A 288,358-nucleotide genomic window follows, 5' to 3' on the forward strand; every position below is an offset into this window, starting at 1 on the left:
TTAATCCTTACCTTTTACATGTTTCACATTTCAGGCTAAAGATTTTCAGAAGTTCCTATAAAGCACCTGGATTCTACTGTACATAAGTTTGACACATGAAGTTTCAATAAAATGTTGTACCTGCGGTGACAATATTACTCTATTCAAAGTGTGTTTGTAGATATGTCTCCAGAAGATAAAATAAGCACATTTGGTTTAGCCAACTAAGCAGCTGATAAACAAATTATGGTACTTTTCCACTGCATGGTACGGCTCGATACGGCTCACTTAGGCGCTTTTCCACCGCACGGTACAGCTCGGTATGGCTCGGTACGGCTCACTTTTTGGTGCTTTTCCACTGCATGGCTCGCTTAAATAGTACCACCTCGTTGCTGTACCGAAACTAAAAAGTGACGTGTAAACACTGCAGATCACTGATTGGTCAGAAAGAATAGCAGCATGCACAGAGACAGGCAGAGACACTACCAGCGTCATTGGATTTGCAACATGAGACATCAAACCTGCTAGATTTAAATAGTCAACAACAGCGATCGCAGTATTTGTTCACACAACTTTTTTAAACGACTTGCTTTAAACGACCATCGTACGCAACTTGAAAAAAGATATCGCTATATCGTGGTCAGTAGACGAGGTGCAAACATTCCTCTCGTTGGTAGCCGAGGAGCAGATCATGGCAGAAGCTGCGCAACTATAACGATCAGTCTATTATCCCACCCAGTTTGAAGCGGTACTAACTGCAGTGGAAAAGCAAACCGAGTCAAGCAGTGCTGAGCCGAGTTGTACCACCCAGCGGAAAAGCAAAGCGAGCTAAGCTGAGCCAAGCCGTACCATGCAGTAGAAAAGCACCAATAGACTTACCGTGAGGTGTTGCACATAGTCAGCCATTATTGGCCCTTCCATAGTCAGCCTAATGGTAGTGCGATGTGTCTCCGTATGGCAGATTTGGCATGTGGGCACATGACAGTACCTCTGGGGTGTCCCAAAAGTGCATTCGTTTGCATTCATCATATTTGGAGCTTGCACTGATACACTTGCCTGCAACAGAGTTTAAAATGTGATGCTTCTCCCTGCTTGTTGATGTAACAGATGTGTTACATGTACATTTTATATAGCTTGAAAGAATTACAGCCTATTGGCAACAAGCAGAAATAATTGAGGTATAAAAGACAACTCATTTGTGATTTGTCTTTCCTATGGGGACATGAACTATGGTGTGTAAGTGGAGTGCACATGCAGTGCAGACAGTAACCATGACGGCTGAATGTTGAGGAAGCTCACTGTGGTTAAGCTGGTATTGTTTTGTGGGATGTCATATCAGTTTGTTTTCTGCAGCTACTGAAACAAATCTTCCAAATCCCTCAGAATGCTGCAGGCTTCACGGGCCTACTTAACAAGGTAATTAAAACTGTCTGCCTCCATTCCCCCCAAATTTGCATACTCCTCCTCCTACCCTTTGTGAGGATGTTTAAATTAATCTCCCCTCTCCTGATTTTCCTTTTCATGTATAAGCTGCACCGCAGAGTTGAAATCGGGAGTCATGTGACTCAAGACGTCACTGTTGATCTGAGTGACAGTTGGAGCAGGATAGATTTCATTAATGACCCAGTTTAACAGCATGCATTAGAGACTAGACAAGCCAGAGAACATGTCTCACCACCACTGTCAATCTCTTACAATTATTACTGGAACTAATTAAGGAATCCAATTAATGCAGCTAAAAGAAAACTAGTGGGGTTGGGCAAGGGAATTTCCATAGCAGTAGTTCAAATTTGTGTTCGTAATTTGGAGGGCATGGGATGCTTGAGTTTCTTGGGAAATAAGGCTGGCTTATGGGAACAGTTGTCACTAATCATCTGGATTTGTTCAAGGTGACATGCAGCAAAATGAAGCTGAATTCAATCTCCCCAACAAGTCTAGAGAAGGCTCATTATTATCGCATGCTCCCTACGAGCATTGGAAAAGCATACATTTACCGAGGAGCAAAGGCCGTAACATCTGTCAATTGACCTTGTGTTTTGCACCTCATTTAGATCATTGGCTTCTTCTACATCCTTTTACTCACTGAGATTTCACCAAGTAGGACCAACCCAGTCTCATGAGAAGTCATAATAATTTGAACAAGATGGAAATGTTGAATTGGGTCAAAAAAAAAAAAAAAGAATGAATGACCCACACCTAAACCTAACCATAAAGTCCAGCCCCTTACTCAAACCCTAAATGTTATCATGACTGTAATATGAAAAAAACATAAAAGTTGTACCTTTTCGTACATGCGAAGTCTTAAAATCTTACAATATTGCCATCTTTTATGAAATATTATGAGTTGGGACTATGGAATATGTTCTTTGATCAACATTCTTGTTGGTCCTGGAAAAACTTGCATCAGATTTCAAGGTTAGCTTTAGGTTATGTCAGGTTTAAGACTGGGCACTTAAACAACATTAACAACCAATCATCTCCCTCTGATTTTATAGGTTAATAGTTAATGGTTAAGGAAGTGGTTTTCAATCCTGGTCCTAGGGACCCACCGCTCTGCATTGTCGTTTACACGACAACGATGTACTAAAAACAGAAAGTTGTTTCCTTAGCATTTTTTTACGTAGAGATGACAACGTTGTCAAAATGATCCATTCACAGCATTAAAACTTGAAACGAAAACTTGTCCAGAGTATTACATCATCAACCCATACACGTTCGGTGACTGTGAGCTGCATTACACGCGGGACTGAAATGGTCACTAACAAAGAAATCTCTAGCGTTAATTTTGATCACGGCTTATCTTGAAAAACAAAGACAATTTGACGTTTGTCGTAGGAGAAGTCACAACGGTCATTAATCGGCTGTCGGTGAACATGTCAAACTAGATGTCAAAATGTCAAAGACTACAGATTTTTGCCTAGGATTATAGGAATCTTTTAGGATTCTCAAAATTTGTCTCAGACGACCAAATCGTGGCCAAAATCGCACAGTGTGCAAACGCCTTTACTAAATATTTCTATAAGGACTTGTACTTTTACTTGATTACAGTTTTTGGATACTCTACCTACCTCTGCACATAATATGCACAATGTCATCGTTTTCAAAAATTCACATTTTTGTAGTTTACACAACAATAACTGTTTTCAAAAATTTGCACTTTGAAACCCCTTTTCAAAGATGCAGTTATCGTGTAAACGAATGGCCAAAATGCAGAAAATGCAAAAAAGACGCACTAAAAAACGTTTTTAGTTGAAAACGGTGTTGCGTAAAAAGTCTCCCTTATTTGATACACCTGATTCAGGTTATCAGCTCGTTAGGAGAGAGCTTTATGGTCTGCACTGAATGTGTCAGATAAGAGAGGTGGGTCTAGGACCAGGATTGAAAACCACTGGGTGAGGGTTTTCATTAGAATCAGGGATAGGACTGTTTGTTGGACAGGACTGTTCCATGACCAACAAAACATGGTCAATCCTGATGAAGGGCCGCACTCTCTACTCCTGATTCTGAGCTTGATAGTTTTGTGAGAGCCTGTGACAGCAGGCAATTAAAAAACTAAAGCCATGCAAAGACTAAATATGACAATGCTTATGATACTGAAACCCACTGAGGGAATTGTGTGTATATTCTGTGTCCCGCAGTGTCACTAATGTTCACTAATTCCTCTAAATGCTAGACATAACAGCTCAGAGAAGTAAACGGATACCCTTCACCACCTGCAGGGGTAAAACAAATCAAAAATCCCAAAGTCCTCACCACCCCAACAGAGGCTCTGCCAGTTGTCGCCAAGTTGAGGGTCTCTTTTTAATTGCCAAGGCAGTTGAAGGGATGGCTAAATCTGAGACATTCTTCTGGAGTAACTTCAGAATGGAGCAGATGGATGGAGCCGTAGGGAAAAGTGGTTAAGTACCTCAATCAGGTGAGTTCTAGATTGGCAAGAAGCTCCCGGGGCTGAAAGGTTTGATGATGGACCAGGGCAGATTTTCTGGACTGAAACCTGAGGCCTGCACTAGACTGACTGACTGTGTTGGCAGGAGGGAAACAGCATGTCATGTGCAATAAAGGAATGCAGCTCTAGTTGCATGAGCCAGCCAGATATACCATTACAGTCCTTGTGCTGGATGGAGGAAACAAGTAAAACAAGGCGGAGGTAGAGAAAACTGGACTAAAAAGACAAAAGAAACTGCAAAGAAAAGGTAAAGCAAATGTACTGGAAAGAAAAGAGACAGGGACACAATAAATTCCTTGTGTGTGCAAACATACTTAGCAATAAATCTCTTTCTGATTTTCTTAAATTCTGTACTTTCTGGCACATGGTACATATTGTATCAAATACCCTAAATGTATGCTTGTAGGAACAAAGAAATTTGATTTTCATACCATTACACTCTCTGGTGAAATGAGAAATGTTCTGACTATGAAATTTTCCATGGGTCATGGTGGCATAATTTATCATTTTTTATTCAATTATTTTTAAAAGCAATTTTTTTTTTTTATAACTAATTGTACTAAATTAACACATTAAATGACAGCTCTTATCTAAACAAAATAATTAATGCAATTAAGATCACAGTCCTTGCATATTAGCCAGTCAGAAAATCTGGAGGCAGTTTTCTGTCAGTGGTGTGAGATAGGAGCAGGAATTCTGTTTGTCTGAACAATGAAAGACGGGTGGAATGTTTTGGAAATCTGCTTGAAAACATCTAGTCATTTCAGGCCTAACTAATTATACTTTGGTATTTTCTTAGCTACTTATCATTTGTGCACTTATTACTCTTTAGTAGGTACAAGAGTACCTACTAAAACAGAAGTACTAAAAAGCAACTGGTTCACTTTTAACATCTCCTCCTACGTGATGCATCTCTCACTTCAGGCTATACAGGCAGCAGACAAGAGCCCAATAGTGCTCAGCACTTCTGGAGAGACACAACACTGCCACCAACTTAAATGATCACACTGTCATCAGACGCTTTAAAAATTGAGGGCTAAAACATGAGGAAATATATTACTGCCTGCTGTTTTCCTAAAGACGGATGACTTCTGCAGAAGAGACAGAAACTGTTAGCATTTTCTCCTTTAGACAGGGAGCTATTTAACTATGGAATGCTATTAATAACATCAACCTCAACATTTCTGGTGCTGGAACAGATCCAGTCTGTTGTTCAGCATTTTTTTCTTTGTTAATACTGTCTCAGCGAGCATAGCGCCTGCCACGCAAATCAATCTGAACACAAAGTCTTGTGTACACAGAGTCTATGGTACGGAGTTACCGGAGACACAATAAATAATTGTGTAAACACAAAGCATGTTTACGTGCTGGCTTCAGAGATGCAGACGTGAGCGTGGAGAATGTGTGTTCTCCTCAGAGTGGAGGGAATACTCTGACTGCTCTAATAAAGCCATGATTACTATCAGACTTCTACACGCCATCACAAATAACAACAACAACAAAGCAGAAATCGATTGTGACTTCACGCTTTTGTACACTTGTCTGCAACCCACCAGAACCCCACCCCCAACAATTTGCAGCTTCACGGAGCCAAAGGAGATGGGAAGAGATGAAATATCATACATTATTAATATAAAAGACAGCACAAGATATGTACCAATACAAAATCAACTGTCTTTTCTAAAGCTCGGGACTTAAAAATCAATATCGCAACGTTTAGCTCCATTTAGCTCCTGTGACATCATAAATGGCCCCATTCTCTCACATTACCCTAAATCTCTAGTTACCCATAATGCAGTGCACATTAAGCTGGGCATTCTAACATGTATTCCTAATAATAAAGGTTGCAAAAGGGGGTTTTCACAGTGATGCCATAGAAGAACCATTTAGTGAACAGTTCTTAAAAGAACCTTTTTTTTTTTTTTCAAAGTGTGAAGATCATTTTAATAATCTTTTTGCACTATATAGAACTTCTTGTGTAAAAAAATGTTTAATAGATGTTAAAGATTCTGCATGGAATCATACATGCCAATAAAGAACCTTTATTTTTAAGAGTGTGGTCGGAATTCGGAAAAGCATATTGCCATACAAGTACGTTATTCTAAAGCTGTCCATGGGAAATATTAAGCAATTAATAGTAGTGTACTGCTTACTGTGCAGTATACACTGAATACTATTTTTAAGAATAGTATTGTAATGGTCTGGGTGTGTGTTACTTTAAGACCCATGTTCGGGGTGTCCCAAGCCCTGTATTTAGGGGGAGAACGAAGGAGACGAACATATACTTTGCCATTCTGTTTGGTTTGTGACTACTTTAAACAAAATACAATTGTTAACAGTAACCTGTGTCATGTGGAACATTTATAACACATTATAAGTTACAGTATGTGAAATAAGAATTATTATTGCATAATGCATACTAACAGTAGTGTGCTACATTGCTGTCATATGACCTTAGCATACATGTTTGCTTTAGCAGATCGTGTCCAATTATCACCATTTTGGGGGAAAAAGCACTTTGAAATAAAATTTTTGAATATAAAAGCATCTTTTTTAAAGGCAAGTGCATTGCATTGTGAGATAGAGGGCCTAGTGCAGTATGCTATGTTGTATACTGCACATTTAGGCAAATGCGCTGGGTCATCTGGGTATTTCATGCATGGAGATAATACTGCATACATTTTACAAACTACATACTTTAGAAATATGTACACATTGCATACTATGAGCAGTACGGTAGTATACATGTCCAGCCCTTCATGTCCACTTGCCCATCTTTGTCCAGCAACACACACATACACACAATCTTCTCATACAAAAGCTGTACAGCAGGGCTGAAAATTCATTTTGACATTAAAGCCTTTTATGAACGCAATGCGAGGGAGGGGACATTTTTGCATTAACCCTGCATGACAGAGACTAACTTGCCTGTTTGTTGTAAATATTTGCTGGTAGGTGCCAGTATTTACACCCTCATTTCTGCACAACCTCACTGACAAGTGCTCACTGAATTAAATTGAGAAGATAAAATAGGCCTAAGTTGTATTTATTTGTGGTGTAATCATAAGGATTAAGCTGGTGAAGAAATGCATTAATGTCTAATCCCCCTCTGCGCACCCCCTTCCTCACCTCCAGCTCCGCAGTGCAACCCGCTTTCAAAAAGAGAGGGGGGGGGAATGGAGGCACTCGTTTGGAGCAGCCTTGAGCTTCAGCCAAGCTCTCGTTGGCATTGTGTGCTTACAGCTGGGCTTGCTTTCCCTTTATCTTACTCACTCTTTCTCTGTCTTCCTCCCTCTTGTTCTCTGTGAAGTGCTTTTCTTCCTGGCCCGGCCTGACAGAGGGGTGTGTGTGTGTATGGGAGGGTCAGAGCTCTTGTGTAGGTTGTCACTGGGCCAACTCCTGCAGCTTCCTGCCCATTACTGCCCACAATGACAGACTGTAAACAGAGAAAGAGAGAGAGAGAGAGAAATCTCTGTCCGTCTCGATTCACAGAATACAGCGTATAACTTACACCCAGAAATTTTCTTGTGTTCCTTTTTTTTTTTACTCACTGACAGTGCTTGAAATAGCATAAACAACTAGCATAGACTTTAACATTATGCATGAAAGAATTATGAAGTGATTTGACTTTTTAGTTCATGCCAGTGTTATTGTAGTATTATTTATATGCTATTACAGTATTTATTCATATTTTGAATCAGCTTTTATTTTTATACTATTTTCAGTTTTCATTTTAATTTTAGTAATTATGTTATGTTCTTTTGTCATGTTTATTAGTTTTTTAACACTTACATCTAGTTTTAATTTTTAATTCAGTTTTAGTACTTATTTCTACTTTACTTTAAATCGGTGCTGCCTGACTAGAGAAAACAGAGAAAAGAGGCTGTTGTCTTCCCTTTTGCCAAATAAATAAGAAAACAACACCCATAATGCACTGGGCATGCTGCCATCCAAGGCCACTCTCACCAGTCTGCTATGAATACACTTACCAGAGTCAAATACCGCCTTGCTTTAGTAGGAAATACTTCTCAGCAAACATTTAGTCATAATGGTGTCAACTTGTATTGTTCCCGGGTGAAAGGATTGAAAGAGTAAAAGTTTAGGGGGAGTGAGTTATTGTTGGTTTCCAGTGAAGGATCCGGCACATTGTAGGGAGTAGCTAAAAGCTGCAAAGAATCATAAATATGGAGAGAACTGTAATCTGAAAAACCTCTGTGGGGGGTGTATTGTAATTGTATTATTACAATAATAAATGCACAAAATTTATTGACATAGACCTCATGTTTAATATGATAGTTTCATCCTTATATCTACTATATTGTTAGTCTCGAGAGTATTTACATTAGTCAATAAATACGTGGATCTGCGCTTAATGTTAGATTGTCCTGATGGACTAGTGGTAGAATTTTTGTTCAGCGTGCCAGAGGTTCTGGGTTCTAATCCGCCCTTATATAATTAATTTTTTTCTTTTTTTTTCTCATTAAAACCAAAGATGTTCATCAGTGATTGTATATCAAGAGCAGGGACACGTTTATGTGCATTTTGTTTTGTGATTTCACTGGAACGAATAGAGAGTCTCCGCAACAGCGTAGATTTAAGCGCTCATCCGTATGAACACTGCCCACTGTGCACAAATGCCAAGAGAACACTGTTGCACCACTGATAACAGCGGCAACGAGCACTCAACATGATTTCAAAAACAACACATCCCATCGCCAGATCGCCTATTATTTAACACAAACAAATGAACTGCTAATCAACTAGAGATGTTTCTTTTGTATTAGATACATCCATATCACGAGATGTTTCAAAAAGTGGTGGGGACAATATCGACCCTGGCAAAAAGTGGTGGGGACAATATCGACCCTGGCAAAAAGTGGTGGGGACATGTCCCACCCGCAAATTACGCCTATTACTGTTCTGTTAATAACCCTCTGTCGATCTGACTGTCTGTGGGCGGGGATACAAATATGTGGAAGTATAATCAGTAGTTTTCATGAAAGCCCTGGAGCTGTCAAAAGTCGGACTTTTGCTGACAAATAAACGTGAATTTCTCCGTCCAGGTAGGTTCATTTACATATACTACCTACATTTCAACAATACAAAGCGGGTTGTAAATCAGCAAAGTCACACTTTAAGTTTTTCATCTAATATTTATAATTTATTTTATTTAATATTTATTGTATATGAATAATGATTTTTAATCATTTTAGCTTTAGTTAATAATAACAACACTGGTCCATGTCTTTGAGATCATCTACATGCTAGTATACTATGAAAATTGACTAAATTAATTTTTAGCAGATTTAAAAAAAAAAAAAAAAAAAAAAAATCCAGAAAAATGGAAGATTCTTCAGATGCTTTTTAGAATGACTAACCCACTAATACCACCTGACTCTGACTATCAATAGCAAGTAGTAAATCTTGAATCGTGAATATAACATAAGGTAAATGCTATTAGCTATTTTAAAAAGGAATGATCCCTTTGATATTTCCAGTCCCAAACTTTCAATATGAAATGTCAACAAAGGAATGTAAACTGTGCTTGTTAAGCCATTTCTTAGGGTCTTTATAACAGTATCATGCAGGAGATTATGCCAACATTACTACTATATTTTATAATATCATGAAATTATAATTGTATAATATTTATATTGAATAAGTAACTAGAGGAATAGTTCACCCAAAATTAAAACTGTCATCATTTAGTGTCTTAAGAACTAGTCTGACCAACCAGCAGTTAACTAAGTCTTAACCAGTTTTCAGATCTACCTTTTTATGTAAATGACTCAAAAAAGTTATGACCAACAAACAAACAAACAAACAAAAAGAATTCACTTGTAAGATGAATCTAAACATTTTATGCAACTGGACACAGCTGTTAAATAGAAAACGTTGCCCTTAGCTGTATAGTGCTGCCGCCTTAAAATCTCATTCAGACTTGGCATATTGTGACTAGTCACAAGACACGCAAGAACCAATGCCATTGTGGTATAATTGACATCAAATCTAGTGCAATTCATTGCGATGCAAAACACTGACAGAATTATTTGTGCCACATTAGATATATACTTACAAGAATGCAGCATTACAGCCTGCGTCATGTCCCAGTCTTGTTGGCCTTCTCTCCTTCCACTTATGTGGTCTTTCCTCTACATAAAATCAATGAATAAATAACTAATGAATATTTGAGAAAATTTTTTTTTTGATTAATACTGAAAAAAATATTTAGTAATATACAATAGAGTACAAAGTATGTACACAACCATAAATTATTTGAAGAACATCATGTGTTATACAGAGTGCGCCTGTGTAGTTTTTCCTTTTTGAATATTGCATCTCTCTGTTCTCTCTACCTTTACAGATGATGACAAACTGTTTGATGTCATACAGAAAGAGAGTGACAGCTGTGAACTAACAGAAGGGAGAAAGGGAACGCAGAGAGACAGGCGGAGAGTGATGGAGGCAGCGAAGGTGAGGTGGATGCAACACCATTAAAAGACTGAAAAAGAGAAAATGCCATCCAAATATCCTGTTTATGCATTACCATAATTCACACATTTAAATGTTGACTGTTCACTGATGTACACAGATATAAATATTTTAAGTCAACATGAAATTAAAATAGAGCCTATTTAATACTTAAACCATGTTACTGGTCTTATTGTGCATGATTTATCAGTGCATTAGTAGAAGACATTATTTTAAAAAAATGTGTTGGTAAATATATATATATATATAGAAAAATACATGAACTATCACAAAAAGCCACTAATCACAAAAAGGTTTCAGCAGGTACTTATGCATGCTGAAAGTCATGTCATATCTTGCCACAAGATTTTATGGTTCCTCCACTTACAAATGTCCAATTTAACCCCTGCTTGGAAAGCTCAGAAAGAAGAATGTTCTTGAGACTGCTGGAGTCACCATTCTAATAAACATAGAAGCTTAAAAAAACCTGATAAATTTAGCTTTTTAAATCCAAACCTATAGCACACAAAGCCCACCGACAGCACTTACAGGTTGTCCAATCCATTTTCCTCTTGCTAATCAAAACCAAAATTGAATATATTTGACAGCATTAGCCACAGCTAATGCAAAGCACCCTGGTGCAAATTCATTTTTAATTTGAATAACAAATGAATCCTTTTAGAGGCCGTGTTGTAATTTTCCAAGTGTGCACTGATAATGATCGGACTTCCATGGGATCACTTTTAGTTTAGAAAAGGTTGCATTTCCATGACAACTTCAAGAACATGGAAAGGGAAAGAAACAGGCCAATCAGAGCCCAGGAGCATGTCAAGGAAATGCAAGAGCTCTTTTGCTATTAAAAAGCTAATTTTTACAATCCTAGAAATTTCACTTTTCATTCTCAACATGCATTCAGACATCATGCCAAGGCATACGATTAAATAAAAGAGATCTAATAATGTTTTAATGTAAGTCTATGGGACCGTCGGCTGTTTTATCGACCACAAGGCAAAAATGGTCAGTCTACTGGCCAAATTAAAAAGTAATAAGATGTAAAATCCATGTTCAAACAGTGAGCGATGAATTACAAACCAAAAGTTTAATATATAGTATTAGGAGTCTGTTCAAATCCCTAACCCTACCGTTAGCACACTTTTAAAAAGAGTACTTATTACGGAAATTGTATACAGATTGAATGTAAATGTTTTCAAACACTTTATTTCATGTTAACTTGAATTTAAATGAAAATGTATTGTGGTTTAAATTTAAGTGCAATTAGCTGATTTTTGAGTGCTTTATTTTACCCACTTACACTCTAAAAAATGCTGGGTTAAATATGGACAAACCCAGGGAATGGGTTGTTTTCACCCAGCCATTTTTTTTTCAACCAATTTTGGGTTTATTTTTTTAGCCAGCAATATAGTAATATAGTAAACAGCACGTTTTTGCTCACTCCCAAATAGGGGCAAATTTGTGGGGTATTTTTTAGCAGAAACTTCACAGACACTTGACCAGACCAGAAACTTATATTATATCTTGTGATAGAGGGCATAATAGGTGTCCTTTAACCCAACCTGCTGGGTTTGTCCATATTTAACCCAACTTGGGTTGTTTTTAACCTAGCATTTTTTAGAATGTAAGTTGGACTTAAGTACATCTGTACATGTAATTGCACAATATGGTTAAAGTGTACTGCCTAATGTACGTACAAGCAGTAAACTAAAATATATTTTTAAATATTTCATTTGAAAGTTGTGTTATGTATTTCAATATATTTGTAATTACACATTTGTAAGGATTTAGTATATTTTGCAATTTAGTGCATGAAATGTAATTTGGAATAACACTACAGTTAAAATTGTAATCAAGTACTTTACATGTGCTTAATTATGTTAGTCAACACATCAAAATAAGTGTACTTTAAAGCACAAAAATATATCATCATGTACTTTAAAGTAAAATTTTTAATTGGACATTATTACAAAATGTACATAAGTGTTAAGAAACATTGTCATGAAAGCGTACTCACTTAAACTGTGACCAATTATTTCATTAATATTTGCAAATGCAGTTTTTTTAACACAATTAAGCACACTTTTTTTTTTTTTTTTTTCACAATGAACAATTTTGCCTTAAAAGCCTTAGCTAGAACCACTAATAATATTTATGAACTCTCATATCCATTCCACCATACACAAGGCTGTGAATTTGTCAGTAAAAACAGAACAAAGTCCTTATTAACTCTCTATCAAAAACCAACTTGCTGGACCTGTAGTAGCGCATTACTAACAGAAACCGGGCACGCTGACACTAGTTTCTCTTGTGTGTTGAGTTCTGTGCTATCGTGAGACTTGCACAGGAAATTGCAAGTGTGGGGGTGTTAGTAGGGTAGTCATATACTTTGTACACCTTTTGGCACCTCCAGCATAAGTTTCACTTCCGGAGTTAGTTACTCCTTTAAAAGGTATCAGTGAGAGCTGTTTGAACAATGAGCGTTTTTGGTTGCAGCACAAGGTGATTTAGAGTACCGGTATCTCTCGCTTACTCCCCCTCCGGGGGAAAAGAGTTATCTGGGAGGAAGGCTGACCTTGCAGTGACTCCCAAAGCTCACTCCACGACCTGTGTGCCTGGGAAAACAGGAAACTGACATCTTGGAAAATGTAATGTTTATGGTTTGGAGCCATTAATATGGGCCCAATGCCCTGCTGTCTGCCACTGATTAAAGGGAGCTGTGGCACGTGAATGATCAAACAAGCCAGGGCAGGAGATGGGTTTACCCTTTACTAGCTATTTTGATCACAAACAAATGAAACCAAGATGACTTTAACAGCTGCATCGTCAACACTATTGTTATAGGTGTGCTCTAGACTTCTCCTTTCTTTTCTACAAAGTGTCAACTGTCTCAGATGTTTCTCCTAAAATTCATTAGGAAAATATAAAGTCACTTTTAAGTCAAACACAACCATCAGCCCACCATGCTGTTTCCTGCCTGTCTATAAATTTACTCCAACCAATTTCCACTCCTCCTCCCATCTGTTGGCTTCACCTGTATCTGGTCCGGCCCAGCCCACCCATCAATCAGTCCTCGTACCTCCTTGCAACTTGATGGGCAACTTCTAAAAAAGAGTAGCTTGACTGTAGCTGAACTACTGCAAATTATGAGTAGCCTGAAGCTTAGGCAAGCTACATTATCAAAGCAGCTTCAACACTCAAGCCAATGATATGAGACTCAGTGTGTTTGTAAGCCTCTTGGTTTACAAGCCTTGAGGTAATCTTCAACTTCACAAAGACCTTGAAAATGAGAGGATGGGAGGTAAAGTAATGTGCAGCCAGTGGATGAATGACTCTTACTGGGTCACCGCAGACAAATTGACTTGTTTAATGACATAGCCAACAAATGCAGGGCCTTTTACAGCCCTGTAAGGCCACTGACCTGGCCAGTACTTATGCTGCAAATAATGCAACAAGGCTAGAGGAGTCAGTGCTATTCACTCTTTCTTCTCCAAAGAGAGGTAGCAAAGAGATGGAGGGGGAGGGGTTTTGACAAAGACGGATTTAGGAGGAAGAGAGAGGGGCTGAGGGGGCTCTTGGACAGGCGTTTAAGGCCGATGCACAGGAGGCTCTTGGGATACGTGACGGACCCTGTGATTAGAATAAAAATGCAGACAATCTTGAGGCTAGCAGTGGGAGGTAGGAAGGGGGTTAAGTGGCAGGCTTTTACGTGCTTTAAACAGCAAGCTTGATTTACCCTGGGCTGTATGGCAAGCTATCATTTGCAAATCACACCATGTCTCCAGGGCCTGCTAAGACGAGTCATGGGCTTTATCGTGAATGTTTGTTGTGGCCTTTTGTGGGGGTTTCACACAACTAAAAAAGTAGTCTCAAAGTAATGAAAAAATGGCTCTTCTTGCATGCATCCTTCATGACACAAGGATGTGAGTATGCATCATGGCTAACTAAGTTCCCATGTAATGACATGATTTAGGGTGTAAACATGTCATGAACCCTTCACAGCTTTTATATGTGAGATCAAAGAACAACCTGTCAGTCCAAGAAGCAGAATGCTTTATCCAAATATACTAGGGGGATATTTACACAACATCGTTTTTAACTAAAAACGGAAAACTTTTTATGCGTTTTGACCATTAATTTACATGACAACAGCGTTTTTGAGGCCTGAAAACGCAAACTTTTGAAAACAGGTTTTAAAGTGCAAGTTTTTGAAAACAACACAGTTAATGTCTTCATGTAAACTACAAAAATGCGATTTATGAAAATGGTGATGTCATGCTCATGAGTATTACATGTTCAGTGTATAGGCGCTTAGTTTTTCTTTACAAAGTGACATCGCAAAACTACTGACCTGGAATGCATAATACAGTGTTTTTAATCATTTTCTCAGATCCGTGTGAATGGGAATAATTAATTAACGTTAAAGGTTAGGGGTGGGCGATATGGCAAAAATATCATATCATGATTTTTTTAGGAAGGATCACAATCCATAATCCTATATTCTTTTTTTTTTTTTCACAATCTTTTTGATTCTTTTTCATGTTGGTTTTCTAGACTATTTTGCTAGTCACTAAGCAGTACAGCCAAATTAATTTCCCCATTTTAAATTTAACCTTACAAGGTATCAAAATACAAAAGAATTACAGACCATTTAGGCCAAAACATGATGGCAATATGTCCAAAAATATGCCCGAAATCTTATTTCACTCCATTTTATTTCATTATTTTATCTATGTTATTAAAAATAAGATCAAAGATGCAAATTATAACTAATAGGACATATACAACATAAGATACAAATGCAATAAACCGTACTTTAATTTTTTCAGCTATATGGGTATATTTAACAGTAGCGTTCAATTAAGAAATTGAATAACAAATGTAAAAATAAAACATTATATAGACTTCACTGTTTGAATTAAATAAACTCCCATTAAATCTACTAAATCTACTATTAAGTATTCAAATGGTATGTCCAAAGATTTCGGCCACGACTACAGCACAGAACATCACAATATATATCAGTTCTGCACCGCAACTCAAAAGGGCACTTATTTGGAGAGCGAGATGATGCACCTCCATTTTTCGTGCATTCATTTTGAAAGCCTCGTCACATGGGTACGACTACGTTGTTATCAAAGCAACTCATGCACATAGGCTGGTTATGTCTGGACACACAGATCTTATTTGATCACTTGCAATTAATACAGACAGTCTGAAAAGATCTGATTTAAGAAAAAATCTGATTTGCCTGTAGTCTGAACATAGCTTTAAAGTCACCTTTCTCTCCTATTGTGACATATCTAAGTGAAATGGCTTCTCAAACACGAAAAAATGGGGGACTTGATTTTGTCCATCAGGAATTGATTGGATTGATGTTGTTTGCTAATTACCTTAATCTCATGTTAGTGACAGTTTGCTGGAAGGGAGGGATTATTGTCCTGTCTTCGCTCCAGTGCACACATTATCAGAGATGTTGAGAAGAGAAATTAAATGTTTTTAATTACAGTTTATAAGGGCACATAATTTTTTTTTTTTTTTAAATAATGATGTGCACAGATAAATAATTTTGATTTCATGGTGACTTTAAGCAAAACTCTCCAATGGCTTCTCATTTAATCTCAGTGCTGTCTAGAAGAAACAATTGCGATATTAAAGAGATCTGTTCTTACAGCGTCTCTCTGCAAAATTGTGCAGTCAAAGTGCATGACATCCCCATCACCTTTAACAAGCGAGAGATGACTCATACAGTTTGTGCTACTGTCACACATTAACACAAACTATAGTGAGCAAATCTTAAAGGTGTAGTTCACCCAAAAATGAAAATTCTGTCATTATTTACTCATTCTCATGTTGTTGCAAACCTGCAACTTTCTTCTGCAGATCACAAAAGAATACATTTTAAAGAATGTTGGTAACCAAACAGTTTTGGTGACCAATTGCCTTCCATTGTATGGACAAAAAACACAGACTTTTCTCAAAATATCTTCCAGAAAATAATGACAGAATTCATTTTTAATATACACTAAGATTGCTGAGATATTCCTCTCAAAACATGACCATCAAAGATCTTTGTGAGTGAGAACAATTTCATGAGCTTCTTGGTGTGAGTGTACTGCTGTCTGGACATTCAGTGAGGCCAAACCATTTGTGCCAAGAACTCCTTTGGTAGTAGCTCTGCCTTAAATTACTGTTAAGACCACACCAAGTTCCTGAGTGGCACGCACTGTGAGTTAGAATGAGCGCTTCTTAAAATAATGAGAAAACCTCTGGTGTCAAGACAGGAAGTTCCACAAACAGCAGTCGTCACATTTAAATAGAGCAGAAGAATGGGCTGAGATAGTGGCAAGTTCTTCACTGGGAGTTCTTTGCACTGTTATAAATAGCCTCTCTTGACTTCATTCCCATTGTTAGAGGATGAATTACCCGCAATGGGCACGTAGTTATAACACTTACCAGCAGTTAATTATCTTTCCAGTTTTGACCACTTCACCTTTGCTTGTGGGATTTATATATACAGAAGTTCCAGCCAATTACACACATGAAGAGTATATATATATATATATGTGTGTGTGTGTGTCTGTCATAGTCACAACCCATCTGTTTTTACACAGCGAACACTGCCTAAAAAAAAAAAAAAAAAAAAAAAAAGTACTCAAGCCATCCTAGGTGTATGTGACTATCTTCTTTCAGACTAACACAATCGGAGACATATTTAAAAGTATCCTATCAAGCTTTATAATGGTTGTGAAGGAGCACATTTTAAAGCAAAAAAAAAAAAAAAAAAGGCATCCATTTCCATACGGCTCCAGGGGGTTAATAAAGGCCTTTTGAAGTAAAATGTTGGGTTTTTGTAAGAAAAATATCCATATTTAAAACTTTATCAACTATAATAACTAGATTTCGGCAGATGGCCTTACGCATTGATTTGCGGTGGAAGAGTAACTTCTGACATGACACGACGTAATGATGAACGTGGAAGCGCAGAGGATAGAGACTTTTAAAGAGAAATATCAGAGGATTTCGATTTAAAAGAAGAGGTGCTTGAGTTTGTTGCACAGCCCTATTTGTTTGAACCGCAAGAGGCGTTTAAGCTTACGATACTCCTACACATCCTACGTCATATATCGCGTCAGGGGGTTACTCATTTGGCGGGTTACTCATTTTCTCAAAACATACTCCAATAATCATTGGTTTTCAAACTTCAAATTAATTGAAGTATTTAAAAATTCAAATTAATATTTTTGTACATATGTAGGGTTAGGGATTTGTGCAATTACTTGCTTTTTCAAAAAACTTTGTTCGCCTCCTACTCTCCACTTCCAAAGCCTGCTGGTCTGTCGGCTCCGCCGGTTCCCTTCAGCTCCTCCTTTGTCTACTCCGCTATGCTGCATGGATGCGCCTCGGTTCTTCCAGTCACCAGCTCTGCCTTGACATGAGGATCCCCTGGCTCCCCTGGATCCCCATCGCTCCATCTCAGCTCATCGACCTGTCAGCTTCGCCTTGGCTCCTCCCTCCCTCGGCTCCACCTGGAACCATCGTCCTTATGTGTCCCTGGGCTCCCTCATCTTTCTGGCTTCGCCTCGGTCAGACGTCACTCTGCCTATGCCACAGACTTCCGGGCCGTCAGCTGCACTCCGTCCCTCCACCCTTTTGGCTTTGCCTTGGTCCTTAGTCCCACCATCTTAATGACAGAATTTTCATTTTTGGGCGAACTATCCCTTTAAATCTCATGTGTATCAGTATATTGGATCTGTGCATTAGGTCCTAAAGTGACTAAAGAGGCCTAATATACCGGCTGCTGCCGTGTCATTAATGTTAATCGAACAATAAAAGAAAAAGGGAAAATTACTCACTGCTCTTTAGTCAATTTAATATGATTAATCTATATTTCATTTATACAGTAAAGACTATGCAGTGTTGTTTTACATTTGATTACTTTCTGTTAATAAAATCTACGTTTGTTCTGTTTTTTATTATTATTTATTTCACAGAAATGCTATATTTTTAAGCTGTTCTTAATCACCTCTAAGAGAGGGAATGGAATATATTGCTTGCCAGAGAAATGTCAAGTCATCATACTTTCTCATCTTTAAATTTTAATACTTAATATACATTGTTGTTAAAATAACTAAAATAATAGTACATGATAAATAGAAGTGATCGGTGATGATCAGTATCGGCCAATACTGCTTCCATTGATCGGCCCCAAATATCCTGATAAGAGCTCCTTTACTGTCTGACATACTGAGGCAAAAATATGTCAGGGACAAGAAAAGAAATTGTATTATCATGTCAATGCATAAGAGTTTACAGCAATGGAAAATGCCCGCAAGAAGAGGTCTCTTAATTGGGGTAAATGACATTTGTTTGATGACCCTCATGGTTTCAGCCAGAGCACCACCATCTTCAAAGCGTTCATGTTTCCTTATGAGTTTATTTCAAGTTCCTTACCACATAAGTTTAAGCCTTACAGTCTTGGCCAAAGGAGGAAGAAGAAACATTTGCACAAGCATATGAGACCCAGGAAAAGGCAGCACTTCAAACGATGGGACTTCATCAATGTTATCTGTAATCGTTTCAGGCTGCCCCTCTGGTTTAATCGCTTCCAGAGAGACAAAGACAGAAGAAAGAAAGTAAAGTTAGCAAAGATTCATTGTAAGACCCTCACAAAGCCCATGAATCCAGATGTGATCATGGCTTTCAAGATCTCCATAGAGAAACACAATAGGTACTAGTGAATTGTCAGCAAGCATTTATGAATTATTATCATTACAGCTTCATAATGCTTTAGACTTCCCTGGTTATATTGTATCAGTAGATCTGTAGAGTGCCAATTGTTCTCATAAAACTTTGGTGTGGCCACAAAACAATGAACCGGCTGTGTGGCTTGAACAAAATACTTTCAGCAGAAACGTTTGGTCTGCATGTCACAGATAAATGAATACATTAGTTAGGGCAGGACAGGATGTGTGTGTTGAGCTGTGTGGACTCACTCTATGTGGTAGAGTTAATCTCTGGGCAGCAGCTATGTTGGGTGGAGGTTTGGGATGAAACTGGCTAACACCCGTCCAGCCACACCGGATACCACCAACACTCACACATCACTATAAACACACACATACACAAACAAAATACTTCATAATTTCAAACATTGGAACACAACATCTCAGCACAAATACAACATCAGCTAAAGTTGAGGTGCATCACACTGACGATTAAAAACCCCATGAAATCACCTGACAAGCACAGTTTTATTCATGTTGACATATTGAAACGCCTCAAATTGCAGAGCAATTAAAGGTTTTTTTTCACCCAAAAATAAAGCCATCCTAGGTGTATATGACTATCTTCTTTCAGACAACACAATTGGAGATATATTTAAAAATATCCTGGCTCTTCCAAGCTTTATAATGTTAGTGAACAGGGGGCCACATTTTGAAGCCCCCAAAAATGCATCCATCCATCATAAAAATAATCCATACGGCTCCAAGGGGTTAATAAATTTTTGTAATAAAAAAACCCATATTTAAAACATTATAACTAGCTTCAGAAAAGTAACCTCTGACCCGACGCATGACGTAATGATGAACGCAGAAGCGCAGAGGATAGACCAAAAAAAACCCACCGGTCACAAATTAGATATCTAAAATGAGAAATTTTAAAGACAAATGTCAGAAGATTTTGATATAAGAGAACAGGAGCTTGAGTTTGGTGCACAGCCCTATTTGTTTGAACCACGAGAGGCGTCTAAGCTTATACTGCTCCTACATCCTACGTCATAAATTGTGTCAGGGGTTACTCTTGTGGCGCAAGTCAGCTTGCGCAGTATGCATATGGTCGTCTGCCGGAAGCTAGTTATTTTAATTTATAAAGTTTTAAATATGGCTATTTTTCTTACAAAAAACCATTGCTTCGCTTCAGAAGGCCTTTTTTTGAACCCCCCCTGGAGCCGTAAGGATTATTTTTTATGATTGATGGATGGATGCATTTTTTGTGCTTCAAACAGGGTGAGTCAATCAAAAGATAATTTTTGGGTAAACTATCCCTTTAAATGACTCCAGGTTGCTTTGATGTTGTAATTTGCAATGTGAATACCCCTCATCCCATGCAAACCAACCATTTTCCACATTTTCACAAATGTATAAATATATTATTAGTGCTGTCAATCGATTAAAAGAATGAATAACATTTTTTCTGATTAATCACATCTAATATTAAAATTTGCAATATATTTTGTGTTGCACTGTTTTATTATTAATAAATAAGGGTTTGTATGTTAATAAATAAGGGTTTGAAATTTCAACTCTGCAAACAGGTCAGTTTCACATAATTTTGTGTTTTTGTTTGTTCAAGTGTGCCAAAACACAAAAAAAGAACTCAAATCGGTACTGATGCGCTGTCTGAAAAGTGGCTTTGTGTGAGTGTGTTTCAGGTGTGCGTGCACAGACAGGTGATTCACAGACAGTGAGCTAGTACCACATTGTGCCCTCTTTTGCATCTTCTCATGCTTGAATGGTTTAAAACCATGAATGAATGATTGGCTGATCATGTGCAGACCATCCTCAGTCAACCACTCTCTTTTGCTTTGCAGAGCTGGTAAGTGGAACCCAGAGAGCATGATAATATACTATAACGTTAGTCCAACGATGCCAGAAAAAAAAAAAAGAATGCTGTGTTAATTGCGTTATATATTTTTAACACATTAAACAGAAAATAATAATTACAGAAATGAAAGCATTACATTTGACAGCACTAATATATACTCAAATATACACAGGTATACATACATACAAATAAGCAAACAATATTAAATTATTGTTTTACAAAAATTCAATTTAAAATGTATTTATACTTTACTTTTTTGGTTGTGTTGATTATTATATCTGATTATTTTCTAAAATTTATATTTTTCTAAATGTGTATTTGAATTGAATCAGGAAATGTGAATGGACCCAGGCATTGGATATCACAGTTTTCCCATGCATTCTTCCAAGCCTTATTCACAGGTTCAATAACTCTCCAAAAACCACTATTTCACATGAAGCAGAGTTAAGGAACATTCATTATTAATGACATCACTTCCACTAAGAGACTGAACTCTACGCGACACTGTGAGGAAATGTAAGAACGCTGGTTTCCTATGCAAGCTTACCACACTTCAGAGGTAAGACAGCATGCATCAACACTGAAATTTCTCAGGCTTAGGTGTAACACAGTCAGAGCACAATTAAGTTGCAAACTTCTGGAGGATTTGTCATTACTGCTGTTCATAGTCAAATTGCTGAGTCAGCTGTGACACCTCACATCTCTGTAAAGGCTTTGGATTGGAAAGGTCTGGCATCACTGTCAGACTTTGAAAAAACGTTGACAGCATCACGATTCAGACCATTCACGAATGTAATTGCTCCAGTCCAAGTCTCTAGCACACCACTGATGCTCTATCACTCGATGAACATCAACAAATACTGCCAACTCACATTAGCCCCAAAAAGCAGATTGGCAGTGTTAGATAATCTGACTCATCCAGGATGATGAGTTTTTTGAGTTCGACTGCTAAAAACTGACATGTCAGACAAAGACAGAAATTTATTCAACTGAGCAACGTCTCACGTCTCAGACAACTTTTCTTTTACATCTCTCTCTCTAAAAAAAAAACACACATACAAACACAAACACACTCTTACAGATGTTACTGCATGGTCTACACAATCATCAGGGAGTAGAATAGTAAAAGTGATGATTCTTCTGAAATGTGCTGAGAGATGAATGTCAAACAGAAGACTCTGTGCACTGTGAGAAAGCAGTAAATACATCTTCATGGCTACACTGCTTTCACGCAAAAACTGACTGTTCATGCTTCATCTAATGTATACTGTACACTAAAATGACAAGGACTGGAGAAATCCACCTGTTCCCAATGTGATTGGCAGCTGTGCATTTTCTAGGAATCAAGGTGTACAGGTTTTTATCAGTCCATCATGAAGCAAAACTTGCTTTCTCAGGTCAAAATGAGGGATTCTAGGAAATAACTAGTTGCTGGAATTGCTGGAAAGATGTGAATGAAGAAATGAAGTTGTTTCCACCTGGTGTGAAGATTTTGAAGATGTTTTCAGTGATCACAAAAGTGATCTGATCACAATAACGCACGTTAATACCAGGTTTACACTATTATAATACTAAATAATTTTGAATATAATGTATGATAATGCAATGGGGGAATTGCAATTTGTTTGTTATAATGCCAAATGTCTGATTTTAACAGTAAAAATAAGACCATTATTATTTTACTTGATAATTATGCACTGTCATTAAACTTTGAGTGAAAATATATATATATATATATATATATAGCACATAAGTAGCACATAATAACATAATGAAAACATCATAATGTAAAAAAAACGTAATGGAGACATCATTAATTTTGAAGTTTTATTAAGTGTTAACAGTGAGATTATGTGGTTTTTATTATCAATTAACACTGCTTTTGTCATTTTTTACAAGATGGACAAAATTTGTCACCAAAAAAGTTATTTGGTTTAACCAAAATTTCGGTTTTACCGAATGACACTTTTGGTATACCAAATGAAACAATGCTAACAGGCTGATATCAGGCTAGTTAGCTTGCTAGCTAGCTTCCAAAAGGACAATCAAACATTTTATATTTAGTACAAGTTATTAAAATATTACAACATTTTCCATGTTTTATAGCGGTTGAACCGAATGACCTGACGTTTCGGGACATGCGTATGAGCAAGTGCAAACAATTTTTTTCACATAGTTAAAATGTGAAGAGAGAGTTAGTTACTTTGCTTCATGACCATGTGGTCCTGTGCAGGTGTCTGAATGATGTCACATCCTGTCACATGATATTCACCGCATGACTTGATCCAAAATGGTCCCTTTATATTGGTTACTCCGAATGACATCAATGAAATTCATTTTTCCTGGACATTCTTTCTCAAAACAAAGCAACGACTTCTACACATAATTTTAATACCATTTTGCACTATATTGATAAGAATGTTATAAAATCATGCCAGTATAAAAAATATATACATTTAAGATATTTTAATCACAAATGAAATGGCTGTATTGGCCTTTGGACAGTTAAACCAAATGACCTTTTGACACTTCAAAATCTTTAAAATACCTTTATATGTAGCAAAATATAATTAAAACCTTTTGGATTCATTAAAAGAGTTCGAGTCGTACTATCTTACATACTTTAGATGTCATATCTTTGTTTTTTATTATTATTATTAAGGCCTTTGGACAGAAAAAAATGATATAAATATAAAAAGTAATAATTAAAAAAAAAAAAACATTAATAACTTCTTTATTTTAGCTTTGTTTAGAAAATGGTGAAAGTATAATGTGAGTATTGTGTATTGTATTGAACTGAACTGAGTCATGAGTGTATTGTTACACTCCTAGAATATGAGCATGTGAATGAGTGAGTAAATGAAAATATGTAAATGAATGAGCATGAATACTATGAGTATATGAACAAGTGACTGAATAAATGAGAGAGCGAGTGAGTGAACAAATAAGCGTGTGAGAGAGAGAGTATGCAAATAAATGAATCAACGAGCGAGGGTGATCAAGAAAGCGCACGTCCTGGTGAGTGTATGTGACTGCGTGTGGAGCAGAATATTGATCAGATTGAGGAGGTGGGAGCTTTGTCATGAACAAGTCATTCTGCACACCACACACTGCAGTGGGCAGAGCTTACACAGACCCGTCACAGCACACTGAGGACATGTGACTCAGCCCTCTTACAGAGCCTGCACTAGCCCATTCCCATGTACAAACCTTATTGAGAAATGAATCGACTCATGCTCAGTCATTGCCTTTCTCTCCCAGGCTGAAAAACCTCCACAGATCCGGCCTACAAGATGATACATCCATCATACGCTCACCAATTACATACTCAAGTTCTCAGTGGACACCTGCAGCACCAATGCGTAGAAAACACACTCAGTGTTTCTACAGTGGCTTCCTTCCCTTCCACTTTCACCATTTCATTATGAGGCAGACAGCAATTCCTGTATTTCACCATTAACGCTGGACTGTGTTAAAGGCAGCTTGGAGATTAGCGTTTCCTCTCACCTCCCTTTGTGTCAAGCTTAAGAGCAGCCGCTCCCTGCTGGAGAGCTCACCACCGAACCCCTCTGACACAAACCCCACCACAAGCCTGTAAACTATTCATGAGCACTCCATTTTTCATGGACAGAGATGGATGTTTCATGTAGAGCAGGATGGGATGGGGAAAAACAGAAAAGAAATAGACATAGAAGTGAATAGCTGTGCAAGAGAATGGAAAGAAATTAGTTTTGAATATTCAAGTGACACTAATAAAGTTAGGTCGAAATGCCATGCCAATTTTTTTTTAGCCCTCCTCCTCCCTAGAACCACCTGTCTAGATCTGCTACAGGGTTCTTCCAACTTGCAGCAGCAACACATTTGTAATTCTGAATCTGTAATCCTGTGCAATAATTTCAGCAATCCCTACAGTTTCAGCAGCAAGTCTTTGCTCATGCCATCAGCAGCGTAGCAGATGTAGCCAGCCAACATCAATCCTACCTACACTCCATTCTTATCAATAAATCTCATCTTTTTACTGCTGTCGATTACACAGGTGTTCAACCTGGAGACCCACTGTCATGCAAAGTTTTATTCTTTATTCAAGTTCTGACCTGCTTCAACACAAATGCCTGTGATTTTTAAGGGATCCTGAAGACCTTGATTAGCAGGTTCAGGTGTGTTTGATTAGTGCTGGAGCTAAACTCTGCAGGGCAGGGGTCTCTAGGGGCTGGCTGCACCAGCTGTGCATAAATTACTTAGCCTAGTTGCGACATAAAAGGGGCTCAAAGTTACAAATTGTGCACTACTAAATATTTTTTGTTGTTGTTGTTGGACCATTAAACTTTAAATTTACCATTAAATTGATTTGATTACATCAATAAGCTCATGTTTAACCTGACAAACTTCCATTCTTAGACATATATGTTGACATTTACACACATTTACATTATAATAGAACATTATGTGAATAAATGGCTTGGTAGGAGCACTTCAACACAAACCTGATCTAAACAGAGCATCTCTGTAAGCATTCTCTATGTGCATGCCAAATAGAATTATAATAAATACATGTCTTCTTGTTTTTTTGTTTTTTTTGTATCTGCATTTATTTATTGAAATTAATTTCAAATACAGTTTCTGAAAAGTTTACATATAAAAATACATTTTACTCTATATATCATGATTAAAGGCACAATATGTAAGATTTTTGGATTAAAAATCAAAAAACCACTAGAACAATGTTACATATTTTGTTGATTGTATACTTACGTTATCCCAAATGTTTCCAAGAATGTTTAAATCCAGAGAAAAAAGCAATTTTAACCAGGACACGGAGCGTGTCTGTGCGTCGCCTATCAATGACATCATACGCGCATTACCCTCGATTTCCGTTTTGTTTTGTAGAAACCATGGAAACACTAAAGACGCTTTAATATATTATGTGTTTTATTAGACAGGCGAGCAACTGTTTGGATACATTCATCGACAGAAAACTAATCATGTTATATAGCTCAACACAGTAAGTCTTACTGTTTAAATCTTGTTTTCTTGATTTACAGCGAATACCATGTTTTACCATGCCTAATATCGATCTAGCTTACTGCAGTGTGCAACAAGTGTCTCATAGTAGCTGCCGAGTGAACACACAGTAGCATTATAACAACTTTCAACACACATGTATCTAATTTGATAAAACAGCTCTCGAGACGCGAGTCGCGCTCGTCTCTCATTAGCAATCACTTCAGCGGCATCGTTTCTGCATCGCACAGCACTCAATCCTGCTCTACTTCATACCACAGTAACGTTAATAATCTCATCCATGAACATGATTTCTGACTGAGTCCTGTCCTGATTCTTTTCCACCGGCTGTAGACGTGAAGACAACACATCCCATAATTCTGCGAAATCAAGGCGTCATCAAGCTATGCCTTTGTTTTGAATAAACGACCTCTAGTGGCGAGAATTTACACATTGTGGCTTTAAGTATCGCATTTCAGTGGAAACATATTTTTACTGTGAGTTACGTGAGGCAAAAAAATTAGAATCAACCATAATAGGAAAAATGGAAATTCACAGTGTTTCAACAACTTCTGCTCAAGAATTTGAAGGATGCTATAGGATCACTTAAGGTAAACATCATATTATGCAACTATGCATGACTTTACAGAGAGTTTACTATCTACTATCTGCATTCTGCCTTAAGAACAAATGGTGCAACCAAATTAAGTACAGAGTTGGTTACAAACTAGCTAGTAGTTCCTAAACCTCTACCCCTGGTTTTACAGACAAGGCTTAAGCCTAGTCCAATATTAAAATGCATGTTTGAGCTCTTTTAACTGAAAGCAACTTGCACTGACTTATCTTAAAATATGCCAGTGCCATTGGTCTGTCTCAAACCAGTAATGTTTTTTTGTAAGGCAGGTTTAAAGAATGCTACCTAAATGTCCTAACTGAACTAAGGCCTAATCCTTACTTAGTCTAACACCGTGTCCTAACCAGACACGACGTGATAAAAGGTATCTTTTCCATGTTAATCAGAGTTTTTGTCCTAACCAGCCGTGACAGCGACACGTGACATTACTATTTTAGAAACGGTTTCTATTTCATGACTTTGCGGCTGGAACAGCAACACAAAGTATGGCAATGATAATCTCAGGTACTGTTTATGTGCTTTATTCAATGTTAAAAGGGTCTAATGTGAGACTGAATATCATTCTGTGTTCCCAGCTTTTTAGCTGTAATGAAAACAACACTGGCTAATTCACCCAACATTCAACACGCAACATTCCCAAAATAGGCATGTCATAAACTTTACACATGGTGGAGGGCAGAACTACTGCTGTGACATGTATGATTTATTAGTTTTCTTCCCCACAACATCTAGATTGCCTTGTCTTGTCATTAATGTACTGCATATTTACATATGTCTGTGAAACCTGGCCCTAGTGTTTCAATTTAAGTAAGGATGGCTGGCGTAACCCTACACTGAGTGGAAGATCTCTGGTCTCAGAATATAGTGCATGAGACACATGGACTACTTTCATTTTTCTTTAATTTTTCATTTTTAAATCTACAATAAATAAATAACAGGTTTAAATCCACATGAGGGTGAGTAAATAATGACATAATTATCATATTTTCAACTGTCCCTTTAATCATACCAATTCCTGTCAACCCCCACACAGATTCTACACTCCCCACGTTGAGCAGTGCTCTGCTAGACTCCCGAGTTTTTATTTAGTGTTGCTGGCAGTAATGGACTTGAGATTCTGATTAGTTGTAAATGGGCGTGAGGCGAGGTAGAGCGCCGTGCAATCACGCCATGCCTAATGACGCTCCGCAGACCCTTCTTCTCTGCGGGGAGCACCGCCTCAGAACGAATGGGCCTGCTCGCCACATTTCTAATTGAAAGTAATGATAATTAATATCATCATAATCACAGTTTGTTGTTGAGGATGTTTATGGGCTTTTGTGGCAGAAAAATGAGGAAGCACTTTATAAAATGGCTCTTGTTAACCTTTTAGCTTACTGCAGTCTCATTTAGCATCTGGAGCATCACTTCCCATGCTGGCTGTGAGTAGAAAGTAAGATGGTAATTTGTATTCAGTGCCAGCTTCTCTCTTTGGGGTGGTGTGACAAAGATAAATCCTGATAAATGTAGGCTGATATCTGCTTTAATGAGCTTGAATTAGAATACGTTCTGAAAACATGGAAATGCTTTGGAGCAAAGGACAAAGCAATATCTCTGAACATGCACTCATGAGCTCATGAGGATTGATGGCACGTCAAAACTGCATTTGACAGGCAAATCACCCTCACGTTCCTCTTGTAACTGATAGGAAGTGTTACTGAGTCAGAGGCCTATGACTGTGACCTCTGGTGAACTTACTGCGGATATTGCCTTTATGATGAATGATGAACAAGTAGTCTTGGAAGTAGTGGATGAAAAATTTATTACGTAATTACTGATGTAGAAATACTTTGACCTAACTTAGTTTATTAATGCAAGTCATTAATTGAATTATTACTCTGAAAAATGGGTAAAACTGCTATTTGTTTACGAATCATGACTAAACCAAACTAAACCGGCTCAACCAATGGTGTGACTTTGGTCCGGTACCATCTGTTTATCCAACAAATGGCAGACAAGAGTGTTTGGGAAACATAAAACACTATTATTATTTTTTTTTAATTTAATTTGTTGATTCTAGTTCCGTGCTTTACCTTTAAGCTTCCCATTTTAAGCTTCATTTAACATATTTTACATTTAAATCCATTCCAGATATTTTTGCAGACTGACCACCATAATAAACGTGAAAAGTTCCACAGGAATCAGTATGGAAGAAAAGAGTTGATCCGATTAACATTCATTATTTTAACAGCACCATCAAGAGTGGACCTAGCAGAGTCCTAAAACATATGCACATAAAAGTCAAGCTAAAATAAATGTGAACAGAGAGAAGTTTGCAGAGAGCGGGCAATAAAGGCTAACACCTGATGCGCAAATTCCACCATTTTGCTCACTGAATGCTTAAGACAGTCACAATAAGATTTGAAATTCCCAAATCCAACGGCACGGCGGACATACAAAAACCACCTTTCCTCTCCACTGTCCTCTCTTCAAACCAACCCTGTGCTTATTCAGTTAGTTCAAGTACAATCAGTCCCTTTCAATTGCAAATCAGTACAGCCGTGGACGAGACAAACAGGGCATGTACAAAAAAAAAAAAAGAAGCAACTCTTACTGTAATGAAAGAAAGAGTGGGGGGGAAACAGCTTATAAGAAAAAAGGACATATGTAGCTAAATTACAAGAGCCCCGAGGATATGCAAATGAGAGGGACCTCCCACAAGAATTACTTTTTTTTCTTATGCAGACCATGCTGCTCAGATAAGCTCAGTGTAGAAGAAACACAGGGAGGACTGGCCTGTGTGTCAATGCCCCTTTTCTGCCTGAGGGTTATAAACTATTCTTCAAAGAGAACACACTCGATTGACCCACCATTAACAATCCTGGAGGATTAATTAACATGACTGCGCTTGATGCTTGAAGACAACAGTTGAATTCAAACATCTATTTAAATGTCCCTTACAGAAAGAGAGAGGCACACACTTGTCTTACATTGCTCTCCGGTCAAACCTTGAGATCCAACTTGTCCATAAATGGCCGCCCCACACCTGATGATGTTCTACTGAGTTAAACCTGTGTTTCTAAGTTGTACCTCAGAGGTAAATATTTTTATATTGTGCAGCTAATATTGATCATTAATATTATGATTAATTGCGTGTTTATTTTAAAAAAATTCACTAAATTAAAGTTGGAACAAATAATTAAATCATGGCCACAAATTATTAAAGGGTTAGTTCACCCAAAAATTATCCCATAATTTACTCACCCTCAAGCCATCCTAGATGTATATGACTTTCTTCTTTCAGTCAAACACAATCGGAATTATATTAAAACATATTCTGGCTCTTCCAAGCTTTATAATGGGAGTGAATAGTAACCGATATTTTTGAAGCCCAAAAAAGCACATCATAAAAGTAATCCATACGGCTCCAGGGGATTAATAAAGGCCTTTTGAAGTGAAGCGATATGTTTTTGTAAGAAAAATATCAATATGTATAACTTTATAAACTAGAATCACTGGCTTCCATGCGCGATTCAATTCTGCGAAGCGCAGAGGATAAAAAAAAAAAAAACCACTGGTCACAAATTAGTCACAAAAAAGTCTAAAACGAGAATTTTTAAAGGGAAATGTTGGAGAAGCTTGAGTTTGTTACCCAGCCCTATTTGTTTGAACCACGAGAGGCGTCTATTCTCACCTCAGCTTACGCTACTCCTACATCCTACGTCAGACGCTGGAACTCTCTCATGAACGCGTGGACAGACGTTACCACAAGCTAGTGATTATAGTCTATAAAGTTATAAATATGGATATCTTTTCGCTTCAGAAGGGGGTTATTAACCCCCTGGAGCCGTTATTAACCCCCTGGAGCCGTATGGATTACTTTTATGATGGATGGATGCGCTTTTTTGGGCTTCAAAATATCAGTTAATATTCACTCCTATTATAAAGCTTAGAAGAGCCAGAATATTTTTAAATATAACTCAGATTGTGTTTGACTGAAAGAAGAAAGTCATATACACCCAGGATGGCTTGAGGGTGAGTGAATTTTGCGATAATTTTCATTTTTGGGTGAACTAACCCTTTAAGTCAAGGGAATTAATTCTTAATTCGTGGCCACGATATCTATTTTTTTTTTCGTCCTTGTTATGTGCAGAGCTCAGTAAAATGTAAACCAGTTTTAAACTAGTTTAAGATCGGTGCTTGCCTATGCCAAACTGTTGCCAGGAATCCAGAGTGTTGCTATGCGGTTGATTAGGTGTTGTCACTGTCTTTCAGCATGTTGCTATGCGGCTCATTAGATTGGATTTTTCAAACTGCTTTCCTGAATACACTCTCCGCCTACCATTGTTCGGGAAAACAAAATATAGTCATGACATTGGTTGAGTCAATGTTGATTTTTTGGGATGGTTGGGACACTCAAACAAACAGGGCAATGTTTTGATAGCACCACAGTGTTTACACTTTTCAGGGAAATCAGCCTACAAATGGTTTACTTGTAGTTGTCTCTCCATATTAAGCTAGGATATGAGAAAGTATTCTAACATCAAAAAACAAATGATACTTCAGCTTCAACTTGGTAAATCTGCAGTGCATACAAAAGACTAACCTGTAACAGAATGCACAAAATGGGAAGTGTGCTATATTGACCTAATTTACAAATATAGCATACTGAATTTAGTATTTGTCCTTAGCTGTGATATGTACCATACCGTCTCACACTTAATCTTGACTTAGAGTGCTCTGGCCCTGAGGCTATAAAAGGTTTCATCAGGTACTGTACTTTAAGGGTTTTCTTGGCTGTTCTGGTCATTAGTTGTATCTTTACCCCTCTCTCTCTCTCTCTCTCTCTCTCTCTCTCTCTCTCGGACCACCCACACTGGTGTCCATCACTCTTCTCTCCAGCTGTGGCCTGCCTATGGCCCATTTGTGTTACTTTGTTTCTTTGTGGCTGAGGTCAGAAATACCCCAACCCCCTTCTTCTTCTCTCTCCTTTCCCTCTCTCTCTCTCTCTCTCTCTCACTTGTTCTCTCTCTCTCTAGTAACTCCAACAAAAGCTCAAGCTGGCCTTTGTGCCTGATGCAGGTGTCCAGGGCCATGAAAGGACTCAGGCTCAGAGTGGGAAAGCTGAGGGGTCCATTCACCCAAACACCCACCTGTAGGACAATCTGACCCAGATGAGTCACTCTTACAGGCTCAAAATGCTTCCTGACAGACAGCCGGTCCCATTACTTGTGTGGGTGGAATCCATTCATTAATCTGGCAGAGATAATTCGGCGGGGCTTCTGTTAAGTGGCTAAAGTTATAAGGTCACGGATGGTATTGAAGTATTAAAACTTCATCCTTGTTCCTAACAGCATGTCCTAACCAGGCATGCCACGATAAACAGGGCCTAAAATCAACACCATTCCAGTACCAAATGTACGTAAAGCACATTTCATGCCTAATTTAGTTTGACTTTGTTTTAACTACCCATCTAACTCTAGGGTATTCTGTCAGTTGCTTGGTTTCTGTTGTACAGGGCAGCCCCTCCTCATAGTTATATAATAAATCATTACATATTAAATGTCATGCTCTGATTGGATGTGATTGCCACATCACTCTGCACTTTCAGCATGTACAGACATTTGCCACATTATACCTGGTTAAGACAGAGTATTGACATCTTTAGACAACTTATCCCTCCATTATTTGACTAGTCACACAAGTCACTAATCACAAGTGATTGTCTTCATAAAAGGCATGATCAACTGTTTGTGGGAGACTGCACTAGCAAGTTGTCTTCCCAGAGGATCTAGCTTTAAAGTAGAGATATGACTGACACTCCTCCCTCTATACTGATCACACGCCAAAACTATCTTGCGCTTCAAGGAATAGTTCACCCAAAAATGAAAATTACCCCATGACTTACTCACTCTCAAGCCATCCTAGGTGTATTTGACTTTCTTCAATTTTATTAGTCTGAAAGGAGTTAAATTAAATAATTTCCTGGCTCTTCCAAGCTTTATAACGGCAGTAAATGGAGGATGAGATTTTGAAGCCCAAAAAAGTGTAACCATCCATTATAAAAGATATCCATGCGACTCTGGGGGGTTCCTAAAGGCCTTGTGAAGTGAAGCGATGCGTTTGTGTAAGAAACATATCCATATTTAAAACTTTAAAAACTAAAATAACTAGTTTCCGACAGACAGCTGTACGCATCGATTTATGGCGAAAGAATGAACTCTGACCTGACGCATGACGCAATGGTGAACACGGAAGCGCAGAGGAGAGAGCAAAACAAAACACGATCACGAATTAGAAGTCTAAAATGAGAATTTTTAAAGAAAAATGTCGGAGGATTTCGATATAAGAAAAGAGGAGCTTGAGTTTGTTGGCCAGCCCTATTTGTTTGAAGCTTACGCTACTCCTACATCACGCCAGGGATTACTCTTTTGCCGTAAGTCGACGTGCGTATGGCCGTCTGCGGGAAGCTAGTTATTTTTAGTTTTTAAAGTTTTAAATATGGATATTTTTCTTACACAAACACATCGCTTCGCTGCAGAAGGCCTTTATTAACCCCCCAGGGCCGTGTGGATATCTTTTATGATGGATGTTTCACTGCCATTACAAAGCTTGGATGAGCCAGGACATTATTTAATATAACTCCGATTGTATTCATCTGAAAGAAGAAAGTCATATACACCTAGGATGGTTTGTGGGTGATTTACATCTCAGAAGTAACATAAAAAATGTACTTGGTAAATTAACTGTTATGAAGAATTACATAAAAAAAGAATGGTTTTATGAGTGCAATTAATATTGTGCATTTCAAATAACTTTTTTTCTTTTTTTTTTCTCCCGCATCGCAGCCTTAGCTCACGATTACAAATGTTTACATTTCATTTACCTGATGCAGTTACCCGAGGTGAGTATATTTCCAGAGGGGATTTTCTTACTCAAGGTGTCCAATTATCATACACTGGTACTGGAGTCCCCTGTGATGGGGGAGCTGAGCTGTACTAAAAACCCAGCATGTTTGTGATCTTGACTGGTCTCGGTAGAGTGCAGAGGCTGGGTAAAGGGGGGAGGGGCTAACACTACTTTAATGAAAGGAGCAGAGAGAGTTCAGTCTCTCAGCACTGCATCGTTACAACTTTGACCGTCTTACACACCAGAAAAACTCCATCTCGTTTTTACATTTCTGGGGAAAAGTGACTTTAAATAGTAACACCCTCTCCCAGCTCAACTTTGCACTGTAATTGCAGTCAACAGGAGTTGAGCTGTACTCATCATGAATGTTGAACATGTTACTCAAAGCAACAGTTTGCCTTGCATAATGACATTTTTCTAAATTAAAATTTATTGTCTAATTACAGACAGCTTCTAAAACTGATGACATATTTCCCTACAAAAAGTTGTGCTTCAAGGAGAGCCTGATTTATGCCGCAATTTATTTCAATTTAATCTTTTAACATGAATATAGATTTTATGCTTAGCTCATAAATCAATCTTGATTCAGTCACTGTAATTCGCCCTGCTCCCGGTCAGCGAACATCAACCTGAATTAGCCAGTCTGCTCAGCTTCACCGTACAATTAGTTCTATCAAGAGTGAAAGCTTTAATCAATGGCTGGCTTGTCCTTCACTGAGCCCTATGGCTACAGCCGCCGTAAAAAAACACATACAGGCAATAACACCACTCTTAAGCTTTGGATTACCAGGTCTGTGCAGTGTCATGGTGGCAACTTATGATAAGACAGAAAAAAAGAAAAAAACATTGAGGGTGCAATGTGCTGCAACCAGAATGCTGTAGTAAAGTCCTCTGGGTGTGACTATGTGTGTGCGAGTGTAGCTGGCTCTGTCGCAGCGGTACCTGGGAGCCCCAAAGCAGTCTGTCTCATTGATTCATTTGGGTTTAAATGTCACTCACAACAGAGTCTGGGCAGCCCTAGAGACCACAGCAAACTACAAGCAACAAAAGGGGGAGAAAATGACATTGCTGTTCCTCGAAAACAACTGTTCTCTCTGCTTTGACAAAGGCGGTGGGCAGAAAAGTAGAGAATTATCTACACGGCTGAAAATGATTCACTCAATCTTTTTTTTTTCTTACATTTTCAGAGTATATTTGAAGAGTTCAGATGCAAAAGCCGCTAAATGCCACCTCCGTCAAAAATGAGATAATGATATTGAGCGAATGCTCTCTGCACATAGTATACGTTCATCAAATACTTTCGCTTCAAATCTGCTAAATCCCAATGTCAGCCCATTCAGAAATACCGGTTTGTTGGCAGGAACCACTAAACGTCGCTTCCCTTTGTCAGCAAAAGTCCACAGAAGAACCAATAAAAAGATAGGAATCGAATCATAGGATTTCAAGATGAATGGAGGTGTGTGTATAAGCCTGCTTTCAATTGCCGAGCTGCAAGTTTTTAATCGTGTTTTGTCAGAGTGGCAATGACAGGATTTCGCGAGCAAGTAAACAGAACTTTGCTGCTGTAAAACTGACAGAAAAGGACGTTTTACTATGTCTTGTTGTCCAAAGAGGTGGACTTAAAGGTTTTTGCAAAAAAAAAAAAAAAAAAAAAAAAGCACACATGAAGCTGGTTTTGAAGCAAAAGACAAAGAGTCAAAAAAGTCAAATTTGTTAAATGCCAATGAATTGACTAAAGTGACATTTTTGAAAATAAGGCATTTCAATAACTGACTAATAACCTTTTCATTGTCATTAAAGTGAAATTACTGAACCTAGACACAGGAGCAAAAAAATATGCTCATTTAAAAGAAAACATGTCAGACGTACTTAGAGATTTTTACATCTGAACTCTTCATTTGATCCTTGAATATTCTTCTCAGATATGGTACCTATTTAGTAAGCATGATACTGTAACATTTCCTGTTAACAAATGCCCCTAAGGATTAAGGGAGTCTAAAAAGAAAGGATTGCAGTGATGTGTTTTCTTGAAACAGTCTTTTAAATGGTTTACCCAAGCCATAACTCCTTTCTTTTTAAAAGACATCTAAAATTCTCCCACTTAAATACATTCCCATGAGAATCAAAATAAAGACATCACAGTTGTCTGGGCCAGTACTCAATTTAGTCTAATATTATCTTAATTAACTGCCCCCTTTACCAGCTAGAAAACCACTGAATTTGACCAAAATTTGTTTATATTTCATCAGGGGCGGAGCCAGACATTGTAAACATTCGGGGCTTAGCCCAAATCTATTTTGTCCAATGACAATTTCATTTTCCATTAACAGCTTTACTGTCACGAAAGGAACTTTGTAGTAGTATGCTGGAGTAAAGTTCATAAAATGTACATTGTTTTCCACAGGAATTTGCAAAACTTTGTTTGGTGTACCTCCTGTAGGGGGGTCCGGTGGCATGCCTCCCCGGAAGAAAATTTTGTACATTTTAAAGTTAAATGCATCAATCTGGTGCACTTTGAGAGCTCAAAACTGAGAGCTTAAGCCCATGTACAGTGTGCAAATTGAACAAAGAAAAAGCATTGACTTGTACCTGGACATTAAAGAGGGCTCAAACATCTTTTTAGTTGTGATATAGAGTCTCAGTCTACATTACATTGACACTGGTGTTTTAGGATGCCAAACAATTATTAGGCCTACAATAATATTATAATATGATTTAGGCCTTTATAATTATTCATATGACAGTAATATCCATATATTGTAACAAATGCACTGTAAAATAAATGAAAATTTTATAAGTAGTTACTTTACAATACAGTATAGGGAAATTACAATACTTTTGTACTAATTTCTTCACTTGCAAGAGATAAACCCTTGAGCTTTTATTTTGATCACCAGATCACCAGCTGATCGCGTGAGCAAATGTGCGCACTTCTCTTTAAAACACGCAGCACAGACTTTTGCTGTTTTATAAAGGCACAAAGCCATATCACAGTTTCGATTTATTAGTTTTAATGCTACTTTTTAATACTGATTATTAGTTTGTTGGCAAAATACAATGTTAGAGACCATTTAGGCTATGTATGTATGTTTTAAATTTTCAGTTCATTATGAAACAATGGTGGCATAGGGTAATTAATGGGAAACACTGAATGAATGTTTAGCTGACAAATGTGCTAAAGTTGTCATATCAGTTGTTATATCATAACAAAAACCCTTCAACCGGAACGAACGAAAGAGAGTCTTGAGGCCTGCCGCTGCTCTGAGTGAGTGACAGGAGGCGTGTCTGTGTACAACTGCGGTGTGCGTGAACTCGCTGTCGGAGAGAAGAGAGAGAAAGCACTGCAGGTATCGGTGTATACTGAACGATATTGAACTGTTTAACATATTTTAATAGAGAGATTAGAAAAATGATATTTTGACAGCACTGTTAAGAAACCTCAAACCTGAAAGAATCGGGGCTTTTGGAAAAACATTCGGGGCTCCAGTCCCCTTAGCCCACCCCTAGCTCCGCCCCTGTATTTCATGATTGACAGATAATTATCATGTGAATTATTTGCTTTTTGATTAAAGGAAATGTTGATAGTTGCCTCAAGGGCATTTGAAACTCATCTTTCACTAAATACTAAACTGTTTTTGTTTTTTTGTTTTTTTTTTCACACGACAGTTGTCCTCATTGTGGTTGTATTGGATATGTTCTGGGCTTAAAGCACAACACGTTACTCAAAACATATTAAAATACATTCCTAATTTAACTATTTAAGTGACATGATGAACACAATCAATAAATAGCTAAATAAATTTGTAATGAATGCTCTGATGCGTGACACAAATAAAAAAAATACCTCATGATACTGGATTTTACCGCTGGACTAAATAAATGCAGTTGTCACAGGTTGATTGACAGCTGGCAGCAGTGTCAACTTTTAAGGAGAACCTATACCCTTATCTTATGCAATAAAAAATAAAAAAAATTGAGAAAAAGATTTATGACAAAAAATTATGTCTTCAACAACACTGTCTGTTGTCAATTGTTGATTTGAGCCGGCGTTCACTACGTCAACTGCGTATGACAACAGTTCAAATTGTTAAATTAAGTCATTATTTTTGTTTTGTTTTTGTGCACAAAAAGTATTCTCGTCCCTTCATAACATTAAGGTTGAACCACTGTAGTCATGTTGTCTATTTTAACAATTCTGGACCTCAAAAGGTGCAATGACGTTGTCCTATGTGGTTCAGAAACCCTCAGATTTCATCAAAAATATCTTAATTTGTGTTCTCAAGACGAACAAAGGTCTTATGGGTTTGGGACGACATGAGGGCAAGTACTTAATGACAGAAATTTCATTTTGGGGTAAACTAACCCTTTAAATAGTCTGCAGTAATTAATAGAAATAGTAATAGTAATAGAAATTTCAAGAATATCAAGAGTCAAATTCCATCCAAGTCAAAACAGACAAATATCTTAACTTTTTCAAGAGCTTCTGAAGTGCACAGAACAAACCAAAGTTCCTGACGCTGTTCTGGCCCTAATCTTTGCTAGGTCTTTTATATTGATACACTGTTTAAAAAAAACAAAAACCCAGTTATTAGGAACTTATCAAGAAGCATGCACTGGCAAAAAAATGCAGCTGCTGCAAGGCAAGGAAGTGCTTATGTTTCACATTTCCTCTGTTTGTCTTCTATCCCTGTATCTGGTGTCACTTCCAAATAAAATTTAACAGAACTATTCCTGTAATTATGGTCCCCCTACAATTTAATATTGATTGAACATACCAGTTTGCTGCCAACATCATTAAATGTGCTCCATTTGAATTTAGGAGGCTAGACGATGCAATGTAATACATGATATATGTAAAACACCAGGCTGAAGTTAAATTATTCATCTTTTATGTATTGATCCACCATAATCTCCGTTCATGCAATTCATGGGCATGGCTTTGATCAGCAGCATTTGTAAAACAAATCTACAGCATGAATCAAGCTTCTCATGTTACTATATGGACGATAAAGCTACACCAACACAGACATATACTATCCATAACACATTTAGACAACATTTACTTGGACTACAAGAAAAACTCTAAATGAGATCTAAGATGATCAATAAACTGCTCTATTACTTCTGACCGAACACAAGCTCTCGGGCTGAATTCATGTATGCACTAAAAACAAACAAACAAAAACAAACAATCAAACAAACAAACAACACACATTTAGGCATCATCATAACCTTAGAATGGAAAGCAGCTGTAGGCTAACATCTTGCATTATGCACTCACAGACGGTTGAGTAAATAGTATATCTTTATAGATAAATGCCAGGTTTTTCTTCATCTGTCATGTTTTTGTTCCCATGCACGGGTTATTCCACCGTCACCCATGATGACAAAAAATGTGAATATTCCGTTTAGTGTGACAAACTTGTTTTTGTGAATCACTTACACGGTCCTTTCAGATTCCTGTCATTGTTTCAAGATCTGATTTGTGACTCATTTCTAGAGATTCATTTCACTTTTGTCCAATTACCAGAAGTGTTTCAGTACAATACACTTTCCCCCGGTTTCACAGACAAGGCTTAAGCCTAGTCCCAGACTAAAATGCATGTTTGAGCTGTTTTAAAGGGGTGGTTGATTAAGATTTCACTTTTTTTTTTACTTTAGTTAGTGTGTAATGTTGCTGTTAGAGCATAAACAACATCTGCAAGTTCAAAGCAAAGCAAGATATTTTCTTTTAAAGAATACTCTGTTTAAGGGCTACAACAAACGGCTGGTAGGGACTACAACGAGCTTTTTCCGGGTTAGTGACATCACTAACCCTGAAATTTACATAAACCCTGCCCCCGAGAACACACAACAAAGGGGGTGAGGCCATGTTATTGCAATACAGTACGTAACACAAATGCAATAGCATGTCATAAAAGCAAGATGACAACATGACAAATTATAACCATAATTAAACTAAACTATACTTGTTCTATCTTCATGCAGCATATATTCTCTGGCTTTGTAGGCATCTTACAACAGTTCCCACACGAGCGATTTATAGATTATCATGACAGAATATGCTAATCAATGACTTTAAGATAGTTAACTCCACTTCAGCAACATAAATTCATCAACTAACCATTCAGAAACATCCTGTTGCATTCCACATATTATCACTTCTTCTTGAGTCTCTCCATCATTGTCAGACTCCGGTTTGAACATAAAAGGCTGAACAGTTTCTGACATTTTCAGTGAGTCTGCGTGAGGTAATCAGAGCTCTTGAAACTCCGCCCTCTTCTTGGGAGAAACAGCTCATTTGCATTTAAAGGGACACACACAAAAACAGAGTGTGCTATACAAATTTAAAGAGTTAGTTCACCCAAAAATGAAAATAATGTAATTTATTACTCACCCTCATGTCATTCTACACTGGTAAGGCCTTCATTCATCTTCGGAACAAAAATTAAGATATTTTTGATATTAAGATATTTAAAACAGCTCCTGCGAGTTCAGTAGGTCTACTTTAATATTATAAAGCGACAAATCCGATTTCAAAACACTGCTTCGGAGCTTTGCGAATCGAATCATCGAATCGGCCCATCACTATATTGTTGAAAAGTCGTTATTTTGTTTTTCTGGCGCACAAAAAGTATTCTCATCACATTACAATATTAAGGTAGAATCACTGAACTCACATGAACTGTTTTAAATATGTTTTTAGTACCTTTATGGATCTTGAGAGAGGAAATGTCATCGCTTTGTATGCAGGCCTCACTGAGCCATCGGATTTAATCAAAAATATCTTAATTTGTGTTTTGAAGATGAATGAAGGCCTTACAGGTGTAGAACGACATGAGGGTGAGTAATAAATGACATTATTTTCATTTTTGGGTGAACTAACCCTTTAACATGCTATACAAAATGATCTGTGGGGTATTTTGAGCTAAAACTTAACATACACTCTCTGGGGACATCAGAGACTTATTTTACTTCTTGTGAAAGTAGCATTATATGACCCCTTTAATGCCAAGTTTACACTACATGATTTTAAGCCTGATTTGCAGGTTAACGAGCTCGCTGACAGGTGATCAGAAATACATTTCAACGTTTATTTTTGCTAATCATGGTGCGCACATTGTCCGGACTAGCAAAATAGTAATGAACAATAGTTAATAAAAATTGTGAGAGGATGAAAGAACACTAAAAGGGCAAGGCAGTGGAACTGGGAGCAAATATAAAAAAGTAAATAAATTAAATTAAATTAAATGACTCAAATTACTGCCCAGGTCAGCAAAATACTGTTTCATCTATACTTTTTGGCTCTAGATCTTTGAAAATCAGCGCAAAATCGACCTGTATAAATAATGATTTTGTTATCACTTAACGTCCGGTATTAGTTGTTCAAAGTATGCACCAATGACAGAAAATAAGAAACTGTGAGTCTTGTGTGCATGCTGACAACTTTTATCTTAAGTATTTGAAGAATAACTATCAACTAATTAACAAGCTAAAACTGCTTGGGGAAAAATGTTAGTGTTTAATTTACAAAGTCATTATTACAACTAATACGGGACTTTGTTAGACAATTACAAAATCATTATGTATACTATAGTTGTAAAACTGAAAAAAATAAAAAAATAAAAAAAATACTAGTTTGGGGAGTTTTACCTGTAACACCGCACAGTAGGCCTACAGAGTTAACTAATGGGTAAATATTGCTGTTAAATCTAAATTCTAAGATGTTCTGTAACAATTAGCCCAGACTGTTTAAATATGAAAACGGGCCTACCGTGGAGAAAAAAAAAAAAAAAAAAAAAAAGACCGCGTGCTTCGTTTTCCCCCCACGATGAACACAAACATTTCTAGAGAGCAGATGACTATCTTACAAGGGGCGCAGTGAGAATTCTTCTCGCTATTTAAAACTGACCCAAAACAAAAACTACATCTATCAACTGTCTTGAATTCATCGGAGCTGGAAAATATTTGAACTCTCTTCCCTCTCCATACTGAACCCATGTTGATGGAATCGCTCATTCACTAATTCGGTAACTTTGAACTGTTGTTCGTTCCCCTGAAAGAATGGCCATTTTGCGACGCTCCCTAAGGCGGCAGTCCTTTTAAAGTTACCGCTGAGCGTGCTGTCGGGTGTGATAGGCTGCTTAAAGAAAGAAGCTTCGCCTTGTGTTCAGATGAGCCCGTGGTGCTGCTGGAGAGTTCACTCACCGTCTGCTAGCTCCAGCCAAAACGGACCACGAATCCTTTTCCTTTTTTAAAATTTTATTTATTTCATCCTATCATCGGATAAGCCTTTTAAAAACAAGATGTAACTCACCACCGAACATTTACATCCTCACTTGAATAAACCTACATGTTTTAAAAAACCGGGATGAACATCACTGATGGAAGTTATTGTGGCGAGTGGTTTTAACTATGGTATTCCGATGCGATTGTTTATTTTGCCCTTTACCCTTGGCGATGGATCCCTAATTTTGGGATTATCAGTAATTCCACGATTCTATTAGGAATCATCGGCGATCGAAGAGGGAATTCTACACAGCCAAGCAAACTACAGGGGATTTAAATCGCATTGCTCCGGGAAAAAGAAAAGAAGCAGGAAGAAAATTCATGTGGCGATTCTCTCCTTAACAGTAAATAATTTTGGATTGCAGAATGAGCAAGGAAAGACCTAAGAGGAATATCATTCAGAAGAAATACGTAAGTATTGATCCTTTGTATGCATTTGACCTTAAGTTTGTTCGATGGTCTCGCGCTTGTGTCGATGTTAAATGCGTAAACTTTGATCACGGATGGCTCTTGTTGTGTTTAGTCTTGATTTAAAAGCACGGCGTAAATGCATCCCACTATGTTCACAACACTTATATATATTAAAATGTTTGTTTGTTTGTTTTTCCTCAGACGTCGGTTTTCCTCGCTTTTGCATTGGTATCCTCATTGTGAATGCGTATTTTTTTTTTTTTGCACGACAAATGTTAGCTTGCAGAACTCGTTTATAAACCTGGACGTGTTTTGTTAGGGGTTGTTATTGGTACACAAACTCCAGCGTTAAAGCGCAATTGTGACTAGTATGGCTTTGTTTGCTCTTCATTGCTTTCCGTCTCAAAGCCGCGAGGACAACCATATCGCCTTCTTTTATTCTGAGATTTGTTTTCCCGAACTGAAATCTGCAGGAATACGGGTCATGAATGCAACTACCTCAACTCCCCTGGTATTTGTTTATCTCGGATGTAACTCGTTCGTCCTCAAGTGTAAGCAATGGGCTCTTTAATGTTTTTAAAGTGAACGTGTAAGGAACTTGACAACTGAGAAAGCTCGAAATTGGTGGCAGATGTAGTTATTTTATTTAAGATTCAGAAGAGTGGATTGTCTTTAATCTTTACAATTTAAAGTACAAACGCCGAACTAGAAAACACAAGCTTGTGCAGAGGCCAGTATTGTGGGTATCACTGTGCACGAAACTTCCTTTTTTGTCTGCTTTTTCTCTGAGAGTTTCTGCACGTTTTATTAAGCAGATTAAAACCTTTAATGATAACGGGTCGTAATATTACATAACTGATTAGATTAAGCGCATGGAATGTCGTTTATAGTGGAATATATATACAGTCGCATTGCAGAGGTTCGCGTGCAAAGGAAACCGACCATTTTACTATCTCCACCAGTACGATGGGTTAGTAAACCGGCGAGCTTGTCATGTTATATTGGAGAACGGGGGACTACATATAGGGCTTGAACTTTTCTGGATGGTGATTTAAACTCTCCTCAGGAGCGGAATTAAGCAAGACTACCATAACAAAAACCCGAGTCTCCTCAGAGACAGCCAACCAAACCTCCTATCAGTTAACCCTCAAAGAACTGACTGACTCTTAACCCGAGGTTTCCTGCCGCTTTACCTGTACTCGAGGGGAAGTTTCTTTTGTCAGAGTTTGTGATACTGTTGTTACATCTCTCATTGTCCAAGTCCTTACTTTAGTTTCTTCTCAAACCAAGCCAGGGCCGAGAAATAATTTCCCGCTGGCGCGTGAAAGGGTTAGCTCGTGCAGCCAATTTTGTCTGCCGCGTGAAGTAGGCTTGTCACGTGCCCTCATATTGAACTTTTTTTTTTTTCCACAGAACCATATTTTGACCGGTATTGCTACATGGAAAAGACTTTGTTACGCTTTTTAGTTTAGTGATATTTATTTCAGTTCATCAGCAACAGGTTAACAGGAATGAAACAAACATTGGGAGGGTATAGGTTATGATGACGCACCACGGGGGCAGTTTCCACGCACAGTATCGGCAGTGCTCGAGCTCCGTGACATCTTATCCCTTTCCATAAAGGTGATGGAAATTGTCATTGTGTACTTTTGTTCAACGTAGCTGTAGTACGTCTCTTATTGTTACGGTAGCTCACAAAAGTGTGACGCAATTACTTTTGTTGATTGACAAGGGAAATGAAAGTGATGACAAAGTAGACTTTTACACCACGTGGTGACTTGTAATCCCTGAGAAGAATGATTCAGTTAAACCCTCTGTACTACCATTAGTTTAAAAACCCTGCCTTGTGTAACTTGCTAAAATATTGTCAGAAATGGACGAGCTTTATATTTATTATAATGTAGCTATGTTTTTTTTTTTATTGTAAAAGCATTAGTTATCTGGTTTATGACCAGTAGGCCTATTTATTTTGAATAAAAAAAATAAAAAAAAAAACTTTACATGTACAGGGATCCCATTGTCATGGAAATCATGTCTTAAATAATGGAAATTCTCTCTTCTAAAATATTTATTTGGCTGAAAATGTCCATTTAGAGCACACTATTTTGATAAATTATTTTAATAATCTTATCTATGTAATCAAGAGTGACTGGGAACGTACAGGAAATGTATTGGTCAAAAGTGTGAACCCTGCACTTAGGTCTTTTCCCCTTTCGTATTGTTGTTGTTAACTAAGTGAGAATTAATTTTAGCTATTTAAAGTTCATTTGTTTTGTGTGTGGTTGCATGTCTGACAGGGATCTGCTCCATCTCATAGTGACCACACGTCTGTATGGTCAGGGTCATGAGCCTCTGTGTAGGGTGTGTGGAATGGATCTGAACCATTCAGAACATGGCTGATCATGTCACATCTGTGCAGTGCAGGCAGCTGTGCTAAAATCTGGTCAGGCAAACAACAAAAACAACCTGAAGGATCTGTCCCCCGGGCCTGCACAACTCTTGGCCCCTTGGATTCAGCCTCCCCTTAATTAGCGTAAGACAATTATACATGCTTGGCTTAACCATATCCCCTGGAACATGAGTGCAAGGTTTGTTTTTTTTGTTTTTTTTCCCTTCAATTTTTTTTTTATTACCCCATTTTTCCTTCACATGTTCTGTGAATATTATTAAAATTCATTTAGTGGAAAACGAGAGAGAGAGAAAAAAAAATATGATAATAGATGTTAATAAGAGCAAACAAGGAAATGCAATTAGACCGTCCCTGATTGATAGACGTGTGTGAAAAGCAGAAGGGGGGGCAAGTAGGCACTTCTGCTTTCAGACGAGCTCCTTTAATGGCTTTCAGGCCGTCCTGACACTCTCTGAAACAACTTCTCTGTATAATTATTTTTGAGGGCTGTTTTTAGAGCGAAGAGTTACGCTGGTTTGGATTTCAGAGTTTGGCTAATGAATGCAGCCAGAGCTCGCGTTTGTGTTCCTGTTCTGTTGAAGTGAACATGGCACATGGTGTGGGGGGAACGGGGGGTTACCCATGGCTATTCTTCCTCTCTCGTTCTCCCTATCCCTCTCTCTCTCTCTGCAGGCCCAGCTGGGGTCGGGCCCTGATTCATAGACGTGTGGTGAGATAGGCACAGCTGCTGTAGGGGCCTTTACAAATGTAAAGAAGCTGTCAGTGTTTGTTTCATCAGGCGTACAACTGATGAGGGCCAAGTTGAAAAATCCACTGCAGTGTGTGGCGCACAAAAAAGCTGGAAACAAAAATAGAGAGCAGGGCCAAGGCTCACCAAGCCCTCCCTCTGACCCCTTCCCCCGCTCCGAGTCCTCCAGCTTTACAATGTAAATGTGGGCACCTCGTCCATTTGTGAGGAGAAAGCTGCGAGGCTCTGCGTGTGTGCGTGTGAGAGATTGTATGTTTGTGTTTCAGCGCCTGCCGCTAGCGCCACTGTGCTTCATTTAACCCTCTGTTTTAATGCAAATGGAGTTTTCCCCCTTGCTTTTTTTTCAAGGATGTGACATGGCAAAATTCATGGATCATACATCAGGAGGCCAGCTGTTATAAAAGACCTGAGTTAATTTTGTGAGTTCGTTAACACTTTTAATATCCTAAATCTCCAGTCTGGACCGACTTTGCATAAATGTTACTTCATCATAGATGTATAATAGAGAAGAATAATATAAATTATGCTGTGATGAAAAACTGCCTTTTTACTTCTGATATCTGATACTTATTTTTGATATTATAAGTGGTTTAGTGAACCACAAGTTAGTTGCAAATAAGCGGTTTTTACAAGGATATAATTAGAAATGTCAAGGGAAAGCAACAATATATTTGATTGATTTTAGGGGATGCTGAATAAACAAAACTCTTATCTATCTTTAATAACAGCTGTATTAGTTAATTAGCTGTGGGATGGCTTGATGTTTTTTCTTTTTTTCTTTTCCATAATTGTAATTATACTGCACGTTAATGTGCATACATTTGTGTGTATGCAAGTATTTTACAGTCTATATGTGGGTATTTTACAAACAATTTTACAAAATTGCATATCAGCAGAGGCTATGTGTGATTCTCTTAATGTAAAATGCCAGATCACTTGGGCAGATAGCCTAGAGGCTGGCATGAGTGAAAGTTTATTAATTTTATATTAATCCTTTTAATTTTTCAGAAGGAAATTTTCTCAAAGTAACTTTCCATAGTCCTCTGCCATGCAACGATGCTTCACCTCACGACATCGTTACGAGAATCTTGCTTGGTGCAGTTGTGGATAACTGTTGCCATTTTCCTTTATGGCTGTTGCTTCATCAGCTTGGTACATTATGCAATGTGGCCTTTTGCTTATCGACCTTTACAATCATATGTGATCTAACCTTCACAAGTGCAGAGCTCCTTGATCAATGTGTGACTGCTTGCACAGGACGCACTCCCACATCAGCAAACATGCACGGGCGGTTACGTATACGGATGTGCCCACGTAATGTGAGGAATTTGCTCTGCTGACATAAAAACAGGTGCAGCAGCACTTTGATAAGTGGTACGGCTTAAGTGTTGTGCTCAAAGAATGTTCTCCCTCCCTGCCTTTCATTCCTCTGTCCTGTACTTTGAATTATAATGAGATAAGAGGGCAGAATATCAGATGGAGGCTTTCTGTGGTGAGTGAGCATGTGGTCATGCATTGGAGAGGGCTTGGGCTTTGATGGGAGGCTGTATCACCAGATTGACTGCATAAACTTGGCTTTGGTCTACGCTTCCTTATTTGATGTATTGTTTTGGGTCAAGAAAGTGAAGCATTGGTCTTTGTTAGGGTTTCGGCATAAGGTCTCATACAAGGTCACTGCCAATTTTCAGCTTACTAAAGGTGTGGTCACATTAGCAAAAAAAAAAAAATGAAAAAAAAAGCCAAGTGTAGCCCAAGTATGGTGTCCCATACTTGGAATTAGTGCTCTGCATTTCACCCATCCAAGTGCACACACACAGCAGTGAGTATTGAACACACTAACCGTGAACAGACCCGGAGCAGTGGGCAGCCATTTGCTGCGGCGTCCAGTGAGTGATTGGGGGTTAGGTGCCTTGCTCAAGGGTAATGAGAATGGAAGAGAGTGCTGTTCATTCACTCCCCCCACCTACATTTCCTGCCAGTACTGAGACTCGAACCCCCAACCTTCGGGTCACAAGTCCGACCACCATTAGGCCACAAACTTCTACAAAATTGTCTGTCTATTGTCATTAGTGTAGCAATGTATAAAGCACAACTCGCACAGCAGTCACTTTTAAATCAAGCGGCTTTCTCTTGGTCAACACAGGGCGAATCAGTGAACTTGAACCCATTGCAAAATCCATGTGGGTAAATCTTCTGCCCTCACGTGAAGTTCTTGATTGTGTGGATTTCTATTGAAATGACTTTCATCTGCAAAAATTCAAAAATTCTGTGAAAAAGGTGAGATTTCGGCTACCTTCACCAGCACCATTTCAGAGGATTACGACGTCTACCTGGGTGCTTTTATTTAAGCTTCTTTTTAATGGTGCAGTTAACTTCTAAAATTGGACTGGATGTAAATTTTAGGGTTAGGTCTTGAACTAGATCTGGACAAAGGGGTAGAACTAGAATTATTTTTTTTTTTTTTTTTTGTAGAGCAGAAGTTAAGCTAGGTTCACACTATACAATTTTGGAATCATTTTGCCATCTGAGACAAATGTCATGAAAGATTTTTTGTGTCGTAGGGCAAAACACTGTCTAAATAATTCAAGTGGGTGAAGTGACGTGTAGCCAAGTATGTTGTCCCAAACTCGAAATTTGTGCTCTGCATTTCACCCATCCAAGTTTACACACACAGCAGTGAGTATTGAATACATACACACACCCGGAGCAGTGGGCAGCCATTTTTGCTACGGTGCCCAGGGAGCGATTGGAGGTTAGTTGCCTTGCTCAAGGGAACCTCAGTTGTGGATAATGAGAGTGGAAGAGAGTTCTGTTACTGGTTGCTGGTACTGAGACTCGAACCCACAACCTTCGGGTTACAAGTCCGACTCTCTAACCAAATGCCTCCTAAAACCTATCAAAATCAAAATGGGTATAAACCCACAGACCAAGTGCTTATTTTTATCCGGAATACCAAAGGTGTTGGAATTTATATCTCTTGAACTATCCAAGCAGTAGAGGAAGTAGAAATTGTGAGATTCCGTGGACAGGATTCTTCAGTATTGGTTACTTAAGTAATTATTACATCCTAATAGTAAATGCCAGAATTGGTACATCAAGAACATACAATTTGTTCCCCTTTCAATCTGTATTTCCAGACATGCTCTCTCGGTTTCTTTGTATTTTTTTTTCTTGCTTGCACTTGGCTCAAGGCAGGGTAACCTCACTGATGTTGTCGTGAATGCTGACATGTGGCCAAGACGTGGCAGCAACAGGCAGAACTCTTGGCAGTAGTACTTCCCTTTCACAACTGTGTTCCCCTCCGTGACGCTGACGGACCGTTCTGTTCTCTGGAGGTGTTTTTGTCTTTTCCTCGGTCTGCTTTTATGAATAATTGTGCCATTAGTCTTTGGAATTGCAGTATATTATCCCATACGTTCCGAATGCGCTGATCAGGTGCAGACTGGAATCGACAGTACGTTGTGAAAGCAGCCATATTGAAAACATTTACTGTAATGAGGAAGTGGCTTATACCGTAATCATTTCAGGCTTTTAAAAATCAGCCTCTGTGGTTTTCATATGTGTGTGTGCGAAAGCGAGTGAGAGAGAGAGCGCTTTTAGATGGAAGACCTCCCCCTTACAGCGATGTAATGGAAGTGTCTTTGGGTACGCTAACCCTCCTGCCAGAACATTTGTAATTCAGTGCTGCATCTCTCATTAGCCGGCGAGATGCGTGCCACTGGGAGCCATGTGGCTGCTTTTGTGCAAGTTCAGCTGCTTAAGGAGAGGCCAGTGGGGCCTCTCATAGGCCTGACACTGGGGTTAGTCATTTTGTTTAGTGTTGAGGGCCCTAGCAAGACATGCAGCCGTGTAGTGTTTGACTTGCTGTGACAGAAAGTGTGCTTAATTTTGCACAGTTCTACTATTTTAGACCAAGGGATGTCTGAGGTGTTGTTCGGCACAGAATCTTCTTGTATTGTTGTGAAGACACCAGCACAGTGGAAACCACTGCTGAACTATTTACACTTGTATACAGCATTAATCATTTGTTTTGTAGCTCATCTGGATTGCCAGACATTTGTGATTGATGTTGCTTTCCGCTTGATGACTTTCTTTGGTTGGAATTTGGAAAGTGTTAAAGGAAACTTCCAGCAGCTAAAGCTTTACCCATTTGAATTCATTCATCTTCATCTCCACATCAGTGTGACTGACCTAATAATATATTAGCAAGATAACTATAAATACGATCAAAGGAATTGATAGAATCTTGATTGTGATTCTATTTTGAAAGTTGTGCACGATTTGGACGTTATGTTTAGAGACATGGGTACTTTGATAGGTTTTATATTGGGCGGCAGTTATTTACACTGTTTAATAGAAGATAGATGCTATTTACACTGAGTAAATAGTTGTAGATAATGTTTGGACCCAAGTGTAAATAGCAACAAATAGCATCTTTTTTTTTATGCAGTAAGTGCAAGATGGACGTTAGTCACAAGTTTCAATAGAAGTGATATGGCTTTTCTACCAAGAATAAGTAGGCGTGGATAGTGAAAATTGCCTTTGCTCTTTAATTTTGTTGTAGTCCTTCCTTTTTGAACAAACTGAACAAAATTAATTTATGTATATGTATTTACTTTACTAATAACTAGATTGGTGTCTCTAAAGTAAAGTGCCTAAACAAAGTCAAATTTTCCCCCAAATTTATTTATTTATTTATTTTTTTTTACTATTTTAGTATTACTATTGCCTTACAGTCTCAAAAAAACTGTTACCTTTATACCTTTATGGATACAACAGCTTGTCACTGAGGCAGTAGCCTTAAAGGGACAACTTTGTATCTTACTGACTCCTTATAGTAGTACCTTAAGTGTACTTCTCTAAGGTACTAGTATGCACCTTTTAGGGGTAGACAAAGTGCAAAGCTGTCCCTTTAAAGGATTCATTCACTTTAAAATGAAAATTACACCAAGATTTACTCACCCTCAAGCCATCCTAGGTGTATATGACTTTCTTCTTTCTGATGAACACAGTCGGAGTTATATTAATCAATATCCTGAAGCATCCAAGCTTTATAATGGCAGTAAATGGGGGCAACGAGTTTGAAGCTCAAGAAAGTGCATCCATTCATCATAAACATACTCCACACGGCTCCAGGGGGCTAATAAAGGCCTTCTGAAGCAAAGCGATGCATTTGTGTAAGAAAAATATATATATTTAACAAGTTAAAAAAGTAAAATATCTAGCTTTCTCCAGACCACCTTCCGTATTCAACTTATGAAGAAAGTTTCTCACAGTTCAAAATCCTACGCCTTCCATATTCAACTTACGGAAAAAGCATAAGTTGAATTTTTTTCGTAAGTTGAATACGGAAGGTGGTCTGGCGGAAGCTCAAACTCGTTGCTCCGTTCACTGCCATTATAAAGCTTGGACGCGTCAGGATATTTTTTAATATAACTCCGGTTGTGTTCATCAGAAAGAAGAAAGTCATATACACATAGGATGGTTTGAGGGTGAGTAAATCTTGGGGTAATTTTCATTTTAAAGTGAACTAATCCTTTAAGGGTGCTGCCCCAGTGACAATCTATTGTATTTTTATTTTTTTTATTTTTTTCCCAGACAGTGCACCAATTTAGCAAACAATTTAATGTTTGTAAATTGCAATAAAAATCTCATGGATCTTAATTTGCTATCCATGTGCTTCTTTGATTTATCAATCCATATTTCCAATAGGTCAGTGGAAAAAGGCATTATATCCCACTTTGCTAGACCCAAATTTTATGTTACAAATGCAAGTTCCTTCTGAATGCACAAAACAGACATTGTAACGAAACATACATTTATTTTCTGGTTTTATTTCTCAATGCGTCTACATTGTTTTTAGGCTTAAGCTAACCCTTATGGTAAGGATCTCAGATGTCTGTTAACACCGTTTGAAGCGCTGAAAGGCAAACCTGTCCATGGATTTAATGACAGTCTCTTGTTTAACCCACAAAACCTTTTGACAGTCAAGGACAAATCTGACAGGATCCAGATAATATCATTAAATCCAGTTCCAGATAGAGTTTCAGCCATGGTGACTAATGGTGCTGTTAGCTCTGTAAAGTGATCTGAATTTAAATCACTTTTTACACCACAATAAGCTCATCAAAGTCATCGGCTCCAGTCCTCTTGGCATGCGGCCGTATACAACATTATAGCATTTATGTACAACTTTTCCAATTCTCACATTTATTGTCAGGTTGGAAATTAGCTTCTGTAAATGAGGTACTTACTGTTATTTCGAAACAGAAGTTTCAAATTAATTAACATGGGACAAACAATCACTTTACAAGTAAATCTAATTGAAAGCATAATTTAACGTTTCCACAGTGACTAAAAACAGTGTCTTGGAAAAAAGGAACATTGATCACACATGCACTTTGCCATCAGTGGGGCCTAGCCACTATGTTTCCATAGTAACCACCCCGGTGCCAGAACACGGCGTCTCTGCCCTTTTTTTTTTTTTTTTTTTTTTGAATCGCCACTTGAGTGTCTGAAAATAGTGGTGCTCTGCGGATGCTGAGAGCTCATAATGAGCTCTGGCTGCTCCGGGGGAGACAGAACAAGCTTCTTAACTGCTCACTCATAAATCAGATATTTTCAACAAATCCACAAGTGCTTTTTTTGCAACATGTGAAAGAAGGAAAAAAAACTCATAGCCAGAAAAGCCCAGGCGCTCAACTGACCAGACCGACTGAGGCTCGGTTTAATGGGGCCCTTTCACACACAAATGCACACGTGCATGTTAACACTAAATGCGTGCATAATGCCGTCTGTTTTTATGCAGGTACTCAACAGCAAGGCTGGGCTGATATTGATTCTGTTGCTGATAAGTGGTGCTTTAGTCCAGACTTGTGGCTAATGGCAGCGTCTGTTAGCTGTTTGTCTGCCGGCAGGCGTGAGCTGCAAGCGTCTTTGCTCTTCCTGTCTTCCCGTTTTTATTTATTTATTTATTTTTAAATCATCTTACTGCTGCTCTACTGGGCACTGAGAGCAGCATTTGAATCAGTGTTGCTCTCGTTGGATTTACATCGGTCTCTGCAACTTTGCGTTTGAAGGCTTATCTAGCCGCTTCTGCAGGAGTTGTACTGCCATAATTTAAGGAATAGTTCACCCAAAAGTGAAAATTCTGATGTCAGTTTACTCACCCTCACATCGTTCCAAACCTGTATGACTTTTGTTCTTCTATGAAACACAAGGAAATATTTTGTTTCTGTTTTAGCTTTTTTCGCTGATGCAATAGAAATCATTTGGGTCTGAAACAACTTTGGACCCCACTGACTTTCATTGAACCCTCCCCCAAAGGAAATCAAAACAAAAAGTACAGTAATGTATTTTACATTTAACATTTAATTTGCATTACATTTGCAACATTTAATTTACATTAAAGGGTTAGTTCACCCAAAAATGAAAATTCTGTCGTTAATTACTAATGACCTAATGTCGTTCCACACCTGTAACACCTTCGTTCATCTTCAGAACACAAATTAAGATATTTTTGATGAAATCTGAGAGGAATATGACTCGTCCATAGACGGCAACATAATCAACACTTTCAAGGTCCAGAAAGGTACTAAAGACATTAAAAAAGTCAATGTGACTGCAGTGGTTCAACCTTAATTTTATGTAGCGATGATAATACTTTTTGTGTGCAAAAACAAAACAAAAATAACGACTTTATTCAACATTTTTTCTTCTTCCCTGTCAGTCAGTTACGCAGTTGGCGCCGTAAACGCATTGCAGAGCTTCCGTGTTTACGTCTGAATGCCGGCTAAGTATTGGGCGAGGCTGTGTTCGACGCATTCGTGTGATGCTGACGCAGAAGCCGGCCAATAATGAGTCACCGTTCGGACATAAACACGGAAGCTCTGTAATGCGTTCACTGCGCCAACTGCGTAACAGACTGACAGGGAAGAGGAAAAATTGTGGAATAAAGTCGTTATTTTTGTTTTGCTTTTTAGTATTCTGGTCACTTCATAAAATTAAGGTTGAACCACTGCAGGCACGTTGACTTTTTTTAACAATGTCTTTAGTACCTTTCTGGACCTTGAAAGTGGTGATTATATTGCTGTCTATGGATGAGCCATATTCCTCTCGGATTTCATCAAAAATATCTTAATTTGTGTTCTGAAGATGAACGAAGGCCTTACGGGTGTGGAGCGACATGAGGGTGAGTAATTAATGATTGAATTTTCATTTTTGGATGAACTAACCCTTTAATCTGTATGCATTCAGAAAGTGGCTTTTATTCAATGCAACTTGGTATATGTATAAATGTATGGTTTAAAATGTATAATAAAATGTATGGTTTTAACATTGTAAAAATGTGTTCTGCATGAGGCACCAAAAGACAATTTGGTTGCATTACAGCATTTGGTTGCATCAATCCATTCCAAAACATTACCTGTAGGAAAGTTAACCCCATTAAAAATCATAATATAATTCAGACAGACTGGCAGCAGCCGAGGTGAAGTTGCCTGGCATATGCGCTGACAGATTTATGAGCAAGCGCATATTATAGGATGTCAGTCCTGTCACAGTAAATGCAGTAATATTGAGTGACAGCGTCATGTTTCCAGTAAGCATGTTTTAATGTACACACACAAGGTAGAATTTGCAGATTTAGTCAGCCGTTTATTTCAACTGCTGTAATTTAGCTGGAATGAACGGTGTATAAATTCTTGCGAATATTTTGCTGAAGCGTCAAATTAGTCATAGTCTCGTATTTAGTGTCTGTGAAGGGCCAGAGATTCTCTGCTGGCTTCTTCCTGTGGAAAGTCTCTGTGACAGGCGAGGAGAAAAAGAACGACTTCTGTTTTTATGCAGCCTCATTCACGCACAGATATGGGAAATCACCTCGTTTTTGGCCTTGAATATTTCAAGTCAGCAGCTCTTTGTGTTGTATTTGAAATGAGTGATTTAAATGCTCATTTATTCACCTTTTTGTAGATTTGTTTTTGCATTTTGACTGAAAAAAGCTAAATCTCCCTCTCCCCACCACAAGCCTTCTTCACAAGTGAATGCTGAATTTATTTAGTACTTTTTTTTTTTTTTTTTTTTTTTCCTCCCACCTGTCAGGGGTCTTTCTTTCATTTTGTACATAATCATTTTTCACATACCCTGATTGCTCTACTAGCCTACTTTCCTGCTCACCATTATTTATGCTTTTATTGTTCTTTTCTTTTTCTGTTTTCTTGCGTTAGCTGCCCTTTCCAGTGCCTCCCTACTGACAGGCTGGGAAGGGAATCATCTGTGAGAAAGTAACAGCAATCCATGAGGTGAAAATCATTTCTTAATTGCTGCGATTTAGGCAGTGACCTGCTTGTGAGAATGGGTTTAGTTTGATCTGAAAAACGCCCTGAGCGAGCTTCTAACACCTGGCTGCCAGTCTGAGGCCCACACTGCCTAATCGGCCCCCAAAAAAGCTGGTATGGTAGGAGGAAACAGCGGATGCTTTGTTTGGCTGTAGCGTGTGTGTTAAATGGGAGGCTTGCACATTATGATCTATTTTCTTCTCAGACAGTATGGATTTTTTGCTCTGCGGTGTGATAATTAATGGCTAATGTGCAGAATATAGTCTTGTGCTCTTCGATTAATTTCACTCGCCTTAATGGCACATACGTGTTCAGAACAGGCTCACAGACACCAGTCACCATTTCAAATGATTTTTTTACTCCTCCCTTTGTAGTCATCTTGTGTCTTTTATTTTTTGTGGGGTTTTTTTAACTGGCATCTGGGTAGTTGACTTCACATTTCAAGCAATTTGCTATTGTGTGACATTCTATGACCCATTTAAAACTGTTTTATGGTGCAGTTATTATACATGCTGTTTTTTTAAGTGTTTTTATACTACCATTTAAAAGTTTGGGGTTAATAAGATGTATTTGTTTATTTTGAAATAGGTTAAATGGTTAGTTCAACCAAAAATGTAAATTCTGTCATTAATTACTCACCCTCATGTCGTTCCACACCCGTAAGACCTTCATTCATCTTCGGAACACAAATTAAGATATTTTTGATGAAATCCGATGGCTCAGTGAGGCCTCTGTTGCCAGCAAGACAATTAACACTTTCAGATGCCCAGAAAGGTACTAAAAACATATTTAAAACAGTTCATGTGAGTACAGTGGTTCAACCTTAATATTATAAAGCGACGAGAGTGCTTTTTGTGTGCCAAAAAAAAAACAAAATAACGACTTTTCAACCATATCTCGTAATGGGTGATTTCAAAACACTGCTTCAAACCTTTTCGAATCTTTCGTTTCGAATCAGTGGTTCGGATCGCATATCAAACTGTGAACTATTGCAATTTCGAAACACTTATGACGTAACGAAGACTCGTTTACTGAAATCACATGACTTTGACGCTCCGAACCACTGATTCGAAACAAAAGATTCGTAAAGCTTCGAAGCTTCATGAAGCAGTGTTTTAAAATCGCCTATCACTAGATATTGTTGAAAAGTCGTTGTTTTGTTTACTTTTTGTGCAAAAAACAAAACAGTTCTCATCGCTTTATAATATTAAGGTTGAACCACTGTAATCACATGAACTGTTTTAAATATATTTTTAGTACCTTTCTGGGCATCTGAAAGTGTTATCTTGCTGGCAATAGAGGCCTCACTGAGCCATCGGATTTTATCAAAAATATCTTAATTTGCGTTCCGAAGATGAACGAAGGTCTTACGGGTGTAGAACGACAAATAAAAAAAGAGATTAAAAATAATAATAAATTCATTTTAACTATGTAACTAGGTAAAATGTTAATGTCAACTACTAATCTGCTGTTTTGCACTGCGGAAGTATTGGGAGCTGTTCTTATAGAATATGAAGAGGTATGAAAAGGGGAAAAAAATTAAGACAGATGAGTGCAGAGAAGGAGATTTTTTTTTTTTTTTTTTTTTTTTTGCATGCTACTGTATTTCTATTTTGGTGTGGTGGAGAGACAGGAGGTCTTGCGCAGTGCCTGTCTGTGGTCACCCGGCCGCTGTGCTCCTGTCAACTGTCACTTTCTGCTGTGGTTGCATCCTTCAGCACCGGAGTAACTGGTAATCTTATCTTACTGTCAGTTCGCCTTACTCTCTGCCTGCTTTCTGAGCCCCCTTTAACCCCTCGAACCTCAAGCTGCCGCCAATCTGTCACCTCCCCTCTGTCTTGAGAAGAAAGATTGAGCAGATGAACACACGTTGAACTCCCATATTTGACCTTATTATTCTTTGACAGTTTCTGCACTAATAAATCCAGCTCTGCTGCACTGACTCACAATCCTGTTTGTACTGGTCTAATAGTGATTATTAAAGCAATTAACCACGAGGGGCTGTGCATTAACAATGATTTTACCACAGTTATTAGGCAGGCGGCACAGCACTTAACATGGTAAAATAACTGTAATGTATTGCTTTGATTGGTTTATTGTTTTTCTATATCAATTACAAAATAAGGAAAGAAAATATTGTATGGTCCGTCCATTGAATCAAGTCTGTTCAGGACCCCAAAGCTCCACTGACTGAAAAAAAAGAAAAAAAAAAAAAGAAAAGTAGGTTAAACCATTCATTGCCTGTTTAGAAATTCAAACTCACTTTGCGATCAGCAATCTCTACTGAAAAACCCACTTAAACCATTATAAGCTTAGCAGGTCTGCTGACTGATTTTTGAGTTTTGGGCATTTGAGAAACCAGATTAAACCAGTTAAGACCAGTTAACCATCTTAGGCTGGTTTTTAGCTGTTGTTTTTTTTCAGCAGGGATGTCCTTTAAATCAGATAAACCAGTTTAAACCAGTTAAGACCAGCAAACCAGTTTAGGTTGGTTTTAGCTGTGTTTTTTTTTTTTTTTTTTTTTATAGAGGGATGCTCTTTAAATTATATGCTAACATAGAATCAAAGATTGTAAAATTAGAGATTTTCTTTTTTTTTTTTTTTTTTCTTACATTTGGCAAGCTAATTGGTCGACATGTGACACTAGCACAGCATGAGGTCTTTTTATAAAATGTGAATAAAACATCATCTCTGAGTGTATTTTTAGAAACATAGAAAAAAAAAACTGCCTTGCTGTGGTTGTTTTTTATTGTACGTACGCTTTTTACAGTCCCTAAAATAAAGATGGTCAACTAATAGCAGGCTAACAAATCACTAGTGGTTTGTCAGCCACAGACCAGTGGCATTGAAATGCCGTAGAGGAGAGCCCCTTCCAAACCTGAGATCAGTTTTCAGCCTAACTCTTTTTGGCTCTGTATTATCCCGCCAGATTGTCCTCTTCCTCTAGCTAATGCACTGTTATATAGTGTAACGTAATAATGATGTCTCTGCGAGAATGGTTGGCTTTCTCTGTCTGTTTTTGGGATATGAATGCTGCCGTTAGCTCACATAGACAGCAGCTGTCGTCACGAACTGTCCCCTTGATGTTGCATAACGCGCGCAGTGCGCAAACCGTCAGCCCCTCTCACGGGGGAAAGACCGTAAATCAACCAGGCACTGTGGTGACACAAATGGTTACAATGGCTTGATCTTTCATGCTTGACGAAGTGCCTGAAAAGCGCAAATCGAATTTGTGTGTCGAGCGTTCACGTTATCACAGTTCCTGGAAAAGTGGTGGGTTGGTACCTTTGAACTAGTTGACCTTTTAGTGGATGTTTACCATGGAGGAACAAAGCAGTTTAGATTAAGGCCTCCACTTAATGCTCTCTTGCTTTCTAGCCACATTATGGCCTGGCTGGCAATGTTGCACTATGGGAAATGGAGGTAGAGAGGGGAATGTGTGTAGAGGAGTAGGTGTTCTCCACACCCTGGCTAGTTTTGATCACAGTGTCTATGATGTTTGGGCCTCTCCTTCAATTTAAAGGAATGAAAATTCTGTCATCTACTCGCCTTCATGCCATTCCAAACCTGTATGACTTCCTTTCTTCTGCAGAACACAAAATGAGATGTTTTGAAGAATGTGTGATCTGTTTTTGTTCATACAGTAAAAGTCTATTGACTTTCATTTTATGGAACACTTATAGCACACTTCTCAACAATATTTAAGTAACATCCCTGTCTGTGGCACAAATGTTGCATCAACTACAAACCCAAGTATGAGCAATAATAATGTGTGTTTTTATGTATAACTGCTGATTATTCTTGAATATTTACCTCAGATGTGAAGTTTGAGCAAGGTTTGTAAATTTGAGAGGTTTCCCGCTCATGTACTCTTAATTTGCTGTTCTCTTGGCAGGAGACCAGATCCTTACAGTTAGGATGACACACTGATGGTCTATTTTGAAGAAAAGCCATAAAGCCTTCCTTCAGTGTATTTTTACTGATGGCTAAATTGAGGCCTATAGCAGAAGATAATGGAGCGTGGAGGTTTTGAGGTTTTTACTCGACGGACTCTTCAGGGAGATGACTGGCACACTTTCAGGGCCTGCTTGTTTTTCGTCTGTCAGGGAAAAATTGGACAGATTGCACTAATTCTTAGTGTTTTCCCATGACTTCTCCAACAAAGGAAGTTGTAATGCTTAAATAAGAGAGAACGTGCACAAACCAAATCTGCTTTTCTTCACTGTTGTGAGGCAATCTGGCAGGTCTAAGCGGTGGTATCTGCATTCGCAGGTGGGGAGGCTTAACTGTCAGGTCAACCGTGCATGACTGTGTAGAGACATCCTGTAATGTGAGAGCCTCAATCATGCTATCGTTCTAACCGCTTATGTCCAGTTAGCATCATAGAGCGGTACCTGTTATGATGGAAACTACCGTGGTTAACATCATGGACATTGAACGCAGTTTTTCAAGCGTCATTGGTAATAAGAAATCAATTCATGGACATATCAAATTTATGGGTTGGAAAGTACCTGGATTTTGCTAGTTGCTTTAAACTGTCATGGTGTGTTGTATTTTATCAGGTTAATGAGAATATCATGATTTTTCATGGCCGATAGCTGGATGACTGCTTCAACTCTATAGAACAGGATCAGGAAATGTTGCAAGCTGTATTCAAACTTGCATTACCTTAATGAGCACCGTGGCTCAATGTATTAGAACACATGCTTTAACCACTGTAGATGGCATAATGGCATTTTTTTAAATAGGAACATTAGTATGTGTAATGAATGAGGCCCGAAAATATGACACCAGTTTTGTTTAATTTCCCTCAACAGGAAAATGAAATGGTGTTACTGGCCATGAGCAGAGAGTATGTGTTTACTGCTAACATGACCGTAAGGTCATGCTTTGAGAGACCTATTTACCTCCGAAAAATCAAAGCACTGATGCACAAATGTGCCATAAACCATTTCCTGAGGAAAAGAATGTGGGGAGGAGTGCCTATTATTCCCCCCAAAAAAACTGGTGTGAATTTAAGTACGAGGATCCACGTTATAAAGGAATCATTTGCGTACATGAATTCAGATAGTTGTCGCCTGTAGTCAGACTCAGAGCTGAATTTAAGATGGCCTCTGAAGGCTCTCTTCTTGTCAGGCTGCTGTTAACACCTCTCCCCTGCTCATAGGGGGCGTGGGGGGCTTTCTTTGTTGCAGCTTACCAAGAGAACAAGAAATAGTGGAAGGAGAATACAGAGCCTGAAGCGATAACAGCCATGATGACAGGCCCATCACTCCACCCAAACCCACACTTCTGCAGAATGATACATCGGCTCATGTCCAAAACCATGGAAGTAATTTTTTTTTTTTTTTTTTTCTCTTTTTCAGACCTCTATGTGTGTATACTAAGGAAGTGCAAAATTACATTTTTAAAACTGATTAGTCAGTGGGTTGTCTGAATGACTAGTTGACCACAGCCGATATATTTAGGCTTGTTTGGGCTTCTTTTGACCCTGATTGGACACATTTCTTACATGAAGTGTGTTTAAAAAAAAAAATGGCTAGACATGCAGCAGGGAACAGGAGCACAGGGGTCTTGACTCTCGAGGCACTTTACTTGGACATTTAAAGATTCAACTTTCTGAGAGGGTTTTACATTCTGCTTCCACTAAAAATATCAAAATGAAGAAAATCTAGATTAACTAGTTGACCTCTCTAATCAACTAGTTGCGTTTTGGATGGCTAGTCATTTTTAGCATATCGAATTTACACATTTTTTATTTATTTTTTTGGTCATTTAAGGGTCATGAGAGAAAATTCAGGACTTGTTTAATTGTTAATAGGAGAGAGAATGTGTTTTCCTTTCTGCATAAACCAGCCTGACCTCCCACGGCTGCTGCCACATTAGCCAGACGGCCAGGAGGCAGCTCGTGCGAGCGTGTCTTATTTGTGTATGCGTTGAGTGTGTGCGTTTGAAGCCTCTCAGTCTCCCGTGTGTAAATTTCTTTCGCCACATGGCTGGTTACCTCCTGTGAGTAAACATAAAGCTCAGAGAGGTTAAGAAGAAGAGTCGCTGTGTCTCCTGCACAGGGAAAGAGTTAACTACTCACGTAGCAGTGAGGGAGGGCGTGCGAGCGAGCAAATGAATGGCTGTGAAAGCGAGCAGCATGCTGCTGTTGTCGGGATGTAGGAGGGGGAGAGAGGTAGGCGGAGCTATGAAGATGCCTGGCCAAGTCTGTGGTCGCTTGCTGTCTCTCGAGGGCCTCTGATTGGCTGGTACTATGTTAGGAGAACAAAGTACTTTTGATGGGTATGCTGCACATCCCTGGGTCTAATGGGGCTCTGGCAGGGGGAGGGGGAAGGGGGGCATTGTCCTGCCATTAGCTGGCTGCTAAGAGGCCCTAGCACTGCTGTAGTAATTGCACACAGGGCAATGTTTGAAATGCTACCATTTTTCTGCAGTGTACAATATGTATACTATGCAAAGAATGTAAATTTTCTGAATACAATGTGGAGTATAGAACCAAAGTACGCTGCTCAATATACTTTATCCCACAATGCAAATGCACTTGACTTGACCCTCCATTTCCAATGTGACTAATGAACCAGAAACAGTGTCAATTGTTATTTTTTGACATGGTCAAAGTCAATTTTAATACATTTATTAGATTAATTATGCAAAATAACTATATTTATGTTAGAGATAATAACTGGGCACCACTCACAGAATTAAACTTGCAAGAGAATGAGTTCAAGTGACCACAGTGTAGCTGTTTGAATTGTTTATTACTCAATAATATGCATTGTTAAAATAGTAGGCCATATTCTGTAAATACTGTGCAGTATGTCATTTTGAACAAAAACTGGTAAATGCGAAGGTGCTTAATCCAAATGTTTTGGCCCAGAGGCCTCCTTCTTAGCATGTACTGTTCCTTATTTGACAAGTATTGAGGGTGTTTTTTTTTTTTTTTTTTTTTTTTTTTTGAAGCTGTGCCATTTTCTACATCTTATTTTCGCTGAGCTGAATGCTGCAGTAAACTTTGAAATTCCTGCCAATTTACATTTTGCAAAATTGTCTCTTTTTTTTTTTTTTGGCCTCAATGTTAGCGACTTACAAATCAATTTTGCTTTCTTGCTTTGTCCTTTTTTTCTTTTTTGACACTCTACACTTTTACCCCGTGCCAAACCATCTGCCATTGTTGAAAATTTCTTTAAACAGCCGTAAACATTGTTCATTCAGTTCATTTGACTCCAATAAAAACACTTGTCTTCACCCAGTGGTGACGGAAGCTATAAATGCACCCAAATCAAAGGCTCTGTATTTGTAGAGAAAGTGATCAAGTGACCCTTTTAAACGTGCAGAAAGCTTGATGTTACAATTTGCTTTCATAATAAAAACAGGAACATTCCAAAGACGATATTTACCTTTTGAAGGAGGGACCCAAGCCATATCTAGAGAATTGAAGGTAAGGTCTTTTGGCTTGACTGAAATAACCACCCATTATAAACCCACACCTTATAAACCGCATAGCAACACCCTATCATTGTGATGACGACTTTTTCACAGGCAAGGGACAGTCGTTTTCAGCAGGAAATATAAAAATGTAGTTTCACCGCAGTGCTCAGTCATTTCACACAGCGCTCAGTAGTTGCCATTGGATTTTGGTGTTCATACCTCAGGAAAAACTCATTCTGATTTCCTCCTTTTTTGTCCGTCTCATGAACTAACACTACTGTTAAAGGATTAGTTCACCCAAAAATGATATTTCTGTCGTTAAGTACTCACCCTCATGTCGTCCCAAACCCGTAAGACCTTCGTTTGTCTTTGGAACACAAATTAAGATATTTTTGATTAAATCCAAGGGTATCTGATCCACACATAGGCAACAACGACAATGCACCTTTTGAGGTCCAGAAAGGTAATAAAGACATTGTTAAAACCGGTGACGTGACTACATTGGTTCAATTAATATTATGAAACGAGAGTACTTTTTGTGCGCAAAAAACAAAACAAAACGACTTTGTTCAACAAATTCGCCTGTCCCCTGTCATACTGCTACACTATTTTCGTTGCAGAGCTTCAGTGTTTATGTCTGAATGCAGGCTCGGTATTTGCCAGCTCCTGCATCAGCATCATAAGCATGGGTTGTGCTGCTCATGTGACCAGAGCCGGCCAATACTGAGCTGCCGTTCGGACGTAAACACTGAAGTGCTGCAACGAAAATAGCGCAGCAGTATGACGGGACAGACGAATTTGTTGAATAAAGTCATTGTATTTGTTTTGTGATTGCACACAAAAAGTATTCTCGTCACTTCATAATATTAAGGTTGAACCACTGTAGTCACGTCGCTGGTTTTAACAATGTGTTTAGTACCTTTCTGGTACTAAAGTGCAGTGACATTGCTGCCTATGTGTGGAACAGATACCCTCGGATTTCATCAAAAACATCTTAATTTGTGTTCCAGTGACAAACGAAGGTCTTACGGGTTTGGGAAGATATGAGGGTGAGTACTTAATGAAAGAAATGTCATTTTGGGGTGAACTAACCCTTTAAAGGGAGAGAGTGGAGGATGATAAATTCTGAGCATTGATGATCTGTGTTTTCCCCCTCCCTCTGTTTTCAATCTGCTTCTCTAATACAGTCACTGTTTCCTCTCAGTGAAAGTGTCTGAGTCACCTGCACCTAATTGAACGCTCTGCTTAACCTGGATATTTAAATTCAGCACGTTAGCAGTTGTGATTGCCTGTAATTGGGGAGAAATATCCTGTGTTTCCTGTAGTACCTTCCCTCCACATTGTTGTATTGAGATGTTATTGTGCCTCACCTCATTGTTGGAGTCCTGAGCTAGTTTCAGATGTTAATCTAATAACCTAGCCTTCATTGAAATGCATGCTAGCCCATTTGCACCTCCTATACAACTCAAGAAAACGGGGTAGGTGTTATTGTAGAAGTTGTTTTTAATCATCTGTTACGATTGACTTGGCTGAAATTAGTCTGTAGTTACCTGTAAATTTGTACTGTACCACACCTCAAGTGGTAAGTATTTGTGGAATGAAGGGTACTCGTGTTTAAGGTTAGCCTGCTATTAGCTATGCTAAGGAAATGGGGTTTCCCTCTGTGCTTCCTTGCCTGTGACATTTACCAGGAAGTCAGTGTTGTCTGTTCTTAGATCAGTTTCATTTTGACTAGTACAGATTGTAAATATATATGCAGATCACAGGTAAAGAGTTGTACAGAAATCAGTTTTGTTGAGCAGGCTGTAGCCTAGAAACATGAGTTTCCATTTTGTTTTTGATGACCAAAGCAAACTCATTTTCCAATATACACCAAGATTCAATTGTATTAATTTTATTGTGTTTAGTTTAATTAATCACAGTCTTATTGAACCATGTCACAAGCTTCTTCTCATGTATAAAATTAAATGGCAAAAAATAAATGTAATAGCATAAAATGTTAGCATGGAAAATGTTAAGTCACCATACCAACTGTAAAGTTTACCAACTGTAACTTTACCAACTGTAAAGTTACAGAGCTTACTGGGTGTTTTTGTAGCATACTTTTTCACATATTTATTTTTTTATTTTTTATTTCTGGGCCACTGTTGATATTCACCATGGACTATTGTGGGTGGTTTGTGAAGTTTCAAAACCTCTCATGGAAGCTTTCATTGCCGCTCTGTATTAGCTGATTAAAAAGTACAGTTACACATGTTTAGGTGGAAGTGAGTAGGAGTAAACATGATGAAAGGCTCATGCACGCAGCTGAATCGCGGAATCTAATCAGCACCGCTTCCTGGCGTTTCATTGATTTTCTTGGAGGCCCACGTTGGGGGAAATATCTAAATGGATCTCGGTGTGCGTAATGCAGTTTCCGACTGAGGTTGGGTAAACTTTTGGTTTTTAAATGCTAAGGTTCTATGGCCTTTTAACCTTCTCATTTGAGTCGTTATGTTTGGAATAGAATGTTCTTTGTGAAAAAAAATTTCCATTTCTATATATATATATTTTTTTTTTTTTTTTTTTTTGCACTCCGATCAGTAGTTTTCTGTTCTTCTGTTACAAGTATCCCACCCTGGGCTGATCAGAAGTGACGTTGTCATTTTCTGCCTAAATCCAGTTGCTGTAAAGGATGTTGGTTTTCATCCCCTTGCTGCCTTAAACATCAGTCTCTTTTCCCACAATCCCTCTCGTACCTTGGCCAGCTCCCTCCCACTTAAGGTTCAGAGGTTCAGCCAGTGGTGACGGCGCATCCGTTTACCCCCCACATCCCCATCATTCTTTTCTTTCCACGTCCTTGCAGAATGGGAGCATTTGTGTCAAGTTTCTCCCTCAATCACGTGTGGGTGACTGGCCCTTACAATGGGAACACTGTAGGCTTGGTTCCCAGCAGAGAACTCGGTAGTTCCTGCCGTTGAAGGGAGGAGAGATCTGGATGGGAAGACTGGCTGATGCGTGTGATCCATTCCTCCCCCGGCTCGGCTTGCTGAATAGTGCTGTGTCTGTGGTGAGAAGCCGGACTGTTTTGCAATTCCAGCGGTCTGTCTTGCATCTTGGTGCTTTATAGACCTTTTCTCTTTTTGCACCAGTTTAAGACTCTTGCATCTTCTTATGCTTGAACCTTGGAAAATTGAGCTGCAATAGTGACTTGTTAGAATCTTCATAAGTCTTAATCTTATCCTGTACTTCTCAGCAAGCTTTGTTGAGTTATAGTGAGAAAAATGTGTTCGAGGGTTGGGACTTTGAGGCTTTGGCACATCAGTAGAGCAGCCTGGGAGTACTATAAATACTTCTCTGTGAGCTGTGTATGCAAGCCAACCATGTGACCAGCATATCTGGACATCTGAAATCCCAGGCTGTGTCCTCTGGTTCCTGTAAGACAGTGGCAGAGATGAATGAATGCTCTCAAGACAACAGATGTTTGGCCAGGTCTTACCGTTACTGCTATAAGTTAACTTCTCTAGTCTCTGTATTTCAGACAGTCCGTTATACCATCCCATTGCGGTGTTTGAAGAGAAGGAACAATGGTTCAACCCTTTACTATGCTTCCTGTGAATGTCTGGTGATGCCAGATCAACATCTACAACACAGAAGAAACAAGCATGCACAATTTACCTATAAACCCTTTCATGCATAGAATGAAATATCTTTTTTGGAGGCTAGTTGTTTGTTGAATCATAAGCAGACTTGATGAAATCTGCTAAAAAGGAATGTTGTTTGCGTGGTGCAAGTAATTACAATGAATCATATGTAATACCAGGAATATGCATTAAGAAAATAAACTGGATCAATGTTAATTTCATGTCATGTTGGCAGGCAGAGCTGACCCTCAGAAGCAGTGCATGAAACACGGCTCCTGCTACTTTATTCAGTAGGTAATAGAGCTCTCGTGCTCAGTTTACCTCAAAACAGAAGACTGTCTAGTACCAGTGGTGTGAGATGTGTTTTAATGTACATGTGCGGGGGAGGGAGAGGTCGAAAAGAGAGCTTGTGAGAAAATAATCCAATTAGTCAAGACACTACAGTGATTGTGTTATTTCCTCAACCAACTTTTATCACACCTCCAGTGTCACTGTACCAGTTTACATGGCAGAAAATGTGCTAGTCACACATTAAGCGTTACATTTCACTTTTTGGTATTTGATGCTAGTCAGCATTCAAAGACTACGTCTGGCTTTAGGAATGTCTGGAATGAGAGTTCAGAGCGTATCAGCGTAACCTCAAGAATTCCTTGGGTTGTTACCCATGACCTCATGAATGATTTAAAAATAGCTTCTTCAAGCCCCCTTAGTGGCACACAGCATATTTTTAGCCCATTAAGAAGTAAACTTGCCAGATATTAAATAATGGTCGGTCTTAATGGTGATCATTTTAATATTTAAGTCTGAAAGAGCTGTGTGCACAAGTCATGTGCAACTGAATTTTCACTGAAAGTTTGAAAGGCTTATGTGGTGAAAGAATGAATGAAGTCTTTCTCACCTGAGGCTACAGTATATCAGTGCCGCTTTGACCGCAAAGCTGACACTTTTCTGTAGGCATGGAGTCTTTAAACCTAGAGGAATACAGCTCTGTAAACTGATTCTTAATGAGCATTCCCTGTTAACAGATTCCGATCAGCACCTTTACTGCTGCTTTTCTGGTTGCTTGGAGATAAGGCCAATGTTTGGAGTCCAATTCCAACCCCAAACAGTTGTGTGAATGCTCCAGTTATGGTTCTGCTCAGACCTGGTTAGCAACATGTCGGGACCTTGAAACACGAGTCGTCCCAATCAACATATTGCCAGGACACAACACGAATAAAAACAGGGACTTAGAGGTCCGGTGGGGACAGGGAGGGAGGGATGTTTGTTGAGATAAGGCAGTGTGTGATTTAGGGAAGTTAGAGCTGGATGAGTTGCCAAACTCCACCCTTCGGGAGCAGTGCACGGAGTGGATGCAAGCCAGCTGTAAAGACTGAAAACTATGAAGTGTTCCTCTCAAGTGGACAATGGTCGGAAATAGAAAGGAAGCACACATGATATTTAGTTTAATGTACTTATCTAAGACTTTTCCAAGGCATTGTTGAATCACTCAGGCCCTGTTTTACACCTGGTATTAAGATGCGTTTTGGTCAGTCGGATCACAAGTGGACAACACTAAATACAGTAAATGGGGTCTAAAACGTTTTGAGCTTGTCCACTTTCGACCTCTTCCAGAGGTAGTTGAAAAACACATTAGACCGGATTGCTTTCGTAGTGTAGACGCTCATGTGGTCAAATGTGTTCGAAGAGCCATACAAGATGCCTATGTCCGCCTACTGACCTAATGCGTAAATAAGCGCACAAGTCAGAGAGGATTTAAACTTTCTTGCCTGGAGACTTCTAACACACATTTGGCGGCGTCTTGTGGCTATCAGAGCCATTCCATCGTCTCCATGGGCGTTCATATGTAAATTGCGCGAGCTTGTTTTGTCCATTAGATTGAAAGATCTGAAAAAGCCCAAACATTTACCTGCCCGTAGACCCTCTCCTCGAAGGAATCCGGACAGAAGTGGTTGAAAGTGGACAAAGGAGATGGATTAAAATACGAGGTGTAAACTGGTATCTGTCTCCCTTGTCTATTTGTCATCTGATCAACCAAAACGCATCTTAATACCAGGTGTTTACAGGGCCTCAGTCACTTGAGGCTGAGGTTGCAAATGTTATCACTTCTTTGAGGTTGCCTGTCAAATGCTGCATATCTGGTTGCGAGATGTACAGTAATGTAGAATTATGACGTTTATTTTCAGACAGTTCTTCACATGTGTAAGACGTCTCCCTAACGAGACAATTGAGCTGATAATCATAAATGTCTTATCCCAAACGGTCACCCTCAGCCCTTGCAACCCTCTTTCGAGTTTTTACTTACTGGTAATGTAATGTTGCATGGTCTGTCAGGTAGTTGTCCATTGTGAAGTCCACAGTGCACGCTCAGCGAAATGGTGGATCGAGGCATCATATCAGCTACATGGGAGCACTCATTAGCACCCTTCTGAATAATAAAGGTTAAAGATGTTAAGTCCACTAAATGCCCCATTTGAGGTGGGGAAAGATTTCCTTAGAATCCAGGGCTCAGTTCTTCAGTTGTGGTAGGGTTTGATTTTTGAAAATTAATGTTTGAGTCGTCATGTGCATTTTTTTGGTTAATTTTGAATTATTTCTGACTTGAAATTAAATTAAATTATTGGATGTTTCTCAAGCAAAGTCCATAATTCTTGTGTCTGTACTTGTTAGCAAAAGTGGAAAAATGTGTTTCCAGAAGTTGTGCCTTGTCCAATGTCATTTACTGCTCCATGACATCAACTGGATGATGTTTTTCTCTGCATTCAGATACAAATTCTCGATTCTGTTCTTTGACTCATCACAAAAATGTTTCTTTCATGACAGCTACAGTGATATGACTCATTAGTAGCATAGAAATGACTTGTGTGATGTGGTTCAGTGTTTGAGGCTATGACTTCATTACTGCTAGTGTCTCCACTTGTTTATAAGGGGAAGTCTGCACAAAGTAACCGGGTAGACCTCCCGTACGCTGTCCCTGGGTGGCTTGCTCCCAGGTTGTGGTGAAGCTTCAGTAAGGGTGACTGGGAGAAAGACGTCTGGGTGGGCAGAATTATAGAGTTGGGAAAAGGACTGAGGAGACAAGTCAGACGGTAGTACCAATTGGACAAAAGCCTGGCAAACCTTGAATGGTGAAATGTCACGCCAAACACATACCGGTTATGTATACCTTTTAATGACGGAGTGAGCAGAGTGAATCCACCCATGGCCAACTGGAGACAGCGTTCCACTTAATCACAGTCATTTATTTACCCACCCCACCGGAAAAAGCCCCCTGTGATGAGTGAATGTATATTTAAGCCCACACAGTGGTTTCGGCATGACGGCTCTACACAGTAGCTGTGCAGTAAGGCAGAGCCGTGGGCTAACCGGTAGGCTTGGGTTCAGTGAAAAGTGAACAGAGGACGTTTGAGCTTAGATGTTTTTTAGAAAGTGCATCCTGTGCATCTTCAGCCAACATGACTGTGGACAGGAGCTTGTCCAAGATACCTCCTCCGCAAGAAAAGCAGCTTCAGATGTTTCTGGAAATGGGCAAGCTAGATATGTTTAGACTGGCACTTGATAGTGAAGAGCAAGTACCAGCTCTACTTTGCATTCTCCTTCATTATACCTCATTCTTACACTCTCTCCTTCCTTCTCTCTCGTTCTTTCCCTATTCAACCCTTTTCTCCTTTATTATTCTCTGGATCTATGGATCCCTCTTATTCCAGATTCTCTTCTATTCTTCTTTAGTCTCCATCATTCTCCCATTGCCCTCCTCCTTTCTACTCTCTGGTCTTCCTCATTCTCCTATGTTGTCTGTTTGTTCTCCTTTTTTTTTCTTGTTATTCCTTGTTCTCCTTTATTCTTCTTTCATTTATTTTATTTCTTCCATGGCCCCTTTTGTCAGGTCCAGCCGAAGACCACAAAGGGCTGGGTAACGTGAGAGAGTGGTGAGAACTGAGATGTTTTAAGAGTTCTCCTCATTATTTCTGTCTGTGGTTAACCATTCCCTCAAACCTCACTACTTCTCCTTATTCTGAACGTCTGCAGATGAGGGGGATTTTGACGAAAGGCCCATTTGAGGTCTTATAACTGTATAAAGAACAACTTACACCATGTTTAATGTTGTCCTGTATCCATTTTTTAACTGGTTACACAAAAAACTTTGAGATGGTGACTTCTTTTTTTTTTTTTTTTTGTGAGGAGATGAAACCAATAAGATCTGAGAGGACGAACATCATTGTAAACCGGGTCATGAGCTAAGCAGTGTTAACCAGTTGTATGAATGCATTGATACACAAAGTCGTCCCCCTTTACAGCACAAGAAATTCTTTCAAGTGTTTAGGCACATTAACTCTGTCTTTATTAAGCATGTGTGACTGTGTCTTGAGGGTGAGCTGATCTAATGCATTGGGCCAGTGCTCACTCCTTGGAGGACATCTCTCCCTCCATTAGATGTTCACTGGATTGCTGCTTCTAGAGTCTCTGTATTTTACTGAAGGAGCCATATAGGGCTCGCTTAGAGTCTGTGCATGTCGTTGTTCTCAGATAAGCCTGAGCCCTAATCTCAACCAGTGGCATGGCCTATTTCTTAGCCATTCATGAGCGAAATGAATTAAGGTGGGTTTTTACTGGTTAATGCCTAGGAAACTGTTAATATTTTAACTGTGCAATAATGGGTCTCTTCAAGTATGTGTGTGTTTGTGCAAGAGACACTAAAAGAGTGTTTTTATGTAAAGAATTATGGTCAGTGAGAGCTGAAGTGGTCCGTGCCAGCTCATACCATAATCGTAGAGCTATCGGATGCTTCCATAATTCACAATACTGCTCTTATTTTGAAGTAGCCTCATTTTGTCTCGCTGTGCATCAGGAACACTGCTGCCTGTTTTGACTTGTCTGCACACACACACTCTTATATGCAACGTCTGTACGTACACATCTTGGCAGACTAATGTTTTAATGTGTATGTTTGTGTCATCGGGGACACACCCTGCCCATATCTTTGAGTGCGTAATCTAAGAGTTTCCAAACAGAAGCAGAGAACATAATTATATGCTTTCTTTCATCTTAATGGAATTGTGGCTGTACTTTTTAAAGCGGTTTTGTTTCTACAAGATTCTTGGCAGTTTAGTTTGTGATGCTGTTGGTGTTCTGAAGATTTTCTCTGATGTCTGTCTTGGAGAACTCTCATAGTTCTGTAATAAGGTTTTTTTTTTTTGTGTGTGTGTGTCCTTTAAAGTGATATCAAAATGTGGTGAAGCTTTCCATGAAATTATTATCTCTTAAGTTAATTTTCAGGAAAGTGTGAGAAAGTGTGAATGGAGAAACAGAAGATGACTGTTGGTAACACTAACTAATTTATTCACAGGTCTTTTTTTTAGCATTAATGGTATTAGATTGTATGCTGATTTTATAACAGTTAACACCAATAAACCAGGTTATTGCCTTGCGACACACCGCTCCCTTTGAAATCAGTATATTCACAGCATTTTCTGACAAACTTTTGTGTGTGTGTGTGTGTGTGTGTGTGTGTGTGTGTGTGTGTGTGTAAACAGCTGAAGTCTTCCATGATGCCATTACATAAACTGTTACATTAGCATTAGCAGAACATCCGATCATTTACAAATTTGGTACATTTAATATCACTATCACTCTGTTTCATGTGCTCTTTGCACCTCAGGTTGTGAGTAGAGGTCTGTGTGAGATGCGGGTATCGCGGTTGTTGTTGATTCAAGCCGATTGAGTATCGAGTAGCACGGGACCGGATGGGACGTGTCCGTGCACCTTAATCAGCTGACATTAGCACTACTGTTCCCGCTAGCTCAGCCGGGATATAAAGAATAATCGATGGCAGATTATTTGCGGTGACCTTCTGGGCTTAAGGGACAGACTTTAATCCTGTTCGCGTATCGGCGTCATTGATCAGCTAGCACTGACCGTAGAGGTGTAGTGTGCGGCGCAGGCTAGTGTGCTGGAAGAGAAATTATTTTGTGAGGAAAAGGTTGCCAGACGCTCTGCAAAATGCAGCTATTTTAAGAGGCTTTGATTAGGCCACAGTGACTGTGTGTACTGGAGAAGATGTGTTCTAGCATGACCTCCCTCTCCTTGTCCTTTTTATTTTCTCTTTTTTTCCCCCTATATTATCTACACTGTAGAGTTTTAATGTTTTTGTTTTGACTTGTGGTTCTACCTGACTTAAGTACTTCTTTTCTTACCTCAGCTTTTTCTTCACTGCGTCTCATGGTGTTGTCTCTAGATTTTCTGCACGCTCACCTAAATAAAGTATTGACTTATTTCAAGGCCACCTCTCTGTGCTTTTCTCCCTCTCCCTTTTCTCTCTCTCTCTCTCTCTCTCTCTCTCTCACTCACACTCACACTCACTCTCACTCTCACTCTCACTCTCACTCTCACACTCACACTCACACTCGCACACGCACACACAAAAACTCATCGGTCCAAATTCTTATGCTGTTTTTTTTTTTTTTTTTTTTTAGTGGATCTCAAAAGCTTTGAATAATCTTTATACAGATCTTTTCAATATGAATTCAAAAGCTCCAAATAAATAACTCTTTAAATCTCTTGCTCTTTATTCAAAGTCTTCTGAGGCCATAAGTTTTTGTGAGGAAAAGACTGAAATTTAAATAATGGTTAACTGATAATCATCCCCTCCAGTTGCTATAACCGAATCATTGAGACAGGGAGTCAAAGTGAGAACCGGATCAGCGAATTAATTGTACACACAAATTTGTTTCAATCGCAGATTTGAAATGGTGTGAAGAAGTAAATAATGGCCGAATAATTTTTGGGTGAACCATCCCTTTTCTCCTTGTTCATTAACTGGACTGGTGTGCCTGTCTTATGACCTGCAGTTGGCTCCCTCTCTGTCTTTCCTTCAGCCCCTCTTTCCTCTCTTGCAGACTGATGTGCTGTCATCCTTGGGCTAAATTAGGTGAGGTTGTGTGTGTGTGTGTGTGTGTGTGTGTGTGTGTGTGTGTGTGGGGGGGGCTGGAAGGAGGGCTAATAAAGCACTTCACTGTCTGTACCTGCTGTCTGTCTATGTTAACTCTCCATTTCATGCTCAGGGTCTTGTCTGTCATTACCTGACTCACATCAACATGGTATCATTTCGGTTTGGACCAGACAGACGGTGTGAAATTATACCCTTATGTTGGCTGATTTATAATTTAGTTATTGATAGTAGTAACATTCAGTATATTGATAACTGAATCATTGTGGATTTAATGTTCACTTCTGTTCAAAGGCTTACAGTTTCTGTAAAATGTTTAAATGTTTTTGAAAGAACTTTCTTATGCACACCAAGACTGTGCATTTATTTGATCAAAAATGCAGTAACAACAGTAGGTAATATTCTGAAATATTATTACAATTTTAAACAACTGTTTTCTATTTTAATATATTGTATTCCTGTGATGGCAAAACTGAATTACTCCAGTCGTCACATGATCCTTCGGAAATTATTCTAATATGCTGATGCTCAAAAAACATTTATTTTTTTTATTTTTATTATTATCATCAATGTTGAAAATAGTTGTGCTGCTTAATATTTTTTGTGGAAACAGTGATAATTTTTTTTTTTTCAGGATTCTTTGATTAATAGATAATAAATTTATGATAAATGTCTTTACTGCTCAATAAAATGCATCCTTGCTGAATAAAAGTATTAATTCCTTACTGACCACAAACGTTTGAACAGTAGTGTGAATTCATATTTAAGTTTTCCAATGGTCTTTAGGTTCATATGTTCTTTGTCTACTTTATGTAAGATTATTTGTTATCAAGTGGTTCTTTTAAGTCAGTTCTATCAATCGGATAAAACACTTTCTCAAATTTAAATGATTAAACAAACATGATTTTTTTTTTTTTTTTTTTTTTTTTTTTTATCCTTCTGTGCGGATCCTCCCATACGATTTAATTTTAAACTGAAACGTATCATGTGGCAGCTTTTATTTCGAGCTTTCGAGCATTCATTCAGCAAAGGTAGTTTTAAACCAAATAAAATCCTCATTTGGAAGTGTAAAGTATAGAGCATTCTGGGAATTAGAGATATATTGGCCCAAACTGATATATTCTAGAGAGGATGTGGCTTGATGACCTCATCCTGATTCAAGCGTCCACCAGGCCTTCTCAGAAGCCAAGTTCCTCTGTTTCAGTGGCAAGACAGAAGACAGATCTTTCCCCTTTTGCCTGTCCATCTCTTTCTGTTTTAACAGTGTCTCAATCATATCTTACACTGAGCTGAAATGTGCCATGTCAAAAGAGGCAGTGGACCGCTTTCATTCACATAACAGCCCAATCCTTCCATCCCATCACTGCCCGCCTGTCCAGAGTAGATGTGTATGCTGAGTTATGTGTGTTTTCTCCTGGTCTCTGTAAACTCATTAGACCTTGTCTCCTGGCCATGCTGAATGGATGGCTGTTTTTCTAAAGTACCCTCCCCTCACCCCATTGCACCATCAGCAGAACAGCACTCTGTAAAAGACTGGCAGGACAGAGAGAGCAGGAGCGCCTACAGTCCTGGCAGGCGCCGGCTACATTATTGGCTGGCTTAATTGTGGACAGGAAATCTGGGAGTCGAGTATCCCATGTGACCCCTGCGGGATGATGTCTGGCACAGTGGAGCATTGTGGGAAGGGGAGGAGCTTTGACTTGTACAAAACCATCAGTGTAAATAGTGTTTGTACTTTCTAGGCTTGTTAGTGCTGGTTTATGGTTAGGCCGCAGTTTAACCGGGAGTGTGACTAACCCATTAAAAACTAGTGGTGGTTTGTTGTTTATTTGGAATCTTAAAAGATATTTCACTTCTACGTGACGTTTGTTAATATTTGTGTCATTTTCACCTCATTGATATCTTATAAAATGTATTTTTTAATTATTTTTCTACTCCAATTCATTTTTGAAATATGATCATTTACACAGTTGCTGTCATAACTTTAAACATTATATTAAATAATTAAGACATCACTAACAGGTACAGTAAATATGAATATGTAAGCTAATATAGTGCATATATTTAGAGATATGTTCCCCACTAGAGTTCATATCTCTAGTGATCTAACATGCTGTGGAGACCAAATGACTTGCCTGAGGTAAATGTAGTGCTATGTGAGAGATTATTCTCAAGCTGTTTTACCGTTACACCCCTAATACATATACATAATTTCCAATTAACTAAAAATGAATAGTTTCTATAAATATAATAAACTTGATGAATAAATAGTTGATTTTGTTGATAGCTTGTCATTCGCAATGCTGTGTTATAGTTACCTATTAAAGTTAAGTACGTAGTCTTGTACCTTTGTCTTTTTGACCAATTTTCAGATACATTTTTGCCTCAAATACAAGTTTGTAATGTTGTAATTCACCACGTAACTGATTGGTTTGGTTCATGGCTTATAACGTTTTAACTAAAACTTTTTTTTCTTTTTTAAATCCCTATGGAAAAAAATTTATGTAAAAAGTACAGAATCAATGCTGCTGAAAAAGTGGACAGGCATTAATGCACTCAGTAGTCTGAGCACTAAGAGGCCCTGCTAGTTCCTACAAATCCTAAAAAATAGCATCAGTGCTAAGAAGTTGCTTACACAGATCCTCCAAGAATAACGTCTGTGGACGGCAGCGTTTTCTCTTCAGGAGTAAACAGAGGCTCTTTTTTTACTTGAGCAGTGGCACCAGCTGTCTTAACAGCTAATCTTTCTCTAATGGAAATTGACAAGCTACCAGCATGACTCTGCTTTGCCGGTATTGAATGCTTGTCATATTTCTGCCTTTTTTTTATTTTTTTTTTTATATATATATATATATATATATATATACAATTGGTATACAATTATATACAACCCTGATAACCCTGGTTATACGCCTTCAACTCACGAACGTTGCTGGCTACGATTTACTAGATAGGGTACTAAACATCATTAGTTGTTAATGAACATTGCATTTAATCTAGAACAAGGGTCTTGCACCTTTTTCAGGCCCTGTAGTAATAGAGCGGGTCCGCCTGGATTTTAAACCTATAGTAATTTTCCCATAATACCATACTAATGTATGTACAGTACACATGTCAATGATTATTTAAATAATCATTTAGCTAAACATTAGTTTTTACCTTCAATTGAAGTAGAAATATTTTCTCCAGTCCTATTTTATAAAACAGAGATGTAAACCATTTGTAGGTTGATTTGCATAAAATGTGTAAGAACGGAGGTGCAGTTCCAACCAGCCATTACACGCAAACTGAACACACGTTCACCTCATCTGTTCCTTTCAGGCCATCTTTGCTGATCTGTTTTATTTCTGAAGTAGACTCCTCTCCATGACCGAGAGGGTTATGAAGGCCGGTGTGTACCCAGCATGCAGGGAGCAGACCCTGTATGATTTCAGCTGACAGGTGCTGGCCTCGTCCGCAACGTTTGGCTTCCACTGCGCTCATAAATCAACATGTCGCGTCACACCGAGACGTTCCAACAGCTAACGTGTGAATTTAATAGGAATGGCATGTGTTTCACCCACATGCTACATTGTTCATAGTTTACAGTGACTCACAGACGTGTGGTGACAAGGAGTAGTTTTGCTACATAAGCAGTAGCCTATACTGATTTGACAAGTTAAAGTGGTAGTGCAGATGCATAACTCACAGTGTTTTTAAGTGTTTGAAGACGGGTTTTTTTTTTTTTTTTGTTATTGTGTGAAGTGCCACGATTGCTGATACTGAGGTAATAGTGGATGTAAATGATACAATATCAAAGTTAAATAACCAGTTTATGATGAAATAATTTCAAACATTAATTGTTAAATTTCAGGTGCTATAATTGTCAAATTTTTATACAGCTGTATCTCTTTATTCATAGATTATTACTGCAGAAATGTGTTTAGCTCCTTTTTGTTTGAACATCATGACCAGCCCAACATGGCAACATTGGCTCAACCAATGACATGAGTTTGGGGCTGATTATCTCTTTGTTCAACCAACAGCAGACGTGGGAGTATTTGGAGGAAACATGTTTGAGGCTGTTAAAGTTTTAATTTAATTCCTTTTGGACATTACTAGATATTTAATTTGTGCACGTGGTCAAAACTGCACTGTTTCCCCTTGACATTGAGCTTGTGCCTGGACCGGTTTGGCAGGTTGTTTATGTAATGAAGGTGTGTTGCGTTCTGCTATATTATCATCTCTCCTGTAAAATGCTCTATGCAAGATCAACTTTGCTTACTCAAATCCTCTCAGTGGTATCTCATATGAGTAATGTAATAAGTAACAGTCAACTTCTATACATGAACATTTGGTGTAATCAACACTGATCATCCAATCAGGTCCATTGTACAGTTCTGTCAGATGCACAGTGTGTTTTGGCCAGGTAGAGTTTCTGTTTGAGATCCAGTGGAAAGCTCTTTTCCACTGGTTTTAAGTTAAAGCCGAAGAATTCGCAGCTGCGCAAACATGCATCAGAATGAAGGACGTGGCAGCAGAGATGTGTCTCGGCGCTTTGAAGTCCTGTCTGCTCTGCAGGGTCCGGTTTGTGTCTGTCTCACCTAGTGCACGTATAGAAAGAAATTATTATTATTTTTTTGCTTATTTGTTTTTTTGTTTTTTTTAGTTAAAGGTCAAAGGAGTGCGTTGAGAAGTCTGATTCATTTATTTATATGGTTTAGGGTTAGATGCTTGCATAATTTGCAGTTATTACTATGGTGCTATGGCACCAAAATAATTTACATTTTACAAATGCTTTGTGGATCAGCCCAGTCATTAAGATAAACATTCTCACTGGCTTAAGAGACACCGGGTGACTCTGGGTGACCAGATATTGACGGCCTCATTTTCCTCTTGAACACTGCAGGCTTTCAGCCTTCCCCGTCGTGAAAAAGATGGCAGCCATGAGCGCCACCTGCGAGCGAGTGGAAAGCACGCTGGTACGGCTGTGGACTGCTTATCCTGCTACTGGCTTTTGCCCTGCTGCCAGCAGCCGCTGCTATGGAATAATGCCAGTGTGAAACTGAGAGAAAGGGACACACAGACAGAGTCTTTGAGAAAAAGAAGTAGAGTTTCAAATTTAAAGCTTATTTGCTGGAATATATAGTTAGTTTTGTACATTTTAGGGTATTGTGGGTGGTTAAACACCTCTTCCAATGCCCTGGTATGTGGAAAAAGCCAGTCAGGATATCTCACTTCCAGCGGTAATTAAGCAAATTGTTTATTTGCTCACAAAATCTTTTTAAACCACTCATTGAGGTGTGTAAGCATTGTTTAAATGTGGAATATTTAAGCTCTGACACAGATCATCACTCAATGCTTTGCTCAAGATAAGAGAGGTCAGAGGTCATGTGAGCTAGAATGACACAGAAGGAGTCTCCTCTTACACCCTTGAGGAAGGAGAGAGAAAAAAACAAAACAAAAGATAAAAATGGAATGAATTATGAAGTCTGGCACATTCGGGTCATTGTCGACTATATCATTTTTGTATTCACTGGCTCTTTCCTCCACACGTTGGAAAGGATGTTGTTTGGTAGGGCTTTTTTCCAGAACCTCAGACAGAGGAAGTCAAGGTCTTCACCGCCAGTCATTCATAACCATCAGAACCTGGCATCAATGTCCTCTTCATTTACTGATTCACTGAATGGGAGCTTTGTCCAAAATAAGTAAACTTTTTGAATTAGCTGTGCTTGCTAAGGCAAGCATCACTATTACTATTACTATTATGGTACTTCTATTAAACTTCAGCAGATCGACCTAAATGATACCTCAAATCATGCAACTCACTGAAGAGAAGCACTGCTTTTTAAAGTGTTCGCCACCTCGTAATCTTTAATCAAATTATCTTCACCTCCCACTTGCAGCGTCATCTCTTCACTTCTCTGATGACACGTTTACTGGCCCGAGGGCGGGGCAACTTATCAATCACATAAAATCACAGCAATAACAAACCACAATGATTCAACTATCCAGTCAATTCCCGATAAACAAAAAACAAATCCCGCCCTACATTTTTTTTTTTTTTTTTTTTTTTCTTGTTCGAGAAGCCTTTTCCATCATAATAGGGAAGAAAAGACTACCGCAACTTCCGTTTCATGCTGACTTTAGTTGTATTGAATGTGCACTTGTAGTGTATTTCAAATCTTAAAAGTACATTTAAAAAAAACTGTTAATGAAATAAAACACCACTTAAAGGTTTAGTTCACCCAAAAATGACATTTCTGTCATTAAGTATACTCACCCTCATGTTGTCCCAAACCCATAAGACCTTCGTTCATCTTCGGAACAGAAATTACGATATTTTTTTTTTTTTTTTAGGAATTTTTAGAAAGGTTTCTGAACCACACACAGGCAGCAACGTCATTGCACCTTTTGAGGTATTAAAGACATCATTAAAATAGTCCATGTGACTACAGTGGTTCGACCTTAATGTTATGAAGTGACGAGAATACTTTTTGTGCGCAAAAACAAAACAAAAATAATGACTTTATTCAGCAATTTCTTCTCTTCTATGTCAGTCTCCTACGCAGTTGACGTAGAGAACGCAGTGCAGCGCTTCCGTGTTCCACGTCAGAACGGCGAGTCATTATTGGCCGGCTCCTGCGTCAGCATCGCACGCATGTGTCGTGCTGTTCACGTGAAGAGCGTCGGCCAATACGGAGTTTCTTAACCCCCTATAATTTGCATAGCAAAGAATTTTACGTTGTAGTTGATTTATGTATATTAAACAAAAACACATTTTGACAGCATATCATCAGTATTTTGCCATTTGCTCTTCAAGTGCGGCTCTCAGCATGGCTATTTCTCCTGTTAGCAGGGAAGTGGCTAACAGAATCTGAATCAGGTCTGGCTTGCCCTCACACACTGGTATTAATTAAGCGCCATTGTTTAAACAAGGTGAGCGTAATCACTCTTGTCAGGGGGGCTTCGACACAATTCAAACTCAGTGTTATTGTAATTGGTTCAGTAGTAGAGTGAGAGAGAGTGCCAAGCAACTTGTGTGTGTGTGTGTGTGTGTGTGTGTGTGTGTGTGTGTGTGTGTGCATGTCATATGCTAATCACACATTTGCACCACATTTTCTCACTGTATTTGTTTTTATAAAGGTGCTGATTTCCCGCTCACTGAATATTTGGTTGAAGTTAACACCTGCAGCGCTGGTGATCGCACCCTCTGCTGAGACTGTCGGATCCTCCTCGTTTTGCTTCTGAAAATCAACAAATGCCGTTGTGATTATTAGAAAGCAGTGCTGTGACTTTTTCTGACATTTGAAGGCTGAATGCGTCCACGTAATATATTGGATAAATGTTGTGGGGGGAACTCTATAGATTAAAGGGCGGATAGGGGTAACCTTTCCGAACCTTTCTTTTATTCCCAAAGTCCATCCTTTTGGGATGTATGGGGGGATTGTGGGACCCCAAAGGGATTCTTTATTTCATTTTCTCTTTCTTTTCTTTCTTTCTTCATGAAATCCACACCACTTTGTCATGCAAAGGCTCTTTTCTTTAGCGGGGGATGAAGAGAGGGCCGCGGGGGGTGAGATCAGCCCGGAGTGGAGGGGAAAATTCACCCACTCCTCATAATCAATCTTGATTGACAGGCTCTTTGAGCACTGGAGCTTAGCCATTCGCCGCAAGCTGTCTGGTGGGCGTGACCTCTAACACCAGGACCACCTGGCTGCCCTGACCCCTCACACCCACGCATGGACACCCCAACACGAGCGTGACTGCTGCTTCCTCCCTGCTTAATCATGCTTTGTTAGCAAACATATTTGCTTAAGTAAATGTACAGATCTTTTGATAGGTTTCCAGTGAATAAATGAACAGGAAACACCCAGTGCTAAAATTCTTGTGAAGTAAAAGTCAGCATGAAATGAAAATCGACAATATTAATTTTCTAAAGGCAAGACACCTCTGGTGAACAGGTTAAAAAATGTAACCAAAAGATATCACTACTACCCCAGTTGATTGATTGCATTAGGAATTGCAGACATTCATTTTGTTTTCTGAAATGTTATGTTTAAATATGCAAACGAGACATTATCTAATGCACTAATTTGCATACATGTTCAGAACAGGAATCTGAACATTGGTTATTGTTTTTTTGTTTTTTTTGTTTTTTGTTTTAATAACCATGTTTTAGGAATAAAACATTGTATAAAATCAGGCAAATGATATATGTGGGTCAATGACGTGACGGGTCTTTTTTTTTTTTTTTGGTCCAAAGGCCTTAATAATAATAATAATAATAATAAAAAAACAAAAGATATGACATCCAAAGTATGTAAGGTAGTACAACTAGATCTCTTTTATTGAATTCAAAAGGTTTTAATTATATTCTGCTACATATAAAGGTATTTTTAAGATTTTGAAGTGTCAAAAAGTCATTCGGTTTAACCGTCCAAAGGCCAATACAGCCATTTTATTTATGAGTAAAATATCTTCAAATGTAATAAGTGTGTGTGTGTGTGTGTGTGTGTGTGTGTGTGTGTATATATATATATATATATATATATATATATATATATATATATATATATATATATATATATATATATATGTGTGTGTGTGTAATATAAATATATATATATATATATATATATATATATATATATATATATATATATATATATATATAACTCTCTTAACTATTTGAAAAATTTATGTTTTCACTTGCTCATACGCTTGTCCCGAAATATCAGGTCATTCGGTACAACCGCTATATTTTAAAAACTTGTACTAAATATAAAATGTTTGATTGTCCTTTTTGTTAGCTAGCTAGCAAGCTAACTAGCTAGCTATCTAGATATCAGCCTGTTAGCATTGTTTGAAAATATCTTCATTTGGTATGACCAAAAGTGTAATTTGGTGAAACTGAAATTTTGGTTAAACCGAATGTAAAAAATGACAAAAGCAGTGTTAATTGATTATAAAAACTACATAATCTCATTGTTAACACTTAATAAAACTTAACATAATGGAGATATAATTAATTTTTTTTTACACTTTTAAAAACCTTAATCGTCAATGACCTGTGTACAACCCCCTGTAAAAACATTCAGAATATAGATAGGGATAAAACTGTAAAAGTTTGGTATATGTAAGTGCTACTGAAGTGGAGATTTCTGGCTTAGTGCATTAGAAAAAAACTAATTTTCAGAAAACTTCTTTAAAGATGTGTATTGCAATTGAAATCTACAGACACAAACAGATAATGTGCAATAAAGTAAACACTTAAAAGTGCATTTTGCATGTTTTCTTTCCACTAGTCTTCAAAGACACATTATGGAAAGCCAAATAGCCCAAAATCTTAAAATTGACCAGTGCATGAAAAAAGTGTTTGCCTGTAGTGTCTTGCCTTAAATGTCTGTTTTTGTTGTGCACAAATTGTCAATTTACATAAAAATGATGTGATGTGTGATTTCTCTCAGAAATCATGCTGCAAGTTAAATTCAAATGTCATTTCATGTTGTATTGAACTTGTATTTAATTATGGCATTTTGCCAAGTTCATTGAGTTTAAACAGTTAAACTAGGCTTACTGTAACTACCAGACGTGTGTCAGACTTCACACCCAGCAGGGACAATCCTCTCGCTTTCTTTTCCTCGCGCGTTCTTCAAATCCTTCCCCCCATGTGCTTCTGCACATAGCGTTATATCTTGCAGCCCTTGGCATGCTGTGAATTTGTTTTGTCATGTCTTGTAACTACCCGCTTACTTTGACAATTTAATAGATGAACGAAAAAGCCACAATACTGCAGAGAAGCAGATTTCATTTTCTGTTGGACTGAAATTGGGTTGTTATGTCAGAGAGAATAAAGCCATCTCTTTGGTTTGTGATAATAAAATGGCCACAGAGGCGATATGAAGCACACAGCTGCTGCTATGTTCCTGCTCCACCCACTACGAGCCTTTTTATGTTAGTGTGTTTCTCTCGTAAAATTATTCATTTGCTCCATTCAGCCGTATTGGGCCTTTTTTATGTTCAGGTCAATAATGTTTTTGGTTTCGTTGCTGTCTGGGATGCTTGATGTCAACTTTATTAATAGTTATGAAACCGCTAGTTGTCCACAACTTCATTGTAAAGGTTATATATAGTATATATATTGTAAAATACTAATTGTAAAGTTACCCTTAACTGCATAGCTTCGTATTTGTAATCGATCAGTTTAAATAAAAGATAGTATTTCATTTAGTTCATTTTTTTGTGTCTTGTTTTGTTTTCTTTTTGTTTCATTGTTTTGTTTTTGTTTGAGTTTTGGTTTGTTTAGTGGTTTGTTTTGTTTGTTTTTTTTGTTTTTTGTTTAGGTTTTTTTTTCTTCCTTTTTATGTTTTATTTTTATGTATAGATTATTTTTCATTGAATAATATATATTGACCTTGACAGTGACAGAGAACAGGAAATGATGGGGACGGGATTTGGAAAATGTTGCTAGCTGGATTCATTGCCTTTAAGAGCACCACAGCTCAATGTGCAAGAGCATGTGCATCTCCTGAGTTATACAAGGCTGGTTTTAATGTGTATTCAGTCTTTCCTCAGATTGTTTTTATTAGGAAAGATTGTTGCCCATTTGCTGATGGGGTGTGTGTGTGTGTGTGTGTGTGTGTGTGTGTGTGTGTGTGTGTGTGTGTGTGTGTGTTTGTTTAGTGGCCGACATATGTTTACCTCGACCCCTGTTGGTCTCAATTACTGCTGGCCCATATGTATCCAGGGTGAATAATAGAAGCTGCTAGCATGTGTGTTGTGTATTAGTCAGGAAATGCTTCATATTTGTCTGTGCGCGCGCGCGCGTGCGTGTGTGTGCGTGTGTGTGTGTGTGTGTGTGTGTGTGTGTGCACGCAGCACACATGAACTCTACAGGATCTGGCTGGCGCTTCTGCTGTCTGACCTGCGCTGGGTTGATGGGGCAGGAGAGAATTTAATTACATCACTCGTAAAGGACAGAATGGAGGGCCTAGATGTGGTTATGGAGTGTGTGCGTACATGTTGGATTCAATTACGGCACTCACAGGTTAACTAAAGGGAACAAGAAAGGTTAGTTGATCTCAGACATCTATGACTAGGATCATAACCGTTTAACTTACCACATACTGTGCGGGTTATTCAACGACACTACAATCCTGCACTGTAAAACACTTCTGTGGCAGCTGTAACTATCACATAAAGTAGACTCATTTGCATTTAAAAATAGAGGTCATGGAGTGTAGATGATCCTCCGCTAATTATTGGTAAGGCTAATCAAGTAATTAGCATGTCAGTGAGGTAATATTTGTGTAAGGTGTCCATTGTGTATTTATTGGTGCATAATAACTGTTCTTTGCCTGGCGCACTGACAACAATGTCACCGTTGCTGTTTCACCAATATGAATTTTTCAATGGCTGATGCCGGTGCAGAGCAGGATGGGTGACGGATGATATAATGGCAATATATCTTGTGTATTTTATGTACAGTATGATATATAATACAAGTTTTTTAATAGTAAGTATTGAATATTAAAATTTAATTTGTGAAACCTTTTTATGTACTTGTGCGTTCAAAAATAAATAAATACACTGACAGTTTAATATATTTGTTGATAATGGGCTAATGCCAGTGGGCATCTAGTTGCATAGATACTTTATAAAGGAATGAGACTTCATCTCATTAATTTATTTATGCATTTATTTTAGATGTGTTATTTGTTTTTAGTTTTTTTGCACTTTATTTTTTATTTATAATATTATTTTTAAATAAAATATACATTTAAATTTTAAATTCTAATACTTTTTAATGAACACAAACCATTATTTTTAGTAACACATGAATGAGAAAACTGGGATCACTGCAAAATGATTTATATGTCACCATGAATGTAATGCTTTATAAACAGTATACCTGATTCTCTAACGACTGACACATTTCTACTGTTGTATGGTATATATTGTCATACCGCACTGCTCTAAGGCACCCTAACCGATAAATCTCTCACATTTATCTTTGTCTCCTGTATGTTTGCTGTGTGTCTTGAAGGTGTAATGTTTCCTCCATAAACAGAAGGGTGTTTTAGGTGCCTCCGACACCGGGCCGAGTTGCCCTCTTCTTTGTCTTGTGATTGACATGTGGCCCGGTGTGATGCGTCGTGCCAGGCATGTAGGTAATGAAGCGGGGAAACGCTCCTGAAGGGATCGCTTGTTACTCCCTGACAGTTAAAGCACCACTCGCTCTACCAAGGTGTCCAAATAACAGAGCTGATGTATATTTATGAAGCTTGTTAAAGGTGGAGTGATAGAGAAAATGAAGGTGAGAGAGAGAGGAAGTGTCTGTTCAGAGAAGAGGGCTGGAAGGTTGGCATAATATTTCTCTAGGATTGGGCTGGACTTCTTAGTGCATCTTTAATGTTTATGGTTGAGCAAATAGACCTGGTGCTGTTTGTGACCTTGTTTGATATTTTTTATTATTGTGTGGAAAGACAACCTCACGCTGTTTATTTTTGAAAATTCTGCCACAATAGACTCTCAATAGAATCAAAAGATACCACTAATTTTCTCCCCAAAATGTTAATCAGTTTGTGCATAAGCGACTTTTCTACTGACATAACAATGGATGTGGTTAAATATATTATATTATATTATATTATATTATATTATATTATATTATATTATATTATATTATAAGCAATATTATAAGCAATATCACAATCGTAGACGTGCGATATTGCTCTATATCAGTACGGCTGTGATTCGGCCATAGGTAATCACAGCTGTGCTGGTATAGAGTCATATCGCATGGCTACGTGTGATATTGCTTTTATACAACAGTTTGACGGCACAAGTGTGCAATATCACATTCGTAGACGTGCGATATCGCTCTATATCAGTACGGCTGTGATTCGGCCATAGGTAATCACAGCTGTGCTGGTATAGAGTCATATCGCACAGCTACGAGTGTGATATTGCTTTTATACAACAGTTTGATGGCACATGTGTGTAAATAAATAAGAAACAACAACGTACTGTCTTTAAAAAAAACTTTTTTGTGAGGAACTACTTCCTTCCATCATGGATTCAAATGTAACAGTTTAACAGTTGAGCCCAAGCCTCTTTTACTAATTCTAAAACATCACTTTAGAACTAGCAATGAAGAAACGTTGAGTCACTTCATTGAAGCTCATTGTAATATGTAGAGTATTTTGAGAGAGATCGACTAAGCGAGTGCATTACCTGCATCTAGCTAATATTCTTCAGGTCATTCTTATATTCATAATCACAATCAGTTTGAATGTCCGCTGAGGAAAGCGATATCTTTGTCATTTTAATATTTAAGAGGATTTCCCATGACAGCGCTAGTCAATGCATTTGTCGTTTGTGTCTCGTAAGATATTGTTTAAAGTAAAAACAACATCCTTGTTTCAGTTCATTTCAATATAAAATATTCAAAATTCATTTCCACCGGGAGTATTCTCAGCATAAGTTACAGCACAAGTTTAGGATCTCCGAAGTTAGATGGTTTGTGTCAGTCTGTAGAAGTGCAGTCTCAAGAGTTCATAATGTGCAATCTCTCAGTGTTCAGCCCCCAGCTGTCCAATTTGTCTCCCAGTGCATGAGTCAGGAGTGTGGCCTGGCGTAAACACCTCTGAAATCTGGCGAGATCGTGCCAACCTCAGGAGGGCATCCCAGGACGTGGCGCTTTGTTTGCCCCGCTGCCATAAAACCCTCACTGAGCAACATCATGGTGTTAGCTAGCTTTCTCTGCGCTGCAGTTGCTGCTTTCTTGCCAATGGTTTGGAAAATATTTACAGCAGCTGTGAGCAGAGAAGCTAATCCTCGCACGACGTGCTGCACTCTCAAGCCTCTCAGCCCCATACAGGGCACACATTGTCCTAGCTCTGTCTGTTTGCTGCTCTTCATTTTTCTCTTTTCCTGTTGCAAAATGTTTTTCTCAAAACTCAGCCCAAAACAACTGCTTCAAATCAGTAGGTTTCTTAAAAAAACTTTTAAGGGGGAGAAAGGAAGAAAAAACAAAACAATAGAGCTCAGTTTTGCCTCCATTAACCCATAGCATTTTGTTTGTCTGGTAACTTTGTTTAAAATGGTTTCCAATTCTGTCCCTGAAGTGTAAGTTATGACTTCAGATATGCCTGCTGGCACGCAGTGACCTACAGAGGCTGATGTCAGCAGCACCACAGCAAAGAAAATTGCTTTACTTGAGTTTTGTTGTGTTTGCAGTCTTGAATTAAGTGTGATGAGATAAAGACTATAAATGAAAACACGATTACATCAGTTTAATGAATTTCTTACTGCATTTGTCAAAGCAGGTAATAAATTAACATCAGAATTACTCGCTAACTAGATGTGTATTTGGCAACATATACACATTTACACAATCTTTCTTGTTATAAATAGTATTGAAGAGTTTAATTTCACTTAAAGACACACCACAAAAATAAGTAGAATGAGAGCAGAAGAGAAAGAAACTACTTGTACTTCCTTTTCCACAGCAGAAAGTATTAGAAAAAACATTGAGCTCATCTCACATATGATGCTGACACCAGTGTTATTTTAGTATTATTTACAGTATATACTATAGTATTTATAGTTTATATTTTAAATTGGCTTTTAATATTTTTATATTTTCAGTTTTAGTAATTTTATGTACTTTTGTCATGTTTTAATATTTCTGTTTGGCTTTAATATCAACTTTCAAAATTCAAATTAAACTTATTTTATTTCAGTTAGTTGCCAAGGCAACATTTCTGATTTTCATTTAAATAAAATAAAAAAAAATTAGATTGAAAAACTTGAATTGAATGTTTTTCAGCTTTATTTCAATTAACGAAAATGATTTTTAATAACTTTAGTTTTAGTTAATAACAACAACACTGGCTGACACAGTGACCATATGCTGTTTGTCACTAATATAGAAGACAGCTTTATATATTTATAATCCTGTAATAAACATATTTTAATAAACCCCTCGCACACCTAGGTGGTCAAAAAATAAATGCAAAATGCAGTTTGAAAATACAGCACATTTCCTTAGTTCATTCTGCATCGGCATAAAGTTCATTTTGGACCCTGCCGCCCCTGTACAAGAGCTTCAACCAGAGCTACCAGACATCTTAAGAATGTTGTTGGCTTGCAGTGGCATATTTTTGTATTTTGCTGATGCTAGTTGACAGTGAGAGATCTTTTACAATTGTCCCAAGTGCTTAAATGGGAATCTCTCAGTATTTTAGCGCTGAACTGTCAGAATCAACCAATAACGCTGTCGATTTGCAGTGGTTATGAGTTTATGAGCATATTTCATACATTTTTATGACTGTGGTTTATAGACTGAAATAAAGGTCCAGTTCTTCTGTTATTACTCTGTAAATGGGATTGAGATGTTTTAGCAGAGACATTTCTTTCGAGTTCTGACTGTCTGAGTCAGCTTTGGCCAGTATTAGTAGAAACCTGCTTTACTGTCCCCTCACGTCCTTACACACACTCACAGACACACACACACACACTCCCCCTGGCCTTCCTCCAGTTGGCAGGCACTGGTACTGAGTAACAAGGTAACTTTGGTCAATTACACTAGAGTCACAAAGAGCAAATGGAGGGACGGATGGAGATACTGAGAGGAGGAGAGGTCAGGGCCACGGAGAAGTGCATGTAAGACATATTACTATTAGCAGGACACTGGCTTTTTGCTCACTTACCCAGCAAAGTCATTTAAAGGTAAAATTAAATTTTATAGCGCAACTTTCATAACGTCCAATATTTTAATACGTCTCAATTTGTGTGTTTATAACAGAGCATGACACATCTGCCCTGCTTTGTCAGCTTAGATAATAAGTGTTAGATAATTGTATAAAAAAACTTAAAGGCGATGTCTCTGTTAGAAGTCTGAGAGAGAGAAGTCCCTGCTGTATCTGCTGTAGTAAAACTCTCCCATATTCTTTGGAAGAAAATTCCAGATTCAGTTGTAGTTTTGAGATTTCAGTGTCTTGTATTAGTACAAAGATCTCATAAACAGCTTAAACTTGCCATTTAACCAGCAGCAGTCCATTTCCCCCATCATCCACTTAAGCTAAACATCCTCTGCCGTGTGTACCATTTGATGGCCGCACTTAGCCTAACACACACTGCCCAGCACAAATGTATTGATTGTACATGATATGGATTGTTTTTTGAGCACTCAGAGTCCCTCGGGTGGCTGAATTGACTGTCATTCCCTTTTCTGAAGTTTATATATATATATATAAAATATTACAGTAGTCAACATTTGAAGTGGATCAAAACCTTTCATCAAAGTTGTCCTACAACCTTCTTCTTAGGACAACTTTTATTAACTTTTCTGATCCACTTCAAATGTTGACTACTATATATATTTCTGATTAACACGGCAAAGTTAAATTGCTTTGTGGACGGTTTAGAATTTTCTTTTATTTTCATAAAGGAAGAGACAGAATTTTGTAAGTGAAGGAGTGTTTTAACAGCTGACATTTGCTTAGCGGTAATGAGCGTGCTGTTTACTTGTTCTGACTACTTCTCTGTAGTTACGCTGATGTTAGCAAAACCATGTGTTTCCTTGCATAGATTCCCCAAACCCTCCGCCGCCAGCTTAAACTCTTACATATGACTCAGAGAAACTCATGTTTGTCTGCATATGCGTTTCAGCAATAAGAGCTTCCGCTAACTCTACACGTGATCTTTAGAGGCCCGAACTGAACAAGGTATTCTAGAATACATGAAGGGAGATTACAGTTGACAGCTCTAGAAGCTGAGATGTTGCAAGATAAAAACCTGTTTTTCAAATCTTTTGTGGTCTGTGGTGATGTAGCAGCTTTAACCAGTGTGACCCAGATGGTATACCAGGTCAAAACTAAGTCCACCAGTTGGTAGTCAATACCAGTTTGAACCAGCCATGAGCATAAATGACCTACAGCATTGGACCAGCCAGCCAGAAAACGGCAAATACCTTGTGTTAGCTATAGTTGGATTTGTGGTATTCCAAAGTCTTAATTTCAGCAAAATGTTTTTTGAAGGTACCCACTCATGATGCTTTTGTCAATCAGCATCAAGCCCCACCTTCAGCACAAGCTGGTTCACACACTTGAAAATCTGTTTTCCTTCCATCTGTGTGTGTTTGTGTTATGGTGGGTGGCATGGCTGTTGTGGGTTTGTATACATCTTCCTGTGCCACCCAGGAGAAACAAGAGTTGCATTTCCTCTTAAATCCCTCCATGCTGATTACACTCTTTGATTTTAGCTTTGTTCCTCACCAACTGCTGCTGAAGTGGAGAAATCTCTGTGTTTATTTATTAAAGGCTTGCACAGGCTGTAGGGCGACCTGTCAGATCCATTAGACGATCTCTCATCAAAAGAAAGAAAGGGAGAATGTGAAGGAGAGGTTTTATAAATTGTGGAAAAAGGGTGTTAAAGGCATGGAGAGATGGGGGTCTAGGGTGTTTGGTTGCGGTGTGGTGCTATAAACGTGTTTAGCAGAGCTGCATTAAGACTTCACACAGCGCCGACAGGAACTCTCCAGTTTCATAAGGCTGATCTCTGAACCAACTTCACAAGGCGTTTGCTCCACAAATGTCATCTCAAAAAAAAAAAAAAAAAAAAAAAGAAGAAAAAAAAAGGAAAATAAAAGGGTTTCATTTAGGGGTAGATTTACGGTTTAGTAACTAGGCTAAAGTTATAAAAACAATAGAAGTCTATGAATGTTTCCTCATTTAGATAAATGTAAATAGATAAACATACAGTATGTGTGCATGTGTAATCTTTTGGTTTTATAAGATTAAAGTGTATGTGTTAGTCATTGAAAGCTACATTATAATCTCCCTTCATTCTGCTGGTGTTGAGTGTATTGATCCAGTAATACTGTGAGCTCGGAGATCTCTCATGCTTTACACTTTTAATGTGTGGGGTTTCCTTCCAGTCACACTCCGCTGCCTCTGTCCAGAGAGCTCACACTCCTACTCAAATGTGTGTTATTCTGCACACTTTAAACACACATGATCAGCTCTTTGGCACTCTGTGTGGTTTATGAGTACATGACTAGACACTGAATCTGCACCTGCTAAAATCCACAGAAAGCCATGTATTTCAGCAGAAACTCCCAAAGCTAATTCACAAAATGCTACACTTTCTCAACCCAATTGTGTGTGTTACATATTTTTGCTGTTTTAATTAATTGGCAAATGAGTCATTGGCTAATTATATATTTAAATACATTTCAGTACACTCTCCTTCCCCAAATCAGCTCACAAAATGTGGGGGGAAAAAACATCGGCAGATCTTATCTGAGTCTACCTGATCTATATCAAAAATATCACACGTCACTTTGTTCCCACAAAATGGCTAATGTCAGTCTTACTTGCTTTGTGGTAAAGTCGGGCAAGCAAATCTTGCTCTGAATTCTGTATGCTGCCTAACATGTAAATTTTGTGGGAATTAAATACAAAATTTATGCTTGACGGCAGTGTGGTTAGTGTCTTTAAATATCGAGGTGTTTTAATAGATCAAGTTAACAAGTTAACGGGTTCTTCAACCCTTTTGAGAGACTTTGAAGCCGTTTGCACATGCATGCATGGAAAACTCATCTGGATTTGTCCTTGTAATTATACCATCTTTTTTGAGTAGCTGGTTTGCGTTCTCTCTCTCTGTCTCTGTGTGTGTGTGGGAGAGTTGGTTTATAGTCTTGAATTCTCTTTAGGCAAATTATGACATCACATCAGAGGAGCTTGGTCACAGGGCCACTGTGCTAAGTTCAACATTACCTCAGATACAAAACATCCTTCATCATACGCAAACAACCATTCATGTCCAGCTCAAGAGGTCACATTTCTGTTTGATTTGAGAGAGTTCAGGGGCACCACATGCTCTTCTAGCTGGTTCTGAGCCCTCCTTCCCGTTTCTGTTGGATGGTTTAATTAGGGTCAGTCCTAATTGCTCATGACTGTATGGTGCTAACCCTTTAAACACACGGTCCTTGTTGCATGTGGTTAAAGTGCAGCTAGAGGCTTCTTTTGGTGTGTGGTCTCATGCAGCCTGTGACGGATATCAGGCCTGCTCAGACTCACACTGAAAGAGAGTGTTTGGTTAGAATTACTCTGCATTAATACGTTGTATTTAGCCTCTTCTAAGCTGTTACGACATTTCATCAACCACAGCAGAGAGTTAGATCTGTTTAGCCCACTTTTTTTATGTGTGTCTATATGGTGTCCAAAACCATAGTGGGCAATATTGAGCACACTCATTCAATCCCATAATGCACCCTAAATAATGAGTGTACATTTGATGTACATTTAGTCTCAGCCTCAGACGTCACGCCAACAAACCGTTGGCTGAACGTCTCAAGCATGTGGCACACTTAACTGGAAACACTTCAGGATTTTCGAAGTCGTCATCTGGTTGGTTGAATTCTACAGGATGTCCGGGAGACGTGTGTCTCGCGTTCTTTAATGGTCCGCCCGGAAACAAATGCTGTGACGACAAACCCCCTCATGGAAGAAGAATGCCATTGTGTTTACAACTGACAATGAGCACTTACCAGGATCAACTAAGCGCTGGATTTTCAAAAGCAGAAAACTTGCACGACGTTCTTGAATGATTTATTAGATGCATGCTGGTCTGTTATTGTAGGGACATCAACTCTACATTTTCACGCCCCTAAACATGACGCGGAACAAAACAAACTGTGATTGGTTGTGTGACATGTCAGTCAGATGTCCACTTGGGCAGTCTTTGGCCAATGAAAGCTGCAATAGAGTCCAGACCTTCTGCCGTCAGTCTAAAGGTCTGGCTACGCTAGACTAATGTACACTCAACAGCTAGCCATTAGACAATACCCATGTACTGTGTGCGTTGCGCCAAATTAATTGCTGTGTTTGCCAGAAGATGGCGTTTGCAGCACTTTTCATTCCCTCATTTAGTGGACTATATTAGTAGAGTAATGTAGGGAATAGTGAATGAGGGTATGGGGCAATTTCTAATACAGCCTATGTAACCTTTTTTAGCTTGTTCAGGTGTGTTTAATTAGGTTTAAACACTTTGCAGGAACTAAACTTTGCAGGAAGGTGGCCTCCAGGAGCAGGATTGGACACCCCTGGCCTGTATGATCTTTGATGTACTGTCACATGACTGATCATCATCTGAAACACTGCTCACTAGATGCTTTATCTCTCTGACTGTGTACCTTTCCATCTTGTTTTACTTCCCCTCTTTATCTTTGTCCGCTTTTCATGAGGCCGCTGTGGTGCAGATCTGTTGTGTTAATTCATCAGCAAAAGCCTGGCCAGCTTCTGTCTCTTGGTCGCTAGTAGAAAAAAACTGTGGGGCCCCAGTCCGGGTCTGTTGTGTAGGAAGGTTTTGTTGATAAAGCCTCTTTTTATTGGACCAGCTGTAGCACTGAAGGTGGCCAGCTCTCTCCCATAACCTGTAATTCAGTCTGGCATTTATTTATTTCTGTAAAACCGAAACGCACGGCTCTCTTATAAATCTATTACATTTTGGCCAGGGCTTTGCACTTGATGGCGGTGACTGGCGATGACAATTTGTCATTCAAGCATGTTAAGCTTGGTTGTGCCGTCCATCTGCGGGCTGTCCGCGGCATTGCACCAGTGCCAAGCTGATCAGCGGAGCGGAGTTGAAATGATAACCGCTGTCCTGTCTTGACACACAGACTTGATTTTGCAACCCTGCACAGTCGATGCAAGCATACCCACAGGATAGAATGACATGCAGAGCATCAGGGGTCCCAATCTTTAAATTTGAGAAGGTATGAGTCAGATATAAGCAATTCAAGGTCTTCAGGATTACCTGAAAGCTACAGTCAAATGAGTGTGATCAGGGTTGGAGCTAAACTTTGCAGGAAAGTGCATCTTGAGGGCCAGAGCCCTGGTGTATATCTGCGTACAATGTGTATCTAAAAAGCGTCTTTCTCCATTGGTGACCTTTCAAAAGGAGCCATGTATTCTGCTAAAATATGGATGCAGAACCATGAGCAAAGGTTTTCAAATTGCTTCTGGAGGATCATGCTCCAGCTGAGCACCTCCAGCTACTATTATAATGGTAGTGATCTCATTTTTTCATTGTCAGTTGAAAAGGGGTTAACGTGACAGCCCAGGATACTTTTTTAAAAGGATGGACCCTAAAGACCCTTAGCTCTGCAGTGGCGTGTTGCTCAGACATTCCAATGCAGTGAAGTAGAGGGTGTAATGGGGTGCCTCTGTTGGCCTCCCGCACCGGATCACCTCTCTCCCTCTCTTTGTTGTCCCCTCCATGGCTTTTGCTCGGAGCAAACAAAACAAAAGTACTTTCTTGTCATGGCTGACTCTAGCTGTGCCGCGCTCTCAAACCAATCACCCTCAATCTGCTTACGGCAGACCAAGCAAGCGTAGACATACGCTCCGTGGTGCTGACCCAAATCTCGAGCAAATACCGCTATGTGTGCTTGTTTCCTTTATTCCTCCAACATCTGGAGGACACGTGTAGAGAGAGGAAGAAGTGCTTTAATATTTTTGCTCTTTAAGGCCATCTCTCCCGGCCTTGTTTTCCCATTCTTGCTCTGTCTTTTTTCGAGGAATTCGTGTTATAACAAATTTCTTGATGTTAAGAGAAAGATCTCAGTTGGCGCATGGCCTACATTCTTTGTTGATGAGATCCAGAGCTGTGTGGCTATATTTAGCGTCTTTCATCTGAACAGGCTTTCAATGCATTTTTAAAAGAGCCCGTTTGCGAAAGTATGGTCCCCCTCCATGCCTTCTAATGAATCCATTGTCATTACATATTCATCTGGGAAAGAAGACATTTGAACTTCCTACATGCAGATAAAGGAATTCTTTTGTTCATTCATGCTTTCTTCAATGTTAATATGATGTACATTCACTCTACTCTCTGATTGACATACTTTGTAGAAGAACTCGGTGTTCAGGTTTTTAAAGCAAAGATTTTGTCATTGGATAGTTGCTAGAAAAGTATTCTTTTGAAGCTATCTTACATGTACATACAAAAAAAAAAAAAAATTACACTCAGGATGGCTGTTTATAAATTAGATACTTGATGACTGCACCATGGCATTTTTAGAGTCAGTATATTTTTAGCTAAAAATGTTGGGTTATTTTGTCGTATAAGCTAGTGGGTATGTTACAAACATAGTGTGTTGATGGTTTTAACACATTTAAATTGTTTTAGCATGCTTGGCAGATTGTTGGCTGATTGCTACTGTTAGTACACTAAAGCATGATCAGCAAATATTAAAGCTACATCTAGTCAGCTTTGTTAATCAACTTGTTAATCATTTAAGGCAAACAGAGTCCATTGTGGTGTGTGCACGTGCTTCTAGATTCAGTCGCGGGGTATGCTAATACTGCTGTCTGGAGGGGATGTTTGCAAAAAAGATTGCAAAAAAGGGAAGTTTCTCTGGCTGTACAGGAAATGCATGCTCAATGGCGGTTACAGACAGATGCTCTGTGTTCATTTAGCCTCTGTTGGGTCTTTAAACCTTTCGAAAAGAAACTTTGTATTTACCTAGAGCAAGTGATATCACGTGTCTGATGTCTTGTTGACTGGTGGGGATCTTGCATCCTCATTGCGTATGCCCTCATTGGAACGCTTTAAGTATGCTAGGAGCCCCGAGTCTCACTTGGGCCGTCTATGTGATGGGTGTGTGTATGCATGAGTGTGTGTGAATGAGAGACACTTCTCCTCGCTCTGTCACACACTCATGTGCTCCTGGTGCTCATTAACGAGGCTCCGAGCTCCTCCGGGATAGAGCAGAGGGGGTTTTGGGAAGCAGGGTGAGTGTTCGTATGTGTGGTGTTGGTAAGTGCCGTCTCTTAGCTTGTGCCAGCTCTCGGTGTCTCGTCACATCTGAGTTCCGGTGCTGCCAACCAATTCTGCCAGCCTATGAATGAGCCTGGCATCATCACGGTAACTGCCAGGAGCAGTTTTCTGATGCTTGTCTTTGTGACAAATATTTTATTTGACAGAAGCAAGTTTGTGTGTATGTGCTTGTGCACATTGTGGGCAGATTAGCTTCCTGTATATGATCCATAAGTCCAAAGTATACTTCAGTTTTGTAATGAGCACTAGTGTACAGCCAAACGCATAGCCTTTCAATGTGTATTTCATTTGATAGCATGTGCGAACAGGTGTGTCAGAAAGTTTCATCTTTGTCCAGTTTCTGATATGTTTCTCTCTAGAAGTTATGACCGATAAACAAAAAAAATCTTTTGTACTTGTTTACTAGAATTGTGGGTATCTCTTGCATGCTTACAGTACGTGTATTATGCTGATAATGAAGTTTACGGCACATCTACTGTACACATACTTAAGCGTATGTGTAAAAACAACATGTATAATGGTTAGTGTTGTCAAAAAGTACCCGACTTAGATAGCAAGTCGATACTGAAATTTTAAAAATGTGATGCTTTGAGCTCTTTTGAGGGGATTTGTAAACACGTCTGATTGGCCATTGTGTTCACACGCTCAACATATATGTCTGCAATTGGCTACAGTGATCAATCCACGGGAGTATTTGAATTTAAGAGCGTTTGAAAGCAAATGTCTATCAGCTGACCGGTTCGCTGATAGACGCATGCTTTCAAACGCTCCCGTGTGTATCTGTAAATGCTTGGTGAAGAGCGTCATTGATGTCTATTTATAACATGTTTTTGAAGCATTGATCATTGTAGCCAATCACATACATATCTGATGAGCGTGTGAGCACAATGGCCAATCCGAGGTGTTTACAAATCCACTCAAGAGTGCTCAAAACTGTCACATATCGACTTGGTCGGTACTTTTGACAACACTAATATAACGGTATACAAAAACAGTATACTTTGGGCCAGAAACATACTACATGCTAGTATGCAAATGCTTGGTCAACACATTGCATTATTGCATCACTGATGGTAACAAACCAGTGCACACAAAAGGGGGACAATAGAGTGACCTTCAAATGCTATTGAATTGAATTTTGTGTTGTTCAGTTAGCTAGCTAGAAACAGTTGACAGTTTAATTAAACTTTGAATTACTTGTCAGCAAAATTCTCTTTGAACTGGTGCTCTGTCAGTACAATAGATGACTAGTTGAGTTGATGTAAACAAGTAGACCACATTTTATGCTGATGCACTCTATAAAGGCCACTGCAACTATGCTAGCAATGTGACACATACATTGTGTTTTCCATTTACACTATGTACATATGTACTTGTGTACATACTTGAATTGTTTTATGACATTTTGGATTGTGTAACTAGGTGCAGTTTACATGCAATACTTTATACGCTCATACTATACAAAAATTGTGTTTGGATCCTGTCATGATTGTAATTTTATTTGTGAATCCACACAAAGTAACTTAAATGTGGGCATTTCAGTTCATACCCTGTAGTTTTTAGCATTCTAAAATGCCAAACTGTCCCTTGTAAAGGTAAAGTGTAAAATTAACATTAAATGTAAACTTTATATAGTTGCATCCTATATATTCCTGAGAGATGTGTCAGTTCTGAGATCAGCATGTTTATAATGTGACACTCATGAGAAAGGTGAACTGGTTAATTGCTATGTTAGGTTATCAAAACTGTGCAAATGGCTGCTACGCTGACTCCTATAAGCAATCTAACACTGAATAACTGTAGTTGTGCACAGCCTCTGTGACTTGGCATTTGAAGGCCAAAATATGATTGTTCCATTCTTCTGATCGTTGTTTTTATTGTAGACTAGCAAGCCATGCTGCGCTCCTACAGCTCTGTTAATGCCAGTATCCAGCTCAGCATTTTTTCAGAGCTGGAATGCTATATGTAGCGCAAGAAGGAAATAACTGTGGCGGCTTGCCAGGCTTTGAGGGAAGGGGGGGACGTAGAGGAGGGTGGAAAGGAGAAAAGAAAACAAACTTGAAGGCAAAGCGTTCGTGGTCGGCTCCCAGAGTTGAGAGAGGAGTTTTTCATACGGGAGAGGTGTGTGCGTGCTCTCAGCAGTAATACTCTATTCAGAGAGCAGCGCTGGCTCGGCGCCAGACCGCGAGGTGATAGCGAGCGCGGGGTAATTGCTGCCTACCCGGCAGCCTGCTGGATTGTGCTCCTGGGATCCAGTGACAGCATCACGCCTCTGAGCGCTTCAGCCCACCTCGCCGTCTGCGCGGAGCGCTGTACGCGCACTTGCACGCTGTTATTATTGCCGTCTCTTGGCATAGGACCCTGGCCACGGCGCATTAGAGCAATAATATGTAGTTAATTCTTTAAACTGACACTTTGAATCATTTGCTAATTCTGGTGTCTGTGAGAACTGCGTTGTGGTTGAGCTGCGGCTTTGCATGCAAGCTATTTTGAGCCGCTCTGTCTGTGTGTGCATGCGTGTGTGCGTGCGCGTCTGCAGGTGTGTGTGTGTGTGTGTGTGTCTCTAACGAGGTGCTCTGGTGGTTTCACACACACCACACGCCCAATCAGCTGCTGTCAGGCTTTTGCAGCGCATCAGTGCGTAGAGGAGTCTCGAGGTGTGTGTGTTTGTTGACATGTCTGCTGGGAGATCTGATGTTCACCTGTCAGTGTCAGCCCCCGCACAGGAACTTGCACATGCACACACTCCCATGTCTTTTGTTTCACTAAGACCCGCCTTCTGCTTAACCCCACAGGAAACAATGCCACCATGCAAACCTTACACTTCTAATTGGGCATTTCCTCAAGATTTGGCTAGGTTTATGTTTAGAAATCATTAAATTGACAAAAGGCATGTCTAGAGCGGTAACTTTTGGTAAGCAGTAGTGGTGCTTAGTGCTTACTGAAGGTTTTATGTCTTTTATAGTAACTTAGCATTAGTGTTAATTTCATAACCTTATGCCGGGTTCAGACTACACTATATTTTTGTCTGTTACGATATTGTGTCAGATTATGCAATTTTGACTCCTAAATTCTTGTGTCGTGGACAAGAAACATGTCAGACTGCATGTTGCTTCCCGACCAATCATTGCTTGTCGTCTTTATCGATGTGTGTGATGTCATCAAGGAGGCGGAACTAGCGACTGACTTCCGAAAACAAGAGGGTAAACAAACAATGGTTGTACTAGCTTAATGCTAATTCCAGTTCTCACTGGGTTGCTAAAGCACCTCCACTATCGTTCGCCAGCTTTTTTTTATTTTCATTCTGTTGAGATAGTCCCTTGTGGGGACATCATAAAGTCAGACGTATTGTTGCCATAGCTCCACAAACCTTTCCTATATTGCATCATTCCACCTAGCAGCACCAATACCATTGTCTCGCTTTCGTTTCGCCATTTTTTTTAAAGCTGTGTACGGAAGAGTTTCTGTGCTCTTATTGGTCGGATTCACAGATGTGATGGAACCCGTCATGGAGGGTCGAACAAAATTAAACATGCTAGTCTTTCGGTCGTGACACAGACGCAGCATCAGTTGTCGTCCACTATGATGCTATACGAGATGAAATGGGCCCTGTCCCAAATGGCACACTTCATGTGCACTTTCGGTCTTGTGGACTTACAATGGCCGCTGCGTGCACGTGTCTGTTAAGTCCACGAGACCGTAGGGTGTCCCATTTGTCATTTTAGCTTTTTAGAAGGGTGCCCGCGAGCGCCCCCTTTGCAACCGCTACGCGCCCTCGATGCACACTTCTGCTAACCCCGCAAGTTACGCCGAGGACTCCTATTCAGCAGTCAAAGCGGCATTACGTCACGAAAGTGCGGACTCAGACGACCGTGAGGGTTAAAGGGTGCTATTTGGGACAGGGCCACGATTGATTCTTGCATCCCGACGCCCAGTGTCCTTTACGAATCACCACGACACCCTACGTCAAGCGAATCGTGCCAAAATCTAAAAAAAAAAAAAAAAAGTTAAAAACAGTAATATTGTGAAATATTGTTACAATTTAAAAAAAAAAAAAAAACAAACAAAAAAAAACAGTTGTCTATTTGAATGTATTTTAAAATGTAATATATTCCTGTAATGGCAAAGCTGAATTTTCTGTAGCCATTACTCCAATCTTCAGTGTCACATGATCCTATAGAAAGAACCCCTAGCAAACATGTAGCAATGTGTTAAAAATCTTTTGTGAACACCTTGGCAACAGCATAGCATCTCCTTGACAACCACCTGAAACACTTTAGCATTGTGGAAGCAAGTTTTGCACAGGCAATCACTACTTACATTTCCAGAAAATTACAAAGTCTAGCTTGATGGCACCAACTTCTGTTGGTGTTTTTTTTTTTTTTTTTTTTGTTGTTGTTGTTTTTTTTGGGGGGGGGTGTTTTTTTTTTTTTTTTTTTTTTTTGTCAGACATCAAAGTATCGCACACAGAGATCTCTTTCCAGGATTTAATTTTGTAACAGTTAACCAAGGTCAAATTGTTTGAGTGTGTGTGTGTGTGTGTGTGTGTGTGTGTAAGTGTCTAACTGACATCTGGCTTCTCCTTTAGTACAGTGACTGTGAATAACACAACTCACCCACCTCAACGGCACGGGAATGTCTGTAGTTCCCCTCTCGAGACGAGCGCTCAGAGAGAGAGAGGAAGCAGTTATTGTCTGTGTGGGAAATAACAATTTAACTGGCTCTCCGAATGTTAACACGTGCAGATATGTGCAATCACTAGCATCTTTCATCTCATCTTTGATGAATCCCACTGAAACTTATGTACTCACTGTATTAACATTTTTATATATATATATATATATATATATATAATATATATATATATATATATATATATATATATATATAATATAAATTTAATTTGTTACAGTGTTCTTCCCCTGCAAATCTAGCAGATTGAAAACGAATGATTGAGTCCGTTTTGATTGCCTTGTTTTGTTACTGTATTCCATTTAATAATCATTACTGACATATACACACCTTGGTAATTTACTTAAGTCCTTATATATAAATTCACTTTTCCTGTTTGTGCCAAATCCTAATTTCTGTATGTCAATTTTATGACCAGGTCATTCTGTAATGTATTACAGTTGCCGTCAAAGGCCTTAATATTTAATCTGTTAATAATAGTCATTTTAATTGTTCCCATCAGCAGGACCATTTTGAAATCAAACAGAGAAAATTATGTCGTAGTACATATCAGTTCCTCTTGTCTGACAGCTAAGACATTGCAATGCCCATTTCAATCAGTCCACAATTTTAACTGTGGACTGTTATGCTTTTGTACAAGATTTTGTACAGCTTTTATAATGTAGTTATTCACAGCTTTCAGGACCTTTAAAAGAAGAATCGTGATGATTCCATACCAAATAATACGACCATTATGTGAAGGTCTACCGTTAAGCAAATTACTTCTATAGCGCACTTTTGCTATTTATAGCATGCCTGTGAGAACCTGACCTGTGTGAGTCATGTTGTAAATTATTCTATAGATAGATTCAGAATTGTTATCAAGGATTGTTGTCTGGAAAGGAAATTGTATTTTTTGGAAAGGAAGTTCTTGTCTTTGTTCTATTCTTAAAATCTCTCAAAAAGATGATGCACTTTTTTGAAATAGTCCAAGATCAAACAAATCATCGATTCTAAAGAATAAGGAAAATTATGTCATTATGAACCATCACAATAACGCATTGTTTGGCAGAGAAGTGTGTGTTTGTGCGCATTTAAGTGCAAGACATTCCTCTCTTTCCATGGAAAGTGCTGTAGATTGATTTTATGTGTTTACTCAAGCAGTTGCATTGATGTTTGTCAGTGTCTTGAGTGCTGATGAGGTCTCTACTATAGTGCTGATCATCTCTCTCTTTACAGGATGATAATGATGGGATGCCGTGGTCGGAGGAGCGAGTGGTGCGGAAGGTGCTCTATCTCTCACTGAAGGAGTTCAAGAGCGCACAAAAGCGCCAGCTTTGTGACGGCCTCAGCAATGGAGGAAAGGGCCCTAATGGTAAGACACATGTTTTCTTCACTGAGCTTCTAAACACTCAGGTATTAGTTTATTAAACTATACTTTACAGGCATATTTTTGTTCAGTTTTTCACCAGTTTGTTACCAGCACTTGATGTTAAAATCTCGATTTTTAGAGCATGTTTTCCATCAAATATTTGGAAAAATACATATTTTAGCTTTGATTTAGCACTTTCCCTTTCAGTACAGTGCAAACATCTACTTTTGTCTGGTCAAAGGAAGTTCCTAAGGAGGCTTCCAGTGAGTATATGTGTAGAAGTGCCATATGATCCAGGTTACTTCAGAGCTTTCGAAGTCGTCTGATAGCAGCGTGTCTGACGTTGCAGCTTGGCACTGTGGGACTTCACTTCACACGGGCCTCAGAAAGCCAGAGCTTTCACTAAAAAGAGCTCTGAGACTCTAAAGGGAACAAAGAACAGGCCTCATACGTACGAGTCTGCACAGCCAGACAGAGACAAGGGGGGAAAAGCCTTTTCTTGATATGAGCTTAAACCTTTTTATCACTCAGTTGGGAAATAGAAAGAAAAATAAAAGAAATACAACAGATGTGAGACTTTATTCCCTTTCACCAGTTGATAGCTTCTGTCAGGAGTGAGAGGACGCTTCTCAAAGACTTTACTTAGAGAAGACAGCATATTTTAATTGATGTTAACAAAACAAGTCTGTGAGAAATAGAAGTGCAGTCCACTTAGTATGTCAAAATGTATTACAATTAACTTTCTAGTAAAGTATTGTGTTTCACAAATATTTGAGATCACAGAGGTAAAATTGTGCAAACACTGTTTCATGTCACTTTTAAAGTCCTAGATAAAGTCTTGTTTTAACAACAGAGTTTGTTGTCTAATGTCAATATTTTTGAAAGACTTTTAGATATTTTTCGAACATTTTCAGTGTTTCGTCTGCTAAATGATTGATGTCCACAAACAGCATATTAAATGGCTTGTAGTCTCTCACAACCTAGTTTTGTTTGCAAACAAATTTCTTAACTACTCTGAACAAAGTTTTTTGTATCTGACTAGTTGTTGCTGTGTGGTCGGCCGGTGACAGGTAAAGCTCGTCCCAGTGGCACTAACAACAACATCATTTCAACCACCCCCCCACTCCACATGTAAACATGCAGAGAGACTCAAGCTGAAGGGGTTTCTGTTGAGACTACGGCAAGAAGCTAGATATACAGTCTCTGAATAAACTCTTAAACTGATAATATGCTTTTATCACAACAGCCCTTAATCTTGTTTTCTTGTTGTTGAATGCCTTAACGTTGCATTGCTACCTCAGGCTAGCAGTAATCCCTTTGAACGTAGGGTGTTTAACGAAGGGTGATACACAAAGTCTTTGTTCACAAATGCAAATGCTCAACAGATACAGGCGCAGCATGTTTTGACACAAAAGGATCAGCATCAGATTTAGCTTCTATCCGTACACTAGCAATAATGGATTGTCTATTTATCTATCTATCTATCTATCTATCTATCTATCTATCTATCTATCTGTCTATCTAACTGTCTGTCTGTCTGTCTGTCTATCTGTTTATCTGTCTGTCTAATCTATCTGTCATTTTTTTTATTTTTTATTATTTGTCTATAAACATGCGTCAGATGCACTTTCACATGTGTCAGCATTTTGTAACTTGTTAACTGTATCTATAGACAAAGTGTTACATTTCAAAGCAATAATCCCATAGTTTGTTTCATAGTTTTGTTTTTTGTTTGTTTTTTGTTTTCATAATCTCAAGATCATTTTAAATGAAGCTTATTATAGTCAATGCACTGATCTGTGAGTGTTGGAGAATCTTCACACGTCTCAAGGAACCAAACTCCATGTGATGGCAGCTCCTGAAGCAGACAAAAGGGGACTGTCTGGGGACATGTTTTAGCTTTTGTGTTCCAAACAATGTGGCACTGGCGTCCATTTTGAGGCAACGTTAAGAGGACAAAAACAGTCTATTTTGGCCAAAGCAACCGCGTCTGCCACCACAGGCTATACATCCTCTTAATAAAGGGGATGTATTTTACACTTTTGTAACATTGTTTTTGCACCAAAGCTCACTAGAAATATTAGTCAAGCAGTTGTAATTTAGTTTTACATTATCATTTTCCTACCTCTGTACAACCTTTAAAATTAAACTGAGTATTTCATTTTTTTATTGTGTCTTTAAGACTGAGTAACAATACACCTGCCACAATTGTTTGTAAAATTCTGGGAGCCGTTTATTGAACCTTTTTAGACAATTTTTGAGTATCATATTTGAAAAATCAAGTTTTTGACATTTTATTATATAGTGACAATGTGGAGCTCATACTTGAGGAGGAAAAACACCTCAATTTTATTCAGAGGCCCAGACTGAGCAAAAATATTAATTTTGGTTTAGTTTCTGATATTTAAATGGCAAGTTTTCATCTTGAAATATTACTAACAATATAAAAGTTATTCTTATGTGTACTTCATAAAAATCAGTAAAGATTTCACAGCAAAAAGTACCATGACCTGAACGGAGGTATTTTGAGAGTTAAACTAAAAGGCCTTTCACTTCCTAAAAAAAGTATGAACAATCAATCAAACAACAAAGCATGTACTAGATTGTGTACAACAGGTATTTCATAGTTTAGAGGCCTTAGAAATTTGCGTATCAAATGAGACAGCAGGCTTTATAGGGTTAATGAAACTAGAGAAGTGTACATGTCTTAAATGACCAATCTTTCTTTTTGAATCCTCAGACCATTTTAAGACTGGGCCAAGGTCCCTGGCCAACGAAATGGCTCCTAAACAGGCGTGATGCGAAAGGTTTCCTGGGACAAGCAATTTGTGTTTCCATTAGGAGTGACGTAATTCAGTCTAGATGTGCTTTGTGTTGTAATTACGTTCTGAGCATCAGATCTGTGATGGGACAGTTCTATACCGCATTTCTCCATGCTTTCATGTTCTAAATTAACTAATGGGTCGCACGTCATAACGCCACACTGCTCACTCAACATCCCGCTCTCTGTGGAAACCAGGAGGTGAATGTAGCGACGCGATGGGCTTAGTTAAACACGCATAAATATAATTAGAGGCCCTGAAGGACAGACGGTTGATAAACCGTCACACGCTTTCCCGGCCTGTAGAGAGAGAGAGAGAGAGAGAGACAGGACGTTTGGCTCCGCAAGACTCAGACTGTCTTTCACACAGCCACTCAAGTGAGACCAACATATGTAAAACACAGCGCGGGAAGCGAGCAGCCCGCGTTAAGCTGTTTACATCTGATCCCTCTCCACCCACGTTGGCTTGGCTTGGCCAGCTCTCTCGGGTTTTGGCTTCTCGTGTCGTGATGAAGGCAGAGGCTCGTGAGCTTGTTTGCTCTTGCACTTGAGGAGTCGTTTTGAATATAGGACACAAGTGGTTTTCTATTTGGAGTTAGATTTTCTCATAGACAATGTTTGGTCTTATGAGAATAGACCTCTTAAGACTTCACTTGGATGCTTTGAAGTCCAGCCATGTTGGTCCATATATGAGAGAGAAGCATTTTTATAGCTTTTCATGTATGTGTTGGATAGCAGCTTTATTGTAGTTACTTTCTTCTCCAGCTGTTTTTCCGGCTGGTTGGTGATTTGAGGTCCAGCCACTGGGAATGTTTGGTGATTCTGGATATTCGCTTAACAAATGTTACTAAACACGGAAATTAAATCAGCTGAGCCGTATAAATGGAGATTTAACTTCGTAATCCTAGTTGCTCTAGTGTTAATGGCCAGAGCTCTTTAGATGTTGTATTATCGGTTTCCCCCTGTTGAATACTGACCAGAATATATATTTCTCTCACTCTTAATGTGAAATATTTATTATTTCTTTTCACTTCTTTTTGCTCATTTAATTGTAGTCATGTACAATGTCCATTGTATTTTGAGACCAATATCAGTTCCAGACACATGATACAGAAGCTTATGTCAGTTGAAACCCAGTAGTCTTGAGATGGAGTGTCGAAACAGAGAGAGGAGGAGACCTAATTTTAACCAAGGCTACTGTTGATACCCTGCTTACTCCACCACCTTTCTCCCTAATTCTTTGTGTAATGATGGACCATCCCATTTTTAAAGTCTTGAATCTGCACAAGTTAGCACAATTTCATAGTCTTCCACTGACTTAAGTCATACAAAATCCAGGTACATTACAAAATGTCCTTGCTTCTACAGCCATTTCAACTCTGCGTTGCATGATTAAAGTAAAACCATGCTGTGGTGATATTTCATCTTAAGTTCAAATACTTGACGCATTGCATCTGGAGGTTGTTACTGTTTCTCACCGTTTCTTTCTTTCTGTACAGCTTCCTTGTCAAATGGGCAGCTGAATGGATGTGGGTCTAAGGGAAAAGAGGACGGGTCTCTCTCGAGGAGTGCAGATGGAGGCAGCGAGTACTCTGAGGACTGCCCGGCCAAAAAGAGGTGAGTGACCCGCTCTCGCTGTCTCAGAGGTCAATGTTAAAGAGTTGGTTGGATCTCTGGCAGGTAACTCCAGCTGAGGTGGCACTTTTATAGACACGAAGAAGAGAGTATTAAAAGAGATGCCATTATTAGGACCTAAGAGCGGCATTCTCAGACTGGGATATTTCACTTACTGAAGATGTCAGACTTCCTGTTTTTAATTTCCCCATTTGTTTCTGTTTCTGGCTTTATTTAGCAGCAAATGACAGTCAGAAAAAAATGAAGCAGCTTCATTAAAAGGAGTCTGAGGACTTTATAACAAGTGGTAATTCTTTGAAATGAATTGCTGTCATGGTCGTTTTTAATTAGTCACTTTAAGACGTGCTTAAACATTTTTAATTATTAATTAAAAAGCAGGAGAGTTAATGTGTCCAAGTACAGTCGGTAATTAACTATTCAGCTTGTAATTTTTCAGGATGTTGTAATCTGTGATTTGGAAAAGCTCTGAAAAGAGAGGGAGGATGCAAGCAGCTTGGTGAAGAAACATAATAGACAAGCTTTTTTTAATTTGAGCTGTGCTTTTGAGGCAGACACTGGCTGGAAAATGGTGAGAAAAACCATAAACTGCTAATTTCCTTGGCCACACTGAGCTTTCAATGCACTTTCAGTGCTCTCTGTTGATTCATATTTTTCATCAAATGACCTGGTTGGGTTTGGATTCTGGCAAAGCAGCTCGTCTTGTGATTTGTGTGATATTTATTGGTGGAGTGAAGGACTCAAAGGAATAGTTCACAGAAAATGAAGCTTCTGTCATCATTAAATCATCATTTCAAACCCATATGACTTTACTACTTCTGTGCAGCACAAAAAGAGTAATTGAGGATAATGTAGGCTACTGGTTGTTCTTTTCCCTGAATTTACAATGAATTCAGAAGTTTCCAAAAGGACACAAAGCCATTTTATTGCTTTGTAGGAGAAACAGGCCAAAATTTAAAGGTGTGGTTGATTATGATTTTACTTTTTTAACTTTTAGTTAGCGTGTAATGTTGCTGTTAGAGCATAAACAACATCTGCAAAGTTATGACGCTCAAAGTTCAATGCAAAGGGAGATATTTTCTTTTAAAGAATTCACTGTTTAACCCTTTAGTTGGCAAGACCATAAAGAGACATCAGAAAATTAATTTATTGCTATTTTCCATCTTATTATATATTATATATTACATATAATACAACTTGATCACTTTTTTTTTTTTTTTTTTCAATATATGACTTTTAGTTTTGATTTTAATGTTGTATCTCTCTCTCTCTCTCTCTCTCTCTCTCTCTCTCTCTCTCTCTCTCTCTCTCTCTCTCTCTCACTCTCTCACACACACACACACACACACACACACACACACACACACACACACACACACACACACACACAAACGTCTGGTTCACTATCTTTGTCGGGACTCTCCATAGACATCATTTTTATACTGTACAAATTGTAAATTCTATCCCCTTACACCAGGATGGAAAAACGAACAAACACATATGCAAATCAATGATAGTTGAGAAATGGACAAATAAATGTTCACCAAAAGCCTTTTGTGTCATATTTGACATTTACATCAACATAAAAAAACATAAAAAGATTTTTATTTTTTTATTTTTTAACATTAAAAAATGATGCATGAATAATCAAGTAAACCCAAGTTGCTTCAGTCCAGTAAATGTTTATCTTACATTTACCTTATAAAAATAATTAACGATTTATGAGTAAAAAAAGACTTTACTTGGGGGGAAAAAAGTATGAGCTATCAATCAGAGGACAGAACGAATGAAGTAGATTGTGTACGACAGGTTTTTCAGCAAAGTTTTGGTCATATTGATTAAATTATAGGCCCTAGAAATTTGCATATTAAATATGATACAGTGAGTAAGCTAATATATTCATAAATGGGCATTATATTTATTGTTCAACAGAATTTTACAAAGAATGTTTGCTCTAAGTTATGAGAGAATAAATGTTTTTAAAAATTTGGCCAATATGTAGTAACACACATTGCCAAACAAGCATTCTTTTTTCACTGAATTTATACCCCCAAACTGGCAACGTATACAAACATTTACAGACAGATTATGAAAAATGTAACGTAATAAGCTAACACTCAACAACAACTTTTTAAAAAAATTTTCCTACAAATATTGTAAATATGTGAAATATATCAACTTTTATCAGAAGGTGAACAAACAGCTGGTAGGGACTACAACTTCTTTCTCTGTTAGTGACATCACTAACCTTAATTTACATAAACCCGTCATTTTGGCTGCGTGAGATTCCCCAGCTTTGTTGTTGTTGAGCAACCGAAGCGTGAACTGTTAAAGCTCCGCCCTCTTTTGGAAAGCATTTGCACACACAAAAACGGCGTGTTTTTGCTCACACCCAAATAGGGGCACATTTGACAAGTTATAATAAATGATCTGTGGGGTATTTTGAGCTGAAACTTCACAGACACATTCTGGGGACACCAGAGACTTATATTAGATCTTGTAATAAGGGCATTATAGGTCCCCTTTAAGTTGTTACTGTATGAAAGTCTTGATATCCGCCTAGTTCTCTTTTTGCACTTTTGCACTCTTTTGGTCCAATTTGTCTGAGAAGATTATGCCTTTGTTTGGCCAGATTCTACAATATCAGATCTATAGTTTTCAGATAATTGTCAGTGAAATGTTAGTGAAATAAAATCATAAAAATGTATTTAAATTGTTTTACCTGCGAAGCAGCTGCCTAAGTGTTTACCTCATTCTAATTTCCATCTTTTATGTTGTACTTGGCATTATAACTCAGTATTTGAGCTCCTTTCAAACAGGATTTGACTTTGATCTGAGTGTATGGCCACATTCAATGCTCAATCACACATTCACATAGATGGGTGGCATTAGCATTATGGAAGATCTATTCATCAAGCCCACTGTTTAATGGCACAACTTTCATGGCGTGCCATAAACCCCCTTACAAACAGTTGCGTAGGCCCACTGAAGAGGCTTTTCTTCCTCTTGAGAGTCTGAATTAATCCCACCACCGGCTTCGAGGGAACAAAACCGCTCTAAGCGCAGACGCCGCTTCAAAGACGACGCTGCCCAGCGCCCACTGAACGCCATACAACACAGCACTTCCACACTACAGCGGCCAGACCCCAGCAGATGTCCGTTTCAGCCCCCTCCTTAAAGAAACATTCACAGAGACCTTCTGTCAGGGGTTCTGTCTATCAAACCACAAGCACCTATGGGAGAGCGCAAGAGAGAAATAGCGTGTGTGCGGGCGAAGATCAGCGTGCAGCACCTGCCGCTGCTCTACCTGTCACTTAATACCCTGTTATAATCGCTAATCAGAACGCTGTCCTTTAGACATCATCATTAAAACAGCTTTGCATGGAGAGACAGATCTAGTGGGAGGCGAAAAAGAGCCGAAACAGTTTGAGACGGGCAATGCAGAGATTTAAGCAAGCACAAAGAAGTAGAGAGCAGCAGATGCAGTGTAAACGGTAAAGCATTGTGGGCCGTGAAAAGCTCTGCCTACAACCTGGTCTTAAAGGGAAATAAAAATTTTCACCAAAAATAAAAAACCCTCATGTTATTCCAGTCCTGCATGACAGTCTTTCTAGCAAAGAACATTTGGAGAATTAGAAAAATGTTGGGGATTTTCCTTGTAATTATAATGAATGAAGACTCAAGTTTCAAAAAGGGCTTGACACAAAAGCATCATTAAAATATCATAAAAGTGGTCCATATAACTTGCATATTACATTACATTATATACATCTTCTGAAGCCATATGACAGATTTGAGGAGCAGACTGATCAAGTTATTCACCTATTTTCTTGTCAATTCTAGAACTGCTTATCTTGATTTCAGTGATTTGAATTCAAGAAACAGATCAGTGTGATTTCATGAATGACTCAAATCAGTGTGATTTCATGAATGAATCATTCAGATCTGTTCTGTATACAAGACCAACTAAATAATTGAAAAGATCTGACTCAAAAGAATGATTTGTTCACTGATTGTAAATCACTACTTTTCCCATGAACTCTCATGAAGTTATGGAGCTTATGTTTATTTATTTATTTATTTATTTATTTGTTTGTTTGTTTGTTTGTTTAAAAGCTTCATTCTCTGTTCATTGTAATTTCATGGAAAAGAGCAACTAGCACATTCTTCAAAATATCTTCTTTTATGTTCCACACAAGTCTGCATATAGATTTGAAACAACGTGAAGTTAAGTAAATGATGTCAGAATTTTTGGGTGAACTTTTCCTTTAATGAATCACTCCTTGTCCGACATTTGGCGCGGTTCTGGACTTTTGAATACGTTAGGGGTGTGTGTGTGTGTGTGTGTGTGTGTGTGTGTGTGTGTGTGTGCAACTTATTTGGCATCTGCTGCCCACATAATACGACAACAAGGAGTCTGATTGAGGCAGTGCCAACGTCTGTCACACCTGGCCTACAATAAACCCAAAAAGAAAGTGAGAGAGAGAAAGAGAACGAAAGGGAGGAGAGACAGACAGAGGCACAGGTGCAGGGGCTGGCCAGGTTGCAGGGGAGGGATGTGGAAAGTCGTTTGGGAGAAGAGTGCTGTTTGCATTCCCAGGATCGGGAAATAGAGAGGCCTCCAAGTTCTGCCAAGTGTCAAAGCAGCAACTTCATTTCAAATCACAGTCGCCTAGACGCTCTGAATACACACAAAACCCCAGTTAGAGGAGACAAGGGGGCACCAAATGTGGCAGGCGCTGAAGAGGCCTGTCCTTTTTAGTGTGTATTTGTGTTTACTTGTTTGAGAACCCTTCTTAAAGAGAGAATCGTTTGAATTGTTTGTGTAGTGGCTGCTCAGTTGCTGCCAAATTACTCTTTTGTGTTGGGCCAATGCCGCCTTTACAGCATTTCTTTACTCTGGCTGTGCTGAGAATAAAATCCTAGTGTATTTCTTAAGGTCCTTTTATACTATTCGTGTCATTGTTCACCAGTGCAACTCTACAGGCAGCACATTGCTCCTAGGTCAAGTGTTATAACAACACTCAAAGTTTAAATGTTTTGAAAAGTCAATTTATATGTGTATATGTATTGATATATAAGTTTGAAAGAAGTGAATACTTGTATTCAGCAAGGATGCTTTCAATTGTTTAAAGGATTAGTTCACTTTAAAATGAAAAATACCCCAAGCTTTACTCGCCCTCAAGCCATCCTAGGTGTATATGACTTACTTCTTTCTGATGAACACAATCGGAATTATATTAATAAACATCCTGATGCATTCAAGCATCATAATGGCAGTGAACAGGACCAATGAGTATGAAGCTCAAAAGAGCATCCATCCATCATAAACGTACTCCATATGGCTCCGCGACGTCAGTTGAATACGGAAGGGGGTCTGGCGGAAGCTAGATATTTTACTTTGTTAAATATCCATATGTACGACAATAGATTGTGTACGACAGATTTTTCAGCAAAGTTTTGTTAAATATCCTTATATACATAAATATCCATATCTTGTTAAATATGGATATTTTTCTTACACAAACGCATCGCTTCACTTCAGAAGGCCTTTATTAACCCCCGCTGCCGCGTGGAGTACATTTATAATGGATGGATGCACTTTCTTGAGCTTCATACTCGTTGGTCCCATTAACTGCCATTTATAAAGCTTTGATGCTTCAGGATATTTATTAATATAACTCTGATTATGTTCATCAGAAAGAAGAAAGTCATATACACCTAGGATGGCTTGAGGGCGAGTAAATTATTTTTACTTTGCATTATGAGATACAATATTATTTGTAGTGTGTACTGTGCACAGTATACACATTGCATACTATATTTATTATTATATAGTAATTTATTACTTTTACTTTAAAATGTCACATTCATGCACATATGGGCAGATCATGCCTTCAATACATATGGCTCTATAATAGCCACATTGATTTTCCTCTAAATCTGCTGGTTGCGCTACATACTACAATCCACTCTAATGGTACAGCAGATCGATGTCTGCAACTCGCGGGCGATTAAACATGATTGGAGCGTGACGCATGTTTTCAGAGCCATACACCGGGATGAATTGAGAGGTATAGCGTGAGAAGAAGACTCTCAGGTAGGCTGTTTGGCTCCAAACTCCAGCTGATTCACAGGGCAGGAATGTCCTGTGTTTGAGGACTCAGGCTGAGGTATTTGCACAGCATACAGTCGTGGCTGCCGATTGGCTGGGGTTTGATGAGTGGGAGCAGTGGGCCATAATCTCAGCTGCTGTGCCCAAGTGTGTTAGGGCATGTCATTTTAATGTTACTGATAATGCTCAATGGTTGAGTAGAATGTGAGTGAGTAGAATTCACTGTGGCACTTATGTTTGTCTATATATGATTCCTGTCTTTTGATTTGCTCTAAAACATTTTTGCCATGTTGAGAGCAGTGTTGAATGGCAGCCATGCTCCATTAGCTGTGCTTTGGGTTTGTTTTGGCAATACCTCTGAGTTATGAACGCTGCTCTTAAAGGGATAGTTCACCCAAAAATGATTTTCTCACCCTCAAGGGGTTCCAAACATGTATAAATTTATTTTTTCTGCTGAACACAAAGGAAGATATTTAAAAGAATGTTTGTAACCAAGTTGGTATCTTACTTTAAAGATATTTAAAAATATATTTAGCAGAATGTATTTGCTTATCTTTGCCACGCAATGACGGGGGACTAGGGCTATCAGGCACCATAAAGAACAAAAAACACAATTAAAGCATAATAAAAATGGTCCAAATGACTTGTGCACTATATTTCAAGTCATATGATAGCGTTGTGTGAGGACCTGACTTAAATTTAAGACTTTATTCACTGAAACTCTTGCTTGACTGCCCCAGTTCCCATTCACTTTCATTATATGAAAAGCAGCTTGTTTGTTCTGCTAAATTTCTCCTTTCGTCTTCCACAGAAGTTGTCATACAGGTTGCAAAAGACACAAGGGCCTATTAATGTATGGTCTCTTTCTGTTTAAGCAGTTCAGGCTCAGAAAAAGCTGGATCAGACTTTATACCAACAGTCAAAACACTAAAGCAGAAATCTTTCTGATTTTGTGAATGAAAAGCTCCCCATGTCCTTATGCTCTCTGTCTCCCTTCATCTTTTTGTCTTGAAGCGCTCTAGCTGCGCACAGTATTTATGATGCCCAGCAGTGACTGACAGCGTTCGGGTGCATCAGTGTGACATCACGCATGAGCAGCAGACGGATGTGTTAAAACAGAGGGGAGGGTGGCGTGGGCCCTCAGCATCTGGCTCGATGCCAGTTGAGACCACCTGTCTGAGCGCAGCACGTCTGCTCTATTGTTAAACCACACTGGCTGGGTTAAGTTGCAGCCCTATATAAAGAGTGACAGACATCTTAAGTGGGAACACGGGATTTAGACAGGGATTTTATAGGAGTACTGGTATCTCTGTCTGTCTCTTTCTCTCCCCTTCCGCAGCCTCAGCAGCTTACGCTTTCTATTACGTAACAAACAGCTTTCAGTTGCCTTTAATGAAATCACAAGCGACTGAATTAAGTATGTAGGTCATTTCGGCACCTGTCCAGCAGCGACTCTGGAAAGTCGTTATCCTGCAGGAACTTTATAGTAACACCTCCTAGAGTGAATATGAGTGTTGCTTCGGTTGCAAATGCCCACAAGTCATGTAAACACTCACGATAACATTTAAAGCAGCAGAGTGCTAAAATAGGCCTATAAATATAGAAAAGACTTTTATGGCTGAAATGAAAATTCAATACTTTCTGTTTTTACACTTAGCTGGTTTAAATGACCGAATTCATTACTGTTATTGGTCAAGTCCTGCTTTTTTTTTTTTTTTTTTTTTTTTTTTTTAATAGTTTGAAATTTGATGTTGACTCAGATTTGGCTTGGTCTTTTAATGTTTGAAGACAAGTCAATGTGAAACAGTGTCCACAGCCCATTTTATTTCTGATATGATTAGAGTGAAACAGATATTCAACCAAAAAAAGTTAGGACAGGATGGATTGATTGATTGATTGATTGATCGATTGATTGATTGATTAAATGATCGAGTGATTGATCGAGTGAGTGAGTGAGTGAGTTGATTTGATTGATTGATTGAGTGATTAAGTAATTGATTGAGTGATTGATTAAATTATTGATTTATTTGCTTATTTAATTATTTGCTTATAGTAAATAAGATTTCTGTTTATTTATTTCTTAATTTAATTCTTTATATTTTAATTGACTTTAAATCTGCCATGAAAAAAGTAAAGTTATGGGGGGAAAAATTAACAATTAATAACAGCGAATCAGAAAGCATTTTGTACTTTTGGGTTTGTGACGTGTTTTGGAAGGCAGGGTTTTCAAGTGTTTGTGAAGATATTAGCAAGGCTTACAGCTGCTTTAAGTTTCTTACTGTCAGGCCGACATTCTTAGAAGCTGATGTAAAATGATTGCAGTGCTGAGAGAAGAGCTGATATTAGGCTTTTAGTGGTTGAATGTTTAATGGTTATGCAGTGCACTTAAGCTAAAACATGATGGCTTAAAAATATCTACCTTTATAATTGAATCTCTTGTGTGTTTAGATGCTAAGGGCTTTGTGTTGCACAAATCCATATTTTTATTCTCCTGAGGTGTATGTTACTGTCATAGCTGTATTTTTGTGATGAACGGTGGCATTTGTAGGTTAACCCTGAGGAGTTAGGTTTGTATTTTTCTCCTCTGACCTCTGTGACCCCACGTCTTTGGGCTTACCTGACTAATGAGGTGATCTATGAAGGCAGAGTAGTAGGGTGCAAGGTTAAAGGTCAATCCAATACCAAACCATCTTTCATGGTTCTGAGCTGAGAACTTGACTCAGGTAGGCAGAAAAGCTATAAGAAATTAGCTGGAGTGTATTTGCAGGTCCAAAGTTTATTCTGATGTAGAGAATTCCGCAGCGAAGGTCATCAAATTAATATTCATTTATTCTCCAGCCCAGGGTCAGAGAGCATTATTCACTAGTCTTTGTACTGAATCAGAAATATAAAGAAATATTTGAGATTCGATTAATATTTATGCTACCGTTCAGAAATTTGGGGTCAGTAGTTAATGCTTTTATTCAGCAAGGAAGCATAAAATCATGTGACATTGAAGACTGAAGTGATTTAAAAACACACTACTTTCAATTCATTTTAGTGAATGAGTTTTTATATATATATATATGTATGTGTGTGTGTGTGTTAAAAAAAAAAGTCAATTAAGCTAATATAAAATGTAATGATTAACACATTATTTTAAACAATCTGTGTAACTTGCTGAGCGTTGTCCACTTCACTGTTTTACTCTCAAATAATACTATTACAGTTGAGTGATTTAGAATTGTTTTGCAAATCAACTCAACTCGGTAATTACAAAGTACAATTTGTTTTCAAATATTTACCTTTTTTTTTTATTGGCCATCTAACCTAACCCACACTCTGTTTTTCTGCTTTGTCACCATTTTGTAGCAATTATCATTTCAGCACTGTTTATTAGACCGGCTCATGAATGACCCAGAATCAGGGATCCCCCTGCGCTCTCTTGGCTGCCGTGGGCTGCTCGGCACATGTGCCGCTGGCTCCTCACCGTGCTCTCAGAGCCAGCTGCTCCGCACTGGCAGAGGCTGCTGAGAGAGTTTATCAGGACCATGTGGCCCATCTGGAGCTGTTTAGTTTTAGCGGAGAGCGAGAAAGAGAGAGTTAGCATGTGTACTAGAAGCAGCAAGCCAGCGAGAGAATGAAAGATGTTTGACTTTAACGAAAAACTGCCCGTTCCTCTTTATCATACATTACTTTCACCCTTCTCTGTCTGGTAACATAGTACTAAGAACAGTTTAAATTACAGCTGTTAAATATTTATTTAATGTGATTAATTATAAATAAAATAAAGTGATTAAAAAAACTAATGATATTAATCATACCACCGGAATTTACTTACCATCGGAACGACATTCCTGTTTTTCAAGTCTACACTGAAATACAAAGAGACATGACACTATAGCTAAGGGCATTTCAATATCTTTATGCTTTGTTTGCGGTTTAATTTTTTTGATTGACAGGTGTTTGTGTGTATCTCCAAGCAGTTTAGTGAAGCCTATAGCATAGAGCAGCTGGGCATTACAAAAGATGGATTTAACGATGACAGGATGTGTACTGAACAGATTTGAATGAGTAGATTCAAAGTAAACTATGTTAGAGATCACAGTCAATCTACAGTGCTTGTTTATCTTTAACAAATACAAATCAAATAGATGGCATAATACACATGCGGTATGCGGAGAATTAAGAGTGTCTGTTCTGCAGTCACATCATAGTGTCACATCATGGTATTGTCATTATCAGAATATCAAAAGATTATAGGATTTGTCAGTTAAGTAAGGCTTAAGATGAGGCCTAAGTTACAGTTTTCACCATATTAAAAATATATATATTTTAAAATGAAACTAAAATGGATCTCTATGGACTAGGGCTGGGACAATGTATAGATGCATCGCGAGTCGAATAATGATTCTGGATCGATTATATTTTCTGAATGTTTTACGATTCTCTCTTGAATCGATTCTGAGCTTAGTTTTTAACAGCAGATGGTACTGCATGCTTTAGAAACAGCCGAACTCTGCTTCCTTCCAATTCCTTACACACACCACTTGAATCTTCTATAAAATAATCAATTCAATTCAAGTGTTTGCAGTGGCTGTTTATATTAATCTCATGTCATAAAAGCATTCTGAGGTGCAAGTACATTCTCAAACTCAGCCGAACACATGAGCACTCTTCAGCACTCTTCTTCGTGAGCATTTGAGTGTGCAGTTTAAAAACTAGCCTAGTGCGTCATCTGCCGTTAAAAACTAAGCTCAGAATCGATTCTAGAAAGAACCGGGATGCATTCGGAAAATATCAGAATCGATCCACAAATCGCGATGCGTTTATTATATTGTCCCAGCCCTACTATAGACACACATGGAGTCTGTACTTGGGTGTTCTGTCATTTTTATTTGTGGGTTAGGTGTTTTATTCGTTTAGGTTAAGTTTTTATAAATATATTTATTAATAATAAAAAATAATAATTTAGCCTAGCTTAGATTTTAGATGTGATCCATACCAACACATCAAAAAGATACCTTTATTTACTGTGTCTTCCAGTTTATTCTTTTTCTACAGATCACTATATTTGATCCACGAGGGCTGCGCTTCTCATCTGATAGCAATTCTTTTCATTTAGGCCCTGTTTACACCTGGTATTAAGATGTGTTTTGGTCAGTCGGATCACAAGTGGACGACGCTAAATACAGGTGTAAACGGGGTCTAAAGTGTTTTGAGCATGTCCACTTTCGACCACTTCCAGAGGTAGTTGAAAATGCTTTCAACTGGATTGCTTTCGTAGTGTAGAGGCTCATGTGGTCGAATGTGTTCAAACAACCACTAAACACCGCCTACTCTCCGCCTACTGACCTAATGCGTAAACGTTATTGGAAGCGCACTAGCCAGACGGGATTTAAACTTTATTGGCTGGAGACACGAGTTTGGTTTGAAGACGAAAATCATACCACAATATTCTCTTACCATTCCTAATTTCTAAAATGCACTCACGTTTGCCACAGTCTTGCGGCTATCAGAGCAGAATTGAAAGCTGCTGCTCTCTGTATGTTTTTCCATTGTCTCCAGGTGCGTTCATATGTAAATTGCGCAAGCTTATTTTGTCCATTAGGTCGAAAGATCTGAAAAAGTCCATACATTTACCTGCCCATAGACCCTCCCCTCAAAGAAATCAAGACAGAAGTAGTAAAAAATGGACAACAGAGACAGATTAAAATACCAGGTGTAAACAGGTATGTGTCTGCCTCGTCAACTTGTGATCTGATCGACCAAAATGCATCTTAATACCAGGTGTTTACAGGGCCTTAAAGTTGCCTTCATGTTAATACATGCACATGACAGAAAAGCTGAATGAATCAGTGTTGCACACAAAGGGGTTTTATACACCCCTCCTCCCCTTTCTTCCCTTCTAAAACTCAAACATCTCTGCCCCAAGGGTCTATCAGTGCCTGCCCTCTCTTCATGGCTCCATCCATCTCCCTCCTGCAATCATTCATCTCTTTCTCCCTCCCTGCGAGCTTCTCCCCTGCTCCACTCATCTGATCCGGAGAGAGCCAGAGCCTGCTGCTGAGATTAGGAGTGACTCCAGCCGCTGTGGAATGCTTTGATGCTTCGTGATCTGGGGGGGAGGTGCTGACACCAGAGGGGTTGTCCCTTTTACCCCTGGCGCCGCCAATGTGCTTTTGTTTGTGGAAGCCCTCCAACTCTTTCTCCTGTTCAGCACGATTTGGTGCTCTTTTAGAGGAGCACCATCCTTCAAAACAATCACACATACTACAGAGTGCTCAAGCATTCAGTGGATTCCCAGAGTGCTTGCAGTACCTGTGTTACTTTATTGTCATGCTGTGCGCTTATGATTGAAGAGAGAGATCATGTTACCAAAGATTTCAGAGATCAACGCCAGCAGAGATCACAGAACATGACTTGTTTATTATCTGTGTCCTGTACTGCCGATGCAGATGGGACAGCTTTGGTTGTTTAATGTTGGAGATTGTGACTGCCTCCTGTGATTGGAGGCAGATGCATTGAAAGTGGAGGAAACTGGAGATAACTACTCAACATGCAAATGATTAAGCATTAACGTTTCACGTAATTGCATGTAATGTAAACCAGTAAAAGTAGCTTAACTTAATGCCATTGTCCATCATCATATTAGACTTCATGCATATGTTTCAGTGATATACAACCACTCCTCTGATTGTTCACTCCAGCTCAAAACAGCTGTTGCTTGTAAAGCAAGGTAACATAAAGGTTACCAAAGCATTTTGTAACTCTCCTTCACCTCCTCTCCTAAGCTCCATTAAGCCCCATGGATCCAATCGGCAATCGCTGTTTCTTTTCCTTTCCGATGGGGCAAACTCAACTCCTCTCTTGTTGCTGTCCTAAAAGCTAATCAATGACACAGAAGAGCTCCACATGTAACATCAGAGTGTTGCATTCTTTGAAGGGCGAGGCATAGGGATTAGAGGAGGATGAATCTGGACATCCTGCCATAATCCCTCCCTCTGCGCCTCCCAGCAGGTGCTCACCCCTCGCTTTTTTTTTTTCCTTTTGGTTGTTTCGCTTGACTGCCCCTTCTTCACTTTTTCACTCCTCCTCTGTCTGGCTCTCTCCACATCTTGGCCAGCTGGGCTGATCTCCAGGAGGCCTAATTTGCTCTGACCTCTTTGTTGTTCCTCTATCTTAAGCACACCCTTGAACACAGGTGGAGGAGAGAAAGCTAGAGGCAGAACTAGAGGCAGATGCATTGAAACTGGAGGCAGATTTGGATGCAGGTACTTTGACCAAAACTGTAGACCAGTTTGGAGGCATAGACTTTGAAAACTGCAGGTTGAAATTCAGGTAGGAACTTGAAATCTGTAGATTGATTAGGAGGCAGATAACTTGAAACTGCAAGAAGATTTGAGATATACATTGGAACTGGAGGCAGATACTTTGACACTAGTGGCATCTTTTGAATGCAGATACATTAGAAACTTGAGGCAAATTTGGATGCAGATACGTTGACAACTGTAGACTGATTTGGAGGAAGAAACTTTGAAAACTTTAGACTGATTTGAAGGCAAATACATTGAAACTGGAGGCAAATTTGGAGGTAGATCATTTGAAGGCAGATAAATTGAAGCTGGAGGTGGATTTGGAGGTAGAGACACTAGAGGCACATATATTGAAATTCCTGGATGCCTTCTAGTCATCTGTGTTTATACCAGTCTGCACCAAATACCCTTTAAACCTGACCTCAGGCACAGCTCTTCATCATAGGTTTTTGGCCTCCATGAGCTAAATGGTAATTGGATCATAGCCCTAGTTCCTGGAGTGACCTTACCCTGTTGTGGTTTTTATCAGCTGTAAATTATGCATGAGCCACTTGTTAAAAGACTGGCATTGTAAGAGAACCCATATCTGTCCCATTAAGGAGTGCACAGGCTGGGAAGCTCCATGGGGCTATTGTGTTACAGTGTCTCTTGCCCATTGAGGAAGGGAAAGACCAGCGGAACCGGAATGCCCAGATCAGTCAATCTCATGGCCCCTTTTTACCCATCCTGTCTAGAGGATGTGGTTGGATCCCATCTCCACCCTCCATCACTCATGTTGCAGTTTACAGACTCTTTTTCTGAGAAATACAGAAGGTTTAATATACAGTATATATCATCGTTCCCAAGTTGACAGGAGTGTCTTGAAGTTTGTTTGGAGCCGGGCTTTTTGGAGTGCATCGTTAATTTGTACAGACATTCTATAATTGGGGACAGCCACAACTCCTGCAAATATACTTGGGAAAATATGCAGAGCTTCAAAACACTGGACTCTCTAAAACCTCTAACAAGTTTACGTACTATCTCCTGCTTACTTGGACGACTACCTTCTAAGACAACATCCTAAATGTCATGAACCTGCACTGAATTGGAACACTCTACATATGCAACAATGCCTTATGCCACACAAATTGTATTTAGCACATATGATTCCAATAAAGTTTGACATTAACATGGAGACAGGCAACGAGATACTCTAACAAGCCCAAATATGCATAGTGCAGAAATATTGTGTAAATATTTAATGAGATGTCACTATTTTTATCTTGAGTCTTCAGGATTTAATGTAACATTTTTTCGCCAAGTTTGGTGCAATGTATTCTGGGTTTTTCTTCCCTCCAAAAGATACATGTGATTTCTGTCTTAGAATTTGACCAAAATAAGAAGGCTGAATAATGTTGTTTCCCGCCTTTTGGAAAGTGTTTGCATTTTGAATGCCTACAATGCTTTTAAAAGCCATGCAGGGAACTCACTAGTTTTTGAAACAGAGCTGTCAATTAAGTAAGCAATTAATGTTAAGAGTTTCAGTCTTAAGAGTATCAGGGTCAACAGAAGTTTCCATAGCCATTCTTTTTTTAAGAGAGCTCACACATTTGCATGAAGCCAACAACATCCCAGGAAAGTTCCATAGCGTCTTCCTAAGACTTTTTCTTATTTCCGTTTGGACGTATTGTATTATGTTTCTCTCGTCTGTTTAAGTGTACTGTATACCATGTGAGGTCTGTATTTAGACTGTAAAGATGTGGTGAGAGACATGCATTAAGTTGTAAAATCTCTTTCTACATCATGTGTAGGGATTACACTACATCATGTCGACTATCCCAGCATGCACCTTCATCTCTGTCACTGGATACTTGCATGCCAAACAGTTGGCCATTATACCCTGTAATGAGGAACAGATAGGATAAATTGTCCAATAAAAGCAGGCCGTCTCTGAAATTGAGAGCAGTCTAGACTTACTCTATGAACTGTGACATCCTCCTTTGTTTTACTGGATCCTTTTTGTGCACAGCTGCATCAGAATTACTCTGGTACTTAGTTGCGTTAATACTTCTAAATCAGCAGTTCTCAGCTCCTAAAAATATTTAGGTTTCTTATGAAAACCATGGCAAGAAAAGGAGATTGTTTTCTTTATTTCTCCTGCAAAGTAACAATCCTCCCCTGGACCAGTCTAAATGAGGTTAAACCTCTGCCTGAAACACTTTAGCAATCAATAAATAATGGGGCAGTTGGCCGGCTTGTAAGTGCTTTGTTGAATATCTAGCAGCAATGTTATAAAGGCAAGGTTTTTTACGCTTGTGTTTGTTGGCTGAAATCTCACTCAGCCGTCATCTAGTCCTCCAGCTATCTCCAATATTTCGATGAACTTTTTGCCTGTGTAATCTCCATTAATTAATGTCAGTGTTTGGGTGTGGAGCTGCAGTCCCCTTTTGAACAGATGAAGCAGTTTTAAAGGGTGATTATGTGTCTTTTTGAAACATAACACATGTTGTATTTTAATCTTGTGTCCACTTCATTTTTTTTTTTTTTTCCTGTAAATAAACTATAGTTCACTGTAATTTCTTGTTTATATTCATGTCTGTGAGGCTTTCAGTGTCCTTATTTTCCCTCCTCTTCCAGTCTTTTTAAAGACTTCAGCACATTTAATTGCCTGACTCTCATCATTCACTAACACAGTTTGGTAGTTTCGTCCTTGCACTATTTCCTATGTGGAGCCTTTGGCATTACAAAAGGTGTGTTATAAAAAGTACATACAGTATAGACTTAATGAACGGCTTACTGAACAATTCTTCATAAATGCTTCAATAATGGTTTTGGAACCACAAAATTAAGATTCCAAATTAGTCAGAAAGTGTGTTTTCACCTTGTTCAAAGTAGTCGTGAACAGTAGTTGCAGCATTTCTCCTTTTTTGTGGCATAACGGAGGTGCCCATGCCATCAGTCACAGTCATGAGAGACTGAAACAGAAAAAAAAGAAGGAACAATCTGTCTGCAGAACGCAGCGCTGGTGAGAATTGATTAGCGATGCCGTTGCAGCTCCGTCAAAGCTGCTGGCGGTTGGCAAACCATCTCAGGCACGGTCCTTTGATTGAATGAGATTAATTTGTAAAGGAGTGAATGATGTTTGTCTTTTACCCATCCCCCGTTATTTTCTTTAATTCTATGTGGGGAGAACATATTTGGCAGCAAACATCAGGCGTGGACCGAGGGGAGTGCATGTGGGTAAAATGATGAAATGCAGCTGAAATGGAAAGTGCGTACACGCGTGCCTCCTCTGGCAGCGCACGGAGGGTGGAGGAAGAATTGAGACATACGGCTTTCCACTGTTTGTAGTATTCCATGCTGTTTCCCGTGGAGAGTTGAACTGAAATGTGGAGTCAGTGAGTTGGATGTCTCCAAAAGGAGAAGCTGTAATGAGTGAGTGTGAGAGGCCTTGAATGTTGGCAGTTTGATTTATCCTTAGTGCTATTTATCAGTCATCAGCTGCTGCTGAAGTCTTCACTGCACATAATGGAGAACTTAATTACATTTCAAAGCCTTGACGTGAATCAGCATTCAGAGGTTGAGTTAGACAACATCCTGCAAGTGCTAAAGAAGGAAACACAAGTGTCTGTTAGCATTGTCAAGTCACTCTCTCATAGAGATTCTTGAGAAATGGGACAAAAATAGCAACATTTCCACTTTAAAATGAATCAGAGATGGGCACTATAGTGTCCATAACACATTTACCAATTCATTTGGTTTAATTTTCGCTATTTTATCAGAATTAATTATGACATGATCATTAACTTCCATCAAAACACTTATTCATTAGTTTTATTTATTAAAAAAATTCATTACTACTGTGTCCTGACAGACAGAAAAGGTTCATTATAAAAATATTCCTATTGTATAAGGTTTCACAGCTGTTTTGGAAAGCTGTCAGATTTTTATGAAAGATTTAAAAACATTAGGCAACAGTCCTTATCTTTAAGGCCACCTTTCCATATTTCACCTGCTAGCAGTTCAACAAGATTAAATATGGGTGAATACATTTTTTCCAGTTTTGTAGTTTTATTGTTCCAGTACTCAACCCAGTTATCAGCGTTTGGATAACTATCAAAAATAGCAGCTCTTGTGCGCTAATCAGACCAAAAACTTGTTTGAAAGGGTTCCAGATCGACTGAATTAGTCATGGCAACAGCAAGGCCCCGAGTGGAGTTTTACCATCACGAGAGCAAATGCGTTAAGAGGAATTTATTGCTCTGGGCAACATTATCCGAGTCCCAGTGCCAAGTGGGGATTTGCTGAAGAAAAGTTTTTATTATGTATCCATAAAGTCTCAGTTATATGATAGAACACAAGTGTATTTAAAATCTATTGTTTCCATTTTCTCTCTCTCTCTCTCTCTCAGGCCCAGACTGCATGCACAGAGGAAGTTTGCTCAGTCTCAACCCAACTCTCCCAGCACCACGCCGGTGAAGATGGCCGACGCCTCTCTGCCCACGCCGCTCACACATATCACATTCCTCTCCAAGCGCAAACCCAAGACAGAAGACTTCCTCACCTTCATATGCCTTCGAGGTATTGCCTCATTTTTCAATGCTCTTCCTGCTTTGCCTTGCCATCCAGAGTTTTGACAATATTATTATTATTATTATTATTATTTATTTTTTATCATTTTGTTTTTTAATTTAGTTTTATTTAGTTGTAAAGGTGCATGATTTCATAGTTTCAGGGTCATTTTAGTTTTCCTCTCTAGTAACAGCACCACAAAATGTTCTAACTATGATGACGAACAACACTTTATTAGCAATGGCACCATGTATTACAAAATAATACAATCAAAGTTGAAGTCTCAACACAGCACACTGCAGTCCAAGTGGACAATTAAATGTGCTATAAATGTGTCACTGCTGTTGCATTTAGCAGTAAATCGTAACTACCATCATTATAGGGCATCCAGCAGCATGGACTGTATCCGCTCAGAGCAACAACTAGTTGATGAATTTGCCAAGATACGGCATGCCAGTTTGGAAAATATTTCAGGGGTTATTATTTTGAGGCAGTTCAGATGAACTAAAGAAGACTCTAATGTGTTTTGTGTTGGTTTTGCAATGTTTCACAAAGTGAGCTGAGCCATTATGTGCTGTAACCGATTTGCTTCTCACAGTTAATTATTGTGGTTTCGCCAATGTCAGATTTACCTGCCCCTGAACATCATGTGCGATACAGCAAAAGTCAGAATTCAGGCTTGAGAAATTAAATCAAACCACTTAACACTGATGAAAATTGAAATTTATTGAATTTATTTTTTGTTTTGTATTAGCTTCTTGTTTTATCCTTTTGGGAACTCCAGCTTTTAGTTATTTTATTGCTAGTTTTTGTCTTTGTAATAGTTTTCATTCATGATAATAACCTTTCCTACAGCCTTCGCCCGACACCTCTCACCCGTTCCCCTGGTGTCCAGGTAAATGATCTGAACCGTAGCACCGGTGTCTGGTGTCATGGCTGAAGTGGTATCTGAACTCCAGTGCACTTGCTGTACAAACGTTGACTCTCAAAGTTAGGAGGTATCAACACCAACCGATTCATGTTGAATAATGGTGTTATCATCCTGAAGTGTCATGAACGCACATTTTTACAAACACACCCACCTCTGTGAACTAAGCTATGCCTTTCACAAGGGATTATGGGTACCCCCTGCTTTCAAGGTCGGTACACAGTGTTTCTATAGAGTGAAGCTCAAATATTAGTTTTACCACAGAACAGGTAAACCTAAAAGCTTCAGGGTAGCATGGAGCCTCATAACCAATTCATGTTGAATCTGAGAATCTAGATATTTATTTCATTTAAAGTCATTTATAAAATTTTTAATGTTTTCAACTAATTGGTTTTAAACGTTTTACTACACTGCAGTCCATTCTGTGGGTTTTCCCCTCAAATCTGTGCAGAAAATCCAAAACTGCTCTTAGCTCTGTCTGTAGACTTTGTGTGGGCCTTTTTATTTTACATTCATATTTATTTGACTGTTTAAATTCATTTACTAGTATCAGAATTTAACGATCAAAAAAGAAACGTTTCTCTCCCGTTTCATGCATATCCTGAGATGTGTAAAAGGTAGGAAAAGTGGAAGCAGAATGTTCCGTTTGTACCGCTCAAAAAAATTGAGAACGAAGACTTGCTGGACTTTGAATTTATTCCCTGGCTGGAGTTTTTACAACATAATACTTAAACCTTGCGGGAGATGGTTTAGACTGCCTCATTTCACTATAAACTTTCCTTTCTCGCTGGGATTTCAGAATAGCAGCCAGAACTATCCTGTCTCATGTTTTCCGAAAACAAGACATTCATTAGCCAAAATTTATGGTTATGAACACTCACTGCTTCTGTAAAAGTAGTCTTTTAATCACTTTGACACGTGATTGTGTCAGTGACGGTACCGTATGAAATGTTAGCTAGTTGTATCAGATGCGTTATGCCCCATGTGTGCAGTCAGGTCAGCTCAGGTCTTCTCAGACTTGGCCGTAACTTGACTTGGACTGGTGTTTGAGGTCATGGAGAGGCCAAATCCACGCGTTGAGGGTGTTGCGTATCAGCCTCAACTCTTAGTGACTCTCTTAGCAGTTTTTTCCACCACGGCAATTAGACGATGGGCCGCACCTCAATAACTGTACACCAGCCTCGGTATTATTTATAGATGATACTCCCCTGCTGAGGTCGAGCTGGTGTGTATATTTGTGTGTGTGTGGAGCGTTATGTTGTCCAAATGGCAGTACAATATACTGGTGTTATGAGAAGTAGAGTTGTCATAATGCCATTTGTCGTTTTATCCTTCAAAGAATCCCTGACATTTAGTATCTTCCAGAGTTCTCTTTACTTTGGCATGTCTGTTCTAGCCATCAGGAGGGGCGGTCGTAAACAGACAGTGTTGATCTTTCACAGGGGTGGAGGTAGAGAGGATGGGTAAATACAGATCAATGGATTCTGGGTAAATATAGCCAGGGTCAAATGGGCAGTCCTACAATAGCTCAGTTATGGCTCACTGCCAGTGAAACACCGCTCTTATCTGACATAGAAAAAGTATTTAACCGGACCGCCAGGTGTGACTGCTGAGTAGAGCACAGGCTGTGATTAATGTGACATTGTGATGTGTTTGACGGTCTTCTCAAAAGAAAGATTTTTCTGTCTTGAAAAGACGCGTTCTGCCTTTTGAGACAACATAATTAGCAATGTTTTTGTTTTTAAAATGGATTTTTTTTTTTACATCCGTATTGCTTTATATGTGTGTTCTGATGCAATGTAAAGTAATGCGTTGCAAACACAATGCAGGAATTACACTCTGTCGTAAGCCGTTTCTGTTTTCACACTACATGCCACTTTAAATCCTGATGAGTGTTTCATTGCATGGAGAAAACAGTTCCCTCTGTGTGTTTGTGTGAAATCTACAAGTCAAACAATAAGATTTAAAGCAATAAGTGTAAGTCTTCACTATCTTTATTAGTATAGAAAAAGTTTTAAACATTTTTGGGATGTCTTGTGATGGAAAGACATTTCTTGTTTAAATTTTCATATGCGTATAGAGCTGGGAAGTCCGATTCATTTTTGAGATGATTTTTTTTTCTTTTCAGAGTGTACGTCAGTGAACTGTTCAAGTAATCCGTTTGCGTTGGCAGTGTAAATAGTAATTGTAGTATAGTTTATATTGTAGTATAATAATTTTATTTATACTAAATTCTTTAAAGATTAAAAAGTCATTACAAATAAAACATTTTATTAAAAAGTATAATTAAATTTTGTTCAGAACCTCTGCCATACCCACTCCTCATAATATATTACTAGATAAAAAGGTAAGGAGATATGAGTAAATGAATAACGTACTCTATTGCCCGTGTTACATAACAGGCTGTTGTAACTGTATTTTTATGTGGTTTTGAATGCCCTCATAAGCGTTTAGTTCAATTCCAGTGTCTCTTGGATATCGTTGCCTGTCTTAAAGTCCTTATTTATGTCTCTCAGGCCACAGCAGCCGCATTCAAACCACAGCCACGTGTGCCGGCGTGAAGCTGTTGCACTGGCTCGGCGCTACGAAAGAACAAAGATAGCTGATTTCAATTCAATTAAGTGCGCTGACGTGTGCGGCTTGGCGGTGGGGCAGCAGGCTGATTAAATTCTCCCGGCGACTCCTCAAGCATAGGGCAAACTGGGTTAATGGATTTGCAGACATTCAGGAATGTAAATTAGAGGAGATATAATCCATAATCCCCTCGCATTCTTGTTGCCGCCACAGCCCAGAGACAATGTTTTTAATGTCCTCCTTATTCCCCTCACTCACCGCTCTCTAGTGCACTTCATAGTGCCATATGCTGTCACATAGAGGGGATATAGTGACAGGCAGGGGGGCTGCTGACTGTCTAACATCTCTACACTCAGCTGCCATGCACCTCAACCTGCTTGAAAACCTGTTAACCTGACAGGAGCCCTGACAACATTGGGTCAAGATGGGCGGCCCGTACAAATCAAGCTGTAAAAGGATAGATCACCTAAAAATTAGTTCTTTTATAATTTATTCACCCTCAAGCTGTTTCAAACCTGTATGGCTTTTTTTTCTTATGTGAAGTTGTTCACGGAAAGTCGGTTTGACATCAGTGACACCGCATGCCAAATTTTAATAAGCATAATGGGCGAACTTGTAAACTATGGCGTAGGGAACCTTTTTCAGTGAATATCAACTTTAAATTTGCACATAAAGCTGTAGTATGACTTAGAATTAGCACACAAATCATTTGAGATACTTTTATGATACTTTTAATGGTGTTTTTTGACCTTTTAAGAGCTTTTAAGAGCCCCTGGTTATTATACCCTTGTGAAAGAGTACTTATTACAGAAATATTATACTTAAAAAAAAAAAAATTATCTGGTTAAAGTGTACTGCTGAATGAACTGACAAGCATTTATAGTAAACTAAAATATACTTTCATTTCTATTAAAGCTTGTATGTCATGTAATTAAATATATATTTGTGACCCTGGACCACAAAACCAGTCATAAGGGTAATTTTTTTTAAAATTGAGATTTATACATAATCTGAAAGCTGAATAAATAAGCTTTCCATTGATGTATGGTTTGTTAGGACAATATTTGGCCGAGATACAACTATTTGAAAATCTGGAATCTGAGGGTGCAAAAAAATCAAAATATTGAGAAAATTGCCTTCAAAGTTGTCCCAATTAAGTCCTTAGCAACGCATATTACTTACAAAAATATTTTTTTTTATATATATTCACGGTAGGAAAAATATCTTCCTTATCTTACTTAATATCCTAATGATTTTTGGCATAAAAGAAAATCGATGATTTTGACCTATACAATGTATTGTTTGCTATTGCTACAAATATACCCGCACGACTTATGACTGGTTTTGTGGTTCAGGGTCACATTTGTAATTATAAGTTTGTAATAATGAAGTTGCAGTTCAGTACATTTAAAATATATTAACTACTTTAAGTATAATATCGAATAACACACCATAGTTACAATTATAATCAAGCACTTTATATGTGCTTTAGTATGTTAGTCAACACATCAAAAAATAATTTCATTAATTTTATTTTATCTTCAAGTACAGTTTTTTTTTTTTATATATATATATATATATATATATATATATATATATATATATATATATATATATATATATATATATATATTACTTTTCCAGAAGTGTGTGCTTTAGTTGTATGGAAAGAAAAAGATTGGAAAGTTCTAGGCTAATCTTTTGTGTACCACAGAAGAAAGGAAGTCATACAGGTTTGTAACGACATAAGGGTGAGCAACTGATGACAGAATTTTCATTTTTGGGTGAACTATTCTTTTAGGAATGCTTCCTCATTCCCTCTTAACCATGTTTCTGATCAAAACAGTCCGCACGGCAACCAAATATCCAATCAGAGCGAGGACATCTGCTCAGGCAGATTTGATTGGTTCTCCTCGAGCTTCAATTTTACCCTCTTTTGCTTTATAAAATGGTACAAAAGCAGAGCATCCGAAGTAGAACACTTCGCTTGTAATTATGTCTGTGCTTGAATTAAAACTGACAATTGTAATGGATGCCTTCATCTTTAATTATGATTTGTGTCAGCCTGTGAATATGAGAGCACACATAATTGGGGATTGGGGAAGGTCTGTTTTTTATTTTCCTTCTCTCTGGGAGATGACAGATTTAGATTTGGCTCCAGAGAAAGAGGCTGAGGGGAGAAGCCGTGACAGGCGGTGCATGATTGCGATCAAAAATCCGGTTTGTGCACCCCTGACGCCAGTGACCGGGAGCTATAGTTGGGCTACTCCCTACCCAGCATTCCCTGGGGCACTCGCTAAACCTCATGAGCCTGAAACTCATTTTGGGGGGGCGTCTGAAACAGATTACATGACAATAACATCCTTTTCGCAGAGTATCTAAAGCTAGGAAAAAATGGCTGCCTTACCATGTCAGCGGTTTCCCTCCCCCATCCATGACCCCGACTGACCCTCAAGTCTGTGAGCTATTGGCATTTTGACCTTTTCCTTCAACAGCATGGGAGCGCAAGATAATGATAATGGCAGCCATTTTCTTAATTAGTTGAGCTGACATTAAGTGGCCCTGTTTGTTTTTTGGCACTTTTGTTCAATCTCTGCTTGTGTTTTTAGAAATTATGTTAAAAATGAAGATTATCCTGTCATATTTGTTTGGCTTGTGCCATATGGAGTAACCATCATAGTGGCTTTGTTTCAAAGCAGGCTATAGGCCTGTTTTGTACATTAACTTATAGAAGTTACATTATAGCCTATATGTATTTGTCAGGAGTTTCTTTCTGTAACTCATGTCACGAAGGACTAATGCATATTATATGACTGATAATCCTTGGAGAATGTGAGGTGGTTAGACCTAATATTTCAAAGTATTGTAATATCTATCCACTCTCCAAACTGCTTTATCCTCACAGGGTCACAGGAATGCTGGAGTCTATCCCAGCGTCTCGGGCCACAAGCAGGGGACACCCTTGATGGATCGATATTGTAATATTTTACCTCAAAATTGTATCAATTTATCAATATTCAACCAATCCTAACACTGGCATTAACATGCACAGTATTACATTAATAACCCAAAAACATGTAAGATCTGAAACCATGTGTTATTTTAGTATTATTTGCCATGTGTTATTTTAGTATTATTATTTTAGTGTTATTTGCTTTTAAGTCCATTTAATAGCATCTCATTAGGATTTCTACTTCATTCAGTCGTTTTTTGTTCCCCGAACAGTCAACCTGTCTCAGTTGCTATTATAAATGTTGTCACACGGACCATAACTATTAATGTGGCATGTCAAATGCTACATGTATGCAATGACATCACCACCGCAGCCACGCCGGCTGCAGCTTCACGTTAATAGAGAGCTAATGAGAGCACATTTGCAGGGCCGTGGCCGACACACTCATGTTTCATTCATGAGGCTGGCGGAGAACAGCACTAGATAATGATAATTGTTGCCCGGTGTAGTGCGGACGAATCGCAGACGTGCAGTAGTGCAGGTTTTTGCACTGATAGGGCTGGAGGGGGCATCTTTAGCAGCTAATGGGCAACAGGCATTTGACATACCTCACTTGCGCTGTTTGTACGAGAAATATTGATGTAGATTTGGTTATTACTGGACCTTCTGTGTAATGTGATGTGTGTCCACACTGTAAAAAATGATTTTTCGAAGCTATAAATAAAACGGTAACACTTTACAATAAGGTTCATTAGTTAAACATTAGTTAATGTGTTAAATGACATAAACTAACCATGAGCAATACATTTGTACTGTATTTACTGATCTTAGTTAATGTTAGTTAATGAAAATACAGTTCATTGTTTGTTCATGTTAGTTCACAGTGCATTAACTAATGTTATTTTAATAATGTATTAGTAAATGTTGAAATTAACATTAACAAAGATTAATAAATGCTGTATAAGTGCATTTCATTATTAGTTCATGTTAACTAATGTAGTTAACTGTTAACTAATGAACCTTATTGTAAAGTGTTACCAATAAAACATAGATTATTACAGTATGTTTTATAATACTACTTCAGTCTTTCTACTTCAAAGTTTTGTTTAGTTCAGTGTTTTAATTGCCGTTTCTTTGTAATTATTTGTGAAAAAAAAAAACATTGTAAATATTTTACTATTGCTAAGATAATAATAACAATATAATTATAATAAAAATAAATCAAATCAATTATGAATGTCTACAGTTTTGTTTTGTGTTTTTGTTTTGTTTTTAGTTTTATTTCGTTTCGTTTCGTTTTGTTCCAAAGGTTTCATGTCTTTCTTTGTTTTTGTATACCGTGTGTATTGCACTTTTTTTTTTTTTTTTTTTTTTTTTTTTTTTTTTCCTCAAGCTTTGCCTGATCCAGGAGCAGTGGTATATTATGGGGCTCTTCACATGGGGCTGCAATCTTGCAGTGGGCTGCTGGTTATCTGCCGGTGTTATTTAAAGCATAGTTTCTCTTAAAGAGAAACGTCAGTCAGAGACACAGTCACTTGTGGCAGCAAATCTCCACTCAGCACACACAGAAACAGAGGAGTGTAATGTACTCAGGCTTCTGAGGAGCGATCCTACGGCTGCAACAGTCTCTAATCTCATCCAGAGCAGCAGCTGATTTTGAGAGGATTACAGTTGCAATAGAAACTGAGATTACAGAGCTGTGCCGGTTTATCCCATTTTCTTCGGCCACTTCTCAGTAAATGTGCTGGGCCTGTGGCTTCCTTTAACACTTTCTTTCTCTTTCCCGCCTGTCAGGCTCACCGGCATTACCCAGTAACATGGCCTACTTTGGCAGCTCTCAGGATGAGGAGGATCTGGATGATGAAGATGAAATTGAGGAAGAGAAACCACCCAGCGTGGCATCCACATCATGTCAGTCTACACCCAAGAAGGGCAAACCTCCTGGCAAGATCAACGGATTCGGTAAGAACAGGGATAGAGATAGTTTGTCTTGTCTAGTTTACTGTGTAATTGTTTTTATAATTATAATGAACAATTACATGTTTAATTGGTGTGAAAAAGTATGCAATATTATCATAAAAATTACATTTAATAGTCTCATTAATATGATCTTAATTTAACATATTAGCTTGTTTATGTATTTAAAATTAGCATATTAGAATGATCTCTGAAGGATCATATGACCCTGAAGACTGGAGTAAATTCAGCTTTGCCATCACTGAAATAAATTACATTTAAAGTATATACATTTAAATGTTTTTACTGTATTTTTGATCAAATAAATGCAGCCTTACTGACCCCAAACTTTTGAACGGTAGTGTACATGCCTTGTGCAAGCTGTACGTGTTAAGAGAGCGAGAGAGAGGAGAATTGCTGCTTCCTGTGTGAAGATGGGAATCTTGTGTTGGAGTGGGACATGACGCTTCCATCTTTCCACTCCAATTATCACTTTAGTAGGAAAGGCGGTAACAAGGTGTTTATGCATTCAGCTCACAGCTGTGCCGAGTAACGGCGGGCAACACGTCGCTGTACGCTACACACACTCTCACACACCCTCAACAAATGAATGAAAATGAATGACAGTCCTATAAGACTGTTTGAGCACTTTATTGAGACTCTCAGTAGATGCTGTGTGAGTTTAAACAGAGGCAGCAAGGTATTAGGGGAACATGTGTGTTAATGAAACATCATGTTAACAAACAAAAATAATCTGTCAGTAGATAATTGAAAGCCAAAAGGCTCGTTTAATGTGTCTTTAACAGCAATCAGAGGATCAAGCTGCCACCTATAGTATACATAAGCTGTATAAGCAATTATATAAGTATTTTTATTTAAATTTTTTTCTTTGAAACCTGCTGGCATATATAGTCTGAAGAGTCCCTCAAAGATTTGACGATCGCAGAATTTCATGCAAAATGGAGCAAACTTGGCATTATTTGCAGCAGCTTGCATTTTTGTCTTATTTCCACAATTTGTTCGCAAAACAATGTTCTCCTGAGAGGGAAAAAAAACAATATTAGCTTATGAAAATCCCTAATTCAGAGTCCAAACAAATGAATCAATATGTGTTCAACTGTATTGCAGTGATTTCTATTGTAAAGTGAACAGGGATGGACTATATGGAGCACTGGGACACCCGGTTATATATAAGCGTTTTAAAAGGAAAGAAAATGTCTGATATGAGGCTCATTTGAGAAGTGGCAAGAGTAATATTTAATATTTCAAGTGATCTCTCCAAATCATTCTATCACAACCTTCACTTGTCTATTGTCTTTTCAACCTTTCCACTTTCAAACCGAGAAAGACACGGCTTTAGACGTGTTTATATATTTATGTGTTAAGCACATGGGATGAAATTAAGTCATTTTAATGATGCTATGTATAATACTGAATATAATATACATTCATACAATATATAGTATATTATTTTTCATAATGCCTGATTTCACTATTAGATTTAATACATTATTTTACTGGATATGCACTTTTTTTTAAAAATATTTTGAGTGAATGCTTTCACTGATAATACTCGTATATATTGTAATTTTACAACAACAGACATTGATATAATTGCTAAATTGTAAAAACATGAAATAATAATAATGAAACATTTAAAACGTACAGTATATAAGTGTCACTGATAATATACTGTACAGATTCAGTAACAGTGTGCAAGCTATTGTATCTATTCTTATTGTCTCTATTCTTGTTCATGGGTAATTTAGCTCAGTTTTATTCCTCTCAAATTGATCTTGATTGCTTCAGATTGGCCCAGATTCAGGAATTTCCTCCTTGTTCTTTACAGTTTTAAAGTTTTGTCTATGTAGCCCGCCTGAGGTGGTTGGATGCGTGAAATATGCACACTGTCCCAGGTTCAGGAAAGCCCCCGTCCCATTCTCTCTCTCTCTCTCTCTCTCTCTCTCTCTCTCTCTCTCTCTCTCTCTCTCTCTCTCTCTCTCTTTCTCTTTCTCTCTCGTGCTGTCTGTCCTCAGCTTATCCGGTGACTAGAGGCAGCCCGTTGTCTGAGCTGGCCCATGTCAGATGTGACACTTTAATATGGAGCACAGGCAAAGCTCCAGTCTCTCTCTCTCTGTGTGTGTCTCTCAGAGCGAGAGAAACCACAGTGCTCGGCTTTCATTCGCTGAACCTCAGTAACCCAGAGGCGTGTTTACATTTCTAAATTAAACACCTTTTATTGAGTTCAGCTGTCGGTAGCAGTTCCAAGTGCAAGCCTTACAGCGCGAAAGCCCGTCCGTTTCCCCTTCGCTGACACGCTCTGCTGCCTGTTGATATTTAAACACTGTAAAATTAAAGTGAGCAGTCATAAATACAGAGAGCAGTTTGAATATGTGTTAATTAGAGCAGTCCAGAGGGCCTGATAACAGACAGACTACCCTGTCCAAAAATGCTGAAAATAGTTATTTTCAGCATTATCTGTAGAAAAAAGTACATTTACAAATGCATATTAAAAACAAACTTACAGATGAAAGGGAAGGACATTTTGTTTTATTTTATTTTTTTGTTTTGTTGTTTTATTTTTGTTTCGTTTTAGTTTTGCTTTACTTTTGTTTTGCTTTGTTGTTGGTTTTTTGTTTTATACTTTTGTTTTTGTTTTGTTTTTGTCTTTGTGTTTTTTATACTACTGTATGATAGATGTAGATTTACAGTTTGTAAACTGTAGACTTTACAGTTTACTCTACTTTTTTTCTTTTTCTTGCTCAGGACAAAAGTGCTGACGGTAGTTTTCATCTGTTTCGTTTCTTGCAGTGGAATCCTAATAGTTGTTACTTTTGATACTTTCTGTCGCTCACATGTCTGTCAGAGCTCTTTCTTTAACTGTAATGGTTTTGTTTCTGTCACAGCTATAGCTTTCTTTTGCATTTTTTGGTGTTTTATACAGTAGCTATGTTCACAATTGAATACTAGTGTATACTGTATACTACTATTTATTTACTTTTTTAAAATGTTAAGTGAAACAACAGGGAATTATTCCACCCATGATAAATGTATTCTGCTACTTTATTTATGACTTTATCAAAGTGACAAATAGTTGTTTAGCCTTATTAATCCCATATTTTGGCCATCCATCTGGTTGATCCTTTAAACCAGAAATGGAAGGTCAGGATGAGTGCATATCAGTTATTTTGTTTGAGTTTTACCATGGTCAAATGAACAAAAACTCATAAAACATCTCATTATATACATTTAGAGTAGCAAAGACTTTAGATATACAAAGATGGCTCACTCGTATTACTGTGAATAAGAGAACGCGCAATGCACATTGACTGGTCCAGCCTGAAAAAATGCAGGGTTTTTTTTTCGTGATTTCAGCATTTAGAAACAAAACTTATGAGACCATTGTTGTCAGATTTCATTGGTGATTTCAAATATGAAATTTAATTGTAAGTTTGGTGAACAGCTTTGGAAAACTTGATGTTTCCCCATTCAAAGAGATAGAAGCTGCATTTGCATGACTGAAGTAGCTGCCCAAAAGGCGTTCCAAAGATGGCCGCCCAGTGAAATGACTTGCCTGAAAGGGACTTTGTTAGTAGCTAAGGACAACTTTGCCTAAAGGCTATGCCTTATTCACATACTTCTAAGTATGAAAATCCACTAGCAATGGTAAAAGTACATGCAGTGCACACTGTGTGAAGTAAGGCAAAGCTGCAGTTTTGTCAAAAATTGTTTCGACACTGCATTCAATAAACCAACTCTCTTGCATATTTCAATAGGTTATAAGTCTATACCAAAACACACTATGCTTTCACACTAAAAAAAATACACTGCAATAGTATGCATTATGTTTTCAGTGCATGATTTGAAACATTCACTGCATGCTAAGTAGGATGCATGAATTGAATGCAAAATGGGACTGAGAAGGCAATGCAATACAATATTTTGATGTATTATCTCTGCAATGTATACATAAATATTTGGTTACACTTTTTTAAGGTGTCCTTGTTACAGTGTAATTATACATTAAGTACTGAGTAATATAAATTAATGTATTTACTATATGGTTAGGGTTAGGATGAGGGTTTGGTTTAGGGTTAATTGCATGTAATTATGCATAATTTTTAGTTATTACTACAGTAACTACGTGTAACAATGACACTAAAATAAAGTGTTACCAATGGTTTGGTTTAGTATTAGTTGCATGTAATTATGAATAATTTATAGTTATTACTATAGTACTACATTTAACAAATGTAACAAAGACACTTTAAGAAAAGTGTTACCGAATATTTTTGTGTATTTTAATAACCCTGTTATTTCTTTTCCCCAGTGTTAAATGGCCTTAAGGTACACAAGGACAAAGAGCTCAATACCAGATCAAGAGGTAGAGAGTCGACTGTGGGGAGAGACTGTAGCGAGAGGTGTGATGCGTCTGGTGACATCTCCCACAAGCACACGGCGGCCACCGCCAAGAGCCACAACACCAATGGCCACAACTACAGAAGAGCCGCAGAGGAACTCCGCAAGCAGGTACCACCCTACTTGTCCATCCCAGTGTCAGTAAGAGCAAGGGACTGTACAGTGATTGGCCATGTAAGTTGCTTTGCACGTTGACAATCTGCTAGTCAGTAGTGGGGAACATCGATCCTGATGTGGCCCTCAGACAATCAGACCACCACCATCTCCAGCATTAACGAGCTTGTCGTCTTCAAGGGCCACAAAACTGATTAAGTGAACAATGAACCTCAGAGAGCAGGGAAAGACAGATCACCTCAACTCATCAGCCTCTCAGTTTCTCTCTTTCTTTCTCTCTCTTTTTTTTAATGCCACTGACACTGTAATCTAGAGGATTTCAACATGGGGTGAACTTCTATATATATTTGGCTCTATATAATGAAAGTCAGTGTTTTTTTTGTTTGTTTGTTTGTTTGTTTGTTTTGCAAAAAGACTTGTACAAACAGAAATGTAGGGCTAGCTTTGGAACTGTTTTAGTCATTGTGATGAATCAGCATTTAGTAGTGGCACCTGTAAGTGGCGGTTTAACAGTTTAACCGCAATGACTGACACAATGTTAAACCCTTGAGTCGGATAAAGCCTGTTATTATACCGACATGCACATAAACACATTACCACTCATCTGCTGTACTTAAAACAATAAACAGCACTGATAGATGCGGCATAGTCCACGATACTGTGAGAATCTATTAGACAGCTGTTGACCTCTCTTTCTCGGTCTCTCTTTAAAAGCCAATTTTCTGAAGAGTGTTCAGGTGTTGAAGAGCTATGGCCTGTGCATGACCCTTTGCACATGAGCTGAATGTTTATCATGCTGGTTTTTATGTTTGTGTTGAGCTACTGTCCATTTTAGCAATTAACAAACACTTTTGTGACATTGAGACAGTCTTACACGATACACTGTTTTAAAGTAAGGATTTATAAAAACACTTCCATCCTCTATGGTAATATATGTAGTAATATATTTGTAAAGTACATCATTGGTGTGCAGGAACTAATTTTGTGAAGAGAAAGGGTAGTGGAAAATGGGTTTTTAATATTTCATCATTGTGTGATTGGATTTTATTCATTTTATTTATATTTTATTTGTGTTTGTCATTATGCTGATTTGCATGATATGGGAATAAGAGAGTTTTCATGCTGCTCCCAGCAGGTGCAGGATCAGGTTCAGCGCAGCAGCATTATTATTGAACTGATTTGCCTTTGTGTGTGTGTGTGTTAATTGTTATCCCGAGTTACGGCTAACCCCCCACCCCCATGTTATTGAATGCATGCAAATATACATTTACACTAAATTTACAATACAAAGGAAATAGACCTATAGACCAAGTAAAACACATTATCATATAGACAATGAATCAGTGACCTAATAATAACCTGATTAATTTTACAGTATATTAAAGGGTTCGTTCATCCAAAAATTAAATTTCTGTCATTAATTACTCGCCCTCATGTCATCCCAAACCTGTAAGACCTTCGTTCATCTTCGGAACACAATTAAAGATATTTTTGATGAAATCCGAGGGTGTCTGAACCACACATAGGCAGCAACGTCAATTGCAACTTTTGCGGTCCAGAAAGGTATTAAAGACATGGTTAAAATAGTCCATGTGACTACAGTGGTTCAATCTTAATGTTATGAAGTGACGAGAGTACTTTTTGTGCACAAAAACAACAAAAAAATAATGACTTAATTTGAACTGTTGTCATACACAGTTGACACAGTGCAGCGCGTCAGTGTTCTAGAACTTTAGAACGTCGACTCATTATTGGCCGGCTCCTGCATCAGCATCACACACATGCGTCGTGCTGCTCACATGTACAGCATCGGACGATACTGAGTCGGCATTTGGACGTAAACACGGAAACGCTGCACTGCATTCACTACGTCAACTGTGTATGACAACAATTCAAATTGTTATATAAAGTCGTTATTTTTGTTTTGTTTTTGTACATAAAAAGTATTCTCGTTGCTTCGTGATATTAAGGTTGAACCACTGTAGTCACATGGACTATTTTAACAATGTCTTTAATACCTTTCTGGACCTCAAAAGGTGCAATGACATTGCGGCCTGTGTGGTTCAGAAACCCTCAGATTTCATCAAAAATATCTTAATTTGTGAACGAAGGTCTTACGGGTTTGGAATGACATGAGGGTGAGTACTAAATGACAGAAATTTCATTTTGGGTGAGCTTAGCCTTTAATATTTTTGTTGATAAATGAAAACATGTTTACTCAGATGATAGGCCGTAATCATTACTAAAGGTTTTCTCAGTTTTTCAGAATTTTTATTTTATTATTTGTTTACTCCATCTGTGTTATTTGTGTTATTTTATTATTTTATTTTATTTTATTTTTTTTTAACTAATTTGCACTAAATTGAATTGAGAGAGAGCCTTCCTAACAGACATATATGTACTCGGTGTGTGGGGGGGTGGTGGTGTAGGGCTGCAGATGTTCTCAGTTAATTCTTCTGCTATGCTGCAGCTGGCCTATAGCAACACATGATGTCATCTCTCCTCCCTCATGCTCACGTGCGACCAAGATCCACTTCAGAGAGCTGGCCTGGCCTCTGTCTGTGTGTGTTCTCTTGTTTTTGTTTCTGGCTGTTAAGCAGGTTTAATAGCACGTCTCTGGCCAGCCGGCCTTTAACTATTCTATCCTTCCTTCCATTCTCTTTCCTTGTTTCTTTCATGTTTCCTCCAGCCTGCTCTCTGTTTCCCCTGGTTTCAAGGGGTTGCCCACTGGGGACAGTCCAGTGACCTGTGTTCTCTCGCCTACACGGTTTCTCTCTCTCTCTTCCACCTTTTCATGCAGTCTAAATAATAGCTGGCAGCGTGCGGCAGGGCTCATTTGCACCCTCCAGCAGTGTTCTGGGATCAGTGAGCTCTCTAGTGGTCATGCCGCACATTACACCGAGCCAGACGTGGAATTTCTGCTGCGCAGTCGGCGCACAAGCTCTACTCAGCATCCAGCACACTCAAGACATTATGCTGAGTGGGATTATCATTACAATCACATTCTGCACTCTCAGAGCCCTGCAGATGGGGTGGGGCGTGCCGTAGACCACTGACGTGTTATTTCAAAAGGGGGCGGGTGTGATGACGGGGGCTACATAGACATGGCCGCAGCTGACATCATGCTACATTTGCTTACTCTACCTGCAGAGAGCATCCATCATGCCTGCCTCTGGGGCTGGAGTCTGTCACTTTCTTTTATATTCTCCCCCTCTCCCTCCTGCTGCTTTTTTTCCACCGCCGACAAGGGGAAGCGATTGATGAAGGAGGTCACATTTCAGTCCCCCTTATCTTTTAATAGCCTCTCTTTGTTGTTTGGCTGCACCTGATAGGAATACAATACAGCCAATATCTTACTTCAAAGACACTCAGCAATCTCCTCGTCTGTCCGACAGTGAACCTCTGGCCCAGAGATCACCGCAGTCTGGACACTGTTCCCACAACACAGCCTCTCATTAAGAGCGTTCAGAGATTTTAAAGAGAGAAATATAGTAGTGTTGTAAGAGGGTGTGGCACAACATCTAAAGACCTATTCACAGAGTGTGAATTTATCACAACAGGCCTCAAACAAAAATCAAAACCATGCAATTAAATAAACCCATTCAGATCAGGTGCGAAAATTCACAAAAGCAACTTTTTTTTTTTTTTTTTTTTTTTTTTTAGGTCTTGGTTTTCTTTTGTTTGGTGAATAACTGAAGAAAATAACTAAAGAGAACTTTTGTCATCACTTTTTCTTAGCTCCTAACTTTTTCTTCAGTTGATAGGTTGGTTTTGGTCCCAGCATGGGGCTATTGACATTGATTTCCATGTATAAACTATTCATCACAAACATTGTGCAAAGAAACTTTGGGTACCTGACTGCATCATTCATGTGCTGTGCTATTGCATTGTTTTGATTAAAGGCTTGTCGAGAACTTTTCAAGCCAAAAGTCAGGACTTATCCTTCCCATCCAATGATATTACTCTAATTTCAAGAAGCACATCGTGTTTATTTCACCTGGAGTTTTAGCCCACTAAAACCCTCTGGCTGCATCTTCTTTTCTTTCCTCTGTGAGAACACACACATAGGAAATCAAACCCTTTCTGCCTTGCCAGGAAAAATAGAGCCAAAGAAAACAATGTGAAGAGAGAAGTCGAGGCTGACTATGTTTGTAGCCTGGCATAGTCTAATTCCCATGGTGGCTGTTAAACAATGAGAGGCCGGGCGTAACCCAAGCTGCATCTGCTCTGCTGTGAAGTTTATTGGGGGCCTCAGATCAGCTGAAAGCACAGATCCTTTTATTTGGGCATTAAAGCCAAATTTGAAGAACTTTAGTGTACTGTGCTGTATAAAGCCAACTATGAATTGGTGTTTGAATGGGATTTTATGATTAATCTACTTCTAAGGGTGGTTTTTTTTTTTTTTTTTGTGCAGCTGTTGGCACTAAATAAAACATTCCTCTCTTTTTTTCCTCACTCTATCTAGTACACTTCCCCTCCCTCTTTTTTTCTCCCCCACTGTTTTCTCTGGTTTGGGGTTTTTGGAACTCTGTTATGGTCTGTATTATTGTGTGAGCAGAGACATGCCTGTCTTAGTATGCAAAAAGACATTAGGAGCTTATTCTGTGTAGTCAGAATTGAGGGAATGGTTTAAGAATTCTAAGTTCCCTAGTAAGTTGCATCGATCCACTTTAGGTAACCTGATGATAACAATCTCCTTCCTCTGTTCACCTCAGGTCTCAAAAGTAAATGGACTCACACGGGCATCATCAGTCGGCGCGCACACGGCCGGTGCCAAAAAGCAGAAAGACTTCCGTCTGCCGTCCAAAACTGTGAAGTACACAGCCACCGTGACCAAGGGCCACGTCACCTACACCAAAGCAAAACGAGAACTGGTTAAGAAAGCCAAACTCAACCACAGCAAGCATGCTGTTTCTGCTGGCCTCCGTGCTTACAGTAACAACCACCACCATCATTCTCATCATCCAACCAGCAACGGCCATGGCCGGCCTCAGCTATCTCACTCAGGAAAAGCCCAAAGTATCAATGCAAAAACCCGCAAACAGGTGCTATTATCGAATGGGGTGCATAAGATGACCAACGGTGGCCGGTTTAATGGCAGGCTTAATGGACGCCACAGTGCCAGGGAAGAGGAGGAAGATGGCCGACAAGTGCGGCAGGGTCTGCGGAACTCTAAACGCAGAAGTGATGCCATTACGATCCTTGGAGCTGGAACTGAGAGTGATGAGGCCAAAACTAAGCTGCCTGTTAATGAGGTTAAGAAAGCTAAACTGCAGACTAGCCCACTGGAAACTCGTAGCAAGAAGGCGCTGAGTCAGTTCAAGCCTCCCAACACCATCACTATTGCACATAGTATCACTGAAATGGCTGCCTCCCCTACTCAGAAAACGGGTCCTGCCCCTCCTCCATCTCCCCCTGCTGCTCCAGCCTCCCCAGGCATGCCCCAGAACCCCGCAACCCCTGAGCCAGCACGTCAGCGGCCCAAGCGTGCCTCTGCTGGCAAACTGATGTTCATCAGACAAGCACAGCAGAGGGCCCAAACTAACCCTGCCCTCAATCGGACCACATCCACTACCTCAGCCAACAAGTCCTTCAAACCAGCAGAGCCCACACACACACCTCCACCACGGCCGGACAGAGACAGGGAGCGTGAAAGGAGCAAAGCAGGGTGGGCAACCCTGGGGGATGTGCCCATTTTCAAGCCCAGCTCCAGGGAGTTCCAGGACCCTTTGGTGTACCTCGACTCGGTACGGGAACGGGCCGAGTCGTGTGGACTGTGCAGAGTGCTGCCACCTCCTGACTGGAGGCCAGAGTGCAAACTCAACGACGAGATGCGTTTTGTGACACAGGTTCAGCGCATCCACAAGCTGGGTCGGCGCTGGGGCCCCAATGTTCAGAAACTGGCCTGCATTAAGAAGCACCTCAAATCTCAGGGCATCTCAATGGACGAGCCGCCTCTTATAGGTGAGTCCCTTTAAAACCTTTTGATTACAGCTGCTTTTGTTGGTATAAGCCAAGAGTTCCTCAAATCTGACCCTAATCAAACATTCCTGGACAATTTAATCAGGATAACTTGAAAATTTTGGTGTTACGTCATATGGTTGAAACTAAAATCTGCAGGGCAGTGGCCCTCCAGGACCAGCATTGCTCATCCATGGGCTCGGGTAATGCACATATCATATAGAACTTCGGTTAATAACTTCATATCAGCCCGTCAATGTTTTCCTTAAGTCAGTAAAGGGGTGAGAGACAATTTGTTTGTAAACTATGTTGTCACGCCTATTGTCTGCTGGGGGTTGGGAAACCATATGTTGAACCAGTTGTCCATTTCTCCAGAATTTGTCCTGCACCATTACAAGCTTATGAGGTTTTAAAGAAGCTTTGAGTCATTGCTTTGCTTCAGAATTCTCTGTGATGTTTGCGGATCCAGTCAGAATATATGGTTGAAATAAATGTTTAGTGAGCCTGTTAGAATGACACCGGTATGCTGCAATAATTCCTACGAGAGTTATAAACTCTTGGTCATTGACCTTTGTTGGTGCTCACTCTCCGTCAGTTCATTAGCTCACTTTCTCCAGTCGGTATGTTTCGTTATGTTTCGTTATGTTTCAAAAGACAAATAAAGATGCTACACCATTTTCCGCCAACATATTTAGAGAATAAATGAGCTGTGAAATGTAATGAATTTTAATTCTGGAGCTGTCAATACTCATTCGGCAGCAGATGGTTCCGTGTGTCATAGTTGGAGTGGTGTAGTTGAGTTATGTTTGGAAACGAAACATTAACTGTTAATATACATTTCTAACATAGAATTTGTGCATTAAACATTACCAATAATTTGTTCTCTCTCTCTGTCGCCCCTTCAGGTGGCTGTGAAGTAGACCTGGCTCGTTTTTCTGAGCTTGTCTGCGACATGGGGGGAATGCAGCAGGTGATGGACCTGAAAAAATGGAGCCGGCTGGCCGACCTTCTTCGCATTCCCAAATCAGCACAGGATCGTCTGGCCAAGCTCCAGGAGGCCTACCTCCAGTACCTGCTCTCTTATGACCTGCTCTCTCCTGAGGAGCACCGCCGACTGGAGCAGGAGGTGCTGGCAGAAAAGGAGGTTTTGGAACGCAAACGGGGACCCCTGGAGGGCCACTCGGATAGCGGCCAGCGGTCTCTGGTTCTTCCCCGTTTCGAACCCAAGAATGGACTCACCGGCCTCAACCACCGCAATGGCTTCCGCAATCACAACAAAGAGCCAGACACCCAGCGGCAGGCCGGCCGCCGCAGACTGTTTGCTCAGGAAAAGAAAGGGGAAAAAGTGGACAGTGATGAGACAGAAGGGGAGGCAGAAGAGGAAGGTGTTCTCAGTGACCAGCACAAATGTATATACAAGGTAAAGGACGTGATAGACGCACCTACTGATAAAAGCTCATCGGCAAGCTAACGTTATTGTGTTTCCATTCTGAAATGGCAGTATTATGTGTCAAACTTTTTTCATTCACTTTATTCAGTCAGTCAGACTAGCAGATGTGCCATTTCCTCAGGTAATGAAGTGTTTAGAGAGAGCAGAGAGAGCTCACCGCTGGGCTGCCAGAGAACGTGCCAGAATATCAAGCATGATGACTATGTTCGTCTGTACACTGAACACAGTGCCACACCGCTGGGGAATAAAGGAGGAAGGCTTAATATGTGATGGGTTTTAATGCTGCCGAGGTTGGCTCTACAGTGTTTGATGGATGTGTCTCTGTGCTGTGCTCTGCATCACAGATCTAAGCTTTATTTCAGAGCTATGTATTCTCTTTTGACTTGCTAAGCTACCAGTATGAGCATCTGTTTTGTTCCTCAGACAGATATAAAGGTACAAAACACTATGGATCTTTTACAAACTTTAGTGAGCTGCCTGCCTAGGCGATATTTTAGATACCATAGACGTGTTCCCGAATAGAAGCAAAATTATAGTGCATGAGAGATATCTTATTCTGGCCAAAATTAGCCTCAGCAGTGTATGCACGCTTTTTTCTTTTGTATTTTTTATACAATTATCTGCAGAGACTTCTAATTTTACTCAGTACAATAGAAAAGTTTCATCTAATTTAAAACACAATTTCACCCAGCATTCATGCATGCTATGCATTTTTTGTGTTTATTAGCGTATCATGTTATTAGCTTAGCAACATGCTAGCATCTGACTGCATTATGACAGGCCATGCCAAAAGCGCTCTTCATGTGAACCACACCAAAAAGTGAATTAATTTCAAAATAGATTCTGAGTTGCTGCCTATGAAGAGCATTTAAATTCATTTACTCATGAGGTTTCATTTTAGTTAGCATGCTGTGTTTAAATTCATTCACTCATAAGGTTTCATTTTGATTAGCATGCTGCATTAGAAGGTAGCTTACTAAAGTAAAAAGTGAGGCAGCTCACTCAAATATGGGGCAGAGCATGTGTGGTTCTTGTTTGTGAGAGGACCTGTGGTAAAGAAAAAAGAGACTTATAACTGTGGGTGGGTGGGTATCGGTGTGAGTAGCTGTTTTGTGAGAGGGCTTGTTCCCAGGCCCTCAGCTCCTGGTGTACGTGAGGCTGAGTTCTTAGCCATAGTCTATGTAAGGTGACTCCGTCTGCCTCTCTAGCCCTATAAAAATACCCCGCTGACTCTTATAGCACCCCGTCTGTCTGTCTGTGTGTTGTTGTCTGAGGTAACACTCTCTGCTTGGCGGTACTGTGAGAGTGGGCCTCTTTACAGAATGGTGCCTGAATATAGGTCACAGCTCAGCTTCACACACACAGCACTTTGTTCATCTCCAGTGCGGTACCTGGCAATTGTCTTTGTCTGTAGTTATCTGTGCTGTCATGCCATTGAAGAGTGAGTTTTTTTCTCCAGTTGTGTGTGTGGTGCTTTAGAAGAGGAAATGGACAACTTATAGAACAATGAATGAGTAAACTGCAGCTCTTAACTTGACACCGATGTATAGGAAGGAAATGAAGTACTGCCTTTAAAGTATGTCAAAAAGCATGCGTGTGTTGGCTGGACCAACCTATAAAGAGCAGGTTTTAGCCTTAATTTGAGCAGAAGAACCCACATTTGTGGTACTTTAATGGCAATTTTTCATTTGTTTTTGAGAGTTGCCTGGAGCTGTTACCAAATGGACAGACAGCTTATGTCACAGATTATTGTGCAATTTTCCTTACTGTGTATTGATTTTTTTTTTTTTCTCTCTCTTCCCCAGGGGAGATCGGTATCTTTGACCACCTTTTACAGAATAGCAAGAAATACTATGATGATGTGCTTCAACAAAGAGCCTGGGGCTGCTGAAGTTGAGGTACACACATACTTCCTGTATTTTTACCATTCACTAGATTTTAACATAGAGTTTTAGTATGTTATTTTTATAATTGATGTAAAATGTTGATTCTGATCAAAATCAAGTATTTCAGAGGATGTGATTATTATATAGGCTAAAAATAATAGCTGTTCTATGACAAATTGTCTTAGCATAGCATGTACTTTCCACTTTTTATATTTTATAAGCATGTCCCATGACAGTTGTATCCTTGTTTTCTGTCATATTTCCTGGTTCCCTTCATCCTGCCATTTCTCTTCATCTCCATCTGTCCTGCTTTTCTTTATATAGCAAGATTACTGGCGGATAGTGGAGCAGAGGGACTGCCATATAGCAGTGCATTATGGGAAAGTGGACACAAACACACATGGAAGCGGCTTCCCTGTGGGCAAGTCCGAACCCTTCTCCAAGTAAGTGCTGCTTTCATTTAAGAGATGAATTAAAGGCATGACGGGAAGATGCGTTACTGTTAATAAAAATGATGCTACCATATTCTCTCTCTTTCGCTGTAGGCATGGATGGAACCTCACTGTCCTTCCCAATAACTCTGGATCCATTTTGCGCCATCTTGGTGCTGTGCCTGGTGAGTCCACTATTGTCGTCTGTAGCAGGAAGTACACTTCTCTCCATCATATAATGTTCTTTTGTTGAACAAGTCATCACCTCTTGTTCTCTCTCACAGGGGTGACTATTCCCTGGCTGAACATCGGCATGGTCTTTTCTACCTCATGCTGGTCACAAGACCAAAACCGCCTTCCGTACGTTGATTACTTACACACTGGTGCTGATTGCATTTGGTAAGTTTTTGTTTCCAGATACTGTGGCTACATTGACATTAAAATAATTGATTTGAACATTTGCCCCATAAAACGACATTGGGTTGTTAGATGATGTACGTATCAACAGCAGATTAACAAACAGCAAATGTTTGTGTAAATATTTATATTTTTCAGCTTTATTTCAATTACCGAAAATGATTTTTAATCATTTAAGTTTTAGTTACTAAGACACTAATAACAGTGATATCAGTGTAAAAGTGTTATGTTCTACTAATGTCTTTCCTAACTGAACTGTATTGTAATGTTTTACCTCTAGAGGGTGCTGTACTATTAAAAACACAGTTGATTACTAGACTAGCATCAGCTGTGTTTTTGTTTTTGTTTTTTTTTACGCGCATGACTCATCGTGATAAAGCCAAGACCTGTTTTCATGGCAACAAAGCTGGTTTAGGAGCCGGCAGGCAGGGCTGTTGCCTTGTGTCATCCAAACAATGATGCTGACAGGAAGTTTTGCCTGTCCCATTACAGGTATTCTATTCCTGCTGAGGAAAAGACGAAGCTTGATAAAGTGGTGCACACACTGCTTCAGGCCAACGGCACGCCGGGACTGGAAATGCTGGAGAAGAATGTTATGGTAAGATATTGTGAAAAAAAAAAATAGCATTTCCTTTTTGTGAAATTTCGGGTCTGCTGACATTGCTTATTGAATGTAATGCTCTTGTACAAAGAACTTAAACATGTGTGGATTTCTCCAGATTTCTCCAGAGGTGCTTTGTCGTGAGGGGATAAAGGTCCACCGTACGGTCCAGCAGAGCGGGCAGTTTGTGGTGGTCTTCCCCGGCGCGTTCGTGTCCAGGGTGTGCTGCGGCTACAGTGTGTCTGAAACTGTGCACTTTGCCACACCACAGTGGATGAACCTGGGCTATGAGGCTGCTAAGGTGAGACTTTCACATTTTCCACCTCCACCTGCAGGACGACATATAGACATTTACAAGATGTTTAGAAGATGTTTGCACTTCTCTCGCAGGACCTGAAATGCAGGCGCATAGCAAAACCCTTCTCTATGGAGAAGCTACTCTACCAGATCGCCACAGCCGAGGCCAAACGAGAAAACAGACTTGTGCTCAGTACAATCTCTTCTCTTCTCAAAGATCTCAGGTGAGCGCTGCAAACCCATCCTGATGTGGAAACGGTTGAAGTCAACGTGTTTCTGAAATAAATGTTTTAAAGAGGACCTATTGTGCTTTTTATATATTGCTGTTTGAGCTTGAAAAAGGTTTGGAAAGTTAAAAAGCACTGTTTCTGAACTCTGAAACACCTCGATTGTAGTCTTGAGTTTTCTTCTGGGAACATACACTTCACTAGATACCTCATTTAAATAATTCCTGCCCAAAGCATGCCCAGAAAAAAGGACGAGGCCTGGTTGAGTTGCATTAGTAGTGTGTTGAAACTTAATGTAAGGGGTGTGACATTTCCAAAGCGGTTGACCAATCACAACACAGTGATCCAGCCAACCAATCAGAGCACATTGTGCTTTTCAGAAGGAAGTGCTTCATAGAGGCAGAAACTAAACGGTGTTAATGACAGACTGAGAAGAGAGGTGCTGCAATAATGTAAAATATGAAAGCAAGAAACCTATTCTAATAGATCAAGACTTTGTAAAAGGGTATAATATGGCCTCTTTTAACATTATAACCAATGGCAAAGCAGTTGTTAAGAAAGTGTGCTGATGTCCTACAGGAACATAGAGATGAAGCAAAGGCAGGAGCTGTATGAAGCAGGGCTGCTTTCCTCCGCACGCTACTGCACTCACGACAACAACCAATCGCCTGCTGACACCAGGAAGAAACCACGCAAGTGGCTGGCGCTGGAGTCATCCGAAAGGCGCTGCCAAATGTGCCAGCACCTCTGTTACCTGTCTATGGTGAGATTCAGTTAAGATTATACTGTTTTGTAGAGCCCAGTGTAGTTTATATACTCTACAAACTCTGTCTTCAATTGAATGTTTATTTTGTGCACTAGAAGTATCTACTTCAGCTTTGACTTGAAACCATCCCAAACTCCCAAATTAGTCCATATATGCCCAAAAACATTTCTATATTAGTATATCATGTGGGCACATTTGACACTCAACATACAAATTTTACAAAATAATTAAAATTAAGACAAAACAAACTTTAAAATAAGGTGAAACATCTAAAATGCAGTATAAAGATTACATTGTATTTCTTATTTTAAATGGTTCCCTCAACAACAGTCATTTTTATTTATGAACCAGGGGTTCTCAAGGTCTTCGAAAACCTGGATATAAAGTATAAGGGAATTTTAAGTGTTATTTCTAAACTGGAAAAAGGTGCAGCACTCACTCTTAAAAAGCTTCAACTTTATTGATTAAAAGATATGACATTTTTATAATGAATATAGATTTGTTCAGTTAGACAGTTATTCAGTCTGTAAAATATTTTGAGTAGAAATTGCTCAAATCAAAATGAGCAGTTTCGTCATTTAATAGCAGAAATATTTTGAGGGCCATTTGAATGCTGTCTTTCACAATGGGGGGCCTTGGAGTCAAAAGGGTTAAGATCTGATCCTGATCTATTCAATAACACTATACTACAGTCCACAATACAGCCTACAGCATATGCTATATTAATCATAGTGTCCTTTTTTCTTAGTATACTATAAATCACTTTTTTTAATTGTCATAGTAGTAGATTTGTCAGTGTGCTTTGTATATATTTATGTATGATTTTTCATTGTTACTGTGTTGTCATCTTAACAGAACTTCATCTAGAGTTCAATCATAGCTGTATTTTACTTCCAGTGCTTATAATTCACTTTCAGTCATCACTAACACATGAATTACTGAATGTTTAAAATGAGTTATGAATTTAATTGAGCTAATGGTTATTAATGCTGCAGGTGGTGCAGGAGAATGAAAATGTGGTTTTCTGTCTGGAGTGTGCGCTGCACTATGTGGAGAGAAACAAAAGCTGCCGCGGCCTCAAGATGATGTACCGCTACGATGAGGTAAGACGCGTGACCAGAAGCATACCTGCAGGGGGTGCTGTTGTGTTGCTTTTGCTTAGAGGACCTTCAAGGGTTCAACATCCCTCCTAACTGTACTGTTGCTGTCTCTTCCTAAAATATTGTGCTCCGGCAAATGCTAGCAACAAGCGTTTGGGAAACATTACTACAAATCTGATGCGAGCGCATATATTTTCCACATACAAATGTAGCTTCTGTGGATTCAGTGTTCTGTTACAGTTTTTGAATCGCTGTGGCTCAATTTTCAAATGAGATTTTTTTTTCTCAAAACAATAAGTTGCACAATAACTAAATAGCTTGCTGATCAAGTTGATTCTCAATGAAATTCTGAAACTCTTCACAACTTCTAAAGTCTTTCATCGTAAGGTCAATCACTTTCCATTTTTTTTTTTTTTTTTTTTTTTTTTTGGGGTGAGTTACATTTTGCAGATATGCAATAGAGTTGTGAACAAAACAGTTGTGGCAATTACACTTACAGTTTAGAGAATATTAAGACCGTTTCGAAAAAAATAGAAAAACTTTGCTCTCTTTCTCCTCATCCTCACATGAATTCGCAGGCTTCCATGGAACATCAGCTTATAAATGAATGCGTAAACACTGAATTTAGTGTCTTCCATGTGTACATCTGTATGACAGCGTGCTGCGCGCCATCTGGTTATTGTTCCTTTGCGCATGCGAGTCAGTTTGGGACTGTGATCAGTTCACACTCCAATCTGATATTGGCCACATAAAAAAAAATAATGTGAACAACCAAACAAAAAAAAAATCAGATCTGAACAATAAATCAGAATTGAGCACTAAGGCTTGCAGTGTGAATGTAGCCCTTTTTCACCAGAGTCTCTCTTTGTCTCTGTGTGGTCCATCAGGAGCAGATCAACAGTTTGGTGAATCAGGTGTGCGGTAAAGCCCTGGTGAGAAGCGTGGCAGACGGCTGTAACGGCTCCAGCCCCACCAAACCGCCAGCCAAGCGCGGCCCCCGCAAGAGAGCCACCGTGGAGCTGTCCTTGACCAACCTGCCAACCCACCTGTCCAAAAGTGCCGCCGCTGCCGTCTCATGAGAAACGCCGCCCGGTTGTCTACGTCAACAAATCGATTTCCTCTCTCTCCCTCCCTCCCTCCCTTCATTTTGTTTGTGTCTTTCATCACCCACATAGCAGGGCAGAGTTTCCTGTTTTGAAAGCAGGCTGCCTTTTTTTGCACTAGCGCACTAGTTTTTATTCACCAAATGTTTGATAGCATTAAGAGACATGGTCCCAGGTGTGAGTCACTGACAGGTGTGAGTATGATGTCATCTTTTCTGCCTGGACCCTCTTCCCCCTCGTCTTCGGCCCCATTGACTGCACACACGCTCCTCCTGAACTGTGAACCTTGGGACAAATGGGTGCTTCTCTCCTCATTTTTTTCCTAGCCCCTTTCCTTTGAATGTTGGTGCTTGATGGAGCTGCCCAAGAACGTTTTTTTTTTGTTTTGTTTTGTGTTTTTGTTGTTTTTTTTGTTTTTTTTTGTTTACCATTTTGTTTTGTTTTATGACATCACATTTGTTTTAATTTGAATCCATTTACTCCCCATGCAGCTCCTCTGCGGAAGACGCAGCTCTAAAGATGGTAAACACTTGAAATTTGTCGTCTTTTTTTTTTTTTTTTTTTTTGAGGAAGTACTGTGTGTTTTTTATTTCATCTGCTTTTCATTTCACACTTTTCTCTGTGGATTCGGGGAATGCTGGTTTCCATGGCAGCGGGTCGGACTGTACTTGAGGAAGTGGGTGTTAGGGAATGAATGCGTGGGTCCCGTCCCGGTAGTGAGAGGGGTTCCTCCCACGATAACTGTGCCTGATGTTTAGCGGGGAGATCTTTCTTTATTTTTGGTGCTGTTTTTTTTTTTTTTTTTTTTTTTTTGTATATCAATACAAAAAGGTAATAACAAAGAAGTGCTGTCTGCTAGCCTTCTTATCCCACAGGACGGAAGAGCCCAGAGGCTTTTTCCGCTTCTAGATGTGCAATCGTGTCAACATTCCATTCTTCCAGACTTATTCATCTGTACCAGTTAACATTAATTATTATATTATATTATTGTAATTATTATATTTTGTGTTTTTGCCTTTTTATTTGATCTTTTGTTCTGATGTGCTATCTCAAGTTAGAGCCACTATTCAAAGGGTGTAAAATGTGAAATACAAGTCCAAGTTTTTTATTGTTATTATTATTGTTTCTTTTTGTTGTCTTTTAATTTTTGCAGAAGTATCAGTGATTTAAAGAAACTTAAAAAAAATCAACTTTTGTACATAAATCCTGTAAATGTCTTTAATACTTGAGCCTTTGTTGGAGTGACAGAAGAAAAGGATAGATAGATGGATGATGTCAGATGAAGAAAAGCCTTACATTTCAGTTTCTTCAGCTGTGGGAGTTTGATGCATACAGGGTTGCTCTGGTAATGTGTATACATTTTAAGTGCTGCTTACATCACTGAGGACTAAGATAAGGAGTCGCGATTTCCCCATAGTTTTGTTTTTTAGGTTTACTTTTTTAAAGAAAAGGGAAAATACTTTCACAAAAAAAAAGTTTTTACATTTTCATTACTGAAAATTCAACATTGTAGTAGCTACTCATGTTGCACTGAGCTTGCCAGTGGTGACTGTCAAGGAAAAAAAAAAAAACTATAATCCAGTTTGTTGGTTGTTGTCCTTAACAGAAGACTGAACTGTTTTAGGAGTATTTAATGAAAACCAAGTCGGGTGTTTTCAACAAAAAAAATGGCGGTTGTCAAGTTTTTATGGCCTTACAATGTATTTTACTCAGAATTTTTTGCTGTTTTTGGTTCCTTTTTCTACAATATGAGAGATTTGCTCAGTCAGGCGAGTTAATTTATTAGCACTGCGTCTCAGTTCTTCCTCTCACGAGGAAAGATTTCATGTTGGTTATATTGCCAGTCGTATTTTGTTTTTCTTTGTTTTGTTTTGTTTTTTACTTTTTCAATTTGTACTTAAGGTTTAATAAAAACTCATGGACAATTCACTGTCAGCCTGTGTCTTCATTACTGACCTTCATACTGGTTAAAGGGGAATGTTAAAAAAATTTGATATTTCTAATTAAGTTGTTACTGATTAACCACATTTAAAAATACATTTAGAAGTAACAATTAATAATGTTATTATTTTTAAAAATAATTTATAAAAATAATACCTGTCATTAAAACATCTTTTTAATATTTTAAATAATTGAGTATTTAGTACTATTAGTAGTGTGGTAATAATAATAAATATAGCAGCAAGCAGCAATCAGGGCCAAGCACAAAGAGCACAATAAGCCATACCAACATGGCTGGGAGCGTCAGATCAGCTGCAACAAGTAGCAAGTAATGACATTTTAAGAAAAAAAATCATAAATACAGTCATTAGAAACATTATTGAAAGGTTTATCACAGTCAACCAATAGGTGTCGCTGTGACCAAACTGATGTGGTGTAGTCAGAGTAAGATGACAATGAAACATGCAAAGTTTGGTGTCAATAGGGCAAAGCAGTGCAGAGACACAGCCTCAGAGTCATTTTGGCATCATGTCTCAAATTTGTTGCTGCGTTATACGAAAAAAAAAATTTTCCATATCAACACAAAATCTATAACATTTTGCTGGCACGGTCTGAAGGTGATCTGACTCAAATTTGGTGAAAATCGGACTAGGAGTCTAAGAGGAGTTTGAAAAAGTTTTTAAAAAGGTTTTCAAAGAAAATCAAAATGGCGGACAGCAAGCTTGGCCAACGATGGCAACATTGGTATCTATGTTCTGACCCAAGGAATCTGTTAAGACCAGTCTCATGACAATAGGTTAAATTAATCAAAAGCTATTAGCATTTTTTAAAATTTCATTATAACATTTGTCCACAAGGTGGTGCTGTCTCGAAACCTTTTGAGTATCTTCAGGGCATGGTGCTGATGGCACATACAGAGTTTCGTAATAGTAACACCAATAGCATTTTATATCATAATAATGTATTGTAGTTAATGGCAATTTCATGTTTTGTTCTATTATAGCACAACCAAGAGACACAATCCCACCATTTTTTGTGTCCTCAGAGTGAGCCCATACATGTGTGTGTCAAATTTTGTGAAAATATCTAATTTTGTTTTGGAGTTACAGACATTTATATCTGGGAACAAAAAGAATGACCCATGGACAACTTTTGTTTGCATTTTTTTTTTTTTTTTTTTGCCAATTACTATCAATATTTTGACATTTGGCCATCAGTGAATAGCCAACGACCTATGTTTCCGAATTTCCTACAGTGCTTTCGCCTCGAACAGTTCCGAAGATATTGATAAAAGTTGTTTTAACGTTAATTCACCACGTTGCACAAACCATAAGGAGAAACCTATCATGTTTGCTATCGCTGGACTCGGCAAGGATTCAGGAGTCTAAGGTGATGACTCCTGTGAAAATAAGTTGACCAACCCCAAAGTTATAAGTATTTGAATATTTGATTTTACCACTGGGTGGCACTGGCTTGAAACTTCTCAGGCTCCTTCAGGGCACCATGCTGATGATCCATACTGAGTTTCGTAACGATGCGCTAATGCATTCATAAAATACAGCATTTTAGTACAAATTTTGCGAAAAAATACTTTTACGAATTCGTGCTAGACGGTTTGTCCAATTTTTGAGCAAAATTGAACCACATCATCTTCAGATCATGCTGGCAAAAAATTATGGAATTCAAGTTGATTGGCTGATATGGGAAAATTTAATATCATCTGCCCTGAATCTAATGAGACCAATTTTATGATTTTTGGGCAAACTGTTCAGGAGTTATAAGCAAAAATAGCCATTTTTCCTATCTCTGCACCACTAGGTGGCACTGCACCAAAACTGTGCCTCAGATCGTATTTGTGATGACATAACAGGTTTGGTATGAATGCGTTGCGGAGGTATAGCCTTATGTCTATTTTCGCGAATGCTACTTAAAATTTGTTTGAGCGTTATTTGAAAACGGTTTGACAAATCGACTTGAATTCCATAATTTTTTGTCGGCATAGTCCAAAGATGATCTGGTTCAGTTTTCGTGAAAATCGGAGCAACGGCCTATGAGGAAAAGTAGGTTTTTCGGAAAATTAAAAATGGCAAAAAGAAAATTCATGACGGAAAAAAGAATGTTTCTAGCCCTTACGGTTCAAAAATAATTAGCATAAACGTGAGTGCAACTTGGGACAGTTGGTGGCGCTAGAAACAACTTTTTACTATACAGTTCTATAGACTGCCAAGGTCTCAAGAGCGGAAATGGAAGAAAAATAACGATTACAATAGGTGCCTATGCACCTTCGGTGCTTGTCCCCTAATAATAAGAATGCCAATGATTACAATAGGTGCCTACGCACCATCAGTGCTTGGCCCCTAATAATATTTGTCCGTATACAGATTCCCTATTTTACATTTATTGACCCCTGGTGTAAAATCCTGGTGCTAGACCAATTAGAGAACTTTACAGAGGTGCAAAGTACATATATTATCATTTTAGAATATTTTAAAAAGCATGAATCTGCAAGTGATTTTTAAACTGAATTTACATTTTACATGTAAATTCCAAATTGCGTTCCCTGGTGTAGAAACATGCTGACAATTTGAAGAATTGAAGCTTGACTCAAAGCCTAGATTTTGATGTTTTCATCATAATAATGAAAGTCATACTCTGGTGAGCCCGAGGCCTCTAAAGCATTATTGATTTTATACATGAGATGGTCATGTACCTCATAAAATACACAACAGTTTTGAATACATTTTTGAACATTTGTGATCTACAGCCATTTTAAAAGGTGGAAATACTCCAGATCTGGATTTACAATATAGAAACCAAATTAATCCAAATAGTTTGTAGAGTGAAAACATCATTAGTTTAGTAGTGTGTGTGTTTTTTTTATATTGCTGTGACTGACAACAATGGCACAGAGGGGAAAACAGTAGACCAGCTATATGCAGTGAACGTCCAACAGAATAAAAGGTATTTATTGATTTGTGAGGGCAGGCACAGGATCGGGTTTATACTGCACAGCACATGACAAAGAATTTCTTTACAAAAACCAAAAGGGTTTCATAAAACACAAATGCATATTCTTCCTTTTGACGCAAATGCATAGCACACCGCTAATTACATCACTTCCGCTTACAGTCTGTCATTCATCCTCTGTGTTTTCAGGATGAGCTGCTGCTCTCACAGTTCTTGATTGGCTGGTTTTGTTCTCTTTTCTAACCTGGCATCCTCCTCAACCTCTTCCTGATCTGGCTGGACAAGCAGAGAGCCCCGGTTGGCTGCTTGTCCCCTCTCATCATCTTCATCATCATCGTTGTACTCCTCCTCTTCCCCTGCCTCCGTGTCTTGGCTGGCTGAGTCCGTGCAGGTGGAGGACAGCGATGCCAGCTTGTGTCTCAGGTCCGCCTGTGTGGGCACCTGAAGAGTGATCTCAGAGGTGAACGACTCCACATCTGGACCTGAGAGAGAATCATTTAGACAGGAAGAACAAAAGGGATTAGGAATGCAAGTTTCTCTTTAAAAATGAGACATTGATCAGACAACATTCAAGATTGTGGGAGACAGGAGATCTGTTCCAAAACCTTGTAAGCTGCCTACCATTTCGTCCATTGTAACAGCGCAGTCACATTAGAGAACTTTTGCGGGCAAAGTAGGTCCATTGTCCATTGTCATTAGTATAGCGATGCATTAAGCACGACTGTACTGGTGACGTACAGTCCTATATACAGGAATTCTCTAATTGTTTAGTCTTTTAAACCCGCCCTCACGTTCACTCTGCTCCATTTTTGAGTGCAACGTCCACATCTCAAAACCAAACAACAACCAATGCACAGAACCAAATCACGACCTACATTTTTTCCTTTTCGATAATCTGTTTCACTCAAATGTATGTCACAATACTGAAGAAAAATGTTGCTAATTCCGTTTCATTGCGACTTTAAAACTTGTGTCAAAATGTATCACTATCAGGTTCCATTTTAAGTTAAGATTCTGCCTTTGTAGGCAGCTGCATAAATGGTAGACAGTGAGGCAGTGCATTGACTTTTTGTTGCCTGTTATAATCCAGAGAACTTGGCTTTCAGTGCAGCTCAGTGTAATTAGTGATAATTGTAAAACCTGTTTGTTCTTCTCTGGATGCAATCAAACAGCACAGACATCATCTCAGCGTGTTCTGCTGACGGCAGCGGTAAATGTCAGCACTAATTTAATGGCATCTCAGCATTAGTGAAGCTAAAGAGTTCTTTAAACATAAAGAAAGGACGCTATTAGCTAAAAGTGGTTTAGATCTATACAACTCAGTCAGGCTCCACTTGAAAACAAAAGTCACACTGTAAAATGTAATTAGTTGTTTACTTGTGGAAACTGATTGCCTCAAATTTAGCAAGTAAATTAGTTCATAATTTTTGAGTTGATAAAACTTACAACACTTAGTAGAGGTAACTGCTTTGTTCAGACAACTTAAAGATTTAAGTACACTGAACAAGCAAACAAAATAGTTTTCTTAAGAAGCTTGTTTACATTACTAGACAAATATGCTTTAAATTATTAAATTATTGCCTTAAATTTCTCAAGTATGTTTTACTCAAAGTTGAAACATACTTGTTTGAACATTTTTTTGTGTTTAAGGCAACCAAACACTGATCACTATAATGGTGATTAAACTAAACTATTATTTTCAAAAAACATCAACACCTTAACCTCTGTTAATTCTCAACAAGAACTTCTGTAGACGTATGACAGAAATAAAGTCAAACTGGTTTGTAATAAGTGAAGCCGGTAATGCTGTTTTTGGGACGTTTAATCATCCTCTGCTGAGATCTTGAGAGATCTCTTAGTGTTTAATGTTATGTTCTCCTGTTGGGATTTAAATGGTTTCTGTTGAGTTTTGTGAGGTTACCATTGTGCTGAAGAGTAGAACCTGTGCTTCGGTCTAGGTGAAGAACAAGAAACACTGATGCTGCATGTTGCTTTATTTAAAGGCAATGACTGCATTGCAGTGATGTCTATTAGCTAATTAGTTAAGTTTATGTTTTTAGTTTTATTTATTTTAAGAAATTCAGCTAAATTTTAGATACATAATGTATTTGAACAGTATTTGCAGTTTAATAAATACAAATAAATGCACAGTCCATGTTGTCCCGTCACTTTTATATGTCTCTGTATTAATTTAAAATTTTGAGTAAAACATCTGTAAGAAATGTAAGGCAATCAGTTCTGACATATTTGTCTAGTAATGTGAACATGCTTGTGGTTCGAGTTCAGTGTACTTAAATCTTTAAGTTGACTAAACTAAGTACACAACTTGTAAAATTGAGTTACCAAAACTCGTTTTTTTAAGTACCTCTAGTTACCTCTACTAAGTGTAGTATGTTTTATCAACTCAAAAATGGTAAGCTAATTTACTTGCTAAATTTGAGGCAATGAGTTTGCACAGGTTTTCTCAAGTAAACTCAGCTAATTATATTTTAGAGTGCAGAACAAACACACCTACAGAGTGAGTAAATATATAGATTGATGATTTTGAAATATCACTGTGTGTGTGTGTATACCCAGCATCGGTGAGGCCACGCTGTTGTCCTCACCACCAGAGTTGAGAAAGACATCCAACGCCTCGTGGTCAGACATATCCATCAGATCCATTTGCTCCAGCATGTCCACGTTCACCTCCATTGATGACATGCTTCCTATTGTCTCTGTGAACCAAAGGAAGAGCAACAGCATCAATAACTGCATCCTCGTACTTCAATCATTAATATGTATCAAGGATTTGAGTCCAGGATGAATGTTAACGCAAGGAGTTCCCATCTCTGCAGACAAAGATTTCTTGAGTCAACTCTTGTCAAATAGAACAGCAAATTTGGTTATGTCAGATCTCATTTTATGCACTAAGCTATGTCCTGGATTCGTCACCTTGCAGTCATGTTGACGCTGTGATGTCATTAGCACATGCTTCACAAACACAGACTGCGGCGTGAGGCATGCCCGTCACATGTGCGTGTGTGAGCGTGACATCAGTAAGCAGAGCGGTGAACTGCGTACCTCAAGGTTGTGTAAGAGCGCAGCGGCACAGGGAGGTGGACAGCAAAGAGAGAGACGTGTTAGCTCCCCTTTTACAGTACTTAGACACAAACACAACTGCACACGCATACATTCAGTGTCACGCTTTAACAGGAATTCCACCAAAACACTGTTCCTATACAGTTCCAGTCCATACTCCAAAAATAATACCCTTTAAAATAAAGGGTTAAGAGAGGATTGACATATATTTCCACCATGCTGCCCATAGCCTCGCCTTCTTAATGACCCACTGCCTTTTTCTTTATGACCAATGGCTGACCTTAGCCCCTCCTTCTTAAGGACACACTTGCTGATCTTAACCCCACCTTCTTAATAACCCACTGGCTGATACTAGACCCGCCCTCTTTATGACCCAATGGCCAATTCTAGCCCTGCCTTCTTACCGACCTACTGGCCAATCCTAGCCTCACCTTCTTTATTACCAGCTTGATGATCCAAGCCCTGGCTTCTTAATTACCCACTGCCTCATCCTAGCCCTATATGACCTGATGGCCAATCCTAACCCTGATCCTAGGGGTGCAAAACTCAATTCCTGGAAGGCCATAGCCCTGCAGAGTTTAGCTTCAACCCTAATTAAACGCACCTGATCCAGCAAGTCCTTCAGGCTTATGTGTGTTGGAGCAGAGTTGGAACTAAACTCTGCAGGGCTGTGGCCCTCCAGGAACTGAGTTTTGCGGCCCTGTCCTTGCCCGTTTTCTTTATGACATGCTGGATGATCCTTTATGACCCACTGGCTGATCCTAGTCCTTCTTTCTTAATGACCCAATGGCCAATCATAGCCTGCCTTCTTTATGAACCATTGGCCAATCCTAGCCATGCCTTCTCTATGATCCTTTGGCTGATCTTTGCCCCTCTTTTTTAATAACCCGCTGGCTGATCCCAGCCCCACCTTATTTATTTTCCCCCGCTGCTCCTAACCTTGCCTTCTTTCGCCCTGCCATCTTAGTGACGTACTGGCTGATTCTAGCCCCACCTTGTTAATAACTTAATGGTTTATCCTAGCCCCGCCTTTTTAAAAATCTGCTGGCTGATCCTAGCCTCACCTTCTTTATGACCCAATGGCTGATCTTAGACCTGCTTTCTTAATAGGTGTGTTCGACTTCTGCTGGCAAGATTTGCCTCTTGCAGTCGGGGAGGAATTGTAACTGAGCCATCAAGACGATCACTTTCTGTTTCCCATAGTAATGCTCACACAGTGTTTGTGTACTTTATCGCAGATGAAATGGATTTGATCTAATATGTCAGGTAAACATATGTTTGAATTTTACATATAGAAACCGGAATCACGGTTCATCCAATAGATTTATGTGCTGCTTAATACAGTGCCTGTATGAACAAGAAGGTTGAGATAAACCTGTATGATTTCGATACCAATAAAGTGGGCTCTATATTTATATCAGTTATATTTTGACACAATAGTAAATCTGGCCAATTATGAAACAGCTGTATATCATCATCAGATCTTTTGTGGCCACTCTGGAGAAACTGCAGTAATTGAACCAAAGACTTTCAAATGATCCTTGTGGCACTTTGATGGCATGTATCTCAGTGTCAGCACTGTCTCAAGTGATGATCAGACTGAGCAGTGCTGCATGAAGTCAAACGCACCTAATGAAGTGCTGGCTTTTGCTAGCCCCGTCCTCTTAATGACCCATTGGCTGATCTTAGCCCCAGCTGTCTATCCTTCCATTTGCTGCTTCAGTGTAGTTTATCTGCCATTTTATCAGCATTATCCATTGGTCTTGTTGATCCAACTCCCTTCAGCTGCTCTCCAGCTGACCCCTGAGTCATTTTAGACAAATTGACCAGGTGGAAGATAAAAGCAACACTTCAGGGCTGGGAACAGCCTTCCCAATAGAATATGCTGGCTGCTGTGGACCTGGCACTTTTATTTGTAATAATGACTGCTGAGTGTTTTTGTACCAGAACATCTAAAAGACATTTCCCAGGAATATAAAAAGGTTGGTTAGGTTGTACATAAGGATACAGCATATTTACATTACTCTTTTTTAAAAAAAAAAAAAAAAACAGCATCTGTTTGTATTAGTGTCTGGCACATTTTATCTGGTTTAGGTTTGAGCCGAGGGCATGGGCATAGCTCACCTCTTCTCTCTGCAATCTGTAGGTATCCTGTGGACAGGTAGTGTTCCATGTCCTGCTGAAAAGCCTCTTCAAAGAATTTTTGCCTGTCCTTCAGTTTTACCTGTGGCTGGACAGGCTCCGCCTCCGGTACTCTCTGAGCATGCTCCAGCTCCGCTGTGATTGGAGAACAAGAAGAAAGAGGTCATAAGACAAACGTGTTAAAATATTCTGAAAATGTTAGTCACCCATGCAGGATATTTGAGTTTAGAAATGTAAACTAGCATTTCAAAAGACTTTTTAAACACACAACCTTGTCATAAAAAGTGTCAAACTGTTCTCAGAGATAGCTTCAAAGGATAAAAAAAAACCAAAGGTTCAGATTAAATCACGTCATTTTTCACTTTACAAATTTGTCAGGCAACATTCTGAAAACACAAACTGTACACAGTGAGCTTTCCTAAAAGCATATACTGGTCCAGACAGGACAGCGGGGGGTTGTCAGGGCTGTCCAGCAGTGATTTTCAGATCTCTGCTTTGCTCTGCTTGAGCTGAATCAGTGATCAGCATATTGACAGGTAAAGTGGTTTTCTCCTGACAGGACATAACTATCCCACATTTCCTAAAACTGGGTCTGGCTGTCATAGTCCTGTGACGTGTGCTATAGCTTTTACTGTAGATCTTGCTGAAGGGTCTAATGATGATAATAATTGAATAGCTGTAAAACAGTTATATATATATATATATATTATATGTGTTATGCCGCATTAAAAGTGCATTCAGTAGTTTGGTGCTAATTTAATAAGATTTACACATTAAGTGTTTTGTGAAGGGTCATCTGAATGGTGTAAACTCATATGAGATGAATATTGTACTCATAATAGTCTTCTATAAAAGTTTTTTTTTTAACAAACAGGGTTGATGCATCGCCCTCCTTAATGTGTTTCGCCATTCTGAAATGAAATGACCCGCTGTGTTTCACTAAATGTCACAGAGAATCCTCAAGCTCATATCCTGCCGCATCTGTAGATACGATAGTAGCGTAGTGCTGTTAGATGAAAATTAGACATTGAAACACACAAATTATCTTGCATTACCAGCGGAGACAATGGGAGAATCAGTACCTGTATGGCAGAAGAAGTTCAGAAGCCAGAAAAAAAAAAAGATATCGCTACGGCATACGCAAGGTGGAAAGATTTGTTGACAGAGAAAATTCAGAGTAGTGATGCCCAAGTTGCTTCTGTTTTGTTAGAAAGGTAAGGGAATTAATTTTTGTGTAGGCAGCTCTCTCACTAGTGCACTAGAGTAGCGCAGAGTTTAACACCATTGCGGTGTACATGGAAAAACTACCTAAAAAACTACTGAATGCACCTTAAATAACAAAGAAACTGCTATAAATTAGTAAAAACAAAAATGGACATGCCTATTATTGCAAGATGAGTCATCAGTAAGAGAAAGACTGTAAATTGTCTGCTAAAAGATGTTTGTCAACTTACAATACTCTAGCATACACTAGATAGCCTCAAAGCTAATAGACAAGAACTAGAGGCACAAAACTCCCATTTTTACTTTATAGGATCTTAAAAAAAAAAAAATTTTAGAGTAATCAAATGTCAATGTGTGTGTGTGTGTCTGTTATTGTTATATTTGACTACATTTTTAAAAATGATTTAAATGTTTATTTACATTTTTATTTTTGACTTTTAGCTTGATTGTTGTTATAGAAGTGACACTTATATAGTCCTGCAAACTGTAAGAATCAACCATGTATTCAGTAAAATCTCACTGACTGAGCTGAAAGTCCAGGTGTCTGTATATCTCTCTTATTCTTTGTCTCAATTTCTTATATTCTGTTTTCTTTCCATCAATTTCACTCACTCTTTTTGCTTCCCTGTGGGCTGGAGTTAATGTGGAAAGCTACGGCTCCTTTATTGGGCTAGAGACCTGACTCTCTTTCTCTCTCTCTCTCTCTCTCTCTCTCTCTCTCTCTCTCTCTCTCTCTCTCTCTCTCTGTGTGTGTGTGTGTGTGTGTGTCTTTTTGTTTGGTCTGTCTGTGGATTAATTAATGTCTGTGGTCATCCTGAGGGAAGCAGCTCTGGTCTCTGGTCTTTCATCAAAGAGTTGTGCTCCAGTGCATGCATGTCTTTTCTCTATTTACCGTCACACACACACTTTAACCAAAGGTCTGTTCATAACGCACACACACACACACACACACTGCAATACACCGACTTCTGACTTAACTTTCCTTTGTTTGGACTCACTGTCTCAATCGTCTTTAACATGGGCATCTACATACCACACAGTTATCATTTTGCATGTGAATGACATGATTAATCTTCCCCGTTTCCATTTTTTAATCATTACACATTCATTTTCTCATACTAATGCAAGTTCGTATTATATAATGCTTCATTACAGTTAATTTAATGATGCTCTGTGCATATGCTTGTGTGTAAATGATGTTGTAATCTTATTATGACTAAGAGTAATAAAAGAGTCTGTGTGTGACAGCGTAGTACAGAAACATGAGATATTGGTTCTCAGCCTTTCCAGACTGATTTTGCTCCCAAAGTGCCATCTGAGAAAAGTGCTGCTCAGAAAGACAGTTCAGCTTGTGTTAGAAGTCTAGTTCTCCTTCATACTGTTATTTCTCCTGAGAGGAGCTTCACTCTTTGCTGCTGCTGTCCAGATGCACTGACCTGAGACCGAACCTCCTTATACTTTCTTCTCAACGAATACTGAGTCTTAAAGAGGACCAGAGAATTTTGAGTTAAGAAATACAGAGGCCTGAAGAATACATCAATGTTACAGGGCTAGAGAATATTTCAACATGATTTTATTAAAGGTGCTGTATGTAATTATTTTTTTTTAACTACTAAAGCATAAAAATAATATAATATGTTTGTAGATATTTAGGAAACATGCTAAGTTCACATAGTTGTTTCTTCGAAAAACAATGGCACAGCAAGTTATTCTACTTTGAAATGTGCTTTCTGTGTCGGAATGTCTTTTTTTGTTTTGGTCTGTGTGATCCCACCCTCTGCCAGTTTACCCAATAGAATTTCGAACATCCAGGGTTGCCAGTTGGGGGAAAATACAGCAGCAAAACAACTCTCTCCAATATTTTGAATTTGGACTGCAGTACCCATTTCAATATTACATACTGCACCTTTAATGTACATAACTTTTTCAGGTCTAGAAATCACAGTTTTGAAATTAGGCTATACTTCATATATTCAGGTTTTCCAAGAGAGTGAAAACTACCTTCTTCTTCTTTTTTTTTTTTTTTTTTTTATGTGTATTTTTTCATCTTGAGTCCCCCTTGGATGTTTGCCTAATGGTTAAGAACAGCTGTTCTAGTAGAGTCGAGACAGTTTCCTGTTCTCAAAGCCTATCTAATCGTAGCACTAGAGACGATTAAGAATTTCAATATTTGATTTCAAGAACTTTAACTATAAAAATAACTATAATGTTAACTACATTAACTGTGATTCCACTGCATTAAATGTGATTCCAATGATATAATTTCCCGTGTCGTTATCATTATAGTTGGACTCTTTAGTCATTTTTAAAATGTTATGGTTATAGTTATTGTTATAGTTATCATTCTTGGTATGAACTGGCCTTTAATCTTCCACTGGTGTTGAGCAAAATCTGCACAACACAAGAGCTCTTGGATCCTATATTAAAACTCACAGCTGCACAGCCACAGTGTTTCCAACTTTGAATACACTGGATATTTTTGTTCAAGTTATACAAACAACACTTTGGCGAACATTATGAGCATTATGTATAGTTTGTTAGTTAGTTTAGACCTCTTTGTTTAGCAGAGGTGTTGAAGTCAGACAGCATGAAGCCAACACTTATAGAGATAGTCCATCCAAAAATGAAAATGATTTAATCATCCTCATGTTGTAACTAAACCACCCTTGCACTCTCATTTTTTACCAAGCCAATGACTTTCTTTTTTTCTGTGGAACATAAACAGAAAAACTCTGAATAATTGTACAGTGCTTGTGACTCTTTTCCATGTTAATACAACTCTTATGATATAAGTGATTATAAATTCCAAATCTCCTGAAGCCATACAATAGATTTGTGTGAAGAACAGAAAAAAATGTAAATAATAATTTAAAGAAATTCTTCACATGTGCCCTAGAAAGAAAGAAATAGAAATAGAAAAAAAGTGACAAGTGCATTATTCAAAATTTCTCTTTTTAGCATACTTTTAAAAGATTATAGTTAAAACCTTGTGCTTGTAAGTGAACACATCAAAATAGTGTACTTCTTTAAAGCAATGATTATAAAACGGATAGTTCTGACCCTTGATTCTGATTGGTTGAGCTGCGTTCAAAGCCGTTGTAAAATTCCCGTAAACATACAGCTGACCGCATTACGAGTATCTCTGCGCCACTGAATGTGTATGTTGCTGCGTCTGTCTTAGCAACCACTCTTTGCAACGTAAACATATGTTTGTTCTCTATTGATTTTGTTCATTGAAGCTCACTGCATTATGTAGAAGAGTATTGTGAGAGAGATATCGAGTGACCGAGTGTATTACCTGCATTCAAATTTAGCATTTTCCTTCAGGTCAGTCCTATGTTCGTAATAAAAAATCTGTTTGAATGTTCGCTGCGATCTTGTCCTTTTAACATTTAATCGGATTTCCCGTGCCCTGCTGACAATGACAGCGCTAGTCAAAGCATTTGTCATTTGCGTCTTGTTCCGTGTTCACAACAAGTTTCAATATAAAAGTCTTTGCGACTGAGTGACTTGCTCATAAAGAAAATCTTTGCTGCCACGGCGCCATCTAATGGCGTAATAAATGTAACTTCTGTTGCTGTTCATGGGCAGGGACTATTTTTTCCAGTGGAATGAAGCCTTTTTATGATTTTACTTCATGAAAGTTGCATTGATTCATATTTTTTGGCTTTAATATTTGTATTGTGTGGTAACTGTTTTATAAAAGCAATAAGCCCTGTGAAGCTGTGGTTTACAGTGAATTTATAACAGCTCCGTGTCATGCATAACAACGCCCCTTAGCTGTTATAAATTCACTGTAAATCACGCTTCTTGGGGCTTATTGTTTTATTTAAATTGTACTTTAAAATAAAACATTTCATTTGATATTACAAAGTACGCTTTTTTTTTTTCCTTTTTTTTTAAGATTTATTTCTTTGCCGTTTTTGCCTTTATTATGATAGGACAGTGATTAGACAGGAAGCGAAGAGGGATAGAGAGAGGGGGACGGGATCGGGAAAGGACCACGAGCCAGGACTCGAACTCGGGTCGCCCGAAGCGCATTGGCGCTACATGTCGGCGCGCTGCCCATGAGGCCATCGGCGCCGACTAAAGTACGCTTTTTAAAAGTAATTTACGTGTGTTTAAGAAACATAGTCATGGACGACCGTCCCTGAGCTCGTGATATTGATATGTCTCAGCTATGTAAGCATTATCACTGATCGGTTAACGGCTATAATAGCAGACATATGAGTTTCCATAAACTCCTTGCATCTGAGCCACTAAGGACGCAGTAGTGTAATTTTATTTATGAAGGGAATGTGGGTAGATAAATTCATATATCAGTATGTGTAAGTCATTAACAGTAGAATGCTGCACACAAGGGTCAGTAAAACACAGGATTTGCACATAAGTTGATTCTCAAAGATGGATCGATACCAACTGTTCATGATCCAATTTCATATATATTTCGTGATGTTCGCAAATTGTCTTTCTGAATGTGTTTCGTTAGCACGTTGCTAATGTACTTGTTAAATGTGGCTAAAGTTACCATTGTTTCTTACTGTATTCACGGAGACCAGAGCCATTTCATTATTTTCATTTTCAACACAAAAATGCGTGTAGTCTGTATAATTCATAAACGCGTCTTCATTCTTATTGAGTCTCTCCAACAATGTGTAGCTTTAGCCACGTTAGCTGTGCAGCACGATATCAAACTCATTCAGAATCAAATGTTAGCAAACATCCATAACATACATGCCATACCTGTGTGAGCTTCTGTATTATGTATGCCTCAGTATATCGGAATGACGAGTGAGCTTGGGGGCGGGGAGCTCGAGCTCATTTGCATTTAAAGCAACCCACCCACAAAAACGGCTTGATTTTGCTCACACCCAAATCGGGGCAAATTTGACAAGCTATAATAAATGATCTGTGGGGTATTTTGAGCTGAAGCTTCACAGACACATTCTGGGGACACCAGAGACTATTATGTCTTGTCAAAAGGGGCATAATAGGTCACCTTTAAATATATATATTTGTAAGACTTGAAGAACACAACAAGTGCACATTCAATACAATTAAGCGCACTTCTTTCTTACCAGGGCTGTGAATGCTCAACTGTTCAAAAGAGGATGTTTAATTTTCAGCAAAGCCAAACAAACTTCTCACCAGTGCCAGAGTTCGCAGGATGCTCTTGTGTGTTTAGGCCTTATCTGAGACCATGACGTTTCTCTGTGTACTCAGTGCTTGTGCCCAGACATTTGTATTTCTTCTTTCCATATAAAGAGAAAAAAATTGGTAAAAGACCTAGAGGTGAGATGCAGGCAACGAGAGAGCAGGTGCTGGCCTAAAGACCGTAATGAGATAATCCCCACAGAGAGGGAGATAGAGAGGAAAGGATGCTTAATAGTCATCACTCTGATGGCAGTCATCTGGCTGTGTGATTTAATGCCGATTAATTGGATCCACTTATTGACTGCGTCATTCTGCAATGAGCACATGAATGATTGCCCGCAGATACCCCTACACACACTCCATCTATCTTGGTTTGTGCTCTTGTAATGGCTTCATTTGTGTGTAATTGCAATGACAGATTGTAGGGACGTAGAAACAACAGAGACTTGTGCTGCAAGCAGAGTGAGCACTATTGAGTGGAAGACGATGTGCTTGGTTTGCCATATGGGCTGTTGTAAAGACTCATTCACACCAGCCTTAGTTCACGTCTCAGTCTTTGTGAGGCAACACCTGCGTCTCTTACTATGCATGCTCCATCTAATTTAGCCTCATTCAGAGCTCTGTAACGGCTCATCATGTGATCACAAGCCATTTTATATACATGAGGAGTTTTAAGTGTGAAGTGGTTAGGATTAACAGTGTTAAGGTAGAGTGAGGGTGAAAGTGTGACTGTTCAAGGGGGAAATTAAATCAAAGCACACCTACTGTGAAAGATCAGACTTTTTACACTGTTGCATATTATTATGGTATTTTAATTGCAAATATGAGGGTTAGATTTAGGCTAGATATTGCATAATGCAATGTTATTCATAATACAATGCAGGACCGTAGATGATTCTAGGATTTCAGGGTTAGAACTACTGTTTGTCAGTAGATATTAAAAAGTGAAGTATCTAAATGCATAATTAAAAAAATATTGACACATGCAACAACTTTGTGTCTTCTCTGATGTGTATGTTTTTAATTTCTAATATTCATTTAGATATTTTTTGAATGGCATAAAGTCAAAAATGGTCAGGTGATACAACTGTCCTGATAACAAAAAGAAAAGAAAAGCTTATTAAATAGTTTGGCGTAATCTTCAATTTCTTAGAAACAATACAGCTCCGCTGCTTATTAATATTTGAAAAACATTTGTCCACCAATTCAAAGTCATGCAACTAACAACATTTTATGTTAATAAAAAAAACAACTTAAAACAGGAAATTATATGATAGAAAGGACCCTTCAGACCTTCATGACTGTGTGTCAAGGTCAATAAGTCTCTTAAAATATCAGATAATTTGACCTTGGTATGACAAGGTAAAGTTGAGGCTGTATAATATGTCATGTGGTGCAACTCCCCAAAAAAACAGAATGATATTATGAATATGGATGAAATATTGGATATTGGAACAAATGCTTTAGTGCACTTGCATATTTTTCAGCCTTTAGTGACCCTTTATACTCCATTTTGCTTTATTTGTGAACTTAATGGTGTTAATGACACTAATTGATGACATATGGATGTCAGAGAAAATGATCAAAAATGATAAGACAAAAACTAATTTAATTTGCTCGTAGAGAGAATAAAAGTGCTCAGTGGATTCTTCACTGCAGGTCTTACTCTTGTCATTCTTAATGGTTCCAGACAGAGGTAGAAGATGTTTAATAAATGAAGCAGAGAGAGTTTGATTGAAGTGCTCCCAGGTGAGCTGCAGCACGGTACTGATTTCCTGTCTACTTCTGCCCAGTATACGGACATATCGTGACTGGATTCTTTCACACATCAATAAACCACATTTCATTTGGAGTCAGCAGTGAATCTTACAGGCCTAATTTTTCCCTCTCTCACAGTGAGATTGGGAGAACTTTGCCAATGAGAGGCCTACAAAACCACATGCATGTCCTGATTTTGCCAAGTTAAATGCATTCCTGAGTCAACATATTTTGATGGCTTGGAACAACATTCCAGTCTGAACATTTAATCCTCCTAACCATATAACTACTCCTAAAGGCCTGTTCACACCAAGAACGATAACTATAAAGATAACTATAACGATAACTATATTTGCGTCCACACCAACGAACGATAACAGTCCGTTTATTCTAAGCTGACGCACTGCAGTTTTAAAGTGTGTACAACATCTTTTTTTTCTGTTCTTGTTGCATTTACACGGCTTTAACCAGCAGATGTCCTCAGCATGCTATGTTTCAAGTAAATAGCTAGTGCAATCGATCTAATCTAACAGTGAATTTAGCTGACAAAGTCAATATAGTGGAATAAAAACAATGCCTAGTCTTTTTCACTGCAACTTAAAAGGAAGCTAGACAGTATTGTTGAAACTAGCACTGGATACCTGAGGTAATTTTATTTTACACAGTTTGCAAGCCTGGCATAAAGATTTCGTATTAATACTTCTCACCACTTATTCCAAGGGTATGACATATAGTTTTCCATATACACATTTTCTTTAAAGTATCCTTGAACAGGGGGTTTGACTTGTTAAACAGTGGTGGCTTTTTCTGGACCTTGACGATTAACTTCTTCGCAATGTCGTCTGGTATTTTAAATGTGTGAGCCCTTAAATTACAACGAATTCTGATTGGCTGTCAGTGTTTTATCGTTAAACAGCAGAGAAAAAATGGTTCCCAACAATATCCCAATGATATCGTGGACACTACTATTCTTTTATATTTAGAACGATTTTTAGAACTATATCTTTATAGTTACCGTTCTTGGTGTGAATGGGCCTTAAACCTAACCCTACCTATAACTTATCTCTAAAGTCAGACGGAAATGAAAGGTAAATGACACTGATGTACAATCACCTAACCCTGGTTGTAAAGGCAGGAACACACCAAGCTTTCGTCACCACTAGTTCGCCGGCGTCGGCTTGGTGTGTTCCTGCCTTGAGCCTGTTGCGCTTGGTGAAATCAGGTTCTGCTGAACTACATGGTTTATTGGACACACACAGAGAGAGAGAGAGAGAGAGAGAAAGAGAGAGAGAAGGAAGTCTGCAGGCTGTATTCTTTCATCTTGCCATTGTTCATTTAGTCTGATGTGTCTGCTGCTGTGTCCCAGAATTCCTGCATGCCAGCACACTTCATTGTAGGATCGTAGGAGTGTGAACCTCCTAGTGGACTGAGTCACACTGCTCCTGTCTGGACCACTCTCTATCTAGTGCTGAGAAATAGGTCATATTAATTTACATCAAGAAACAGCTTTTGTTTGGAGAAAGAGCTTGACTTCCCTCAAAGAACACAAAAACACCACTGCTGTCCACTTATACCACCCCATTTGAATCCTTGATTCTAATTGGCTGAGACAAAGGGGATCATTTTCTATAAATACACAGCAAGAAGTTGCAGGTTTATTGACTGCATTACAGTTGTGTATCTCCATCCATCCATCATTCATTCTGCCAGTCAATCAGTAAGTCATCAGTCAATCAATCAAACCATGAATAAATCTGACTGATTATCATAGACTTTTACACCAGCCAAAGAACTCATCATAGTCTACTCTAATCCAACACAAAATATCAAATGCAATTGTCTGCTCCACCAGAAAACTGTAACATTTCACTTATGCTTTAGTAGGGTTAATAAAAAAATAAAAAAACTGTACTTTAAAGTCATCTTTTGACATCTTAACTAACTCTCAGTTAAATCCCCTTCACACCCCACCCCAGTCAGAGATATAAAAATTTAAACAGCCCAGAGCTTCGATCAGTGTTATTTAATGTGCCATTCTGAGAGAATGCATTATCCATGCTGAACAGCTGTAAACGCCTCCGCCCAGGATCAAAGGACTGCCTCAGACTATTACTTCACATTTCTGTCAGAGAGATACGAGCTGTGAGCATGTTATGTCTTAATGTGTAATGGACCCATGATGCCCGCCCCAAAGCCATGGGTATCAGGCTGTTGAGGAGGAACAGGAAGTGGAAGAACAAAACAAATCCTTTGCTTACATTTAGAATGACAGCTTCCCTACCCTCAGAATTGCTGGCTGCTACATATCTCATCAGGAGGCCTCATGCTGTAAGCTCTGCTTTCACACTACAAAATATGAGCTAAATGGAGAGGTGAGGGACTTACAACTGAAGTAAATGGGTCTAATTTTTGAAGGATTTAGGCCTAGTCCACACGTACACGGGTATTTGTATATCCTTCGTTTTAAAAAAAAAAATCGTGTCCACATGTAACGCAAAAACACGCTATGAAGCGCTGTCAAGAGCATGCCAAACCAACAGGTGGCGATACATCCCTAACCATAAAGCCATGTTGGCCAATCAGAAGCCTGGAAAAAAGGTTATTACCGGATCCAGTTCCGACATCACAAGCCAAAATCTCCGGTTTCACTGTCTACACAACAACTCTGCAACTGGAGTTTCTAAAAATCTTCACCCTGGTAGGAGTTTTCAAAAAAGTTTGGTTTCAGTGACCGGATACTGCGTTTGCATGTGGACGAATGGCCAAACCGCATAGAAAAAGCTGCAGTTTTGAAAATACCCGTGTTTGTGTGGACAGGGCCTTAAAAGCAGAAATGTGACCCTGTGAAAAAGAAGTAGACTTAAGGACCCTTGTGAACACTTTAGCATACTTTAAAAAGAGCACTTATCATGAAAATAACATACTTTATAAGAATATACTTGCATGTGAACTGCATACAATGTTTCTGGACACTTAATTGCAATAAAATTACTTAGATACATCTTTATATGTAATTTCATAATTATTACTTCTATTGTTCTTGAAATACAAATGCAAAATGCAAAATGTGTCAGCAGTTTTTAAATGCATTAGGAAGGTTAAGGTCCTTTCACATGATTCTTGTCAATATTCCCTAATGTTTTAAGCTACAGCAGCACTCAACATTCACAATTTCAATTCTGACCCCATTTACTGTTGAACTTTCTATTTCTAATGATTAGCAGACAATTCAAATGATGTACCATTATCATCAATGATGTATCATTAAAGGGTTAGTTCACCCAAAAGTGAAAATTCTGTCATTAATTACTCACCCTCATGTCGTTCTACACCCGTAAGACCTTCATTCATCTTCAGAACACAAATTAAGATATTTTTGATGAAATCCGATGGCTCAGTGAGGCTTCTATTGAGAGAAAAGCCACTGAACCTCTCAAGGTCCATAAAGGTACTAAAAACATATTTAAAACAGTTCATGTGAGTACAGTGGTTCTACCTTAATATTATAAAGTGACAAGAATACTTTTTGTGCGCCAAAAAAACAAAATAATGACTTTTCAACAGTATCTAGTGGTGGCCTGATTTCAAAACACTGCTTCGGAGCTTTACGAATCGAATCAGTGGTTCGGAGCGCCATAGTCACGTGATTTCAGCAGTTTAGCCGTTTGATAGGAGATCCGAATCACTAATTCGAAACAAAAGATTCATAAAGCTCAGAAGCAGTGTTTTGAAATCGGCCATCACAAGATATTGTTGAAAAGTCGTTATTTTGTTTTTTTGGTGCACAAAAAGTATTCTCGTCGCTTTTTAATATTAAGGTAGAACCACTGAACTCACATAGACTGTTTTAAATATGTTTTTAGTACCTTTATGGATCTTGAGAGGTTCGGTGGCTTTGCTCTCAATAGTGGCCTCACGGATTTCATCAAAAATATCTTAATTTGTGTTCCGAAGATGAACAAAGGTCTTACGGGTATAGAACGACATGAGTAATAAATGACATTATTTTCATTTTTGGATGAACCCTTTAAGGCATGAAAAACTACAACAAAATGTAAGAAAGACTAATCCTGTGAGTAAAAAGATACATTGTTTACCACACTTTGAACTGAAATCTCCAAAAATACTAATTGACTTGGTAACAGGATTACGTTGCAGCAGCTTCTGCAGGTGCATCTGTTGCCATGACTTTAGATGTTTTTTTTTTCTTCTTTTGATTGCTTTCAAGGCTGTTGAAGAGCATTCTGTAGGTTTGAGTAGGAGAAAGGCACAGGCAATGACACTGCATGATGTTCAACAGGTAACCAAGCAACGAGCAAACAACAAAACACAGCAGCCACGAGCTGCCCCTGCGCTCGCCCACTTCATCATATCCTCATGAGTTCGTTAGAACGCCGCTGCTCTCTGCTGTACACAAATGGCTGGACGCTCACATGAAGATCACTGACTTGTGCTTTCAGCAGCTTCAGCTGGCTTCTTTTGAACATCAGAGTATCATGCAGTGGGTGTTTAATGTCTTGGAAGGGATACTGTGATCTTGGAGAGCATGTGGGATTGTGATTGAGCACTAATGTTGAATATGGTTCAGTTATGGGCTACGTCCACATTAATCTGATAAATTTGAATCTTTTTCTCTACATTTTGGCCTTTTGTCCACACTGAAACAGCATTTTTGTTCAGCAAAAACTGAGGTTTTTGAATACGCTCTCCCAAGTGGATAAATTTGGAATCACATTTTTTGCGTTGTAGTGTGAACTGTGAAAATGGTACTCTAAAATGATGACGCATGTTTAGTCATGTGATGTGACGCATATTGTACCCATAGATATCTATGGTTGACTGGCATTGCTGTGTCTGCTATTCACTTTTATAGTATTTCAAAGATAAAATATTTTAAATCGTACAATCTTCATCATATTACTCACAACACAACCAAATACAGAAACGCACTGCAAATAGCACAGACCACAATGGAAATGTTTCAAGGGGACCGCTTATTGTTCAATTTCTACTCATCAGTGGTGCTGTCGATGTTTTGTTTTTTTATTACTTTAAAGGATTAGTTCACTCAAAAATGAAATTTCTGTCATTAATTACTCACCCTCATGTCATTCCAAACCTATAAGACCTTTGTTCATCTTCGGAACACAAATTAAGATATTTTTGAAGAAATCCGAGGGTTTCTGAACCACACATAGGCAGTAACGTCATTGCATATTTTAAGGCCCAGAAAGATAGTAAAGACATCGTTAAAACAGTCCATGTGACTACAGTGGTTCAACCTTAATGTTATGAAGCGACGAGAATACTTTTTGTGCACAAAAACAAAACAAAAGTAACGACTTTATTCAACAATTTCTTCTCTTCCCTGTCAGTCTCCTACGCTGTTGACGTTGTAAATGCAGTGCAGCGCTTCTGGGTTCTACGTCAGAATGCTGACTCATTATTGGCCAGCTCCTGCGTCAGCATTACATACATGCGTCGTGCTGCTCACGTGTAAGTGTCGCCAGGCTTGGGAGGGTTACTTTAAAAATGTATTCCGTTATAGTTTACTTTAATTACTTCATAAAAAAGTATTCAGTAATGTAATCCAAGTACCACAATATGAAAGTAATGTAATCTGATTACTTATGGATTACTTCAAGGTCATTATATATATATATAAGTAAGAAAGAAAGAGAGAGAGAGAGAGAGAGAGAAATTTTGGGCAGATCAACTTTACTATAAATAAATTGCATTTTTAAAATTTTAATTATTTCTTCTCAATTTCTGCAAGTTTTTAAATGTTACACATTCCATACTTTTGAATGGGTCTCAACAATAAAAATATTTTACAAATCTGATAAATTATCTATTGCAATATTATCACTGTTGTTGTTTAGAGCTTAAAAATATAAAAGTGACATCAGATCATAACCAAACTGAACAAGCTCGGATCAAACATTTCTGTTTATGTTTGTTCTGCTTTACTTTTACAATGTTTGGCATTTTGGTTACTTTTAAAACCTGTTAAAACTAATCATGTCTCATTTCCACAATTTGGGAATACACAGCCCTGAATATATATATGTAAAGGGCTATTCAGACATCTAGTGGCTACAGTATGATATTACAGATTATTTTTTAGTCCTTTGATAAAGAAAGTGTTTTCGTAGCTGGAAGGCAGAGTTTGCACTGTACAACCATGTTGTTTGCATTTTCTTCTTTGAAAACAAAATAGCAGCGAAATTTCTATAAATTGAAAGCGTTTTTCCCCGCAGGCAGCATCGTTTCAACTAGCAGCAGTGATTCAATCTGCGTCTGAGGAGATTGTAGACGGGTGTTATTTGCGCATGCACCAGCGGGTGGCTCACATGAGTCATCACTGGCAACAGAACCAGGAAATACTGTATAATTAAGCAGCGCTTAATGTGTGTTATTATGGCAAAATAATGATTTATTTAGTTTTAAATGAAACAATTGTAATCCTGATAGTATCCCTCCTTTTTCCAAAACGTAACTGTAATCTGATTACTACGTTTTTTTGACGTAACTGTAACGAATTACAGTTACTGGATTTTTGTATCCTGATTACGTAACGCCGTTACATGTATTCCGTTACTCCCCAACCCTGGTGTCGGCCAATACTGAGTCAGAAGCGTGCAATGGTGTTGCTGCCTATGTATGGTTCAGAAACCCTCAGATTTCAAAAAAATAACTTAATTTGTGTTCAGAAGATGAACGAAGGTCTTACGGGTGTGGAATGACATGAGGGCGAGTACTTAATGACAGAAATTTCATTTTTGGGTGAACTAACCCTTTAACATCCCGATGCTGTGCGTTTCATGTATTAGATTGTGTTGTGAGTATTTGCAACACCTGTTGTCAAACTGATTAAGATGTTTTTTTAATTTGCTCAGGTTTTTTTCTATTTGCATGTGTTTTCTTCAGTTGCAGCACGTTGAGCTCTTTAGGCCACCGTAGGGATGAAAGCCATTTACACTCACAAAATTTAAGTCAGTTTATATACAGTAAAATGACTTGGTTCACTAATAAAAATATCAAAATCTTTAAGATTTTTGGACACAGATCATAGTAATCCCACGGTATTCCTTGAAGTACCTTGTAAACACCATGGTATATATTTTAAATCACCATCTGATACTATCACTATACTTTGGTATAGCGTTTGATTCCTTAGATATTTCTGATGTTCCAACAACTTTCATTAAAAAGCTATTTACAAACTTTTTACCTGCACATTACCAATATTAAAGGGTTAGTTCACCTCAAAATGAAAATAATGTCATTTATTACTCACCCTCATGCCGTCCCACACCCGTAAGACCTTCGTTAATCTTCGGAATGCAAATTAAGATATTTTTGATGAAATCCGATGGCTCAGTGAGGCCTGCATAGCCAGCAATGACATTTCCTCTCTCAAGATCTATTAATGTACTAAAAACATATTTAAATCAGTTCATCACTGCTTCATGAAGCTTCGGAGCGTTATGAATCTTTTGTGTCGAATCAGTGGTTCGGAGCGCCAAAGTCACGTGATTTCAGCAGTTTGGCGGTTTGACATGCGATCCGAATCATGATTCGACACAAAAGATTCATAACGCTCCGAAGCTTAATGAAGCAGTGTTTTGAAATCAGCCATCACTATATAAGTTGTTATTTTGCTTTTTTGGCGCACCAAAAATATTCTCAGCACTTTATAATATTATTATTGAACCACTGTACTCACATTAACTGATTTAAATATGTTTTTAGTACATTAATGGATCTTGAGAGAGGAAATGTCATTGCTGGCTATGCAGGCCTCACTGAGCCATCGGATTTCAACAAAAACATCTTAATTTGTGTTCCGAAGATTAACGAAGGTCTTACGGGTGTGGAACGGCATGAGGGTGAGTAATAAATGACATTATTTTCATTTTTGGGTGAACTAACCCTTTAAGCTTTAGGAATTAATATTAAGTGCTACTAAATCATTTGATATTTTCTAAATAGCTCAGGAAAGGGGTTTCCTTAATGCATTGATCAGATGTTTGGTGTGACTCAGATTCACACCCATCAGATGTGAGTAGCTAAGTGTGCTCAATGAAAATCCATTGGCATCAAAAGTGTAATATTCCGATAATGACATTAAGCTGCCAATCAATCATATGCATTAGTGACAGCCAGCAGAGCTCATAATCCTCCTCCCACATCCACATGGGAAAAATCAGAGGTGTCATCTCTGGGCAGACCAATACGATTAGACAGTACCAACTGAAAGACGGGGGTGGTTTCCTTCATACATTAAGCCAATGATATATGACAGCAATAGAGAATTGTATGTGTAGTGCACTACACATGCATTCCTACACATGATGTTACACAAAAGCCTAATATATTACAATCTATTATGAATGCAGGTGTGAAAAATTGTTTCCCACAAATAATTTCATTATATGATGAGAATAAGTGAACTAATAAAACCAAATTTGTTGGTTTATCACAAACAGCTGAGACTTTCATAAGCAGTGTGAGATATTTCTTTAATATGGTCTGCTCCTTTCTCTGAATTTATTCTCTCACTGTTGGCAATTTCAGCACAAAACCGCTGTGGAAAAAGTGGAGACATGGTTTTAATAATCCTCTTTTTGTCTTGCAGTTTTTGTGATTCTGTTCATTAAAGGCAACTCTCTCTGGTACATAATGTATAGTCAGCTTTCAGAAGTAAAAATCCCATTAATTTTCTTCACATAGATTAAAAACAACAACAATGGTCATAAAATGGCTTTAATAGGTGAACTACATTACCCATAAGATGTAGGCTATCTTATAGGCAATGCAATTCTTTCTTTTCAAGGCAAGTAAAAATGTGTAGTTTTCCTGTGCTAGGACCCCAAACTATAGCTCCTGAATAAAGGCCACACTTACGCATGAAAAGCCTTTGGCCACAAGCATGAGAAAGAGAATGAGGGGGGTGGAAAACACTACGACGAAAATAGATTCAAGCATTTATGTAAGTGTGTTCCTCAGGGTCGTGTTTTCTAACCCCTCCAGATTTGTACATCTTATGTTAATTTGAGTTGACTGAATGGGCTTGTAGGTGTCTTTTGCCCTTTGATAGAGGTAAAATGGGGTTATGTTAAATATGTGCCATCCTCATGCCAAACCACACATTTCCCAGGGTGATTGTTAAAAGAAGCTGCAACAATCCTAACATATCAAGGTCACTGTAAGCAAATGAGCTGATGCAAATTAAGACTGTAACAAAGGACTGATGATTGTACAAGATGACACCTTTGTGCTGTGCTTCCAGAAGTTTTCATTTGCACATTTATACAACTCATACACTAATGTGTATACAATAATGTTCAGCAAAATATGGATGAAATGTTGTCACAATAAAACATATGAAAACTGAAAACGGTTTTATCAGTTACTGTGTAATTTTTTCACTCATCTAATACAACTAAATTCAGCTTTTTATAATTATTACATGGCATTCAGCAATAATATGTTTTCTATTATTTGCCATCCTCCATAGTAATGTTGTATTAGTGGATTTATTTTGCTGCAGTGGATACACATTTTTTTTTTTTTTTAAATTGGGTAGCAACATTTTAGGATTTCAATGAAAAAACATCAAATGTGAAGTGTCACACAGAGAATTCAATTTACAGTTTTTCATTGTAAATTATAAGATGATTTGTTCTTTTTCAATGCCAAAAATATACATTTAACTCCCAGAGGTCGGCGGTTGCGCCGGTGATACCACCTCGTTTTTTTTTTATCTTATCGGAGCATAAGAGACTCAAAATACTGTCAATTTTGGACATACAAATAAGAGTTATATAAAAACTGTGGAATGTCTTCTTTTATTTGTGTGTACTCACAATAAAAACAAAATGTTGTGGTTTTTGCAAAATAAAGAAAACTAACATGATGCGCGATCTGCAGTTTCTTTCTCAATGAAGTCCATTCTGATACTCGTTAGAAAATGAACTGTAACTTAGTGAATACTTATCACACAAACATGAGACATATGTCTAAAGAAACGTTGAAATGTCAGGTTTTAAATAATGTAAGTCAAATCAAAAACAAATATTCTCTGTTTATATAATCTGTTTGAAAAGAGAGAGATGTCAGTCATTCGTGAGTCACCTCATTATCCGCTAATGCGGCCACGCCCATGAAGAGCAGGCGCTATTCAAAGGCAAATTCTGAGGCGATCCATGCAACAGAGTCAACGCCCGCATCGACTCGAAAAAACGCATTAAGCTTAGTAAGATTAATGTATATCATTTTGAGATGCAGTGAGGAATAATTTTGTATTTTACTGTAAAATTACATGAAATGTCTTATTAGATCGATTACATTTTTTATCGTATATTGTGAGGGAACTTACCATTCACTAATGAACAGATTTTTACCATGTAATTTTTAGTCTTTTACCACTGAAGTTACGATCATTTTTTACAGTGTACTATTATTAGTGCACAGCCAAAACCATGAATTGCTATAGTTGGAGGGATTTTAAATAAACATTTTAATTACAGTCACCTTTTAGAAGTACACTATTTATCAAAGCTAACACACATGGAATAGAAAAAAAAAATCACACTTTACTTTAAGGCTGTCATTAGTAAACACTGCTATTTGTGAGAGTTCTGCTAGCACAACCACTGGCTAAATCAGACACATGTCTCATAGTGGGTATCAATTACAATTGTCTCCATTCTGCCATGTGTCTTAGTATCGATAAACTATAAATACCACTTTAACCCTGAAATATGATATAATAGACTCAGAAGTAGTCTGACGGTGCAATGATAGCCTGTCTGAAAGGACTAGGCAGCCTGACAAGAAAATGATTAAATAAGAAGGCTCTAAACATAGAGAGTTCCATTAAATTGATCAGACATCCTCTTTCTGTCACTTCTCTCCAGGTCTGAGCATATAGAGTTCTTTCAACCATAAAACAGCAGCGCTAGTATGTAGGGAAACACGCCCCTTAAATAAAAGGAATAGTTGTGTGGACGAAATAGTCAAACAGATTTGCAATGACACAAGGCTGATTAACCCTTATTTTACTAAACATTTTTTTTAAAATAGATACATCAGGCTTTTATGGCTTATATAGTACACTGAAAAACTATGCGGATTGGTGCAGTTGTTGATATGGCAAAATGTAAGATGAAAATCTAGCTTGTAATGTAATTCAATACGATCTTTATAAAAGTATAGCAGACTACTTGCGTAAAATGCATATAAATATCAGTTGTCACTCTATCTCCTAATATGTCCTAAAAAGCTTAGTTTTTCAGCAAAGTTTTGATCATGTTGATAATTTAGAGGCCTTAGAAATTTGTGCATCAAATATGATACTGTGTAGGCTTTATAGGGTTAAATGATGACATGATTTTGATTTTTGGGTGAACTACTCTTGTAAAAAGTGAATTATGCAGGGTTTACAGAATGAACATGAGTGTGTAAATGGAAAGGCTTTGATTCCTCAGGCTGTTGTTCTCTAAAGAATGCGAATACACAGGCCTCCTGCCCACTGAAAATGCCACTATTCATTATATCTATAAAGTCCAGTGCCATAACATACTCCTAACAAATAACACATAAAAACACCCTGCAGGAATCCATTGAACTGCTCACTAAGTTAAAACAACTGCCATTGAAATGGAAATAATGAGGAAAAGAATGAGAATGACCAGTGTAATGTAAAATGTTAATTAAAGTCCAGTGTTGGCCATTTGAACCTATTATGGTTAGTAGCTGCCTTATTAATGAGGCTGCCTAGATAGGGAAGGCAATGTATTTGTGCATACGAGTGGAAGAGCTGTACGTCAGGCTGAATGAGAGTCAAACCTATGATGCAATGCAAAGAAAGAAGGAGTGGATCTCCAATAGCCCTCTTAAAGTCTTCCAACCCATACAAATTTTGATTTACAATCACATTTCAGCTCACACGGGTCAAATAAATTCACACCGAGATAACATTTTTCACATGATAATAAGTTGACATTCACTGTGAGGCGTGTTCAATTGTGACCTCTGACCTCCTCATCCACGCCTGAAGATGTGACCCCTTTGACAAACACCGGAGGCTGTGACATCAGCACACGGATGCTGCTATTACAGCAGATAATAGGATGTGTCCTGTGTCCTAGAAAATAGAAGGCTGACTGAATTCCAGCATCAGCTTCACTGTTCACTATACACTCTAAAAAATGCTGGGTTAAAAACAACCCAAGTTGGGTTAAAAATGGACAAACCCAGCAATTGGATTGTTTTAACCCAGCGGTTGGGTTAAATGTTTGCCCAACGTGCTGGGCAGTTTTATTTAACTCAACTATTGTTTAAAAAATACTGTATTGCTTGCTTAAAATTAACCCAAAATATGTTGGAAATTAACATTTATTAATATGTTTAAGCCAGCCATATAATTTTTTAACAATAGCAGTGTTAAATAAAACTGCCCAGCACGTTGGGCAAACATTTAACCCATTTGCTGGGTTAAAACAACCCAGTCGGTGGGTTTGTCCATTTTCAAAGAGCATACACACCGTTCACAGGTTTAGGCTCAGTAAGATTTTTTAACGTTCTCTTTAACGTGCTCACCAAAGCTGCATTTATTTAATCAAAATACAGTAAAAACAGTAATATTGTGAAATATGAAAACTTTTTTATTTTATAACATTGTAAAACGTAATTTATATCTGTGATGGAAAAGCTTATACTTCAGTCTTCAGTGTCACATGATCCTCTAGAAATCATTCTAATAATTGCTGCTCAAGAGCCATTTCCTACTATCATAAATGTTGAAAACAGTTTTGCGGCTTAATATTTTTGTGGAAACTGAGATTTTTTTCAGGATTATTTGATAAATAGAAAGATTTGAATAAGAAAAATGTATTTGAAATAGAAATCTTTGATACCATTGTTAATGTCTTTAATGCCACTTTTAATCAATTTAATGCATCCTTGCTGAATAAAGGTTTGAATTTCTTTTTAAAAAATTACCGACTTCAATCTTTTGAATGGTTGTGTATGTTTCAGATAAGAAACTTTTAGAAAAAATAAAATAACTATAGTAAATGAAAGACACTAACATGAAATAAAGATTCTGAAAGAGTACTATAATTTTAATATTATATCATATTAATTTATGATTTTAGGCAGAAACTATTATGATGGTATAGGGGAATGATACATTACAACTGAGTTGTAGCCATAACTACATTCATTTTCTAACAAAACAACATCAATATTCCTCTGAAATGTTCCAGAAAATATTCATTTTGCTTGCATAATCTTTTACTTTCAGCTGAAAAAAAAAAAAAAGATGATAAACAGCCTGAATCTCCTTTTCATGCTGCAATGGTTCATTAATAGCTGTCAGCAGAGTAAAAAGTGGACTACTTCTTTTTCGAACCCTCTTTCCTTTTTCAAATTTAGACTATTTAGTGTATGAACCTCTGATCTAAAAACAGACATTAATTTAATTTGTCATTTTATTTTAAGAATTATTTGTAAAGATGTTAAATAAATAAATAAATAAATGAATGATGTGCATTTTGACAGTCTTAACACATATCCAAAGTTTAATTTTCGTATGAAAACCTATGGATTTTTCATAATTTTTTAATGTTCCGAGTCAAAACGGACTGCAATAGTAGCTATGAAACTATGAGGCTTTGTATAAATCACTAAATTGCTAGGCTTACTAGTAAATCAAAAGGACTTTGAAGCCTAGACTTATACTTTATCATGGAGTAATTCAGTATATATATCATAAGCATTGATCTAAACGGCTTCTTGCTGTCCTTTTGCAGACGTGCTCCAGTCTCGTTCCATTTGCCATAGTGTTAGTGGGACGGCTGACAGGGGAGCATGTCAGAAATGAAAATACAAGCGTGTCTCTGAGAATGACAGGCTCAGGGAGATGTTGGCGACTCGGGTATCAGTTTGGATTTGCCATTGGGCTGACAGGGGTTTTACTGCATCTGGAGGGGCAACAACATTGAAAGATCTAGTGTGGCACAAACCATTTTGAGTGGCCTCTAATAGGAGAGGCATTACAAGCTGAACCCATAATCCCTTCAGATCCATGACAGGAAGAAAGTAAATAGTGCAGCACATTAAAATTCAAGTAACACTGCTTACTGTCATGAAACATCCTAAAATATCACTTGAACATCACTGGATTTGAAATGAGTTGAAATTAGTAGGGCTCCAACCTGACTAAAATGGTCACAAATTGGACAGGAAAAAGATTTACAATAATAATTTAAAATCTAGTCACCATTTAATGAATTAGAGATGACGTCGCTGTTTGTATCACTCCACTTTCTCTGTTTGCATGTTCAGAAAGGCTGCCAATGTGTGTATTAGTGGTGGATAGCAGGTTACATCATTACACCAGTAGGTAGAGACAAGTCTTGAGTGAGTAATTGAATCATTCAACAATTTGCACAAAAATTGATTTATCTGGGAACGAATCGTGATGGGAATACAGAAGGGAATGTCAGTTGACGCTGATTTATTTGGGAACGAAACAATTGACTCCCTGCATCCAAATATGCCTATTTCTATGTGGTTTTGGTTGGAAATATTTTTGTTGCCGTTGCAAAAAATGTTCCTCTTTTTCTCTCAGATAGGAGTTAGACCACTGTGCCTAAGTGTTAGCTATACTTAAATTATTAAAAGACACTGATACAGTTAAGTAGAGTATGTTTTTTTAAGCCAGAGGGACATTGTAGCTCATCCACTGACTGTGAAAAGCATGGCTCAGCAGTCATACCATCCCCCTTTATTGATGTTTCCTTTTATTGTGGCCCTTTACAATACGCTAGATGTTCCCTCTGGCTGTCAAAGTCTTTGTGTGCTGTATGATGAAGGCTGAATGGGCTAAGGTGCAATCACAGCTCATACACACACACACACACACACACACTATAAAGGAACTTCTACTTCATTTCATTTTTACAGGACAGTAAATTATAATCCTGCAGAGCTGCTTTACAGGATGTGACACTTTATAGTCTACTGAAACTGTAAAAGCACTATCTTCAACCACACAGAGAGACGGACACTGTACAACGGTGTACAACAATTTTTAGTGTTTTTTTAAAGAAATCTCTTATGCTGATTGATTAAAAATAGAGTAAAAACAGAAATATTCTGATATATAGTTACAATGTAAAAATGTTTTCTGTTTTCAGTATTACTCTATTCCTGAGATCTCTCATGCGGGTAAATTTATTTTTAGCAAGATCCCATCATTGACCATGGGGGGACATTTTTTTAGGTCCCCAAGAGGAAAACTACGGAGCCCCGCACATGACATTCAAGAAAAAAATTAAATTGTGCGCGATTTACTATTTCTTTCCTTCGATTTATAAATTATGCGCATGGTTTATAAATCGAGGGAACGAAATAGTAAATCGCACACACACAATTTATCCTACTATTTTTTTCCTGCATGTCATGTCCGAGGCTCTGTAGAAAACAGCTTATAAATCATACAGAATTATGCTTTTTGAAAATGTAAAAGTACAGAAAGTTTTCTATGATGGGTAGGTTTAGGGGTATAGGGGTAGGGTTAGGGGATAGAGTTTACAGTCGGTACAAAAAAAAAAATCATTATGTCTATGGAAAATCCCCATAAAACATAGAACCCCAACGTGTGTGTGTGTGTGTGTGTGTGTGTGTGTGTGTGTAATTAACCTGCAGAAGGGACACTAATCCTGCTCTCATCTGCTGAGAGTCCAACTCAAACAACACATCTAATTTGCTTAAAAGGCTGTTTACTACAGACTGGCAGCTTGCTTTCCCAGTCTCCCTCCCTGCGCACATGTACGTGCGTGTGTGTGTACGTGTGTGTGCGCGTTTTTGTGACATATCAGGACACAAATTTGTATAATGACATGGGAATGACATAGGTATTACAAGGAGAGGGTGACTTATGAGGACATTACCCCATGTCCCCATTTTTAAAAAAGGCTTTTTAAATCATACAGAATGAGTTTTTTTTTTTTTTTGAGAAAGTAAAAATGTGCACAGTTTTCTGTGATGGGTAGGTTTAGGGGTAGGGGTAGTTGAGGGCGATAGAAAATACGGTTTGTACAGTATAAAAACCATTACGCCTATGGAATGTCCCCACAATTCACAAAAACAAACCTGTGTGTGTGTAGGTGTGTGTGTGTTTACTCTTTCACACTCAAGACTGGAGACTATTAAGCAAAAAATGCATCTCAGCATTCTTCTCAGCTGAGACACATTAAGCTAATGACAATGTAACCTATTTGCACATTTGCTGTGTTCGTATGCTGAATTTACATGTCACTAGTATGCTGGCAATAGGTTTAATGCCGAACGTCACATGAACAAACAGGAAAACAGGACTCATTCTATCCGCTTGTCGGAGACAGTGTTAAGGGCATGCGAACTGATGGCGATATCTATGTACAGGAGTAAGGAGGAGTGTACTGTATAACATAACAGCTGTGATTGCCAGAAATTCATGGTAAAAAATATAGTGACATTTTTTCACCTATTACAGCTATTATGGCATATTGTTGCCATATATTGTTGCCGTATATTCTAAAACTTAAAACCATATATTTCATTAAGTGATCTACTCATGGTACCGAAATCTGCTTTTTACCTTAAAGTGCCCCTATTATGCTTTTTCGAATATTACCTTTCATGCAGAGTTGTGAAGCCGAAAGTGCCTGATAAATGAAGTTATTGTCTCTCAAAAGAAAGAATCGACTCTGAACTGCTTAAACAAATCGTTAGGAATTTAAATCCCACTTCCGTAACGGCTACACATCACTGGGTAACATATTTACCTAATGCCTGCCATTGGCAGCCCGTGAACAACGTCTATTTTGACCCGCCCTCAAACGCTGTAGCTGGTTCGTGTTGTATATGTAACCCCTCACCCAGGTCCTACTCGCCCCGCTCTGCATGGGCCTCGAACCTGGGTCTCCGGCATGGGAGTCGGACGGTCTAAAAAAATCGTTACTAAAGATGCCCACAGGGTGACTTCTTCAGCATAGATTGGATAGAATCGTCTCATCTCAGAACTGTCTCTCCTTTGAACCTCTCTGAGAGAGTCTGAGGTCCCAGGGCTCTGGCTTAGTCTCATCTCATCTGCCTGCACTGGGAACCAGAGGTTTGGACTTGAATCGAATCACAATTCTGAGGGCAACTTGACTTGCTATACACCATCATACCCTTCAGGTTTTTACCTAACTTCAGATCACTTGGAATAAATCATTTCTAGACAGTCCCAGATGGGGACTGAGCACAGTGGTTTGTTCATCAAAAGTCTGAAACAAAACAATCCTATTAGTGTGAAATGTCATTCGGAATAAAAGATTTCCTCATGTGTTTATATGCATTATCCCGGCAAGCAAGTTAATCATGTCTGGACCTGTTTGATAGCAGAACTGAAAAACAGATTTACAGTCCACAATAACTGGCATAAGCTAGCTAATTATCTTCCATATTTCATTCCCATTTCATTTTGAAAAATCACAATCATGGAACCCACAAATTCATGGCTATTCAAAAACACATTTGTATAATATGGTATATGCTAATTGCTCAAATCCGTTTTAAACCATGGCAGCACTGTAGCAGTTTCATGAGATAGTGATGGTTTCAGATATACCACTGTACTGAATAATTACCATAATAATTACCATATGCAAGTACAATGGAATTTACATGGCACTCCATGGTAATTCAAAGAAAACAGGGGGTAATGTACAATCGTGACCTTAATGATTTATTTCTACTTCTTTAATTCTACTGGTATTTTTAATAATAAAGTACAGTTTTATCTTCTTAATATTCTTATAAATAATAACAATAATAGAAATATTATCAATATTTGTAGTAATTAAAATGTAATAGTAATAATGATAAACATTATAATAAAAATATATTTTTTTATTAAAAGCAAAAAACAGCATTTATTTTGTATCATTTATTTGTAAGGGCTTGACTCAATTTGGTTACATATACAAAGGCTAACGTCCTGATCACATAAAGACAAATGTTTGACACGAAAATTCAATTTCCACATGCGATTTGTCTGTTCAGTTCAAACGAAAAAAACTGCAGACGAGCAAGTGGAGGCGGGGCTAATTATCATATTCATAGATCCGTGTATATTAAATGAGGCAAGGGTGTAGAGTTATATTCAAGCTTTTTTAAGGCATTAAGAATTTTTTTCACAGGAAAAAAACATTTAAATATGTAATTTGGTGATCAAAGATGAGTTTTAAGGGATAAAATTATTGACTACAGGGGGACTTAGTTCCAAGAAAAATGTAAATCAGCATAACATCTTTATTCACAGGTAAAATTACAGTTCCATTTTATCCCTGTATAAAGCTGCATATGGAATATGGGTCAGTCCCAGTTCAGCTATTATATCTAGACATCCATGTGTGTCTTCTACACACTCACACACATATAATAATTCCCTCTGAGCGAGTCCTCCTTTTGCGCTCTCAGCCACATCCGCCGCCAATTAGCAGCAGCACAGATCCTACATCAAAAAACATTTTCTCTTTTTGCTCCTTTACTTCCAGCTCTCGTTCTGAGCATCCATGTCCATTATTCCCAAATGTTTACATGCCCCTTCAACCTCCGGCACCATCAGTATACTTCACTGCTCACACGGAGGTTAAGTAGTTTGAGCAGCACAAGACTGTTTTCTGTACAAGCACCTGTTTAACCAGGTGCTCTCCGAGTGCGAGCGTGCTGCTGTGCCAACCTCCCTAGACTGTTTACTGTACTTGTGTAATGCAGCATGACACTTAATGCTGTATTCCCATCACGATTGCTTCTGTAGTGATGTTGTAAAGACATTTAGCCTCCCTTCATGTAAAGAACAAAGGGCAACATGAGTGGCAATTAAGACATCCTCCCTGCACCCTCCCCTTTGGCAACATTGCACGCTTACAGCTTTGTTTTTTATTACTGGAGAATTATAGCTTTCTTGTTTCACATGGCTCACATGCAATGTGCAATATAGGCTTTCTTCACTGTCAGGCAGAAACCTTGTATCACCATATTTCTTTTTTTTTTTTTTTCATAAATCACTATTATTGGTCATTCTTTACATCTGTCGGTGTTTTTTTGCAAATATTTCCTTAAAGATACTTCATAACTCCACCCCGCCTCAATCTTGAATAAAGTGCCACACATATTTTGGACCCTCTCTGCTCATTTGCAAGGCTAATGTTTTATGTATTTGAGGAGCAGATAGAGTGTCTTAGTCTAGATTTGTCATAGCCGATCCCCCGTAGTCAATAATTTTATCCCTTAAAGCTAATCTTTGATCACCAAAATGATTTATTGTTTTTTCTGTAAAAAAAAAAATTAAAAAAAATTCATGCCTTGAAATGCTTGAATGTAACTCTGTATACCCTTGTATACCCTTGCCTCATTTAGTATAGGCGGATATATGAATATGCAAATTAGCCCCACCTCCACTCGCTCACACCAGCTCAGAGATGAACTCGCTCAACTTACTGAAGTAAACGCAGCACAAAATGGTATCATTCTTTAAACATAACGGATACATAACGGTAATTAATATGATTAGCCTTTTGCTTGACTATTTTATCAAACAGCTAATAATGTGTTGCTAATGTTACACAAACCATGTTCCTGTTCGCCATGTCAGAGTCAGACAGCTGCCTTCTAACAATCATTATCCTTACAAATGCATTGAACAACTCAGCATAGATTGGACAAAACATCAGTGGAGAAAGGCTTATAGTTCATCATAACATCGTAATATAAATCATTTACCTGCCATATTGCTAAATATACACGATTTTTCATATCAACAGAAAAATATATACCGGGATAACCTGGCTTCTCTAGAGACTCCCCTGCTAGTTCGCTGTTAATGATATGCTAAAGCCCGCCAGCACATTGACATGATTGGTTACAAGGTAGTTTGTGACGTCACAGACACCAGAAATTTCAAACCGCAGGTTTGAGACTGTTTTTTTTTTCACTGCAGTTTTAAGGAGAAAATACTCAGCTATGGTGTTGACATATAAATTTGCACATGGTTTATCTTAAAGCATATTAAAACACCACATAGACATATTAACAACATTAAAAACTTGATTTTCAGCACAGGGGGTCTTTACAAAGCATGTGCATATCTTTTATAACATAAGATTTTGGCCAAATGACAGAAAAAAAAAAAAAAAAAAACTGATCGCCCACATAGCAATAGGCTTTATATAAACTGTAAGTTGATGAATATGTAATGCGATGAACTTACTGCCTCAGATGCGGGCATTCTAATGATGGACGAAACATTTTCGCTGGTCAAAAAACATTGTAACTCCATTTGAGCTTGATTTTGGTAGAATGTTAATAATATAATGACACATGCAAGTGTCTGACCATATATAAAGCCCACAATATCAACTTTGACAGTGTTTAATTATTTAAAAAATACAGTGTTTTCCATTTACTGAAGGTTTCTGCCCAACAGTGATGATATACTGTATACTGTGCTCAGTACGACAACTTTGTCTTTGCATAAACCCAGATGAACTACTACATTACACTGTGTGAAATACTCATATCCCACAATGCAATGCACTCCATCTTTAATAGAGTGCAACAGTGCCCGCTCACTTTTTCAGTATTTTTTTTCCATTGATTTTTCAATGGATTTTTAAAAAGTCTCTGTTAAAGAATTATAAGCCATGAACCAAACCAACCAGCTTCAAATCAAATCAACATTACAACAAAAATAATTGAAAATCGGACAAAAAAACAAGCACAAGACTGAGTACTTAACTTTAATAAGGAAAAGAACTGTCACATGAAGCATCATGAATGACATAATCGAATTAAAAACAATGAAGAAATATAAAACTATTGATTTAAAGATGTTGATTATGTATAAAAACAACATAGTTTAAGCTTATTGCAAATTATGCATATATACAAATATTGAAGTATTTTAGGACAATATAGGGAGCTATAGGGATGTAATTTGCGGTGCTTCATGGAAGTGGGTGGGCACTGAAGAGTTTTTTCAACAGAAATTCTTTGAAACAATTATTTTTAAAAACAAATAAGTTGATCGATTAACAATGTAGCTCACGGTAAGTCTGTCTTTAGTGATTTATAAGTTATTGATAAAAATCAATTCCCCTATGGAAATAATGAATGGGATATTTACCTCTGGACCATGTCTGTTTCCAGTGTGATAAATGATATCATATTTACAGTATCATATTTATCTTGACTTGATTATTTGACTGTTAATAATTGACATTTAGTTATAAGCAGAATTACACAAATTAGCATTTTCAAAAATTGCAACATCTCTGTTTATTTATTATAACGAGAGTGTTCTGGTTTTGTTGTGGTTGTGTTACATGCTTGCAACATAAACAGCTTTGTTGATTATAACAGTAGCATTATAAGCAGCAGAGACTATCTGGCAACCCGCTGATGAATAATATGAGTCAGATCTGCTCTGCGACCTTAGTGATCTAGAGACAATCAAGACTTACAAAACACTGAACAAAGTGTCTGACTCACAAAATTATACAGCAGGCCAGAGAGGATATTTGTACTGGATAAAGAAAATATAAGAAATCTATTATAATATAATAATATATAGATGTGCAAGTTCTCTATTTATTAAGTCACTTTACAATCATAGTCATAGTAGGTAATAAACATGACAATCACATACATCCTGTTTATTAAAAGAAGCTTTGACCTGCATTTTTAATCTTTCTATACGCGCTACTGTCAAAAACATGTCTGTAAACAAGCTTTCACCAGACTGTCTTTTGTTCACCCTCAAAACACACACACAAACACTCACCTCCAAATCCAATCCATGTCTCCAGCTGTCATCCTTTTGAAATAATTGCTGTGTATGAATACAGAGCAATGCCAGGAAGAAAGAGATAGAGAGGCGATACAGTACACCGCCAAATTAACTCGATACAAAGACACTAATCATTTCTGTTGCATGCTAATTTAAACAATATTAATATTTAATGTAAAGGCAAGTGAACCTGGCACGCTTAAAGTCAACCGAAGCAGAGGAGAGACAAGCGAGAATACAGTGAGATTAGAGCCCAGCTCTCTGCTGAATTCTGCTCAATAGTCTTTAATCAGCACCTCTGTCATCTCACTGACTGACTGGATGTAGCTGTCAGCAAAAAGTGCTGCGTGTAAATCCAGCACAGGACTATCCAACAATAGTTCTCACTTAAGAATCTTCTAAAGCCTCTTTAAAAAACATTCACTCAGAATTTAAATTCTGTTGTTATTTACTCTCCTACCCAACCTGTATGACTTTCTTCAGTGGAACGCAAAAGGAGAATTTTTGCATAATGTCCAAGCTTCTGTTTTCCATACAATAGAAGTAAATGTGGATTAAACTTAAAAAAAAAAAGACCATAAGAGCACAATAAAAGTAATCAAAAAGACAAATAACCATCTGAAGAACAGGCTGAATTTAATTAATTACTCTGTAAAAAGTCCTTATTTGCATACATTCAAAAATGATGCATTAAGATGAGTTGTGTAGCAGATTTGATGTCAGTAAAGTCAAGCATCATAGAGTATTTTGTAAGTAAAAATCCCATTTATTTTCTCCATAGGGAAACTGATTTTTAATTATGACTTACAAACCTTAAAGACAGAACTACTGTGAGCTATGGGGTAGTTAATCGATGGTAGATGCTTTTGTTGAAGCCATCAGCCTGCATTATTTCATTTTGTTTCAACTTAGAGTGTGTTCAATGGATTGAAATGTTGTTTAACAGCATACCAATTGTTTAGCTTACGAAAAGCCTTTACGGAAGAAAAAAAAAAAAAAAAAAAAAAAAAAACTTTCAGTAGACAAACTACCATAAAACAGTTTTGAAAATTGTGAGTTGTGAGAATTATGTGATCTAGGACCTAACTATGCCACATCTAGTTTTGTTGATTTTCTGTACAAGAATTTTTTTCATTTAATTCCATATTTCCTGTGTCCTGAGTTCCTGTGTTTAGTTCCTTTTTTCTTCTGTTGTCATGGTTTCTAAGGCTGTGTCCAAAATCGCCCCCATACCCTTAAATAGGGCAACAACCATTTGTAATGGTGTCCGAAACCATAGGGTTGTCTATAGTTTATCATTACCCTTTGCATTTATACTATATAACAAATTGTTCTGTTCAACGTTGGTTATTGTCTATGGTGTGTTTGTGTTTGCTGGTGTCTTTTGTATTAGCTTGTTTGTTTAATTAAAACTGTTGCATAACCTGCATATAAATCAGAGGTCTTCAATCCTGCTCTCAGAGACCCACTGTCCTGCCAAATTTATTTCCAACCTGCTTCAGCACACTTGTCTGTGTGATCCTAAAGAGCTTGATTAGCTGATTCAGATGTGTTTAATTAGAGTTGGAGTTAAACTCTGCAGGAACCAGGAGTAGAGATGAAGACCTCTTTGACTGCATCTGAATTCCTTACTTCCCTACTATATAGTAGGCGAAAAACAGTATGTGACAAAAAGTGTATGTCCGAATTCACAGTACTCATAAAAGAGTAGGCAAAAAGTAGCTACTACTTCCGGCAAGATTCTGAAGTGTACATACGATGGACACTTTACTATCCCATGAGGCCACGGGAGAGGATTTGTGAATGGCAGTGAAGCTACGTAATTGACGCTGGTAGGTCATAATGACAGCATGGCGAATGTAGTACGTCTGAATTACATTCATACTACATAGAATGTACTTTTTTAGCAGTCATGAAATTATTTATATTTACTACCTACTCAAGAGAGTATGCAATTTCAGATGCAGCCTGTGTTTAGTTTCTGTCGCTATGAAGTCCCTCTTTCCGAAAAGTGCAGTGTACTCTGATTCGTCAGCTGGACAAGTGTGTTGTGATGGGTCAACCACTTTGAGTATGTTTCAGAACTGTCACGCCCCTTAGAACCGGGGTGAAAAAAATCAGCATCTCTTGGACATGGCGACAACACACTAATAACGCAACTCAACCTGGCCTTGCCCCTATTTTTTTTGCATATGCCTTGGGCCTGAATTATTTAAATGAGGAATATTGTGACATGTTTGTTCCCAGAAGCAAACTCAAGACTACAATCGGTGTGTTTCAGGGAGTTCAGAAACAGTGCTTACTGATTTAGAGAATAACTCCCTTTCGAGTGACTTTGTGCTGTGGTACTTTGCAAACCTTATTCATGCTCAAACAGTAAAATTACACTCTAAAAAAGGTTGAAAATGTAAAAAAGCATAATGGGTCTCTTTAAAAATGGGAAAATGAATAGGAATTGGTTCTCAGTTGGTTCTCTTGTCTTGTGACTCATCATTGATTGATGTATCATATGCTAGTAATGAGATTTTGTGTGGATGCATGACCATTCAAAGTTTCTCCTTTTGTTTTCCATGGAAGAAAGAAAGTCATTAAGGTTTGAAACAACATAAGGCAGAGTAAATGGCTGAATTCTATCATTCAACCACTATCCCTTTAGGATCCAAATGAATAGATTAATTCAATGGCCTTACTTAAACCACTTTGTGTCAAAACACTAAAGAGACAAAATAACCATCACCTCTGATGCTGATTTGAAACCCAAGTGGGTTGAGGGTTATTGAGAGCTGGTTGGTTTAGTAATTAAAGATATTCTGGGATGAGGTTTCCAGGGTCTGAGAGAGCCTTGACTGTAAATCACATCCCGAGGAGGAGAAACGGACGGGGGATGGGTGGGGTCGTCATAATAACAAGACTTAGAGAGCTCTCCAGCAGTACTAATCAAGATGAAAAGCCAAACAGACTTAAAGCCACTGAAAAAATGGCACATAGAGATGCAAGGTTTTGTTTATGTATGTGTGTGCGATATCACAGTCTCTGTGCTCCATCAATACTCAGTACTCAAGTTCATCCCCTGAGGATTCTCCCTCACACAGCTTTCACACTGACTCATACATTCTGCTATTATTCCACTCGCCGCCACACCAACATCTTCACATGCAATGAAATATTAACAAAAGTTTTTCTTGTGGAAAAATAGCACTGGACAAAGCTATAACGGTAGCAACAGTGCTTTAGAGCAGCCCTTCTCAACTGGTAAAAAATACAATGTTAAATGGTAATTTAAAAAATGCAATTATGTAAGCATACGTTGTTAGTACAACTAAATAAATGGGCTAATCAAAATTTAAAAGATGGAGAAAATTCATTCGTCATTGTTGACGTCAAAGCAGTCAGGAACACCTTTTGTGATGCCAAAGGCTGTGCGTCCAATCAAATTCTGTTGTACTTTGTTGCAAATTAATCTGTATTTGGTAGAAGCTAGCCAAATTGGAGCAGATTGAGCAAAATGGACAGGCTTCTTGACATTATACTCCTATGCTTAAAAGAGGATAAACACAGTTTTTGCAAACTACAGTGTTCTGTGCAATGAATTATTGGCTGCTGAGAGCGTAAAAACATCGAAATTCAAGAGGCACAATAATTTGCAAATAATAAAAAAAATATTTTAGTTATTATTTCATATTGTAGTTCATGGTAATGTGATTAAATTTCAATGTTTGATTTTAAGTGCACATTTGTTTACTTTTCCATGACAATATTGACACCACCTGAAGTCCAGTGTAAAATCTGAATCCCGAAGCCAAAAACAATTGCGAAGAACCTCTGATATTGAGTTACAACACACTTTTGATGAAAGATCTGTGTCTCTATTTCTTTCTTTAAACTTATTATAAAGTCATTCAGTGATTAATAAAAATTAGAAATAATGAGACATTATAGCACTCCACCCACGATTTCCGCCCTCCAAATTGGAACAAAATAATCCAAGTCCAGTAAACAACTGTCATCTAAAATCCTGATCAACAGCCTTTTTCCAGCACGCACATCTATAAACAACCCATGTGGAATCACTGAAGCACTGCGTGTCAGAAGACACTTCAACCATCAGCAATGAAAGAAAGAGAGATGCCACTTACAGGAATTCCTCTTGCTGCCACCGGAGGATCCTGGGGAAGCCATCCCAGAGCCGGTGCTGAGTCTGACCAGGAGTCTTGCAGTGGGAGAGCCGGAGTGGGCAGGGGGTGTTGTTGTTTGTTTACAGCACAGGCCACCCGCCACACATCCTGAACGTCTAGACGAGCAGCACTGGAGGGTTAGACACACACACTTGCACACCTATGTATAGCCAGTGATGCTGTAGAGCAGTGCAGAGTGCAGCGAGCGCTCGGCTGTCTGATGGATCGAGAGGCAGAGCAGCAGTGAGTAGTAGATAGGAATGTACCACTCAGCATCTCAGGAGGGGAACCTCTCAAAGAGAGAAAAAGACTGCATTAATAGAGCATGGAAATCATGAATAGAAGAAGTAGAAGAACACAGAAGATAAAAAGAAACAGTGAGAGTTCTTGAAGTACAGTATCTCAACATCCTGTTTCATTGCCCAGTAACCACAATGATTACACTTGACATTCATTTCTCTGATGACGTGTTTACCGGCTTGAGGGCAGGACAAGTAGTCACTCACGTGAGATCACAGCAATAGCCAACCACAATGATTCAATCAATTTATGTTGGCTTGATCAAAATCAAGTACATTTTTCTTGTTCGAGAAGCCGTTTCACTCAGATATACGCCACAATAGGGAAGAAAAGATTATTGCAACTTCCATTTCATGCTGACTTTTAATTTTACTGTGAAAACAGAAAATAAACCAAATATTCACAATGTCCGATCAAATGTCTATAGGCTACGAATGTCCAGTAAATGACCATGTAGCAATGCTCAGGCAACCACCCACAGCATTCTGGGTTTTTTTGTTTTTTTTTAGATCATGTAAAAAGTTTTAGTTAACTGCATTTCAAAAGCCTTCAATGGAGAAATGCTTTTTGGCAGCAGAAAGGTGTAGTTTTAGCATCTACCAGCAGGGACTAACGAGTTCTTACTAACCTGCAAAACCTTCAATCTTTGACTGTGGAGTACAACCAAATCTCAAGTGTCAAGTCTATATAGAATTAAAACATGAGAAAAGAATTATTATGAGAAAATGTATATATCATGACCCTTCACAGTCATTTTTAAATCACCTTTTACCTGCAGACCACTACTGTACAACTTCAGCAGTATTTTTTATTTGCACAAAACTCCACTACATTTGCCAGTTAACAATAGCATCACTGTAATAATAACAACAGCTGCCAGTACTGGATGGATTAGCTATTATTTTTCATCCGACATGAATGATACACCCTGGCAGTCAATATGAAGCTAATTAGATATCATAACGAATACATGTAATTGATTTGAGAGGCAGGGAGCCACAGCTCCTCTTGATTGCCTCTTCAAATGATTGGACACCAAATGTAGCACCGTCCCAGAGTGAATCATTTGAGAGCTCAATAAGCAGAAGATTAGATTAGCACAGCTAAACACAAATATGCTGTTATTCAAGACAGTTATGTACATGAAACATATAGTTTTATTATAAACAGATAAAATCAAATCCATCCATCCATTCTCTAAACCGCTGTTTTATGTAGGATTGTAGGAAAGATAAAATGGTTTCTATATTTAATGGTTTCATGTTATGTTTATTTATTTATTTAAAATAATAACTCTGAATAATAAGAATAATGAGTCTGTTTGTTCCCTTTTGAAGTAGAACCTCGACACTGCGTCTTGGATTGACGCTATGGGGAATGGCATCAGCGTGACAAACACACAGATTTACTGGTTGACGACAGTCCATGACATCACAAGCGGAGCACCAGTAAATACAAAAGGGAACCTGTAATACACGTCATTTTCATTTTTTGCCTTCAGAAGCCGCTTGTTTGTACGTGTAAGATAAACACTCTGTTGGAGCAAATTTGACTACCGAGGGTACTGGATGCACTCATTATAATGGATCCACGTTATCCCTAGAGCAAGAAGCTCTGTTCTTATTGATTCTCTCCTGGGGGATAGGAATCTAGCGTTTGGACAAGCATGTTTGGCTCTTGATCATGGACGTCTCATGGGCGTCCACACACCCTGTCCACGTGCAGCCCAATTTTTGAGACCACATGGAAGGTCCACGTACAACAGCGCATGTGCGTGTGACTTGAGCGATTGAAAACAAAATCCACTAGATAGTGCGCACGTACCGAACGTGTCTTTCTGCACTCACAGCCAAAGGAGTATACTTTGAAAGTGGGACGCGAAAAATGAAGTATACCCGGGCCTTAAGAAGCTGTGTTCTTGCTGGATTCTTGATACAGTGATAAGAACCTAGCTTGTGTACGGAGCGCATTCAGCTCTTGAGGGAGTTGAATGTATTGTTAGTGATGCATTCGCTGTGGGAAGCTCCACCCAGTTACTGGGCACACTGCATTATACCCTGATCTCATTTTCCTCCCTTGCCTCAGTACAAACATCGAAGGTTGTAGCCTGAGGTGCTAATTACTAAGTTTTTAGCATCTCGCATGCACCCTTCAGTAAGCTGCCCTTGGCGGGCAATTTGTATTCCCCTGTTAATTTACTTTCCTCCCCAACTGATGTTGGGTCCTAAATTAGGGTCTTTTTACTCCCCTTTGGTTGGGTTCCATGCAAAGTCTCTTTAGTATGATCCAAACTTTTTTGGCTTAAGTACCCCTTTTTATGATTTTTTCAAGCCAAGTACCCCTTGACCAGACAACAACATTTTGCTTTAAAATACAGTGAAATGATAGGGAGCCCAGAGGCTGGAGAAACAGTGTAGCAGCCAGCAGGTGCCAATTTGAGTCCTGAATAAGAATAACAGTGAGACAGTTATTATATCTAATGCCCCCCGAGCAGGTTTATTTCTTATAAACATTTCTGTATGTAGCTTTATGCAACTATGTAAATCTCTTAAGTATTAGGCATAACAGTAAAAGGTAAAACAGTGTTTTTCAGTTCAATAAAAGTTCATTTTGATCATTTTTTAACTATTTTTCAACTATTTTTCAACGGTCCATTTTTTTCCCAATGTGTTTCAACTTTTTTTTCAATGTGTTTCAAGTTTCAGCATGTTTTAACTAACAGTTAAGTTTTCATATATGTCTCTATACAAGTCTAGTATGCCCATTTGTGTCCATTTGTCAGTGATCATTTCAATGGGATACATGGGCCTGTCCTTCTCTTAAGATCTTTGACAATCTTGGTCAAAGATCTTAAGAGAAACTACAGCTGTTATCAGACTATTTTCAAGGCAAAGTCTGTTTCTTTGTTTCGTTTTAATCAGGGTCATTGCTGAAAATGAGGTTTTACAGAGGTAGGTAGAGCCAAATGGGAGTAGGCGTTCTAAAGCGCTTTTCCCTAGCTCAGGGTGCTCTCTCCTCACACACACCCAAAACTCTGTCAGGGAACAGTTTTCAAAAGTAGTCTGCAACCCATGGTCTGTGGATAAATCCAGTAGCTCCTCCCTCAGGTGAACAGGTAGCGTGCCACGGTTGCTTTGGGAAAGTGTAAATGGGTTTCTAACCCAATCCAGTTGCTCAGACTTCTCTCTTATATCAGAGAAGTATGATTTGAAACTAGAAATCACGTTAGCTAAGTGTCCATCCAGAAAGGTTTTTACTGTGTCTCTCTCCATATTCTCACTTACGACTAAGCTATCAAACTGAGGAAAACAGCTAAAATCGCCCTCTGCACACAGTCTCTTCCACAGCTCCGCTTTCTTGAGAAAACCACCAACTCGGTCATAAAGTATCAAAATCGTAGTGTCCCTGCCTTGCAGACTGAGATTGAGCTCTTTCAGTTTAGTAAAAAAATCTGCTAGATACGCTAGTTTGGCAATCCAATTATTGTCCTTAAACAAAGAGGCAAGAGGGGACGCATTGTCTGACAAAAAGCAACACACCTCATTTCGCAGCTCGAACAGCCTATTCAGTACTTTGCCTCTCGAAAGCCAGCGGACTTCGGTGTGTAAAAAGAGTTCGGTGTGTTCAGATTCCATGCCATCACATAATCTCCGAAACAGACGTGCATTCAGTGGTCGCGACTTTATGAAATTTGAGCTCTAGGCTCATCTTCTGTGATGCCAGGGCTTCTCTGTGTATAACACAGTGTGTCCACAGGATGTCGGGAAAAACAAACGAACAATGTTGAAAATATCCTGTCCAGTTGTTCTCCCCTCCAGTGTTTTGCAAAAAAAGTATATGTTCGCGAATGTCACGGGTATCCACATATCTCGCAAAAGCAACCAATTGCACCTGTCTGCTGATATCAACTGATTCATTCAATTGAAGTGAAAATGATTCACTAGCCCTGAGTTTATCCACCACTTACTCAACTATATCAGTCCCCATCTTGTCAATTCTACGCGAAATGATATCATTTGACAGCGGTACAGTTTTGATCTTGTCTGCTGCTGATTTATCCACCATGATCTCAGCAAGCACAGCTGCAGCAGGAATTATCAGTTCCTCAGCCAGGCTAAATGGCTTTTTAGCAAGCACAGCTGCAGCAGGAATTATCACTTCCTCAGCCAGGCTAAATGGCTTTTTAGCTTTCGCCAAAAGTAAAGACACAGCATACGATGCTTTGAGTGCTTTTGCTGATGCACTTGTGGCTTTTTTCATGTTCTCTTGGCATGATGTGAATTCATTAAATTTTCTTCTGAAAAACTCCAGTGTGTTCCCGACCTGATGTGGGTGTTTAGACCGGAGATTTTGAGGCTCTGGTTTGTTTTTTTGTTTTAATTTAGTATGTTCGTCTTTTGTCTGAGGAGCTTGTCCTCTTTTAAGAAGCCACCTGTCTATTTTATCGCAACCTCTCCTTACCTACATTATTTCGCGCCCAAACACTGCTCCCAATGCCGAATCCGCTGCTCAATAAATAAATCTAATAAATTAAAATGCATTTTAAATTTATGACTTAATTTTCATTACATCTTTGTGTAGTCCTAATTTCATATAAAAATACAATAACCTATTTTAATGATTTATTCCTAAATGTCAGTTTTCACTTTCTTTCACGTACCCCCTGCAGTACCCCTAGGGGTATGCGTACCCCTTTTTTGAGAACCACTGCTATAGAGCATAGAAGCTTGGGTATCTTCTCCTACTATTGGAAGATATTGGCTTAGGGAGTGGCACTATACAGTCTATATGAGTCATTTGAATGCGTCTTTGGGGTTGACGCACTCTGACTCCAGCTAAGTAATCCTTAGAGTCAATTTATGCTATGCCCATTATGTTTGTGCATATTCACAGCTTAATGAGGCAGGAATTCCCTCAGCATGGCACAGTGGGTATTGGTTCCCCATAGCATCAATCCAAGACACAGTGTTGAATTTCCACTTCAAAAGGGAACATCTCAGGTTATGACTGTAACCCTGGTTCCGTGAGAAAGTGATCAAGACACTGTCTCTTTGCCATGCCTCGGGCTTGTCTGCACATTTCCTTGAGGCAAAAGAGTTGATGACGTGTATTACAGGCATGCTTTATACTTACAGGCGCTCTGCTTGTGATGTCATGGACTGTCATCGTCAACTGTCGTCAATTGCTGTTTTTGCCACACGTGCTTCAGACACCAGTCACGCTGATGGCGTTCCCCATAGCATCAATCTAAGACACAGAGTCAAAGTTCCCCTTGTCAGTGAACTATGGTCACAGTCATAACCTGAGATGTTTATTTATTTAATAAGTTTTTTTTTTTCTTATATTAGGAGCATATTATATGTTGTAGTCCAAAGTTAAATATTAAAAATAATTATTATATTACAAGATAAAAAATGTTTGATATTAATTTATAAAAGTAAAATCTCTTTAAAGGGTTAAAAGTAAAAATTAAATGGTATTTGCAACTCGTACTTGTGTTAGATTAATATATTTTGCAGATGTTTTCAAGTTTTAAACTTCATAAGTTTATGCATTACCTGGAAATCAACCCTATGACCTTGGTGTTGCTCTACTGGGTGAACTAGGAATACATAGTGTGCTTCCAAATAATGTTAAGCAGTTTTAAATTACTATTCTACTGTTTTTATTTATTTATGTATTAATTCATTTATTTAGGAGGAGGGATAACATGCTCTAATAAATTTTTCACAATAAGACCCAGAATGCGAGTATTAAGTTAAGTATCAATTTAATTGTCATGTTCACTTTACACTAAAAAATACATTCTTAACAAGCTACTAAAGCACCTAAGAGGTCATTCAGGATTATAGTAAAAAAAAATGTTATTTGTGTGAAGCACATTGTAATGATGGGTCGAATGCGTGAGGATCCATTTGCAGCTTGTTTATTAAAAGTACTTACAGAGTAGACAGGGCAACGGCAGAGACACAAACAGGGACAGGCAATGGTCGAGGCAGGCGGCAGACAAGCAGAGTAAAGTCACAGGCAATGGTCAGGGCAGGCGGCAAACAAACACAGTCCAATAAACAGTCCAATGGCAACAGAAATACAATCCACAAGAAAACGCTCAGAAGTGATCACCGGGGCAAATCAAGACTTCGCAAAGGGTGTGTGTGTGTGTGTCTTTTATAGTCCAGGTAATGATTTGCAGGTGTGTGTGGCACTTGGTGATTGGTGTGGAGTGTGCAGGTGATTGGAAGGGAGGATTATGGGAAATGGAGTCCAGGAACAGACAGTGATCGTGACATAACGCCCCCTTCCGGAAGGCGCGTCCTCGCGGCGTAAATGGCACAGATAGGGAGGGGGGGTGGGTACATTGGAGACCTGTTGGCAGACGGGAACGGGGTCTCCAATGCAGGTCCAGGAACTCGGGCAGCCACGGGGGGTCAGGTGCCACGGGCAGCCACGGCGGGTCAGGTGCCACGGGCAGCCACGGCGGGTCAGGTGCCACGGGCAGCCACGGCGGGTCAGGTGCCACGGGCAGCCACGGCGGGTCAGGTGCCACGGGCAGCCACGGCGGGTCAGGTGCCACGGGCAGCCACGGCGGGTCAGGTGCCACGGGCAGCCACGGCGGGTCAGGTGCCACGGGCAGCCACGGCGGGTCAGGTGCCACGGGCAGCCACGGCGGGTCAGGTGCCACGGGCAGCCACGGCGGGTCAGGTGGCTTGGGCACCCACGGCGGGTCAGGTGGCTTGGGCAACCACGGCCGGTCAGGTGGCTTGGGCACCCACGGCAGGTCAGGTGGCTTGGGCAACCACGGCAGGTCAGGTGGCTTGGGCACCCACGGCAGGTCAGGTGGCTTAGGCGGCCACGGTAGGTCAGGTAGCTTGGGCGCCCACGGCAGGTCAGGGTCCGTAGCCGGCCACAGCAGTTCACAGGCGGTTGAAGACCGTGGGCGTGTAAGGTCCCCACCCGCAAGCTCAAGCAATTCGGAGGCCGCTGATGATCGCGGCCGTGCAGGGTCCCCACCCACAAGCTCCCCACCCTCAGGTATATGGCCCCCCCCCAAAAAGTTCTTGGGGAATTCAACGGAGGCCGTGGCGGTTTCGTGGGTAAGGATCTCGGGTGGCGCCGGCAGGGCGAGGAGCTCGGGTGGCGCCGGCAGGGCGAGGAGCTCGGGTGGCGCCGGCAGGGCGAGGAGCTCGGGTGGCGCCGGCAGGGCGAGGAGCTCGGGTGGCGCCGGCAGGGCGAGGAGCTCGGGTGGCGCCGGCAGGGCGAGGAGCTCGGGTGGCGCCGGCAGGGCGAGGAGCTCGGGTGGCGCCGGCAGGGCGAGGAGCTCGGCGCCGGCCTCCGTGGCCGTATCAGGAAGAGCGGACTGCTCTGGGACGGCAGCGGGCTGCTCTGGGACGGCCTCCGGGCCTACAACGGGCTCTGGGACGGCCTCCGGGCCTACAGCGGGCTCTGGGACGGCCTCCGGGCCTACAGCGGGCTCTGGGACGGCCTCCGGGCCTACAGCGGGCTCTGGGACGGCCTCCGGGCCTACAGCGGGCTCTGGGAAGGCCTCCGGGCCTTGAGGGATGGAGGAAGCCTTCTTCCTCCTCCTCCTCCGTTTACATGGTTGAGGCGGTGGCTCTATGCCTACCTCCTCTGAGGGCGCTGCAGCGGGCTCACGGGTTGGAGCGGACTCGCGGACTGGAGCTGGTTCTGGAGTGGACTCACTGGCTGGAACGACCCCTATGTTCCCAGACACTGGCGGGGCGGCCATCTTGCCCGTGGGCACTGGCAAAGCGGCCATCTTGTCCATAGCATCCAGAGAATTTGAGTGCGTGGCAACCGGCGAGCTTGAGTGCGTGGCAACCGGCGAGCTTGAGTGCGTGGCAACCGGCGAGCTTGAGTGCGTGGCAACCGGCGAGCTTGAGTGCGTGGCAACCGGCGAGCTTGAGTGCGTGGCAACCGGCGAGCTTGAGTGCGTGGCAACCGGCGAGCTTGAGTGCGTGGCAACCGACGAGCTTGAGTGCGTGGCAACCGGCGAGCTTGAGTGCGTGGCAACCGGCGAGCTTGAGTGCGTGGCAACCGGCGAGCTTGAGTGCGTGGCAACCGGCGAGCTTGAGTGCGAAGCGGCCGGCGGAGGCTTAGGAATGCCAGCCGCTCGTGCTGAAGTCAGCGGTGGATCAGCCACACTGGAACGCAACCCACTCCGCTCCCAAACAGATCCAGAGACGTGATGTAATTCTAGAGGATCAACGGAGACTTGACTTGGCTCTGGAAGATCAGCAGAGACATGATGTGATGATGTTGTGGCCGCCATTTTGTGAATGCTCTCTTTAGAGGCAGCCATTACATGGGGGAACGAGGTGTCGCGTTCCTCCGCGACACCCACAGTAAACAGTGAACCAACAGTAAGCAGAGCAAAGTCCAGAAATTCCACGAACGACCCTCGGGGACCATTAATAAGTAAGTAGTCCTTCAATGGTTCGTTTAATCCATAGCCAAAGAAGTCAATGAGGGCACAGTCAGGCAGGTCAGATAAATAGGCAATGTCTAGAAACTTCTGAATGTGGTCCTCGAGTGTAGAATTACCTTGCCGAAGGCGGACGAGACGTATTGCTGGGTCCATGCTGGGGCTGGAAGCGCTCGTAGAAGCTGCTGGATCGTTTGATGGCGAAGTCTTCTGTAATGATGGGTCGAATGCGTGAGGATCCATTTGCAGCTTGTTTATTAAAAGTACTTACAGAGTAGACAGGGCAACGGCAGAGACACAAACAGGGACAGGCAATGGTCGAGGCAGGCGGCAGACAAGCAGAGTAAAGTCACAGGCAATGGTCAGGGCAGGCGGCAAACAAACACAGTCCAATAAACAGTCCAATGGCAACAGAAATACAATCCACAAGAAAACGCTCAGAAGTGATCACCGGGGCAAATCAAGACTTCGCAAAGGGTGTGTGTGTGTGTGTGTCTTTTATAGTCCAGGTAATGATTTGCAGGTGTGTGTGGCACTTGGTGATTGGTGTGGAGTGTGCAGGTGATTGGAAGGGAGGATTATGGGAAATGGAGTCCAGGAACAGACAGTGATCGTGACACACATTAGAAAAAACGCATTCACTCAAACTAATCCCAGCAGCTGTGGAAAATAACCACGTCTGCAGGAATGCTGCACTCCAGGCAAAAGCAATGCCTCTCAATCACCATAATGTCAATAATGACCTCAGCAGCTATGATTCTCAATCGCCTTTAGGTGCAACCTACATTAAAGTCTGCAGTGCTTGCATCAATAGCATTATAACTACTGCTGATCTCAGAAGGATCTGGGATATATATTAAACCATATAAGCAAAGGTTTCTGGGTAACATACAGTAATATCATACAATGTAGAGCAGCCATGCTAGAATTGCATGCCAATTGATTTGGGCTATATAGCAATTTAGAACAGAGAAATCATGTTATGAGACAAATAGCTGATTATGAGAACTTGTTTTCCAGACAAAACATTTCCCTTCAAGTGTTGCTCTGTGAAATGCACAACTCGCTGTTGTGTTCCAGTCAGGCACTATGAATGGCTTTTGATTTACCACCCCATATCCTTCACACTGCTGTTTCTGATCACCAGAAGTCTGCAGCAACAAAAATAACTTGATTTTGTTAATTTTATTTTGCTGTTTGTTCTTTGGAGAGCACAGAGACATGATCAACTTCACTATGTCTCTGGAGATCAAAAAGCTGGAAGACACAGTCTAGCTGGTTCCAAGACGATGAGCCTCAGGATGGATATTAACAAACACGTTTGATCAAATAGAATGTCCAACTACACCCCACCCAGTGTAAGATAATATTTCAACCTAATTTTATCATGTGGTGTGACAGATCAAATATTTTACAAAAATGTACATGGAACATATTACATATTTCAAGTAAATTAAACCAAATCTTTAATTTAATAGAAAAAATGCCAAATGTTTCTATTATTTTTTTTTTTTTTTTTTTACAAATAATATTATTTTAATAATATTTATTTATTTATTTATTTTTGCATGAGAAAGAGATAAGTAGTAGTTATAATGAAAGCACAGGTCTGCTATTATTCCCTAATTGATCGAAGTCTGCAACCCTTCACAAGCTCAAAAACTCTCTGAGCCTGTAGGGCAGCTGGGGATCATGTTTGATTTGCACCCAAGAAAACTGTAGAGAACAGAGTAAATGTGAAAAACAAAGTGAATAAAATCGCCTCCCAGCAAAAAAAATGAAATATTATTGTTGAGGTGCAGTGCTTATTCAAAGTCATCTGCTCTGTGTGCACTGCTGCCCAGTAACTGTGGTGAGCTCATACTCAAGCCGTACACGAGTGCCAGATCAGCAAACTGGATTACTAGATTCTTTTTCCTTTTCTTATTAAAATAAGACTTGACAAATGTGTACATTCTGTGCGTAATGAGGCATAATACTGTTTTTCTTTGAAAATTTTTACCAAGGGGAACGAATCATTGAGCTCTCAGCTGATCATATACTATTTTTCAACTGCATAATTCACTCACTCCATTGACATGATACTTGTACATGTGTTGAAATGAACTCCATGTGTGCTTATGATAGTTGTTTGAGCAGGCATTCATTGCAATTCATTCATTTATTCAGACTGTGACCTGAATTCATTCAGATACTGTACATCAAAGGGGATGATTTTAACAATTGTGCATTTTATGGAAGGGCTTTAAAAGCTTCTGAACCAAAGCGCACCGTCCCTCCTGTTCTCCACCTCGCCTTCATTTCCTCAGTAGGGAGATTAAGAAACAGAAAAGCCGCATGCACTTGACATTTGACTGTGTAATTTAAGGGCCGAGTTCAGCACCAGAGACCTCTGTATGTTTGATGTCAGAATGCGTTAGTTGTGATGGGCCAGCACACAGATTAGCATTAAAATCTGACGTGGGCTTAAGCATGAGGTTTATACAGGGTTTATGGGGAAATGTGAATCTCCTATTGCAGCACTAATGACTGCAGTAGGCCACAGCTAATACAGAACATGAACTTTAGCCAAAAACTAATTTATAAATTAAATTATAGCATAACAAATTTCAGTTATAAATGTGATGTAGTTTATGTGCTCTTCATGTAAGTTACACTCTTAAAAAAAACAGCGATGCCATGGAAGAACCATTTTTGGCTCCCCAAAGAACCCCAAAGAACATTTCTTAAAGAATTTTTTTTCTTTGTGTGAAGAACAAATTTAAAAAAAAAAAAAAAAACTTTTTAACTATAAAGAACCTTTTGTGCAATTGAAAGGTTCCATGGATGTTCTTTAAAGGTAAGGTTGTGAACTGCAACTAATGGCGCACACCCCTCGCTTTTGGAGAAGCTACGCTGGCCGTCTGGCCGACATGTCGTTGTCTGAGAGAGCAGAGAGCAGCTTGTGTGAAGCAATGAGGTTTCTTCTTACTTCTAACAAAGAATGGTCTCTGCTTTTAATAAACCAGATGACTACTACTACTACTACTCTGTGCGTATTCAACGTAGTGACGATGCAAGCTGCCTCTAACAACACGAACGATTTAGAAGAACAACAACATTGTGACGAAACGCACTCTGTAGAGTGTTTGTCCATTTAGGGCTGCTGTAGAAACACGTCGCCGCATAATGGTGACTTGACATGGAGGGGGGACCCTGTCGATAGATCCTCCCAAATTTTACACATTGCACCTTTAATGAACAACATATGCCACTTGTAACATTTGAACATGCCTCCATCTACCAGAGGAAGCCCATACCTGAATTTTGACCTCTGTCATTTTAAAATCAGTCCCTGTCTTGTCATTTCCTGTTCACCATCTATATAAGCTATGACTGCTTCTCAAATGGAAGGTTGCGTCCTAGTAAGGCTGCATATCTCGGCTGCCACGTCATCAAGCGCCATTTCAATTTGAAGGATCCTTGAAAGAAAGCCTTCGTTTCGTGTCCTTCATTCAGCTCATTTTGAAGGATGCATCAAGTGTATCCTTCACATCCTTTAATCACCCACAATCATTTGCACACATTCCAATTTATGAAAAAGAACTGATGGAAAACGAGTCAGCACTGAGCTTGTCTGAATTCAATAAGTTTTCGGAGATGAAGGCATACATGTTATTTTTTGTTTTGATGTAAATTAATCACTTAACACTAAACTGCCATTAAATGTAAGCCAATAATGTTATTCACTGTATACTGAATATACTGTTTACATTAACAAACATTACAATGAACCTGCTGAATCTGTAGTTAAAACAGATTTAAATAATTATGATCGTGATGAATGTTTCATTAATATAGGTGATTTTCTGATCTGTTGCACTGGTTGCACTTTATTTTTACATTACGTGTACTTATGTGTACTTACATTGTACTTACCTAAGAAAATACTGGGTAATATAAGGGGTTAAGGTTAGGTTTAGGGGTAGATTCAGGATTAGAACCTAGTTATTACCCAGTTATTTTAACTACTGTAATAAGGACATTGCATGTACATGGGAAACAGGACTGTAAAATAAAGTGCTACCAAATTATTTTACTTATTATATTAATATATTTCAATGATATATTCACCAACATAGAAAAAAAAAAAAAAAAAATCTTAGTTAAAATATATGCTCTGTTTAATGTGTGCAATAATGTCTGCTCATATATTTATGCATTAATAATTAATTGTTTAATATTTATGCATTAATGTTTTTGTGCAATATTTAAATAATACTGAATGCTTTTTAAATAAAGAATGCATGTTGTGTAATATCTGTGGTAAAGTTCATGTCCTGTTTTGTATGTGTGCAGTGATGTGTATGCATGCTTTTGTGAAATGTTTATATAATACTGCATGCTTTTTAATAATGTTGAATGCTCTTTTATTAATTATTAATGTATGTTTTTAGTATTTGTGCAGTAAAGCATGCTGTCAGTAAGTTGTTCCACCATATGTGTGTATGTGGCTGGTTTGACAATAAATTTCACTTGATTTGATATCTGTTGTTTTAAACTTGTGCAATGATGCATGCTCCTTATGCAATATTTGTAGCCCTGAACATAGAGACCCTTGCTGAGGTCTCTTACAGGGCTCTTTGGAAAAAAGACGTTTGTGAGATACTGATTTGAATATAGAATCTCAATCTAACAGAGCACATTCTGAAGCAAAAGATGAACAAAAGTAAATGAAGGTGCTGAGGCGTGTGTGGATGAAGGTCCCAACAGACTTCAGTGTCCAGGCCTGAATTTGACTACTCTGAAACCTGCTACCGGCTACATGGCTGTGAAGGTAGGAGGCGGTTGCTAAGCAACACTATGCTCAGGGCAACTTTCAAATTTTGAATCAGAGCTCCCTTTGGCTTCTCCTTAGAATCAGAGGTGAGCAAGTGTTTGTACAAGGTTTTACAGTTACCGCCAGAGGAAAAACATACATTTACAAGAGTATAGCACTGATGTCAATGAAATCAGAAAAACTGTAAGGCTTCATGGGGGGGTTGAAGACGGCTGTACGCACAGCCAGAGAGGTAGGAAGCATGCAGGTAGCGCTTTGACATGTTCTGGCAGGTGTTCTGTCACTCTGGCAGGTGTGATCTTTTCCACAGGCAGGATAGTTTGCAACCCAATCTGTCAAATGTCTGTAGTCGAGCATAAATACAGAAAACATGGACTTTTCCACAGCAGCAGGCGACAGAGTCAGTTCAGACCTGTGTCAAACACTCCTCAGCAGGTGTTCCTGCAATGAGATGAGAAGTACAGGCACACACACTCATAGAAAGTTGTTGCAGTATCTCTTGCAGGCCATCTGTTCATTGTACAGTCCTCTTGAAGAGACATGAATTTATGCTTTTCAAAAATGCAGTATGCCACCTACGTTTTTTCCCCCCACGGTGCTTCAATCTTTTAGTTCAAAATGAGTTGATAAGCAAATTGTTCTACTACCCTATAAAGTTGTGTAAGATGCCAGATGCTGTCTACGTCATTGTGAGGGGATTTATTAGATGATGTTCCGAGTTCAAAACAAGCTGAGCTATATTACACTGTCATTTACCACAGAAAACAGTGTTTACACAATATAAACTATATTGCCAAAAGTTTTGGGAAACCTGCCTTTATGACATCCCATTCTTAATCTGTAGGGTTTAATATGGAGTTGGCCCACCCTTTGCAGCTATAACAGCTTCAACTCTTCTGGGAAGACTTTCCACAAGGTTTAGGGGTGTGTTTATGGGAATTTTTGACCATTCTTCTTGAAGTGCATTTGTGAGGTCAGCCAGTGATGTTGGCGAGAAGGCCTGGCTCACAGTCTCCGCTCTAATTCATCCCAAAGGTGTTCTGTCGGGTTGAGGTCAGGACTCTGTGCAGGCCAGTCAAGTTCCTCCACACCAAACTCGCTCATCCATGTCTTTATGGACCTTGCTTTGTGCACTGGTGTGCAGGCATGTTGGAACAGGAAGGGGCCATCCCCAAACTGTTCCCACAAAGTTGGGAGCATGAAATTGTCCAAAATGTCTTGGTATGCTGAAGCATTAAGAGTTCCTTTCACTGGAACTAAGGGGCCAAGCCCAACCCCTGAAAAACAACCCCACACCATAATCCCCCCTCCACCAAACTTTACACTTGGCACAATGCAGTCAGGCAAGTACCGTCAAACTGCCAAACCCAGACTCGTCCATCGGATTGCCAGACAAGAGAAGCGTGATTCGTCACTCCAGAGAACACGTCTCCACTGCTCTAGAGTCCAGTGGCAGCGTGCTTTACACCACTGCATCCGACGCTTTGCATTGCACTTGGTGATGTAAGGCTTGGATGCAGCTGCTCGGCCATGAAAACCCATTCCATGAAGCTCTCTATGCACTGTTCTTGAGCTAATCTGAAGGCCACACAAAGTTTGGAGGTCTGTAGCTATTGACTCTGCAGAAAGTTGGCGACTTCTTGCGAAAGTTGCGCTGACCCCGCTCTGTGATTTTACGTGGCCTACCACTTCGTGGCTGAGTTGCTGTTGTTCCCAATTGCTTCCACTTTGTTATAATACCACTAACAGTTGACCGTGGAATATTTAGTAGTGAGGAAATTTCACGAATGGACTTATTGCACATGTGGCAACCTATCACGGTACTACGCTTGAATTCACTGAGCTCCTGAGAGTGACCCATTCTTTCACAAATGTTTGTAGAAGCATTCTGCATGCCTAGGTGCTTGATTTTATACACCTGTGGCCATGGAAGTGATTGGAACACCTGAATTCAATGATTTGGAGGGGTGTCCCAATACTTCTGGCAATATAGTGTAAGTCGAGAATGAATCCGAGTGCAGTTTTATTAAAAAGTGTCAAACAAATACAAAATAAACAAAACCAGACAATGACTTGAACATGAACCTTGAACAGAAACTCACTGAGCAGGGGGGTACTCCAGAAAGCAGGTTATGTGACGTACTTGGGTAAGTTTACTCAGATTAAGCGTCTAACCTCAACTTTCAGTTCCAAAAATGGAGGTATAACTATGTAAGTAGCCATAGCAACTTACTCTCTGAGCAGAACCTGCCCCAGAGCAGGTTATGTTTCAGGGTTAGTTTGTTTCAGAGGTATTCAGCGCATGATGAGGCTCGAGTGAGCATAACAGATTTCACACAATATTATATTATACAGTTATTTATTATAACATTATATATAGCAATACTAGCAACTGGCCAGGATGACTATGTGCTTCAGTTTTACCCAGAAATGCATTTCATAAACAGACTGGTAGTTCACCAGCCTTGTTTGTTTCTTTACCAGTGTCAGTTTCTCTTTTATTAGATTCATTTCATTTACTCTCTGCAAATCATGAACTGTAATGGCTCTGTGTGTTGCGACTGCCTGCAATTTTCAATATTGCTCCACAGGAACAGACTATGTTTGCCTGACAGTAGCTACATGAGGATATTAATAATATTCAGAAAGAGCAGGTCAGCGAGAGGCCAATAAAACCAATGAACAGGGAAAATATAAGGGCTGGTTTTCATGTGAAAATATTAGTCATGTAGTATGAAACTAAGTGACAGATCCTGACATCTGAAACATATTTGACCTACAAGCAAAACATAACAAATTTAACAACTGTGTCACGTCTTTTTTAAGTCTTTGTATTGAAACTATCGATATGGAGAAGATAGAAAATTTCCAAACTGACAGGCTAGATTTGAACCTGCATCTCCCACATGAGCAGCTGGGCTCAAGCTTTCTTAGTTCATCTAAAGCAAACATTAAAGGATTAGTTCACTTTAAAATGAAAATTACCCCAAGCTTTACTCACCCTGATGCTATAGGTGTATATGACTTTCTTCTTTCTGATGAACACAATCTGAGTTATATTAATAAATATCCTGACGCAGCTTTATAATGGCAGTGAACGGGACCAATGAGTATGAAGCTCAAGAAAGTGTATCCATCCATCATAAACGTACACCACACAGCTCCAGGAGGTTAATAAAGGCCTTCTGAAGCGAAACGGTGTGTTTGTGTAAGAAAAATATCCATATTTAACACGTTATAAAGTAAAATATCTAGCTTACGCCAGACCGCCTTCTGTATTCAATTTACGAAGAAAGTGTAAAACTCTCGCAGTTCAAAACGCTTATGCTACGTCCTACGCATTCTGTATTCAACTTAGGGAAAAACCACAAATCTCATGAATACCACAGCACTGACACAAGTTTTGCAAACTGTTTCAGATCTTTTAACTAGTACTAATGAGCTAAAATTATGTAGACAGCTAAGCTGCCTTTCCATATTCATTTACATTCACTACAAGGATTGTCATATTAAGCTGATGGCAGGCATAAAAGTGATCAAACATGCAGTGTGACACCATTCTAATTGCTTCTCAATATACAGCTGCACATGCACACTTTGTGCCAGGCTTGGGATGAAATATTCATAACATATGCTGTCTATGGCCAGCTTTATTCTTGACTTTTCGGAAATTAAATCAGACCTGATCTGACCTGATATGTGCTGAGTTTTCTTTGTAAAATAGCTTTGACTCTGATTGCTTGAGTCATGTTGGAAGCCGTTGTAAAGAGATGCACACTTACTCTGTGTCTGTGTGCCAAATTTGGCAACCATAAAGAGGCTATGGTTATGCTAATGAACTATTTTACTTGGTGGGAGAATTGCTTATTGTGATAAAAAAGTATATATATATATATATATATATATATATATATTTTTTTTTTTTTTTTCTCAGGGGCGGATCTAGAAATTTATTTATAGGGTGGCAAGGGGGTGCAATGAGGACTATAAAGGGTGGCAACACCAAAGCAATAAGCATCCACGCATAGATGTAGTGAATTTATGACATACATTTGTGTTCACGAATATGCGAAACGGTTGCATTACCACAAAGTATAATCATCTGTTGTTTAAAAAATAATTAAAAATGCCAATATCCTGGGAACCAAGTCAAGACACAGCATATTAAACACATCAACAGATTCTAAATGTCTCTGAGCTCATTAGATTTGGTCTATCATTACTACCAAAGTCCCTTTAAGACAAGTAATTTCACTCGGCAGCCATCTTTGAAACTCCTCTCGGGCATGCAAGTGCAGCTCCTATCTCTTTGAATGGGGAAACATCAAATTCTCTAAAGCTGTTTGCCAAGCTTTCAATAAAATTTCATATTTGAAATTACCAATGAAAACTGACAACAACTGTCTCATAAATTTTGTTTCTAAACGCTCGAATCATGACAAAAAAAAAAACTGTATTTTTCAGGCTGGATCAGGTTAGTGCACATGCGCAGTGCTAAGTGCGCATCTCTATAGGAAGCGCGCGTCTGATTGTTTGCTGCAGTGACGTGATGACTTTACCAATCGGCGATTTGCTCTTATTTAGAAGGCGGGACTTATTCCGCCATATTGCGCGTTGCACTTTCTCCCATTCAAAACAATACGAGTGACGCGTCTTGTGTTATTCTATAGTCTTTGTTACATAAGACAAGTTGTTTTATTAATATTATGCAGGCTACTTGAATGATATATAAATCACAAGTTTTAGTGCAAGTTGTTTGAGGAACAAAAACATTAGAAAGAAATTCCAAAATATCAAAGCACTGTGACTGGATCAGTTTTGCAAACAATGTTATGGGCTTCTGTAAAAAAACACCTAAAACAAGGCTTTTTACAACAGGACAATATAAAATTTGTTCTTCAAACTTTCCAATCCAGTTAATTATAATTAGGTTCTTACCTATCTCTGCTATCAGTTTCCGTGATCAGGATCTTCTTATTTATTTTATTTTTTCGTCAGATGGCAAAAAGGTCTAGACCCATATCCTTGATGAAAATGGAGCGACCATCTGAGAACCTATCAGTCCATTTATTCGTGAATTGGGCTACACTGGTATATATATATATATATATATATATATATATATATATATATAATAAACACTGAACACTGTCCATCTGTCGTTTACTCAGACTTTGCTCAGTGGGCTTGAAAACAGTGACTACATCTGCTATCCTTAACAAAAGCATTAGTTTAGGAGACTGTGATGTGTGCGGTAATGATGACATAGATATGGATCCATAGGAGCAAAAGCCTTCATCTTCAGCCAGACAGCCAGACAGCAGCACACAGCACTCACAACACACACTGTGCTTTGATGGCCGGCCATGATCAAATTTCAGCCTGTAACTACATTGCTAGAGCAGGGTTCAAATGGCGCCTCTCACACATCATAAGAGGCTCACCTAAATCAACACACTCATAAACAGCCTTGAAATGCAGTGTCACTGAACAAAGATTGTAATTTAAGGGTCTTTGATGAATCTCCACAGCAGTCTGCACAGAGATGTTTAAAGAGAAAATTTTGTAGAAATATAGCAACTACTTTTATGGCTTTTTGGGGGGGGGGCGGGGGTTTCAGGGGAGGCACCAGTGGAAAAGAGCAGCATGAATATCCTGCTAATAATAATTGTAAATGATGACAGATGTTTCAATTTTATTTGGTGGTTTTGCATCTGTTCCTTTAAGAGCAAGAACAAATGATGACACAAGGGCAGGTCGCAGATGAAGGGATTGTTTTGACAGGTCAAGTGAGAGTTAAACTGAAGGTGGCAGACAGATGGAGTGAAGTAACGTTGAGGGACTGAAACGCTTGAGAGAGAGCAGGGGAGTTGTGGGGTGAAAGCAGATGAGAAAGTGCATGTGGAATAGTGACTATAGCAGAGATACACATGACAACACGCTGCGTTTTAAAAGGAGTGTGTGTGAGAGAGAGCATGTGTGTTTTAGACTCAATCTGAGGCAGTGGTTGCTGAACTCAATTATAGGATTAAAGGCAGATTAGCTCTGCCTCTGCACACATACTTTAGAAGAAAATAGAGATTCCAACCTGATCTCATGAGAACTATTTTACGAGGTGGCAATTTTGCATTAATTCGTCCAATGTGGTTTGTACGTAAACTTAAGATTTTTAGAGAGAGAAAAAAAAAAAACATAAGCATGAAGCATGAGTGTGAAGAGCATTTGGTCACATTTTAGTTTGGGAAACATATATTTACTATTAAAGTATAACGAATGAGGTTCATTCTCGTGTGTTACGCAACACGTTTGAGCTTCTGGAAGAGGTTTGTTTTCGTGCATCATTCAAGTCTTGTTGAGCATCTGTTTATGTTCGCTGATCAAGGTTTATATGTGAGTAAAAGCCTAAATTCTGTTCATCATAAAAAGAAATTACATTTATTGTAATCTTTTTATCATAAAAATAAATTACATTGTTATTGAAATTACATTTGAATCTGAATTTCTGTTTGAGTTGTTAACTTCACCAGAGACCTTTAGAAACCGAATAGCTTAAAGGGTTAGTTCACCCAAAAATGAAAATTCTGTCATATTTTACTCACCCTCATGTTGTTCCAAACCTGTAAGACTTTCGTTCATCTTCGGAACACAAATGAAGATCTTTTTAATGAAATCCGAGAGATTTCTGTCCCTCCATTGACAGCTATGCAACTACCACTTTGACACTTCAAAAAGTTCATAAAGAAATCATAAAACTAATCCATATGAATTGACATATACATATTGTTTATATGTGAATAAAAAAAAGCCTAAATTAAATCTGTTCAGCATATAAAGCTAAACAGATTTAATTTGGACTAAAACACACAATTCTTATGGATTAGTTTTACGATCTATTTATGAACTTTTTGAATCAATAAAGTGACAGAAATCGCTCAGATTTCATTAAAAATATCTTAATTTGTGTTCCGAAGATGAACGAAAGTCTCACAGATTTGGAACAACATAAGGGTGAGTAAATGATGACAGAATTTTCATTTTTGGGTGAACTAACCCTATAAAAACAAGCCATTCACAATACGTAGGGGGAGGGGCCTGGGGTAGCCAACCAGATTTCAGTAGGGCCGGTGCCATCCCTAACATGTAGCTCCGCCCCTGGCATGAGGGTCCACCCCTAAACCTACCCATCAGTGGGGTTTCTTTAATGGACCCTTTAGAAAAACAGAACTATGGTATACTATGGTATTATGTACTTGGTATATCAAGGTATTGCCATTGTGCAGGTCCAAAAAGACATAACACTATGGTATGTGTTTGAGCTGTTTTGTTGTATATCAATCTGGCTCTATGTACACTAGCTGCTTTTTTATTTGCTTATAGAAAATTGTTCAGAGTTGAAATAAAATGCATAATTAAACGAAAACAGACAGTCACAAATGAAACACACTATTTTCTCTCAGCTTTTACAGGTGTGTGTTTTGTTGTAATCACATACTGCAAATGAAAATAGATAATTAGCGCACATCATCAGGGAGTCTGTAATGTAACCTAAACATGCTGTTGTAAGCAGGTTTAACAGAGCTCTGTGAGTCAAACAGGTAACTTGCTGCTATCTGAAGCATTTTGTTATCCTGTTTGGTTGTCATTACGTGGATCTGTCTCTTCTTTGTATATGACCACGATCCACCGCCCACACCTTAGAAACAACAGACCATGCAGCAAACTGGTACTTCTTCTAAAAAGCTGTATTTTTCCATAAACACTCACCTGATTGTTTTTAATAGCATTACTCTGTAAAGATAAATTGCTCAGACATGATGGCCCTGATCACCCAATCTCTATGACAATAATCTAACTGTGACCATAGAAAACACTGTCTGCCTACACAGTAGATGGATTAAAGATGTTTAGTTTCCCTAACACTGAATCTTCCAGCTTAATGAATTTCTAGACTCTCTAGGAGAGTATTTTAGTGAAAATGTACTCTTTCATCCTTCATCCTTATACACTTGCGTGTATATGTTGTATATATGTTATGTGTGCTCACCAAAACTGCATTTATTTGATTAAAAAATACAGTAAAAAAGTAATATTGTGAAATATTACCACAAATTAAAATAACTGTTTTCTAGTTTAATATATATTAAAACATTTAATTTATTCCTGTGATGGCAAAACTGAATTTTCAGCAGCCATTACTCCAGTCTTCAGTGTCACATGATCCAGAAATCCTCGTGTGCCAGTTAATCACTAATTAAGTTTGCCTGTTGTTCATTTAGTTCCCGTGTTTGCCTGTGTATGTATAGCCCTGTTTGTTCAGTTCTTTGTCTTGTGTTGTTTTGACTACCACGTTTCTCCTGTTATCTTCTTCCTTCGATTATCTTCTTTGTTAAAAACATTTGAGATAAAAATGTTTTAAACATTATAAATATCTTTACTGTCACTTTTGATCAATGCAATGTGTCCTTGCTGAATAAAAGGATTCATTTCTTAAAAAAAAAAAAAAAAACATACCTCGAGTGTGTATTAATTCATTGATTTTGACTGGAAAAACCCTGGTCTTAAAGTTTAAAATAGTTTGAAAATCTTGGGTCTCTAGAGTGTTCTCGGGTGCTGTAAAGTTGCCTGGTTGCTAAGCATTGTTAGTGTCCTTTATCTTGTTGCTATGTGTTGCCTAACAAACAAATAAAAACGCTGCTAATACTACCTCTGTCACTTTCCTCTGCATCTTTCAGATGTGATTATGAGATGATGTTTTGTTTTATGATTTAAAGGGTTAGTTCACCCAAAAATGAAAATAATGTCATATATTACTCACCCTCATGTCGTTCTACACCAGTAAGGCCTTCATTCATCTTCGGAACACAAAGATATTTTTGATTAAATCCGATGGCTCAGTGAGGCCTGCATTCAAAGCAATGACATTTCCTCTCTCAAGATCCATAAAGGTACTAAAAACATATTTAAAACAGTTCATGCGAGTTCAGTAGTTCTACCTTAATATTATAAAGCGACGAGAATACTTTTTGTGCGCCAAAAAAACAAAATAACGACTTTTCAACAATATAGTGATGGGCGATTTCAAAACACTGCTTCGGAGCTTTGCGAATCGAATCAGTGACTCGGATCTCCTATCAAACGGCTAAACTGCTGAAATCATGTGACTTTGGCGCTCCGAGTCATTGATTCGATTCGCAAAGCTCCGAAGCAGTGTTTTGTGAATGCAGGCCTCACTGAGCCATCGGATTTAATCAAAAATGTCTTAATTTGTGTTCTGAAGATGAATGAAGGCCTTACGGGTGTGGAACGACATGAGGGTGAGTAATAAATGACATTATTTTTGGGTGAACTAACCCTTTAAGTCACAAACCATGTCCTCATTAGATTATTGGGTCATGGTACTTATTAAACAGACTCAAAAATGCTGTCCTGGTTTTTTGGGATGAGACATCTTTGTGTCTTCAGACTGGATTTGTTTGGGTCAATGTTACTGTCTGCATGTCAAGACCATTAATGAGAAAACAAGCTAAGTGTGTGAAAACAGCATCAGTAGTCAGTTTGTTTCAGTATGTTTTATAAGCAGATTTAAATGAAGATAAACTACTAGAGAATATATGTGGCAGGTCAAAGAACACAGTTCGCCAGACTTTTATGCCATCTAGTGGTGAAATAGAGCAAAATTCACATTAAAATTTAAAGATAAAAAGATCATTGAAATAAATCAGCATATTAGAATGATTTCTGAAAGATCACTGAAGACTGGAGTAATGATGCTGAAAATTCCATCACAGGAATAAATTACATTTTAAAATATATGAAAATAGAAAACAGTTATTTTTGAGCATAAGAGACTTCAAAAATAAGAGATAAGAGACAATATTAAAATATATTAATTACTCCAAAGTTATGATCGGTATATGTATTGCCCATGCAAGCCTTTCATCTGAATTTCATATACTTTAATCTGTAACAGCCAAGTGAAATGGTTTGTTGTTAGGATCATAAAAAGTTTTAAAAAGTTACATTTTTAGGCTGGACTGCCTCAGCGTTATAACATCATTGTTCAATATCAAAATGTTCAAGGTTACGGCCTTGACGAAGATACATTCTATATTATATCCCAGTTGTGTTCCATAAGAACCAAATTAAACCTGATTGCATAATATCTCTTTTGTAGCCTACAGCCGATGTACTCTAATCCTTAATATGAAAGAAATGCACAATTTATGAGCTCTTTATTATTGTAATTGTATACATAAATGTTTTCATGCAAGAAAAAAAACGTCTTGATATAAAATCTGTGAATTTGTGGAGGACTGACTGAAACAATACTGAAAGCTGTTTCGCCTGATGAGGGCAGCACACGCTCAGAATACAGGAGCCTCTGATGGTACAAACACTATGGTGACACTCTTTCAGGCTCTTTAAAGGGATAGTTATGACAATTCTGTGATCATTTAGGGAAGACCAGGGATGGTTGCGTTCAAATTGTGATTAAAACCAGTTACAAGTGTCAGCTATTAAATGGCATAGCTGTTATCTTTGCAGCACAAACAGAAAACACATGGTTTAGTTTCAAACACGAGGAGTGAAATGTTACAATTCACCCCATAGTCCGGGTAACAGACCCTGGGGTGAGATGTAACATTATGAAATCCACTGGGGTGAGATGTAACATTATGAAATAAGGATTATAACAAAAAAAAAAAATCAGTTTTGAAAGCTTTTTATTCAACTAAGACTTTTTTTACATAATTGGTGTGTGTGCGTGTGTAACAAATGCTCATTTTACATCCCTCAATTCGTCTTTCTCTTCCAAGACTTAGGCCAGGGGTGTCCAATCCTGCTCCTGTAGGGCCACCATCCTGCAGAGTTCAGCAACAGCCCCAATTAAACACACCTGAACCAGCTAAGTAAGGTCCAGCATGCTAGAAACTTCCAGTCAGGTGTGTTAAGGCAAGTTGGAGCTACACTTTGCAGGAAAGTGGCCCTCTAGGACCGAGTTTGGACACCCCTGACCTAGGCATACTGAAATTTAAAAAAACAAAAAACATATATACAACTAAAAATGTACTTGGGGTGGGCTGTGTAACATGCTTCATTAATGTTACAACTAACCCAGAGTCCTGTAGCCATGAACTAGCTCACTTTACAGCTAACAGCCAAAACATTAGCAACTTGCATGAAAAATATCTACGCAGATGCACAATAAACATAATTTAACTTTGATGAGTTTAACTACAAAGGAGGAATTGCCATAAAAATAAATGAAATAAAAAAAGTTACTTTCTGACATCAAAATTAGTTTTTCTCCTCTAAAATCTGCTGTGTCTGGAATAAGGACTAAACTGAGCATGTGTGAAGTGAATCAGATGATTTGTAACTTGTTCCAGGTTGGAGAAATTGGAAGTGTTACAACTAACCCGTGTTACAACCATCCCCGGTCTCCCCTATTAATGAACTTTGTACCTTGTAAAAAAAAAATTATAGCTATATTGCAATAAAATACCGGACTTTCAGAAATATGCTCTGTCATTTTACAAAACATCACAGAATTTATCCAATCCTAATATTTACTGATATTTGTGCTTGTGTTAGTAAAAGGGATTTTACAAAAGACTAACACCGTATCTAATAGGTTGGAAAGTGATAATTTGCCAACTTCAAAAATACGTACGATTTAGCGCAAAACGTACGAATTCTTAGAAGTCCCATGGTATTATATAAGGTGTTCTATGTACTAAGGTACAATAATAAAAGTACATAATTTTTGCATCATGTACCTTTACTCTCACAGTGTGTTCTGTTTCTAAAAGAAACAAATATTTCAACTTTTCTGAGAGAGAGTTCTTCAAACTCATTCTGTGCTAAAATAACATTTAATCTACTTAATAAAATTTCCAGATGAATGCACTTGGAGAGCTAATTCAATTATACCATTTTTCCAATGACAGATTTTTAATTAGGATTCTTATTAGACAATTAATTACAGCGTATATTATACCATCTGCCTGTACTGTTGCACGGGTCTGTTCCCTGAGCGTGACCCAATCTGCAACATTATGTGTGGTCATAGAAAAGAGCATTATTCCTCAGTTAATATCTGAATGCACTCTCTTATGTAAAGGGCGCATGAATCAATTTCACTTAACTCTCTGCCAGCTATGGCTCTTTTAATTCTGATAAATAAGATATGAGGTGAACTGGGACAAATAAGAGATGCCTTTCAGCAGCACACAAACCTATATTTCCACTGTGTGGTCTGATTATCTTAAATAAAGAGTAAGACTATATGACTTGCTCAGCCAGGCAGATGAGCACGAGTTTTTTGTTCAGCTTGGTTGGATATCTGTTGAACTGTTGAACTGACCTAGAAACAAGAACACTTTAGAGAATGCAAATCTCATCTGATGCTCTTAGGGCATCGTTCTGTTGGAGGGGATTGCTTATGAAATCAAAATTGACAGTTCTTTTTTTATTGAATATTGCAGTGTTTATTATGAATGATTTATCTGTGTACATTACTATTATTTTAGTATTAGTGCCTTCCTCTCCTTCTTGCAATGACATCTTTCTCTGCATTGATGACGTGTTTACCGGCTTGAGGCCGGTACAACCTGTCACTCGCATGAGATCATAGCATTTGTTCCTGATGGACAAAATAAAGTCCCGCCCTACATTTTTTTTTTCTCTCGTTCAAGAAGCTGTTTCACTCGAATAAGACTTAAAATCTGTTAAGGGGTAATAATGGAACAACCGTTTTAAAAGGTGATTTTTACACTATAATTTACAACAGGATCTGCATTTGCATGGGTTTAAATAAAATATTTTTGTTATAAGAGACAATAAAAACATCAAAACCACTCATTTCCTGGCAAAAATTAACTATTTTCAAAAGTCAATGAATTTGCAACAGCTGAAAGTAACATTTTTGGCAAGCCAAACATTTATTAAATAAACTTCATTTTGTAAAATAAGTATAATTATGAACTACACAAAAAGCATTTTGAACGTCTCCAGCACATTTTATAATTACCCAAAAATCAAACAGTTTACCACTCACTTACGTTATCACGTCCGTCAAAAACCTAGGCTGGCTGTCGTTTGGAATATTAGAACTAAAAACATCGACATAACAACATGCTGTCTGTCAGAGACGATAACGTGCATAATACATAACACACATGAGAATAAATTTGTTCTTCACTTCCTGAAACGGAATCGGAATGATCAGGGAACTGAGTGAAATACTTCACACTGCATGCTAAAGAGAATAAATGTGTTCAAGTGAATAAATCGTTCAATGTGTGTTGGTTTTGACGGACATTATGCACGAACTATGCATTCTGATTTTGATTCTGACTTTCCTGATTTGAATGTTTTTAATAATTTTCTACTCTTGACTGACTTGACTTGTGACCTGACAGGTGATTGTAGTTCGATCAAAATCTTCTTATTTGTTTTAAAGATTAAGGCAATTATCAAAGTTTCATGCCAACTTTAAGGGTTACTTACTAGGAAAAAATATTTCTTTTGTTTATAACAAATGAAAATGATTGATATTATGCTTGTATTACATCACCATAATTATGCAACTGTCATTTTATGTCGTTTTTGTCTCCTGTGTAACACCAAAAGAGAATTCTGAGGTTAATATGTTAATTCAGTGTGATACAAATTTAAGTAATTATTTAATGAAAAATTTTCCATCCACTGTAGATCTCAAACTTAGCTTTTCGCAGTTGGTTAACCTATTACATATTTATCTATATACAATGGTCTTTTTGAATTTAGTTGAAAGTAAATGTGAAAAGTATCATTAAAGTAGTCTGTATGACACATGCACTTTTTCGTCGTGTGTGTGTGTGTGTGTGTGTGTGTGTGTGTGTGTGTGTGTGTGTTGTTGTTATTCGGTCCTGACATCCGCCTTGAGATAGCAGTGTTGTTCTTTTGAGTTTAAAGTATGTTTTATATTACAACAAATGTTTGTCAGTTCATTCAGCAGTACATTTTAACCATATTTCAAAGACAATTTAAGTAAGTATGAAACTACAAATAAAGATGTACTTCATTCCTTCTTAAGTGGGTCAAAAAGCATCCTAAGGGGCCGTTCATACAGAATGCGTTTTTCCATTCCAATGCGCTACTTTTCCATTGTTTTTCTATGTAAGCACGCGCTAGACGGACGTGCAAAACCATTGTGCTTGCGTCTTGCATCTTTTACAGCGTCTCGCGCATGACATGGCACTCTAAAAACGTGGCGCTCATAATCAGTTCAACTTTTAAAAATGCATCTCGAGACCTTGCGTTTTTTCCCCATTCCACTGCCTGCACCTCACGTTTAGGCAAAAATGCGTTCTGTGTGAATGAGCTAATTGCATTTAATATCAATTTAATCTATAATAAATTTTTATTTAATTGCAATAGGGTGTTTTCACACCAGAGCATTTGTTTCGGAACTTGGTGCGTTTTCATCCTTGGCTCGGTTTGTTTAGGCATATGTGAACACGGCAATCGCTCTCGGACAATCGCAGCAAAACAATCGCTCCGAGATCACCTGAACGAGGTGGTCTCAGCCCAATTGCAAACGAACTCTGAGGCGGTTCGCTTGTCTCTTTTCATCTTAAAATGTTGTGTAATCGCACTTCTCTGTGCAAGAATGCGGTCCCGACGAAGCCTTGATTTCAGCTCTAGCTGCATTATAACATTCATATATAATGTTTGTCTCGACACAGCTAGCCTACAAAACAGCACTGGGAGATACAGAGAGAGCGCGCTTGAATTAATATGAATGTAGTAGCCTATAATTTAACAGTGGGAATGACATTCGTATAGTGTTTGAGTGCATCTTGACAGTTAAAAAAAGCCACAATAAGCTCATGAAGCGAACTTGTCAATCATCTTGATGGATGACGCAGTGGAAACTCTGACCAATAAGAGGACAGTTACCAGTTACTTTCAGTTAAGTATATTGTCAGGGTTATGTTACAAACCCGATTCCAAAAAAGTTGGGACACTGTACAAATTGTGAATAAAAAAGGAATGCAATGATGTGGAAGTTTCAAATTTCAATATTTTATTCAGAATAAAACATAGATGACATATCAAATGTTTAAACTGAGAAAATGTATAATTTTAAAGGAAAAATAAGTAGATTTTAAATTTCATGGCATCAACACATCTCAAAAAAGTTGGGACAAGGCCATGTTTACCACTGTGTGGCATTCCCTCTTCTTTTTATAACAGTCTGCAAACGTCTGGGGACTGAGGAGACAAGTTGCTCAAGTTTAGGAATAGGAATGTTGTCCCATTCTTGTCTAATACAGGCTTCTAGTTGCTCAACTGTCTTAGGTCTTTTTTGTCGCATCTTCCTCTTTATGATGCGCCAAATGTTTTCTATGGGTGAAAGATCTGGACTACAGGCTGGCCATTTCAGTACCCGGATCCTTCTTCTACGCAGCCATGATGTTGTAATTGATGCAGTGTATGGTCTGGCATTGTCATGTTGGAAAATGCAAGGTCTTCCCTGAAAGAGACGACATCTGGATAGGAGCATATGTTGTTCTAGAACTTGGATATACCTTTCAGCATTGATGGTGCCTTTCCAGATGTGTAAGCTGCTCATGCCACACGCACTCATGCAACCCCATACCATCAGAGATGCAGGCTTCTGAACTGAGCGCTGATAACAACTTGGGTTGTCCTTGTCCTCTTTAGTCCGGATGACATGGCGTCCCAGTTTTCCAAAAAGAACTTCAAATTTTGATTCGTCTGATCACAGAACAGTTTTCCACTTTGCCACAGTCCATTTTAAATGAGCCTTGGCCCAGAGAAAACGCCTGCGCTTCTGGATCATGTTTAGATATGGCTTCTTTTTTGACCTATAGAGTTTTAGCCGGCAACGGGCGAATGGCACGGTGGATTGTGTTCACCGACAATGTTTTCTGGAAGTATTCCTGAGCCCATGTTGTGATTTTCATTACAGTAGCATTCCTGTATGTGATGCAGTGCCGTCTAAGGGCCCGAAGATCACGGGCATCCAGTATGGTTTTCCGGCCTTGACCCTTACGCACAGAGATTGTTCCAGATTCTCTGAATCTTTGGATGATATTATGCACTGTAGATGATGATAACTTCAAACTCTTTGCAATTTTTCTCTGAGAAACTCCTTTCTGATATTGCTCCACTATTTTTCACCGCAGCATTAGGGGAATTGGTGATCCTCTGCCTATCTTGACTTCTGAGAGACACTGCCACTCTGAGAGGCTCTTTTTATACCCAATCATGTTGCCAATTGACCTAATAAGTTGCAAATTGGTCCTCCAGCTGTTCCTTATATGTACATTTAACTTTTCCGGTCTCTTATTGCTACCTGTCCCAACTTTTTTGGAATGTGTAGCTCTCATGAAATCCAAAATGAGCCAATATTTGGCATGACATTTCAAAATGTCTTACTTTCAACATTTTATATGTTATCTATATTCTATTGTGAATAAAATATAAGTTTATGAGATTTGTAAATTATTGCATTCCTTTTTTATTCACAATTTGTACAGTGTCCCAACTTTTTTTGAATCGGGTTTGTAGATTTCAATGTGTTTTCACTCGTGTTTAACGTGTTTAATGTTTAATGTGTTTCAGTTTAGACTTGTTAATCCCCTTGCTAGTTTCTTTGGTTTCTGATTAATTACACCTGTGCCTCATTAAAGTCTTCTTGTTTGCTTCTGTGTTTAGATACTTCCTGTTTTGTTCAGTTCACTGTCGGTTATCGTCTTCACTTTGAGTGTGTTTATGCTATTTTGTATTCCTGTGTGCTCTTCTAGTTTGATTATTAAAGACTTTTGAATTAGTAGTCTACTTATTTGTGCGTGTTGACTAGAACACACCAAGAACATGGCATACTTAAAAAGTACTTTATTTCTGTAATAAGTACTCTTTTTAAAAGTTTGCGAAAGTCTTTTTCACAAGGAATGATTATAACTTCACAATTAACAGTGAGTTGTGGCTGCTGGTGAGCTATAAATAAGCCTTTTCTGGAGAGGTACGTCACACAGATCTCCACGTCTGTAGAACATCTGCTCGAGCAGTAAGACAGGAGGAAGCATCCATACACCAGCGGCCTGGGCTCTTCCTGTGGGGCCGCCACAGCAGCAGCACTGGCACAGAGCCGCCCACACCAGCCTGCTTTCAGCATGAGGCCTCACGCTTGTATGGGTATGTGTGTGGGAGTAATTGTATGTTTGCCTGAAAGTCTAAGAGACATTGTTCTTTATGTGTCAGAAGGGCAGCAATCATAGACAAACACACAGAGGGATTAGGAATATTTATGATTTTATGCATGAGCTGAGACAGAGCACCAAATACAGATGAAGGGCTATTTTGGATGAGTGTTTTAAACCTGTGTGTAGGCACTTTTGGCAGAAACAGTGGGCATGATGCCCAGCTGAGTGCGATACGGAGTGATTCAGCCTGTGCCAGCGTGCAATTGGCCAGGCTAGTCTGGCATTTACTCAGTCACTCTGGAAGCAGCACTCAAGGTGAACAGAAAATGACTTCGTCATTGGTGGAGAGCCTTGGAAATAACTGTGTACCCAGATATATAGTTGCTATGAATTGAAACCATAGTCTTTATAAATATAGGCAGGGATAAATTGTTGTTTTTGTACTTGTGTTTTTATGACTGCTGACAACAGTCAAAAAACCCATTGACTTCGGGACGATGGAACCAGTATTGCTAAAATGCTAACTAGTTTCTGGGATTTAAAACTTATTCCTGCAGCACCCTATACTTAGGGTATAAGTAGCGCTAACCCTTAGCATTAAACAGTATAGGTATTATGCAAAACATAGATTACACTCAATTCAATTTAAATAATGTAACCATAATTATCATTAATAATTACTATACACTTACACTGCCCCCTGGTGGAAGGACATGTTCTTGTTATTATGCAAGTTAACCATTTCACTAATCATCACTTTTTTAACCCCTCTTTGTTATTACACACCAAAATGAGAATTATAATCTACTACTGCTTCATTCTCATTCTGCAACACTCTCTGCTGTGGTTTAGGATTGGGTTTACCATTTACCAAACCCTGATTCATGTTAACAAGGGAGCAAGACAGGTCCATTTCACTTTCCATGTCACATGTATATAGTAGGTGTTGTATGCACTCTTGAAAACAAGTGGAAAATGCTGGTAATATTATTGGAAATTCAGGGTGGTTAAAGTAGTTTTGTGAAGTTTGATCTGTCTAGTATTCAAAATAATCAGCATGCTATAATAGTTTTTATTTTGGCTCTTAAAGGTAGGTATAGTTTTTCAGAAAAAAATGTTTTGTTATTGAAACTATCTTCATATCCTGATAGCAATCATTAATAGAAGTGTTTTAAAAAATGTACATAGGCCCTATATCTTCCATGCAGTCAGTGCATAGGATGTCTACCTGCCTGTCAACCTATGTATTTGCATACCTCCACGCACCCTGCTCGCGCAGACATCACATGTCATCAGTGTGTTCCATGAGGCTATGCAGAGTCACCGAGCACCACAGCCCCCTTTTACAGTTCCTCCTGAACCAAAACAACAAGCTTATGCTGCTTTCACACCAAGTCATAATTACCGTACTTAAGAGATGGCAACCCGTAACGTTTGGTACAAGTCAGAGCTATAAGTTGTTTATGTTCATTATTATTGTAATGTTATTGTGCTTTGAGACAGGAGGTGATTTAACACCGTCTCTCATGGCACTTTGCAACGCTATCCAATTCGCTAATGCTAATGACCAATTCGTACGTATTTTACGAGGTGGCTAATTCGTACAAATTCATACGACTTCACTCGTATGAATTCATACGATTTGTCTAAACCCCAGTGACGGGTAAGTTTAGGGGTGGGGTTAGGGAGGTACGAATTCATATGAATTTGGCAAAATACGTACGATTTAGCAAAAAACGTATGAATTCGTACAATTGAGGTCGTACAAATTAGCCACCTCAAAATATGGCCATGAGATTCAGTTGCGCTTTGCAGACTCTTCTCTGGCTGTGTGTGATCATGTGTTTTGGAGGAGGCGTGGCTTTGGAGACGCTCTGAAAGGAGGGTGGGATCTTATGCTTTAAAAGCTAACTTGTTATGGCTTGCCTCTCCGAAATTGCCTACCCTACCTTTAAAGTTGATAAAGATGTGATGAAACACTGCCAATATTCATGTAATCAGGATCAACTACCAAAGAGCTCATTAAATGTGAATGAATGGAAATAGTTACGGTACTTCACTTCTATCAATAAGTTATGTGAAATCAAAGACATGTCCCTGATTATTCATGCTCCTCAGTTGCTCCTCTTGGGTTGCGAGCAAGTACATCAGGAAAACAAAGACATCTAGAAAACTAGAGACACACAAGCAAAACAAATATATGTCAGTATCAACTTCCTACTCTAGCATTTATAAATTAAGAAAGGCTTCTATGATGGCTGATTTAAAAATTAAACACACCTGAACCATATAATCAAGGTCTTCAGACTCTCTAGAAACTTCCAGGCAAGTATTTTGGAGCTTGTTGGCACTAAACATCGCAGGACGTTGGCCCTCCAGGAGCAGGATTAGACACCCCTGATTTATACTTTATTGCAGGGGTTCTCAACTATGAACCTCAAGGTCCACTGTCCTGCAGAGTTTAGCTCCAACCTTGATCAAACCCAACTGCCTGTAACTTTCTAGTAATCCTGAAGACCTTGATTAGTTTGTTCAGGTGTGGTTGATTAGGGTTGGAGCTAAACTCTGCAAAAAAAAGTGGACCTTTAGGGCCAGAGTTGTGAACCACTGCTTTATTGGGTTTTCTTAAATGAATATTTATTAATATTACTGGATTGTTTTCATTGTTATATGATACCAATATTTTTTATCTGTCAACAATAATGTGTTTACAACAAAAGTGTACCTACATTGTAACTGTGCTCATATAAATGCTTTGATTATTGTTAATGTTAATTAATGTTCTTTACACATTGTAAAGATTTAAAGTGCCCCTATTATGGATTTTTGAAAATTACCTTTCATGTAGTGTGTAACATAGCTCTAAGTGAAAGAAAACACCCTGCAAATTTTTAAATCTGAAAGTGCACCGTATATAAAGTTATTGTCTCTCAAAAGTAAGAGTCAACTCTGAGTCAATTAAACAAGTTGTTTGTAAAACGAATCCCAAGCCGATTCGTTGTGACGTCACAACGAAATATTAGCATATATGTCCGCCCACTTATTGTGTGCGGAGACGCCAGGGAAATTTCATTTTTTTCAACAATACCACAGCAGTACAATCTTTTGTTGTGTTCCCGTCATTTTACTGACGACTGCTTCTCAAACCTCGGGGAGTTTAACGCAGGATTCACAAAACACTTGGTCTTAAAATATGGATCAATGCTCAGTTTATTTGGACCAGCTTGCTCCTCTGAATCTCAACCTGTAAGTATAATTAATAATTGATGTTTATATTTTCTAGCGATCGTTCAAAATTCGTAATTTTGTATGTTATGTTGTGTAACATACACCCTAGTCTGTATGTCTCCTGCTGACCGGCTAACTCACATTTCTGTAGTTCTGCTATTCAGATGTGGGTCCAATATTGTCTAAAAATGTGTCGATTAATGCAGCTTGTCTGTCTTATTACTTGGAGTAATGATCAAGGATGGAGCACGACTTTTGTTTACAAAGTGTAATGCATTATCAGCTATTCACGTTTGTGCTCGGCTAACATGGGAGATAACAACATAGTTGTGAGCTTGGTTCGCTTACATAGCTGTAAAACAAACTGTTTTTTTCCTCTGCATTTTTATTATTACAGTACAGGTGCTGGTCATATAATTAGAATATCATCAAAAAGTTGATTTATTTCACTAATTCCATTCAAAAAGTGTTGTTCATTCATTACACACAGACTGATATATTTCAAATGTTTATTTCTTTTAATTTTGATGATTATAACTGACAACTAAGGAGAATCCCAAATTCAGTATCTCAGAAAATTAGAATATTACTTAAGACCAATACAAAGAAAGGATTTTTAGAAATCTTGGCCAACTGAAAAGTATGAACATGAAAAGTATGAGCATGTACAGCACTCAATACTTAGTTGGGGCTCCTTTTGCCTGAATTACTGCAGCAATGCGGCGTGGCATGGAGTCGATCAGTCTGTGGCACTGCTCAGGTGTTATAAGAGCCCAGGTTGCTCTGATAGTGGCCTTCAGCTCTTCTGCATTGTTGGGTCTGGCATATCGCATCTTCCTCTTCACAATACCCCATAGATTTTCTATGGGGTTAAGGTCAGGCGAGTTTGCTGGCCAATTAAGAACAGGGATACCATGGTCCTTAAACCAGGTACTGGTAGCTTTGTCACTGTGTGCAGGTGCCAAGTCCTGTTGGAAAATGAAATCTGCATCTCCATAAAGTTGGTCAGCAGCAGGAAGCATGAAGTGCTCTAAAACTTCCTGGTATACGGCTGCGTTGATCTTGGACCTCAGAAAACACAGTGGACCAACACCAGCAGATGACATGGCACCCCAAACCATCACTGACTGTGGAAACTTTACACTGGACCTCAAGCAACGTGGATTGTGTGCCTCTCCTCTCTTCCTCCAGACTCTGGGACACTGATTTCCAAAGGAAATGCAAAATTTACTTTCATCAGAGAACATAACTTTGGACCACTCAGCAGCAGTCCAGTCCTTTTTGTCTTTAGCCCAGGCGAGACGCTTCTGACGCTGTCTGTTGTTCAAGAGTGGCTTGACACAAGGAATGTGACAGCTGAAACCCATGTCTTGCATACGTCTGTGCGTAGTGGTTCTTGAAGCACTGACTCCAGCTGCAGTCCACTCTTTGTGAATCTCCCCCACATTTTTGAATGGGTTTTGTTTCACAATCCTCTCCAGGGTGCGGTTATCTTTATTGCTTGTACACTTTTTTCTACCACATCTTTTCCTTCCCTTCGCCTCTCTATTAATGTGCTTGGACACAGAGCTCTGTGAACAGCCAGCCTCTTTTGCAATGACCTTTTGTGTCTTGCCCTCCTTGTGCAAGGTGTCAATGGTCGTCTTTTGGACAACTGTCAAGTCAGCAGTCTTCCCCATGATTGTGTAGCCTACAGAACTAGACTGAGAGACCATTTAAAGGCCTTTGCAGGTGTTTTGAGTTAATTAGCTGATTAGAGTGTGGCACCAGGTGTCTTTAATATTGAACCTTTTCACAATATTCTAATTTTCTGAGATACTGAATTTGGGATTTTCCTTAGTTGTCAGTTATAATCATCAAAATTAAAAGAAATAAACATTTGAAATATATCAGTCTGTGTGTAATGAATGAATATAATATACAAGTTTCACTTTTTGAATGGAACTAGTGAAATAAATCAACTTTTTGATGATATTCTAATTATATGACCAGCACCTGTATAGTGATGGCCGATTTCAAAATACTGCTTCAGGAAGCTTCGGAGCATTATGAATCAGCGTATCGAATCATGATTCGGATCGCGTGTCAAACCGCCAAACCGCTGAAATCACGTGACTTTGGCGCTCCGAACCGCTGATTCAACACGCTGATTCATAATGCTCCGAAGCTTCCTAGCGCGGTGTTTTGAAATCGGCCATCACTAAATAATTCGTTATTTTGGGTTTTTTTTGGCGCACCAAAAATATTCTCGTCGCTTTATAATATTAATATTGAACCGCTGTACTCACATGTTTTTAGTACATTAATGGATCTTGAGAGAGGAAATTTCATTGCTGGCTATGGAGGCCTCATTGAGCCATCGGATTTAATCAAAAATACCTTAATTTGCATTCCGAAGATGAACGAAGGTCTTACGGGTGTGGAACGCCATGAGGGTGAGTAATACATGACATTATTTTCATTTTTGGGTGAATTAACCCTTTAAGTGTTATCACTCTTGCTTATGTTACAATTGTCCACATTCTCCACCACATACTGTATTCACTCATTTCCAATGATTCCAAACTCAGTTTAAATGAGCTGTAACTCTGATGAGGCAGTGGTATTTGGGCTTCTGCTTGAGAACTGTGTAATAATTGTAAAACTAATTGAACAATTTAGCACACAGCCTCCCAGTACATTGTGTATGTGCAAACAGTGCATGAAGCATGATGATTCTCAAGAGACAAGAGATTCCTCTGGAAATGCAATTATCTTGCTTATGCACCAGACATTTGCTTTAGCAAACTTTAATGTGATATTTTTGCTAGAGAGAGAAGGAAAGAGAGAGAGCTTCTTCCTGTCAATGTATTTTTTGCAATTGTAATTAGCCTCTAGAAATGACAACAGACAGTCAGCTTCAGTGAGCGTATAATAATAGTCTTTCTCTGCAGTACAGCTTATTAAATGCTTTCTATGCATCCAGTATCTTCTTGTTGAAATGTCTCACTCAGCCCAAAGTAAGTTCCTGTGATTTTTGTGCTATTATTAGTGGTCAGGAGTCAGCACATTATTAAACCAGATCATCTGTCTCGCGGAGCCGTGTTGTGCGTCTTTGCACAAATACCCACCTGCACATGAAAGTCTCAAACCCCTGAATGTGCAACTAAGTTTTTTGCTGAGTGCAGAAGCAGATGAAGGCAAAGATGAGAGATTCATGTATCTCTGAAAATTTACCATCCACAGTATAAAATGTAAATTAAAAATGCAAAATACTATCTATCTATCTATCTATCTATCTACAATTATCTAATTTATCTAATAAAAGATAATTGTAGCCCACAATGAACTCTAAGACAGTTTAAACCTGTTTAAACTTCTGCTCTAACTACCCTAGAAAGCCTTCTTCACCTTGAGTGTTTAATTCCTAGGACAAACGATTATGTAATGGGCTTAAAAATAAATCGGGCTTCTGGACATACGGCTCATATCAAATTGAAAGCCATCTCATTGGTCAATCTTACGTTATCATAAGAGATGTTTTTGCTACATGCCCCTTTTAATCTCTCATGATGTTAATATAAAGCCCTGATTGTATTTTAAAGCCTGTCAGTGGACAGCATTTGACAAAATACTGACATTGATATTTGGAAATTTTAAAAGCAATGTCAGGAATAAAGAATTCTAAGGCTCTTAGAGCTCCATTTAACTGCATGATCTTCATGGTTTATAAGTGATGAAATTAAACCAAAGGTCTCAAGGGTCAAATACAACAGCAGGCTTCAGTGTACATGCAGCAACCTGTAGGCATGTATGTGTGTATGAGTAAGGTTTGTGTGTTGGGCAGGTATAAGCAGAACACAGACCGAAGAACAAAGAGAAGCATGTTAGAGCAGATCGATACAGATGTTAGACAGGAGCAGACCTGTGCATGGCCCGAGGGAACATGAATGTTCAGCCACAGGCAAGTCACAGCACCTGCAAACAAACACACACACACATGAAGTCAGGATGCTCAGCTCATGGGGCAAGTTCAGGCAAACTCACACAAGCCAAAACACGATCTGAACAGCACAGGCACAGAAACATAATACATTTATATACATTTCAATGAGAGCAGGCTAATCTTCACCATTATGTTTTTTCATTTGACTCATAAAGGCAGAGAGGTATTCTTAGACATCTGAGGGAATAATTTAGCAATTTTAAACGGAGTATGAATCACACTTCTTGGCACATGAATCACTTATTCCACGTGTAAGATATTAAATTGTCTCCAGATATCATTTGATTTAGTTTGCAAGTGCCTCAATTTCACAAAAAAGCATTTAAATTTGCTCCAGGATGAGTTGGAATCAAGTTACTGAGAAATATTATCATCATTGTGGCTCAAACTTTCAAGATTTACATTCAAACAACAAAGTTGCAGTATAGTAACTCAATGTAATATCAATTAACACACTACAGTTAAAATTATAATGAAGTTCTTTGTGCTTTAGAATTTAAGACAACACATCAAAATAAGTGTACTTAACATAACGATTAAAACATAACAATTTAAAATGTACATTTGACATTGCTGTTACTGTAAAGTACACTTTTAAAAAGTGTACATTTAAAAAGTGTACTTAAAGGGATAGTTCACCCAAAAATGAAAATTTGATGTTTATCTGCTTTCCCCCCAGGGCATCCAAGATGTAGTTGACTTTGTTTCTTCAGTAGAACACAAATGATAATTTTTAACTCCAACCGTTGCGGTCTGTCAGTCGTATAATGCATGGCAATGGGAACTCCATCTATAAGAGTCAAAAAAACATGCACAGACAAATCCAAATTAAACCCTGCGGCTCGTGATGACACATTGATGTCCTAAGACACAAAACGATCGGTTTGTGTGAGAAGCCGAACAGTATTTATATCATTTTTTACCTCTAATACACCACTATGTCCAACTGCCTTGAGCATCCGGTTGGTGAGGTCTGAAAACGCGCTCTGATGCCGGAAGTGATCTCTCACGTGTATATGTCAATGAGTGCAAGCGATCACTTCCGACATCAGAGCGCGTTGGCACGTTGGCTCTAATGGTGTATTAGAGGTAAAAAATGATATAAATACTGTTCGGTTTCTCGCACAAACCGATCGTTTCGTGTCTTAGGACATCAATGTGTCATCACGAGCCGCAGGGTTCAATTTGGATTTGTCTGTGCATGTTTTTTTGACTCTTATAGATGGAGTTCCCATGCCATGCATTATACGACTGACAGACTGCAACGGTTGGAGTTAAAAATCATCATTTGTGTTCTACTGAAGAAACAAAGTCACCTACATCTTGGATGCCCTGGGGGTAAGCAGATAAACATCAAATTTAAATTTTTGGGTGAACTCTCCCTTTAAGTGTGCCTACTATTTTCTTTAAATACTGTGTAAAATGCTGCACAATATACTAAAATTAAACATTAGCAGAACAGTTTATATTGATAATTTGTTAAAATAACAATTTAACATTGTTTAAATATAACTTATATATGTTTAAAAAAGAAGATGTATAATAGAAAATGTCTAACTGAAAACATTCATTCAGTTCACGGTATAAATACTGCATATAAATTATGTATGGTGGTATGCTTTTTTGAACAATGCAAAACACATTTATGCATCCCTCCCTGCAAAATATTATAATTTATGAAATGAACACAGAGTTGTTCTTTGCTCTGGAGAGTATAAACTAGTATAGAGTATGATGGTGGTACAGTGGTCCTGTATCATTATTTCAGCCAGTGGTATTATTTACTGTACAGTGTGAGTGTATTAGTGGTGAAATATAGCAGAGACCTTAAAGAGAGAACAACAAAACAGCAGAGAGTGGGAGCAACGAACGAGCGACAGCGTCATGTCCTTGTACTTTGTGAATTATGTCTGTGCACTAGTTTGAAACCACCATAATACCTTCATTTATATCTATGTGAGAACAGAAGGAGAGAGAGCAGAGATTTTCTGTGCAACTGCACAGATATTGTGGTTAGTTCGATATATATTATGGCCTATAAAGTTTCAGAGAAGGATGGGTCTTGGTACAAGGATCTTTCTTCATCCTATCTAAAACTCATTTATGTTTGAGGAGGTGTTGTAAACCTTTTTGTGTGAGCCAAAAGTTTGTGTATACCCTCTACAAACTCTTTGCAAATTGTTTCAGCTCAAACTTTAGGCTTATTATAGACTTGTTTGGTTGGTTAGCTTTAGCTGTAGATTATGCAACTACACCACTATGGAAGAAGAAAACATGTTTATTCATCAACGGCCATTTGTGACTGTGTATTCTGATGAAATAACAATTTTGAAATTAAAATATAAATACCAGAAATTAGAGATGCACCGATACAAAATTTCTCTAAAGATACCGATAGCCGATTATTCAGAATGATATCGGCTGATACCGATAGTTTGGTTTTTCTTAAGGAAAAAAGAATCTCTCCCAAATAATGTTGCAAACTATACAGGGAACCCTCTCATTTGGTACACTACAATATTAGAGGTTACAATTAACAGTAGAGGTATTATATTCAGCTGCTGTTTATTTTCAGATATAATAATTACACTCAAATAAAAACTGAAATGTATAAAACTTAGGTAGTTTTCATAAGCACTTGTCTTCACGGCAAATTTGCACAAATATATAATTAACAGTAAATAAGCTCCCCTCTAGTGTTTTTTTTATTTTTTTATTTTTTTATTTTTTTTATATGTAGATAGCTAAGGAACTGTGAACATTGGAAAACATTCCTGAGGTAAAAGTGACATGATGTGAAATATTGTTCACAAGCTGTTTTATTGACGTCTTTCCGCGGTTGAAACACAAATAAAGTGATTACATGAGACACGATACATTCTGGTAAGTTGTACAATATATACCTTTGATGTTCATTCATGTTTTTCGAGATATAAGTATTGAAGAGGAAGAAAAGACTCGCGCTCCGAGCTGCCGCCTGAACTGAGGCATTACAGCGATCTGACACGTCACATTTAAGAGCGTCAAAACGCCATTTATTGTTTGAATTTCATGAGAAAATTGACAGAATTTGAAAACTGAAAGTTTAATTCTATTCAGAAGTAATAAAGCACAAATCTTTTTGCGATTATTGGATGGGAGGCGCTACAAATAATATTTGATGTAGGGAAAAAACGCAGACCTGGTAACCCTGGCTTGAACTACGGGTGATTCATAGGGACAAAAAGAGCCTGCTTTAACGTCACTATTTTTAAACTGTTAATGCTTAAAATTCAACACAAGAGTGATTTTCTTCACACACAGTATGTATAAGTTGCGGTCTGAACACGTCTTTCCGCACCCTTGATTGACAGGATATAACCGGCCCTGACCATCGGCAGTTTTAAACAATCGGCCGATGGCCGATGGTGATGATAATAGCTTTTATCGGCCGATACCGACATCGGTGCATCTCTACCAGAAATGTCAAGTTACATTGTAGTAGATTTTTAAGCAGTGCCTTTTTTTTTTTTTTTTTTGAAAGGCTTGTGCTTTTTCTTGACTGCTACCCTAGTGTTGAATCCTATTTTTTATTATTACAATTTGGAAGTAACCCTTCCAATTCATTAGCCTCCTATTGGTAAATAACTAGTAGAATAACAAAGTTGTCACATGTAGGCTATGTTCTGTTTTGGTTTAGTTCTAGTTCCTATACCTGTTTCTTTTGTTCTCATTTTCCCACCACTAGTTCGTTTCCTTGGATATTAAGTTGACCTATTTTCCTAGTGTGTACTAGTTTTTTTTCCCTTTGGTTGCTGATTACGTTCACCTGTCGATCATTATGTCTCCCTGTATATTTAAGCCCTGAGTTCTCCTCTGTTCTTTGTCTCGTGTTGAAGTTATGTTTGTTGTGTTTTGTATCGCCCTTCTTGGATTATTGAATACTGTGTTTATTGTTCATTCTGCATTTCTCCTTTGTGGATTTACTATTGCAGTGCATGACAAAAATGCAGTAAATATTAAAAATATCTGCGTTACAAACCAGTGTGTTTGAATACTATAATAAATGGTCTTATTTTAATATCTTTGATATACTATCATATATATATATATATATATATATATATATATATATATATATATATATATATTGTATTTGTCTTTTTTAATATGTCAATAGTTTGTATTAAGTTAATTTATTTTGTTTTAGTTATTTTAGTAGTTCAATTGAAACTAGATGAAAATGAGAAACTTTGCCTTGGCACCTAGCTGAAATAAATTTATTTTTCCTCACCTCTCCTCCTTTTTGGCTTGTTTACTGGTGGTATTATTACCACCACATTTTAAGTAAAACTGCTTTGGGGCAACATAATCTGAAAAATGCTATGCAACTAAATTAAATTGCAGGATGGATTTGATCTACAGGAAGGTCATGACAACAAACATTTGCTTAGCTCTTTAGTGCTTTAGCATCTAATGCTAATCTGATCTAAAATTACATTTTAATGTAATCACATTAGCTGTAATCAATGAGAACCACTGGCTTGTGTGTGCTTTCCCCATATATTAGCAAGCTTTTAATCAATGTGACCCCATCCATCCTTCCAGATATTAATTGCTCATAAGTCATCTGTGACCTTTAGATGAGAGAGTCAGTCAGTGATTGAGCAGAGGACCTGTGCGTAATTATTAGATTTGATTGTAATGTCACATATATGTAAATTAAGTGGGATTAAATGGTGGCTAGACCGCTTGACTGTATGTGTTTGTGTGTTACAGCTGTTTATTGTCTATTAGACACAGGAAAGAGTTGAGTACATGTGCCTGAAAATCTCTGATCCAGTTTCCACTTCCTATGGCAACACTTGAGCTGTTTTTTTTTTTTTGTTTTTTTTGTTTTTTTGTTTTTTTTTAGACTGAAATGATTTTGCTTTTCAAACACAAGCCCCAAGGACATGAGTCTTAATGCATTCATACACAGACCCTCAAACACACTTCACACATAGTGTTTGTGAAATGATATCTAGCAGGAACAGTTTTTGCCTTAAGAGTGTTAGATACTATAAGGTCAGAAGTGTCCTCGTAGCATGTTTAAGTTTTAAGTGTAAAAAGTATATATTTTGTTACATTAAGGTTGATGTTTTGCCAGAAATCTACTCTTTAAACTTGAAATCAGCTTCTTTTTTTTCTTGTAAATAGCATGACGTGTGAATATGGTACATATATTCAGTACTAAGATATTTATCAAAGTACCATGGTATTGCTGTTTGATAATATCATTCAAATGTTGTACCACCCACAGTACTATTTTGTAACTGTTTGGCATTGACTTCAGAGCCATAATCCAGCCTCTATATGGTTATGTAATGCTTTTCCCGGAGATTTAACTTAATGAGTTTCTTGTCATACCTTAGGGAGCTGTCCTAAGGACAAAGGGAAGTTTTACATATTTCATCAAATTGAATTCCTTAATGTGACCAAGATGAGTTCCAGCACACCTTTACAGCAGAAATCCATTTGCACTAGATTCAGTGGGCACACGCCATCAGAGACAAGCAATCAAATCCAATTATTGTTCCATTAAATCTTAATGCAACCAACAAGCTAATCATATTTCTCACTGCCAAAGGGATTTTTTGAAGCCCTTAACCACAAATCCTTTTAACAAGCCATTTTAGTTCCATTATTAATCTTAAGATTAATGTTTGTTTCTTGCTTAAAGGTGAAGTGTAAATTGCTGTGCCACTAGCGTTACCAAATGGAATCTCAAAAGTAACTACATTTTCTGATGAAAATGTTAATGGTGCTTGCCCATTTCAAAAATGCTCTGGGTGGTTGCTTATTAGTAAACGTCAAAAAAAAAAAGGATATTTAGCTATATCAGGCTCAAGTTGCCTGTTTCAGGTAAAATCCCTAAGTCTGATCACTTACTTCAGTATTAGTAGACTGTTAACTTTGCAAATACATGTCAATTTATTCTAACCCTACCGGAACCCTGCTTTTCGGAAGCTTTACCTGAATAGTTAATCCATAATTAAATCCATTGCTCTCCTGTGTGCCATCTAGCACTTTACACTCCAATCCAGTAGGTGGCGGAAATGTTCAGAGGAGCTTTCCTTTTGAGCTTGTTGAACCCATCTGTGATCTTAGCTACCACAAAAAAACTCCTCTATTTATTAATACAAATTTGTTAATTGTCCATGTTAGTGTTATAATCACACAGAACGGAGCTCTCTCTTATTTTTTCTGTCAGTGAGTAATGATAGCAGGGTGCATGATGTGTGCCTCCTTCAGTCATGTTTTCTCCCCCATACTTTCTGGGATCCTCTTTTATGTTGAAAAGCTTTAATTTCTCTCATGCAAATCTGTTGATTAACAGGCTAATTAAGAGGACTCCCGTCGCCTCACCAACTGGAATCAACTGTGCTTCAAATTGCAGCAGTCGTCCTTGAATTCTGTTTTACTGTGTATTAGGCTGCAGGCATTTTATGTTGTTTGACAGAATTTCAATAGGATTGTAAGGTTTTTATTTGTTTGTTTGTTTTTTGAAAAAGAAAAAAGAAAAATGTTGCCAAGTTTTTGACTTTGATGATGTAAAAGAGAGATCACAGGGTTTTTTTTTTTTTTTTTTTTTTACAATCGCTAGGACACATTTCTCAATTCTTAGGTCACTTTTTCAAAACTCTTCACACAGTGATCACAACAGCAGTCTAAGTGAGCTAAACTTGGATTATCATTGCTTTGGCACAAAATGAATTCAATGACTACATCTTTCAATTTACATGAATACAGGTGCTGGTCATATAATTAGAATATCATCAAAAAGTTGATTTATTTCACTAATTCCATTCAAAAAGTGAAACTTGTATATTATATTCATTCATTACACACAGACTGATATATTTCAAATGTTTATTTCTTTTAATTTTGATGATTATAACTGACAACTAAGGAAAATCCCAAATTCAGTATCTCAGAAAATTAGAATATTGTGAAAAGGTTCAACTTTGAAGACACCTGGTGCCACACTCTAATCAGCTAATTAACTCAAAACACCTGCAAAGGCCTTTAAATGGTCTCTCAGTCTAGTTCTGTAGGCTACACAATCATGGGGAAGACTGCTGACTTGACAGTTGTCCAAAAGACGACCATTGACACCTTGCACAAGGAGGGCAAGACACAAAAGGTCATTGCAAAAGAGGCTGGCTGTTCACAGAGCTCTGTGTCCAAGCACATTAATAGAGAGGCGAAGGGAAGGAAAAGATGTGGTAGAAAAAAGTGTACAAGCAATAGGGATAACCGCACCCTGGAGAGGATTGTGAAACAAAACCCATTCAAAAATGTGGGGGAGATTCACAAAGAGTGGACTGCAGCTGGAGTCAGTGCTTCAAGAACCACTACGCACAGACGTATGCAAGACATGGGTTTCAGCTGTCGTGTCAAGCCACTCTTGAACAACAGACAGCGTCAGAAGCGTCTCGCCTGGGCTAAAGACAAAAAGGACTGGACTGCTGCTGAGTGGTCCAAAGTTATGTTCTCTGATGAAAGTAAATTTTGCATTTCCTTTGGAAATCAAGGTCCCAGAGTCTGGAGGAAGAGAGGAGAGGCACACAATCCACATTGCTTGAGGTCCAGTGTAAAGTTTCCACGGTCAGTGATGGTTTGGGGTGCCATGTCATCTGCTGGTGTTGGTCCACTGTGTTTTCTGAGGTCCAAGGTCAACGTAGCCGTATACCAGGAAGTTTTAGAGCACTTCATGCTTCCTGCTGCTGACCAACTTTATGGAGATGCAGATTTCATTTTCCAACAGGACTTGGCACCTGCACACAGTGACAAAGCTACCAGTACCTGGTTTAAGGACCATGGTATCCCTGTTCTTAATTGGCCAGCAAACTCACCTGACCTTAACCCCATAGAAAATCTATGGGGTATTGTGAAGAGGAAGATGCGATATGCCAGACCCAACAATGCAGAAGAGCTGAAGGCCACTATCAGAGCAACCTGGGCTCTAATAACACCTGAGCAGTGCCACAGACTGATCGACTCCATGCCACGCCGCATTGCTGCAGTAATTCAGGCAAAAGGAGCCCCAACTAAGTAATGAGTGCTGTACATGCTCATACTTTTCATGTTCATACTTTTCAGTTGGCCAAGATTTCTAAAAATACTTTCTTTGTATTGGTCATTAGTAATATTCTAATTTTCTGAGATACTGAATTTGGGATTTTCCTTAGTTGTCAGTTATAATCATCAAAATTAAAAGAAATAAACATTTGAAATATATCAGTCTGTGTGTAATGAATGAATATAATATACAAGTTTCACTTTTTGAATGGAATTAGTGAAATAAATCAACTTTTTGATGATATTCTAATTATATGACCAGCACCTGTACATATCTCATTTACGGTGCGTTCCAAACGGGATATATCGCCCTCCAATGGGCACTTCGGAGTAAAAACAATCTTGGCCGCCATATTGAAGGGTCGTTCCAAACTGAAGTGCTCAAAACTGGCCACTTCAAAGCATCCTTCGGAATGAAGGATTTCGAAGGGTACAACTGATGGACACTTTGGGCTCCCATGATCCTTTGCACAGGGAAGTTGTTTGACATCACAGAATGGGTACAGGAAGCTCGGAGTTCGATTTTACCTATAAATGTATGTGTAGTATTTTTCTAAACTACTGTAATAATTATCAGGTTAGATTGGTACATTATTATTTGTACTTCAAAAAAATACTTTATAGCTTCCTTTATCAGTCCATTGAAATGTTTCAAATACATAGACACAATATACATTATATTTAACGTAAAAGACCGGCAGTAGCTTATAATGTTACTACAGTAAATGAATGCGTATTAATACAAAGAGTACACCAGGGGAAAAAAGACAAAGGCGCCTCCTTCATTGTCACGTTAAAATGACGCAGAAGTGCATTCCAAAAAAATAGTTTTTTTGACTCCTACACCCTTCATCCCTTCGAAGCTTTCACTCCGGAGAGTAAACCCTTTGAAGGGATTAGGGCATAGGGATGAGCCCTTCCGAATGGAACGCAGGGTTAGACACAACCAAATGCTACTGTCACGATTCACCTGTCACCTCTGCACTACATTTCCCATCATCCTCCCTGGCTTCCACCTGCACCTGCCAGCAATCACCCTCATCAGCTCCACACCATAAAAGCACACACCTTGAGTTCAGTCATTGTTTGGTTTTGTTTAGAGAAAGACTGTTTACTTGGTCTCCACATTCTAGTGACAATAAGTTCCTGTTCTCCACTCTCCTCCTCATATGCATTCCCTATTTGTATGCTTCTTACCTGGATACCTGCCTGGATCTCAACGAGGTGTGTGCTCATCTCTGTTTCTCCACATCCACAATCTCCACTCCACCTGCAAAACAGTAAACTCGGTTACCGTTCTATTAGTCGCAGCCTCAGATGTCACGCCCACGGACTGTTGGCTGAACATCTGATGCATATGGTATACTTAACTGGAAACACTTCAGGATTTTCGAAGTCGTCATCTGGTTGGTTGAATTCTACAGGATGTTCGGGAGACCTGTGTGTCACGTTCTTTAACGGTCCACCTGGAAACAATACTGTGATGCCAAACTCCCTTGTGGAAGAAGGACACTGTCGTGTTTACAACTGTGACAATGAGCGCTTACCAGGATCAACTACACGCTGGATTTTCAAAAGTATGTAAAGTTTGCGGCTCTGCTGTTGCACTGTTCCACTTGCGTAACATTCTTGAATGAATAATTTATTAGATGCATGCCGGTCTGTATGGACGTCGACTTTACGGCTGCATCTGAAAACCTAGGCAGCTGACTTGTTGCCTTGCTGCCGTATCAGGCAATGACTTGTAAGGCAGCATTTGTGCATAAAGGCACCTCACGAAACTGATTTCAGACAGACTTCTGAGGCAGTGTAACAGTTTAATGATCTACCGCAAAATAGTGCGAGCTTCGGTGAGAACTAAACAAATATTTAATTACTACAGTAGTAATTTCTCGTTAGAAATGACATCAAAAGTGGAAAATGTTGGTCAAAAACGTACATTTACACACAAACTGATCAGCAAACGCAACTTTCAGATGCCATCTTTATTTTTCTAGCTCAGAATGGAAGCACAGGATTATGGGATATCAAAGGCAGCGAAGGACACATCTATGCTGCCTTCAAAAATCGATCAGAGGAAGGTATCTCAGGAAACGGGAAGTGAACCTAACATTGGATTTGGACGTGCCTTGATGCCTTCCTACCTTGAAATGTGTCCTCCGAAGGCAGCATTTTCCAGTTCTCGGATGCAGCCTACATTTTCACGCCACTAAACATGACGCGGAACAAAATGAACTGTGATTGGTTGCGTCACATGCCAGTCAAACGTCCTCTTGGGTGGTCCTTGGCCAATGAAAGCTGAGATAGCGTCCAGACCTTCTGCTGTCAGACGGTCTGGCTACGCAAGACTATCATTCTATCATTCAGAACTGTTATATCAAAGACTAGCTTACCTGTTTGTTCCTGTTTACATCTTGCAATAAACATTCACTGTTGTTCAACATCATCCTCTGTCTGAGTCATTCCATTACAGCCTGTTAGTTACATATTAGTGTGTTTTTTTTAGGTCATTGTTTTATGAGTAACTATAAATGTGTCTGTTGGTTAACAACTTTTGCCTGTGTTATGGAAGAATGACCTGATTTGAAACGTGTATGAAGTGTTTTGGTATAGTTTAGTGCTTTTTGACTTTGAAATTAACTTCTGTGCCAAGTTGATTTAAGAGAACTGTGTGTAGAGTTGAAAAAGTAACCTAAGTATTGAGAAATGTAAAAAGCTGTAAATATAAGAATGTTCAACTGTTCTCAAATATTTAAAGATTGTCAAAATCTAAACAAAATTAAACAGTAATATACCTTTATTCGTGACGTTGATTCACCCATAAATAAATGTTGCATTGGCTAGGCTTGCATGCATTTGGTCTGTATTCTTAATATGCGTGGATTCTGTTGAGAATGGCTTATCTTGTTATCCTGCTTCTTTGTATATATGTTTGTGTGGTTTTTGGTAATCTCTCAGAGCCTAAGTTCACAGAAAGAAAGATGACGCATTGATTTACTGGTGTTTTTATCAAAACAGCTTACATAATTTTTTCAATTCAAAATACAGGCTGTATTTGGCCACATGCATTTTGGACTTTATATAAAAATTATTAATGTCATCGCTGATCCTAAATGTACATGATTTGTGAACATGCATTGTGACATTTGTTGAAAGTGGTTGGTCAACTAATCCTCAATGTACTGAGATTGTCTTTTGATTTTTTGGAGATGGTCAGTTTTTGAAGGCAACTTTCACTGCCTATAAGATTTCAAAAAGGCCATCATATGGTTGAAAGAATAAAAATAGTATCTGACGGAGTGGTTGAAAGTGGTAAATTATTTTATAAATGTAGCTGCCTTAGCTTTTAGACATGACCCTGAAATCTTCTTGTGTTTCTAAGCCATTACCACTCAGGCTGTGCTCACATGGGATATAACAAGCATGTTGCTCAAATGTGAGGAGAATCAGAGAGATTTTGAGAGACAGATGATGCATCTTACTTCACCTGTGACAGTATGTTTACATCCATGTATTTTCGTCTGAATTTTGTGATATCAAAATAAATACTGGATTGAAATAAAATGTTACAACACACACAAAAAATGCTCAGTTGAGATGATTTGTTTTTTTTTTAGCCGAGAAGACGAATATGCGAGTAAACTACAGTGGAAACACATTTACCAAAACAATTCCTTGATTCACAACAAAAACTCATGTGACTTTGCCTCAACAGATCCTGTAAATAGATAACTGGACTAAACAGTGGACCAATCGCATTGCACACCATCCCACCATCGTGCAAAAGTCTGTCATGAAAATGATTTGGTATAATTACTACCAAAACACATATCAATTTGAAGTAGTGTGCTCACATCGAAACTCGGGCAGGTTTTCGGTCCAGAAAAAAAAAAAAAAAGTCAAAATCAAAGAAATGAAGAAAAAAAAGCCATACTGCTTTGTGTCTTTTTTTCTCTCATTTATTTAATTTTGGCATAATTACACCGTGTCTACACCACATGCAAGAGGTGTGACACAATGAGACAAAAGCAAATTGAACTCATTATAATCAGTGATGCTGTCTACACTAAATGCGGCTGGAAATAGTGCAATGCGACAAATTCCCAACAGTAAACCAATTGACCGTTCGCAAAGACCTGCCCCCTTTAGTTACTGTTGCTATGTCTGAGAAGCCATGCCGTTCTCTAGCCACACATCATGTTCTCACACAGTGAAAACGGTACATGCGGAGCAAAGAGGACACTGACAGCGCGTCCACAGACAAGACAGAGAAGGTTATTTTCAATATGAAACAAACTCTCAAATTTCAAATATTGTAATTTTTAAAGAAATTTAAGCAATAATGTGGTTCTTTAATGTGTCGTGACAGATCATCTCTTCCTACTAGTTAATTTATAGCATCAAATAAACATGAAAGAACATCAGAAAGAATGTTGTTTCAACCGAGAAAGACGTCAATACACACCATTTTTCAGGTTCAAGTCCACCGACATAATCTATTAACTCCCCTGACTGCTTTGTCGGACATAATGGCGGATTCTGCGTTCTGATTGATTAGATTGCCTGTCAATCAAACTTCCTGCGAAGGTTCAATACCTCGTTCTGTTTCTGACATACTCCAAGTATTCATCTAATTTCGTAAATGAAGAACAAATGGATTTGCAATGGTCGCTTGGTCGCATCCAGTGTAGACAGCCTCAAGCTGCTGTGGCGCGGTACGACGCAACATGACAAGACAACTGTCGCGTCTGGTCTAGACACAGTGTTACTTCCCAGAACTGTCTCACACGATTGCGTTTCTAACAGAAATTGACAAGAATTGACGATTTTGTTCTTTTGTACACATTTTATGCAATATTCCAATTTTCCACATAAAAGTTTTTCAACTTTTTGCAACTTTGGATATACCTACTGTCATGTTAATGTACCGTGTAAAAAGCAGACTCTACTGAAGTGTGGAGTAATATCATCAGAGATTCCCTTGAAGTGAGAAAGTGCTTATCTCTAATCTATACGGACTGCTAATTGAGTAATCACTGGAAGCTGTTGGAGTCATCTAGTAGACTGCCAAGATAAGCAAAACACAGGTTAATCAGTACAAGGTTAAAGGTCATATGTCAGCTAGATGATTGTTAAAGTCAGGGTCATTATTGAAGCATTTATCTGAGAGTGCATGAAGGCTTACCGTCAAACAAAAGGCATGACTTGCATGCAAAATTGTACAGCTCATGCATGTGATTTAATTTCCCAGCACGCAACAAAACAACCTTCTTAACACCTCAGCGGGATTAAAGCAAGCTAGTTATTGCTTGGACAAATGGAATGAAAATTGAGCTCTGACTATTACATTCTGTAGTGTCATGTAACTTCAGGGGGTGATTAAGCTATATTAAAGCATCTCAGAGTGTTGCCGGCTCTAAACCACAGCAGCTGTGCACTACAACAGACAAGTACCATCTAGATACATTAGAAGCGTTAGCCCTTCTTACACTAGGAAATGATTAAATGAACCACTGTACTACTCAGAAAACTCAAAGGTAGATTCTGTTATGGTAGATTATATTTTAAGGAATGGGTCACACAAAAAAAAAATCATTCACTCACCCTTATCTCGTTTCAAACTCAACCTAGCTTGACACGCAAGAGCAAACCTCATTGATTCTCATAAGTCAAGCAAGCACATTTAAAGGATTAGTTAACTTTAAAATAAAAATTACCCCATGATTTACTCACCCTCAAGCCATCCTAGGTGTATATGACTTTCTTCTTTCTGATGAACACAATCTGAGTTATATTAATAAACACAATGATGCTCCAAAGCTTTATAATGGCAGTGCACAGAAACCACCTGTTTGAAACTCGAAAAAAAGTGCATTTATTCACCATAAAGATACTCCACACGGCTCCGGAAGGTTAATAAAGGCCTTTTGAAGCGAAGCATTGCATTTGTGTAAGAAAAATATCCATATTTAACACGTTATAAAGTAAAATATCTAGCTTCCGCCAGACCGCCTTCCGTATTCAACAAAGAAAATGTAACGCCTCTCGCAGTTCAAAACGTCATACGGCTTCCGTATTCAAGTTGCGCTTTTTTCGTAAGTTGAATACGGAAGGCGGTCTGGCGAAAGCTAGATATTTTACTTTATAACTGGGCATCTGGGTGTTTATTAATATAACTCTGATTGTATTCACCTGACAGAAGAAAGTCATATACACCTAGGATGGCTTGAGGGTGAGTAAATCATGGGGTAATTTTCATTTTAAAGTGAACTAATCCTTTAAGCTTCCGTTTACCATATTTGATGTGTTCTATGTATGTGTGTTGATCAATGTTTATATATGAATAAAAGTCTTAATTAAATCTGTTCATCATAAAGCAATTGTGTCTCTTCAAAAGACTTGGATTAATCAACTCAATTCATATGGATTACTTTTACGATGTGAATATTTTCAAGCTTGAACATTTTGGTGGAATGGATTTTTAGTGGAGGTACAGAAATCTCTCAGATTTCATTTAAAATATCTTCATTTGTCTTTACAAGTCTTACAAGTTTGGAACGACAAGAGAGTAAGTAAATAATGACAGAATTTTCATTTTTGGGTGAACTTTCCCTTTAAATTAATATGATTTCAAATAATCTAATGTTTATATAATATTTTATAATATAATATTAAATAATATAATCCTGTAGGAAAGAAAAGATCTTTTGCATATCTCAATTGTTTATCCTAGTCATGTCCCCACATTATTTAGAATAGTGGTCATCCAATATGGGTTTTTCAATTAATCATTCTTAAACTATTACATTTGGTCCCCCTAATCCTGAATATTTGGTTATGGTCTCCTAGACAGCAATGAGATTAAATGCACAGCAAATTTCCAAGGTCTCGAACTTTACAGACTTTTCCCCTGAGAAAAAGTAATCTCACATATGCCTCTTCTAGAGTTTCAGAAGAAATGTCACAAATTGTGCTCAGATCATTCAAGATAAGTCTACAATCAAAAGTAAGATATTTCAATATGAACATTTCTTATCAAATTCTCCCCAAACCAAATTATTTGAGCTATGCTACATCATTTTCTTTTGACTGAGTTTATCAGAAATTATTTCATACTGTGAGGTTGCATTGTCAGCAGACAATTTTCTCTTTTCCCTTGCCTTCTCTTTCTAGCTTTCTTCCTTTGATCCACGTTCTGTAACGGATTTGATCCTTCTGGCAGTTTCAGGGCTGGTGATTCATAAGCTCTCTGTTACACACCAAGAGTAGCATATAAAATACACTGGAGCAGAATTTTCCTAATAGCCACGCTTGCGGTTGATAATCCTCTCCAGAGGAATTAAACCTGTTTGGTCTGCCAAAAATATTAAGCTGTACTGTATGAGTTTAAGCTTTTATGTGTGTGCCCTTTAGTTCGGCTTTGTCCTCTCTGCAGTGAGGTGTTGAGCATGTGAAATTGGGAAAAGAGCACATGCTGAACTATTAAACATTGCCTACCTACTCAAACTGCTCCATGTATATTAGTTGTGAATTTAAGTGAAGTTCCTAAACATAATTTTGGGAGGAGTGAACCCATCTAATCTTTCCATTAACTGCTGGAGCATACCTCCCCACTCCATAATTCAGGCATCTTGCTACCAGACTCATCTTCCAAGCATTAGTAGTCCCACTGTGGGGTAAATAAGCTTGAGTTGAAGCTGCTTCCTCAAGCCCCTCCACTGTAGACAGCAAGCCAAAAATGTTTAACCATAATAGCTTAAAGATTATATGGGCAATCAAACTTGTGAAGCAAACAAAAAATACTAAAGAAAGCTGACTATGATTTGTGAGTGAAAATGTGAGTGCTTGTCTGTGCAAAACACAATGTTAGTGTGTTCTGAGTGGTTGCTATGGAGTTGCTATGTAGTTTCTAACATTATCTGAGTGAATTTATTCCGTTATGCAGCTGCTAATGTGTTCTGGGGGATTTCTAGCGTGTTACTGAGTAAATTTTTTGTCCATTGCTATGGTGTTGCTATGTAGCTGCTAACATGTTTTGATTGATTTTTTTTTTTTTTTTTTTTTGTCTGTTGCTATGCAGTTGCTAGTGTGTTATGGGTGGTTACTATGGTGTTGCTATGTGGTTGCTAACATGTTCTGAGTGATTTGTTTGTTTGTTTGTGTCTGTTCAGTTGCTAGTGTGTTCTGGGTAGTTGCTAGGGCATTGTTATGTGGTTGCTAACATGTTCTAAGTGATTTTTTTGTTTGTTTGTTTCTGTTCAGTTACTAGTATGTTTTGGGAGGTTGCTATTCCTTTAAAAATATTTTGGCTAACATGTTCAGAATAATTTTTGTCTGTTGCTAGGGTGTTACTATGTGGTTTTAAACATGTTCTGAGTTATTCTGTTTTTATTTTTGTCCTTTGCTATGCAGTTGCTAGTGTGTTATGGGTGGTTGCTAACATGTTTTGAGTGATTTGTTTGTTTGTTTGTTTGTTGTGTTTGTTTGTTTGTGTGTTTGTTTGTTTGTTTGTGTCTGTTCAGTTATTAGTGTGTTCTGGGTGGTTGCTATGCCATTGCAATGTGATGGCTAACATGTTCATTACTATGTGGTTTTTAGCATGTTCCGAGTTATTCTATTTTCTATTTTTGTCATTTGCTATGCAGTTGCTAGTGTGTTCTGGGTGGTTGCTAGGGTGTTTCTGCTAACATGTTCTGAGTGATTTATTTATTTTTTTATTTTTTGGCATTTCTCTTCAGTTGTTAGTGTGTTCTGGGTGGTTGTTATGTCGTTGCAATGTGCTGGCTAGCATGTCATTTTTTGTTGCTAAGGTGTTACTATGTGATTTTTAACATGTTCCAAATTATTTTATTTTTTATGCAGTTGGTGCATAAAAAACTTGGTGGTTGTTATGCATTGCTAGGGCATTGCTTTTTAATTGCTAACATATTCTGTTTTTTGTCTGTGGCTGTGCAGTTGCTAGGGTGTTCTGGGTGGTTGCCAGCACATTGAACTGTGGATGCTAACATGTTCTGAATGTTTTTTTGTTTTTGTTTTTTTTGTCAGTTGCTAGTGTGTTCTGGGTTTTTGTGCCTGCTTTATTGACTGCAGGGTGAAAATTGTAATTTCGATCAGTGAGAGAAGTAACAGCACCTCTCATCAACGAGTAGCATGATTAGAGGTATCATTCATGTCTGCAGCTCAAACGGTTACAAATTGCACTTTAATATTGTAGCATCTGAATCGCACACAATTGTAAAAGTTACTCTTCCAACCCTTCACCCATGCAGGCCCCACAATGCCTGGATCCCCCACTGACCGCTATCACCCTTCTGCTTCAATCACACACTTCAAAGACACTTGGCACATTGATTGTTCTTAATACAAGAACCAGACATGCAGCCCATAGAAATGGCATCCTTTCCACAAATTCATTGACAAATTTGCTTAAATGAAGGAACATGCATTTCCCCAGTACATTTTGTGTATTATTACTGTTTGTATATTGTTCTTTTGTATTTTGTATAGTGTTATGCATGCCCGAGGACAGAGCTTCTAGATAATGTAGCCATCTAGGTGGCATTTCATATCAAATTACTCCTTGTTTAATGACTCACACTTTGATGGACATCACCATCTCATAGAAAGCATTGTATGTTAGTTATTTTTATCACAGTATAAATGGACACAAACTACAAGCTGACTCCCCTCATGCAAATGAGTCCACTTTCAAACAAAGGAACTTTCCCACTTGGAAAATGCACCTTTCTCATTGGTCAAGCCAAAACTCAAAGGTGTGACTTCTGTAGAGGTTAAAAAGCCTCCCACGCAGATCGCACCCTCTCTTCAGGTTCTTCTTTGTTCTTGCTGATTCTGCCGCTTGCTGTTCATGTAAGACCTCGGCCAACAGGGCCGGTACAGCCAGGCGGGCAGGCCTCATTCACTTCAAGCCATGCTCAACTTCCTCGACAACAGGGTCAAATTAACAAATTAAGTTCATTGTCTTTTCTTCATTCAATGCAGAAGATATTGATTACAACTTCAACACCATCGGACCGAACCATCAAGAATTTCTCCTGAGCCTTCAGATCTGGACGCTCCTCAACAGCTCAGGCATTTGCAAGTATTGTACATTTGAACACTAAACGGCGAACACTAAAAGTTTGAACCCCTTTGTTAACAAAGGTGCTTTATAGTGAGAAACTGATGGTTCTTCCAGCTCGTTAAATAACTCTTTTCATAGCTCCATCCCCCTGTTATGCTACGGTTCAAATTCATTTCCACTCTCTCATTTCCTATGTATGCATGAATTGTTTGTTTGTGTGTGTTTAGTCTAGCTATGTGTTTTAGATAAATAAAACTTGTGTGCACATTCTTGCGAGTTGATTCTGATCTGCTTATTAACGAATGTCACTGATAACGATTAAGATCACAGCTACATGCTAAGAAAGAGTTATTTTTCCTGTGGCCATGGAAAATATCCTTTCTGAAGAGTTGGTAGACGATCAGAGTATTCGCTGGCTGAACAGATTAATTGATCGTAATATTAAATCAGCTACATCAGGTTCATTTGATTAACTGATTTAAATATTTATAACTAATGACAACGAGTTATGATTATTTCCTATTTGAGCTAATTCGCTACAATATTTAGGGTTAAAAGTGTTTTCAAATCCGTAACCCTTAAGTATGAGCTATAACAATAGAGATGCCATTAAGACCAAAGAACACAATACAAATGTATAATTCCAAAAACATGAACAAATGTTGTTTGACTCTTGCAGTGTTTGTTTATCCTCTCAATTATTCACTCCAGGCACCCAGAAGTCCTCTGCTAGCAGGGTATTTCCATCTGACAGCTGCCACTTTGCCATGTAGCGTCTGGCCCCACACTGATTTTCTGTATCCCAGAGTTCCACTCTTAGCACAATGTTGATCTCCCACAGGGCCAAATCCATCTTAGTTTGCTTTCCTCCACTGGCCACATTACTGCAGAAGAGAGGGGACATGAGAGCCATTTCCTGTCCCTGGGTGTGCAGCTCAGCACGCGAACCATCCATCAATCCTGTATCTATGGAAGTTGATATATCACTGGGGGATTCAGAGTTCACGGGGCTGCCAACAGCAGAGGCAAAGTTGGTGGCTGAGCAGGAGTTCACTGAGACTGATGTGTTCTCATTGCATTCAGGTAAACAGACACACAAACAGTGGCACAGAGGCAAACAGGATGCCAGATTTTGTGGTAAGCGCTGATTCTGATATTGATCTGATATTGAAGTTTGGCTGTTTGTGTCCTTCCTCAAAGTGTGCAAGACAAACTTCTCAGGCTGTGTGTTGTTTACTAGCTCCAATTTAGGTTCATCTGACCTTTTTGCCGTCTTCTCATCATTCCTGTCCTGTCTGGATGTTTGTCTTCTTGCAGTCAGGTCCATATTTTAAGGACTGTCTGGAGAACAATGTTCAGTGGAGAGGGTGAGACAGCAAAATGTGATCTCTAAAGAAGAGTGGTGTTGTGTCCTGTAGGGATGACTGCGTTCTTATGGCATAACTATGACACATCTATTCTGGAAATTTGATGCCAGATGCCTCACACCTTCTTGCATTAGCATTGTCTGAGGTCATTGAAAGACAGTGTGGTCAGATTTCAACTTACTATCATCATAATATCAAGATAAAGAAATAAAAATAAAATATTAATATAAAATAAAATATAAAGAAACAAAATATGGCTCTTCCTAGCTTTATTATGGGAGTGAATAGTAACCAAGATTTTTAAGCCCAAAAAAGCACATCCATCCATCATAAAAGTAATCCATATAGCTCCAGGGGGTTAATAAAGGCCTTCTGAAGCAAAGTGATGTGTTTTTGTAAGAAAAATATCCATATTTATAACTTTAGACTATATATACTAGCTTCCAGTAATGTCCGTTTGCGCGTTCACGAGAGAGTTGAGTTCCGGCTTTTGACGTTGGATGTAGGAGTAGCGTAAGCTTAGGTGAGACGCCTCTCGCGGTTTAAACTGCGCAACAAACTCAAGCTCAAGCAATGTTTCTCTTTAAAAATTCTCGTTTTAGACTTCTAATTCGTGACCGGTGTTTTGTTTTGCTCTATCCTCTGCGCTTCCACGTTGGTCAATACGCCATGCGTCAGGTCAAAGTTCACTCTTACGCAGAAATCGATTCGCATTTGTAGAAAAAAAATAGGAAATTTATTTTTTATTTGTACATTTATTATAGGAATTTGTTTATTATTTGTTTTGTTTTGTATTTTATGTATACTTATTTCAGTTGATAAATTGGCATCCTGACATAGTAGTTTTAGTTTTACTTCAGTCTCATTCCCCCTATTGTTTTTCACTAAAATTACATTCACACATAGGACAATCTTTTTCCATAAGCTGGAAGTGTGGAGCCAGAGGAGGAATGAGTAAGCGTCTGAATTCCTCAGAGCTTCACGCTGATGTGGGGTGTAACGGTGGCCTAATTTGTAAATGTGAAACCATTCTACATACAGGAAGTGTGTTTCTTTCAGATAAATATGATGTTGTGTCAGAATGAGCCTTATCCCTGTCAAAATAACTCTGAATGATTAGAGTAAGATTGAACCTCTGTCTGTGCACATAGGGTTGCAATATCTCACGTGGCCCCAGAGGCTTTTACAGAAATCACTTACTGTCACACCCCCCCTCAAAGAAGATGCATCAGAGACTCACAGAGACGAACTCAATGTCAAGGAGTATGAAGAAGTCTTTCCTCAGATATGTTTTTGTTAATCTTCACTGATTATTACCTTCAGGGTTCTCATCACAAGATGAGAAGTTTTTGATGTTGATTTGTTGACTTGGTTGTGTCTCACAAAATCTTCATCATCACAATATTAACTACAGTTCAAAAGTCGGAGGTCAGTCATTTTTATCTTTTTTTTAAAGAAATGAATGCTTTTATTCAGCACAAGGGACCGTAAAGACTTTTATAATGTTACAAAAAATACTATTTCACATATATATGTGGTTCTTTTTAACTTTCTATCCATCAAAGAATCATCAATGTATCATGGTTTTGTAAAGAAACAGATACAGAAACACTAGTACTTAGTCATATAGATAATCAGCTGGCATCATTTCTACATGTTCTGACAGGTTAACAGTACAAATCATTCTAGAAGCATCTGAACATGGTATTCTGTTCATTACGCAAATGAGGTTACTTAAAGGCATTATCTTTGACGCACTTTATCACACTTTATAAGTAAGAAACTTTGATAAGAGTCACAGGTGAGTCATAAATTCCTAAATTCATCTGGGCTGCTGTTGAACTCTCTAAAAATAATAAACAACCCCTGCAAGCACAATTAGATTAAACATAGGCAATATTTTTTCTCTTCAAGGCTGAGTTTTGTTAGGACTTCACTGGAACATAAAAGGACAACAACAAACGGCTGGAAGGGACTACAACGATCTTCTTCCCGGGTTGGTGACATCACAAACCCCAAAATTTACATAAACCCTGCCCCCGAGAACATGCAACAAAGGGGGTGAGGCCATGTTGGGCTGCTTTAGAGAAGAGGAAGAGTTGTAGTAGAGTGTTGCTGCCATGCCGTCATTTTACGCCAGACTGCTTCACAAACGAGGGTCAATTCAATGCTGGATTTGCACAAAGAATTAACATGACGGCACATGCTAGTCGATGAGTTGAATCAACTACACAGCAGCTACATACATTTATCCACTAACCATTCAGAAACGTCCAGTTTCATTCTAAAAGTTGTAACTTCTTCCTGAGTCTCTCCATCAGTGTCCGACTCCGGTTTGAACAATGTAAGGCTGAACACCGTTACTGACAATCGTCATTTTGGCTGCGTGAGATTCTCCAGCTTTGTTGTTGTTGTTGTTGAACAACTGAAGTGCGAGCTGAATGAAAGCAGGCCGGGGGCAGCAGCTCATTTGCATTTAAAGGGACACACAAAAATGGCACGTTTTTGCTCACACCCAAATGGGGCAAATTTGACAAGCTATAATAAATGATCTGTGGGGTATTTTGATACAGACATAGCCTGTAACAGAAATTCCAGAATAGATACACTGGTTTTAAGAAAACTGTATTTTCCAATTCATTATATAATACAAGAAGGGGGATTGTAAACCCATCCCCTTCAGTTTCCACAAAAAACTGTTTTCAACATGGATAATAATAATAAAAGTTTCTTGAGCAGCAAATCAGCATATTATAATGATTTCTGTAGGATCATGTGACACTGAAGACTGGAGTAATGATGCTGAAAATTCATCTTTGCCATCACACAAAATGATGGAAAATTATTTTCAAATATATTTTCAAATATATTCAAAAAGAAAACAGTTATTTTAAATTGTAATATATTCTATTTTACTGTATTTTTGATCAAATAAATGCAGCATTGGTGAGAATAAGAGACTTCTTGATCAAAACATAAAAAAAAAAAACATAAGTTTACAGACCCCTTTTTACATTAACCATTTTTAAATTTTAATGTGTACAATAGCAAACAATTCCAGCCCTAACCTTATAACCTACCCCTGAAATCAAAGAGAAATGACTGATTGAAAACAGGATGTTGATCCAGAAACGTGTGCTACTGTTAATCTCATTATGAAAGCATAATTGAAGACTGGACATTCTGTGATTTTCAGAGCACATTTGATCTTCAGCCAATTAGAGCAGTTTGTATAACCTACTGTAAATAGAAAATACTGCCAAATCACTCGTGGTCCAACATCAGCTTAAGAATTCTGGACCACGGCACAAGGTAAGCATTTGATTTAGCCTAAAGTATGTAAAATTTAACAAGCTACAGATTTATTGTTATGTGAGTGTCATCTTTTCAATCATGTGCTACAACAGATCTTTAATGCAGTAAAATCTGTTCATTCAATCTGACACAAGCAGTACTGTGGCAGGCTGCTGATCTGTTTAATGTAAGAAAACACATGTAATTATATCTATGATGTTTTTTATTGGTCTTTTTTTTGTCATATGTGCATATTTTGATTCTGGACTAGAAATTATCATGCTTCTCTATGAGATCATTGAAATGCCCTTCGTGTACTTCTAGTCCCACAGAGAGAGCTAATGGAAGTTCAGCTCTGCATCCATGAAAGGCACATATGAATGAATATCAGCATCCATACAGCTCATCAAAACTTAAAATCTCTTATTTATGTGTGAATGTTCATTCTTGCTTGCGTCCCAAGGCTGTTGTGATTGGTCTACCACTTAAAGCATGTGTTGGAAATGTAAAAGGGGATTGACTTAGTAAATCATGGCCATTACTTAACTAAAGCAAGGGAATTAAATAGTAAAAAGTGCCCAATATTGAACTAAATTGAGGGATTGAATTAGTAAAAATGGCCATGGTTTAACTAAAACATGGGATTGAATTAAACATGGCCATTGAAATTGAATGAGGGAATGAATTAGTAATTAGCATTTAGAATTAGTACATGGCCACAATTTACTTAAAACAATGAAACAAATTAGTAAATCATGGGAATAAATTCTAAATTTGTGGCTGGCTATATCTGTTTTTTCTTCCACATGTCATGTAGGCCTATGGGGCTACAATTTATTTAAATTGGTCATCAATTCATATAAAGAGCCAGGACCATTAAAGGATTAGTTCACCCAAAAATGAAAATGATCCTATAATTTACTCACCCTCAAGCCATCCTAGGTGTATATGACTTTCTTCTTTCAGCCAAACACAGTCAGATTTATATTAAAAAATACCTTGGCTCTTCCAAGCTTCATAATGGGAGTAAATGGTGCCCTAGATTTTGAAGCCCAAAAAAGCGCATCCATCCATCATAAAAGTAATCCATACAGCTCCAGGGTGTTAATAAAGGCCTTCTGAAGCAAAGCGATGCATTTTTGTAGGAAAAATATTCATATTTATAACTTTATAAACTATAATCACTGGCTTCCGGTAACGGCCATATGCAAGTCGAGTTCTGGTGGAAGATTGACCTCTGACTCTGACCCGACGTATGATGTAGGATGTAGGAGTAGCGTGAGCTTAGGTGAGAGTAGACGCCTCTTGCGGTTCAAACAAATAGAGCTTCTCTTCTCTTATATCGAAATCCTCCAACATTTCTCTTTAAAAATTCTCATTTTAGGCTTCTAATTCATGAGTGGTGTTTTGTTTTGCTCTATCCTCAGCGCTTCTGCGTTCATCAATATGTCATGCATTGGGTCAGAGGTCACTCTTCCACTGGAACTAGACTCACGTACGGCCATTACCGGAAGCCAGTGATTATAGTTTATAAAGTTATAAATATGGATATTTTTCTTACAAAAATGCATCGCTTCGCTTCAGAAGGCCTCTATTAACCCTCCGGAGCTGTATGGATTACTTTTATAAAGGATGGATGCGCTTTTTTGGCCTTCAAAATCTAGGGCACCATTCACTCCCATTATAAAACTTTGAAGAGCCAGGATATTTTTTAATATAACTCTGATTGTGTTTGACTGAAAGAAGAAAGTCATATATACCCAGGATGGCTTGAGGGTGAGTAAATTATGGGATAATTTTCATTTTTGGGTGAACTAACCCTTTAACACCACATTTTCCAATTTTGGAAAACTTGTACTAACAACCATATAATCACATGGACTCTCTCTGCTGTCTGTGCAGCTAACTTTAGTGAAACTGTTGTCATGTCTGGCTGTGAATGCTTGGGGAGAAAGAGTTTTAAACTGGCAATGTGTGGGCAGGCTACAATGAGCAGGAAAGATCCGTCTTGGCATTTCACGCTTGTTGTTTTCTCCAACCAGCCTCAAGCACACTGCTTTCCTGATGTGATGTATTCAGGGAACACTGTGTGGAGTTTGAGGACAGGTGTTGGAACGCTGGGCGCCTGTCCCGGGGCTGTCTCACACAAATCCACTGCAAGGTCATTCTGACGACTACAAAATCTAGTCACATCCCTGTGGACCGTTTCTGGTCTGGCATGACTGGAAGACGCATTGATGCAATTTTTCTCAATAGCAATTTTTCTCCAGCAACTATAATATTCATTATCAAAAGCTTTTTGGCTGATGTCTCACTTAGTGTCAACGTGCTCCTCAAGGGAGGGTTGTAGGCAAACATGCATAATACATGTGAAGTGAAATCTCGAGTCAGTAACACGCTGGCACTCACTCTATCCGTCCTCTGGCACTGGACAAGACCACAGGCTCTGGCACAGGGCCGTGTTCTCACTCAAGAGATATTTGCTAGGACTCACTCAAGTGTAAATGTGATCATAAAATGGTGTCTCAGAGGGACAAGTATCAAGCAAATAAGTTTTTACAAGGCTTAAAGAGTTAGTTTAACCAAAAATGAAATCCTCATGTCGTTCCAAACCCGTAAGACCTTTGTTCATCTTCAATACACAAATTAGGATATTCTTGATGAAATCTGAGTGTTTTTTTGTCCCATAGAAAGCAACGAAATTACCACATTCAAGGTCCAGAGAAGTAGTAAAGACATTGTTAAAATAGTCAACGGGACTACAGTGGTTTAACCTTAATGTTATGAAGCGTCGAGAATACGTTTTGTGTGCAAAAACAAAATAAAAATTATGACTTTATTCAACAATTTCTTTTCTATCCTGTCAGCCTCCTACGCAGTTGACATAGTGAAGCACTTCCGTGTTTACATCTGAATGCCGGCTCATTTTTGAGCGTTTTTGTTTTGTTTTTGCACACAAAAAGTATTCTAGTCGCTTCATAACCTTAAGGTTAAACCACTGTAGTCACATGGACTATTTTAACAATGTCTTTACTACTTTTCTGGACCTTGAATGTGGTAATTTTTTTGCTTTCTATAGGAGATTAAAAAAAACCTCGGATTTCATCAAAAATATCTTAATTTGTGTTCTGAAGATGAACGAAGGTCTTACGGGATTGGAATGACATGCATGAGGGTGAGTACTTAATGACAGAAATTTCATTTTTGGGTGAACTAACCCTTTAATTTTGTCTCGCAACATATTGTGATTTATATTTATTTTATATTATATATTATTTTTTAAATATTTTACATTTATTTTTATAATTTATATTTAAAATATCATAAAATATTAAAATATTATTTATTTATTTAGCCTGCATGTACACAACTTATTGCCCCAAGTATGTATATAAAACTACTTGTTTTGTGAATGAAAATAAATGTTGATAATTTTAATCTTGATTTGAACTTTTTCACTATAAAAAATAAAGACTACTATAAATCACTTTTTTTTTTTTCAAAACTATTAAATGATGGTTTGTTATGTACTTTCTTACTAAATATAAATCTGACAATGGACATATCTCATATTTAATTACATTTATAGGCAACAGATGGAAGATTTAAATAAATAAATAAATCAGATGAATATTAGGTGGAATGTTACCCAGGAGGTAATTTGGAGCTTTAAATATATGGTTAGCTATTTGATCTGTGATATTACTTAATTTGTATAATATAGCCTATAGCCTACTTTAGTGTACGTACTGTTCATGTGTAAATAGTAGCCTATATATTTGTTATGAATATTCTTTTATTTTTGTTATACATTATCTTTTTTTATTATTTATTATTAGCATCTTCATGCTAAATATATAGCACCTGTAGGCGCCGCTAGTGGCGTCTACAGTATTCACTCCTAAATGAACATGGCAGGGCTTTCTGTTGCTGTCAGAGCGTTCGCTAAATGCTTTGATGCGACTCATGTGATTGGCTGTGGTGAGAGTGGGCGGGGATTGAATAGTGCTTCGTTTATATAGAGCAGGAAGCGCTGGGCCACAGAGAGAAACAGAAGGCTTGAGAAAAGTGAGCGAGGGCTGATGTAGGGTGCTTAAAGAGGACAACAGTGAGAGCTGTTTGTAGTGTTTTTCATACAGGACGGGTAGACCAAAGACAAAATACCTCTCCAAAATGCTCTGCCATGTAACTCGACCGGACGCGGTGGTGATGGAGATTGAAGTGGACGCGAAGGCGAACGGAGAGGACTGTCTGAATAAGGTAAGATCATGAATGAAAGTCTCCATGTGAAATAGATGTGATGTTTATTATTAAACGTTTCTAAAGTGTGCATTTTATCCGATAAGCGCTCGTGCATTACTCCATTGAAAATAAACACAAATGTTGAAAATCAAAAGTTGTAGCCTGAGCGCGGAATGAATGAGTGTATGAGGCACATGGAAACTTAATATCAACACCAACCCATTTAACGTTATATATCTGCTTGCATGCGTTTATTAATGTACAAATTATATTTAGAATGTTCTTTAATTAATTTATTTTTTTGAGTCACAAAACGTAATTTATCTCGGTAAATGATTCGGGCAAATAATCATGTTAATCGTTCCTAAACAAACAAAATGATTTTGCATGATAATAAACAGACACAGTATGTAGTAGGTGAAACGTTTACCTTATTTTTAGAGAAAGTGATGTTTGGGGTACTCTAAACAATAGTGTGCATGTGTGATGGCATGCTCGAGGTTACTAAAGTTCATTCGCTGCAGCAGCAGATGTTTGATTCTTGCATGGAGGCAGTACACCTCCTCCAACGTAAATGAGAAAGTGAAAGGTTTTCCAACACTTTATACTTTATATATAAATGTTTTGGAGACATGTCAGAAGTTCAACTCAAACATTTTAGGTCTAGCTGAAATTTAGAAAGCAAAGAAATCAAATTAGCAGAAGAGGATTCATAACTATGAGTCTCAGATTAATGAGTGAATTTGCCTTCTGTCAGCATGTCATCTCAAGATACTTTCATGTACTTTACCAAGTTTATTTCTGCCCATAGAATAGTGTGTTAAAGGCGTTATTTTGCCACTTCAGATTTGCCCTTTAAAGGGGATTTTTCTTGTCTCTATTATTAGTAACTGAGACTCTGTTGGGAAATAATCGCCTGAGACTCGAGATTAAGAATCTGACCGTTTGTTTGTTGTTGTTGTTTTGGATCTTGATTTGTTACATTAAACTGCAATTGTTTTCTTAAATTTTATCTTTTAAATTTATCTTAATATTATGCTTATGCTGCAAAATTTTAAAATCGATACATTTATTAAAATTTATGCATAAAGTGACCATAAAACCAAAACTGACTAGTGTTGGGGAAAGTTACTTTTAAAAGTAATGCATTACAATATTGTATTACTCCCTAAAAAAGTAACTAATTGCGATACTTAGTTACTTTTTATGGGAATTAATGTATTACATTACTTTTGCATTACTTTTTTTTTTTTTTTTTTTTTCCTCACCTGGGCAGGGCTTGCTTGCTTTTTTTTTTTTTCTTTTTTTTTTAATACCAACAAAAAAGTTCTGTTTTTGGCAAATGTAAAGGCCCACCAAAAGTGAAATAAATGAGCTTCAGGTTGATCACAAATGTGATGTTTATCTAGTCATTTTTGCTTGTTAGTATGGTTGAATTGACTCATCAAAGGTTCGCAGCAAAGACGTTGGTTATTAAAGTGAGATTAAATAAATAAAGTATATTTGTTTAATTTAATATATTTAATTACTGCAGGTTTTTGCAGTATTCTGAGATTGCATTTCACTGTTTTTATTCATTTTGAGGAATACTGACTTATACTTAGTCTAGAACTACAATAATCGTCATGTTTACACACAACGCCTCTGCACTTACTGTCGATTTCTCTCAACATAGGGACAGGAGAGCTGTCAGTCAATACATGGGGAAACAAAGTAACTTGCGTTACTTATTTGAAAAAGTAACTCCGATATTTTGTTGTAAATTTAAAAAAAAGTAATGCATTACTTTACTAGTTACTTGGAAAAAGTAATCTGATTACATAACTCAAGTTACTTGTAATGCGTTACCCCCAACACTGAAATTTACAATTCGTATTTTTTTAATGGAATATTGCAGTATTATAAATGCACGTCATTATTTTTTTTTAATTCATATGCCCTAATTTTGCATCCCTCAACGACATATCTTCTCTGGTGACGTATTTACTGGTGCGAGGACAGGACAACCTGCCAATCACATGAGACTGCACGATCCAGCAATCAATTCTTGAACAAAATCAATCTCGACCTACCTTTTTTTTTTTTTTTCTTTTTTTTTTTTTCTTTCTTGTTTGAGAAGCCATTTTACTCAGATATACATCAAAATATGGAAGAACAGGCTATCGCAACTTCCATTTCATGAAGCCTTTAAAGCAATTATTCAACCATAAAAAAGGATTAGTAATGATGACCGAATTCTCATGTTGCTAAATTAAAAAAATGACACTTCTGAGGCACACACAAGATGTTGGGAAGAATGTCCAAGCTGCTCTTTTCCATGCAGTGAAAGTTGATGGGGACAAGAAAACAAATTATGATGTTTAACAATATGAAATGTGTCTCTTTTCTTGTTGGTGACAGGTATGTCGGAAGTTGGGAATTATTGAGGTGGATTACTTTGGGCTGCAGTTTTCTGGCAGTAAGGGAGAAAACCTGTGGCTGAACCTGAGGAACCGAATCTCCCAGCAGATGGACAATCTCACGCCTTGCAGACTACGGCTCAGAGTGAAGTTCTTTGTGGAGCCTCACCTTATTCTGCAGGAGCAGACAAGGTACGTACACAATAACGCATGTACGAGCAACATGTGCATTACAAAAAAACAAAATGGATATTGTTTGAGGAACCTGTTACTGAGAACATTTCATCATCTGTGAGTAGAGCGGTTTTTAGACTTCCGTTCCAATACAGAGCAAGATATGAGAAAAACGACAGGAAGAAAGGCAACCGAGGATGTGGGTGTATGAATATTTTGTGTGAGATTACTGGAAGTAAAGCCATTTTTCTTCCATACTCAGTGTCTAATGTGAATTCCATGCCCGATTTCAGCTATATCTTGTTTTTGGAGCATGCCTGTGTTAAGATATAACAGCAAAAATCTAGGGCAAGCTACAAATTAAATATTCATATAACAACGAGTGTTTTTTCAGCTTCACATCAGCTGTAGTCATGTGTCTTGTGTAGTGAAAGAGAAAGCGCACTTTGTACAGTAGCCTGTAAAAGTCCCCCCCCCAGTACAGTGGTTTGCCCTGTAGTAACCCTGCTCCCTTTGGGTTACTTTAGGTCGTTGTACTATGAGCAGCAGCAGGAAATGTGATCCCCTGCTCAAAGACTCCTACCCACAGAGACTGAGCTGGCAGAGTCACCACCACCTCATGCTCTTTTATTCACTCTGACTGTAGAGTTTTGTTACTTTTCTTTGTCTGAGACAAATGTGGAGCACAGCTTAAAGGATGCAAGTATGCAAGTTAAACTCTAGTGGCAACATTTGTGGCATAATATTCTTGACCAAATAATTTTATTTAAAAAAAGTACATGGGCAACACAATAAAACGCACACTGTTTTGAAAGTATAGACACACGACCTGAAGGAATATTTACCCAAAATCTGAAAAATTATTTACTCAACCTCATAATGTTGCAAGCCTGTATGACTGATTGTCTTCTGTGGAACACAAATTAAGATATTTTGAAGAATGTTTGTAACCAAAGAGTTTTGGTGACCATTGACTTCCATTGTATGGACAAAAATAAAACACTGAGACATTTCCAAGAATATCTTATTTTGTGTTCAGCAGAAGATAGACTAGACATACAGTTTTGGAACGATGAGTAAATGATGACGGAATTTTTACTAACCCTTTACGCATTATATGTGTGAAGATGAGACAAGTGTGATATCCTTGTGTATTTAATTATGCCATATATATTTTTTACTCCTGTCATGACCATATAAAGACAGTGAATTCTGTAGCTTAGGATAAGATACAGTACTTTTGAGAATGAGATGTATTCAACCACAGGAATTATGCGGGTGATGAATAACTAGAATTTCTGTACAAAAAAAGTCCTGGCACAAAAAAAAAAAACAAAAAAAAAATTTAGACAACTTTTACAGCTCAAATAAAACTTATTTTAAAAGAAATCATCAATGTTGTTATTAATTAAAACTATTAAAAATCATTTTTGTTAATTTATTTAAACCTGAAATAAATAGATGAAAAACTTAAACTTATTTCAGTTAGTTGCAAAGGCAGCATTTGTGATTTCTGTTTAAGTTGAAGAACTAATTGAAATGAAATAAAGCCAAAAAGAACTAAAACTAAAAAAGCACTTAACAAAATTACCAAAACTAATAGCTGCAGTCCGTAAAACACGGCTCCTCAGCACGGATGAATCTAATGTTTGCTGTCAATTACCATATCGGTGTGGATACTGTACTTCAGAAACAAAATTATAAGTTTAATTATTGCAGCTGCTGTGAGAAAAGGCTATAAATGATCCGCCTCACATGCGATATAGCCTACTAGCTGAGACTCGTTCTTTATGTATACAGACGTGATGTAATGATGCAAAAACAAAAGGCGACATGGTCGAATTTCCCGCGAAAACCCACCAGTACCACCTGAATTATAAAACATTATTACAAGCTTACCGTTGTGAATTGGGCTAAGATAAGGAGATAGTTTTGAACACTGGCTTATGTACATGCTCCAAATTGATTTTGGATCATTTGTAACCAAAAAAAGTTACGGACAGCAGCTTTAAACTAAAATTAAAATGAAAACTGAAAATATAAAATTAAGATAATTAAAATATTAATAAATACTATAAAAGTATAATAATGTAATAAAATAATATAAATAATAATACTAAAATAACACTGGTAAGAATTCATACAAATACTTTTAACCCTCAAATGTGCATGACTCTGTTTTCCCTACTAACAAGGTCAGACTAGTCTTGTTTTAACATGTAATGTGTCTTTGGAAATAAAGTGTATTCTAATGTTTATTGTGTTGGCCTGTGTACTCTATTATAAGTGCCAGACTGTGACCACTATGTTTACTGTAACAGAGTTAATTATTTTCTGTGGTCAGGGACATTATGCCATAAATCTGTACAGATTACCATTCCTGTATTTCCCTGAAAATAAAATTGCCTGTTTTTTCCCTTTCTTTTCCGAACTATTTTTGTTTTAATTGTTAGTTCAGAGCCCCATCCAAAGCTTTAATTTCTTCAATAATGAAATGAAGCTGTCAGTTCACTCTAGCAGTCAACTCAGAGAGTATGAGGATAATTTGACTAGGTAGTTACAATGCTTGTCATGTAAATGAACTCTTTGTCAGGACGCTGGTCCCACAAATGTTTGTCTCTGACAAAGAGCGGCATAGACAGGTGTTAACACTTTTTTTCCTCTGACTTGTGTTTTTCCACTCTCTCTTCTTGTTTGATGTTATAAATAGGGTCTCCTGTGACCTGCTCACTCGTACTGCATTAGCTTCAGGTCGTGCGTGTCTTTGCAGTGAGAATGTACCTGCAGCGTACTACTTTCAACCCCACAGTGAACTCCTCCAGTGTCTGCTGTGTGCTGTTATTTGATAGCTGCCCCGTTTTGGAGCCCTGCGTTTTGTGCGCTCCAAGCACTGCTGGGTCTTTTTCAATAAAATGAAGTGGACTTGCATGCCAGCTCCCGCGGTCATTCCCACAGCCATGCACTCTCTGGGCAGAACATCTCTGGCAGGGCAGTGTGTGCATGTGCACTTGCTTCCGTTTCCTGGTGACTGGACAGTGTCCTTTACTAAGGCTTTGTGATTTAAAAGCCACTTTTTTTTGGTTTAGATGGCCTTCTGGTGACCTGAGGGAGATTAGCAGGGGTCACTGACAGATGGCGGATGGGAGGATTGAAGGATTTTAAAACTTTTAATGTTAATTAACTGTTAATTAAAAGTTGCACATGTTGCGCTTCTTTCCGCAAGACTTCTTGATGCGGGGTGGGGGTGGGGGGGCGTCACACCCCCAGAGCTTCCACATGTAATATCGTTCAAGCTGTTAAGGCACCCTGGACGGCCTTGCAAATGGGCATGAAAAAGGCTTACAGTGTGTGAAAGTGTGAAGGCTGACGTGTTAGGAAAATTTGAGATGGCGGGGGTTGAGACTTTGTTTCTCGGTTGACATCAGGACGAGAGCAAAGCTTTGATCAGGCTGAGACTGAATATTTGGTAGAGGAATTTGAAGCGCATTGAATAACAATGAACACAGGCATTGTGCCCTATATGTGGAAGGAGCTGGAAGTGTTCAGAATGGAATATTAACATATTGCTTACTGCGCAGTGTACATTGAATACTGCCTGCTTTTTTGTATAATATGAAGCTATACAACCAGAAACATTTCAAACTGTAGTATGCTATGTTGTCACATGACATCATTATGTGCATTGTTTTTCCCCTCAAGTCCAGTTATCATTTCTGAAGTTTTACTCACTGAGGCTGCAATATTATGTGAAATATTCAATATTATTGTTTCTGTGTAAAATGTAATTTATTCCAATGAAGGCAAAGCTGAAATTCAGCATCATTACTCCAGTCTTCCGTATCACATGATCCTCCAGAAACCATTCTAATATGCTGATTTGTTGCCCCAGAAACATTATCCTTTTATATCATATTATTATGTTGTGGTGTTTAATGTTTTTGCGTAAAGCCACACATTTTTTTCCAGGATTTTGTCTGAGAAATATATATATACATATGGATATATAATTTTATGTATTGGTATCTGTGGATATTTAATTGTGCATGTTAATTTCCCCTATTTTTACATTTAGTGAACCGTTAGATGAAAGCCAAGGTAAAGTGAATCAAAGGCAAATTGAAACACTGATAATTTAATAACAATGTTCAATGTAGTCTTTAGCATATTTCAAAATGGATATCCATTCTTCATACTGTACATTTGTAATGCTGCGATAACTTGTATAATTTAAAATGTTTTGTTTTTGTTTTTAGTGTTTTATTTTAAATATATTTAGTCAAAATAGTATAGTATTGTAATATCTGCCATTTGAAAATAATTATCAGCTCAGCTTAACCTATTTTTAGGTTTTTAATATTCGTGCATTCCTCTAAATAACTCTGTAATATAAAACCCGTTCATATAGTCTTTCTCTTTTTGTCAGAGTAAACTGTATTGGACTAAATGGAGAAAGTGACGGCCATAGCAGAATATGGATGACTGCCTGGCATTTCTGAGTGTAACGCAGGCTGCGGTCACATGAAAACAGTCCTTTGTATTCTCTTTGGCACTGTTGTAGATTTGTGTGTGTGCGCGCATATGCATGCATGATGCGGCCCTGCCTCCGGCTACAAGGGTCATGTTCTCTAACCTTGTTTGTGCCGTGACCTCTGCCCTACTTCGACACTGCGTTCCACTGCCCATCGCATCGACCGGCAGTGAGCTGTGGCATGAATTTACCACACACTCATACAAATGCAGCCTGAAGCCACATGATTTTCCCCACAGAGAATTTTTAAGTGAAATCGTGCATGCACATGAAAACTGTCATTCTCTCTTGTCATTCTCTCTTCCTTGTAAAACCACTCCAGAGGGACTGATTCAACCTGTGCTGGAAGTTACAAGACAGTACTCTGACAGTACCATGATTCAGCAAATGATACCAAAATGGTAATACCCACAGTTTGATTACAATTTTCATGTACCATGGATTTGAAAATTTTTCATAAATATGATAAATCTACTCTCTGCCTTAGCCCATAAAAAAGCAAAATAATGTTGTGCCTTGACAGAATCCCGATTTGAAAATGTCAAAATGAGAAAGGGTCATGCATCGACCCCTGCTGCCCCTCAGCTCCTGTCCAGGACTGGAAATCTGCTCAGGCTTTCACACTCTCTACTTCCTTTCTATCTCTGTCTGTTCTGTTATGTAAGATGCACTAAACAGTGCACAGGCCTCTGAATGCAGAAGAGCCGCTTACATAAGACCCAAAGCGGGCCGAATGGAAAGGCTAGCTTCTGTAGTCCATTATTATGACAGTTCCTTATGTTCATTAGAATAAGTGCATCTTCCAAAAATAGATCTTTATACTTCCTCTTTAGAGAGTTGTGATGAATGATTGCCAGATATAAGAAATGTTTACTAGTACATCAAAAGGATTCAGCAGAAATTACAGTGTTTCCAGTGCTTGGAAATCTGTTATTTATTTATTTATTTATTTATTTTTTTTTTTTTTTTTTGGCTGAGGAAAATCCTCAAATGAGGCACAGTTTAAAGATAACCACCAGCCTTGAGGGTCTAATCCTGCTTACATCGTTACTGGATCTTTTGAGTATCAGAGCCGACCACAATTACTCACATGTTAAAGAAATCCCCACCCCCAAAAAAACAGCATCTCTTAATCTGACCTGCTCTATTTTCAGTATGCGTAATCAGACATGTTCACACTCCCGTCAAGCCAAGTGTTAGCCGACATGTTTTAAAGACTCTTCCTGGCAATGCCACATGCTATCTCCGATTCAGAACCCCCCCCTGTAGAAACAGAAACTGCTAGTAAATTTCAAATTTTCTAATTTCAATTAAAAGTGAAATTTTGAAGTAGAAATAATGGCATTCTCTTCTCAAGTAATCTTTGTTTTATTTACAACTTTATTTGTATTTGAAAATGGTATTTATTTCAAAAAACTGTATTGATGTGTATAAGCACCGCTGTCACAAAACCCTTGCATTTTTCATCTGTATCTCTGCAACGCACTATTCAAATCAATAGATTTGTCATCGTTCACTGACATGGCATAAGCTTATAGTGTGTAGACGCCTTAATGCTACCTTGCTAAACCTCATTAACCCATCCTTGAGGCAACTTTTGCCTGAAAAATGGTTGGTTTGACTATGCACAGCTATCATTTGTGGCCTTATGGGGGAGAAATAAAGTCATTGTTGAGTAGTCGGCACTCAACAACGGTTGCATGCTTATGATTATGCTCTAGCTAGTCTTTATGGCATGCTATGTGTGCCAGGCTTGTTTAAAGATGCCTGTATTGTTTTAGAGGGCTTGAGTGTTTAGCATTCTCATCAGGACTGAATGATCCTGTTGGTCCACAGAGGCCAACACCATTAGCAGAGGCACAGCATACTTTAAATAAGAGAAGGGCTCTTTTAAATATTAATCGGTGCACTGGTTTAGCTTCAGCCCTCGGGAAGAGCAGCAAATAATGTTTAAAAGATTAAGCCATGCACATTCTCTAACTCTGGCTATTTGGTTCTTGTTCAGAAACATGAAAACATCCACTGAGCTCTCTTACTTGCAACACCACTGGTTTTCTTTACGCCTGCAAATATGCAAAACATGCCGCTGTGATCTCAGGTCTTATCTTCACAGTCAGGGCACTGGGTGTTGTCATCAGGAACTGGAGCGTGGGTGCTATTCAGGGTCAACCTGATCTCAAAAAGACAACTGCCGAGACAAACCTCTCACCCCACATCCAATCCTGACAACAAGGTCACCAGCAATCCCAGTAAGCTCCTGATTACCTCCTTACCGCAGAAAGACGTGTGACGTGCAAGATCCCCCCAGAAGCTTTGTATATGGATCAGCCGTTTCTGTCAGTCATGTATTGAAATGTTGAGCTGTGGCGCTAACATGGGAAATATAAGTTCAAATCTGGCTTGCAACCAATAAGATCCATTCCTTTTTTTTTTTTTTTTTTTTTTTTGTTGACATCAATTCCTGCCCTATTCCACCTTCAGGCCTCAAACCCATTATAAATGCTTATATCCTCAAAAAATGGCAAGCTAAATGGGATCAGTGTAGGACAAATAAACTTTACGAAATCAATCTTGTGGTACAAAACATCTTATTATCTACACCCGCACTCCAGAGTATCTCACAAGCTTTTGTTAATAGTTGAAGATCCTCCTTCATGCCCCTTATGCCAGCAGAGTCCAGTATCTCTGAAGCATATTTTGATGAACTGTGATAACTTCTCTAGGATTCTTATGAAAAGAATGAAGTGGTGCCAGATTTATTTATTTTTTTTATTTTTTTAAATGTTGCTTTTATTTGTTGTTTAGTTAATTACTTTTTTGTTAATTCCCCACTTCTTTCTCTCCATCAATACAGCTATGGTAGTTTCCATGTCACTAAATTCTAAACAAACAAGCATTAATTCTTGTCTTCACACTACACCCTGCAAAGGTGACTGTGCATCATTCCCCAGTAAAGTCATATTTCTTATTCAAAGCTAAATGAGTAAATTGAGTGTTTTCTGAGGCAGTGGGGTTTTGTTCAATTCAATATCACAATCATTTGTGTACTATTTAACTGGATAGAAATTTAAATGCAAACTTATTTCTGAAAATTACAACAAAGATTTTAATGTTCAGTTTTGATCTTGCATCTTGCACTCTTCCTTTTTTGTTTTAATGGTAATTCTGTGAATTAAAACACTAGAGCTCTGTTGTCTTTCTGTGTTTACTGGATTACATGCGCTCTGACAGCAGAACAGGTTTAACCACATTTGTGGATGAACTGTAGTAACCTACACCTCTTTGAGCCGAGTGTGTAGTACTCAGGAATGATGTTAGGTTTTCTCCGCCACCAATTTAATTTTGTTAGGGGTTTTTTTTGGCCCACCGCATTATTTCCGTTTGCCATACCAGTGCAGAACACATCACTTACCAGAGGCGTTTGCTCACAAAGCTTCACTTTGTTTGAATACCCATTGTAGATTCAGTTTTCATCTGAATTTCTTGCGTGTTTGAGTGAATGATGATTAACACTTTGTGGGTTAGCGAGGAGGTGTTTACCTGTGATGCATGGCAGGGTTTACTAGAGTTCGTTGACTGCGAGTAACCCCCGCCACACGGCTTAGAGCAATGTTATTTGCCTAACTCTGAAACCACATTGTTTCAAAGGGTGCCTGAAAAGAATGAAACTCCTGTGCGGATTGCCCTCTTTGTTGCTGTCTCCCGGCAGAAGCTTCTGGTTTCATTTCAGAGGAATGTTTTGTTCTTTGCGTCAGACCCCCAAACATCTGGCCTCCCACAATGACTTTGCCTGAACCCGAGAAGATAAAACAATTAGTAAGGAAAGAATTGAGCAAAAAAAAGTGACCAGAATCCTATATATTATAGTGTATCTTTCAACTTTAAACAGGTTTGTATGGAGCCTCTGAAGGGACATGGTGATGGAAAAAATATGAGATGGGAGGAAAAATATTAAGTCAATGCTTTTGCATTCTCTCGCAAATGTTTTGCGTTTCCACCAAGAAACTTTGCGTTTTCTCGCAAAACTTTTGAGTTTTTTGCGAGCGAACACAAAGTTTTTCCCGGGGAACGCAAAATTTTTGCAAGGGGAAAGCAAAAGCATTGAAATTCTGATTATTTCTCCTGCCTATCATGAGATTCACTTTCCAGCCAAACATCTGAGGAAATTCTGTTGAAAGTGCACTGCATTTGAAGCCAAAACCTCAAACCCACAAAAGCCCTCCTTCGCAAAGCTCAGGCTCTCTCAGATGTCACGTTATGACCCATTTCCTGTCAGCAGAAGGGTACAGGCATTTTTAATTGAATTCTTCCAGTTACGTCGGTCAAGTGCTCCTGCTGCAGTGTGATTATTTATGTTTTTGTGTGAGGAGCTCTGTAGTTTAAGAGTAGCATACTTCTCAGATGATTTAGGAACCTTAAAGGAGTGCATGTTAGTTTTATTTTATTAGTTTGGTAATATCACGGGGGAAGTTTCACTTTTGTTGTTGAGGTGTGGTAATACTAGGTTTAGGACATCATGATTTCATGCAGTAAACGCAATATAATGGGGTGTGGATACTTTAATAAGCAGTTTACGTACCGACACGCAGAATCATATCTTTATATCATGAATGCTGGAACTTGTGCACACATACGCTCAGCAATTCACTTGAAAGGGTCATAAAATGACTCAGACAGTTGGTGAGAGAGAGTGGATCACACCTGTGGCCCCCAGACCCCCCCCCTTAACCCCACTAATCTGATAGAATTAAGACACGACTCCACCACAACCTGCTGCTCTCAGCTGCTCATGGCTTACAAAGTCTTTCCCTTGTGAAAAAGTACACTTCAGTATACTTTTATGGGACTTATTATGGGAATAATATACATTGAAATAATATATTTGTGCAAACTAAGTGTAATGTTTTCTGACACTTGTATTATATAGTCAGTGCTTTTCTTTTTTTTTGGACCCAATTAAGTATATCTTTATATGTAACTTCATAACGTTTTTGATTAAACTATGATTAAATTGTACTGCCAAATGTATTGACAAGCATTTATGGTAAACTAAAACGTACTTTAGTGTTATTTCTATTGAAGCTTATATGTCATGTATTTAAATATGTTTTACACATTTGTAATGTTGAAGTTGCAATTTAGTATATTAATTTTAAATGTGATATTGAATAGCACACTATAGTTAAAATTATAATCAAGTACTTTACATGTACATCAATATGTTAGTCAGCAGAACATCAAAATAAGTGTTAACTTAAATGTACTTTAAAATGTACTTTTAAATGAAACTTTTTAAAAGTGTGCTTAAGTGTTGAAGAAACACAGTCATAAAAAAAGTGTGTTTTCTTTAAGTACACTGAAAAAAATACTTTCAAGATTTGAAGTACACTACAAGTGCATGTTCAAGACAATTAAGCACACTTCTTTTTCACGAGTATGGCCGAAATGTGACATTTGTGTGAATTCATTTGATATTTCCACTGGTCATTTAGTTTTTGGTAATCATGCCCCTTGGTAGCAATGGTAAAATCACTGTAACATGGTCTCTAGTGGCGTATTGCTTTAATACTTTACTAAACATTGTGCATCTTTTCAGTTTCTATGTTCATACCAACCCTTTAGACCCACACACAGTGAAGGAGCATATTGTGTGACAGTGTTTGTTGATGACGAGTGGCTGCATCAGCACAGCTGCGCGTTTCTAAGTTTAGTCGCTTAACGAGCCTGACTGAACCGGCACCGCACGTTCCGTGCTGGAGTAGCTGGAGTTTGACCGCTAGTAACCTCTCCCTGCCTCCCTCCCTGCCCCCATCAGCTGCCTTTGTTTTGCCTGCCAGGTAATTCATCACATGAGTCTGATGTCACCACAGGGAAGTGTCTCGTCAGGCCGGGCGAGACTCCCTTTGTCAAACTGCAGGTCTTGTTTATTTGTCTAGCCTATGAATCCACCTCAAATCTTTCATTCTCCGCCTTTTCTTATATTGTCCTTTTTTCATCCAAAGTCAATGTTTATCAGTCCAGGGCTTTTGTCGGCAGCACTGCGCAAACTGATATGCCGTTGTTTGTTTTCCTAAAGAGCCATCGCCTGTGTGAGCAGAGCAGGAATGTCTCTCAGCCTGTTTTGGTGTTCTCAAGCTCTTCTGTTGGCTGGGGGAACAGAGGCATGTTGGGGTAAACATCAGTCCTGTTTGGTCTCCAAACCTCATCTCAGGGGACTTGCAAAATTGTAGTGGACATAAGGTTATGGGGACATAGGACTTTGGGTCAGATATACATAAACCTAAAGGAGCCAGAGCTGGTTAGTACAGGAAGAATGGAGGTTTGGGGAGTAGTTAACCATGATGCTGTTAAACAGGTTTGTGAAGAACCACAGGAGCAGATGAACAGCTGATACAGTACAGGCAACTTCAACTTGTTTTTGCGTATGATGCAGACATACAACCACGCGCAAACATGTTTGTGATGGTATTAATGTAGTAGTAATAATAATAATAATAATAATAATAATAATAATAAAATGTATTATGTTGTTGATAATAATAATAATCTATTAATACATGTAAACGGCAAATTTAGAATTAAATAAGCAATTTAAATATTATTATTATTATTATTATTATTATTATTATTATTATTATTATTATTAATGTAAATTCATTATTATTAACATCAAATAACAAGAACATTTTTAATAACCATAATACATTTTTATTATTATTATTATTATTATTATTATTATTATTATTGTTAACATGATTAATAAATGGAAACAACTTTAGAATTTAATAATAATAAATTTAAATATTTTATTATTATTTAATGTACATTTATTGTTATTAAAGGGTTAGTTCACCCAAAAATGAAAATTATGTCATTAATTACTCACCCTCATGTCGTTCCACACCCGTAAGACCTTCGTTCATCTTCAGAACACAAATTAAGATATTTTTGATAAAATCCGATGGCCCAGTGAGGCCTCCATTGCCAGCAAGACAATTAACACTTTCAATGCCCAGAAAGGTACTAAAGACACATTTAAATCAGTTCATGTGACTACAGTGGTTCAACCTTAATATTATGAAGCGACGAGAATACTTTTTGTGTGCCAAAAAAAGCAAAATAATGACTTTATTCAATAATATCTAGTGATGGCCGAGTTCAAAACACTGCTTCATGAAGCTTTACGAATCTTTTGTTTTGAATCAGTGGTTTGGAGCACGTATCAAACTGCCAAAGTCAGGTGATTTCAGTAAACAAGGCTTCATTACATCATAAGTGTTTCAAAATTTTCAATGGTTTGCCACTGGGGGGTGTGACTTTGACAGTTTGATACACACTCTGAACCACTGATTCGAAACAAAGATTCATAAAGCTTCAAAGCTTCATGAAGCAGTGTTTTGAAATCACCCATCACTAGATATTGTTGAATAAAGTCATTATTTTGTTTTCTTTTGGCGCGCAAAAAGTATTCTCGTCACTTCATAACATTAAGGTTGAACCACTGTAATAATTTTTTTTATTATTATTATTATTATTATTATAATATCTAATTTTTTATTTTAACTCTAGTATGATGCAGAATGCAACCAAACATTGTTTCATAGTTTAAATTGTTCCATTTCTATTTAGTCATACACAATGACAAACGTTTGTTTTGTTTTTGTTTTTTGTTTTTACTTTTTGATTCATAGTAATGTTCTCTTAATTTTCACGTCCTGCTTGTCTAATCATCATTTAGTGAATTTTGATCCCGGAAATAACTATGCAATTACCTTTATGTTTCACTATTACAATGTGGTTAAGTTAATGTGGTTAATCTGTACATTTGACAGCTGAGCAGGAAGCAGTCCAACGCTTAGTCAAGGTGAAAAACATTCCCTTAGAGAGAATCAATCAATAAAAAGATAAGTCAATAACAAGCCAGTGTTCTCATAGCTGCAAGCCTGGTTTATATGACTTTAATGTCAGGTTTTATCCTTGAGACTTCTGCTATTGATTGATCAGAGAACAAATACTGACAATCCCACAGACGGCTGAAAGGAGATCCATCCTCAGTAAAACACACGATTAGCACTCCTGAAGGGATTTATGTCAGCTTTATGTCAGTATGTCAGCAGTGAGTAGTGAGTGTGCTTTTCATGCACTGTATGAGACGGCATTCTGATCGTTTTGTAACATGCCGACGGGGTTGTGCATTACGGGCCATATTACCTCAGGAGTTGTCGCTGCCAGATAAGAGAGATAAGAACGAGACTGGAGCAAAAGTCAAACCACTTCACACACAAATGCAAAGGTTCCCTGTTTTGTTTTCAAAGTGAAAGTGTCCATCATTTGGAATGGAAACCGTCATTTCTGCTTTTTCTTTGACCTTTTGCTATTTTCAATTGATTTTTGGTCACTTCTGGTTTTCACTGTTCCCTTTTAAAGAGACCATTCACCTAAATGATATCTATTCATGGATCATATTAAAATACTAGTTGAATGCAGCATGTGGGAGCGTGTGCAAGATGTGTTTTTGTAATTCAAGTTCCCCATCACCTGCTTCAGACTCTGTATATCACTCTCGCTTTCCTGTTGTACCACCTGTCGACATCCATATATGGTTCCCTCACTTTTCACAGTACCACCAGCCACCTGCTTCCATCTGTAACAAACTCTCTCACTTTCTTTGTTTGTCTCTACAGGCACCTGTTTTTTATGCATGTGAAAGAGGATCTGCACCGCGGACATCTGAGGATGTGCTCCGAACAGGCCGAAGAGCTCAGCGCCCTCCTAGCCCAGGCCGAGTTCGGTGACTATAACCAGAACACGGCCAAGTATTGGTACACTGAACTCTGTGCCACAGAGCCCAACCAAGCCACCATCAACAGGTAAACATGATTGAAGTCTTATTCTCAACAAGGCTGCATTTATTTGATCAAAAATGAAAGTAATATTGTGAATTATTACAATTTTAAAATATATATATTAAGTGTAATCTATTCCTGTGATGGCAAAGCTGAATTTTCAGCATCCTTACTCCAGTCTTCAGTGTCACATGATCCTTCAGAAACCATTCTAATATGCTGATTTGCTGCTCAAGAAACATTTCTTATTATTATCAGGGTTGAAAACAGCTGTTCTGCTAATTATTTTTGTGGATTTTATTTTTTTTATTCTTATAGGATTCCTTGAATAGAACATTTAAAAGAACAACATTTATTTAAAATAGTAAATACATTTATAAAGTTAAAAGATTTGTCAGTTTGTATAATTTTGTATCATTTGTCCATTATGATTAACATACATGTTAAAAATGAATCTGGAAAAAAATAAAATAAATAATATGTAAGCAATAAGGTACGATAGGCTGTGCTGTATCGTGAATAAGTCACGGCTGAAGGGCGTTGTTAGGCACGACGCGAAGCGTTACTTATTCACGATACAGCACTAGCCTCGTACCTTATTGCTTTTATAAAACGGTTACCACACAATACAAATATTAAAGCCAAAAATATGTAACAATGCAACTTTCATGAAGTAAACTTTCACTAAAGCCTTCCTTCCGCCGGAAAGATAGTCCCTGACTGTGAACAGCTAAAGAAAATACATTATTACGCCATTAGATGGCGGCAAAGACTGTCTTTATGAGTGTGTCAGTCAATAGCGAAGACTTTTACATTGAAAAGACTGAATTGTTGTGAACACGGAACAAGACGCAACTGACAAATGCTTTGACTAGCGCTGGTCAAAGTGGTTATTAGGCGTTTAGGTGGTTACTTAATAGTTACTTACAAGTCAACGGAGCTGAGCTCTAATCTGTGCGCTCACGCATGCATCTGATCCAGGGCTGTGTGGATGTAAACAAAGCTCTCCTAATGGTGTTTGACTAATTACAGTGCTCCTTTTGTAGAGTTCTGTTCAGGCTCTTTAACTTGTTTTGCTTGGATAACAGACAACCTAATCAAATACAATCAAAGCGGATTAATGAAATCTGTCTCTAGTGATTAATCATCATTGTCATCAAATCAAATTAAGACTAATGCTTACAAGAAGAAAATCAGAGCTTCATACAGACTAACACAAAGCCATGGACTTCAGTCAGTGATTCAGTCAGTGATTGATATGAATTTTTATGACTTTATTGGTAACTCTCGTGGTAGCATTTTCTTTTAAAATTATCCGTACAATTATCTGTGTTTGTTTTTGGCTGATAATGGAAGTAGATAATATCAGGTCATAATATCATAAGTACTGTTTCCAGTTTAAACATTAAATCATGTCAGTTATTGGCCAATAAAAGTAATTATCAGCTGTATTATATTATATTATATCAAAACCTGAAATTCGAAACGCGTATTCCCAAAGATTTTTACTCTTCTCCCTCTCCCTCAACCTCTCTCCCACTTTTCATGTGATCACCTGGTGTCGTTTCCCCTTGGATTCAATGTGAATCTTTTTATTTTGGCAGTATCATAGCCAAGCACAAGGCTCTGGAGGGTTTGAGCCAGGCCTCTGTGGAGTACCAGGCCCTGCAGCTGGTGTCGTTGCTGGAGCATTATGGGGTGGAGTGGCACTGGGTGCGGGACGCTGAAGGACAGAGGTTGGCTATCGGAGTAGGACCAGAGGGCATAGCTATCTGCCGAGAGGACTTCACCCTTGTTAACAGGTTAGATTGTGGTGCGGCGACAAAGCCTATAGTACTCCTGATGGTGTAATTTTCATACTGACGCCCAGAGCATATCTCTGGATCAGTCATGTAACATTAAGTCGATTTATGCGATTAGTGCCTTTGAATGTAATGTCATATTTTCCCTTCAATGCAGGATATCCTATCCCATAATACAAATTGCCACACAATCAGGGAAGAGTGTGTACTTGACTGTCACCAAGGAAACCAGCGACAGTGTGGTCCTGCTGTTCAAGTTAATCAGTAATCGAGCAGCTAGTGGGCTGTACCGGGCGATCACAGAGACGCATGCCTTTTACAGGTGAGACTCATTTATACAGGCACATTTAGAGGTGAAAGCACCATAAAATTCTTCAGTGAGCACAATGATGCATCATTACTTTCTTAAACGTTTTCTTTTTTCATGTTAATGTGCAGTAAGGCAGCGTTGCTGGTCTCGACACTACACGCCTTGTGCACACGACTTTTCCTAAGACATTTAGGCCAAATTTACTAACCGTTTGCGTCAGCATAAACCCTCTTTTGGTGTTAAAAAACTACTGTTATGATTTACTAAAGACACGCAGTAGCACTGAAAAGGCATGGACAGGGTTGCATATACATTTGTAGGAGTTTCCTTCATTTACTCAAAATTTATGGGAGGAGAGTATTTAAATGAACCATGCAAGGTGATTTACTAAGGTTTGGGCTAGTCAATTTACTGGTATTTGCACCATTATTTACCTCCCAAAAAAGCATGTCTTAAACCAGACGCCAACGGTGCATTGTTCTTGGTAGATTGTGTTTGTCATTGTGGAAATGACATGACTCCGACTGTGTTCTTTAATTTGCGCGTTGTCAGTAGATCACGCGCAGAACTTTCCACTCCCATCAGTGCTTTTTTGGAATTGTGCTTTCACACTAATTTGCCCCGTTTAGTAAAACTGGCCCTTTGTGTCCAGCATGCTTTAGCTTACCTGTCTGGACCACTTAAATTATGTTGTTGTTGTTTTAGGCATTGTTATCATAGAGAGGTAATAATCTCTCTTTGGCCTGGTTATTGTTAAAGTTCTAGTATTTTCTTCGTAGAAAGCCTCTGTGTCAGCAGTTTGCTCTGTTTGAGGTGTTTTGTGCTATACAGGATTAGCTGCTTTTGTTTTAGACTTTAGAACTTCGGCCTTTCTTTGTAAACGGCTAGCTGTGAGAGCGTCTTGCATCGTCTAACATGTTACAAAGTAACTAAAAATAACATCGCAGTGCAAGTGGGTCAGCCTTATGAAAACATGTACCTCCCTAAAATAAAAAAAATAAAAAACCTAATAAAATCCAATAAATTAATCAATCAATCAATAAAATCCTATCAATCCATCAATCAGTAAATAAAATCCTATAAATAAAAAAATTTAACTAATCAATCAATAAATAATTAAATACAAAAATATATAAATAAAATATCCTAAATAAATAAATAAATAATCAAGCAAGCAAGCAAGCTTGCATCTTAAGACCATTATTTTTGTTTTGCACCATTTTTATGACAATTAATCTCTCTTTTTTTTTTTTTTTTTTTTTTCCCACTAAAAGTCTCAATTTGTCTGGACATTTTTCAGATGGTTGGTGGTGGTGTTTCATGAAAACGTTCAGTATTCCTCAAAATGAATAAAAACAGTGAAATGCAATCTCAGAATTTTATGCATACCTGTAGTAATTAACTATATTAAATTACAAAAATATACTTAATGGATTTAATTTCACTTTATTAACTAATGTCATTGCTGCTGACCTTCAATGATCTAATTCAACCTACTAATAAGCAAAAATTACTTTAGATTAGATTTAGAAATAAGAGTGCTGAACTTTCTTCTCCTGTATCCTATTCTTCGCACAGCTGAAAAAGTTGTTTAAGCTGCGCCCTCTACTGTACAGGTGTAAATATGCATTTCGTTAAAAAGCCTTTTAACGAAATGCTTTATTCATTTCACTTTTAGTGTGAAAGGGTCTTAACATTTGCCAAAAATAAAACTTTGTTGTTATTGGAAAAACAAAAAAAACAAGCCCAGCCATGGTGAGAAAAAGTAACGCAAAAGTAATGTAATGCATTACTTTTCATAAAAAGTAACTAACGCATTTGTTTTCTTTTTTAGATAGTAACACAATGTTGTAATGCATTACTTTTAAAAACTTAACTTTCCCCAACACTGACTCAGACCTTGCTGATAAACTACCTTTTTTGTTGATTTTGAGTTTAATTCAATCTTATAGGAGCAGAAAAAAACTGAGATTGAAACTTCTGTAGCAACATGCATTACCATTATCTAACCTAGACAGTGTTATATACGTCTGGCAATAAAACGGCTTTCACCTGTTTAAATGTGTGTTAGTGTGTAAGGTGTCGTTATTTTTCAGCTCTCGGTAAAAGCTTTTATTGCCAAGACGTTGGAGAACCAAGCCAGCCTCTGCTCTCTGCTCTTGAACTCTAATAAGCAGCACCATCCTTCATTTTCACAACTACAGCAGCTTTTCAAAAGCCCATTATTTCTGATTGATAATGGCTCATTCGAGCTGCTATGTGGCAGACGCTGAGCAGATAATGTGCTAATGTGTTATACGCCATCTTGCTAACCAATCACTCTTGTTTTTGTCTGCAGGTGTGACACCGTGACAAACGCTGTCATGATGCAATACAGCCGGGATTTCAAGGGTCACCTGGCTTCACTTTTCCTCAATGAGAACATCAACCTGGGCAAGAAGTATGTATTCGACATCCGTCGGACCTCCAAGGAAGTGTACGATTATGCCAGACGCGCACTGTACAACGCCGGTATCGTGGACATGATGTCGAGGCCGGGGGAGCGAACGCCGTCGTCCCGCTCGCCATCCCGTGACCAGGAGGGGGCGCTGGACTGCGGGGGCTGCCAGCAGAGCCGCTTGCTACAGGAGAAGCTGCAGAAACTGCGGGAGGCGCTGCTGTGCATGCTGTGCTGTGAGGAAGAGATCGACGCCGCTTTCTGCCCCTGTGGTCACATGGTGTGCTGCCAGAACTGTGCTGCACAGCTGCAGGTCAGACAACATTTGCAAATGGGTACATTTTATCCAACATTGCCTTAAAAATGTTAAAAGGGGGGGTATCACACACAGTTTCTGCCAATCTCATGTTAATCTTAAGTACCTATAGAGCAGTATAGCATCCTTCATATCGCAGAAAAGTCTTTAGTTTTATCATATTTATAAAAGATACATACGCTGTACCGAGTCTTTCCAAAAACAGCCGAGTGCCTGGAGGCGTGTCGTGTGAGCGGAGATAGAGTGACGAGCTGTCACGAGCATGCGCAGCTTTTGTGTAGAGCTCGGCTGCAAACTATCAATGGTCTGCAAAACAAATATATTTAAACACACACAATACACCATCGCGTTATCCATGAATAACTTTTGAATCACTATAACCATCACCACCTGCTGTTCCGACTCATGACCGGGATCATTACCGCTGTGACCATTCCATCTTTCAGTTTCAAACGATCTGTAAAACCAGCATAGAACTGGACTTTGTTTATGAAACCATAAGCGCAGATCCTGAGGGTTCGAACAGCCACGGAAAAACACGAGATATTCTCCATTCATTTTAACCAATAAAAAAGTGATTTGAAACTATCAGTTTCTATGGTTATTTTAATGACAAATATCGAGAGCGCATCAATGTATTGCGTGAGAACAAAACTCTCAGCTCCACTTAATGCTGGGTTCTTTGGGAAGCAAGGTTCTTTCCCTCACAACCAAAAACACACTTCTTTGGTGACATTGTTGATTTTTGTGAAGTCCTGTGACCTGTGCAGCGCTGCCGACGACTTCCGCAAAGCCGAACGCGCGTTGATGGGCGTGCTCTTCCTCTCTCTCTGGTCTATGTGTGTGCGCGCGCGCTCTTTCGGGAGAAGTGCCCGTACAAGGAATTCCGCCCCCGTTTACGGCACTCAGGCCCATACTCGAAAAAAAACCCCCGAAGTTCGTGAGGACTTGGAAGAGTATTTTTGGCACAGAAATACGTGTCCAACTTGTGTTTTGAAACTTTGGCCATGTTTAGCATGATAATCCAACTCTTTAACAGTGTAAATAAGTCAGAATGCATGAAATGGCATTATACTCCACCTTTAATAATAAAACATGATATCATAATGAAGGAAAAAGTAGCTTGGCATAATCTTTTAGTATTATTTCCTAAATATATTTTAAAATAATGTGTGTGTGTGTGTGTGTGTGTGTGTGTGTGTGTGTGTAAACAAATAAAACAGCTTATTAACATTTGGAAAACTTTTGTCAATCAAATCAAAATCATGTGATGCAATCAACATGAAGAAATAAAACTAAATATAAGATAGTTCAGATGACAAGGCAAGGCTAGTTCAGGTTGTAAAATGTCATGTGGTATAACACCTCAAAAACTTAATATGTATTAATGATATTTTAATTAAAAAAAATGTATTACCTAAATTTAATTTATGTAATTTACCCACATTAATTTAATTAATAATAGTAATTAGTAAGTAATTTTTTTTTTTTAAACGATTAAGATGTCACATGCAGTATTTTAGTGTTATTTAAATACTATTAAAGTATTTATTAATATTTTGAATTAGCTTTTATTTTTATATTTTAATTTTAGTGTTATTAGCTTTCTTTCAGTATTTCTATTTAGCATTAATTTCTTTTTAATTCATTTTAGTAATTGTATACTTCAACATAGTTGTCAAGGCATCATTTTATTTTTTTACACCGTGTGTGTGTGTATATATATATATATATATATTTATATTTATATTTATTTATTTTTTCAATTATCAAAAACTGTTTAATTTTATTAAAATAATAACACTGTTCACATGTATTTAAAGTGTAAAGAAATGACTCTTTACTTTGGTTAGACCACAAGATATTTTTATTTGAGTCATGGAATTAAAATTTGAAAATTTAAATGTTTAATACAATTTTGTATACATTTTTTTTTGTGTGCATTTTTGTATAGGGAAAAAAAAATCTTGGCATGCGTTTTAAACTAGGTTTTCAAAAGATTTGTTTCTTAATCACCAACACTTTTATGCCATTGCTCTTTATATTGTGGTATATTTGTTTTGCTGGAAATGTAATTAAACATATACTGTAGATATAATAACAATTTGGTGATGCCTAATTTTTATAATACAGTGAATTAAATGGTACATTTTCAGTTGCGAAGCATGTCATTTTGTTATTTTCAATTTGATGGACATAGAACAAAAGGTTTATTCATAATAAATGACATCAGTACAAAATGACTTCACATTACGTAACCAAAGATTCAAAGCACTTACAACCTTATAAAAAGCAAAATTATAAAACGGATAAAGGTCACTGCAAAGAAAACAGTAAACTCGGCTTCAAGTTACAGACCTTATAAACTTGCCCTCTTCTTTATCACATTTAAACAAAGTAAAGTTACTAATTGCTGTGCAAATACATCTAACGTGATATTAGAGGCAAGAAAAATCTCTACTTGTGACGATCTACCACATGACATTTATACCTTTATTTAAGATATACTATAACAATATTCCTAGAATGTTATTGCGGTGAATACTGACTGAAGCCTGTTGTTTGACCTTTACAGTCATGCCCCGTGTGTCGGTCAGAGGTGGAACATGTCCAGCACGTCTACTTGCCCACGTGCACCAGTCTGCTCAACCTGACCATCGGCAGCAGCGGCAACAGCCCCGAACCCATCCACCGAGGGGTGGCCGCGCACACCTGCACTACCAATGACTACTCCACCAGTGAGAAGATCTACCAAAACTAAGCTTGCCTACCACTTTTCCACAGGACTTTTATTTCAGTTGACGCGGTGGCCGACTAAGAGTCCGAGCGCCACGGCGGTTGGTTTGCTTCTCATAGAAATGTTGTTTTTGAAACCATTGAGGAGACTGTGATCTTTTGATGTTGTGAATGTTTGTCTCTTAAATTAATTGTATCAGTTGATCTGATAAATGTACTTTTGAAAGTGTTTTTTTTTTCTTTTTTTACTTTTCCATACGCAAAAGCATGCAGAACGTTCAAGCTGATATTTTTGCCTCATAACCTGCACAAATCTGTATGCCATGAGGAATTGTATTGTTTAGGGAGTAGCTTTTGTTTTCTTAATTTAATTGAATTTTATGTTATGCTTTTAACATGCAATGTCCACTTTAAGCATGTTTCTTTTGCAGTGGATTTGAGTTTGTTTTAGGTTTGTCTTCATAGTTTCCATGCCAATGAAGAGGTATTTATGGTGAGGGGCACAAACCCTCGCAGCACTTTGAGTAGAGAGGAAGTTGTCAAACTACTAATCCTCCATTCATATGTAGATTAACAGCTTCCATAACCAACGCTCCAAACCTGGCCCGTAAAGGCTCCTCAGAGGTTTATGTTGTCTAAAGCTTTTATTTCAGCTATGGTCAACCAGTGATTAGCTTTGAATTTAAAGGGTACTAAATGATCTGCTAACCATTTTAAGAGATTTTGACCTGTTTATGCTTTGCTTTCATGGAAGATGTGGGGAAAGTTATCTATAGGAAAGGTTTTTTTTGGGGGAAAAAAAAAAAAAAAACGAGAAATTATCTAATTGACACTGTCACTTTACCAAGGAGTTTCCTAAGTGTATTGTTCCTAGGGGTTTGCCTTAATGTAGCAGCGACACGGTGTGTTTGATATGCATTCTTTCTTTGCACAGACTATTATTGAGCGATGAAGAGGACTATTTTCTTTACTGCTGACACAATATCGAACAGTCACAGCAGGGGATATTTTTTCAATTTGTACAAGTAGGATTTGTTTCTGTTTGTTTGAAGCAAAAACTATGCTCTGTAAATATAGAAGTAACTCTCAGTCTTTTATATTTCTTTGAACGAGAGGTATTAATAAAGCTGTTTTTTTTTAAACTAACATTGTGTGGGTGTGTTGTGTGTTTTTTTTTTGTCAAGCAAACTGTCCTAGTTTCCTGCTTTTGTTTTTCTTTCTTTAACATGGTAGAGCCTGGTAATTATCTTGGGCACATTATAAAATGCAATTTAAAAGTTATAAAACATAAGCCGAGTTAAAAATACACCTCTGACCTTCCACGATAGCACAATGACTGAGGGCAAAGGTCCTTCTGTCATCAGCCATTAAAGTGATTTCAGGTTAGATTGATGGTGGGGATCAGAGCAGATATGTTGTCAACAGAAGAAAACACTGGAAGGTGTATGTGATCAGTTTAGGCTTAACCTGTGGCCTCATTTTTAGAGATTTAGAGGAGATATGGGAGATATGATGAACATGTTTTTATTACTTTTTATTTTAGTGGACTAGCCTATTAAGTTAAAAAAAAAAAAAAAAAAACCTAGCTAGTGCAATCATCCAGAGATCATAAAGAAAACCTGAATTAAAATAAAAAAAATTCTTGGAAATAATAAACAAAAACATCTTTTAACAAATAAAAAGCAATTGATTATGTACAACTGTCTGCTGTTTCCTACATTATCAATGCAATGACACTGTACTGTAATTTTGTTGACAGACCAACAGTAAAAGTGTAACTCTGAATCCTGTCCTTTCTATTGCAATCAATATCCCATATACATTAATGTGTCAATTTGTACTGTTAAAATTGATATACACCATACAGAAAAAGTGGAGCCTTGTGCATTTTCAGTCAGTCAACAAAACTATAAGGAAATACTATCAGAGTACAATGTTTTATTGACCACGTGGCTAAGCATTTTGACTATCTTGTTTGTGAACAATGACAAAAGGACTTGTCATTTTGGTGGCACTGATAGTTCATGTAAATATTTACTATTGAGAGGATGAACGAAGGATTTTGAGCAAGTTACATGCTTTTGCAGGTAATGTATTGTGTGGGGCTGTTTGTACAAATTGTTTCATGCGTGTGCAGATATTCCTTGTTCAGCTGATGTCTCTGTTTGCACACTTCTGCCTAAGGGAAATTAGCTTTGAACCACATGACATGTGCATATAGGCCATTGCAACTGTGCATGTCAGAACCTGCTATACTAATTCAGAATTAAATGAAATGTGCAACCATATGTAGTAGTGTTTTGGAAGACACGAAATTAAATTCGTGTTACAATCATGAACGTATATTCAATTTGGCAAACAAAGACCTTTGTGTGATCTCAGCCTGTCAAGAATCCACAACACATTAACTGGTTTATGTTTCTTCATTTGACTATATTTTGTGTGGATCTGGTACTCCCTGATCTATGAAAACGTTCACCTAACTCTTTAAGAGATATTAAATAAACAAATATGTCACGTCAAAAAAAAAAAAAAAAAAAGCATGTTCTGGGCATTGATAGCCATTTTAACAGCCTTACAGCGCCCTCTAGCGGCAATGTTACTGTCGAAATTAGCCTTTGAGACTGATGAGACTTTTAGTGCTGAATGTGATATTACAGTGTGAATGTGTGTAATTTATGCTTGCTTGCACTTGTTTCGTAAACACAGTTTACTCAATGATTCAAAACTATTTGGTACTTCAAGTCTACCAGTGCTCTGATTTAGCTGTTGCAGATGACTGTAAATGAAATGAGGTGATTGACAACATGATAAAAAAAAGCGCTGTTGAAGGTTCGATACTTTTTGCAAACCGTTTATACAAATTAATAATAAACATTGTTTAGATGCAAGCTTTCTATTTTCAGCTTTGTCTTATATGTTGCTTCTGAAACATCTTATTAAGATTAAAAATAGAAGCAATGGCAATTTCTGTCTTTTATAAGAATACAAAGCAATGGATATCATGTTAATAACTTTCGAAATATTACCCAATATTGCTGGTTTCACGTCTGTGAAACACTTTAAACAGCAGGGGGCGCGAGTGCTCCAAAATCCCCTTCCTATATGTTTTGCAAGTTAGGAAACTTTTCTTAGCACCTTGTGTGAATTTAAAGCCATGCGAATCATAACTGCACCCCCACAAACAAAAGTCATCCCTTGTCTCACAATGACAAACATAACCACAAAACATAAAATATACTATATATACTTATTGATATTTCTATAGTCCTACCATCTACTATACTGTGGTACCCACACAGTTCCTTTCATAAGGTTAATCAATAAATAATCCTGAAATACTGTTAAATAGAGAGCATGACCAACAGTGGCTTAATTGCAGGTATTTCATGTCCAGTCTTTTTTTGAAGGGAGCTGTGCTTGACCTTCTGTTGGTGCCCTCCATAGAGCTCTCTCTGCTTAAGCTCAGTATAATATGGATGGGTTGACACTAAAAAACATTTGATTCAATAAAGAGGATCTGCAGAGGCTCCATAAACATAAAATGTGCCTGCTTGGACCTGAATTGCCTCTAACCAGACATTTATGCTGGTCTTATTCGCAGTGTTTACAAGACCAGATCAGCCCAATTACCCTCCTGTAGCAGAGCAGATGGTCTGCCGTTTAGCCAAAGTTCATTATTTGTTGTTAAAGTGCATTTGCCTTCAGTGTGAGAGGAAAGTGTGATTATAGACTAGACCGTTTGAAGGCAGGTGGGTGAAACAGATAATTGTAAATAATGGCGATGTTACAATTTAGCCATATTCAAAAATTTTGAAGGTTGCAGATCATTTAATATTGCAATGTTTTGTGGGTGTTCAAAATTTTCTATGACAAGTAATCTTTCTTATGTACCCTCACATGCATATCTTTCTATAGTAGGCTACAGATAGATAGAAAGATAGATAGATAGATTATGTTATGTTGTAACGTATGTAGCCGTTATGTTGTAATGTATGTTATGGTGATTACTGCTGTGAAGTGAAATTTTGGACCAATGACATTTCACTGTGGGCGGGGCAAACTACTTACCACAACGCGGCGGAAACATAAACCGAGGTTGACAGAAAAGTCTTGATATATCGCTGTTGCAGCTGGCTAGGTTAAAAACACAGATTAAATGAGTATTCACGGTTTATGCAAAT

The 288,358-nt window shown here is 38.3% G+C and overlaps 3 protein-coding genes and 1 long non-coding RNA gene across 5 annotated transcripts; 2 read left to right on the forward strand and 2 right to left on the reverse strand.

Annotated features, from left to right (window-relative positions):
* Positions 1 to 18,499: 18,499 nt before the first annotated feature.
* LOC127500978 (uncharacterized) lies at positions 18,500 to 45,759 on the reverse strand. 2 transcript variants are annotated; one of them, XR_007926485.1, is made up of 4 exons: positions 43,433 to 45,759; positions 19,405 to 19,515; positions 18,863 to 19,013; positions 18,500 to 18,655 (listed from the first exon to the last, which is right to left on the reverse strand). It is a non-coding gene; the product is annotated as an uncharacterized LOC127500978 (long non-coding RNA). The 2 variants fall into 2 exon arrangements; XR_007926484.1 differs by having other exon boundaries at positions 18,500 to 19,013.
* jarid2b (jumonji, AT rich interactive domain 2b) lies at positions 41,667 to 153,135 on the forward strand. The gene is made up of 18 exons (XM_051872637.1): positions 41,667 to 42,239; positions 101,479 to 101,614; positions 105,932 to 106,049; positions 123,865 to 124,034; positions 132,275 to 132,442; positions 136,767 to 136,966; positions 141,685 to 142,933; positions 143,836 to 144,350; positions 146,186 to 146,278; positions 146,591 to 146,709; positions 146,812 to 146,882; positions 146,982 to 147,096; positions 147,607 to 147,712; positions 147,834 to 148,016; positions 148,106 to 148,236; positions 148,819 to 149,002; positions 150,001 to 150,108; positions 150,993 to 153,135. The coding sequence occupies exons 1-18, from the start codon at positions 42,195 to 42,197 to the stop codon at positions 151,182 to 151,184; spliced, it is 3,903 nt and encodes a 1,300-aa protein (XP_051728597.1). The 5' UTR covers positions 41,667 to 42,194; the 3' UTR covers positions 151,185 to 153,135.
* A 2,953-nt stretch (positions 153,136 to 156,088) lies between these two features.
* dtnbp1b (dystrobrevin binding protein 1b) lies at positions 156,089 to 218,269 on the reverse strand. Its single transcript, XM_051872638.1, is given in 6 exon segments — positions 156,089 to 156,356; positions 156,358 to 156,598; positions 158,690 to 158,833; positions 161,322 to 161,474; positions 195,504 to 195,832; positions 217,920 to 218,269. Coding segments are annotated over 5 exon segments (636 nt in total). The 5' UTR covers positions 195,547 to 195,832; positions 217,920 to 218,269; the 3' UTR covers positions 156,089 to 156,301.
* Positions 218,270 to 260,401: 42,132 nt separating this feature from the next.
* Positions 260,402 to 285,320, forward strand: mylipa (myosin regulatory light chain interacting protein a). Its single transcript, XM_051872959.1, has 7 exons — positions 260,402 to 260,644; positions 263,027 to 263,217; positions 276,412 to 276,597; positions 278,178 to 278,375; positions 278,533 to 278,697; positions 281,024 to 281,435; positions 284,014 to 285,320. Exons 1-7 carry the CDS (start codon positions 260,558 to 260,560, stop codon positions 284,197 to 284,199), a joined length of 1,425 nt encoding a protein of 474 aa, XP_051728919.1. The 5' UTR covers positions 260,402 to 260,557; the 3' UTR covers positions 284,200 to 285,320.
* The last annotated feature ends 3,038 nt before the right edge of the window (positions 285,321 to 288,358 follow it).

This window comes from Ctenopharyngodon idella, chromosome 19, assembly GCF_019924925.1.
Source record: "Ctenopharyngodon idella isolate HZGC_01 chromosome 19, HZGC01, whole genome shotgun sequence".
Lineage (NCBI taxonomy): Eukaryota > Metazoa > Chordata > Actinopteri > Cypriniformes > Xenocyprididae > Ctenopharyngodon > Ctenopharyngodon idella.

What these genes read in the sequence shown, in the direction of transcription:
- jarid2b (XM_051872637.1), top strand. Translation starts at nt 42,195, where the DNA reads ATGAGCAAGGAAAGACCTAAGAGGAATATCATTCAGAAGAAATAC. An exon ending in AGCACAAATGTATATACAAG is followed by an intron (nt 144,351 to 146,185) that starts GTAAAGGACGTG and finishes TCTCTTCCCCAG; the next exon opens with GGGAGATCGGTATCTTTGAC. An exon ending in CTGGGGCTGCTGAAGTTGAG is followed by an intron (nt 146,279 to 146,590) that starts GTACACACATAC and finishes TTCTTTATATAG; the next exon opens with CAAGATTACTGGCGGATAGT.
- mylipa (XM_051872959.1), top strand. Translation starts at nt 260,558, where the DNA reads ATGCTCTGCCATGTAACTCGACCGGACGCGGTGGTGATGGAGATTGAA. An exon ending in GAGAGGACTGTCTGAATAAG is followed by an intron (nt 260,645 to 263,026) that starts GTAAGATCATGA and finishes TGTTGGTGACAG; the next exon opens with GTATGTCGGAAGTTGGGAAT. An exon ending in GACTTCACCCTTGTTAACAG is followed by an intron (nt 278,376 to 278,532) that starts GTTAGATTGTGG and finishes CCTTCAATGCAG; the next exon opens with GATATCCTATCCCATAATAC.